This window comes from Myzus persicae, unplaced genomic scaffold, assembly GCF_001856785.1.
Source record: "Myzus persicae strain clone G006 unplaced genomic scaffold, MPER_G0061.0, whole genome shotgun sequence".
Lineage (NCBI taxonomy): Eukaryota > Metazoa > Arthropoda > Insecta > Hemiptera > Aphididae > Myzus > Myzus persicae.
In genome coordinates, this window is record NW_019102735.1 from 46,960 (window position 1) to 335,317 (window position 288,358).

Sequence of the window (288,358 nt, forward strand, 5' to 3'; positions counted from 1 at the left end):
ATAAAAAACATCAAGATCTATTATTAAAATTTAGCTACGATTTGAGTTTTATAAATAGGAATTTTTGAAAATGTCACCATTGAACTATTCTCACTATACTATTGTATTTATAAATGTATAATATTTTCTTCCGAAAACTGTACTAGAATTATTTCTATAGCCTTGCTACAATTTATTAGCCAGTAAATTGTATGTAGTTATCAAATGTATTAATGTATTATTCAACTACCTTTTAAAAATATTGATTAAATTATAGGTACTAGGTTATTTACTGTTTAATTACTTTTCTTTTAAATATTTCATACACAGTAATGTACTGTTTTTAGATAACTTTGCACAAGCATTAATTGTGTACAAGGCGTATAGTGTACCTATGACCTATCCATGTTCTATACATTATTATCTTGGACAATATAGCAATACTTATCGGGTTTGATAATTATAGTTTTGTGGATCATAGCACACATTGTTCATTATTGAACGATCTATGTTAACTTTATAATATACATACAAATAAACTGTAGGTGTTTATAGTTATGAAATATAAAATATCAAATATTTTCTTATTTATGTAGAAGCAGGAGACTTGATTTTGTGTCTATATTAAATTTTAATTAGGTAATAAATTAATTTAATGCACAAAGTATCATAATTTTAACTGTTACATTGTGAATTTTTGTCACTCGGATCTTATTTATACTTAAATTTAACAAGGAATTGGTTTTAGTGATTTTACTTTTCAGAAAACAACATTTCGTCACATTCAAATTAACAATTATATAAGGCTCTCCATAAGCTCTATCACTCACTTATTAAAACTATTACTTCAGTAATTGTAAAAAATACAAGTGTTCTTAAAATAATTCAAACATTAATATTTTTTTTTGAGTATACTAAAAAAGAGTAAAATTCATTAAAATAAATTGTTATATATATTTACATTACATAAACCTGTATTGTAAATTGTTTGGTAGGTATTAAATGAACCATACAATTAAACCAATAATATTAATTTGTAGTCGTATAAAACTATAAGTAAATATTTTTGGTATAGGTAATAAATAATAATAAATAAGTATTTATAATAATCAAATTTGTATTTAACGTATCTAAAAATACGACATGGCTGAACTACTATGGTCAATACCAAAATGTACTTATTTTATTTTAACCATAGTTGAATATAGTTTATATTGGCAAACTCATAATATCCTGTTTTTAACATTCTGATCTTCAAATTAATTAATTTCTGACTAAATTATTACAATTTTAACTTTAAGAAATTAATTTTTTAGTTCTATTTTATTCAATTATAATTTAATATAAAATAGCTTGATTTTTATTACATTTAATAAACGGTTTTAAAATAGATATGATATAATACATTTACTACTTACAGAGCTTACCTAGACTGTTTTATTAAACTAAGTACTTACTGGTATTAATTATAATAATTGGTGAAAGTATAATAATATGACGAATAATTTATAATTCAGCATTTTTTTTTTTTTTGTGATTTTAATTGTGATTAATAGTTTTATTTGGCTTGATAAAATAAAAATAATTATTAAATGCTTTAGAACAACAAAATGTGCACACTAATTTATAAGTGATAAAAAATATATCTTTTGATACATTTTTCAAAAACCATCACCAACAATTTTTGTACAATTCGTATAGAATTAGAAATTTAAAAATACAAATCTGCTTTATCTAGGATTTTTTAAAGGTGGAGTTACCATACAATACCACGGTGATATTACAAAGTACTATAGTTAATTAGGCACCTACTAAATATAATATGGAAACTCTAATTTTTCTCATATAATGAGAAATTTAGGCACACACTGGTCTTAAGATTATTTTTAATGTATTTTATTTTCTTACAAACGTTTTTTTTAAATCTAAAAGAAATTGAGATAATGGATTATAGATATGGATTATGAACCATTTAAAAGTTTTTGATAATTGTATCCTCCCTAAAATGAGTTTATGTACCTATCTCCTAATCAATAGCCATAATATACATTAATATTCATATACTTTTATTTCAAAAATAAAAAATATTAATCGTTTGTTTTTAGTAAAAGTATACATGAGTTATGAAGTTACCATAATATGGAGGCATTTCAGTGTTTTACGTACTATTTAAGTACAATTTTAAATGAAATCCAAATGATCCATTGTCTATTCCTCATTTTTAATTGCTCATTAAAATAAATATATAATTTAAACATGTAAAACAATAAGCAAAAGGAATAAATTGGTACAAAAAAGCTTGTTGGCATGGATAAGTTGAAAAGTTCAGAATAAGTTCTTTCTCATTTTAACTTTTAAGTCTCTTTGATCATGCATTATTCCTTTGGTCGTAAAAGTGCTTACTTAAATATACTAGCTTGCAATTCGGAATCTAAAATATTATAACTTTATCGTAGGCGTACGTGAACTATAATATACGATAGTAAGTAACCTAACTAATAAGTATTAAACTACGTGATGATACACAAATAACTTTATTAATTTTGAGATTATTAGTTAGGTAATAAAGGTACACGTGTAGGTAGGTACATGTATAAAATATTTCAAACTGTCAAGTATTGGATACAAATATTAACTTAACGACTACATGTCTACAAGATAAATCATAAACATATATAATATAATACATATACATGTGCACTAAAAACAAAAAGTAGTCCTTATCAGTTTCGTATACATAGTGGAAAAAAATTGATCATCAATTATCTCTAATTAATATTATTAAGTATGAAGTATACCTTATTCAATACAGTATTACAGTTAACAAAAAACTGATCATGGTCTAAAATGTGTAAACATTTGGGGACTCATTTAAAATTAACCTATTCCAACCTTACAGTAAAATTAGGCATTCATTTAGATTCTCTCACGTTGGCTCTTTTACCTAATACATATGAATATACACATGCCACATTCTTTGTCATGATATATATTATATGTGATAGAAAACGATTTTTAATTTCATATATTAACAGTTATGGCCACTATAATTTATAATAAATGCAAATGTTATAAATTAATATACTTATGTCTAGAAATGAAAAGTATTGTGTTAAAACCTACTTATATCACCATGTAATTAAAAATTGATTATTAAATTATTGTTTGCATAACAATATAAAATGTATATTAAATTAAATATTAAGATTAATATACCATTATACATTTATATTTTATTAATACCCATATATTCCATTAAAAACAAAAATTAAAATATCATAAAAAATGTCTAGTTTTGAAACTTCTATTACCTGTGTATATATATTTTTTTTTTCAAATATAATAAACTATAATACATTATTATACATTTATACCACTGTATAAATTATAATTTATAAATGACTAAATATTATTTTTTTGTCTGTCATTGAAAAATAAGAATGACTCTTTTCATGAAGCATAATAATTTAAAGTACGTATATGAAATGCTTTGGTACTTTATTATTATATATTTGTATATTTTTAATCAAAAAAAGTATAAAACCAATTTAAGTAACGAACTATAAAGCGCCCGAAAACGTACATATATGCAACACAATTATGCGTCAAAATCCACGTCCACTTGTATATATTTAAATATTTTACTAAGCGTCTGTACTCCATAAGTATCAAGTTCACAAAAAAAAAAAAAATGATTGAGTTTTGATTATCTGAGCTTAGTCTCTGATTTTTACATTCGTCTGTTAGTAACTAAGGTAGTCTAACATTTGTTTGTATTTATCTAGTTGGTTAGATCAACTAGTAGGTTTAGAGAAACGACATTTTAGCCGACTATTTATTTTAGTATTATAAAAATAGAAATACATAAAATTGTCTATTCTAATTTTAAGATTTGAACATTTAGTTTTTTAGTACAAGGTTAAACACACTTTCACACATTAAACGTACCTTTGTTATCTTAATTCCATAACGACTATAACACAACTTAAAACACCGGAGAAGTCCCTCTGCTATATAGTAGGTTTTGACTTTCATGCCATGAGTAGATAGTTTAGAGATCACCGCATACCTTAAATTTGAATTCAGCCTCAATTTCTAAGGATATTCTACATAATTATATAGAATTCATTTATATATTTAAATTATATATTTATGTTGTTCATAGAAAATAATAATATACATAATAATATGTATGATGGAAAAAACCCTGCATCGATTTATAATTCTTAAATTGAATTAAAATAAGGAAAATTGTTAGCAGAATAATCGTAATTTAACGTATAAACATTGAATTTAAAAATTTGAACTTCAATAATGATATTTTTAAACTGCCGAAAAAACAACATAATATGATGAACCTTGTATTTATTTTAAGCCTTACAGCTTTATTGTTAAAAAGTTTATAAATTCATAACTACAGAATAATTTGCAATAATTTTCGTAAATTTGACAAACTTTAAATGTATACACTAATTTAAAAAATATGGTACCTATGTATATTTTCAATATTTTTAAACTGACAAACTTTTTTTGTCTGTGAATAGATCAAAAAGGCTCAGAATATTTTGAAATGAATAGACATTTCTAATATATATATATATATATATAAGTATTTGGTGAACATTTTAAGTATCTACTGTTGTTCATTTTTAAATTACAACAAAGTAACAAAATTGATTAAAAAAGGGAGACCCATAATAATATACACGTTTTCACAAAAAATGTTGTCCCTCCTCCGTAAACCACAATCCTATTCACGCTACTGCAGGTACTTAGCTACTTGTCTTAACTATTAAGGAGATGTTATATTCACATTCCGCTGTGAAATACTCATTAAGTTCTTTGAATTAAATATAAAAAAAGTGTATGGAAATGATATTGATACCATTAAATGACTTGGATTCAATTCAGCTTAAATTTAAAATGAAAACAGATCTTTCAAATAAAATAAAATAATGAATTATTCCCTCTAACATTATAAAAAATAACAGAGTAAAATGATTTTTCAGGCATAGTAAAGTGGACATAGATTACACTGCGGATGTAACGTCCAATTTTCAATGATTTTTCAAAAAATTAAAATTAACTTCAAAATCAAATAAACAGGAAAATTTAAAAAATCTGCTCTAAGACTGAAAAGTTCAACTTCTCATGCTTATCATCTTATTGAGGCAATAGTTTTGTAGAAATCATATATGAGCCTGGATTTGGAAGAATTAGCCAGTGAAAACGGTTGATAGAGGTTACTAAATTTCTTCCTTGCACTCGATTCCGGTATTAAAACCATATTTCTACAACCAACGAGGTCTGAGTGATATTGGAAATATGAAAGCTTTGTTTAAGGTGAATTTTTTTTCCAATGTGACGGCCTCTTAATTCTTTATATAGAGTTGAATAGAAATTTAGATACCTACTAAAATAATAATAATAATAATAACCAGCTAGGTTTTTGATTAATCAGAAATGCAATTTTAATTGTATTATTTTTTAATTAAATCTTAATCTAAGTTACTTATACTTTTTTTTCTGATCTAAAAGCAACTTTATATTCTGTACTTATATTAAAAAAAAAATTAAACAATGTTGAGGTAGCCAAGTAACGGACAACTAAACATATAAATTATTAATTTTCCATTCAACTCCTAAACGTCTTGTATTAGGTACCTACCGTTAAAAATAATACAAATTCTTTTAAAACCACAATGTCAACTAAAATGAACATAAAAGTTGTTGGTTATATACTATCTACATCTTTTCAAAGAACTAAATATCTACTTCTTGTATGTTCATTTTTCATTTAGGTGTTTAAAATGTACCTAATCATTATATAAAATAGTTATTCAATTTTAGAATTTGGTGAAACATCGCCATGAATTGATTGATAAATATATTATTAAAGGCGTTATGGACATTGAATGGACGAGATGTTTATGGAAAATAAATCAAGTATAAATAAATAAAAGTTACAGTTGAATAGGTGGTTTTAGTACTTTTATAGATATTAAAACTTATCTTGTTTATAGATTCTCGGTGGTGCGAAACGTCAAGATACTGAAGCAATATTTATCAATGAAACGTATCTAGGCACTTGCGAAGAATTTCAAAATTATTTAAGCGTCAATTACAATATTACTATGAGTTTATGGTCTCTGAAATACAAACAACTCGCATCGATTGATATTCAAAATTACTATAACAACAAGGTAAATATTAGGTAGAAGTTTAAAACGAATTTAATATTAAACATTAACTATCAATATGAAAAGTAATAATACAAACGGTATAAGGTAAATTGTAAATATTACCACATTAAATTGACATTTAATTATTTACTAACATACTATTTTGCAGTACAGAGTGATTCGCCAAGTATGATCACCTAGCTGTGTATAACTATTTGTAAATAACTGTACTAAATTAAAAAAAAAAATTGGATGAGCATGTTTATTGAATCACTCTGCATAGTTATATATAGTGCATTGTATTAATAAAGTTATTAGTTGTATTTTGTATAGGTAGTAATTATTAATATTTGTATACCTAAGATTTAAATGCTGAACACAATTCTCAGAAGTTGACTCCTTACAAGTTACAACTCTTAGCTAATTTTACTCTTCAGTAGTTAGTAATCAGTATCATAAAAAAATGTTTTAAAAATTAATTTCCATGGACTTCACATATATTTCTGTCTAATTTCCGGCGATAAAATAACTAAGAAAAAGCGTTTATATAATTATTTAGGTGGCAGGACAGAAATACAAAAATAGATTGCACAAGCATTTAAAAATAATGAATAGAATTGATGATTGGTATATTGATTTAAAATTATCTGAAAATGTGTAAGTAATTAAGTTGTCTATAATATGGTGGGCCCACGCAATCAGATATATCTGACATCGGGTACACACCTAATTATGTTATAATTGTGACTCAGTTTTAACTTCTATAATAACAATAATTAATAATAAGTGAATGTAATGTAATCAATAGTAAATAATAATACTATGAAGTATAGAAATATTGTGCCATTGTCCGACATTGTGGCTTAGTATAGGTAGGTACCTACTTACAAGTTTGATGACTTATAATATTCAATGTCAGATTGTCAGGCTACTAAGTACCAAGTACAATTTCTTATTTTGACCACTAAATTCAAAAAATGTGTACAGTGTCATATTTTTACATATTTTATAGCCCTTCTTAAATATATCATACATCTATATAATGCTAATGTTTTAGTCGACATTCGTACGTATGGTTTTTGAAGTTAACAATTGGGAGCTTGGCCACGTTGTCTTCGAAGTTAGTTTATTATATTATTATTTCATTGAATTTTTCAATGAAATAATATTATCTTATATACTAATCTGAAAAAATTAATTTTTAGCTGTTTGATAAACAAGTTCCAAAAACTTGTAAGTATTTCAAACGGTTATGTATAAATAAAACTGAAGGATACTTGAACAGTTTTGTGCACCGGATTGATATAAATAACGGTTTTATTCAAGCCGGACGTAAGTAAACTATATTGTATATTATCAGATGCTCCGCGTAAGATGTTTTAATCTTATATATTTCATTCACAGGAATCTTAAATAAAATGGCGTATTTAAAAAAAGAAAACTTTTCAGTAAGTCACGATAGAAGAGGTGTGCTGTCTTTAGCTAGTAGACGAACATATTTCAACGGTCCAGAATTTATTATTAGTTTTCAACCAAATCCTTGGATGAACGATAAATATGTGGCGTTTGGGTAACTAAAATAAAAACATTCGGTAAGGTCGAAATCACTAGTAATAAATAACCAAAATTTAACGGTATACAGACATGCTGTCGACGGCGAGAAGACCTTAAAAACAATTGAGAAATTGTCCAAGGCACGCGAAATCTCCGACGGACAAATTCGTATAACTTCGTGTGATGTATTGCCGGGCTGTACCCGTTCTGTTGAAACGAAATTAGACAAATTTTTACACGCACTTATCGGCAAAATTGTTCTCAAAGCTATGTATATATCCGCATACGGTAAACCCAAACCACTCCACATGCCCGTTACAACTGATCTTGAGTACATAGAATCGATTATTCGGAAATTAACTAGCAACGTAATGGGTAGAGTCGAAGACTCGGCATCACCTCAGGAAACCGAACCGTTAATTATTGCGGATTATTCGAAATCGAAACGCTCGGGACAACAACGTACGGGTTCCTTGACTATTCCGAGCGCGCCATCTAGCTGTAAGGACGAAACGAAGAGGAAACATTCGCTGATAAAGTTGACGCCATATTCCGCCGGGTTTAATGCAACTTCGGGTCGAATGCTCGGAACTGAAAAAATGTCGGCGATCAAATCGAAACGCTCGGGCGCCTGCGGTGCAATATCGATCGACAAGAAAGCCAAGTACGGTATCGATTTATCAGCAGATCACAAGGATTATTGGAAGTATAAAAAAATATACGACGGCATTGCCAATTGAATAAATATCGAACGTAAATTACTCGTCCACGAGTCCATAAATCATATTAGTCAGTAAGTCTTGATTCATCACTCGCCTATTGAATTATATTATTACATCTGAATAAAATAATATTTTAAATCATAAATTAAACGCACGTGACAAATGAGTAATGACGTATAAATGTGTTAATAGGTATTTTTATAGACAGGTACAGAGAAATCCGAGAAATCGTGAAAAAACTAAACATAGTAAAATGTCCGTAAGTATAATATCATAAGTGTATTTTCAATTTTAATATTACCAATCTATTATTATTTACTTGCTTACGTCATTAGTCATTACTCTTACCTACTTAAATAAAAAGTTGCGAGTAGGCAGTAGAAATTGGTAAAATGTATTTTAAGAAGTCTATCCAGTATTATAGCAGGCGCAACAACCCACAACAATCAACTTGCAATACCATCTATTCTAGAATGACCATACGTCCTATTTTTTACAGGATTGTCTTTTATTTTAGCTTTATGTCTTGCTGTCCTGATGAATCTCTTAAGGTACGGTTTCCCTGCAGCGTCTAGACGCAGCGTCAAGCGTCACTACCGGTCTGGACGTAGGTAGCGTCTAGACGCCGCGTCCGACGCAGCCATGCTGTTCTCGCGTCTGACGTTGCAGGGAAACCGTACCTTTAAGGTACGGTTTCCCTGCAGCGTCTAGACGCAGCGTCAAGCGTCAATACCGGTCTGGACGTAGGTAGCGTCTAGACGCCGCGTCCGACGCAGCCATGCTGTTCTCGCGTCTGACGTTGCAGGGAAACCGTACCTTTACAAGACGCTTTTTGTCCTGTTTCTTTTTTTGTGTCGTTTCCAATTATTTCGTATTAATTCTTATCTGTGTGTTTTTAATACATTCAATATATTATGTTTTAGTATTATACGTATGTATGTAATTCTGTTTCATTAAGAATAAATAATAAGGTGAACGATTTTCACTATAATAAAAAACTTTTATTAATTAATTAAATGATACAAATTTTATTATAACATATTATATGTGTGATGCATACCTACCTAGAATTATAAAATCGATTTTTTATAACTTATTATTTTAAACCATTATTTAATTTAATACTACATAAGTCATAAATACAAATAAAATATTTTAAAGAAAAAAATATATATTAAACCAATGTGTGTTTTTGAGATACGATTATAACCTATTGAAATATAGGATGAGACTACTCAATGATGTCACCACTGTTAAGCTTTCTCTCCTCCAGACTAAAATACTAAGTAATAATATACATATTATTTAACTTTGTTTTTGAATTTGTTGACAAAAATATTTTGATGATGACACTGATAGCGATTGTATTCATGAAAAAATAACCACAGCAAAAATCGATATCGATGAAAATACATATATATTATACATAGATCCACTAAGAGCTATGCATAATTGTCATAGACTCATAGGTATATTACAACTACTAAAAAATCATCATAGTATTCATACAACGATATTGAAGTCGGCCGCTATTTATAAAGCAGGCAATGTGACATGTTTTATTCATATACTATCCACTCGTACAATATACATATATTATATACTTATATGATTTGCATATTCATCATTCTCAAGATGGTTATAGACTACATTTCTGAAATTAATTTCTATAAAAAGGGTAGCTAACACATGAATTTCGTCTTTAAAATGCAAAAATCGAATTTTTTTCCGTTGGTTACACAAAAAAAAGAGGGAAAATAGGAAACCGTTCTGCTGTACCTACAAGTTGTACCTCACCATTGATTAAGTCACAGTCGGTACATGTGTGATGTAGGTAAGTGTTAAATTTAAATTCAACGATAAATCATTGAGTACTAAATACAGTGAGGTCATTTCAGTTTTTAATAGGAGGGGACAAACGTTTTAACCACCTCATGTAAAATATGACTGAACCAAAAAAACAGGTCGCTTCGCTCGCATGCTAATTTCCACTTGCATTTTTATCATTACTCAATAACCATATTGCTCTTGCATAACTTTATACATGTCAGTGGCAAAAATAGGCTCATTTAATAGCAAGAGAGATGCGAAGAACCTAAATAATCATGGAACCTACCTCAGTGACGCCATTTTATATTTTTCTAGAAGGGTCGAACAAATTAAATTATAAATCGTGATTCAAAATCGAAAATGTTTAAATAGCTATTGAGATTTATTTGAAATTATGAATACATTTAAGAATGATAGATTTATTTTTATAATATTTATAGTATCAACGTCTATATATTTGAACCAAAAATCTATTATAGTATTAATATTAATTATTATCGTGATCATAATTTACTAGTGCCTAACCTCAAAATTCGAAAAATTATATTATAGTTTAGTTTTTTCTTCGACTACCAGACCAACAATTGGGTAGCTTTTCCAATTAGACAGGATATCCATTGTCAACCTTGCCTCCCTCTCAGATGATACTTAGTACGAAAAATGGTTCCGAGAGAAGGCAGTTAGCCTATATTACTAAGTACATTTTATAATATATATTTATGTTTTTATTTTTGCATTTATTATATTAGCTATTAATATCTATTTATTATAATAGTATATACTATTTATATATAACTAATTATAGTTATTGATTGAGTCTGCAATACCACTTTACCATATAACGGTATTAAATTTGAACAGGTTTGTGGTATAAAATAGCCAATAGGCTAAAATAAAAATTAATCGAAGTGTTTAAAAATGTTATTTTGTATGTTAAATATAATAATATGCTTACAATTTCTAAGGCTTCGTGAGTTACATTTTTGAATTTCAACAAAAAGAAAACAAACAATTTAAAATGTCAAATGATATGAGTAGCTCAAAAAGATTTGAAATCTTTTGAAAATTATACCATTCACCTGTAGAAAATTATATTATACACATTTGTTAAAATTTTTAAGTATTTATATTGTATGGTTTTTCGTTTTTAAACTACAATAAAATAAATAAATCGATATTGTAAAAAACTGGTTTGATATAAAAATCCCTGTTTTTCTTTAGTTATAATTATTTTTCCCGATTATTTTGAAAAGTAGGGAACTTATAGAAATATAGACCTACAGGGAATTTTCAGTGTTGATACTCCCAAAAACACCAACTAAATCAAATTTTTTTTCAGAAACCACCTCAAAGTCGAAGATCAAATCATTTTTTACATTATAATTTATATTATAGTCTATAAAATATAAATCGTGTATACATAAACATTAAACACATAAACGCAATAGGACGTAGTAAAATCAATACCTATTCATCGCTCCGTTCAGAATCGTAATCAGTTGAAAAAAATGTACAACGGCAAAGAAATATATACCTACCAATACTTTATAAATGTCATTCTGAAATTATTCTATTCGTTCATTATTGGGTCCTAATAATAACATTAGAGTACTGCTGCTACCGTGATTCGTGGAGCTTAAAATGGTGGAGTGGGAGGTTTTCGAGGGTCCAGAACCAGCCCATTTTATCCTACCTACTCACTGACTTAACCATTTTAAAAGCCCGTGTTTTTTAACATTTTGTCCATTTTTTCAGACCAAAGTCTAGTAATATCTCAACTAGTAACAAAAATATTTTAGATTTTTTTGGTTTTATACATTTTATCAAAAATCATTTATAAATTATATTAATTGTTTGCGTTGGCGATAATAATTATTAAATACCTAAGCCATTGACATACTAAAATAGACACAAAGTTTTAATAGAAAATAATAAATACCAATGAGTATCACTCTGTTGGTTATAGAACTTATAAGACAAATTATTTTACTTTAACCTTCGGAAATCGTAATAATGTCAACAAAAAAAAAGCGGTTCAGCCGAATAAGAACAAACCGGATGGCATTAACTAATCCATATGTTGACACTTGACAGTTGACAGATTTAAGGGTAGAAATACTCAAAATGTATAGAATGCATTTCAATAACAAACTATGATGGTAGACATCTGGGCATCTGGCATACCATTATACCAACGCATTTTTAAATTTTTAACATCGACCGACTATATACTTTACGGTTTGACTTACACAATATTATAGCTACTTACGTATGGTTAAGTAATATTTGAATCGGTTATTATAAGTAGGTATAATCACAATAAAGTAATATATGCAACAACCATGTAAATTATACTATATAAATTCTATAGCTGGTGCGTGAGTCAATAATATATTATTATTGGCTACATTTCAATTTACTAAATAATAGGTAAGTAATTTGTAATTTATTTTATACTTGTTATGACAAATTAATTAAAAACCGAGATTTTTTTGGAAATCGACCAAATATATTTCGGTAAACTTACTTTTAATGATCACTGCACATTACGAAAGTTTAAAAACTTATTCGAGTGTCGCTGTGGACGTATAATATCGAACACATTAATACGTTTTTATACTTTTCCAAATTCTGCAAACTACTGTCTACTGATAACTTACTACTGCCGAATGCCACAGAGCACACCCTACGGCAAAATACAAAGTATTATATTAGGTATGTTTATAAAATACGTCGAGGATAATTATTTACAATAATATAATAAAGTACCCCATAATATTAAAGTATACCTATTTATCCTATTTAATCAATGGTATGATGTAATATATTACCAAGCAAACATATTTCATTAAGACTTAAAACTGTAATAAATAATAACCAGTATCTCTTGAAGTTTTAAGAAAATTGTTTAAAGGACATAGGGACCTGGCACTTATAAATTAATATAATATAAACATTAAGTATTTCATCCACTAATTTCTTAAAATTTTAAAAATAAATTTCGTAATTGTATTATTATATAATTACTTAATTAATTTTATTTTCAATTATTTACCAGGCAACGACTAAAATTTACCAAAAATGCTATTATTTTATTTAGCATCCTAGGCTATCACTTTCTGTCCCTAGTATTTGAACGTGTATACATATTATAGAATTTTAGTAATCATTTATAATTAGATCATACCATAATACTATATAGTCATAGGTATTTACCTAGTTTGTTTTCTTGCGGACTGCTACAGTTAGAAATACACCAATAACACCATTTTTAAATGTAAAAAATCGATTTTAATTTTTGGGTAGACCATAGACACCTATATACTTTATAGTATTATACACAATTTTTATATTTTCTCTGTGAAAGTATATTTCCTAAAAGAATTTCAGTAAGAGGGAAGGGGGTCCAAACGGATATTGCCGTGTTAGTACCATGTACAATGGCTATAACATTTAAGTGTTATAACATTGGTCATGGTAGTGGTATTTTTTTTTTCATATCGATGTATTTACAAATAATTGAAGGCCCCTTTGAAAATCTTCACCTGCAGGGCTACAGGTCACTGTGACGCTGCACCATGCATCTATATAATATAATAACAATTACCTGCAGGTAATGCAAACACTTAAATGTACGCTGCAATCCTACGATCACTCACCACTGCCTATATTATATATACCTAGCCGATTGCAAATGTTTGAATTTTACTCGGCGTTTTGACGTCATCGAATATATTCTATGGGTACGGTATACGCGTATATGCGAAAACACAAACCAGTATACACGGTTTAGGTACAAGCAAAGTATTGACTGAGGCAGTAAGCTGATGTATACCTACCTACGTCCGAGAAAAACATTTTGAGGCGCCCTGGGCAACACGAGTTTTCCAACCCCGCCCACTTTCACGGTGCGATGGACACACGAAATAACAAAGTACCTACGTATAATACGCGTGTATTACAAAGACAAGACGTGTATGCCGTCGGAGTCGTTGGACGACCGACGACAACTACGGGATGCGGCACGTCGGTGTGTGTCTCTTTGTCCGGCGGACGCACGAAGACGACGGATGCCAATAATAATGTGCGCGGCGTGGAGCGATTTTATCGCCACGACCGTAACCACTGCCGCGGCCGATTAGGTACCGGCTATAGTATTTGTAGTAGCCGGTAGTCGTGTGAATGAATAATATTATAATTTAAAAAATTATTTTATCTAAATCATGTGCCTACCTGGCTACCTAGGCAGGCACCACATCTACGTATATACTAAAATATGCTTAGAATAAATGGAATGTGCTGGCTATATAATACGGTATTGTCCAAACGCACGGACGATCTGATTCCTATCGGACGATTATAGTTGATATTTAAATATTATTGATAAAATGATAAAAAAAAAAGTAAAAATAGTCTATATTAAAATATACCTATGGGCTATGAATTATAATCAATTATTTTAATACATATTACATAATGTTACTCCTTGCCTAAGACAAATACTGTCTAATAGCCGGTCGTAAAAACTGAGCCACACTCGGGAAGCTGCGAAAACAGTATGTCATTATACCAAGGCGGCGATTGGTTAATGATATTAAAGTAATTATTTCAGTTATACACTCACACAAGAACATTTCACACTAGGTAACTCATATGGCTAGGTAGTTCCTATTATTAGTTTATAGCATGTTTAATTATTATATATTATTGCACATTGGAAATTGGAATGATTTGTTATTATTTTAAAATGATTTATAAAATTCTATGAATCAATTTTATACCTGTCAATTTTTTTATTTTTCGTCCGACAAGCCCGATTTTTTTAGGAACAAATAGAAACTGTAATCTATAATTACATATTATTGTTTATCGCATAATACTCAATTGAACAATACCTATGTAGATGATATTTACGATAAATATAATTTATAGTATTTAAAAGAAAAAAGGTTGTGCAATATTGTTCACTAAGTACCTACATATTTAAATTTTAAATGTTAACTTTATTAAGAAAAAGTTAGGTCTATGATAATGCGTGTATTATTATATAATATATTATATACTATACATGGACCATAAGGACATAAGCAACGGACAGTAAGATCCTTTGAAATGCAAAATGTTTTCAAAAGTATACAACATATTTACAATTTACACGACTGTTTAAATTAGGTACTAAGGATAAGAATTTATTTTTTGCTTAAACATTGTCTATTGTCTAAAAATACATTTCACTTACCTCAATCATGAGATTCAACCCGTTTTTTTAAGTAGGTAGTGTATTCTGGCTTGAATTCATTTAATTCTTGATTTTCAAATTCAACGGTGTACAAAATAATTCTAATTCTGGAGAAATCTAATATTATAAGCTGGGTAACTTTCCGATTACTTTTCGGCACACGCAGATGGTCATATTAATGTCATACGCATGTACTCAAATTATATTAATATGCATATAGAATTTTCCAATCATACAATTAGGTAATACATAAAAGTTGCCTATGACACATTAAAATAAATTATACAGGCACCTATACCTATTACAATTTGATCATCTCAATTTTCATTTACTGATGCGTATGCTCTATAATATTCAGTACGCATTGATCAATGTATAGGTAAATAATGACGATAGGTATATACAACTAGTTACGTTCTACATTATTTAAAACAAAAATAAAATATTTTACAATTTCAATCCGTTAAATGTATGATTACTAATAAGTTACATAAAACAGTAACCAATATACATGTATACATTATCTTTCATAAACTGTAGGACAAGTCAAAATAAAATAGGTCTCTTCATCTTGAAGAAAATATATTGCATTTACCTAAGCTAGCTAGGTATCTTTTTTTTTTTATTCTTTATTAGAGTTCTCAATATTTTATAGTACACGTACATAATAATATTTATCGACGATTAGGAAATAAATTAAAAAGTTGTCCATAGATGTTGATGAAGATTTGTAAACTTGAAGGATTGTGTAAAACCGGTTGTCAGGTTTGGTACAGTGGCGAGTTATTCAGTATATTCGTCAAAGCCCAAAGGTGGACTACACGCCCTCGCACTACTATTTGGCAATAAAAGTACAGCGAAAGATGCAGCGGTTCATTTTTTGCTATTAGTATCTTAACCCTCAGGCACGCGCGCTTGGACACTTGGAGTTTGTACTATAAGCATTTACTACACTCGCGCGCTTTGTGCCTTGTACTTTCTATTACCTCCCACGCACAATGGATCGTTTATAATTTTACAAGCAACTTCCAATGTCCCACTTTTACTTTTCGCTGTTTAAATAATGATTTGTTTTTCACCTTCGTGTTATTACCTATAGATTACATTAGGTAAATAAGGACAAGGACAGAAGATAGATAATGAACAAAAATACTAAAAAATACATATACATTTATATATTTTTTCATCTCCTCTTCATCAATATTTAAAACTCTACTTAGGACAGAATATAAAAAAAAGTATTTACAAAATACAAATACAATATATACTTATATATATTTAAAAATACTATATATAAGTACACTAAATTGGATGATCACAATAAGTAAATAACAACATGATAAAGGTCGACTATAATATATATATTTTTAGTAAACATTCCTATTAAAATTAATCTATTAATGAGATTTAGTTTTGTCTGTAAGACCAGGGAAATTCTTTATTATTATTTTTTTTTTTTAACTCAAAGGAACACATTTAAATGCAAATTTAAACTAGGGCAAGAAGCAATTCTACTAAATAAGTCATAAAATCCTAATAATAGTTGATACTCAAGTTAATTAAACATCTGAAACAAAATTCAACATTATAATTTGTTAAGTTTTATATAATAGTGTGTACCGCTAATATGATCATATTATCACAAACAATAATGGATTAATACTATAAAAAGAAAAATTCAATAATACATATATAAAGTGGAATCTGGATTTATAAAAATTAAAATTCCTATTATATAACTACCTTTTTTTTTTAAATAAATATCTTAAAAGTATAAACTATAAGTTAGTTATCACATCAAGCGGTATTTACTATGATATTATTACATTCAGTGTTGAAAATGTTGGGAGTCCAAACTGAATAAAATATTACTAAATACACAGAATAATTAATATTAGTAATTATTCTGGGTCTTTTTTTAATTTATCAGAAATTTATAACATGAGTACCAATACACATGGATTTATGGAAAAATATTTAAACCGGGACGGATGATATCATTGTTTTAACAATAATAAATGGATTTCAAAAACTGAATTTTATAAAATTGTTACTAGGTAGACATTTTGAAAGTACCTATAAAAAAAAATGGCACAGACATGTTAGTAAAAAAATAAAGAAGCTAAACTATTTTTTTTTAAGGATTAAATAAACGTGTTAAGTATAGGCCAGTTTGTATGGTTTGTTCAATAATAAGTACGTCATGTAAAACCAATATTAAGAGTTTTTACCCCTTTATATTTTAAATACATAAATTGGCATACTGATACTATACTTGGCCCCTAAGAAATAAAGCAGTCTTTGAAAAAAAAAAAAATAATAGGTAATAAGAAACGAAAATGTTATATAATGGAATGTTGTTTAAGCTAAAGGAACACATTAAATTTAAACAGAAAAAAATTACATAAATATTCTATGTACAAAAATAAAAAAATAAAAAAGAATAGTCAACTTATTTAGGGTCTATTTATTAAGTACAACAGTTATCCCTGTGATGATGAATTTTGATCGGATACATCTGATCTTCTGAGTTACGTTCATCAGCTAGTGATCTAAACCTAACAAATCCATTTTCAGCGACTAACATGGACGGTGAAGGCTGTATGGCTGCTCTCTCTGCATACGCATACATACTTCTAGAGTCATCATCCATTCGTTTTAATGATCTCCTTTCAGTAGTGTGCGCAAATAACTGATGGTTAGCCAACGGCGGACCACCCATTGAGTATGTGTCATCATATATGTGTTTACCTGTACGTAATGTGTAATTATGTACAGCTTGATTGGCACTGCAGATGGCTGGATAAATGTCATCTGATGGTGGATCACTCCGGGAAACAGTACCACGACATGGGAATAATGTTAAGCCGGATTGATTTTGAGCTTCTTTTTCGCTAGTATACCTCAGTGGCTGTATGGATGCCCAAAATATCAAAAAACATGATGATATCTCAATCACACGTACAGAGAACTGATAACCCCACCATAACCATGGGTTTGGCTGATCTTTACCCAGCATTTCATAAACACCAACCATACCATATAATTGAACTGATGCCATAAGAAGACTCAGCATACTAGTGGCCAATGTCACTCGTACAGAATGAGCCAAAGTAGGGCGATGTTCATGGAAGCTAGCTCCAAATATAGTTCCTTGTTTCCTTAAGGAAGCATTAGTCATAGACCTATATAGACATACATAAGTCACCCCAAGTATTACACATAATAGAATGTAGATACATTTGGAAACTAATGAAAGTATATGAGCTTCTGAATAAAACAATACAATAATACAGAATGCCATATAGCAACAAATAAATATTGCTAATAATGACGATTTTTGTAAACTATAAAAAATTGTTTTTACATCGGTGGCTCGCAACAGAAACAAAAATAAAACTGAATATACGGTCAACAAGAGTGGGAATACAATGTTCAGAGCCAACCCAGACACTTGAATAGACAATGTTCCGTTTACATTATATGGATCATATAACAAATAAGCACTCCTTACACAGCCTATGATTATTAATAAACCATGTATAGTGACAAAGTAACCACATGTTAATAATTTCTTAAATGCTCTTATCCTTGCTATACTAACCATTGAACAAAATACTAATATCAGGAAAAGTATAGCAATTAAATAAACATGAACATCCCAAAAAACTCCAAGAATATACCTGGCTCTTGGTTCAGGATGATCTGGCATAGAAACAATTTCTGGATGTGATTCAGGTATATCAACATCGCTTTTAGACTCCGTTACTTGTTGCTCTTTAAATATTGATGGTTCATTTTCAGTTGTTTCTTCAGATGTAGTTTCATAAACTTGAGATGAAGATGTGGTTTCAATTGGTTGTACAGTTCGTTGTGTGGGCTTGGGAACTTCTTGTTTAACAGTTCGAGATGGTTTAAGATCCTGGTCAAAGTTTGGCTTATCATTACCTAATAATCCATCCATTTTTTTACCTGTATCATCAAACAATATTCTAAAGACATTTGGGCTTGATAAGTTTTGTACTTGCTGTACTACAATACTATAAGTATCATTAAGGCCTTTGAAACCATTAACTGCTGTGGTACTAGTTGGTTCTGAATAAGTAGATTCTGGCACTCTTAACTTATTCAAACTAGGTGTGTTAATTGTCTTCTTTTTAGTATCGGCTACTGGAACATCTACAGGCCTAATAGGTATAAATTCTTTTTCAAACTTTGTCTGCACAATTCCTGGCCGTCTAGTTTGCAATGGCTTTTCCGAATTACTACCCCTAAGTGTCGGTTTATCAGCAAATGGGTTGAACCGCTCTGGGGGTAGAGGTGGAGTAAAAGTGTTTCGATCTGGAGGATTGTATGCTGGTATAAGGCGATTAGTCGGACTTGTCACATGTTGCTGTTGTTGCGACGAATTTGTTCGTGAAGCCCGAGAGCCGGACCCTGGCTTGGACGCTAGTGTTTTATTGAACAGCTCATAGTCTACACCATCGGTCAGCACCCGTCTATCTAATACACCCATGTCATGGTCGAACATTTGCGCATTGCTGTCAGACACCAGGAGCCAAAGCATTGCCGCAAGCAATACCTGTGGCATGACTGGTCGCATTTGCGTGATATCAGATACAGACTCCTTTCATTATTATTATATTGTCGCTTTAGTTTTTATTTTTCAAAAAACACTAACTCGGCCGTGTACTTAAATGTAACATGTCAACTTACGATAATACCCTGGACATTACAAGACGGCCGGGTTCACAGGTGTCGGCGGCACACAGGATACCGATAGAATCCTTTGTCATGATACGCAGTCGACACGACCACGGTAGTTCTTAAGTGTGTCAACACATTTTCACATCAAAACTCGCGCACTCCACGTCGTACTATGTTCGAACGATCACGGCGAACGAATGTATAAAATGTTGACGAACGATACGGCACCTACCAAAATCGCACTTACGAATAGTGAATATACGCCCGGAAACAATAAACATTCCCTAATAAACCATTACGTCTGGTGCGCCAGCCATTTGCATTTTGTTATAATGAATTTCCCAAAGACTACTTAATAATCATATGGTTCATGGATGTTATAAACAAACGAATTACAATCGATTGAATTATTTTTGCCATTTACCGATTTAAAAATGTTTAAATTAATGAAAAAAAATCGTCTTATTTTTTGTACAGTATTTAAAAGTCTATAATTAATATTTAAAGACATTAATTGTTAATTAATATTAGAAAAATAAATTCTAGGTTACCACCATTAAGTATGATAAAGAATCTGGTAGATACAGGGTAAACGGTATATTGTGATCTTAGGTATTGATAATAGAATATATTTAGATATATTTTAGCCTGCAGCGCAGCAGCGGCCTACAAATTGCAATGCTACAAACACAGAGCAACTTTACAGGACACTAGCGCGGTCGGCGGCTGAAGCTGTAAACATGTTTATGATACTGATTGCTGATATCAATTTGAATTTTAAAAGAAAATAATTCGTTTGGAAAGTTCTTATATTAATATATTATGATTTTAAGATCTGCGTATGTATAAATGATTTTTTTAAAATATAATATCATAAATCTGTTTGTTTTTAATAATGATTAGTGGATTAGGCAAAAATAATAATAATGAGTAAAAGACCAAGAACGGAACCACCTACTAATGGTCAAGAAGACATTTGGGGTGACGATTTTACTTACGATGAAGTGAACTCAATTGTTAACATTGAGTCTTTGGCATCACAATCACATTTTCCCGGTGAGTTACTCAGTACCAAATAGTTTGATAGTCTTAATATGTAAACTAATAATAATTTTGTGTTTAAGTTAATTGTTGAAATTGCCATTTTCTTCAAAACTAATATTGATGTTATATGGCGAATGCATTTTGGTTGAATATCCAAAAAAATATTTGACTATTCATTAAATTTATACATCATAATGTATAATATCATATTTTAAATGTGTTCATTTTACAATTTAATACTTTTATTGTAAATAATATGTTAGAGTTTAACCTATGTCCCCCTTTATGTTCCAGTTAATTTAAATAACCCTGGTAATCAAAGGGACAGTCAAATTAGAGAAGGAGAAATCAAAAATTTAAAAAATAGGATTAAGCAGTTAGAAATTCAACTATACAACACGAAACAAGAAAAAGATGATAAATTTAAAACACTGAAAAATATTATCGACTGTAAAGATACAGAGCTTAAATTCCAAGTTAGCTATTTACTAACATATTGTACTTGGATACTTAATGTAGATTAAATTTCTGTATTATTTTTTATAGCAACAAGAAATGACTGCCCTCAAAAATAAGGTAAAAGAAATGAAGATTATCAACAAAATTATTCCTCAGAAAAATGTATCATTTAGCTGCATGAAAACTGGAAGTAACTCAACTTTATTGTAAGAAAAAAAAATTAACCATATCTAATTATTACTAATTCTAAAAATATTTAGACACAATGCTTCAGAACATAATACAAAAAAAAATGTATCAACTCAAACATTTCAAACCACAAACAATGAACATTATCTATTAATAAGGGATAATTATCCAGAAATAAATAAAAGTTATGAAAAGCTGAAAAAATGTTTGTATCCTGACTTATTTAGTATTCAAAATAATCAAAATGGTAAAAAATATATATTTTTATTTAGGTATGAAATAAGTTTCTTTAATACATATTTTTATTTTTTCATTTATTAGATGTTAAAAATTTGAGTACAATACAAGATTGTCATTTAATTTTAGCCAAATTGATGGTGTTAGAAACTTTTGATGAAATTCAATCTTACTCATTAATTGAATTGGTAAATGTAAAAAATTATAATTAAATTTAAAAAATATAAACTTGTTTTAATTTTTCTACATTTTTTCAGTTATTTGAAAACTGTAAACATATTTTAGAATCTACAATTGAAATACTTCAAGAGACAATAGATGATGAAGATTTTGTTAAAAGGGAAAAACAATTAATTTATAGTTACTTAAATTTAAATAAACAATGTTTAAAAAATAGGTTTTCTATGTAAGATAAAGTTATATTTATACTCCATTCAACTTGATTTTTTTATCAATTGTTTTTTTAGGTTTGATCTACAATTCTCTCACTTATTGGATTGCATATCAGTATTAACTACTATTTCTAATGTTGTTCCAAAAATTGTTATGAATCCTTCAAATCATGTATTTCAAACATTTGTACACTTTTTACAAATAATTGGTGCACAAGTAATATTTACTTATTTTGAGTAATTTTGTTTTTAACTATTTAATTATTTTATAAAATTATTGTTATAGAGTCGTTCCTTGGAGTATGTTTCAGTAATTATCGCACTGATAAAGTTTCTTACGAATTTATGTAGCTGTAATTGGGATATAACAAAACAAAAGTGAGTAGTTAAATTTTTGAAACATGATTTTATTTATTTTTCATGTTATGATCAATTTAGGCAATTAGACATTTATGATATAATTAAAGAAATAGTATTCTGCCGTCCATGCATTGACATTGTACAAGAACTAATCAATTTGTTAAGTAAAATTTCTATGTACACAGAAATAACAGACAATCTATGTCAATTATCTAGTAAGTTGAAGAAGTTTTTAAGCTTAATTATGTATAAAATTAATTTAGAACTATAGACAATTTTTCCAAAAATTCTTTTTATGTCTGAATTCCTTTTTTTCTTACATGTATTTCTTTAGACTGTTATGAAACTAACTAATGCTTTAACGCTACACAAATACAGGTATTAACTATCTTATCAGTCACGCCTATTTTTTAAAATGCAAACTTAAATTATTATTTAAAAGTAGTTCTGGAGATTAAAATGTTAAAAATTAATATTGTATGTAGATAATATTATGTCTGACCTAGTTTTATTAAAAATGGTAAATTATGTTTCATACAAATTGGATGTTGGCTTTAAAAAAATTAACAAGTATATATTACATAGGCTTCTTAAACAAAATCACAAAAAAATTTTTGAAATTTAAATATTGATAATTTTAATATGTGGCTTGGCGTGGCGCGTTGGTTGCTATCAGTCGCGGAATGCAACTGGGAGTAACAGCCACAGCTACTAGCTCCCGTATGGGTGACCACCCAGGTTCATAGTAGTTAAAAACTTTGCCACACATAATATGTGTATATTATACGTGTTTGCTACCTACTGTAACAATCGTAAAAACAACCTGCCGTACCAACCTTACCCCTACAACAGCTAATGGTCTTAGTCGCCGGGCTTAAGTTCAATAAAAAAAAAAAATTTTAATATATCCCACAATATTTTGATAATTAATTTTTGATTTTCAATTAATGGCCATTGGTTATTCAAGTAGGTAATCGACAGATTTTAATGCCCAGATCTTGTACAATATATTTTAAAAGCAATTTGTTCACTAATCATAGAAATGTCTATAAGTCAGAATATGGATACCCACATTTTTTTTGACATGATTCAATATCCCACAAAACAAAACGATATTTATATTCAAAAATATATTTTCGATGAAGCCTTGTAGTTAATGACCTTTAACTAAAATAAACCATGCGACTGATGATTTATTTAAAGAAAAAATTTTAATTCTAAATTTCTCATTGTTAAACAATTCCACATTTATTATTTATACTATATATATATTTTTTAGATCGTAATACATTTATTCTATCTGACAGAGTTAGTACATTTACAACAGGTAAAACTGTAAATTATTTTATAACTTGTTTTATAAGTAATTCTATCATTATTAATTTAGGAACATGTGTTCTACGTGTCCTTTGTCTTCAGCTAGAACTCCTCAAACACAGCAATCATCTTATTACAAACTATTTATATTTTGTAAATATCCTTTTAAATAGTACACATGTACCCAGATGGCTGCACAAAGTACCAAATAAAACATGTGATTGCACTGCATCTTTTATAGAATTCACTATACAATGTTTGTATATTGTCTTCAACATTTATGATAAAGGTGAATTTGGTTATAATTTGTTAAGGAAAATTTTTTTCAAAATAAATCATTTTATTGATTACAATATGTTTATTATTTAGAAAGAGAATCTTACGACATTGATCTTTTAAGACTCATGGAAGAAATTGTTGAAAATAGTTACTCCATACTTTATCGTCTAGGAAAATTAGATGAAGAATTTCGTAGTCACATAAGTAAATGTAAAGGCCGTTATGATGTTATTGTTCGGAAAATTCAAAAGCTTGAATTTGGCAAATCAAACAGTAAGAACCAGGCTTAATTTATTTGTCAAATTAATTATATTAATATTTGTATTCTTACAGAATTTTTAGTAAAAGAACTGAAAAAATTTGAATTTAAATCATTAACACATAGCCAATACAGTTCTTCAATACATTATGAAGTATTTCCGATTGATAAACCCAAGTTTACACAAAAATCACAGTATCAATTTGATGAACCTAACAAACAAATATCTGAAAATAATGTATGAAATAACTATCGATGCATAAATTTATATCATATCCTACTGTAAGCAGGTATGTATATTTATTAATTGTAATATCTTAACAAAATACAGTATAAAAACATTAATTAACTTTATTATTCAATAAGTTCCTCTTCATCGCTGAAGTATGAATTTTTACGGTATACTTTTTTATGCAATACCTCAACTTTGCTTGACTGGTCAATATTATTCTCTTGCTGAAACAAAAAAAAGATACCAAACTGCATAATAATTTGTATTAAGAGGACGCCACACCCGCATGTGTTGTCTCCGTCTTACAAAGGAACAACATAGCAAAAACTGTTTTGCGCTGGACAACTTTTATCTTTCTGTGTTAGTAGTAGTAGCTCCAAAATTTCTGAACATATCGAGTAGAAAATTATCTATGCAACAGCGTGCCTATATTTTAGATGACATAAATACAATAAAAGTTATTTGCTTCTTAACCTTTTGTTTTTTTGTTTTTTTCATTTACTTATAAAAATTGATTTGAAAGTGTAATTAAAAAAAAGGCACGCTGTTGCACAGATAAAGTTCTTCTTTACGTGTTGTGAAAATTTGATAATTCTACAACAAATATGGTGTGAGAAAAGTTTTCCCGCGCTAAACAGTTTTTGCTATGTTGTACATTTGTAAGACGGAGACAGCACATGCGGATGTGACGTCCTCTTAATAGTGATAAATTATTAATTAATATTGCTTACTTCTTCATGTATTACTGCACTTAATGTCTCCATATGAGATATATCACATTTTTCTTCATCACTATTTCTTTCTGTATAATTTTTGGTTCTGTCATAAAATGCTGTATCCTCTTCTGAGCTATGATAAGATTCTTGATTCTGTAACAAGAAATAAATCATTTGAAATGTTTACTAATTTATTATTTGCTGAATGAAAAATGTTTCTTACTTTGCTACATCCTTCATTCCCGTCTAAGTTTTTCTTTTTTTTCTTTTTAGGTGGTGGCTGTCGTTCACCCAAACAATTTTCTGGACATTTGTAACTAAGATGACCTTCTTTGCCACATTCGTAGCAAAAACTTTTGTCAGTATACTGACGTTTCCTGATAAATTCTGTACTACGGCCATTGTCTACTGCAATAGAACTTTTTAACGTTCTTCCAAACATCTAAGACACAAATTATACAAGTGGTTATTTAAGAGGTATAGATAGCTTAAAAATGTAAGTGATAATATTATATAATTACTTGTATGCCATTTGTAGATTTAACACAAACGTTAGCATCATTTTGATTAAGGAATAACACAAATGCCACTCCTTTGCTTTGCCGAGTTGTTTTATCTTTTACTATTGTAATTCTAATATAGGTAATACAATTTTATTAATCATACATTTTAGTGATTTATTTAAAATGGTGCAACATTTAGATTTAAAATTAATACATATTTATTAACTATTTATGTAATTTGTATGCTAATATTTTTATATTATTGTTTTTTAATTTATTCATGTTATAAATATAGTTATTCAATGTATGTTACATATTTATCTATCCCTGATAGTTTTAAGGTGATTACTTTAATACACCATATCAACAGTTCATATAATACAAAATAATAAACATTTTTATATTATAAATGTCAGGGACGTACCCAGGAGAGTAAAGGGGAGGGGGGTCCAAAATTGTTTAACATGTAAAAATATTATACAATCAGTGGTTTACACCTTATACATTTTAAATTCTGTCAATTCATGGGGGGGGTCCACACCCTACTACCCCTCCCCCTTGGGTACGCCACTGATAAATGTGTTATATACAAAAGTTAATGACTCAGTTTAATTTCATATAAATCATGAATGGAAGTTTCTGATCAATAATTATAGTTCTAAGAGCTTTTCTTATTTCAAAAAAACTATGACAGAATTTAATAACGCATCATGTGGTTTATTCCAAACAAAAACATTAAATCATTAAAAATTATTTAACTCTAAAAAAAGATATTTTGAATAAAATTGAAGACAAAAACGATTACAAGATGAGCATTGTTAAAAAAAGATATTTTTTTAAATTATTATATTATTTTTTATGTATTAACATAACCGTTGTTATTTTTTGATTTGTCATGTTTAATATATAGGATAATTTTTAAATATACTATAAGTTAGGTTTTTAAGACCATGTTTTAAAATACTTGAGATATTTTGCACCATTTAAGGTTGATACTGTAACATAACAAACTTATGTTCTTCAAAAACAAGTCCTCCCTGCAGTAAAAGAAGGAGGAGGGGTTTTCTTTTGAAAAATAGAATTTGTATCACCACAGAACACTTTAAAAATTAGATACACAAAAAAATTCTAAAAATTAGAATTTGAAATATTGTACTTCTGAAGGGAAAAATTGTGGTGGGAGCGAGAGGGTGAACATGATTAAAAAACATCCCGTTTAATAACTATTTGTTAAAATAAATAGGTAGTTGTTGATTTATTTTATTGTTATTTTAATAGTAACAAGTTTTAATAACACTTCATAAAATAATTAAGTTAAGGTAGTTTTCAATTAATTGGCGAAATTACTAACTTTTGGTTGAAGCTAATAACAATTTAAAAAAAAAAGTTTAGGTAAGGTTAGATAAAATAATATAAAAGTATTGAATAATCAATACAACCAAATCGTCTTAATTTAACAATTACAATTGTTAGTAGGTATAAAAAATGTAGGTTTGAAAATCATTTTAAGTAAATATCATTTTTAAATAATTGATTTTATTCTAAGTTCTGATTGGCATCTCAAAAAAAACATAAATCACAATTGAGCATTGAAGCAACTTAAAATTAAAAATTGCTTTATTATGTGGTTGTAAAAACAAGAAGTCAATATTTTGAAAATGTTTTAATTCGTGAATTTAAGTTGTCAATTTCGTTATTCACAATTCCCTCATAAATACCACTTAACAACGTCTCTACATTACGTATCAAAATATCTAAACATTTAATTATGTACTTATTAATTAAAAAAGTTATATGTCATGGGTGATAAAGGATAATCAAATATTATTGTATATTTTAACTTCTAAGACATAATTTCAGAACAAATACTTTTTGAAACGTATATACCTACTTAACTACTTTTCCATATTTTTCAAATACTTTATGTAAATCGTTGTTTGTCAAATTGAATGGTAGATTTGAAACATATACCGTACATTTGCTTGGAGCTAGTTTATTCATAATAAATGTGAATTTTAAAAAAAATGATCGTATCAAATGATTATCATGAAACTAGTATTGTTAGTATTAATACTGTTTAACTAAAATAAATACAAATTAAAAAATGCATTCAACTTCAACTGATAAACAAAAATCCTTAGAAAATCTTAGATCATAGTACTAACATTTTATACTTTAATAAACAAAACTACATAATAACTAGCGAGTACGTACTACTACGCAGTCATTATTAACTAAAATATACAACTAGTAAAAACATTTAAAACACTAAAAACTGACAACAATTTTCACATTTCGGTTCATTTGCCACTTATCAATTATTCTGATAAGGCAGGTTCCGTATACTGCATAATCTATTGCCTATGGATATCCTAAAAGGGGTTTGAGATTTAATTCAAGATGAATAAATAATAATTTTGTCAGTAATATTAAAACAAGTAACAAAAAATAAGAGTTATTATGATTGGATATAATTTCCGGTGTTCGGAAATAAAATCCCCAAAATAAAATTAAAAAACAAGCCTCTTCCTTTCTATCTTCTAATTCGAAAACCAAAAAAATAAAACCATAGGCCACCACCGCATTATTCAAATCAATAAGAAATAGAGTCATAGAGACCACCTCCAGTATCCACCTTCACCTTAAAGTTAGGAAATATCCGTTGAATCTAAAATTAAAAGATTATTATCTTAAAAGCAGGAATAAATTAACATGAAATAAAAGATATTTAAAATTAAATACTATAAAAAAGAAATACATAAATCCGGCAATATCGCTAAACTTAAATGGCATTTAATCAATGACATCATATTCAGAAACAGTAAAACAAATAATCTTAATGAATTACTAAATAGTATCAAAATTAATACTGAACCTAATGATAGAAAACCAACTTTTATCTTAGTCGATAATTTTAATGATGCTCGGAATATTGGTACGGTCCATACAATTTATAATAAAAGAAATAAAAAACACGAAAAACTTATATTATTCAAAATTTAATTGTCAGGGGTCCTAAAATATTTATAATGCTTATATTATAATTTTGATAAATCATCATGGTCAACAAGTTAGATTTAAATAATAGATAAAACAAAGCAATAATATTAGCAATCAAAATGAACAAAAAACACAAATAAGTAGGTATAGGTACCTACATACAAAGTAGCCAGCAGGTAAAATAAATATATAGGTACAATAAACATAATACAATATAATTGATGATTAATAATTATTATTTCGTAAACTTTGCTATATTATTTAAACATTGTCCTATTTAAATTTATTTATCTAAGAAGCTCTCACATGCATTGTCTATAGTTTGTCTTGCAAAGTATTTTTTTCACCGAACACGTCATTTGTTGCACTCGTAGCAACGATTTTGAAATCCATAATTACATATTTTGGTTTTAGATCTCGAAAAATTTGAATGCATTTAATGATAACTTGTTGTAAATAAAACAGTTGTAAACGATTTTTTGAACTTATTTGATAAAAACGCGTACACACAAGTAGATATTTAACTTTTACACTGTCCTCGTATCACGTAAAGTTGTTAAAACATATTAGATGAACACTTGAACGTACCATCCACAAGCCATGATTCAGATTTTGTTAGAATATTTATGGCAAAGTCAGAAGCAAATATCAAAATGCTTGAATCAGGTTGTTTACTGTCAAATATCATGAATGTTCGAGGTTCAGCCCCCATTGTAGTTTTCCATGCATAAGGTATATTGAAATCGGAATTTATTGGTTATCCAGGTAAATATCTATGGCGATAATTTCGAATATTTCCGACTGCTACAGCTGTATTTTCTGTACACATACAATCATAATAATTACATCGCAGTCACTCGTGGTTTCCCATCAATCGTCGGTAAAATAAAATTAAAATAAATCGTTGATATTTTATTCCTTTTTTATTCATAAGAGTTTGAGAAACCTTGACTATTGAGAATCGTACCAGTATTCCGCGTTTTTAAAGACCGTACCAGTTTTCCGTTTACCGATTTTAATGACTATTTTATTAATATGGCATTTGATCTAGTTACGCAATTAAAAAAACGATGCTAATGTAAATAGGTAATTCGTCTAATTTCTATCTATCATACAATACAATTTTGCCAAATAACTCCCACTTAAATAAATTTGAGCTCATAACAAATAATGATATACTAGATGCCACTTCTAAATTATAAAATGGCCCGGCGTAGACACCATATCCTCTAGGCTCTAATATTCTAAAAATATAACCTTTTTCGTTAACCAAATCAATTCACACTACATTTACTCTCAATAAGGACATACGTCCAACCGTTACATTAAACACATCCCAATTCCCTCATCGGAAACAGTCCAAATACCTCGGACTCATTCTCAACAAACGACTAACATGGACAAATCATATACGGATCAAAAGACTGATTCTTAACGCCCGTATGCGTATACTCAGTCATTTAATAACAAAAAATAATAATACCAGTATACAACTATAAATTTACAAAACCCTCCAAAACCTATTTGGACTTATGGTATACAGCTCAGCAAAATCCAAGTGTTCCAAAACTTAGCTTTTCGATGGCTCTCCAATACACCACCGTACACGGTACATACACGTCTCAAACCTAAAGTTACATGATGATTTTAACACGAAAACCATCAATGAAAAAGCTCAATTCATTTACTTGTGCTTCCACACTCGACTTCTATCTCACTAAAGTTGGTTCTAAGTTTCTTACCAAGTTGGTTTCGTTTTAAGTTTAAACGCTCATAAAAAATTATTATGGGTTTAGTCTCAACTTTTTTTCAAATATCAACAACTTACAAGGGAAATTGTATTACATTTTCAAGTTTTTTGACAAAGCGAAAATTTTTTATCGACTTGGGTTTAAAAAAAACAAATAATATTTGAATATTTCATATGTCTATAAATAGTTCAACACAAACTAAAATATTTTGAACAATTTTAGGTGTATAGAAAATGCTTACACAAATATTCAATGAAAATGTATGTCTTGTATCCAGAGTCATTTTTTTAGAGTTACACTCAAAACCAAAATCGATTTTTTCGAAAAATGGATTTTCCTAAAAATTCCCGTTCTTCCTGTTCCTTTGGAAAACTATTGGGAATTTTAAATTTTGACCTCTCGAATTCATCAACTGGATTCACTTTCCTACCAGAAAAGTTGTTGTTGAAGAAAATCGAAGCACTATTACTGCAAGAAACCGTGATGACAGACACCAAAAAAAAAAATATATATATAAAAACACACATCATAGTAAAATCAATACATTCATCGCTCCGCTTAGAATCTAAAATTTGATACGTACCAATTATAGGGAATAGGTTAGTAGTTTGTATTTACGCATCGGTTCGCATCGGAGTCTGAATCCGGTGCGGGTCGGTACGTATCGCTTGTACATTGCACGTCATGTACCTTTTTGAACGCTCAAAATTGATCCGATACGTATCGATACACAACAATTTCTTCCTTGAAAATGTTGATACTCTACGTGGTACGTTCTATGGTGGTACTGAAGGCCGATAAGCGATAACAAAGAAAATAACTAAAAAGTAAATCCAACTAAAAGCCATAATAATAACATTGATCATAATAATAATAAATATTATATTGTTATCAATGTTATCGTCATAATATTTTATATTATTTGGATTTATTGAGTAATACGTCTTTTGATTGCTAGGTAGTAAACGCAATAATTATTTACTATACGTGTCTGTGGTAATTAATAATACTATTATTCGTTGTTGCAAAATTTGAGATTTACTAAAATTACTAAATTCAAAACAAATATTGACAAGGAGTAACTACGTTATTGTAGTGTGAGAAAACAATAAACGTCAAAGTAAAATGGTTTACATATCCCAAAGTGAGTTAACTTTTCGTAATTTACTTTTTGTCACTTATGTTTTTAATTGAAGGTACTTACTGAAATTTCTATACATTTATTCCAATATTAAATCAAACACAAAAATAATATTATATAGTTTATGTTAATTGCTTATTAAGTTCATAATATTGTCTACACTTGATATAATATCCAGTAAAGTGAATTAATCTATAGTGTACAACATATTTTGGATACTAGACCTTAGAATTAAAAAAAAAAATTTGTATTTCTACTAAATATTTAAACGGATTTTGAATTATGGTATGAAGAAGTTTCTTATAAGTATTCACCTACCTTCAATAAAGATATGGGCTGACAGATGCCTTTCTGAATATAAGGGTTTATTTACATTACATTTCTATACAACCATTAGCTTTTTTTGTGGGCCGGTTACTATTTTATTTAATGAAGTACCTGTGACACAAGTAAATAAAAAAATTAACTTGCGAAGATAGAATTTCTAAGAAATGGGATAGGATAATAATAGTGCATAACCTTTGGGAAAGATATCCAAAAAAACAGATTTTGATATTACATGAGAATGCTGCAAAGTGTAGGGTTGGATAAGACAATAGTAAAAAGCCATGAGGATGATTTATATATAAATCAAAATACTGAATATAAAATAATGCAGTTATAATAATACTTGATAATTAAATTAAATTACACAATAAAAAAAAAATGCTGCCTCACAGGACGTACACTCATATTGCCATAAGTATTTCCGAGAAGATTGTATACTGAAGTAGCATCCAGGAAAACGATACTCATATCGAAAGGACTCGGAGAAGTAGAGGGTAGGCCTAATTAGGAAAGCTGCAAACAGCCCATATTCAGATGTCATTGGACCAGACAAGCCAAAGCTCCTCCACGCCAGTCAGTCTTGATTTTATTATTTGGACTTAGAAACTAAGTCAGGCTTGGATCTAATCAATTTTAACGGGGGATGCTCAATAAAAAATTGATACAATATATCAATATAATAATTTTTTTTTATTGGTGGTAAGTGGGGATCTTGTCCCCTCGAAACTACTTTTGCAGCAAGTATAGTAGTATACCCATTCCAAATGATTTATATTTTCAAAATATAAATCATTAAACTTGATGATAATAATACTCTTTTCCCTACATTTTAGGTGGAAATTTACATGAAACTGTTCCCATGAAGAAAAAAATTGTAGACACATTTTGGGGTGTTATAAACTTTGTTTCATTTTTGTAAGTATTTCAATTATTGATTACCTTAATGTATCAATTTATAATAGCTTAAAAATATACTCTTATAATCCGCTTGTGTTAAGAGTTTTAATTGCCATTGCCGGGCCTTACTCTTAACACATGCAGGAGTATACTTATAACCTAGCAGATGTCCTGTTTATTTGAGTATTTATAGAAAGCAAATAAAATTAAATCATAAATTACTTTTTCAGTGTTCAAAGTTTAGTGAGGCCTAATTTAACTAGATGGGGTAATCAATATACAGTTACTTACAGGCGCCCTGGTTCTTCTTCGAGCGGGTAAGAATGATTTATTAAAATTTTATTTTTATTAGAAGATTTCAAAATTAATTTTTATCTGTTTCAACATATTAATTTCTTTGTTAATATACAAGACAACTGTATCAATAATATGTTTTTTAGGACTGTGAGACCTCAACGACGTTTCGGCGGATTTGGCCCTAGTACATCTGCTCCAGCTCCTCCATCAACATGTAGTAGCTGTATGGGATAAATGTTTGTTAACCAATTATATAATTATTGATTCACCTAATCCCAATTACAATTAATAAACAAATAAAAATAATCTAGACTTAAATTAAAGTAAAATGTATTATTCAACGTTAAATATTATTTTATTATTTTAACTATAATTATCACCAAAAAATAATGATATTATTATGTAAAATTGTTTATTTAAAAAAAGTATCTTTAAATATAATTTTATGATTATTTGAAATACATAAAATATATCAAATAATAATGGACCAATAATTATGGTAGTTAGGAATAAAAAAAAATTGTAAACCATAACTGTATACTAATCTAGTAATCTCTATCTGTATTTGATCACTTATTTATTTGCTTAAATATACACATTATTAATTAATCACGAGAAATAATATTATTATTCTAAAAACTTTAGCCATAAGTATAGGTATTTCATAGGGGAGGCAAGGTAGTCAGCTGCAACTTGGTCAGGATTATACTATATTCCAGATATTATGAGTAGTATGTCTAAAAAGAAAGAGTGCCAACAAGAGTGGCAGATAAAAGAAAGGACGCACCAGTGCGGTGTGCCACCTTGTTAATTAATATAACTTCTTATTGGCTAGTTATTGGTAATCACAATAGTATATTAAAAAGTTCCATAGGCTATGTAATAAGTAATTAGAATGTGAGAAACTTTACTTTGGATAGTAGCCCCTTCAAAATTAAATACAACAAAAATAACCTATTTAAGTTAAAATGTATTATTCAAATTTACCAACATTTCATAATTATATACATATACAGAAACAAAATATTATTTTACAATAATTACTAATAATAAGATTTATATAAAGGTTAAAAACATGAAGACTGAAACATTATACCAAAATATTAATAAAAGATGCTTAAAAAAAACTAATTTTTACTTAAATTATGTAACCTAAATACCGTGTTGGCAATGGAGTGCAATGAGTGGAATTATAGTCTTTCATATAATAATCAGCCTAAAAATAAAAGTAAAAAATGCATAAATTCAAGAAAAGTCTTTGAAAATGATAACTTACCAAGTACAGTAGCATTTTTATTTTTTCTTGATCTTTCCAACCATCACCTAGATTTAATGGATAATTTTTACTGGATGATGGAAATAGTTGTGATTGAGTGTTTAAGTCAACATTGTATTGCAAATGCACTTGATCTAAAAAAAAAGTAAAAAATATTCAGGAATTTCATATTACTAACAAATTAGTAATAACTAAAGATAATCCAGCAACAAATAATTATTTTCTTGGTACATATTTTGATTAAAATGTTATATTCATATTGAAGTATTCACAACATTTAAAAATAATCTTTTTGTTTTTATAAAATATTGAATGTATTATTCATTCATTTTAAAATGAGTCATCTAAAAATACATAAAATGCTACCATGTAATTTTTATTACATACTTTGTTGTTCACCAGATGTGGATAGCCAAACCCAAAGAGCTGACCTAGATTCACTGGAAAAGAGTTTTGGAAATCTTCTTTCTAATAATAATTCTAATAAGTAATTTGCTCGATTTGTAGCTACATTTTGAGGACTTAAAATAATAAAATATAAATTAAGATAATACACATAAATTAACAGTTTTATATATTACTCAAGTGCAATGATTTCATCACTAGATCGTCGAATTAGTAGAACTGGGCCTGGATATTGAACTAAATTTTCAGCCACATTCAAGTTTGAAAATTCTTTTACAGTAAATTCTACTAGTTTCTCAGCAAAGCTAGGCATCCGTGGAATTGCTAACGGTGCCAGATCATCAAATGTAGCGTCCAGTATCTAAATATAAGCTAATAAATCAAGTCTTTTTTAAGCACATAAACTATTAACATTTACCACAGCATGTACATCAGGAAACTTTTTGGCTAAATAAGTGGAAGCAAAACCACCAATACTCCAACCATATAATATAATATTTTTAGGACTAAATTTTAAATGCTTAATAGCAAATTCTATTACAGTTTCAGCTGCATTTTGTTCTTGTTCTATATATGGTACACCCTGTTAACAAATAAAAAATGATAAACAATAGACAAATCATTTTTAAATATATATATATTTACTGTACTATATCCAAATCCAGGATGATTCCATCCCAAGACAGAATGATGAGTTTCAATAGCTGAACTCATAATTCCTGCTTCATAAAATCCAGCGTTTCCTTCAGTACAAATAATTAATTTTGGGTTCAAAGAATTAATATTTGATTGTCTATAACAAATTTATAAGATTAGCATATTCCCACCAATTAATATTTTAATCTAATAGAAACTAAGTTAATTAATATTACACAAATATTAATTATAATTAACCTTTTGTCTATGAACATCGAGTCTACAAAATTTCCATCAATAGTTTTTAATTTATATCGTACACCTCCAAATGAAGTGATTAAAGCTCTTCTTCCTTTCTGTAAATTCTGATCCACTGCAATAAAATTAATTCATATAGATTATTTTTTGATATCATTGTTGTACAATAATCTTACTTAAATAGAATAAAAGTGAAGTAGAACCAGGATAAATTAATGATATTCCAAAAGTATGCACTGCTATGAACCCAATAAGACGAGTAGGACTACTCAAAAGTTTTAGTGTCATCTTAAAATTATTACTTGTTAAATTTGATTTGTAACTTTCTCTAAAAATAAATAAATCATAGATCAACAATTACAAATATTTCATAAATACAGTGGAATAATTAAATACATACTCTTCAGCAGAATTCCATGAAAAGTCTACAGGCCATGCTGAAAAATCAAAGTCGTAGCTGTGCAGTTTTTTCTAATAAAAAAAAAAAAGGAATGGATAATAGTACTTTGAGTTGAAATAAAATAATACTTAACAAAATATATTTGTCATACCTTATTATCAGTTGAATAATCCAATTTAGCATTTATAAGATCTTTATGAAAAGCTTTATACTTTGGATTTATAGCTCTTCCATAACTTCTTAAAATAAATGTTGTCATCAAAGTTATTCCTAATATTGATCCGCGGAAAAATAGTTTGTTTACAAATTCTGGACTTAACAGCCATTTACCATACATGTATAATAATGCAGGTGAAAGGTAAGTGGCAACTTGTGAAACGATGTAAGTCTGAAAGAGAAATTAATAGTACAAATAGGGCTTGAATTTTAAAGCATAATTAATAATAAAAAAAAAGCAAAAATAAATTGGTTTATTTGGAATCGGAATGACATAAAACAAATTTATGTATAAAAATTAAATTTCTGTCTCATATATTATGAAAAAAGAAGCATTTGCTATAAGATCAGAGCCCTAGTTATAAATATGTTATAAATTATAATATTAGTTGAATTGAAAATGTCTATACTCAAATACCTTATAAATCTTAATTTGTTTATATAGACTATCATCAATTAGCCTATAAATATATACTGTAGTATAGCATTAACTCACTTTGAGAAAAAAAATGAATTTCAAAATTTCAGAAGATTTAATCTAGAACACCAAAATATCTCTCTTTTACCTACTATGCTAAAGAATAAAGATAAATTGTAAAATCTTTACAATTATTGATATTGAACCAACAATCTTTACCATACTCGTTTTTTGGAATAACTATGTTAAGAGACTGCTCATTGTGTTCACTGTTCAGTTATAACTTCTAAAGTCTATACCCAAACCGTTACCAAGTTAACTACATTCACTGTTATCCGTTTTGATAAATACATACACAAATGCAATTCATAAACAATTCTGTTTAATATTTATATGATATATGTATATGTCTTAAAATGTATTGTTTATAATAAACTATAGTATTATTACATTAATAATAAACACAGTTTGATTATTTATATATGATCCATTACAAGTCATATAAGTTATAAATTAAAAAAAAACACTAGGCAATGTAAAATAAATGTTAAACAAAAATAAAAAAAATATATGTTTTATACATACTGTCATTAATATTCTATCTGCTACTTTTTCTTGCCATAGTTGAACATAGTCCTGTAACAAAAGTTTAGAATTTAATACTAAAACATTTAAAATTATAAAACCCTTGCATAAAATGTAAGTAAAAAAAAAATACAAATAAGTTGACTAAATTTAAGTTTTAATTTTCTTTTGAAAGATAAAGTTTTTATAATACTTATAAGACATCAAAAATAAATTTAGAAACATCCGTGAGAACTCAATAAATCATTTTTACCACTTTTAAATATTAAAGTTATAGGGGTTGATCAAAGGTTTGTGTATCCATTTTTAATGCATATTTTTTCAGATGAGTATAATAGACATTTTGCAGACATTACAATACAATATTTGCAAATGACACTCGCATATACATGCAAAGAAATTTTTTAGAAGTAGTTTAATAGTCAGTTAATTATCCATATCTGGAGAATAACCACTTGTTTGATTACTGCAGAGTTAAATTATCACTAAACTATGAAACAAGCATTTTATCAACACCAGCTAATTCTTCTAATTCTGTTATAAACATGAAATATTTTTCAACATATACAATCAAAATTTTGAACACAAAAATCCATTTGACGTAAAATTCTTAAGAGAAATGTCTAATACCAATATTATTTCTAATGTTATAATGCAACATTGAAAAAACATTATATACCTCCTTTGAAAAAACTAAACTATCATAATATATTCATTTCACCCCTCACTTTAAGTTGACCTACTTCTGTGCATGTATACTGAGCATGTATATATGTTCAGATCTCCCTCTGTCAGATACCGATGGTCTGTGATTGATCAGCGGCGTTCGGCTATCAATTGTAGTAGGCAGCTGCTGCTGTGCATACAGTTTACATACAGTCATACTAGCCTTTGCGAACACTCCAAAAAATGTTTTCAGTGAAATAACACTTTCCACTGAACCTAACATCCAAATTTCTATTGACACATCCAAGAGTGAATATGGTGTATGATTTTTCACTATGCCATATTCAATTTTAAAAGTATTGAGTAATATATTGAATTTAAAAATCAGTATAATTATAACTAGAAACTGGTATTATAATATTATATTACTAACATAATATTATGTTATATGTATTTTCATATTCATACTGAGTGTATGTACAATTATATAAAGGTTAACCTTAAGGGCTAAAATTGTGGGAGTTTCAAATCAACCTAATTTCACAGACAAATTTTATTTTGTATATTGATGCATATTTGAGGGGATAAAGCATATTTTGTCAATAAAGCATATAATTTGTACATATTATACACGTTTAATAAAAAAATAACATCTAGTTCATATACTGCATCTTTTGTTTTTTTTTGTGCATATAGGAGCATATTATGCCATTTCGAATATGCTATTTGCATCAAATTTAGCACCGTATAGTGTATATAATTCCGGTCTTTACTTATTATAAGTTATAACTTATAACCAATACAATATGTAGTTTTATAGTCAATTTTTTGTTTTATGTATATATAATAATTGTTTTATATGCAAAAAAACTTGAAAATGTAATATAAGGTTTCTCTCAAGTTTCTCATACCCCAATTAAAAAGTAACATAAATATATAGTTTAAATTTAACTCATCAAAAGTGACCTACTCTATGCCGAGTACACTTCCATACGGCAGAGCAACCTCCCCAGGTTTTTAAATTTTATCAATCAGATTAATGTCTTCAACAACTCTCAAATATCCTCAGATATATTTTGAAATACAAAACAGCGAAGGATAAGAATTCATTACGCAATAGGCAAATAGCTACATAGTAACATAAACAATTTAGATGGTTTTTATCCAACATAATAATATGATTACCAATATAAATATTTTAATAATCATGACTCATATGTTCCTAATGAAATATTAAGAATAACTTTGTAACCTTTGTTATGTATAACAGAATATATAAAAAGAAAAATGTTATATTTATGCATATTGGTTTGTTTTTATCTTATTATTTATTTATACAAGGCAGTAAGGCACATTAACATTATCTAATCTATAATAGTTTTTCTAACTTCAAAGGTCATATCATTGATTAATTATACAATAATAAGTATAATAGTATTTATTAATCAATGGTCATATATTAGTAGAATTATTAGACGGACCAGAAAAAAAAACACTGCAGTAAAATTAATAATATGTGTGATGTACTGAAAATAGAGTAGGTATAATATGTTGCTTTGTATTGTAAAACTGTAAATGTAATAACTTTGTCCTTGGTCACTAATACTTCAGTACCATACCTAGTGTTATAGTGTTTATTTAAAGTTTAAATTTTTCATAGTGCATTAATTTTAATAACAAAATGGCGGTAAGTCTAAAACATAATTTTACTTATATTTAAAGTATTACGTCGTTATTATTATTATAATTGATTTAGATTAGGTAAAATTAGACTAGATATAATCACAAAATATTATAGAAATAGTTTAACTAGTAAAGTCAAAATAGTACTTTATTAATGTTTTTACTAGTTTACAAATCTTTACAAAAATGCATTGGATTAACTAACATTTAAAATTATAAGTCCACAATTAAATTTACCATACCATGGTATACCTTAAAAATAAAAATGAAAGAAAATACAGTAAATTATTATCTGATATGAGGTATGTTTCCTATAATTAAATTAATTTTACTTACAGATATAGTCACAACTCAATATTAATGCTTATTGGTCACCTGACTAAACAAATAAATATGTTTAATACTATTTGTTTATATGTAAATAATACATATAATTTATATTTATTTGAACGATAATATGTACTTATTTATATTAATAAATGAACTGTTCAAACTTCAAAGTATGTACCTACATAAAAACTTGGTTAGTTTATATTAATAAATGAACTGTTCAAACTTCAAAGTATGTACCTACATAAAAACTTGGTTAGTTTAAAAGTTTCGGTAGACAAATCAAAAATTGCATCTAATAAACGATACAGGATCACATACATCCTAATAGAGCTTAAATATATTAATATTAATATAAATTTAAGTTTCAATCACAAGATAATTACTAATTAATTAGTCTAAATGATATTTGCTGATTTGTAACAAGTTACCAGTATATAAATCAAATAAAGAAATGATTTAAATAGTAACTTTCTGGTTGTCAAAAAGATATTTAGATTTTATAGAGAAAATTATTTAATAAACTATACTTTGTCTAGCAAGAAACCTCTTCATTCCAGGCATCTTTACGCTACACCCTGCCATTGAGACCGGTTTCCCTATGGCAAGGTGCTCGTAGGGATGCACAGAAGAACCAATTTTTGTTGGGCAGCTACATGTTCTGTTATTGTACAGAGTATAGGTGTATAGAATAACTGCAATACTACATATGCAAAACAAATTGTAGATAAGTGTAAATATTTATTTTTATTAATTCTTTAAGAAGCTTAGTAATGATATATTACGCACATATTTAAAAGCTTAATAAGAATTTTTTTAAATATATCAAAATAGGTTAGGTTAGATTATGATAAAAAAAACATTATATTTAATATGTTATATTGTATTATATTTTTTTAATATTTATCAATATTTACTAAACAAAAGTATAAATCTAAAACACTTAATGACAAAGCTCCAAATTATTTTAATACAATTCACTGACGAACAAATTTAATTTGTATAGTAAAAATGAAACACATTCTTTATGGGTAAACCATTCAAGTTACATAGACATATTAAACATTTGATTTTGAAGAATAATAGCTAAGAATGTAGAATAATTAATATAAATAAGCCGCTTATTTATATAAGTGTTACAACAAATACAAGTTCAAGTTTATGCTTACATCGTTTCTCCGAATTCCAGTATATACTTTGTAAAGTTTGGGTGTAAATATATAATCGGTAAACATTTTATGTTATTACCGCCGTTATTACTTATTATATTGTGTTTACACTTGTCACTTTTAACTCTTGTTAAATAATAATATTTATTAATATAAGTTGTTAAAATTATAAACAGAAAAATAAATAGTGAAAGTTGATAAAAATATTAGATAAAACCTGTTAATCTAGAATCAAGATTTTGAAAACCTTGTAAGAATTTTATGTAAAAATCAGTTTTTTGCGAATTTAGTAAAGAAAGCGGCGAGTAGTAACGAAGAGGCAACTACAGCCATGGCTCAAAAGGTCATAAACCCTATAACTCTACAATATTATCACATATTATGGGAATAATGTGATAACCGCGGTAGTAGATAAAACCATGGTGATTATATTATCAGAAAATACGGAAAAGTGTAATCACTAATCACATATTTTACGTAATATTGTAATAATAATAATGTATAACTTACTATTGAGATTGAAAATTTTTTAAATTGTAGCATTTTAACCCGGCAGCTTTCGTCACACTGGCCCATTGCTATAACGCTATGTAATTAAAACATATTTTCTTAAAGTAGCAATCCTATTTACAATTTTTTTGTCAAAAATTAATTTAACCTTCTATAGTAGGTACTAATGCCTAATAGTAAAATAAATTACTTTAATCACAATAATATCATAAAATATACTTAGTAGCCAGTAGGTACTTAGGAGTTAGTAAAATTATAGGCTCACTCTCTGACTGACCGCCTTCTCTCAGAATCGTTTTTCTTATAAAATGATTTTATATCATTGAATTCAAATGGAACACATCCATTGAAGTGACTTCTCCAGACACTAGACAGTAGACATCTTAAGTACAGCTGCAGAGAATTATCCACTTGCCAGATTCTATCTATAATCTAACGTATATTGTACAATTACATGTCAATACAAAATATAGCACCAACACGACCAATCGAGTTAAAATTTGTATCTAATTATAACACAAAATAAGAAAATAATTTCATAAAATTATATATGATAATTAATAAATAATAAGCAATGGCGAAACGAGTTTTGTTCATTCAGTAAATTTTAAAACCTAATCACTCTTCAAATATCAACGAACTAAAATAGGTACTACTTAGTACTTATCTAATTGTCATATTATTTATTTATTTATTTTTATTATTATATATATACCCTCGGCAGTATGGGCCATTGGGCTTAAAATGAAATTGATTAATTAATACAAATTTACGGAAGTACTAATTCTAAGACTAAGACCATGACCATGACTAAGAGTTAAATAAATTTTGTTTTGGAGGTTCGCGGCTGTAATGAACTGGATGATGTTGGCTATGGATTGAGGGTTATTGCTTAATATTTCTGCAAGTGATTTGGGTAGGTTGAGGCTTGTTCGGAAGTTGTGGTATGTTCGGCATTCGGTGAGGATGTGGCAAATGGTGACTTGGACACCACAAGATGTGCATCATATTATTTATTATAACTTATGAGTAGGTACTATTATTTTTATGCAATACCTATTCTGTTATCGGTGTTTGATGTATTTTAAAATTTTATGTGTTTTTGATTTAAATTGTTATTTGTATTTCTCATTGATTCATTACATAATGAGAGATAAAACACGTAAAAAGACAATATTTCACAAGTACGCAAGGCTACGCACAACTTTAGATACAAATATTTTGAACAATGTGAATTGTGAAAGGTAAGTGACTTTATAATATGCCATAATGTTTTTCTATAAATGGAGAACTGACGATTTGTTAATTTTTGTATGGCCGTCAAGTCCAAAATTTCTTTAATAAGGTATAGTCATAATTATTATAACTAATTATAAACTTATGCTTTTCAATTATGTTGATTATAAAATTATGCTTAAAAAAAAAATACATAGGCGCTATTTTTTTATAAGCGTTTGAAATTCAAATTTTGATAACATATCGTCGAAAATATGAAAATTTGCAAATTATTTTGGAGCTAAAATATAAATTTTAATTTATTAAAAATATTTCATATTTTGTAATGTTTTAGATTCTGAGCTGAGCGATGAATGTACTGTTTTTACTTTCAACTATTTGTTTACAGTAAAAGTATAAAAACCCTTATATTTTCAACTTTCAGGGTAGTTTCTGGTCATAAATTGGATGAGGAGTAGGTACTTGTAGTTTGTACCTTACAGTTCAGAGTAGGAGGGGTCAAAACTCAAAAGTTTAGACATAAATATCTAGTACTTATCAGAATAATACAAAAAAAATTGTATATGTTTACGGGTGGAACCTTTCGGTACCCATTTCCTGACTCTCGCCGACCATGTCGAGTGTCGACTGTCTTTACCATATACCTAAACAGTAAACATAATATTATATTAAAGGCGGGTTTTCTCTATACGCGTGTGTCTTTGCACGAAAAATGTTCAGCTATGCCTTACAACGCGGTAACGTGTTAATAGTTTGGTAACTTAATCTAACTAACCAATCACAGCAAAGGATTTGTATGCACGTTTGTTTCGAGGTGGCTTCACACTGCACTGTGTCGTGTCGTGCACTTTTTCCATTTTTTCAAAACATGATACCAGTATACCACCCTATACCATAAATGGGTTCTTCATTCAATTGTTATACAAATAATAAAATAATATTTGAACTAATGTATTTATGTAACTCACTATTAAATCAGTAACCACAAGTTCAAAAGTTGGGCGAAATCAACTTCGTGGTGTATGTGGGACATCATGGTATTCGTAGTAGAATCCGTAAAATTGGTGGTAGAAACCAGATTTAACCACGCGGTTGAACCAATCTGAGTACGGCAACATTTCACGACACGACACGGTGCAATGGTAACCCACCTTAAATCCTTCGCTGTGTTTGGTTGGTTTGGATAGTTACCACAAGTTTAACTACGTTGACATAGCTGAACATGTTTCGTGTAATACGAAACACGAACACGACACACGTGTATAGAAGAAACACTGGAAACCCGCATTATAATTAACATATTTTGTTGATTGTCGTTACCAGTGTCCAGCATGAACTAAGATGTATTTTACTATACTAATATACCATGTACTATATTGTCTATATTATACTATAATAGTAAATCTTAGTTCATGGTGTCCAGTCTATTATAATAATCTTGTCTATCGGTAGCACAGATTTTTATGAATCGCTGAAAAAAGTCCCGAGTTTAAAAGTCCGGTATATATATTATATTTAGAATTATATATAGAATTGAGAAATAAAAATCCCCGATCCTTGGTAAAAAAAATTCCCAGACAACAATATTAATCACTAACACATGCAAATTATTGAACAAATAATTTTTTAGACGCTAATTAGTGTAATTACTAATTAGCATCATTATTCATTATTAATATTTTATTACAAATATATATACTTTAAACTAATAATATTGTGTTTTATAATACTGTGATATTATGTATAGTTATGAATATTTTTTTTTTTTATTAGTTTAGGTTATTTTCTATAACATTTTGATAATATTATAAACGACATAAGAATTACGAACTTAAAATGTTACCTCTCGGATTGTAGTATGGTGAGTTTGATAACTGATTTATTTTTATTTTGAGTACCTACATTCATTAACTATTGTCTGATAACTATTTGTATTATTATTTTATAAAATTTTAAATATTTCATCTATAAAAAGTAAAACTTGTAAAAACGTTACGCTTCCTAATAATATACATAATATAGTCAAAATTGTATAAAAAACTTAGGTAATATTTTAAATTTTCAATTCTTAGCTAAAAAAATTGAACATTTTCTACATTTTAAGTACCTATATATTTATAATTAAATATTAATAATGTTACCATGTCGGTAACTACAATAATTAGAGTTAAAAAAAAATATTTGTTCAATAATTTACATGTGTTTGTGAGTAGTATTGTAGTTTGGGGGTTTTTTTCCCAGGGTTGGGGTTTTTTATTCCGATTACCATTATGTAACAATATTTTTAAAATAATTAATTTTAAAAAAAATGCAATGATTTTAAGTATGTACCTTACCTACTTAGTATCATTATTCATTACCATCAAATTCATATTATATATTAAAATGATTTCTCAGTTTAATTAAGGATCAACTTCCTATCTAGTTAACATCTAAAAAAATCCTGTGTATACGTAGCTATAACAATATTTAAAATGATATATTTTGCCAATATTGGTCATACAAGGCTACAAAATTATCTTTAAATTTCGTCATTTAGTTACAATTTATATTAATACTAATTGGAAATTTGATTGAGCATCTCATCATATTTTTCCTTTTACCTAATTATAAGTACTGAACTTTTTGGTAATACCTATACCGACTTCTATATAATACTAAATAGATAGCGAATTCCCGCTATCAGTTGAATACTAGTTGTCGGTTGAGATTATTTGGTAAATATGAATTATGTTTTATCATATTTTATTATTTCTTAACCTGTTGTTTGAAAAAAATATATTATACATAAATTATTTTATATTTATTATTTTATTTAACAATTAAAAACTATGTTCTACCTAATACATTTTGTATATTGAATGAAATGTTTTTCCAACCGACAAAATGACGGCCAACCGCTACGCGAGTTTCCCTGTCGTAACTGGGGCAGAGGACTTGTAGCTCTAAAAAATCACCAAATATGCACTAAAATGTACAAAATATACATTTTGAAATTATTATGCATAATATTATAATGCATTAAAAAATAAGATTATTTGTATGAATATATTTTATTTAAATTTTGATGTATGCGACCGACGTCCCCGTGGCCCGTATTGATAATATGTTATCCAGTGAACAATATCTGTACATAAATATAATTAATAACCGGAAAATAAATCTAATCGGTAATCCTCGAGACGTGTCTCTAGGAAAAACATGCGTGAGGAAACAGTCAACAACCATTTTAATATGGTCAAATTTTAAAATTATTTATTTATTTATTATATATTTTGGTTGTATATTAAATATTTAAATTAAATAATAACGTCGACGGTCGACGGTAAAAATATTGATAAAATGATAAATTATTGAAAATATGCATCTTAAAGTATATAGGTAATCGAAGAAATATGCACTAAAACCAAAAAAAACTCGAAATATGCATTTATATGCAAAATAAAATTTAAAAACTACCTTAGATTCTGCATGAAACATATTTGTTTCTTACTCTGATATTTTTGTGATCGTGCAAAACAAATATGCAAATGCAACAAGTCTTCTGCCCTAGACCCCTAGACTTATAGCAACTATTACGATATAAATAATATAGGAGTTCCTTATCTAGTGTAGTTTATGCTTTAGCCATTTGGGTATTATCTGTATTTGGTGGTATGAGGTGTATGCGATTACTCCATGTTATTTTTTCATGGAATATTCGACAATGTTTTGTACTTTTGTTGTTGTGCTTACAAATGTCATATACTCATATAAGAATTCATCATTTCATCAGTCTCAGGCACGATTTAGGAAATATTTATATACTATTTAAGTTTATCTTTAACCGTAGTCTTAGACCTCACTGGCTGTGCCGGCGTGCCGCTAGGGATCTACAGTTAGTTGTTACTTGTTGCTAGTTGATGTTTGAACGTATGCTGTAGATATTTGGTTAGTACTTAGTAGTTTAGTTTTAGTACAGGATGCCGATTACTTATCTTGTGATTTGTAGCTTAGGGTATTTAGTAAATACTATTTGTTAGTAGGTACTCGTAAGTTTGTGACTTACCACTTAGTATTCGGCATTCGTTAGTAGTTAATAGTTTAGTACTCAGTGACTTAGTCCGTGGTTGTGCTTTATTTTCACTTATTGTTTAGCGTTTAATCTTAAACTTAACGTTTCCACATTTACTATTGACTATTTTATTGATTCAACATTTATTATATAAGATTTAAGTGACCCAAACATTTTATTATTTAAAAATAATACATTTTAATAATTAAATAAACGTAGATTTACAATTTGATATCGAGATCCGACAGGAATACTTACTACTTACCTTGATCTTAAAGGTAAATAATATTTTAAGATTTTATTTTCATTAGTTCCTTAGAAAAATGTTTAATACGTTTTCATTTTGATGGTTCTAGAGCCAAAAGTGCTTACGTATACCACCTATAATGATGTCACTATTGTATTTTTAAATGATTCATTTGCAGCCTTTTATGTGATTATTTTATTCCTGTAGATGGACATTTAACTTATAATGGTAATGTACTAACGAGGCGCCATATGTTTGATGTTGCGTTAGTGAAGAAGTGCATGAGTGATTTGAAGAGTGGAGAACGTTTGATGAAAGTGACTGGGATTGGAGTAAAACTCACTCAAACATTTTAGGTTTTGGAGAAAGAAATTGATAAATTGATAGAACAAGGAATGTAATGAAGATAGCCGATAGGTAATGATGTAGTGTGTAAAGTTAATAGATTCAAGTTATTTGGATAGGTAGTCAAAATAATGTTGGTTTTGAGGATGACGTAGAAATAGGATTATGTGATTATGTGATTATGTATGGATAAATGAAGAGAGAGAAGCGTCATGTACTTTGTGTGACATGAGGATGTAAAAATGATATTTTGATTAAAAAGTAGATTTTATAAAGCAGTTCTGAAATCAGGCATGTTGTATGGATTAGAATGTTGGGCAGTGGACATAGAAACGAAACAGTGAGTGAGTATAGCAGAAATTTGGATGACGTGCAGAATGACACATTATTGTTCATTATATTCTATGATGTATAGAATAAGAAATTAATTCAAAAGGGGAAGTGTACGAGTAGCATCAATTGTTGACAAAATGAGAAAGAACGTGTTGAGATGATTTGGACATGTCATGAGGAGAAGAGACTCGGCCACAGAAATAATCATAAAATGAATAAGTAGAAGGAGAGATCTGAAAAAGATGAATATTATATTGGGACCATATACATTGTGAGCTAATTTAACAGAGATGGGTAATTCGCCTATAGTACTTTTTATAAATGTTACATAATTCCATCAAAATAGCTGGTTTGAACTATGAGTAAAGGTGGAGGGACAAAGTAATATAGAGGTGTAGAAGAAGAGTGTCAGACTATATAGTTGGGAGCAAAAAAAAAGTGCGTAGTAGCAAATGTTAAATACTGTTGTTTAATCAGTCAAGTCTTTTCGAATATTGCCAGTGTTGAGTAGTAATGTAACAAAAGTAACTCATCACTAGGGCTCGGATTTCAATGCATTTGCATCTTTTTTTTGGGATATCTTACGCGATGCTTTCCAAGCTACAAATATGTTTCAAGTACTTCGCAATCTAACCACAATAATTTTTTTGCTATTTTTGCATTTTTAGCGGATTTCATCATTTTTAGGGCATTTTTTGACGGTTTTAATGCATTTTTTAATTTTTTAGGACTTTTTGAACTATTTGTCGTATTATGACTCAAAAAATTGACCTCATTGAAATATAAGTACTACATAGTAGTATAGTAATAAAAATTATTTTTATTGGCAGACAACTGTCGATCATTTAAATTCCAAAACATTAAAGAAATTCTTATTGTACAATGCAATGCAAATATAATTTAATTTTTAATTTTAATTTGTTTTTGTACATTGTAATATAATTTATAATTTTTATTATAATTTTATTTGTTCCTCATTTTCTAATAATAATTAAATTTGAATTTAATTAATAAATAATGCATTTTTTGAAACGTCATTTTTTGATATTTTTAGAGTTTTTAGGTCATAAATGCATTTTTTTGATATTTTTAGGGCATTTAAATCCGAGCCCTACTAATCACTTTGTTTAGAACGCGTTACATAATTTCATTAGGGTTATTTCCCAGTAACTAAGATGTAATGGAAATTATATTTGATAAGTAATTTCTTTAGTATTAAGTGTTTCAGTGTCAACTTATTTAGTACCTATTGCAAATTTCAAAATATGTCTATAATGATGATATTAGGTTACCAATCAATTTTTTATTTTAATAATTAACAGGCCGGAGCCCAAAACAATGGGCAATATATAATAAATATTTACAATAACTCTATGATAAGAAGTAATATAATTTTAAGTGAAGATAATAATGTCACAAATTTATGTTAGTAAAAATCTAGTAGAAACATTTGTTTAAGGATAATTAAAGATAGTGTCTTCATTAACAATACACATAAGATGATAAATGGGAGAGTTTAATAAGTATTTAGAAGGAAATGGAATAAAAACGCAGGACTATATATACTATCTAGTGGAACTGGTGGAACTTTAAAATTTTCTTTATTCAGTTTTTTCAGTTTTTAATGGTTTTGTCATGTATTGGGCCATAAATTAGGAAACAGTTAATTGTATTTATTATTGAATTAGATTCTTCTAAAAAAGTACACAGAACATTTCCTATAAATATCTAGCTTGGACTGTTATTAAGTTTTTAATTTTTATATGTTCCCATTAAATATTATTAAGTATAAACTCTGCCTAAACACTTGCAGTACAAACAATTTATCTTTCTTTATTATCTATTGTTATTTAGTTTTAAAACTATTAAGAATTTAGAGGTGTAAAAAAGCTGTCAAATTTTTAAATACTTATTACTATAGGTATTTACAATTCATATTAGAATATAACATTATTTTTCTGGTAGGTACTTAATATATACTGATACATGATAAATTTAATCGCTTTGCTCAGAATTTAAAATAGAGGTTCTCATTAAAAAAATTTCATAGTGCACACACAGAGTCTGAGTAAGCAAGTTAAAAAAATTATGAGTTGGAGTAATTTATGGCACAGTAGTCTAGTTAAATGTTCCACAAACCGAATTAAAAAATAAGTATAAGTTACTGAGTTATATTAGAGTCATTACCTAACCTATACTTTGGTTCCATCAACATACTGTTTACCTATATAAAGATATTAAATTGCAATAATTCAATTTTTAAATTGTTCCTTTTATACACCCGAAATTCGCTACAAAAATGAATAATCATTAAAGCAATATATCACATATTATGATCACAGATAATGTTGTTTTCATGTTATACACTTGTAAACGGATACAACATAATATTATATAGGTGCGGCGTTCCCTTAATCAGTAGATATAGCCTGAGGAAGTGGCCAAATTTAAACATTTAATTTGTGTTATTTACTAAGTATCATACGCCAAAAACCATATAAAATTGCTTGACTTTAAAAAAAGAATAACAATTATTATTTTAAATTTATATGATTAATACAACTGCATTTAATTATTTAATTTGTACATAAAACGTATAGGTTTGGTCTATGTGTAGTTTCATAATGTCGTGCCTTAGCTAACAGTACATTAACTTATAAACATTTTTGAAATGTATTGAAACTGTATTCATTTATATAAATACTAATATATAACAAGTTATATTTTATCGTATTTTATATTAATTAATTTTTATGATTCTAGGTTGAGAACAGAGACATGGATCCAAAAGCTCCGAATGATGAACCTGAAAAGAAAATCACTAAAAATTGTTTAACCGATACAATTGTGAATAAATACTTAGATCTGGTCACAAAAATGTCTCCCAAAACATTGTATGTGTTTAATACACATTTCTTCACTACCTTTTTTGAAAAAGGATATCTACGCACTCATTGGTTGACAAAAAATATTGATATATTCTCAAAGGAAAGACTGTTCATCCCTATTCATATGAAACCAAATAAGAAGTGGGCTTTAGTCTATGTTAATTTTATAGACAAATCGATTCGATTTTATGATGCCTTTGGAACCCATGGTTTAAACTACCAAAAATTAGTATTGAAATATTTGAGGTTGGAACATTTGATGAGAAAAGGAAAGTGTTTTTCTATAAAAGATTGGAGGTATTTTAATTTGGATCATTCAAATACTGATTATAAGGTTTGGGATACTGGATTATTTTTGTGTGTTGCTGTGCAGCACTTCGCACAAAATGGAAATACAGACTATACACTAAGTACATTGACTAATAAGCTGATGAATTTTTCTTCAGACGTCGATGGCTGTGAAAAAAAGATCTTGGAAAAAATCTTATTCCAAATAAAGAGAAACTCTATTCATTAAATTAAATGAAAGATATGTTTTGTAATTTTGTTATGTGTTATTTACGTTGAAACACTCTTAAGCATTATATAATTTTAATGTTAATAAATAAATAACTAATAAGTAATTATATTTTGGTAAATTAAATATTGGCATATTTAATAAAGTGATTCTTAATTGTTAATTGTTATTTCAAACCATATACAAGTACAAACATAATTTTATTATGATTATATAATAAATTGTAATTTATTATTGTATTTTTTATAATTGACATTATGTATTTTAAACTCTAATTATAACTTTATTTTAATTATTCAATTTACCTACTTAAGCTGTATTTTTTAAATGAAAACTCTGAAATTAAATATTTTGATTTTACTATAAGTAAATAAGTGATTAATTTTAAAATTAAGTATACACTTATCTTCCAATACATTATTATTATGTGTTCAAACAATTATTATGTTTTTTTTATTATTATGTCGCAAACAATTTTTGGAAAATATATCGTATATATTGTATTAGTATAAGTTATCAACTGCTATTGTAACAATATATAAAGAGTTTTGTATTAAATTTTCATGGTTTTTTACCCAACCAATACAATTTTATTGATATTTATAGAAAAAAAAATGAAAAATTGAAAAGGTCCGTCTACAGCTTAAGACAAGTAAAAATATTTTGAATATTTTATCAAGTATAGAATTGATAAAATAAACATATTGTGTAAATTTCAATTGTCTACAGTTATTCGTTGTTAAATTACAACAAAATAAGAAAATCGCTATTTGAGAAATCGAGTGAATATCCAATGTCACATTTCAACTTAAAACGCTCATATGGCGCTCTGCCCTCTGGCTCAGGATGATATTGTACCACTGCCGTGCCTCTCTCAGTTTACCGGTTACTTTAATTTTAAATCAATCTCTTTTAGAGGGAGTTTTCTGTGAGGAAAATAAGTCGAGTTACGCCAATTTTAAAGTCTGGTAATCCTGCTGATGTTGCTAACTATAGACCCATATCCGGAATACCTCTCCTAGGTAAATTGTTTGAGTTTATGGTACTCAAACGAATCGAGCGCTCTTTCTTAACCACTTCATCAATTGATCAACATGGGTTCTTTCCTGGTCGCTCGACGTCGACCAGTCATTTAGACTTTGTAACTTACCTTCATGCGGCGTTTGAATTGAGTAATCAAGTTGATGTGATATACACAGACTTTTCAAAAGCTTGCGACTCTGTTGACCACAATGCACTTCTTTATATCCTTGACAGGCTAGGTGTTGGAGAGCCTCTTTTATCATGGTTTAGTTCCTACCTTAGTGAACATCGAGAATTTGTCAGCCTCTTTGGCAAGTCATCTGAGCTCTTCCGAGCATCATCCGGAGTTCCATAAGGTAGCCATTTAGGCCCTCTATTATTTAATATTTTCATCAACACTATGTGCTCAGCTGTTTCCGCTTGTCGTCTTTTACTTTTTGCCGATGATCGATGATTCTAAAATCTTTCTCACAATTTCCTCAAATAATGATTGCCTCACTCTACAAGAAACCCTCGATAAATTCATTAATTGGTGTAATATGTTTAATTTCTCTCTTAATATATCAAAATGTAAAGTTATGACTTTTTATCGCTCTAAGTCATTTTTGTCTTTTGATTATAGGCTAGGAGGTACATCCATCCAATGTGTTAACCAGGTACATGATTTAGGCATTTTGTTTGTATCTTCCCTTAATTTTAGACGTCAGTGCAGTGCCGCAACTACAATTTTGAGGCCCAGGTGTGAGATAAATTTTAGAGGCCCTTTATCGTCAATGGTGTCTACATTTTGAGTCGTTGATGAATTGATGAGCTATGACTAGGGGTTATGCGGTTATACAATAGTACTCAAATATCATACACCACAAAAATGAATAATTATAATATTTTCTCTTAGAATTTCAACTATTCTACTTTACCTCAAGACACCCATGGAACAGCTTAGCTAAAAACAATGCATGTTTATAGCCTTACAGGAGAATAAATGTTGTTAAAAACAACAAACACATTTATCAAAAATAAATCAACAGAGGCATTTCATACCTACTTTATAACTTTTAAGTTATAACTATGTAACTTTATTACTTTATTTTACAAATTTGTTAATTTATAATATAATATTATGTTTTTATAAACATATAATGATTAAGAATAATATATTTTTATGGTAACTTATGTAACAATAATTTATCATTCTGTTATATTATATAATAATATGTGTGTAGTGTGTACATAGACCCATTTTTTAATTTGACAAATATCTAATGTTTTAATAATACATGAATATGATTATATGAGTAATACATTTATTTATTGATTTATTGAATAAAAAAACAACAAATACTTATAATTAATAATTAACAACATAAATAAAATATGTTTAAACAAAAACTTTATTTAAGGAAATTTTTTTTTTTGCTTCATTATTAGCGAAATCATTTATTATTTTATTTATATCTAATTAATTTGTACGGTTTCACTCAATGTTTAAAATACATGTATTTGTTAGGCGAATTTGTTGCATGGAGTTTCTTAAAGGAGCACACAACACAAATAAAAAAATTCTTTAAATTTTTTTTAAATGTTAAATTATTGTAGTTATGGTTATATGAAATGATTTTGTGAAGATACGATGTAAAAAAAAATATTACTTTAAGAGATATTAAGAGATGTAGAATAGCCGCGTGACGTCACTGGGCCGGAGTCATCGTAATTGCCTATCTTATACGTGTAAAAGTTCCTTGCTTCACACAACGATTTATCAACCTAAACATTTTCTTTTTAAAATTTAATTGACGTATAAATGTGTGGTTTTATGTGTTTAGGACGATGCAAGAATCAGAATTTCATTATGACGTTTAGTTTTTTAAGTATTAAAAATCTTAAAACAGACATTTTGGTTACACGGCGGACACGTTGTTCGAACGCCACGCGCCGCTCGCCATGAAGTGCGGTTTAACCAAAATGTCTCTTTTAAGATTTTTAATATTTAAAAAACTAAACGTCATAATGAAATTATGATTCTTGCATTGTCTTAAGCACATAAAACCACATATTTACAAGTAAATTAAATTGCAAAAATAAAATGTTTAGGTAGAAAAATAGTTGTGTGAAGCGAGGAACTTTTAAACGTATAAGATAGGCAATTACGACGACTCCGGCCCAGTGACGTCACACGTCTTTTTTCAATTGCTCATAACTTATTGAATAATGTGAGTAGAAACGTAAAACCTATACCATTATCTTTAGAATTGAACATTCTTCCAAATAAAAAAAACTTATTTTTTGTGTTGTGTGCTCCTTTAAGTAATTTTTTATTCATTTTTAATTTGGAAAATGAACGTTTGGCATTTGTTACGGTGACCGTTAATGTTAGGAAAATAATACATGAACTGAAAATATCCTTGTAAATAGAGGCCACATCATTGTCTAGTATTCACTGCAAAAGATTTCTTATGCTGTATATTGTTTTTAGAGAATCTTTAAATGCATCTTTAATACATAACATTTGTCTAATTATATCTGTACTGATAAAATATTCATAAAATAGTTGAAAGTCATAAGTTGCCTTTACAATATCATGTTCACTAAACTTTAAAATATTTTGAGGTAGAAGAAAATTAAATTTGTTAGTTACTTCGTATAAACCTGAGAACCTTTCTTTAAGTAGGGCTTAATTAAAAATAGGGCTTGATTGCTGTATCTATGAGTGGTAAAAATACTGTAATATGAAGATTTTCTTCATTTATATCAAGCCTCCTATCACCATCTACGTCACTAAAAAATCTTTTAGAGTAAATATTTAAAAATTAAAACAATTTAATTAAGAACATACTAATCTATACTACCGTCTACCAAAAACGTATCATATAGTACGAAAACAATTAACAAACGTTAACACTTAAGAGGACGCTATACCGCCCGTAATTTGATTATAAAAAGTGTTTTGCGCGGGACAACTTTTCTCGCTCCATATTTGTTGTAGAGCTACCAAATTTTCCCAACACATAAAGAAGAACTTTATCTGTGCCACAGCGTGCTCTAATTTTAATTAAATCATAGGCTTTTTATTATATTTTTATTTTAACGCGAGTTATAAGTTATAAGTATTTTAAGATGTATAAAAAATTTACAATTTTAAAATACTCATAACTCGCGTTAAAATAAAAATATAATAAAAAACCTATGAGGTTGCCTAGATAATAATCTTACCTTTAGATTTTATGAGAGGTCAATTCGCACTAATTTTTAAACTAACGGAGCTACACGTGTTCTGCTGAGCGTAAAATTTGCTATGTTACGCACTTGTAACACAGAATAAATTTATTCTGTGCTTGTAAGACAGAGACAACACATGCGACATGCAGGTATCACGTCCTCTTAACGATAAAACATAAAACAAAAATCAATTTTACTATACGAAATGTTAACAATAAACAAATAACTTCTGTAATTATAAATTATCTACTGAATACTGATAAATGTCGAATAAGCGAGTGACAGTTCTCATAATCGTATGAGTGTTTACTTATATTTTATACTACTGCGTTGTATAATCATATAATTTGTTGTGATTGGTGAGAGTTGTCCCGTATGGTGTTTCCAGTATGTATAAAAATAGACTTTTAATTCAGACCAAATTGATTACAATATATGTATATCACACATTTACAATTCACGCTGATAAAGTGAAAAGGAATAATAATTTTTTTTTGTTAATATTATAATTTATTTTTTATATACGAAAAAAAAAGTTCCTACAAATCTGAGGCCCCAAAACTTACATTTTGTAGGCCCATCAGGCGGTGCCTTGCATCGCCTGCGCCGCCGGTAGTTGCGGCACTTACATTGATTATATGACCAGACCACCAAAGCTTTGTGTTTTGGGATTTATAAGACGTCACTCATCCAATTTTAGTTCATCCAATTGCCTTCTGGCTCTCTCTTATGCATTAGTCCGTTCGGTTATTGAATATGGGTCTGTTGTTTGGTCAGTGGTCACCAGGCCCTGATTTACGCATGTGCAGGCGGTGCACTAGCACAGGGCCCCCAAATTTGAAGGGCCCCTTCGGCCTTCCTATTCTATACTTTGCTACCATAAATAAAAGATATTTTTAATAAGATTTAGTAAGTAGTAACTATAACCTATTTAAGGAGGCCGCCACAGCATGCGTAGTTTTCATACGGTTTACACTAATCACTAATAAGCCATCGATAGTTAAATCAGTCATATTTTTTACATTTTTCGTTAAAAAAGGTCCCCAAAGTTTATAGTACACTATTTCACTAAATCAGGGCCTGGTGGTCACCATATACCAGTGGCGTAATTTGGTCATGTTTGTGGGAGGGGGATGAAATGTTTTAACATTTTATCCCCCCTCTAAAAAATAAAATAAAAAGTATTTATTATAAGCACCTTTCAGTGCAATATATAATAGTTATGATGATTTCAAAAAAAAAAAGGAGTACATAGGAAAATGTAGTTGACCAGTTTTTAAAAAAAGGTCGTCATGGGGGGGGATACGACACCCAAATCCCCCCCCCATAATTACGCCACTGCCATATACCGCCGTTGATATTCGTCGGATGAACCGTGTTCAAAATAGTTTTATGCGTTTCGCCGGTCATTGCCTCAACATCGCCCATCCACCACATGATTATGGGCCAATTTTTCAGGTTATCCTGAGATTTGATTCCCTTTCAGTTAGGCGTGATGACTTTGGTATCACACTATCACTTTTATTCAGCGTCAGATCGAAGGTCGAGTTGATGCCCCAAGGCTTCTTGGAGTACTTAGTTTTCGTATTCCTAGTAAACTAGGCTTCAGTCTAATTTTTATATACCCACCAATAAATCTAACTTCTCCATGAATGCCCCACTTTTAAGAATGATGCATAATGCAAATAATAATATAAATTATTAAACCGTATTCAGTGTTTAGTACGGAGGCTCACATATAAAAATAAAAAAAAAGGAAAAAGACCACGTTTGTTTTGTTTTTTTTTTAAGTGTAATATAATAAGTATATGCAAAGCATCTTATAGGTTGCTATAATAATATTATGTCATTATCTGTTATCTACGTTTTTCTTGTTTGTATAATATTGTAAAAGCCGTCTGGCGTTGATTATAATAAATAAAATAAAATAAAAATAAAAATTTAATTAGACTTTTCGGAAAAAAATTTTTTTTGATCGAGATGGACAAACTTATAAGAAATCTTGAAATACATTTTAAAATCTTAGATATAAATAGAAAAATTCTTATTAATTTCTAACTAAATATAATTTGCTAGTTTCCGTGATTTTTACGAATTTTGTCAAGATTTAAAATTCAAACGTCTAAAAAAATGTATTGTGAACTTACGCTCAATTAATTTTTTAATTTCCACTAACAACACCTTACGAGGAGCCTTGTATTACATTTTCAAGTTTTTTGACAGAGTGAACATTTTTTTATTGACATTAGGTTAAAAAAAAAATAATCAAAAATATCATATGCCTATAAATAGTTTAATTTGAGTCAAAATATTTTGAAAATGTTATGGTGTATGGCAAACAAGAACACAAACATTCAGTGAAAATGTCATGTATCCGCGAGGTCATTTTTTTTAGAGTTGCACTAAAAACTAAAATCAATTTTTCGAAAAGTGGTTTTGCGTCAAAATGACCGTCTTTCCTTCATTTTTTGTTTGTTTTTCCTGCCACATTTGTAAACTATTCGAAATTTTAAATTTTGACCTCCCGAATGCACCAAATAGATTCACTTTCCTAACAGAAAAGTTGCTGTTGAAGAAAATCGAAGAACTTTTACTGCCCAAACCGTTATGACACACACAAAAATAAACAAAAATAAAAAAACACATCATTGTAAAAACAAAACATTCATTTCTCCGCCCTCCGCTCAAAATCAAAAAGGTACCTACTTGTGGCGGAGTTTACATGCGCCTTTTGCCTTTGGTAAATACCTAATATTTTCGTCCCTGTCAAAAAATTGAGTTCGTAGGCGTTTCATCTTTGGTAATATTTAGTTCCCGGCTTATTTTGATAGGACATTTATCCCTCACCACGTTTTTTTGCTTTATTATTTCTATTATGGTACGGCCAGCGAAAAGTGAGCCGCGATACCAAAGCTCCTGGTGGTCGAATTTAATCAGGACTTCCACAATTATATGCGATTACGCTTAAATACACCGCTTGGAACGTAACGGTCACGACTCACTTTTAGCTGGCCGTACTACATAACTTCTTGAATGATATTTAAATTAAATAATTAAGTTAAATTAAGTTTTAATTAAAAAATTAACCAGTCTAAGTCTATCCACACAACATTCACACTTCGTCTCTCTCCTTGCCCTGAAGTATCTATTTATGGCACTCAAATTACTACTTCTTCTACAGTCAAATATCTAGGACTCACACTTGATCGCAGACTTACCTGGGCCCCCACCTTAGATCTAAAAGACAAAATTTAAACCTACAGCTGCGCCTGTTAAAAACTTTTTGCAATAACAACAAATATACACACATTAAAATTAAACTCTTAATTTACAAATCTCTAATTAAGCCCATCTGGACATATGGCATACAACTCTAGGGTAATGCAAAAATATCAAACATCAACAAAATACAAACCTTCCAAAACTTAGCGCTAAGGAAACTACTTAATGCTCCTCCTTATGTCTCCAACCTTTTCATTCAGCAAGATCTCAGGATGAACTCCGTCAAAGATGAAGGAAAACTCTACTATAAGCGGTTTCACAGTAGGTTACTGAATCATCCTAACCCTCTTATAAAAAATCTAGCAGTCCCTTCGATCCCGGGTAACCCCTTCAGACGTCTCAAACGTAATTGGTGTCGTGACCTGCTAAATGCTTGATTCCTAGATCAAATTTCTCCTAATAAACTAAACAAAATAGGAAGTGTCATCAATGGGGGGTGGCTTCTTCCGTCATATTACTCATGTGTTTTTCTACTCTTATCTAATTTGCTTATTATTCTATGAATAGATTGCAAATATCTAGTAAAAAATAAAAAATAATAAAAAATAATTAAGTATAAAAAAAATAATATTAAGTTTGGAAATTAATATGATATATTGGTTCATTATTTAATTGATAAAAATAAATAAATAATAGATGTGTCAATAACAACTAATTCTAAAGAAAAAAATAGAAAATTCATACTGTAGACTGTAGTTGTAGTAACTAGTAAGTACAGAATTTTCAATTTAAATATAATGACGTCTGGTTTCGAATTTTGCCAAGTGGTATTAGTTATTACGGTTATTTTTGAAAAGTGAAAATTCTTAGAACTTCTAATAACCATTGGTAAGAACGAAATAAAATTCAAGGAAAAGCGGAAATTTTCAAATAAAACCGGTTATTGATAAAAATCGATTGTTTTTCCAATGTAACTCTAAAAACGAATAAGTACCTATATACCTATACCTTTATACTTGAAATGTTCATCAAAAGTTTTTATTGGTTTTTTACTGTACTTGGTGTCTTGTATAAATCAAAATATGTTGACTATTTTTTGGCTTTTTAGAAACATTATCTATTGATTATTTTAATAAAACTTTTTACCAGCCTATAATCTATATTATTATATGTTATAAACACGATGAAATTTTGAGTGTAGATAATGTTTTTGGCGAATTATAAATTAAACTTCTGTACGTCCGTATCTAAATAATTAACTATAGTAAAACAAATTACTTTGAAATTAGCAATTAGCAATATTAATTATTTTAACAAAACCTGAAGTCAGAATCGTTTTTAGCATTTGCAATGATTGATCATAGAATTTAAATTTAACACATGTGATATACGTAAACTATACGATGCACGGCACTACATCCTGTGTACAGCACAACAATAGCGGTTACCTACCTTCTTCCTTTTCTGAAGACGTTTGAAGTTCGATACATTTTTAACGAAATTGCAATATAATATCCGAACGAAAAATAATGATTTTATTTATTTTGCTGTCATCCTAAAAATATAAAACAGACTATCGCAGGGACATGACTGAACTTGAAACTTTTTGCCATTACCCATATCATTATTAATTTTTAACACAATGTCACAATAACATTTTAAAAATAAATAATTTTAATTTAAAGGCATTTTAATTAATTTTGTTTAAATTTCGAGCTGTTAAACGTTTGTAGATAATCGAGATGTTAACAACAATATTAGCCATACATTACAATATAAGTATCTATATTATAATTATAGGTATCTAGTACAGTAGTAGCCAGTGTAGGTATAGGTACTGCGCAATATGGCTATATTGGTATTGGATGCCTATTTAGGTATCTATACTAATTAGTAGTTAGTACTGACCAGTGACCATGTCCACAAACGACCCACGTATTATGATTTCATATAAAATCAACATATCGTTTAAAATCGCCAACTTTTACAGAAGGCTATATAAAACAAATGATCTCCGCGGATCGATTTTGCGCCGTCGTCCTCAACTCATACCAACAATGGTGACAAAAAGAAAAAAATTGGTAAATTAATTTTGTTACTGAATAAAATAAATGGTTAAAAGGGCTCAATAGTTTAATGTTGAAACGAAAATGGATATTATTTTGTAGAGGATAACGGTATTATATTTTTGGAGGAAAACGAATCCGTCCTTTTTGTCGGCGCAATTAATATTCGCTGGTAGAGAACATCGCGGGTGCACTGGGTGCAGCAGCTGCAACGTGCCTACGCGCGTATCATGTTATTATATTGCGCATCTGCAGACTACTTTCGTCGATGCCGGGGAGGTGAGGGGGGGGATGCGTAGTATGTTTTTCGTTTCAACCTACAAATCACGGGATCGGGGACGGTGTTGTTCAACAAAGACCACACTGAGCCGTCAGAGCCTACGCCAGTCTGAGTTCTGCCAAAAGTAGACAGCTGAAATAAAATTAAAAATCTTTTTCTTCCGTCGACGATGAACGCGGATGGCGGCTATAAATTATAATGTAATATTAGGATGTAGGCACAGAATAAGTTACTTAAATCATAACATATAATATATTTATACATAATTTATACCTACGCGTAGTGTATTATCATCATTATTATGGTTTTTGATTAGCCCATATATCATAGGTACCTATTATACTATAATATAATAAAATATAAATACCTATTATACACATCAATATATTATTATGTTTGTGGAATACCATTAATTAAATGATAAATCCCACATGCCCAGGTGGTTGTTTGGCGGTTCGTTCGACGCACCGCTCCAAAGTCCAGGCCACGATTAAACATATTTTTGGCCATAATGCCATATGCGTAGTACTCAACTCCATAGGTATCAAATGCGTATTGTGTAATAGTATTGTACTTTTATAGGCCATAGTACATTAGTTCAATAGTAGGTTGAAGCGTTGGACATAATGTCATCGAAGTGTGCGTATATATATATAAATAATAAATAGAATATATGATACTGTATACTATATTTTAAATGTCTTATGGGGATCCGGACTAATAATAATGACTCAACATTATCGGACAGTACTCGCCACTAGGTCTCGGCACTTCAGCAGTAGCACGATAAGGGACAAGGGCAATAATATGTTATTTTGTGTAGCCGTATTTAATTAGCACCAAAAGTGTCGTATAATATTGTTTTTTCGATGTATAGATGCTATCGATTTTGTGCGGTTTCCACTCCAATAATAAATTGCAGTAGTTATTTCGTAGGCAGGTATTGTTTAAAATAGAAACCGATAACCGGCAGCCTAGACTCTCGAGCACGTCACGTCATAGCAAATAATATTATATTATTAATTTACAACATGACGACTGTAAGTGGAGTGGAGTAGTGGAGTACTCAGATAGCGATTAGCGGCCGTGTCGCGTTGTTTGCACAAACAATATTGTACAATCGCAGATAATAATAATATCATTATAACACAAGACGTATACTATGAAAAGTAAACAACCGAGTATTATAAAAAGGATCTATCATTATCCATGCGGTTTCGCCGCGGAGCTTGAGCGTTTCTCCTCGCTGGAAGTTCGCGACAAAACACGGCCGTGTCGCCTTGGCATCTGTAAATCGAGCGTGCGCGCGCGCCCGATCTCGCCATACGCCTATGCTCGGCGTGCAGGCGGGGGGAGACGGACGCGGGACGACACGGTGATCAGGGACGGGCGCGCGCCGCGCGGTTTATTGGCAATCTACGACTGTCGTAGTACGACGATATAGAACACACACACACATATATAATTTTTTTTTTTCCCGAGTAGGCAGTAGTAACGCGGTAGACCGTATAGAACGGCTGGTACGACCACGCACGTCAGTCGCTACTCGCCACTAGCCGGTGTCGCATGCGCGTTTTGTTTGTGCGCTTAGATCATCTGCCGATCCGACGTTACTATTATTATTATTATTATTATTATTTATCACCGGCGTACGAATCGCATCATTATTATTTCATCCCCGCTGCGCGGCGTGTCGGTATCGCTCGAATTTTTATTTCGCGTCTTTTTCCCGTCGACCGCACGCGTTTTGCCTCCGTCGTATTTTTCTAGAGCTATTTTCGTTCGTTCGTTCGGTGGCTGTTCTGCGCCGGTCGCGTTCTGATCCCGTTTCGAAGTTAAGATAATTATTCTATTATTTCGGGCCGCGTCTCTAGATTCGAATTCACGTCGATCTCCATCAATCGGCGAATCCAGTGAAATAAAATACAGGTAATCATCGGGATTCGGGACTGAGGATTCTGCGATCGTTATTTGGATCTGACTGATCTGAGTGGAGGGCACTGATTTTTAGGCACTCGTGACTTGTCTCGTATGGCGGGATAAGTCCGTTGGTAGGAGGCACCTACCGATAACATATGTAACAATATATTGAAATGTTTAAAATATCATTATTATTGTTTTTAGTTGGTAAATTGAAATTCTGAGCTTTGTCCCTTTTTCTGAATAATATTGCTGTAAGTACAGCTGTTCTCGTTTTCCATGCTTATACTGCAGCTGATAATTTGACTTATAATATAATTATGTTGGATCTCCAAACATTACTCATTATGAAATTATAACTAAAAAATAAATATATTTTTCACAATTTTTTATCGTTATCATTTTTTAGAATTTTTTTTAAAATAACAACAAACATTTATAATTTCCTATTCTGAAAAATAATATTTCAATATGTACATAAAAATAGAATTTTGAAAGATTTGAACCATTTGTTAGTTAGTTATACTTATGAGTTATAATTAAAAATATTTAAAGTGTAGAAAAGATATGGAGTTATTGGATCAACATATTGCAGGGTATGCTTGTGGCATGGTACTCAATTTAACTTTAAATACTTGAAACTTAAAACCTAGGTTAAAACTCATTAACCACTCGTTTCGAAGTTCAATTATTTGTATGTATGAAAATAATTCAAAAAATATTTTGCTTTGGAATATGAAATTAAAAATGTTGTACCCATGTTGTACCCATGTTGGCGTATTTCTAGTTTACTGGGCACATTTTTTTTTTCATTCTTACGTACTTTTTTAAAGACGGTGGTGCAAAATAAAATTGGCGCAGATTATTAGTATCGAGATTATAACCGTCTGGCGATCATGGATTGGCGGCAGTACTATACTTGTCAAGCAATAGGTTATGTTACTCGTTGTGTTAGCTCAAGTTTACCTAACCCCGAAAGGGATCTCCTCCCTCAAAGGTTGACTATGTACAGATTAGAGGATGGAAGACTGTGCACCCAATTAGATGTCCTTGGTACCTTAATTTTGGAAATAACTCAAACAATAAATATAAAAAATGGAAAATCCAATAAATGTAGAAAAACATTTATATACTTTGATTTATGCTGATATAAAAATATAAATTTTTTTTATCAATAAATTAAAATGCAAATTTATTGCAGAGATCAATTTATTTGTGTTTTAGATTTCCTATATTATGTTTAATAGTACCTGTAATATTGAAATAATATTACAATTTGTAAATGGTAATACGTATACAGTTATAAATATAATTATGTAGTCTTTATAATATAATAATATAAATGGATTCATTTGATAATAAATTAATATGAGAAATTATAAAATTTTCATAATTTTCAACATTTTGAAATTTCACAAAAAAATGTTCACAAAAGTTTACATCACTAGGAAAAAAAAATATGATAAAATGTAAATAAAAAGGGTTCTTGGTGTACTTGAAAAGTTCCAGTTGATGCCATTTAATTATTTTAAAGATGGATGGGGTAGTCAGGGGATAACTTTTTGAAAAATATTACGATAATAATATTGTTTTATTTAAGTAAATATGGCTAAATAGGTATAGGAGGTACAATAAAAAAAAAATTATTAAATGCTTGGATAATCATGTTGTTTACTATCAACGGCTTATTTTTAATATTACTACAATGGGATAAAATTGTTTCAGGGTCTTTTAACAAATTTAGTTTTAACTTTTGGCTACTGTTAATAATAGTAAAATACACAATTAAATAAGACGTCATAAAATAAACATGCTATCTTTCAATTTAGTACCTAATAATGAAAATAACTGCTGTCAGTCAGTTGTACAGTTTATTAATATAAACTGTAAATAAATTGTTGAGGTATTTTGTTTGATACCAATTAGATAATAAACTAAATGACGCTGCTCTATATATTTTTACCATCATTTAAGATCTAAAATTCTTAACTATACTTAGAAAATATATTATGAGTAAAATCAAGACAGATTACCTGTCATACAGTTTTTGCAACTGATATGTCAGTGATATTTGGTAGCCTTTGCTCAGTATCTCCGATCTCATACCTTTATAGCTTTAGATCGAGCTGTAGATACTTTAGTAACTTGGTGCTATTCCAAAATTACTGCTATTAAGTGACCCAAAGACTATAATTTTTGGTTAATAATATTTTTTTTTTAGATTTTGTAAATAAATGAGGCTAAGTACAAACATTTTAAAATTTTGTTCATGTTTTTAATTTCCTTTAGGTAGATCTACTTACTGGTTATTTTAAGTAGGTAAGATGGTATTACGATATTAATGTTAACTTTGTTTATAAAGTTGAGTAGGTAACCTCCAGGTAATATACCTATTGATTTTTAAGTAAAAAGTTTTTATTTAAGCTATATTATAAATCTTTGTTACATATTATGTACATTCCATATTGGTATACTTTGAAGATGACCCTAGTTGAAAGTTCCAATTTTTCAAATGAAGTCTTAATACCTACCTTATATATTATTTACAAGTTATTATAAATGCTTGTTGAAAATATTAAATTATGTTCTTATGTTCTTGATTGTTTTATTCATTTTTTTATTTTTATTTTTTTGATAGTTCCACAATGGATTTGGAATTCGACTCTCCTACGGTGTTCATTGAAGATGTCACATTACCTTCATTGTTGACAAGTTTTAGTACATCAACTACAAGTTCAGTAGAGTTCACATCATCCGAATCAGAGTCAGAAACTACTCGAATACCCATTACCAAACCGAACACAAATAAGTATATTAATTACAAAGGTCCAATAAAGTCATATTCACTAGCTGATTTAACGACAATAAAATCTTTCAAACCACTTATACGAGAAGATTCAGCTATATATTCTACAGAAACATTAACCAGTGCCATGACTTCTAGAACAGAATCAGGTATTCATAACTCTAATAGTTGTCTGAACTCCTCAGGTAAAAATAAGAAAAAATATGCACATGTTGAAAGTAAAGTAAAACAATACATTAAAGATATTAAAGATAATGAAGCTAAAAGTAAAGCTATAAGATATAGTTTACAACCTTCATCAAGAAAACAGCAAGTAAATAAATATGTTGATGAAATGATTAAAACTGAAGGTGAAGAAATTATAAATTTAAAGAGCAATTTGAAAAAACTTGAAATTCAATTATTGGAGAAAAATAGACTAATAGAACAACTCCAATACAATTATAAAGTAATGGAAAATAAGTATAATTCTGCGACAAATATTATTTTAAAATTGGCCAAACCTAGTAGAGATGTGTTAAAATTTACTGAAAATGAATTAATAGAGCCATTATCCCCGGGTTATAGTATACCGCCCCCTAAAGAAGTTTGGGGCCGTGGCTATAAATTAAAACCGTCAAATACGTTATCAGCAATACAAAAAGAAAACTCAAATCTAGAAAAAGAAAATGGTCTCAAGGTTCGAAAAGTGAAATCAGGAGGTGACTTAATAAATTATTCCAATATTGGTGCCTACAAAACACTGAGAGACTCGAGATCTGCTATACAAAAGGTGAGTTATTAGATAATTAATCAAGTCATAAATAAGATAAAATTTAGATTCAAATATTATATAGGTACAAAAAGTGTGTTCAACTGAAATATTGATAACAGGTAATTCTAGGTATTTATATTAAAAGTTAAGAGACCAAAAGGCAAAAGTGCTATTAAAATTTAGTCAAAAAGGTAGGTACATTTGTGGTTGGATTTTAAATTTAAATTCATAATTTATCATTACATCTGAATAATGATTCTGAGCAGAGCCTTGATCACACTGTGTTTGCTTTAAATGCTTTGTCTATGAAAACTGGAGAAAATTAAAAAGTGACCACTTCTAAGTTCTAAGTTAAAAGTTAAAATCATATTCTATTTCTAATTGACTTGAAACTTTGATGTACTCTTGTTTTCCGAAAAGTGTTTCTACGAAAATTCGACATCATTACCATTGTAACCTAACCTAGTCTGTAAATTATATATTGTTACAATCTTAGAATATTTGTTTAACTTTTGTATTAGTAGGTACTGGGTAGTTCTCTAAATAATTCCTATATTTTTACTTTCGGATTTTAATCTTTGTATGAACAGTTTAATAAATTTTGTTTTGTATCAGGTTTTAATGGTTATAGGCTAATATTATTGTAAGTTTAATACACGTAAAAACATAAGCTTACCATATTATACTCTGGTTTATATGTTTAAACATACCCATCAAAATATTGCCACTTAAGAATGCTTTTATATAATATATTTTTTCTTCATGCATGAACATAAATTAATTTTTACCTATTTCTACATTTTTTATAAATAATCCACCCTTATATCAAGCTTAATAATACATTTTCAATTCTTTCATAATTTAAAATGTGCTATACCTTCTGTGCTCTTCAGTGCATGAACCTTCCCGCTTCTGAGGACAGCATGAATAAAACAGATAAGGCTGACAAATGCGTTTTAAAATATATTTATATAAAAACAAAAAAAAATTTCAAAATACTTTTTGGAATATGTTCCAATTAGTCATAGCAGGATATATTTAGAATCTATAATATTGAATTATCAATTAATATATTTAATTGAACTTACCTATGTACGTTTTTAATCTCATATAAATACTTGTAACATAATACATTTGGCTATGTGTTCTTTTGGCAGTGTCCCAGTGTTCTCCCTGTCTACTGACTTTTACATAGAATGTGTTTATTTTTATACATTGAAGACAGCTTTCGAAATGTCACGACTTCTAAAACAATATTCTGAAATATGTACAATAAAAACAACTTTAGTGTTAAATGTTACATCTGTAAAAACTTTACTTCGTAATTAAATATATATTTACCTAAATAACTTTTAAAGACTAAAATATACAATATAGAGGTGCCTAAGCTAATACATGTCTTAAATTTGGGTTTATACTTTATTGTTTATAATATTTGTAATTCTCTACCCTTGGCATCGTTGATTATCTACAGAATTTATTGCTCATTGTGTCAGTAAAAAAGTCATCAACCAATATGAAAATATATATGTGTATATGATATATATATATTAAATTATGTTACAGTAAATTGTGTGTACATAATAAATATCGTTTTTATATCGATTGCTTATATTATGCATCGCATTTAACAATAGACCCAGTACACACGCACACACGGCTGAGATTATTACGTAGGCTATCAATACTGCGGCGTACCTTATTTTACAATAGAAATAACACGTGCTAGTCATTGTACGTGTTTTTGAGGCCATCTGGTTGCGAGCTGTAAATAACCGGAAACGGATGAAGTCTACATATTACATCCCCTTGAGAGTTCGCGCATGAATACAATCTCATATAAATCTAGTTATTTTTGTCCAAAACTGTCTCATACATACGTCCTGTATACTATTATTTCAATTTTCAAGACAATCAACGAGCAAGATATTAATAACACGTTTGTACAATGTCGCCGAACACGCATAGGAAGTGGGGTAAATACCCCAGAACTTTTGAAAAGAGGTGGTCCCCCCCTCCCTTTAGCCGGATCGGGTGAGTGTTTAGATGTCACCTTTAAACACGGTTTACCCCAGTGGCTTAATATAGGTTGGACGCCACTGCGTGTGTAAAAGACTTCTGATACATATTATCTATAATATACATATTTTACTGTTAGTACACATATACTCCATATCAATGTTATTAATTATAAAAAAACAACTATCTAGGTATATATCTAAGTGCTCTAACTGATATTTATGAATTATTCAAGTTTTAATGAGGATTTTGTAAGTTTCAAAATCTGAACTTCGCAGGGCTTAATGTCTTACATTTTAAAGTTTAATAAGCACTCTGAAGTCCTTACAAATTAGTTTTTAAGCCTTAGTATATCTGATCGTATAGTATTTATTAGGTATCAAACTTAAGTATATTTTTGAATCTGAATATCTAAAACTGGTACCTAAAGCTCTAGTCGACCATAATATGACGTATCAAAGTTTTGTAAATTTCGGTTTGGGAATTAATAATATTTAATATTATTTCATTGAAAGGTTTATGTATTCATACATTGTAAATGATAACAATATTAATATATTGAATTATTAGTTAATGATTTATGCGTAAAAGCAGAATTATTGGTATTTGTTTTTCAGTCATATGCATTGTAGTTTCTGAGCAGTGAATTGATATTACCTATATTACTGTATGTGTGTAATCATGAGGATGGTTTCTGGTAGAACATTTGATCTAGTTGGTACTTTTGAAAGGTAAAATTCCCAGTAATTTTTATAAGCGTCGGGTTGTACAAAATAAAAAATAAGAAAAAACAGGAATTTTTACGCAAATCCAGTTTTTGATAATATTGATGAAGTATGTTTTTTTTTCTAGTAACTCAAAAACAAATAACTTGAAATTAATGCTTGACATTTTCACCAAATTTTGTTATGACCATCTCCCATGCAAGATTACATTTTTGACTCTTATTACGCTATTTAAAGACAATTACATTTTTCATTTTTTTTTTTTGTTCTTTTGTAATAAATGTCGATAAAAAAATATTCGTCTGGTCAAAAAGTTTAAAAATGTACCTAATACAAGGTTCCACACATAATAGCAGTTTGAAAATATTTAAGATACATATCCACAACTTATTTATTTGCAGAAGTACAATTTTTGACGAAATTCATCAAAATGACGAAAATTCGTAAATTATCGTGATGTTTAAAAATCATAACATTTTTAATTTTTATAGCTAAGGATTAGAAAGTATTTAAAACAAGGTTTCTCATAACTAGTCATAAGTACACTCTGCACGGAATAAGAACGTACCCGGGCGGCGGACCAAAACAGGTCCTGCTGACGACTATAAATATAGAATAAATAAATGTTATAACCTTACTACCTTAGATAGTTAGATTATATAGGTACTAGTATATGATCTAAGGCTATAACAGAATGCTTATAAAGTTATAAGTATGACAAGGGTGCTGGTGGGGAACTGGTCGCCGTCTGCGCGACCTGGTACGTTATTATTCCGCCCAGAGTATATTTCATATTGTAACCAAAAAATCAAAAAAATATGTCAACACAGTTTATTGTTATAGATATTTTAAGTTTAAATTTGAATAAAATTAGAAGTATACCAAATTAGATATTTAAACAAAGAATAACAGTTTCAATTATTTTGTTGTAATTTGAAAATATTTTAAGTGGGTACTTGAAACTGTTTAAGGTATACAAGCATAAAAGTACTATATTATTACACACAATGACATTCTAAAATGCTATGTTTTCGGAAAAAATTAATTCAACCTACTGTGTGTCAATATTACAAATGGTAAAATGTTAAGCTACTCTAATGGCAATAATATCATAAAAAATACTTAGTTATATTGGCTCACAGACAATCTTCACTCAGAATTGTTTTTTGTACATAATGTTAATACAATTGAATTTAAATTTAACACATACATTACAGTGACCGATGTTGAGGGAGGTGCAGTAAAAACCTACTATACAGAGAGTTCTATTTATTCTGATGCATCACTGATTAAAAACTTCAAAGGCTCAATCATACTAGGAAAAGCTTAATCTTTTTTCCATCCTTGATTTGGAGCCACACATTATCTTATTCTTTTAAACTTTTCTTGAACTTCTCACTCTGTTCACTTTGAAACAGCCCTGTGACCTGCAACATTTCTCATCTATTCAGATGTTCTACAATGTTATCAAAACATGCTTACTTTAAGTACTTACCTTATTCTACTCCTTAGCTCATTCAACAATCATAAATAATAATATATACAAATTAATATGGGTACTAGACACTAGTTAAAATAATTTTCTAATTGATGATTTTTTTTTTTTATGAAATTATTTAATACTAATTTTTTTTTCAAATATGTGTTTTAGGTGAAGTTGTGGCAAGAATCGTTAGCAAGCACTGATGTTTCTGAAATGGACACAGATCAAGATGTAGAATTTCCATTACCACATTCATATTCTGTATCATCTAATGATTTATCACTGAGTTCACTAGAAATTGCACCAGTGATAAGTAACAAATATCAGAATAAACATGAATGTCGCAGTGATTCATCTGGTTGTGGTATGTCTTCAACCAGAGTCTCTAAGGAAAATACATTAGTAAGCGGTATTAATATATTAGTTGATAACAATGAATTGTGCTCTCCCAGTGAAATGGTAAAACTACACTCCTCTACACCTATAAAAAATATTGGGCATAATTTAAATTCAACTAAAACCAAAAACACAACTGTATCAAACAAACAAAATGATGAATCACAAAAACGCCGTTCATCGAAAAAACATAGAAAATCGGTAACTAAGTTATAAATCATAACTATTCTAAGTAAATTATTGCTTATTGGTTTACCTAACTTTCGATTTTTTGTTTTGAATATATTAGTAGGTACTTTAATAAATCTAATATCAAAATATTAATACTTCTAACAAATTATTTTTAGAAATCTAAAATTGAAGAAAGCCAATGCCCAAATGAAGTAGACGAATTTATGTGCCAATTTAAACATTGCATTGGTGTCATAAATGGAGTAGTCACAAAAATGGAAGAAAGCTTTATGTCACAGAGATAATTTTTTTAAAATTTAAAATGTATTGTGCCTTTTTTACATACCTATGTTATTTAATAATGAATCGAGTTTCAAGGTTTATTAAAGAGAATCTTGTATATATATAGTATCTATTTTTATATTGAAGAGATTCTTGTCTTATTATACAACTGTTTTGTTATGATTTTTGTTCAAATGTTTGTTTTTTTTTATATATTGTCATTAAAATTAAATTAAATTAAAAAAATTAATATTTTATTATGTTGTTAGGTATAGGTATAACCAAAACTTATATTAGACTGTTAAGCTAGAATGTTCTGTTAATACAAATTTAATATAATATTACTTTAGTATACTGTATTCCATGAATTACGTTACAAAAATGAATTACTTTTATCTATTTATTGTAACACACATTGAACAGTTCAAAAACTATAAATAAGTATCTTAAATTCTAGACAAGCCCATGATAATTGATAAATATATATATATGTATACAAATAATTTTTTCCCAGAAAGTCCATACCATGTTATCATCCATTTTATCATGACTTATTAATTGTAGTTCTTATTGAACTTATATAATATATTAATAGAAATTATTATAATAATAATGTAACAATTAATTAACTCTTTATATGAAAGCTTCTGCCAATGAACTAATTAAAATTAAATTTATAAGTGCATCAAAACATATTTCTAAAAATGCAAGTAATTATTATATAAATTAAGGGTACAGAAACTTTGCAAATTTTGTAACTTTGTTATTAAAAATCTATAATTCAATTCATATATGTATGTATCTATATTATTTTTAAACTTATGGTTTATGTTTTTTTAACAAAATATTGTCATTGTTAATCTAATTATTCTTATGTTTACTATTTAATATTTTGTTTAAGTGTTAAACCCTTTGTTTATTTCTTTTTATGTTAAGATTTTGTTTATTTTCTCATAACACAATATTTTGCTTTTATGTTTGATTATGTAATCATATATGTTTTTGACTAATTGAGACAATTGTAACCTTAAGTGCCATATAAGTATCTGTCTGTAGGTGTGTTTAATTGTTAACGACAAGACTGATTCTATATAAATAAAATACTAATTTATTGTTTACAATTTGTTTTTATGATTCTTTATAACACGTTCAAAATAAGATATGGATTATAATATTATATGCTCTTTGAACACATATTATTAGAAAATTATGCCGGGTTTAAGAAATGGTTACGATGACTTAAAGTTTAGGCCTCATCTGTGGTTTAAAGTTCATGAATCATCATTGATTTTAATGCCGTGGCGTATTTAGCCCCCTCTCCCCAAGGTAGATACATCTAGGTACCGCAGTACTTTTATCATGATAATAAAGATAAATTATTTAGTTTTAATCAAATGAAGGGTTCAAAAGTTTGTTAATATTTTTTATAAGTAGTAAAACAATTAAACTATCATTCATTTTACTTTTTTTATTAGCTTCTATTTCACAACTTAATTTCTGTGTTGAAGGGAAGAGGCATGCACCACTTATAGAATGTTTTTTACCAATTATCCAACTATTATTTATATTTAGTCAGTTAAAAAATATTCAATATTTGTTATACTTCACATGATTTGTATGTTACAGTCTTGTGGATAAAGTTTTAAAAAATGTAAGAGATATAAGATGTTGAAGGTTACGACTTATGGTGACTTACTCTCGTAATTTAGTACATGGTGTAAACTTTCAATCTAAAATTAATAATAATTGACCCAGTTGGCTAGCCACACAAATTAAAAGTACTGAATGATTAAATTGTATGAAATCAATAAATGTTCTAACTCTAATCCATATTATTATATTAGTCTATATTATAATTATTTTTCTATGATTACAAGATTTCAGTTTAAATGTATAGTTAGTTTTAAAATGTTCAAAGAACAAAAAAAAAAAAACCATGCTAAGTAAATTATTATGCCACATAATTTGTGCTCATGAATGGGTTAATTCTTATATTTTTTAAATATTTATATAGTTATTAAATATAAGTCGTGCATATGTACATAATCGGGTCCTAGGTGATCCATTTAAGAGGACTCTACGCAAACATTTGTTGTTTCACTTGTTTCCGTCTTACAAGTGTGCAACATACCAAATTTAAGATCTATAACCAATTTACAATTTTAAAATACTTATAACTCACTTTGAAATTAAAATACAATAAAAAGCCCACGAATTGCCCTAGTTATTAATCTTACTTTTAAATTTGATTAGAGGTCAATACACTCTAATTTTTGAACTTACGGAGCTAAACGTGATCTGCTGATCATAAAATTTGGTATGTTGCTAACTTGCGTCTTGCGTTCACTTGTAAGACGGAGACAACAAAATATATCCACGTAGCGTCCACTTAACAAAAGAAACTTATTATTTTAAAAACTTAACTTTTTTAAAAATAATTTTAAATCTTCAAAAATAAAAAATATTTTTTACTATTTTTCATTGTATCATTTTTATATTGTTCATTCTTAATTCCTTATTCTAAAGCAAAATATTTTTTGTAGTACTTACTTGATAAATACAAATCAAACTTGACGAGACGAATTGATGAGTTATATGTATTTAAAGTTCTGATGAGTGAAGTGGCACGTATACACTAGTACTAAAAAAAATTGTACTCCAATTAAATTTTTTCATTATTTTAAGTCTTAAATTTGTGAATTGAATATTTAAATTGTATTTTTGGACTTGTTCGACTTTTTTCAAATCGGACTTTCTATCTCTGGGATTCAAAAGCCACCAAACAGTAGGTATGTAATATATTATTTGTTCTGTGCTATATACTACTCCGTTCATTTAATCTCTTATGTTTATAAAATTATAACTAACAGACTACTTGTCGAGAATTCGATTTTTATAGATCGAAATAAGTACTCCGATGAATATTCTGCTTCAGCATATTATGGGATAAAAAGAATTATGCTGTGACTTGTGATTCAAAAGGGTAAAAAACCATAAAAATGATTAAGATAAAAATATTTAAAAATGTTGTTTTGTTACGACTTAAAATTATGTATAAAATATTTTCAAAAACGGAAACATTCGTTTTTACTGAAATTATTATATTGCATCATATACATGATGATGCATAATAATAAACAACTATTTATTACTTAAACAATATGGACCTAGGTACTTAAGTAGGTATCATAATCATTAATCATATTATAGATAGGTAGGTTGAATACTTTAATCATTCATACAGGACACTTCTAAAATGAATATTTAATAGGTACCGTAATATTTTACGATTCCTCACGTACCTACCGTATAATATATGGCCATAGCACATAGTAATATCTACAATTGTAGTCAACAAATTATAAAATATACAATTCCGTCAGTACGTAATGCGGATGGAATTCGAATGTTTGATTATGTAAATATATTACATTTTAGATGACCGTAATTGTATGATATATACAAGGTGATGCATTTCCTAGCTACATTTCCTGCTTTTATGAAAGTAAGTGTCTAACTGTTCGTGACTTGATTTAGAGCAATGGAAATTCATTTTTGGAAACTTACTTTTTATTTTTGAAACATGCAATAGTGGTATTTTTTCTACATACCTACTGTATATTTTGTTAAAAATGTGTCACATTAGCCATTCGCATGCGTTAACTCACTAAAGTCAACAAATAACAAATAATGAAATATGCATCATTAGGTAACTATAGCTAGTATAGCTCATAGGTAACATTACGATTTAATTTATATATTTACCACTACAATATTATTTGTTTATAATAACTACGGGCATGAGTAAGTAATGATAATAAGTAATCATTTTTTTTTTCGTTTATTATAATGAGTTATTTTCAATCTGTGCCTACTAGCCACTAGGATGCACAATAAGTAAAAATTTTGGTTACAATGAAAAGAACGGTGTAGACTTGAAGGAGCTTCACATTAGAAACCTCTGAGCTTCAGTAAAGGTAATACCTAATGAATGATTTTATTTATAGCATATAGTAGCCAGTAGCCACAGTGATCAGTCAAAAAGTCCAATTTGAAATACAGTTTTGACTATTTTTTTTGTCTGTTGGACAAAGAGTCAGAGCACATTTTTTGAGACAGACAAAATGTTTGAAAATACGAATAATTCAATTTACAAAATTGTCAACACAAAAGTATAAGTCAAATTCAAAATCTGTATTTGTACCTTTTGAATTCGACACAATCGTAGATACTTAATTGTATAGGCGCATAACTGTATAAGAAATAGTAATTGAATTAAATATTATTTAAAGTCTTAATTTTGTTGATTGAATATTTAAATTGTATTTTTCGACTTGTTTTAAATCGGACTTTCTATCCCAGGGATTCAGAATCTACTCATCAGTATAATATATGTAATATGATATTATTTGAATTAAAAAATATGTAGGTCCCTATATTTAAAAAAAAATAATAGATCCCATGCCCGGCAGTTGGCAAACATGACAGATATTTATCAATACCCAGTTAGAGGTCGATGAGTTATTCCAACATCTAAAGTTATATTATATTACTAGTTACTACCTTGTCTCCTATTTACTTCTATAAATACGTATGCTTATATATGTGATATGTATGCTATATAATATATAGTAGTACGTATGTACATATGGTAGTACATATACTATATATAGTATGTACATATGGTAGTACATATACTATATATATATATATATAACACATGTTTATCTAGAGAATGTAACAAGAAGAATTCTACCTCACCAGTCACCATGCTATACCAGCAAGTATTAATGATCGAGAGTTGAATGTCACTCTGCATCGAGCTAAAAAAAATTCTGATTCTAAAGTATTTAGTGTCAAATATGCCGCCGGCATAAAATGTTCTGAATGCAAACTGTCTGATGTTAAATGGGAAATAGCCAATGCCCAATGGCAACGAGGAATTAGATGACCAGCGGCGTATTCAGGAATTTGTCATGATGGGGAGAGTCCTGATAATTTTCAGAACACGGCCCTGTGTGGGGCTTTAACCACACCCCCAATTCCTCTTTATAAAATAAATATACTATATTAAATGTATAAGTCTATGTAAAGTGTTTGAGTTTTAAATTATTTCATACAATATATATTTGTGTCCATAACCTTTGTAATAATAATAAACCCATGGTAAACTCACTAATTATTTAAGCAGTTCACTAGTAAACTAATTCATTGCCGACATAGGTACCTAGTCAGTTATTCATGATAACAACAATCCAAAATGTATAATTAAGTGTTATAAAAAAACACACGAGTTAGTTAAGGACTGTTTATACTATCAATCGTAATTAAATAACATAGGTATTTTTATTGTGAGATTGCAAAACAATATCTAATCGCCTAGGACTTAGCGCGATTTTATTATACTGATCGCATCCACATTGATCAATTTTTCATTTTCACATTGATCCTCGAGGAGTACGTCCCGACGAATAGACATCAATGCCAGTCCAATCTAAACACAACTATCGATATAAACTACAACTTGCATTACCGCGGCTTTTAATAATGCGACGATGTTGCTTTTTTGTACTAACCTTCCCCGATGTCAATAACATCTGGTATTCTCATAACGCATATTTCGACGATCCTTACATGGCGTTCCAATAATCCAATGCCTATCTCAAGTGTTATATATTTGGTATGTTTATTGGTGGGACATAGGCACATAGCAATTATTAACTACAATGGATTACCATTTACCCGTATGTTTAATTAATATTTTTAAAGTTTGGGTTCAATTTTTTAATGTTGTTTCAGCCTTCAGGCTCAAATTTATTACAAATAAATCTGATGTAACGGCATTAATTAAAGGCAATAAAAAAGTTGCTCGCTGTGGATTTAGCAGTCAGCTGATCCAAATATTAAACCAAACAGGTTAAGTACTAAAATATAGCGTTATTTTTAATTAATATAGGTATAATTTTGTAAAAATAGTATTAGGTCATCACTTACTTATTAATTATTGTTAGTATTAAATCATTTACAATAGCATTGATTATGAAACATTTGACATTTTCTCTGATGAAGAAGTTCGACAAGGATTAAAAGTTTATTTTGATCGGTCAGCATTCTCACATGTTTATGTAAAAGATCATTCTTTGGAGATTTGGATATAATCAAAGAATTGAAAGAAGGCCAAGAGTTTATTTTTACTCTTAAAGGAGAAGTAGAGAAAAATAATACATATAGTTCGGTATCACTTTTTTTCAATTGATTATTTGATTGATGTAGTTTAATTCATTGTCTGAAGAAAGTCGGATTGCTTACCTAGGTAGCTATAACGCCTAACTTGAATGTTAATCGATTTTCGCTTGAGGTGACGGACTTGCCAGACATTCCAACACAGATTTTGAATTAACATTTTTTTACATACGAAAAATCACCGGACATGCGACTGGGAAACGAATTATTCAATTGCCGATGTTCGTGGATGAAGTGAGATTTCTAAACACTGATACAGTGATACTGGAATTTCAAACATTCCCGCGTTCGAAACAAGGGTCCAAGCTTTATCAAAAATCCTTATCACTTTCTAAATGTTTGTTTTTTAACAGGAGTTTTCAACAGGAGTGACTTCTCTAAGACATTTCAACGACATTGTCGTCTGCATCGCCGAGTAAGAGTTTCACAACAGCGAGTTTCATTGGCAGCTAGTAGATAATATTTTAAATGTTTACTAAAAAATACCAATTTATTATTTCTAACAAGAGCTTATAGGTATATCCACGATTTAAGATAGTACTATCTTAAATCGTGGGTATATCTAAGGTGGATATATTATTTCCACCTTAGATATAAATATTATATTTATTAATTATTATTTTTAGATATCGTAAGACCTAATCAAATATTATTTCAAACTCACGGATTTTGTGGTACCACTGTGGCAAGGTTTATAGATAGTAATCTACCTCGGCGCCGTCACTCCGCTCCGCAAATCGAAAATATCCCTCGACTTGCTATGCAACACCACCTCAAGTTGGTCACTGTGTAACCGATGTTATACCAAAGAACAACCACTCTTATCATTTCGACATCGGCCAAAAGCTTATCACTACCGCTATCAAAATCGGGAAATCTGTCCCGGCCACAGTATGTTTATATATCAGATCTGTGGTCCCGGCCCCACACTGTGGTCATATTTGTTGACATTTGAAAAGAAAAATTTTGTATTATCTTCCTCTGATAAGAATGTTTTTGTAGATTACAGATATCAATGTATCATGCATTAATTGGTAATGTTTTTTAATATTTTATTATATTTTTATATGTATTATTATTTATTTTATACTTATAGTTAACGTTAAAAAATTATATTGTTAGTGTTCGGTTTCTCTTAAGAGCATTTGATTATTATTTATTTATTTATTTTTCTTTCAAATTTATATTTTGCATTGAAATTCAATTTACAATATAAATCTGTATTCTGTACATAACACAAAATTACATTTTCATTACTTACGATATTATATTTTTTAAAATGGTCGTAAACAATAGACAAAAAAATAATCTGTTGAATAATTTTAAAATAAATGAGGTAATGTACCTAATATTTGATAAAAAAAATAATAAATTAATGGTTTAGTCGTTAAAGATTGAATGGTTGATTAGCTTTGGACCGTTAAATCACGGTTATCTGTATACCAGTGGCTGTCAAATGATTTTTTAATAATGAGGGATGTGTGGCTTTTATTAACATGCACCATTTGATTATTAAAAATATAGTTAATTATTTATATTACTATAAATATTTAAAAAAGTAATAATAGATCTATCCCCCTCATCACCACCCATTTGATATCCACTGTTGTGTAACTATTATTTGAATTGATCTGTTAATTGATTGAAACTAAGTACTTATTTACAATAATTGTATTGTAATTTAGGTACCTATATTTTGATAAAATTTAAATATTTAAATAAGTTTTTAGTAATTTACAAATCTTTCAATTTAACAGAAAAAACTATCATTGCTGCTTAGAAAATATTAATAAGTAATAAATATGCATTCATTTATTTGTCTATTATCCTTAACTATTATTATTACTTATTGCCATGATATCGCTGAGCTGCAATATTTTGTAATTCATAAAAGCTAAAAAACAATATCTATTTGTTATTTACCTTTATAACTTATTTGTTGATAATAATATGTTTGTAATTAACTTTTTTAGGTTGAATCAGAAGAAGTAAATTTGGAGAATCTGAGTATAAATGAAGTATGTGACATTTTTATTATTAATTTGTAGTTTTTCATAATTTTCTTCTTAATATTGAATAAGTAATTGGTGAAATATATGAAAAAAATATTATTTGTACAATTTTAGGTACAAACAAATATTATAAAGCATTCTTGGCAGTATACTGTTCAATTGAATCCAATTACGTTCTATGAAAATAATTCAGATATACAAGTAACTATCAATTAAAATAAATAATTACTTCTTAATTTAATTTTAATAAATCTATTTATTATAGCCAAATAATGAACACCAAGTCTGGAAGGAAACTCATTACTTATCGGTATGTTGCATACTTATTTTTATTTTGAGAATGCTTGATTAATTTTATTTATCATTTTAAGTTGTATAAAAATGTATTATCTATATTAAACAAACTTACTTGGACAACATTTGATCAGCTAGTCGATGAATTTCAAAAATTGCCAATAGAAAATGTGGAATGTCTTGAAAATATTGCTAATATTGTTGCTCTTAAAGTAAATAAAATAGTACATTTTTGTGTAAACCATATATAAAAAATGTATTAAATCAAATTTCATTCCAGGCTTTTGACGAACCTTCATTTGGATCTTTATACGCCTCTTTATGCAGAGTTCTTGACATAACTATAAGTTGTCAAACTGGAAATCATCTAACTTACCAGAAGTCATTAAAAAAATGTGTAGTCACATTTTGTCAGAATTATTTTCAAAAGCAATGTTTAAATGACACTGAGACATTACTTATGTCTGTGGAACAAGAACAAAATCAAAGAAGACTTAAAATGCAAACAATTGGTTGTGTCAGGTACATTGCTTAAATTAAATACTTAAGCATACTGCAGACATTATACCCTCTTGTGTTACTTCCATCATATAAACTCATAATATAATAAATTTTAAGTTTAGAATAATCCATTTTAATCTGTAATTTTTAACATTAGAGAGATTTTTATTTTTATTTATTTTATTGGCTAATAATTATCAAATTATATAGGTAAGAATATATCCGGGCCCTACATAGGGTTGTTTTTGATACTTTCAAATATAAGAACAATTATGGGTCTTTTTACTTATAAACTTTTCCTATGTGAATTTATTGGTGAAAGATTTCCATACCATTTTCCTATGATTCCTGAGACATAATTATTAGAAAATAGAATGATAACATTTTTTTCATAAAATAATTAATTGTTATTAATATTTCTGTTTTTAGATTTATTGGTGAAATTTTTAAACAGTCATTAATATCTCCGTATGTTGTTCACTACTGTATAAAAACGTTGCAATCTAAAACTAAAGAAAGGTCTCTTGAGTATCTTTGCAATCTTCTAAAAGTAGCTGGCAAAGAGTTAAATGAAAAAGTATTTTGAATTTTTATTTGTCATTCAAGTATTTTAAATTATTAAATAAAATGTATTAGTAATAACCTTTTTCAATAATTACAGATAAGTTTGGCAGATATATTCGAACATTTAATATATTTGGTATCTGATGAAATGAGATCTAAAATATCACCTAGGATACGATTCATGGTTAAGGATGTAATTGATGTGGTTATGCCTTCAAGAGTACTTTAAATCAAACCACTAATCCTAATACACAATATTGGATTATAGTTTATGTACAACATATATTTTTAAAAAAAGTAAAAATTATAAAAGGTTGTATTTTAAATTGATTTCAAAACTATTAATATATTTAATGATTATAGTTCTATGAATCATATTTAGTTTTGGAGCTTACGACTTACAATGTTCACCTTTTTGAAGTTAACCACTGTGCTATATTTTGATGTTTGATTGTAGCAGTGTTCACAAAGATAACTCCAAAAGGCAATTTCAACTTTGACATATTTTATTAGTATAATAACTATTTAAAATAATCTGTGATATGTATTGATGCAAAACTATAATGAATAAAAATATTAAACCATTTTGTTGGTAATTATTGTTGCTAATATGTCTTTAAATTATTCAAAATTAATATTTTTGCATATTTAGTTACTTACATTTGCAAAAAAATTAGAAAAACTGGAATTTTTACACAAAGCTAGTTTTTGACAAAATAAAATTTATTTTTTTCTAATAATTCATGAGTGTTTGAAGCTCAAATTTGTTTGACATTGAATATTGTTTATCCATTTAACGATTTCTGGTGCAAAAATTTTCTTATTTTAATGTAATTCAATAACAAATAACTATAAATGGGCAGATACTTGGAATTTTTTGTTTTCGCTTTTTGAAATGCATTTGTCATAAAATTTCTGAGTTCTCCTCCCTTTTTTCATTTATTAAAATGGTTGGTTTTTATATACTATACAGTTTTGTGTACGTTTTATAGCTATCTACCTAACCTTGGAAATTTTAAATTAAATGTAATATCTCAAAAAGTTATGTACTTATGTTATATAAATTGTAAGTTTAACTAAAAAGTAAAAAATGAGATGGTTATAATTTGTTTGATTCATAATAATGAAAAATTTTCAAATATTAAAAAGAAATGTATATGTTTTAAATCATGTTTTTTGACAGAATTTTTGGTTTAACTTCCAGTGTGTGAAACTTTAAAAGTTGTCCTGCTGTGTATTATAGAGCATATAACACTATTTATAGGCATCGTCATTAGTAGGTTATTGATAACACTGACCCATTAAATGTGTTGGATTTAACAATAAATCATTTCCTATGAAAAAAATTGTTTACTATATTATAGTTTTAAATAGTTGTACCTCTGAATACTAATTATATTTAATCATATCCATTGTATAAAATCTAGTGTTATCCTAAACAAGCGATACACTATGTGAATACGTCTACTTTAATAGATTACTGCCCAATTATATAAAACAAATAGGCTATTCTTTGCTTTAATTGACTCATAGATCGTTTTTTGATACTTGACACATCATTTTACAATTGTTTTAACAGCTTATTTACTTTTAAACATTTTTTATGGACTTACCCTATGTTTTTAAGAATTTTCGTTGTGTTCAGATATCTTAGTGTTTGATTGCGTATACAATATCGGATACTTTTATCATACATTCATACATTCATAACTATACTCCGTTCGCCGAGAGAATGTGGTTACTCCGCGCATACGACTGGAGTCCATGGGTGTGGATTCGGGTGGTTGTTGGCGTTGCGGAGTCCGCCACGTTTTGAATTGTGCGCAATAAGTTATCATGTAATTATGGACGATATTGAACCTGTAGAAATGTACCTATTTTGCCTATACAACGCGCCGGACAACACATTATGGTTGACTGGTTGAGCGAAGTATGTAAAACTATTAATTTGTGTACCCTTCATTATCGTCAGTATTTACGACAATACGACGACTTTTACCGTACCTTGTACCTAGAACTATGCCCCAAATAAACAAGGTTTCAACGGTACATATAGTTTGGCATAAATGTTTCAAGTCCCTACGAATAATGATTTCAAACTATGATAAATTAATACTAACATTTTTTTGTTGAAATATTCAACTTTTTGAAATTTGAACCTTATATTTCCGTAAAAAAACTGTGCAAGTATTTTTAATATATTTTGAAGCATTAAGCATTTAAATTTACTCTAGTTACGTTTTATTTATGTGGCCGGATGGAAATAATATAGAAAATGTATGGCACGATATGATATACGATTTATTAATAGTCAATGTATAAATATAATAGTGTTAAATTAATAATACAATAATAATATAAATTAGTCTACCCGGCGGGGCCGAGAGGGAGGAGATTAATTTGTTCTGTCCGCCGTGGAATTCATCATGTGTATTTATACGAAAACGAAAACATTGAGCCTCGACTCTCGAGTGGGTCGTTGTTTGAGGACACGTCATGATTGGACGAATGCTTGAATTACGAGAGTATATATGATTTATAAAAATGATATATATGGGCTGCGTAGAATAACGATTTCGTTTGGTGGTATTTGGCGACGCACAGAAACAGTAAAAATTAATACAAAAATATGAAAAATTACATAACTATACGCTGCAGAGTTGTGATATACATAAAATTATGCATGACAACAGGCCGGTGTGTTATTATATATTATAACTGGATGACAATATTATATTAATACATAATATTATTATTCATTTTAGAGACTATAAACGCTAATGAGTTTAAAAATTACAAAAGTAGGCGTCGTTAAAAGCGATTTGATTATAAAATAATATTTTAAACTAAAAAATAAAAACAACGGTTTTTTGTTTTACGAAATTATATAATAAAATATTGTTGTTGTCTTAAGCGTTGCCCGCGGTTGTTGGACTGCGGTGCGTTTTGTTCGTCGATCATATTATTCGTTTCTTTGAATGATATTGTTGACGTCGTGTCTGAAAACAGTAAAACAAAAGGCAAAAAATCAGAATACGTCTGGTTGTCGTGTTTTTGTTCGTCGTGTCTTTACCACTCCGTGCGATTGGCCCCAAGTTGACATAAGCAGAAGCGGATTAAACAAAACAAATTATTGTTTTACATATTATTAGGTAAAAATAGTTGTTCAAATATATATCGCTAAATGATTGACCCGGACGTGGTACAGATAGCGTTGCAGTTGTTCCATAAAATGGAGGAAAATAAATTAAAAGAGGGTGCTTAACCGTAAATGTTTTGTATTAAAATAATGCTTTATTGTGTCTTGGGTAAGGGTGTTCTTTTGGATCGTATATATAGACACTTACAAACGTTTAGGTACACACAGAAAATTTGTGTTCAAGCAGAATCGATTTTGTGTCATACACAATAAGGATGAATTGAACAAATAATCAAATTTAAGAGTAAAAATATTTTCTAATGCATTTTATTGACAATTTAATGTATTTTTTATCTTTAAAGCGAGGCATGAACATTTTTAAGTTGTAATATTTTATACATTTATGATTCGCTTTAAAATTTAAAATTCAACAAAAACCCTACAGTGGCTACAATTCACTATTTAATATTGAAACTATTATCATAAGATGAATCATTCTGAACACATATTTGTATAAATATTATAAGGGTAAGGAGTGTCTGCGAGTCTTTGACAGGATCGTTTTAAAAACAAATAGCGAATTGACTATACCATCCATAATTAAAGCAGAAAAATCTGAGTTGTTCTCGCTCCTGCAGACGTCTTCGTAGAATAAAAATTATAACACTCATGCCGGGTTGCATGAAAAATGTGTTGATATTTGATAAAATGGTTTAATAATACAATGTAATGGGCCAATCCTGTGCGTCATATTTTAAGGATAACTAATGATTTGTTAAATATTTAGAGATTGTTCATGCGACCCGACATTTGTAGCAATAAAAAGAAAACCATTACTAAGTAAACCAACAATACGTAAAGGTGCGTGTTTAAGTAAAAATATGAAAATATTGACCGATACAAGATATTTATTGCTTTAAACAAATGTTATTACTAAGTGTATATTATTATAATATACGCCATAAACACAGACGATCGCGAGTGCCGTGAAAGTCGTGACAAAAATGAAACATTATTATCTAATTAACAATATAATATAATCTTCCCTTAACACAACATAATATTATTGCAACGCGTTGGAACATCAAAATAGCTTAGCAGCTATTGTTGATTTTGAGTGGTGCGATTTTAACGTTTACAAATTTGACCTACCTATATATAATATAACACAAAATTAACTACTAACAAGGCTGTGAATTTGATAATATATTAGTGTTTTTTTTTGTTTTGCGTTGTTACTTTATAGAAGAAATTAAAATGTCGGTTAAAATATTTTGTTTCACTAGAGTGAATATAAAAACTAATTTTTTGTATATTTTTCTTAATTTTAGTAAATTATTAATGTCGATGTGTATTTTGATTGGACAAAGAGTCGAATATAATTGTAATAATACCTACTGATAAGGGTTTTTATTTTAATCAAGGTAGATGCATAATATGTTAATGAATATAATAAATTCCGAAGAAAAATGTCAAGTGAATTAGGTAAATACCAAGTAATCTCCGCTATACTTATATTATATTTTTGTTTGGAAAACGCAGAAAATAGGTATATATTATGAATAATATAATTGAATAAAAAGAATAGGGCAGTTACTAACGTAACCTTAATAAGAATCAAATAAAACATTCTTGCATATTTTGAAGTTTTCGTGGATATTTTGGTTATGTTTAATGTGCAAGTGTATACATATTTAATAGTTACCTTTACTTAGTGCATTTGATTCACAGCCCTGATAATAACAATACCTTTAGTAAATTCGACGAGCAGCAATTTTTATCATTAAGACATCCGTAGCCGTGAGGTGTACCCATAACCCACTATAAACACTACCCTGTAAATTGAAATGGTTTGTCGTGAATTTATACGTTTTGGGGATGCTCAGTATATGACGTAACAGGTTTTGACCATAACGAAAACATTAGTTGGACCGTAATCAAAATACGAAATGGACCATAGTCAAATTTATTTTTGTTTAAAATTCTAGTATGCACGTTGTATTGGCACAATTAGGGGTAACGTGGATGCTAAAAATCTTAAAATTATATTAGACACCCGGTTCCAGGTAGGAAAAATAAAGTGTATTAACTGCAGATGGGAAACGATTTTTAAAATTATACTAAGCTATGTTTACTTTAACCATTAAAATAAATATTATTAACCAAATAAGGGTCATTTTTTTTTTTTATAGATAGGTTATTTTTATGAACCAGTATTTTTAAATGAAATATATTATAAAGGAATAAATAAATAAATAAATAAATATATAAATAAATAAATAAATCTAACTCAAATTTGAAATTATACATGATTGTTTTTCACCATGGTCTGTTGTCAAACACTTGAGGATTACTCACTCCAATAACAAAAATCGACCAACCAGCATATTTACTAATGATACAAACATGTTATAAACGTTAGACTGTAGAAGTAATAAAAACATTTTATTACATTTCCTTTAGTACCTGACTATAGATACTATTTTTAAATAATAATTTATCAAACATCGATAACAATATAATAGACACCAGTAGTAGGCACACCATATACCATCCCCTAATTACACCAATGCCATACGTTATTTCTAATTGTTAATACGATGTGCAAAAACCGAGAAACGCGTGTTTACAGCATTTAAAAAAAAATTATTTTATACAGACTTACAGAAGCGATGGTACTTCGTAAGTACATATACACATATACATAGGTGTAATAGATATACGAGTATAATGAGTGAATGTGAAAGCTATCGAACATATAGTGCCCCGTCGTTCACGTTACATGTTTTATATACGTTTGGGCAACATTATATAGAGCGAGGAATTTATTCCTTATTCAAAAGTGCATGTTTCTGTTAAATCATAGTATAAAATAAAGATATGTTTTAGGCGTGAAATTGACACTTTTGTTTAAAATACCTTAACATCTTAAATTACAAACGTTAATATTATATAGGTATCTATATACTATATTATAAAAAAATATAAATGTTAAAAGTAGTTAAATTAAACGTGCTTATTTTTTTTAATGCATTTTTACGATGTGCAACGAATAAAAATATTGGGTAATGGGTTATACATACCTAATATTACATTTTTCAGTCGGACGGTGTAAAACGAAACGATTTGAGAAACTATTATAATATTATTTGCAGCCATCGACACGTGATATTAGGTATATACGTATCAAACAAAATACATATTCTTATATAATCACCACGCGCTTATTATAAATAATAGTATATATATACAATATACATAATATATTCTATTATGGTACATAACATAAAATCACAACCAGTGTGGTATATAATATATAAATTTATATATATATATACATAGGATAATAACATATTGGTAAAATGGTAATATTTTCCCACGGGACGTTATAAATTAGTCAACAATAATATCAAAAACAACGTAGTTAACATAAGCCTTATGCTAAAGTTATTGTGTGTACAAAAGCATTTGTTATTGGTGTCGGAGACATCATTTCCGGTTTCGTTAAGGTCCGGCCACGCGGGGGCCGTGGGCCACCGGGGGTCCACCTGAAACACCACTTGGTCGTTGGTGGTTTGAGTGAATATCAACGAAGAAGGTATACGCCTTAAGTCGTTCTTTTTATAATAATAACTGCGTCGTAAATGAAAACGATCGATTAGTGTTATTAGGGTTGTTATTATTATTATTATTACCCATCACGAGTCGTGGAAAAGCAGCGTGTCGGAAAGACAAAGATAAAACACATTATTATTAGCTCGGGCGAACAAAAACATAACCAGGGCTGTGAATATTATTAATGCGTTTGTACGTTTTTAAAATGATCTTGTTGCTCTTTTGTAGAAGGAAGTAAGTTTTTAAATATAGTTCTTTAGTGCGATACATTCACAGCCCTGCTAATAGTATTTTATTTTATAATATTGATGCACAAAAAATAATATTGTCCATGGTATGACGTCACCTACCTGTTACACGAAGCAACATTTTTGCCGGACAACGACTTTTGGCCCAAATTCACGTATCCTGAGTCCTGGATACGCACGTCACCGATACAACCTTCATACCCTTTATAATGGTTGTCATTCGACGTCAATATGACTTCCGGTACTCCACCTGCGTAAAATAATTAATAATAGTTACAATAAAGTAAATCAACAACCTAATAGATTTGAATACATAATTATAATACATTGTCATTAGAAATGTATTTCATTTAATTAAAGTTATTAATTTAAAGAACTTTTTGAAATTTGCCTTAATGAGTGAGGGGTCACCACGATTTCCTAAACCCCATCCCTCTGACTAAGTTATATGTAATAAATACGACTTACCGATGTATATCAAATCGGTGGATTCCAAGAGTTGTTGGATATCCACATCCCGTTCTTTACCGTATTCAATGGTCGTCCTGTCTAGATCTAGAGACCATTCGGCCCCGTTTCCGCGGATCAATATTACGTGGGGTTCGTTGTTGTTGACGTGATGGTCCGTGGCTCGGATGGCTGGTGTTGATCTGCCTTTGAACCTGTGACTCAGTTCCACGTAGCCGTTGACGACTGCAAGACGAGACACGATTTATACAAATAGAAATAAGATTTAATTTAATTTAAAAAAAAAAACACTCAAATATTAAACAGATTTTTCAACGATTTATTATTATTATTATATACAATTAATGGTTATTTTCTCACTCGAGACAGCGATGTAATTGTCGACAACTCCGTCGTTGTTGGGTTCTTGGCCTTGCCAGTACAACAGACCGTTGGCTGAATCTGTCGTGAATGTCATCGACAAGGAATGTTCCCTCTTATTCCGGTCCAGTAGGCTGTTTTCCAACTGCAGGTAACTGTTACCGCTGAAATTGGCTGTGATGTCCAACACTACCTCTGCAAAAAATGTCCACGTTAAAAATACAAAAATGAAAATTTGTCAACCACGATCAATACGTACTTTCGTTACACGTTGGTCCAGAATGTCCAAGGGGGCAATCGCACCTGTACGAGCTCGAATCGATGTCGGTGCACATGCCGTCGTTGAGACACGGTTTCAGCGTAGAACACAACTTCGCTTCGACGTCACATTTCGGACCACTATATATACAAGCACATATAAACACGTCTCATTTCAGTACACACGACAGGAACAAATCATAATTATAGTTGAATTCGATCGCAATTGCTTTACCTGAATCCATTTTCACATTCGCAAACGTATTCGTAGAGTTTGGGCGCGGTGTGGCAGTTGGCGTTATTCTTGCAGTGGTTATACGAACAGGCGTCTCCCCGAGCAGCTACGCAGTCTTCTGTGTTCGCAGAATCCACGGTAGAACTTATCATGTCCAAGTCCATTCCGGACACTTTGAGCTGAAACGTAATTTTGTTTATTAATTTGTTTTTTGGTCAAAGCATAGGTATTAGGTATGTGAGTGTTGCGTCAAGTAAGAAGTTTTAGTTTTATTAAACTTTAAAGTTTTGATGAAGGTTCATTATTATTTATAAAAAAAAAACAATATGAAAGCGTTATACTTATATATGTTAAAATTGATTTGACTTAGAACTTATTAACTCACGAGTATTGAGTAACGTAACGCGTGTATATCGAGTGTAATACAAATGTATACTAATAGAAACGACAAAAAAAAAAAAAAATTCAAAGCTATTTGCAAAATGTTATGTAAATAAAAATATGTATGTATGGTCAAGTTCGGACACAACATAGTTATTTCAGCTACCCTTTCAGTAGTTTCACTGTCGTACCGTTTTGGGACTCACATAGCATCCAACACAATTGTCAGATCTTAGTGATCCATATATTATTATAAAAATCAAACATCCAGAGACTACAGGCATTACCATTTTTATGCATCCTTTGAAATTGTTCTCGACTTCCACGGATTTAGCGATTTTCACCTTGTACGAATCGTAACCACCCACAAACAGGTGGGTTTTTAGTTCCAAGGCGTGCATGTTACCGTTTTCGATGGATCTGATTGGCGTTTCTTTGTTGACGGACAATTTGCATTCCTGCGTTTCCGTGTTACGACTAACGGTTATCGTGGTCCACTCTCCAATTTCTAAGTTTTGTCTGCTTCGCAACATGGACGTCATACCTGAATGGAATTTAAGAGTTACAACACGTCGTTTCAATAACGGACATAATACAATATATAAGATCAATATATTATAAATAATTTAATAATGCTAAAGCAACTACCAGGGCTCGGTCACTCGGGAATAATATGATATAATAATACATTTTTTTAAAAATATTAATTTAAAAAGCACTGAAAAAGTTGATAATATGTACAATAAATACAAACATATATTCACAAAGGTATTATCCATTTTTTGATAAAAAAAAAAACCAAAATATATATATATGCTAAAATGTTTTAAATTTTAAATCACGAATCAAAATTGTACTGGACCATATTCGTCAAAATGATTTTCAGAAAAAATTAGCGAATTCATTAAGTTCCAGGTTATAATACATACCGGCAACGGTGTAGCGGAATTCCACTTGTCTGTTCTTCAACGTCACTGACATGAATTGGCCAATTCCTTGGTGGTTTTGAGCTGCGTACAGAATCACGCCGTCGGTCAAGGACGCTGGATTGATTTTCAAGGATATTGTTAGTCTGAAATACACGAAAACAGTACGATTAGAACATTTGCCGACTGTCATAGAGAACGAGATGTGTAAATCATTAAATCAATATATTTTAGGCGAGTGGTTTTTTTTTTAAAAATACTTCTGTTGTGATGTCGGTGCCGGGTACGCTAGATAAGATTTGCCCGTGAAATACGGTTCGATGATTTCAACTGAGCGTTCGCATCTCTTTCCGAGCGTGCCGATTTTACATTTGCATTCGATTTCTTCGTGGCCGGCCAAACATTCTCCAAGCCCACAGATGCCTATAATAACCACAAACAATTTCAATAGATTGACGAGTCTATTTTGTTAAGAGTGATTTCGAAAAACCTCCGACTTACCCGGCGTACACACTTCACTTATCTTGTCACAATACTCGCCGCTGTAACCGGGTTGACATATGCACGTGTACCCCTGGCTGGTTTGGGCTTCTTGGCAGATACCTTGGTTCAAACACTGATTGTTGGAACAAACGTCACACGTGCCCAAACCTTGTTTGTCCACCGAGTCCTTCATCAAGTTATACGTACGGGTTTCCGATTTAAAACCACTGACGCAACCTGTAGAGAACAGCGTTGATGTTATTATTGCTACTATAGCAAGTTAAATTCAAATTGTTTTCGAATTTTTTCTTAGTTTATAGTAATATGAGTATATAACGAAATATATGCACCTAATGCATAAATATAGTGTACATGCATAATTCATAATAATATGCATATATAAAAACAATTGTTTGATTCAACTTCAAAAAAACAACTTAAATATAATTGAATATCTTGGTAGTTTTTTTACCGTTGGTGAAATATTGAATAGGAGGTAGGTTCTTACCGATTTCATAACAATTATTGAATTGTTTTATTATCACTCAAAATGTTGATATAGGTCTTAAAAAAATATACAGGAGGTTTGTTTGGAATGTAAGGTTTTTTGTTTGGGAGTCAACGTAAGTATACACCACTGATTTGTAGCTGTTGTGTGCACTTACCGATGAATCCGGTTTGGAAACCAACGTCTTTGTGTATCGACCCAAAGTCGGGCACTCCGCCGATGTACAAGAGTTGAGACAAATCCATTCCTTGGAACGTTCCCGGACTGACACCACGGTACGGACCGCGTTCGTCGATGTACATAGCACCGTGTTTTTTAACCCTTTCGAGCTTAGCCACGTGCCATTCGTTTAATGTCACAGGTTCAGTCGCTTTTATGATCGCAGCTCCAGATCCGACGTCAAAACGGAACTCGGGAATACCGTCACGGAGCCCGAACGAGAAAAAGTCACCCGAGCCACCAGGTTTCTGACCATTGTACAATATCAATCCTTAAACAATAATATGATAGCGTCGAATTAAAAACCGATAAATAAAAGAAGGGTTATTATAACGCAATAATAACGTACCATCGTTCATTTCGGGTTTGAAGTGAACTTCGATGTTTAATTCCAAATAAGTGTTGAGGAGGGTCGGGAACGCTAAGTAGCTGTTGGTGCCGCGGAATGAGGGTACGATTCCAGTGACGACAAGTACTGTTGGAATATCCATTCTCACCATTTCGTTCGAAGCTGTGCACAAATACAGTCCAGCGCTCTTTTCAGTAACGTTGTACAGCGTTAAGTTTCTCTAAAAATATTGGTAATGATAAATGGTGGCTAAAAATGTATTTTATATATTATGTCTTACGCGATCGTAAATGGGTTCCATTTGAGGTCCAAATTTGGCCCAAGAATATTCGACTGGCAGCGATAGATCGGTATTACATTCAACTACAACAGATTTTCCGTATGGTGCGTACTTGGTACTAACTGATGGCGAAGCCGCATCGGACGGAGTTGCTATGTAAACGAAAAATACAATTAAAATACAATTCATATTAAGTAAACCTTATGTTTTGAAACACTTACGAAAATAGGTAAAGCAATTCCAAGAAGCGTTATGGTATAAATGCACGGTTAGAAATTTTTAAATTAATTTATCTAAGGAAATTATAACTTACGCGTAACGGTCAACTCGTAATCTTCAGTAACGATATTATTGTTTTTATCACGTTTAGTACATCTGTAAGTTCCAGTGTTTTCTGGTTTTACATCATTAAGCCTGTAGTAGTGAATCCAATGTTATTAAAGATTTTGAAAATTTAAATCATCACTTAGAGATTTGGCTAAACCTAGCAATAACGCACTTGATTACGGATCCTAGGTTTTCAACATTGTTTGCCATGTCGTCGTTTACTTTGGCCCACGTAATTTCACTGTACTCGCTAGAGCTTGCATCATCGGTCCAAATACATTCAAGCTCTAAAACGTCACCGATGTACACCGTTCCTTGGCTAGGCTTAATGTAAAGACCAGAGTTCCGACCTTTACAAAATATGTATACAAGGTTACATTTGATCGTTTAAAATATCAAAATACAAATAAGTATTATGAATATAAGACAATTGATAACATGTATAAATGTCTTTTACAGTTTTACCTGAGTTAGGTTGCAATAATATACGTATCTATATATATATATAATGATTAATAGATTATGTACAATATATAGTTAGGTTAGGTACAGTGCTTTCTTGATGAGTTTAATGTATCGAAACAAAAATAACTATTATAGCCGTAAGCGTTTGAGCATATGTACATTTATTTATTGGACAAGTGAATAGCACCAGTGTGGTGGATTTTTAATAATCAAGAAAGCAAAATGTGTGTACCTAGAAGTTAGTTATGAAAAAAAAAACACGGGGACAAACCAATTCTATTTTTCTTCTCCAAACATGAATCTTCTTCGTCCGAACCGTCAGAACAGTCCGGTGTGCCATCGCAATACTGTGTAAAATAAATGCATGGCCCGTCGTTACAGCGGAACTCGTCACTCAGACAAGATGCTGAAGTTTGTTAACATAGACAACCACCATCACCAAAAGCGAAAACCACAATAGAAGTTGACAAAATCGTGCAAGAAGTAATAAAATCATATAATATTAAAACTAAAATTTAGCTATAACATAAATTGGTGCATTATATATAAGAAAAGTAATTATGATAAAATATGTATCGCCTGCAGATACAACACAAATAATAATAACTGTGCAGGACGTTTACAAAGTTGATACAAGTACAGTACATCAGTATACCTACGTATAATACGAGTATACATAGACATTAGACAGTTATGGAAACATAAATGTTTTAACTGCATAAAATGCCTATATAGTTTTTGCATTTGTGGTTCTACTCATATGTACACAAAGCAAAGTGTTTAAGAATAAAAAATGTAAAAGCGAAGATAAATAAATTAAAAAGCGCAACAAAATATTTAAAATATGATTCTTTGATTTTAATAGTATACAAAATGATTCACCAAGCAACATTTTTGCCTTTAAAAAAAACATTTATTCGAATCCTGACATTTTGAGTTTTGAATTTTCATATTCTAGTGAATTGTTTTACTACTAAAAGAGTGTCTTGTGGTTAAACAAACTTTTGTTATTCAAATAAGACTCCCCCCCTTTATTATTGTAAATGATTTAGTAAATAATTGTCATGTATCTATTTTAAAATTCTAAAGCCTAGTTTCTTAATTATTAAAATTTTTATATTAAGACTAATAATTGTTTAAAACGGTTTCACAAAAATATAAAATAGATGTAAAATTTATTTTTATTTTTATTTTAAAATAGTAAATGCACTGAATATTAGATCTACTATTTATAATACTTGGACCATTTAAACAAATATATAAAATGTTCAAATCACTATTGTCCCCATATTTTCCAAACCCATTTCTATGGACCTTTTATCCTTAGTATACAATGTGTTAAATAACTGAAAAACTAGGTAAGGATTAGTTCAAATTTTGATTTAATACGTCAACATTTTCAGAAAAAATTACTGTAGAAAAGGGAGTTAACATTAGAAAAACGGAAGTATTTATCTCCACCCCTTTAAGTAGCATAGAAAATCTTAAGAATTTGAAAATTATATATGGTCTTTACGTATATTCAAAAATTCCAAAACTCAAATTTTGAATAACTTCAATTGAATAAATGGAGATAAGCATTCTTGGTGAATTACCCTGTATATAACCAACTGATAAACAAATACTTGTGCATAGTGAAAGTGTAAAACTATATACTTGAAACGTACAATCAATAATCATAGTATACCAGTGATGATTAATAGTGAATAATTATATACAGTCGACTCTCGATAACTCGACGTTTAAATTGGCGGGGGCAAACAATTCAACTTATTAGAAAATCTGAGATATTGAAAAATTGTCCAATTGATTTTGAGCTAACAAGATTATTTAAACATTAAGTGTTAATGTTATTCTTAATGGATTTTTATTTGTTCGAAGCAACGAGAATTTTGAGTTTTCAAGGTTTGAGTTACCGAGAGTTGATTGTAGGATGTTTTTCAGTAATTTACAGACAGACGAAGAAGTAAAGAAATAGTCACAAACGCACCACTAATTATTCTAAAAGTAAGTAATTACTAATTATTAAATAAATCTAGGTGAAGAAAATCGCATAAAATCCCAAAGTGGATAGTTCACATATTACGTTTAGATTTGGCCAATATACTTGGTATTAGCAATGCTTATAAGTTATAAAATATCAAATAGTGTATTGATTGTATTGCATGTACATTAAAATAAACTCTATATATTCAATGGTAGTAGTTAAAAAGTTAAGCTAAACTTTTATAATATCGAATGACGTTACATTTATATATATAATATATATACAATACTGTACCAGTGTAGGTATATTATATTGTAAAGTTAAAACGTGCCTAATCAATATTATAAAATAGAAAATAGAAATTTTCAAATTGTATAGTTAGAAGAAAATATTTTATGCAATATAATGCAATACTTGTTGTATTACCACCACCTAATTATAATTCTTCTTAAAAATAAAAATAATTAAAAATGTATTTACACATAATGTATGCGTTCTATATACGATGCCCGTAGCTTAAAAACTACTTTGACTTAAAAAAAAAGTATAAAAATAAAATGAAATAATAACGAAACCAATACTATACTTATTCAAATAATATTTATTTTTTATGACTTACGGAGAACACGGAGATCTATGTAGTCAGTAGTTGTGCCGTACGGACTATCGACTTTACATAAGTAACGATCAGTGTCATTCATACGTATGTTTCGTAAGCTTAGTACTTCCCCACGTAATTGACTATCATTTGGAAGTGGTGATCGAGTACGACTCCATTTCACGGTGTATTGCTGTTGAATGTTAAAAACATCGATAAGTATAAATATATATTTATTATTAGCTATAACTATTGACAATACTCACTTCGCTTGATCTGGGTAGTACACACCGGAGATTAGTGGTTCCGCCTTCAAATACTTCTTGATTGTGATCAATAGCTCTGATGATTGGAGCAGGACGATCTCGTGAGTTATCTAAACAGTATAGTTTAATAATTGTATTGCATATTTCAAAGTTAAACTGTTCATCAATATGTATCTTATAGATTTATGTACTCAATTCTTTTACAATTTTATTCACTAAAGTTTTACCGTTCACTATGACTTCAGCAACAGATTCAGCTTCTCCGATGTTGTTTACAGCCTTACATAAATACCTACCAGTGTCTTGTTCAGTGATGCCATTAAACTACACATAAACAAATAAGGGTATAAAATGGAATTAAAAAACATATATATATATGTATATATATAATATATACTCTTAAAAATCCTCCACTAGTCTGTACAGTTGGTGGTAATGACCGACTCGACAATTTCGACCAGGTAATTGTAATAGGTTGATCTCCTTCTGCGGTGCACATAATTTGAGCGTTGTCACCTCGTTTAACTACTTGTCGTGTTGGGTTCAAAACAATTCTCGGAGGTTCTAAAATATGCAAGTTTATTTGATAATCGTTCATAATATTATAATATTATAGTGTAGGTAGATAATTATGTGAAAAATTGTAAAAATATTATTATTTCTTTTTTTTACCTCCAACGGTACAAAGTTGATTTTTTTCTGTCAGCGTGTTAGTAATTACAAAATATATTATTGTTATATAAGCATAAATATTTGAGACGATAATATTTTATTTTAAACTTACCAACTACTTTTAATGTAATGGATCGACTAAATACGACAGTTCCATCGGATTCGATCCCTAAACAGTTGTACTGCCCTTGATCCGATTTCTGGACATTTCTTAGAATTAGCATATTATCGATGATATCATGTTCTTCTGATAATGAGAGTTGGTTACCTCTCGCCCACGTTAATTTAATGCGATCTCTAAATGCTGATGCATCTATAAACAGGTAGGATAGATTCTCGTGTTAATACCGTAACATAAGTATGAGGGGGTGAACATCATTTAAGTATTTGCACATACCTGCATTGCAAGTGAGGACTGCTCTTGATCCTACCAAATTTACTAATTCATCTTCGGGTTTCGTATTAGAAATGACACCTCCACTTTCGTCATTTCCAGCTATATCACCTCTGAACGGTCCAGATGTTCTATTTTCTTCTTCATTTGTATTTAATTTTCCTTCATTTTCTCCTCCGTATATTTCGTTTCCGTCTTCAGACACAATTAGTTGTATTCGTTCTTCCACAGGCCCGGCAGAATTTTGAGCTATACAAGAATAAGTCCCGGAATCTGATGGTTGAGCATTTCCTATTACATATTCAGCTGTGTCAGACGACCCTGAGTTACTGCGAGATTCTCTGAAATAATACAATTTTAGCTGAAACTGAATTCATTAAATCAGTTGATCAAATTAATCTTACGGGTATGAAGGATAACCCTGTGTAAGCTTAGTCCATGTGACGGTGGGCGATGGGCTTCCAGTAGCATGACAGTGAAGCTTAACTGGTTTTCCTGGTAGTACAGTTATGGTACCGGATGGCCTTAACTTAATAACGGGGTGAGATTGTACTTCGAGAACAGCTATAGCTGATGTCATGCCAGCATTGTTTCTGGCTTCACAAACATATTCTCCTGCACTAGATGCTTCCATACCAGTTATTCTAAGACATAATACATTGAGATAATATTAAGTATATTTGAAATAAAATATTATAGTTTTCATTTAATTTTGCTTTACTTGATTACTCCCGGCGGAATCTCTTCCATTTGACTTGGTAAACTTTCACCATTGCGTCTAGTCCACTTGATAATAGGTGTAGGAATTCCCCCAGTTACCCGGCATTGGAATAATACACTTCCTCCAAGAGTTACGACTTGTCTAGCGCTTGGGTATAATTCAACAGTCGGAGCTTCCCTTCCTAACAAATTATGTACAAGTATGATGATTGATACAAATTTATTTAATATATTAATATGTTCTAAATTTTAATAGATACGTACGTTCAATATCAATAATAGCAGATGCTTGTGCTGTTCCACCTTCATTTGTACCTTTGCAAACATATATACCACGATCTTTGACTTGAGCCGATGGTATACGTAGTAAGGATCCACTTATCTAAAAAATCAAGAAGTCATAATATGTAAAGTAGGAAAATATATAATAATATAATATAAATTTTGTTGGCCAAGAGAAATTAAACATGGCTATGTAAATTCTCAAATGCTAAAATAGAAAATACCCGCTGTTCCAGGATTGTTTTCCCCAGAAGTGAGAAATATTCTCAAGACATTCAAACTTGACTTTGACAGACAGTTGGGAGTGATAAAAAAAATAAATTACCGTTGTTAATTTTCTTATTTAATTCATCTACGAATTATAAAATTTGAATTAAATGTTACTACCTAGGTAATTTGAATTGTTCATACTACACACATAACGAAATACTATAAATTGGTTAAGTACATGGAACAAGAAATATATACCTACCTGTTTTGGTTAATTATAATAAATAAAACAGAAATTATTTTAAAACCTTATTGTGGTTAGATTAAATTTAATGTAATACGTAGGTTAGACAATAGGATCTTGACTTCAAATGTGTTGTTTATCGTCTTAATACTATATATGTCAAATCGATCATATCAGTGTTTCATTCAGTCAAGGGGTCCTTATTTTAGTTACTAAGAGTCATACAGTTGTAAAATGTTTCTTGTTCAATTTCAAAACTTGTTGGCTGTGTTGTTCATAATTCGAAACATGGTACCTAACTTTGAATGAGCGTTTGGCTGCAGCCGTTGAACTAATACATTAGCTAGTTTTTTCAAACTATCATAGGTACTCTACATTAGAATTATTAAAGTATGAGTATACACAACAATATTCGACATTTTTCTCTGCCAATTTTTAGCTACCTACTTTTATAAAGGAATTAATTAATATTCAACAAAACTTTGGCTATTCCAAGACAAGACATTTATGAACATACGATTGACACATTGAATTTTGTATTTTGATTGTAATTAGTGATTGAAACGATTCAAAAAGAAAATATATGCAAATAACTCGTATATGAAACATAGCGATTCTAATGTCATGGCGGACAAAGTGTAGAAGTACAATTGTATACATACCTGAACATTAGGCGTTAAATTTTCATTGACTTTAATCCATTGTACTTGAAGACTAGGATCGGTAGTCGACAGACACCTGAGTTCTGCGAGGGTTCCTTGTGGAACTATTTGTCTGTCTGGTTCAATACGTAAGCTTGGAGGATTTCTATATTGAACAAAAATCCAAAGTTATTTTTCCATTTTATGTAGTTGTTCGATTAATAATATTTACCTTCTTTGCACAATATTGACTGGTACTTCAACTTCTGACTCAATCGCTCCAGATCTATATGAAATTGCTGAACAGACGTATACACCAGAGTTAGAAGGTTTAAGACGGTGCAGAGTCAAAAGACCACTTGAACTTTGTTCGGATCCATATGGCAATGGTTGATTTCCTATTTTTGACCATTTCACACCATACTGAGTCTCATCTGAAATAGTACACTGAAGACGTACAATATCACCAGGTCCCGAATATTGGGGTGGATCTATTGTCAGCGACAATAAATCATTTGATCCATTTATTGCGTTTTGGGAAGCTATTTTAATAAAAGTACAAATATTAGTTTATGCAGTTAAAAATAATCACAATGTTTTAATTTTACGTTCAATATAAATCGTGACTCGCTGAGAATCAGTTTCGCCATTTTGATTTGTTGCTCTACAGAAATAAGTGCCTTGATCGGATTGTTTTACTGCTGGAATACGGAACACACCATCCTCAGATACATACTAAATTTAAATCAATGATTTAGTAATTATAACACTTATTTTAGAAGTAATTATAAATAACGCACAGATGGGTTGAACTGTTGATCTAATCCTCTATACCATTCTAGTGTTGGCGCTCCAGGAGACTGACAAGTGAATTCAGCTGGATCACCAACTACGAGTTTAAGGTATTTAGGTCTGATTTCAACAGTTGGTTTGATAATATTTGTTCCACCTAAACATCAATATTTTAATTAATACAATTATAATTTAAGTACTCAAATATTTTAACACTATGAAATACTAGTATCAATTTTACCAATAGTGTTAGTATCCTGACGAAATTCTATTTCGAAAGCATGTAATGAAATTAAATGTTTGTATATTTTACATGAAGGTAAATACATAAATGTTAATTATTACCTCCAACAGCAAGTGTTTTCTTTTCACTGATTGCTGAATAACCATCAGAAGCGGTGCACACATATACTCCAGAATCCGATGTGTCAAGATTTGTAAATAGCAAATATCCTGATCCATTATCGATTGCTCTATTTACAGGTAAACTGCCACCTTCTCTTGTCCATTTTAACACAACAGGCTTCACAAATATTTATAAACATTATTATGAATTGTATTATTTAAATTATTGTATAGGTATATTATATAGAAAAATGTATTCTACCCGACTACGTCTAGATCTGGCATCACATCTAAACCTTACAGTACTACCAATTTCCACGATCTCAATCGATGGATCTGAAACTGTGATGTAAATTTCTGGCTGACTTTGTACTGGTTTACTGGTTGTTGTCGTTTGATCTAAAGTTAAAAGATTAAGTTGTACAATTAAATTTTTTTTTTTTCATTAATAATTAAAGAGCTTCATTATACAAATTACTAAATAAATGTGGGCATTTTAACCTGCTATTCTCAGTATTTTTTTGTCACTGAAGGATGAATATCCATCAGATGCTGTACAAATATACACTCCACTATCTGAAGGTTCTACACTAGTTATATACAAGTAACCTGAACCATTGTCTTGTGCACGGTCAGATGGTAAGTAACCGTTTTCTTTTGACCACGTTATACTGATTCTCTAAAAAAACACATGCAAAATATGTTACAAGGTATTTATAAAATTAAAAATAAATAATTTTTTACTTGTGAACGGCGAGAATTGGCAGCACAGTGTAATGTGACTGTATTTCCTATTTCAACAATTTCGATTTTTGGCTCGGTTATTTGAATATAAATTTCTGGTTGTGGAAGTGGTGGTGGTGTTCTGGTTGTGGTTGTGGTTGTTAGTCTATTATTAACTGCAAATAAAAATATATCAGTTATTGTACCACTTAATTTAGAAAATAAGCCTAATAGATTGGAAGCATTATTAAGTAGTTATCTTTGGGTTTGTTATATTAATTTTTTTGTGTTATTAATTTAGATCTAAGAGTGTTGCCTGTAGGCAAATGTAACTTATTAATTGTTGGTGTTAATAATGATATGCCAAATTCAAATAACATTTAATGTAGACTTTTTAAACATAGTTGGTCTAATTATATTATTTAAATTATAATTTTCAGCATGGACAACTCCAATAGAAGTATATGTCCATAAAAATACCCTAAAGAATTAAAGTTGGAAAATACCAACGGTTCTTTTTAAATCCCAATTTGATGAACTAATAATTATTGTTTTTTGGCGAGCACTTGAATATATCAATGCGGAGATTTGTTCAAATGTTAATTGTTGTTTAAACTACGCATTATCATTGATTATTGTTGCTTAATACATACCAATAAGCGTGCATTAGGCACCTTCCAATATGTTTATATAAAGCTCATATTTGTTTTTCAAAGTTCAATTCAAAAATGTTTAAACTATTTAAAATTAATGAGCTACAATTAAGTATTAATCTAAAATAACATAGTGTTTCATACGTGAAAAATAATTTAGTTATCCGGTATTCTCGAAAACGTGATTATGTCATCAATGCATTTTGTTAAAAAAAATATACTGTAATTATAAAATATATGTATTACCTAAAGTATTGCATGAAGGGCCTGTGTATCCAGAGAGACAATTACAAGTGACTCTTAAGTCTGAGCCTAGTGAACAGCTTTCTTCGTTAGCATTACATGGGCATCTTGTGCATTGGTCATTGGTGTTCTTGTAATATCCAACACTACATATCTAATTTGAAAAATAATTTGATAAAGAATACTGAATGTTTGAAAGAGATTATTCTACATACTTCACATGATGTTCCTCTATGGCCAACTGGACATCTGCATATTTCAACACTGGTTGATCGTTGGCCCCCAGTCTCCGATTCAATAGCTGTATCTAAACTTACATCACTGAGGTATGTTCTATTAGTCTGAGAAGCATGTATCGCACGAATTAGGATGGCTTCAATAGACGAAAGTACTTTCATAAATTCGGCTCTTGATGCTGGTTGTGGTCCTGAGGAAATTAATCGACGCCAACCTTTTTCTACTAAATGAGTATTTAGCACCTAAAAAAAAAATAATAATAATAACTTACAAATATTCACTTATATAGACTTAAAGGTGAAAATATATGTACGGTTGATTCGCCTGGCAGAACTTTTTTATCATTTGATTTAAATAACCATATTCCATTTCCAACAAGTATAATGTCGGTGTCATCACGTATTGTAGACCCTGGAAATGTGGTGTAGCGTTGGGTCCAGTTAAGAAAACCTCCATAAGATGTAATCTAAATTTAATATAGAATCCATATAATTGTGCATAAATTTTTATTATTTAAAACATAATTTCCATAAACTTATAATGTGATACCTTATTTCCCGTAAAAGAAGATGGCAATGACCAAAATAGTTGTTCTCCGCGATTAGGTGTATAGTCATAACCAATTTCGTTTCTTGACACATCAGTTGTGAAGCCAGATTTAATGAACCTATTTCTAGTACTGGTAAAATACATTTTTTAATAAGTTTAATTTCAGAAAATTAACCAAATATAAATAAATTATAACAAATACCTATCAGTTAAAGTAAAGCCGTGACTTTGTCCAAATAACTGCATTGGAATTTGAGTAACAAATAAATTGGAAGGATAACAGTTTTGAGAAACTCCAGAACAGAAACACTCTAAACATCCTTCTACGTGATTTTCTGACAAGTCAAATGTACCCGGTCTACAGCGGTCACAACGAGGTCCTTCGACATTGGTCTATAAATGTTGATTATTTATATATATTTTTTTATTTTTTTATTATTAATTATATATTTTATTATACTTTGCAAACACATCTATTTTCTTGGCAAGGTAATAAAGTGCCCTGAGAATCACAATCGCAGACCGGAATCTCTTCATTGGCTTCACATGGTATGCCTTTCAGAGGGTTACCTGTATAACCAGGTAAACACTCATTACATGTATCTCCCGTTGTATGATTTTGACAGTTCTATAAGTTCAGAATTTATTAGTATACATCTTAGTGAATAATTAATTATATTTAACTTATCAGTCGATGACTTACAACACAAATTCCAGAGTCAGGATCACAATGGTTTGAATGACCGTTACATGTGCATGGTTCACATATTTCTAAATAGAGACCTTGGCCATTTCTCGTGTAGCCCACAGCACAATCTTCACATGACAGACCTTTGTAACCTTCTGGGCACAAACATTCTTCCACTTCAACAGCTCTATTTTTTCCGGTATTGAATGAATCAGTGATTTCAAGCGTTACTGACTGTATCCTGTGATGAAAAATGATAATAATCAATAATAATATCAAGCAGCATATTTTTTTTACCACTGTGCAGCCATTATAAATATACTTACGCCACTTCTTTAGTACCAGTTGTGTAAGTTGCTTTAATTAATATGGATTTCAAACCAGCCAAGGCCATTAATAAATGTTCACGATCTGCAACCTGCCCATCTGGCCGTTGCCAATTTTGTTCTAATAGCTTAACTGAAGTCGTTTTTAAAGTATTTGGTTCTACGTTTTCCCGACTATAATGCAATAATCGGATTTTGTTTTCCTGAAATTTTAGAACAAATAATGACAACAGAAATGCTTTTTTTTGGGAAAATTATTGAATATTTACACTTATGAGTTCAATATCTGGTGCACTGTTTTTGGAAGATTGACCACCTGGAACTGGAACATGTCTTAAGATGTAGCTCAGAGAACCACCATATGAAGTTATTTTATTTCCCAGAAACCGTGGAGGTAATTGCCAATAATATACCTAATAATAATATGGCATATAAAAAATATATTCTAGTAGGTACAGAATTTAACAGTGATAATTTATACTTCTTGACTGCCTGGTGGAAAATCTGTGTAAACAAGTTCTCTTGTGCTTGAATCCACTTCTACATTTGGTAACGGAACAAAGTTTTTACGCTGAATTAATTTTATGTCTTGGTTGGTCCTTGCAAATGTTGCGTGCACCTATACATTAAAAGTTTATATACATAGTAAAAAATCTCATCAGTCAAATAGGCAACATTTACTTCTTGTCTGTACAGCCTGGAACTGGTACATTGATTGGATACACCCATGCAGAAACAGCTGATGCAACCAAATTGATTGTCTGGTGCTATGTTGAACGTGTTAGCCTTACATTGGTTACATAAATCACCAGTTGTATAATCCTAATTAGGAATTAATGAAAAATAATACGTTTATACTTAATGTATGATTTTTGGTTTTTTTGTTAAAACCATAAAATAGGAAAAACATTTTATTATAACGATTATAAATTATACTTACCACAAGTGTCAGTAAATAAGACAGCATTAGCAAATAAAAATTAGCAGAATTATTTTTAACTATTCCAGAAACATAAAATGTATAAGACTTACCTTGCAGACACATTTTCCAGTACTCTCATCGGGGAATGGTGATATTGAACCACTTACATCACATACACCTGAAAAATTAATAAATTATAAAATGTGTACACAGCAGCATATCTAGCCTTGTCCCTTAATGGTAATCTTATTTTTTAGTTTGTTTACCTTGTTTACAATAATCTCCTGGTTGTAAAGGATTGCCTGAATATCCTGGGGCACATTGTTCACACCTTCGTCCAACATATCCATCAACACAATTACATGTCGGTAACCCATCAGTGTCTAGGTAGCAACCTTTTCCAAATCTGAAGGACGTAATTATTTAAAAAAAGGATTAAAAATTTTAATAAAAAAAAAAAAAAATGTTAATTACTGATTGCCGGACGATGTCAAGGGACAAGGACAATGTCTGCAAGGTATTCCTCTTGGCGGCGATCCATACATTCCTATCGGGCAGACTTCTGTGTCTTCTTTGTAACATTGTCCTAACCAGGAACCTTGTTGTCTTCGTACATATCCAGGAGCACAACTCTTTAAAAAACCATTAAATATTTAAACTATTTAAAATATTTAAGAGCATTGAAAAAAATATAGTTTATTAAATACATATTTTTCATAAATTTACTTGTATTTAGTACATTTGGCACTTACTTCACATGATAGACCAGTATAACCTGCTGGACATTGGCATTCCTCAACAAATGCTACATTTTCATTCACACTTTTCATTGTTTGTGCAGAATCCATTTTTATATGTTTTATGTTTGTTTCAGATTGTTGAGAAACATACTGACCCCTTTTGAGCAATCAATATAATATAATATTAATACAAATTGTACAGAAAAATGTATAATGGAATAGATACCTGATTAAAATATTTTCTACATTAGCTAAAACCATCATAACTTCTTCCCTAGTTGCTAGTCTATCAGAATAACTAAAACCAGTACTTTCTTTTTTCCAAACATCAGCAAATAACCTAGCTGATACAACTGTGTCTATGCCTACTGGTGTTTCCGCTCCAAAGTACATAAGTTTAACACCATTTCCCTAGTGAAAAAAAATTAAGTATCATTTATTATTCATTAAAAAGTATGAATTAAAAATGAAATTCCTTACAATCAAAATAATGTCTGGTGTGAATGTAATCGGATCTCCATTTCCCTCATATCTAACTATGTATGATATGTATCCCCCATAAGATTTAAGTTGATTGCCTAAATAGCTTTCAGGGAATTTGAAGTATGGATATGTGTCTTCAGATTGCCTTGAAGCATTATTCACTGTAAATACTTGTAAAGCTTCGTTTCCATTAACATTTATTTGATGAGCAGTAGAACTTGCTGGCTGTAGTTCAACTCTAAATGAAGAAGCTTCTATGTAAACATTAGCTATTCTAAGTTGATGCAATGATGGTGTATTCTAGAAGAAACAACATATTATATTATATTATATATATATCGGAATAAACATAAAGTGAGATGTTCAAACCTGAATCTTAAAGAGTTTGGAACTTCTACAATTACTCGAGATTCCGAAGCAAAAACAGTTTATACAATCATTTTGAGATAGAGCTATATCATTAAAGGTTCCTTTAGGGCATGCGGTTGGCTGAACTAAATTAGGTCGTTTTACTACTAATATTGTATCTGGTACAGCTATTTCAGACCCATGAATGTTGATACCTTCACAACTGTATGCACCTTGATCGGCTTCCTAAAATAAAAAAAATAGGTGCATATTAGTTAATAAACTAAGTGTAAAACAAAATTGTATGTAAAAATGATTGTTACAATATAAACATAAATACCTGAATATTAGGACAAGTGAGTGTACCAAATCCATTGACACTAGTCATTTCACATTTTGTTGGAACATGACCCCAGTTCAATCGCCATGATATTTCTGGAATTGGTACACCAACCGCTTTGCATGTTGTTATGAACACTTCACCAATTTCGAGTGTTATCAAAGGAGGTGGTGTAGTTTGAAATTGTACAGGAACTATATTAAATTTAAAAAAAAACATTAAAATAGAGTATAGTTATAACAGTTAATGTATACACATTATTCTACTTACGACAACCAATTTCATCACTTCCATCTGAACAATCACTTTGAGAATCACATTGGAATGATTTTGGAATGCACTCTTTATTTCTGCACTCGAATTCACTATACAAGCAGCGAGAATCTATAAGATGATAAAAAAATTTAGTTAAATAGTGTTTTACTTCTCATTACATATAAATAATTATAATTTATGATTTTACAATATCAACGTTCAATAAGTAGGTATAGATATATATACCTATATCAGTAGATTACAAACAAAAAAACCATATATATAAATATATTAATGTTCATTACACACCCGATAATTTTTGTTCACAGTTCTGTTCATCAAAATTATCTCCACAATCATCTTGACCATCACACACCCAAGTTTTAAGTATACATTTTTTATTACTACAGCGGAACTCGTTGGGTTGACATCCAAACATATCTAAACATTACAATAATTTTAAAAATGTCTACGTACTTATAGGTATTTGTATTTTTAATAAAGTGATTTAAATCTAAACATACTGCAACGGGTTTCATCTGATCCATCCGAACAATCTATTTGACCGTCACAAACTTTTGTCTTCAATATGCATTGTTTATTAGAACACGTAGCTTCATTTAAACCACAAGATTCTAATGGCCGAACCGTTACATCAATCCCTGAAATATGTCATAAATATTATATTAAATATTAAAATAAATAAAAATATGTATGGAAAGAAATTGTATTTGTATTTAATATATACATAGGTATATATTATATACGAAGAAACGTAAGATTGTCGAACATACATAACAAAATATGAAATTATTAAGTATATCAGTCTTATAGCTACTAATTAAAAATGTATTAATTAATAATATGCCATTCACTCATGATAGTATTAATAAATAATAATAACTCTTTACATTTTAAATAACGTAAATAACTTATAGGAATATTAAATGAATACAATAAATGCTCTTTATTTCATAAATATATACCTATAACCTATATCTATATATTTTCTTAATTTGGATAGGTTCCTATTATACGATTTTAAAATAATATAATCTACTTACATTTAGATCAATTACAAACGTCAGCAAAGTAAAAAATACATTTTATAGTAAGTATTACACATAATAAAACCAATTTATTTATTATGCACTTTGGCTCAATTATCTACATACCTGAGTACCGATTAATATTAAAATTTCTTGTTGCAGGTAAACCAAATTTCCATTTATTATTTATAATTGGTATTTTATGTTTGTGTTTCCGGGCAGCTTGTATTCGGTAAGTATTTTTTTTTTTTAAATTTAAATTTAAATGCATCACTCATAATGTTTAGATGTTTTACTTACATGGTTCTACTTTTAGGAAGACAGATACACGGGATCCAGGATCGGAAGCAGAGAAACCGGTTGCCTCGCACACGTACGTGCCACTGTGTTCAACCTTTATTATTTCAAATATATTAGCATTTTAAGTGATGAACAATAAGTAAATGTAAATTTACCTTTATATTTGGCATTTCTAATCGGCCTCCAATGTCTCTAGATCCGTGAGGTAAATATAGTCCATTGCCCCGAGACCATCTAACAGGTGCTCTCAGAGGGCCTTCATCTCTGCATTGAAATACTACTTCTCTGTCTACGCAACGAATATAAATATAAATGTCCATAAATGTAAAATATAACTATACTGAATAAAAAACCCAAACCAAAAATAACATGCGAACAACATGCAAAACTAAATAAAGAATTAAAAAAACGTTGAACACTAATAATAGTTAGGTATGTTATTAAAATACATAATACATCATACATATAGGCAACTATAATTTGATCAGACATCTATGTACAACTAAATATTTTAGTTTTACTATTTTGTTATTCAAAAAAGAAATTACTTTTACGCATTGTTAATGATTAAGACTATAGTGTAACATCACAAATTATGGGAGATTATCCCGCTTCTGAGATCTACGTCCCTCATTTTTAATAGCTCCGCGATTCTACCACATTCGTAAAAATGTAAAGTTTTGAGTTTATAAGTTTTGTATAACATTTGTATGGTAAAAATAAATATTTTTGTGATGCATGCTTTAAGTAAAAAAATTAACTAAATTGACGCATTGACCATCATTATTTAATCGTCAATTATATCTACTTATATTACAAATAGCAAATACCTTCATATGTATAATATTAAGTTGTATGTAAAGTACCAAGTAATCAAATGTTATTTTACTATTAAGCAATATGGTATATAAGTGAAATCATTAGCTTAGTAATTGACTAGTAAGCGTTATATCAAAGAAGGTATCGATAGTTCTTAAATTTTTTTTAGAAAGTTTCAACTTTTTAGACAAGAAGTTTATAGTCACACTTTCAATCGTTACCTGTAAGGCATTATCTAAATTCTGTATAGTTATGAATTATATTTAAATATTCCAAATATTTTTATCGTGCTTAGATGAAAAGTAATTATAATTTTCAAAACATTCAGATAGATAGTTCAATTATTTTTGTGTTGAGATTTTGTTAAAATCTCATACTATACTCATGATAATAATGACAGTAAAATTATTTTGTACACCCAAATAGTGAATTTACTTACAGAGTATTATGATAAGCAATAACTTTACGGAAAATACAGCAGGTATATACACAAAAATATTTTTTATTGTAATCTATATTTTTTGTTTTTATTCAATACATAAATCTCATCTAGTCATCAAGATTACCATTTAATTTCTCTGGTATTATGTCTGACGTTGATTGTATATTTGGTATTTTTTAGTATGTATATATTTCATATTATATTTATCGAATATTGTATAGTTTTTCTCAAAAGCTATTTATCTTAATATATTTAAATGTATATTAGTTTAGGTCATGTAATAGCATTGGTAGATGATTCAAATAATTGTCATGCAAACGTCCTAAAAACAATACATCATAATAAAAATACAAATATGTCGCAGTTTCATTATGCGTATTTTGTGATGTATATAATATATGTTTTACATGCAGTAAGGAAACTGTTAAATAATTTAAATATCATCTACATGTTTTGTGATTCACATTGTATGAGTCCCTGACATGCATGATATTCAGCATAGTGATGCAGACGAAAAATATTCATAAATCAAACACCCGAGAAATATCCAATAAAATGGTCTTACCTTTAGAGTCTAGTAAGAAGAAATCAAAAATAGAGTGCATATTGGGAAATAAACAAAAATACAAAATTGCATTAATATTAATGGTTAAATGATAACTATTTAGTTATATTATAGTACAAACAATAAGAACTAACTTAAATATCATTATTTAAGTAAACAACCCTAACAGTGGAAATAATAATTTTTTACCAAATTTGCAATAATTAGATGATATTTAATATCACTGTAATATAATTTATTATTCGTTCCTAAACATTTTGATTATACAAGGTGTTGTTTTCATACCATATAATTAACTAAATCTAACCTAAATAAATCAAGTTTCTAAAAAGATACGATTAAATGATTTGTATTTTTAGATTTTAGGATTTGTGCAAATCTAGCAATATTGTGCAATATAGCTGGTTAATACTAGTATGTAGATACTAAATGCAAAATATGTTAATTGCATTCCAGAAAAACATAAAATATTTGAAAATATGTCATCATAATGAACTATTTTAGTTGCAGGTGTCGATTATATGTGCGATTTCGTTCATTATGATTAGGTGTATTAAAATAAAACTGTATTATTGACTGATATGTTTCAGCAAAATGTAGTATGTACAAATTTATACAGTAGGTAAATTTAAAATATAAATTTATAACAAAGATAAAATATTTCACTTACTTTCTTTAATGGTTTGTTCATTGGGATATGTTTTTAAATTTAAACCATCTGGAGCCCCATCTAAAAAAAATGTTTTTTAAACATGAGTGATAATAATCAATAATAAAATAAAAATTTTAAAGATGAAAATTATCAACGTAGACTGGTGGGAAATACGATTTATAGAATATAATATAAAATATATAAATTGTAAAACAAAAATAAACTATATACAAATATTAACGAAGGTAATTTAAAAGTCTGTGTAAAATAATTAATAAATTATAAATTTGTGTTGGATTATAGTTATAAATAGTTGACAATTAATTTCAGAGATCAACAATTCAAGACTTTTATAAAAACGTGATGATTGGGACATGTGAGTTTTTAATTTTGTAAATGTTGTAAACTTTTGAGTATCACACTATTATTTAGTAGCCAGTTGATTCCCTTGTGTATTAAACTCACAGCAATTATCTTCGTCCGAAAAGTCTTGACACTCGTAGTTGTTGTTGCATTTCGCCGATTTCGGGACGCACTGCCGACCGTTGCGGCAAGCAAATTCGTTCCAGTTGCAGGTCACGAACACAGAAGGATTTTGATACTGCGGGTATAATACAGTGGTGGTATCAATAAAAGTGATGTTAGGGGTCGTAATTGCCGGAACTGTGGGTGCTGTGGACAAAACAATTATAAAACTAATATACACAAATTAAAAACGAATAATGACGTATGATATTCTAATTATTTTAAATAAGATGTTGATGGAGAATCGTTGTCATTATTATAATATAGTAATTGTATATAATAGTGTAATAATGAAGTTTGCATGTTTGTTTAGGTACTGACTACGTACGCTATTTATTAAATCTAAAACAATTCCCATTTCAACCGGATTGGTGGAATTCCATGCTATTTTAAAATGATATAATTTACTGGAAATAGGAACTTTAAATGAGATGTGCTTAGTATAATGTAGTATTAGTTGAATGATAAAACCTAATACCTATATAGGTACATAGTATTTATAGGTAATGAGCGAACGTGCAGCACATATTATTTATTGATGAAATGAAATTAATTTGTTAGGTTAATGATAATTTAAACAATTTTCAAGTTTAATTTTTACGTTAAACAATATAAGAAACTGGACTAACCTCCTAATATTAGTTTAATTTTGATTAATACTAGGTACACCTAAGTAAATGGAGTTTATATTATAGGCCAAATATGAATGACTCATAAAAACAAATATAAACAGAAAAATAAACTTAAGTAAGGTTATACAAATATTGGGTTTTGCTTAAAGTTTCAAAGTTTAATTCAAATTGTATTTGTTGTACGTGACTGTAAATATAAATAAGGTTCAAACTTATTTTTTTTGTACCCTTTTTAAAATAAAATAAAAAATATGTTCACGTGTACACTGAACATATATTCAGAACTTTAAAAAAAATATGTTGTATTTTGTAGAGTTTTGTTTAGTTAGGTCTATTAAATAAAAAAATCGAACAAATGCTGAAATTTAATTATCGTTGGTGTTCCTATAAGGCTACCCAAGCTTGGACTTCATCAATAATATGTGGGTGTACTAAAAAGTAAAAATATTTTTCTCTCTATTATTCAAAACATATTTGTCCTACTCATTGCTCTAAGCAAGTAAATATGGAATATTATAAAGTTAAATGGAAGAAAAAAACATGTTGTTGTCTTTAAACTACGCAATACTTATACACAGTCACAATATATAAGCCCGACGGCAAAGCCTAAAGCTCTTATCGAATTCGATCAATTTAGCAGGTCCACCCCAGCAAAACGTTGTGAGCCACGATGACGAAGACGACTGACGTGTTTCGTCAGCGGGTCGTACTTACCACAGTCCAATTCGTCACTTTGGTCCTTACAGTCGTTAATACGATCGCAGCGGTAATCGCTGTTCACGCAACCGCCGTCGTTGCATCGAAACTCGTTGGAAAAACACACTGTGGCGACTGCAGGAGGCGGTATGTCGGCTGTTGACGACGCCTGATTAGTGTTTGCAGACGATAACGATGGTCTGTCTACATGATAGTAGTACACAAAAAGCCACAGAACAAAAATACAACAATATATCACATAACTACCAGAATACAAGCAAAAACAATAATAACGAAAAAAGCGCAGACCTTTAATAATGTAAAATATATATTTATATATTATAATAGTCATATTATAATTATAAATTAAATATATATAGGTACTTATAAGTTACAACAATTATTATTATATTCTTTATATTATCGAAAATCAAATTTCGTTTATATTATTATCAATCATAATTCATAGTATAATAATTATATTATAATGTTATAATTATAGTATAATTTATATATATTAAAATTTGTATAGCTGGTGTGCGCGCTTAATGACTACGAAGGAAATTAAAAAATACTGAGGTATTATTATTATTGTTAATGTTATTACCATTTGTGCAATTCCGCTCGTCTTCTGCGTCCGGACAATCCGGACGGCCGTCGCAAGACCTCGATAAGGGTATGCAACTCATGTCAGCACATGTGAAATCTGATTCAGCGCAAGGTGCGAGCATGGGGTCTACACATCAAGCGTGCCACAAGAAAAGCATTAGAATATTAAGAACGTGAACATTGAAAATAACATGTTAATTAATTGATAGTGTATTAAATTGTATTAAATTAAATAACATGTTATTTATTAATATAACTATATTATATATTAAGTTATTATCAACTAGTATATATGTATGAGTGTTATAATAACATATACCTATTATAATTATCTACATATATATTTTCTAGATTACGTGATACACAGGCAGGAGAAAACCTAATAAACCTTTTCAAATGTTTTTATGAATTGTAGCCTGTAATTTGCAGGTACGGTGAAATGTCCAGATATTAATAATAAGAGTATAATACGTCAAAGTTATGGTTCACTGTCACATCTATAACGTATAAGTCGTAAAGAACAACATAAACCTATATCAATAACCTAATTTGCTACTATAGCTTATAAGGAATTATTGTGTTTGTGACTTTGCGTGATAACTATCCAAATGCATAATCCTGCAGCAGAGAATCTAAATGAGTATTTAATGATTGATTCGTTGAGGTTAGTTTATTCTTTTGATATTCATTATTTATGAATACCTAATAATCACTAATCACTAATCAGTAATCATTATTCTTTATTCAATAATCATACACGACGAAGACGACAAACATTAATTTTTAATTGATTTATAAAATATATTCTATTCTATGTAATATGTATAAAAGAATATTGTAGTACATTATTATTATATTCAAATTGATGATAAGACCTAAGTCCACATCATAAAAATTAGGTAAGAAATTCAAAAATAATGCAAGGTAAGATGCATGGTTAATAAGATGACTAGATTTTAACCTTAACACTGTCGCACCCATTACACTTATTCTGTATTCATCGTATTAATAATTATATTGTTTATGGTCATAAAAGACACTTAACACGTATACAGTGAACCAGTAACCACCTTAGATATCTAAAAAAACATTTATTTATATAAAACAAAATATGTAAGACTATCATCAAATCTTAATCGTAAAAAATATTTTTCACTTCTATTATATTCTGAACGAAGCGAACTACTTTCATTTCAATATTTGATATAATTACTTTCAAGTGTAGTATAATAATATTGATAATGTACCATTTCAGCACAACCATTTCTAAGAAGTTGTGTGTAGGCAATTACCTACATTACTGGTCTAACCAACTAGAGAATGTCCAAAAGAGTTTTCTATGTTAAAATTCTTCAAAAAATATTGACAACAGTCTTAAAAAGTAAGAACTTCTTATGTATTCAAGTACACTCTTAATTTTTGTAACATCCAAAATGTCTTCGGTTATACTTCAGTGAAATTGTAAAAGATTTTTAATTAGTTAAAAAAAAAAATAAAACAAAACCTTTAGACAGTTCTAACTCAAGTCCCGTAGGTTTACATGGATTTTAGCATGTTTAAAAAAAAAACAAAATATAAACACTTGTTTATTTGTATCCTTACCAACTTTCCCAATGAAATAGTTTACCCCAAAAAGTAAGCAATATTCAGTGTTTAACAAGTCCACATCAATATTAAGTTTCATTTAGTACTTGGAAAATAAAAACAGTGTACAATAGATATTTTAAGAGGCGAAGAATTTTCAAACTTAAACATACCTATTATTTTTATTTGATTTTAAATATTCTGATTTTTCTAGAATTTAAGTTTTTATTTTGTCATATAATGAGTGTTCCTAATGTAATATTGTATTCTAATAATATTTGTATGGAATTGCATGAAATCCCTAAACTTTAGCATTAACGAAAATTCTTAATATCCTTTTAAAACTTTTTAGCGTAAAATGTGACTAACACTTGTAATAGGTATTGTAGTGTATATTAGGTACAAAGCTTTGTCGAGTGTTGCTTATATTTTATTTGTGGTTTATTATTAACTACACCGAACTAAATAGATGTGCGTAGATGATATGAAGTTTGTGTGCATTTGGTGAAAAGCCATTTTATAAGTACAATTATTATATTACAAGTACATTTTCATGTAGTAGGTACATTGTAAAATATGTGTGCGACATGATATTTCTACACCAGTGTTATTTTTAGAAAGCGACAACAACCGTTAAAATGACAAAATTGAAGGTAACAGTTTATTTGTATACTCGGGAGATTCAATAAAATATAGTAATTTGACTTCCTATACAAGAATGAAGAAGATTATAAATTTCGTAAGTGTATAATATAGTACCTGTACCAAAATTGGGTAAATTGTCACCACCAGGTATCCCACAATTAACCTCATCTTCGCCGTTGCTGCATTCAGGTTTTCCGTTACATCTTTTGTCGATGGTCAAACATTTACCATTGTGACATTGGAATTCTTCAGGGCCACAATTAGCTGGAAAAAAACATTATAAAGCATGGGTAAATAAGTGTATGATAATGATAGTATGTATAAATTGGAAGATACAACTATGTAATATAACCATCTGACATCTTGGACCGCCTATTTTAGAAAAAATACAGTCATTTTAAGTTAAAGCAAAAAATATTTGTATTTGAATATGTATATGTTGTTTCAATTAAAATAAAAAAATAAAAAACCATTAATTTTTGTAGGAATATTAATGAATCTAAAAATGTTAAGAAGGTGTGTTATTTTACAAATAGGTACTTATTAGGTATACCGTATGCTGTATTAGGTAGGTACCTAATACATATTTATACAATTTATATGAATATAGTTCATAATTTATTGTATAATATTAGTTGTACCTTTTATATTTTTTATATTTCTTATACAGATATGATATGACCTAACCTCGAAAAAACATTTAAAGTTTATACAAACAGATAAATCATTAGTGGATCACTAATTTCGTATGGTGTACCTTGCAAGATATGCCCTGTGTGTCTTACATACCTAAACTTTAAATTCTTATGAATAAATTATGAAAATAAACTATCCCATTAATATTGGATATAAACCTATAGATTACTATTTTTTTTTAAAGCATTTCACTCACTTCAAAATATGAAATAAAAAAATTAAGTTGTCATTTAAAAATAAAATACTGACAGTAATTCCATCAGCGATCATAGGGGTGAAATGTAAGCTAATGGAAATAAACAAATATACATATTGTAATAAAACAATTCTAAAATAAATTGTCCATAAAAGTAAACATTTTTTCAAAAAAAAATGTGTGCTCTGCAGCTGTTAAAAATTAAAATAAATTACTATACATACAGTTAACTAATAACTATATATAGTTATATTAAATGTTATAGAATATATAACATTATAATTGATGATAAAATGTATTATTTACAGCAATTTTCTTCGTCAGATCCGTCGTCGCAATCAATACGTTGGTCGCATTCTTTTCTTCTGTCAATGCATTGAGCTGTGCTTCGGCATGAAAATGAATTTTCATCACAAACTTTTTCAGCTGTAAAACATTATTACAAATTTTCCATTAGAATCACTTTATTAACATCAGCGTAATATTTAACCCGGAGCATATACTGGACAATACACAATTACAAACGTTTTCCATAAAGCCTCAAGTGCAATTTTTATCAAATGTACTATGATATTTAAATTATAATACATATGATGAGTGACAATACTAAATATACATCCCATTTTTAAAAATTTAAAACACCACCAATAATTTATTTCGTACTTTTAGACAAGTGCCATTATATTATGTAAAACCTTTTACATAAAAAGGCTTAGATATACTTTTACATATAATATTATGCTTGCAGCGTACAAAGCTAACGTAGCAATTTTATTCTAATGTTTAGTGCAAAACTATACGTATAACTTATAAGTGATATAAGTAGCTCTAAATATTTATCGTGTGGACGTGTTGTTAATATGTCTGTAGGTATAATATATAATATATTATATCAATTAGATTTCTTCTCGTATATTATGATAACTATACAAAAAAATGTGTAAAAAGAATTTAGCGCTAGACATGTGACACATTTGTGTGTGGCGAATTCCAAGCTAAATTTTGACTCTGTTGTAGTTTTTAACATACGACAATTTTCTTCATCCGAACCGTCCTGACAATTTTTTATTCTGTTGCATCGTAAGGATTTGTCGATACAAAACGATGTAAGATGACATTTGAATTGGTCAGCAGTACATTCTGTGATGATAAAATAAATTGTCGATAAATCGGTTAAAGTAAAATCTCAGCTACCTATTTATATAGGTAGAGTTTTACAGTACCCAATGATAAATTAATAAAGAATGAAACACAAAAATGTTTTATAATTTTTAAAGACATTAAATTATCTAATACATAATACCTTACTAAATATTTAAAATTAATTAAACTATATTCTCATACACTAGATAGGTACGTACCAATTTCATTACATTAAGTAAGTAAGATAGTACAAAAAATATAAATTATGATTATGTAAAAATGTTTGTTTTTATCGATTCATATCCTTACACTATATTAATATATTTTCAAATTCCTGAAAAGCTTTCAATATGAGATACCCAAAAAAGTATGATCTATAACTTTCAAAGAGTTTCAAATATTTCAGATGTTTACAAATTCTTATTAACTAAAACATAAAATATATTAACTACACAAATTATTTATATCAAATACTAATAAGATACTTAATACTATAAGGTATACTTATAATTTCTACATACCTATAACCTACTGATATAGGAACATTATTTATTTGTTATTAACATATTTTACAATTTCACTAAAATGTTTTCAAAAAATTGAAACATATTATTATATTACAGTAAAATGTTCGCTATTTAAACGTTAGGACTAACCAAATATTATACGTTTTTCATGTTAGAGTTTGAATGTTTGATTACATTTTTCTTTAGTATTTGCACGAAAATATATGTACCTACATTCAATATACATTATGTATATATAATACAAATGCGATATATTATATACGTATATAATATATGTATGTATGCGCACGTGCATAAGTTTTGTATTCAATAAAATAAAATTTTTATGAGTATACCATACATTATTGATGGACACGGACTTTTATAAAACCCGAATAATAATTTAGTTTTATAGGTATAAAATTACTTAACTGAATCAACATGATTATTTTAACCGTAAACAAGTAACCCATTGTCTAAAAAAGTATAAGGTAATGTTTTTTGAACTTAAAATATTTTGTAATTATTTAATATAATTTCTATTTAAAATTGAATTGTCTAAAATTGATTTGTATAAGTCAGTATAAGATAAACAAAATAAATAAAATTACATGTTATTTCGAATATCGTTTACACATTTATAATGGTCAACATAAATTATTATACTTAAGAACCATTAGTTATAATTTTTAAATGTTGAGTGCACACCTTGGTGCCTTTTATTTTCAACGTATAAATCTGTAATTTGAAGACTAAATGTTTTAAGTTTATATTAATAACATAAAATAAGTAAATAAAATATGTTTTCAGATTTGCTGCAGATTAAGATTATGAATAAATGAAAAATAATACTGTCAGTATAGGTAGGTACTATTCAGTAGCCGATTTCCGATATATGTACCTACTATATAAGAAAATACAATACTGTAGCCTGTAAGTAGGTTTACACACTACAGACCTCTGAGTGTACCTTGTCCAGAATTATTGTACTATATTCGTTAATCAATAATACACCATAATATAGGTAGAATTATTACAGAGGACCGTACCTACTTCTTCAGTGCCTACACTTCATCACATTTCCAGTTATAATGACTACCATTTATCAATATCGTATAATTTTTTGTTATCACGATCATTATAGTATTATACTGACCTATAGACATATAAAACAATAATTATTAGACTAATGTACTAACCTAACCTCCAACTACTTAGTATGTCCAAGTAATAACTCAACGATGATCAATTATATATTTGAATAATTTTTGAATGCTGTATACAAACCAAATAGTGATTTATGGTTAAATACCGAACTGAAAAACTCAGACACTGTTAGCCGAAGTAAATTTTGTATTAGTGAAGATTGTCTTCATTATACATAAATAATATGTAAATTAATAATAATAATAAATAAATAATTTATCTAATAACGAGCCAATTCATTTTGAGTATTCCGTTGTAATTTGTAGTCGTGTCGTCGTGAAAAGTTCATAATACGTTTTGTTGTAAATAATAATGATTAGGTTAATTTTTAACATATTAACTCGTAATTATGCGCAGCTTTACACTTAAGTATTTTTCTGTGAATCATCTACCAATATAATTGGGATTTGTGTATGTGTGTGTGTGCGGGATAGTATTCTTTCCGAATAAACAATTTTTCACTGATAATATTTACTTTATGCTAAATGTACTGAAATGTTTCCGTCGATAAGGCATTTGAACGGATGTCAAAAAAAAAATTGCAATTCGGTAAGTTCGAAAAAAAACCAACGTTGTTCAATGAATATAACAATACTATTCATTGTTCAGACTTAATAACAATAATACAATTAATTGTATTATAACCTATATTATGACAACGCTGGTATTCAGTAGCAATATTTTATTGCTGCCAACCGTGTTTGAAATGTTTGAATTATGGCAGTGTTCGCGCGCTCACACGCCGGCGGATTGTAGATTTCTGTCGAACAGATGGCGCTCGTGTTCGGCGTCCGTCGGTGGGGGAGATATTTCGTGGCGCTCAGTTGCCGTCACTGTGATCGCGACTGATTCCGTCTTTCTTTTCGGCTGCCGTGTTGTTAGGTTATCTCGTGCGTGTTCACACCATTCTCGAGACTTGACTTGTCTCGTTTGTACTTTTTCATTTTAGTCGCGCGCGTATAGCACACCACAATGTCCAAAAGAGGTAAGTTTTTTCGTCTCATTCATAATATTAATAATTTATTTCTTTACGACCAAATCGATAAAAATGTGTGTGTACGTGTCGTATGGCCGGACGCGTTGACGCCCTGCCGTTCATCTGACGTTTTTCACTTCATACACGCGTTTGTCCGCCATTGCGGCCATCCGCGCATGAGGTTATGTATGCAAATATAATAAAATAATGTGCTTTTTCAGGACGTGGTGGTTCCGCCGGAGCCAAGTTCCGGATATCTCTCGGTTTGCCAGTCGGCGCCGTCATCAATTGTGCTGATAACACTGGTACGTATAACTTGGTGTTTAATGTTGTAACGGAGTACTTATTTTTGTCACGTGTAATTTCTAGGCGCAAAGAACTTGTTCGTCATTGCCGTCCAGGGCATTAAAGGTCGTTTGAATCGTTTGCCAGCCGCTGGATCGGGAGACATGATCGTGGCGACCGTGAAGAAAGGAAAGCCAGAACTCCGTAAAAAAGGTAAATATCATAAATATGTTTGTCATCTTTATAGTGTTCTAATATGTAACGTGTATATTAATTAATTTATACATTGTTTATTATAGTAATGCCTGCGGTAGTTATACGACAGCGGAAACCTTTTAGAAGGAAGGACGGGGTGTTTTTGTATTTTGAAGACAATGCTGGGGTAATAGTCAACAACAAAGGCGAAATGAAAGGTAATAGACACATTTATTGTTATATATATTGAAACACTTAGTTATTTCTTTTATTTTAATTTAGGGAGTGCTATTACTGGTCCTGTAGCTAAAGAATGTGCAGATTTATGGCCTAGGATCGCATCAAATGCCAGCAGTATTGCTTGAAATTTGTTATAAACTATGACTTTTGTGTTGACATCAATAAAAACCCAATATTTACTGCAACTCTGATGTGTTTTTATTTCTAGTATTAATATTCTTTAGTATAAGATTGGTAAAAGTTAAAGCATGGTAAACAAAATATAATATTTTGTTAGTTTAATGGTTATATTATTTAGAATTTAAGTACTTCTTTATTATCAACAAATGCAACATCATGTAGATGTGGAACAAACTAGTACAAAATGAAGTGTTAGCTTTATTTTACTCACATGTTAGAAAAGTTGGACGGCACAATTATTTTTATTCTGATACACCATTAAAAAAATGTTCAATGTGTTGTCAACTGTATTGTTCTGAGAAATTTCTCCATTAAATTATAGAGAGTCATCAAACATTTTTTTCTGAATAATAGTAATTCTGTACCATAAATTAAATTAAGTTGTCTTTAATCCTTAAACTAGAGTAGATGTAATATATATATGGAATTTAGATTTTTAACAAGATAAATAATCTGCTAAAAAATCAAATTGAGGGCAACATAAGTAAATTCAACAAATGTATTTTTCGACTTATGTTCCTTGAACAAAGCTTAAAATCCTTCAAAATGGCAAGAAAAACATTTGAGTTATCGGAACTTTGATATTTTAATGTTGATCCTTAGTGTTTCAATAAAATTTGTTTTGAGCTAACGTTAAAATGAAGGCATTTATTTTATTAATACATTTTAACAATTATTATGTTTGTAATTTAACCTAATGGAATAAGAGTGTTAAAACAATAAATTGTTCAATTGAGTCAAAATGATGTATGTACTAAGGCTACTCTTTTAAACTCATGTATACATTTTAGTTTTTAATAAATAAAAAAAAGTAAAATTTTCATTTATACTAAAAAAATTAAATTGCATTGCTTTGAATTAAAATATGATTTTTAATTTCTTAACCGCAGAAGAAAAATGTTTACTAAATTATTAATTGTTAGTGGCTGTATACTATTTTAATATACCTACTTGTAAGCGTGATATTGTAATAGTCAGTAATTAACCAGTATTTAAGTTCATTGGCATTCTTTATGAAATAATTCAAAAACTATGAAAGATGTTCATATTTTATTCTATTGAAATTAATGACTATAAATTACAATGCACTGCTCTTAAGTATTTAATACATATTTTATGAAGATACATTTAGTCTTTTACAAATGAATTGCAGAAAGTAATTTATGGACTTATATAATGTTAGTTAATTATAAATAATATGTTTCGAAGGTTGTAGAGACAATAATTTAAAAAACTTTATTTTATACTAAACTATATTTTTTTTTAGAAATTACACATGATATAAGCCTGTGTGGCTTATCATATAAAATCTATTTTAAAATAAATTTGATCAGGTATTATGTAGGTAGGTACATAGTACATTCATAAATAATTAAAACTTGTTTTCCAAAGTGGAATTTATGGATATAATTTATAACCTTTTATCTCTTTTTAAAGAAATTTGTAAACACATTTTTGAATATCCAGTTAAGACTACCAGTGAGTTGTTTATTAGTGAAGGCAGGTAGTAAATTGTGTTCAACCATATAAATATTATTTAAAATATTCTAGGAACGTGTGCATAAATTGCCTACACCGTAGCTCCTGACTTCTGCTGTCTGGTAGCCGGTACAAAATATTGTGGTGCTACATAGTTTACCGAATTAAATAAATGTATGAAAAAAATATTAATGCATGGCAAGGTCAGATTAATAACTCTTATCGAAAAAATTAAGTACCTATACATTATTCGATCGAAACTCGATAATAATAAATTGATTTAGATTTTATGAATTACGACGGGTAACATAATATTGAAGGTATGGTGTGGGGGGGGGGGGGGCACTCATCTCGCTACAAGATGGGTAACCAAATTTATTATTATGTACAATTGTTTTTTTTTTTTAAGAAAGTTCTTACTAAATAACTGTAGGAACTACTCGTTCATATTTGGATTTAATTACAATTTTCAAATAAATCATCTGCAATCGATATTAAAACAGAGCAATAATATTATCATTTGAAAAGAATGATGTACTCATATCACCTCAATATACACTTTTATCGAATGACTTAAAAACTTATAAGTCATCGTTATACAAGATAGGTATTTGAAAACATGGTCTCTAATATTAGATAATGTCGTACTTGAAAATTCCAAAAACAAATTGCCCTGTATAATACCTATGTATAATAATTATTATCAATACCTACCTATGTTAAATAGCCGGAATAATAATCTCATATTATTAGTTTCGTGCCGGGATCTAATAAACGTACTGTGGTAGACTAATCGGTATACCTAGGTACATAATAATACTTATAATCATTTAATCATTATACTTGCATAATATTGTTCAGATGGGACCGTCCTATTCCTCGTTTTTGCGGCAATCGAAATTCGTAGAAGCTCCACGGTAATGCACGCGCATCATGCCTACCACCTACGTGCAACGGTGTCGCAACTCATAATTATTACTGTAATAAATACTGTATGTCTGTATTATATATTATTTGTAAGTTAACAGCCTTTTCGAGACTATTAAACCGTTATATTATGTGGGTACGAGTACAGTGCTACGGCACCCATTATACAAGTTTTATAGTCGACGACACGGCCGGAGCTTCGTCATGTTCGCGAGAGAAACATCGCGAAAACGTAAATTATTATATTATTACGACACACCACCTGCAAAAATTAACGTGCCCCGACGAATGACAAAAGCCGTTTTCCTCGTACAAGCATGACGCATGTCAGCCGCGTTTCGTAAGTTAGGTACGTTACATACCAGGTATCTGGTATAATAGTAGATACCTATATATCGCGACTTATCGCGGTTTCGCGCACATCTGTCCTTTTACTCGTTTTTGTTAACTCACCAAGTCTATACTTACGAGTATGATTGGTACCTAATATTAAATACGCCGTCATACGCTTAGTGTCATAATATTATACGTATAGGTAGATACACGTTTGCCGGCGAAGGAATTTGAATTATTTGATTATTAACCTCAATTATTACCTATTCATTACATTTATATATTTAGATTAGAGATATAGTAGATAGGTATTACATGAAACAAAAAAACACTTATCAAGCTGGCGCACGCATTGTCAACCATGTATCTATAATATTCATTATATAGTCGTGTATGACATACTTCTTTCATATTTTAGATAATTTGTAGATTTATGTTAGAGTAAATACAATAATACTATATTAACAATACCTGTTATGTATTTTGTTGAGATGTAATCAACATCTGAGGGGCATAATATTTTTTATTAAATTTACATTCAATTATATAGACAAAACAATTATCATAACAATGTAGTGTTAATTTTTACATTAACGGAGAATATGTTAAAGTACTATAAGTACTAATTATACCGTGGACAAATGGATAAATTGACATGGGTAAAATGCCCATTATAAATACGTGTGTGTGAAGCCTATAAATCTTGATATCCGATGTGTTCCTAAACAATACGTATTTTAGAAAAAATCACACGGCTCTCCGTGAAAGGGGTGAGAGAAGAGCGACGTTTTAAACACAAGTATAATATAATATATAAGACACATATTATGGTGGTAATAATAATATGCTTTCGTTTCGACGTGGATTATGAGTATTTGAAGACAAAAATCAACAACGAAAATATTACGTAGGTGCCTATCCTTTTACAACCGATCACAGATACCTACATACTGTATAACCTTAAAAATGAAAAATATTTAATACTGTGATTGAATCTCAGACAGAACCCACACCCGAATATAGTATTTGCCGCGAACTCCAAAAGTAAATTATCGCAAACAATTTGCCTCGTAGCCATCAAAAGTCCAATACTCTATTACTCTAATGTATCACGCGCGATTATTATACAGACCGGTGTGCCACTACCTAATATTGTTATCCCGTATCGCCCTTGTTCTATATTATATAATATAAACGTCTTGTTCCCAGCAAGTATCTACCTACACCTATGTAATAAACACCAACAATGAACATAATATAATGTATAGGTAAACATGAGTATATGATTTGTCTGACTTTATAATATGTCTATATTGACATAAATATTATACGACGTACATAGCGTTTCGGAGTGCTTACAATATCATAATCCATGAATACAGAGTGTTTCACCGTAAGTTTATGCTCATCCTCGTGTCATCCTTTAACCGTCTAATTCTAATTTGTAGAGCTTTTAAGTAAACTTAAACGATATATATTTTAAAATCTTTAGCATTTGTATGCCACTTAGAAATTGTCTTGTTGTATTAAACGGTCATGTTTTTCAAGTGAGGCACACTTTATCTGTACATTATATCATTATTTTTTTTGTTGAAAAAATTGTAATAATCTAAATCAAAATTTAAACCAGTAGTTTTTTAGTTTTCATGTTTTATACACCGATGATAATATAACATGGCATGGGAAGAATACACCATGTAATATAGTTAAGTCTATAGTTATTATTAGGTTGAGTACGTATTAGTTATTAATTATTGTACTCAATCAATAAATAAATTAAAATAATTGTAAAATTCTAATAGGCAGATTAATATTAAGTAACTATTATTTTCTACATAATATAATATTATGTTCGGTGTCTCCATGACGCATCATTTTAGGCATGAGAAATGGTTCTCGTGAAAAAAATTAATGTACATATAAATAGTAGTTGTGTATAATAAAAAATGTTCACGCGAAACGTGTCGATTGTTCAACGAAAAGATAGAACGGACCGTTTATTAGGATATTATTTTTTTAGATTTCAGTTTTGACATTCGTATGCAAAAACCAACATGAAATTATAATGTCGTGTGGGAGCTGGAGGGGGAGAAACGCACACGCGATTATACGTTTGAATAATTATTTAATTGTCATTTCGGCGCCGGCAATGTATGTTTTTTTTCGTACACGATTGCGATCTTCATTTTATATGAATACACATTTGCTGCAGTATAAATTATAAAAGGGGATTGGCGCGCCACACGTCTTATTAGACTAATATATATATTTTTTTTTAAAGAAGAACACGCTGCACGTGCGACTGTGCAAGTATATTATTGTAGAAATCTACGTCTATTCACGATTATTATATACAGTTGTATACTCTGTCCATCTCATCGCTTCTCTCAAAAATTCTTTTTAAATTTCTATTATTTAACGTTGAACAAAGACGGCGAGACAATATTTTTGTATACTGCACTACTGCAGAATTATACGGAGCGGTGAAAATGTCGTAAATCATGCAATGAGATGCTTTTCGAAAAATACAAATAAATATAATATTATAGATGTACACATGAGTGATGCAATAAATTATACAATATATAGTATACGAGTGTATAGGTTATAGGTATCCTACTATCAGTTTTCGGTACACTGCAGTTGTATAGTAAAAACTTCGTGACCGAAATACTAATTGCTCTGCCGACACGGTCGAACGTGTAAAACAAACAGCCGACTAACGACAATTAATGATCTATTGGGCACGTAAAAGCGAACAGAAAAAAATCATTTTTCCCCTTCAAATTGTTTAAATATCTTTTCTTTTATTTTTCAAGGCGTGTGCGGCGTGTTAAAATATACGGACGAGATTTTTGGCGTGGGACTAATTAACTATACAGCGGAACAACAACGAAATTATAACTGCCGATATCTCTTGCGCTCAAGACTTGATAGCATACAATTTATAATACAATACATATTATATAATGTGCAACAGAAATAACCGACAAATATATAATCAACTATGGCTTTGTCACAACTGTTGTTTCAATCAATATTTAAAAGAAGACATTTCAAAAATGTTGATTAAAAAAAAATGTTTTTGACCCATAACTCATAAGTACAGGTATGTTAGTCATACCTACTGCATATTTACATAGTTAATTACATTTGTTAGATTCTGTTACGCATTGTATACATACAAATACATTCATACATACGTGATACACACATACTACAATATATGCAGATAGTGCACATCATAGACGAAGTAAATATAGATAAACATATACTGCTGCAACTTCCGTTGACGAGTAAATACGCAAATGTGTAGTGCCGCAATTACTATAGGTAGCTAAATGGACGACTGGAACAATGACCACTCGTAAAAAAAAAAATAATAAGAAATAATGACGATAAACATAATTTTTTACACAAATTTTCGCGGTTCATGTCCGATAGAATATCATTATTATTATTATTATTACCTATTATATTGTGTATTATTATTACCCATTATTATAATGTCTGTAAGTACTCATATAATATGAGTCATATTGTTGTATAGGATAAGAATTCCAACTAATATCGCAGTTTTCTACTGTGTGATGGCACGGACTGCACAGAAAATATTATTATTATTATACGTGCATTCGCGTATATAGTATAGCAGAATAATGATACAGAGATTCCTGCAAGCACGATATGTCCTGTGTGTTCAAAAAACAATAAAATCGTACTTATTTTGTTTCTTTCGATTTTTAAACGCCTTCGCGTCCATCGCCATATACCGAAGCAGTTGTTGTTTAACGTCTATTCGATATTTTAAAAATAAATGCGTTTTATTTGTTTCGCTCAGCCGCACCTAACACCGTGTACAATACACCAATCCCGTCTAAAATGTAAATGTTTATAGTTGGTCGTATACACGAGTGGTATATTATATTGCCAATGCGTCCATATATATACAAATATAATATGTTTATATAATATTACGGTAGGTATATCAACAGTCTAAGAAATATATTATTTTAGTTTTTTTTTACTATTTTAAAGACTTTATTACAAACGCGTGTGTGCGTGTATGCGTGTAAGTGTAAATTAAAATACAATTTAAGACGACGGGTAGGTAGCTATTTGAAAAACTCGTCTGCAGTATTTTGGGTTGACAACAAACGACGGCTGTGCCAAATAAAAATACCAACATGTTATAAATCGAAAATATAAACGGCGTGTAATATAATATCACTCTCGCATACAAACAAAATCAATAGGTAATTAAAAATATTCAGACGTTATAGCTGGTACCTATAATAGACTATAGTGGATTCGTGGTCTCGGTTCGATGACGATAATAATAATGATTATTATTATACAATACAAAATATAATAACATACTAACTCCTTATATACCTACCATGTACTTATAAACACAAAGCTGTTCATTGTATATTTTACTGCTGAAGCATGTCTTCTTCGCCACCGACCACGTACCTACCGAAACTATAGGTATAAGAATTTCGGAACGACATAATATTTTGTGCCGTTGTTGTAGTTTAAACATTATAAAGGACGATATTGGCGCAAGTAATATAATACTATGCCTAAAGAAGAACAATAATTGCGGTTTGAATACGAAATTAAAAAAAAACATCTCGATCTTATAACATAACAAATTATACCCAACATTATAATATTGCCTCACGATATAAACCGCACGTCATGCCACGCGAGTGATGTCCCATAATAAATTTAAATGATAACAGTACAATTCGAGACTTAAATTATATAGTTATTATTTTTTAGCCACCGATAGAGAACCGACACTACTAGGTAGTTGGTTAACGCTATTCGCAGCGAGATGCGTATGCGGTGTGTAATAAACTAATGAATAATATTGTTTTGGTATTTTATATAATTATAATATAATATGACATAACGGGTATAATATTTACTGTACATCGTTGGTGGAAATTTATAAAAATCAATTTGTCAACAAAACGCAACGAAGTTATAAGTCACCGCATTGAAAACGTCATAGCAATATAATATACGCTCGACAGATATTGAGAATAATTAAGACCGTATGTCCGTGTATTAAGACGAGCTCTCGGATAGCAGTATATTAGTATAGCCGCATAGGAATGTCCGAATGTCGATTTATTAGGTATGTATATAATATATTACATGTATAAAACATAGGGGCCTGCAGCAGACCTCGGAACAGCAGCCTACAGACAAGATTTTCGGCCCGGATTCAGCTGAACGCAATCAATTATTATTAATAATGTGTGTACGCGATATATACACACCTATCGAAAGTTTTCCAATTTTTGATAGCGCACAGACATTATTCAAGACGGATTATCGAAAACGGGATTGTAAAGCCGAGTAGTCGACCGCTGCAGAAACGAGTCACCGCCATAATAGTAGGCTTACACTTATTAAAATCGACGAAACGCCCAATAGTCATATAATATCGTGTACAAAATATGCATGTGATGCGACGGGAGGAAATCATAATTCGTCGGTGTTCACGAGACACTACAATATCGATATCCGATGGTCGGATAGTGTCAGATGCTATAATATGATGGCTATACTACGTATATAATACGTACCCATACACCATGAACATTACATTATTTTATATTATAATATGTAAATAGGTTCCTCGCACCTAAGTGCGTATGGGACCGGACACACGCCGTCTACGCGTCTACACGTCATACCAACGATGATATTGTAATATTATATTCATAGGTGTTGTATTGTATTAATAACGATCGTACGTGGTACGTAATTTAAAACATATACACCTATAATATGTGCGGCGCGGACGGACGGGCCACGCGTATTTTAATTCAATAACAATTAAATATTCATCTGGCCAGGCCGGCCTACCGAAATCGTTTGACCATCGCCGCCGCGGCACGAATGCGTATACGCAGCGAGCAATCGTCGCCTGCCGCACAGGACGTCGTCGGCCGGGCTCGCTTTTTAATATTACGGTCCACCCACTCGGCAAAGGCGCAGTGCTATAATATAAAAAATTATAACGATACGATGAGGCACAACGAAAACTAGTCGCGGGGGAATCGAGAAATGACGATCGAAACAGGAACCGACGATATTGAAACTCGAAAGCACTATAAACATAATATAGTATGCATATATATGTGCACTGCGCTGACGAACGGAGAGCGGGGATCTATCGATTTCGCGTATTATTATGATTCATGTGCGATCGCCACACAACGGTGTGCACTCCTATAGTCGTTACAAGCAATGGATGCATTATACATATTTCGTTCCCGAACGAACCGGTCCGCTCGATGACGACAATTTATATATATTATAGTTTTTCACATCCTCGCGCTGAAGACGTGCGCATAAATCACTGAGATCCGAGGCCACCGGGGTGTGAACTTATATAATATACGTATATAATTATGGGGTATGGCTAATTTCACGTACGTTAATCTCTACATCGATCTCTTCTATTTTCCCCCCTGTCACCACAACCAGAATATTCGCAAGAAAGTCTCATAGAGTAAATTGCTAGAAAACCACTTAAATCGTTAAATATACAAAAAAAAAAAACGTGTACAAATTATACAGTGCGCAAAACCGATTGCCATTTATTTGTTTTAATTTTAATACACGTATAATACCTACATAATTTGAATTACCTAATAATAAAGTAAAACGTCTCGCTATTTACGCGTCATACCTCAACCTACGGACCACGAATCAGACCAATCTACACCGAACACTTTACTAACATTTTGATTTTTGATAAACGTTTATTGGGCATAATATAACATATTATATTATGAGATTTACGTGCGCTCGGGCGATCGAAATCTATATGGACCAGGGGTCCACCTCTTTGGGCGCGCCACTGCGGGCAGGTCGCTACAATAATATATATTATTATTGTACAATACATTATGCCTATATTAGTATATACCTACCTAATTATCACAATAATATTTGTAATCTCCTCGTCAAATTACACGGGTGGTGGTGGTATATGCTGCGGGCGGGCACGAGCCGCGTACACAACTACAGACGTACGACTGTTACCTGTATAATCATAATATCGTATATTTTTATACATCGGCGTGCACACGACGACGACGTACCTATGTGTGTGTGTAATACAAAACATTATTGCGATGATGTAAGCCTTTCGTCGTAGGCAACGCCATTTTTCACGGTACTAAACGCTCACCGGCAGGCTATTATATACTCGGTCGTAAGTAAACTCGTAACGCACACACGTATTATTCACATTGCACNCGCCATTTTTCACGGTACTAAACGCTCACCGGCAGGCTATTATATACTCGGTCGTAAGTAAACTCGTAACGCACACACGTATTCACACACACACACACACACACACACACACATACACACACACACACACACACACACACACACACACACATAAATATATAGTCGTAGTCATATGGGCGTACGTGCATACTGTTTAGACGTTATTGCAGACGCGACGCTTATGATATTATATTATAGGCACGGGAGGTAGGCATACCAAATGCTGTATAATATGATGTGCAGCGGTCTACGCGCATTGAATGTCATTGTATTGCATACGGCTTTATAATAGGTATCGCGTATTATCATTATTATTATTATTATTATTATTATTGTAACGTCCCGTTGCCAAAAGAAACGTCATAAATCCCGGGCCGCCGCCAAGCAGCAATATTTGCACACCGCAATTTATATTTTATACGCGTTATTCTAAATACTGTTAATCGTATAAACCGGTGTCTGCGCAAACTGCACCGTAGCTCCGGCGCGTTGTAGGTATTATTTATTGTACACGTGGCGGAGATCCGCCTGTGTTACGATATACACATATCGATAAATGTCGCAAGGGGGTGGTGTTGTGGGCGCGCGTGCATTATTATACGTGATAATAATAACACGATATCGGATTTCTTTTGTGGCCGATGCACGTAAACGGACAATAAACCGTCGATAATGACGAGGGGAAACGGCACACAAAAGCCGTCGGATTTGGGCGACGACCGCTGCTGCGTCGGTGATCGTACGACTGACGCTCCGCGCGACCATGGAGGATCTTTGCGGCTGTTATTTGGATAGTAAAAATATGGAACTGTACGGCAAATAATAAATGCATATTACTGTTCCCCAAAAACTTTGGACGACGAATTATTGAAACCGGTCAGGTCAGGGTATACAGTTGCGGTGATTCTTCAATCGAGATTCGTTGTACTTCGAGAGTGCCTACCGGCTATATATCGTATGAGTTCGATCTCCGAGTGTAGAATGAAATATTGAGTGTTCTGTGATAAAATAATAACACTGTATACTGCAGAAAATCATATAAGGCAGACCATAGGTCAAATTTTAGGTTTTGATACTTGAAATTTGATTAAATGTACGTAGTTTTAAATTCTTAAGCATTTCAAAAACAACAAAAACAATTTCTATGGAGTTCGAAAACACAGATAAACGCCCTAGAAATTCTGTTATTCGAATAATATATATATTTTGACTTTCGAGTATAGCTGGTACTCGAAACGCATTATCGTACATCGATATTGGAAATTGTTACCGTCGTGGAAACACAATTGGCAATTCGTAATTGACGGTTGGAATCGAAAGTCCATCGAAATGGCTGTAATTGATCTTATGATTTCCTTTCATTATTAAATATAGCACGTGCGCCTTTGATTGTTTATTATTTCCGAACGTTCGGATCGCAGTAAAAACCAAAAACATCATAATACTATATGTAATATCAGAACCGTTTTCGCTATAATAAAGACCTTCGACGTCAATACACACCGTAATAGTATAATACGTATTATTATAACAACAAAATATACCTACACAATACGGAAGCCCCGGGCTGACAGGATTTCTTGCTCATACACTCTTTTGAACGACGGAATTGTTATTCAAAATCTCGTGAAATAAACGAATTCGTATTATTCCGATCCTCTCGCGCGCGTATTGCCGTAGTATTAGGTATATCGTATATTATGTCATACCTATAGTTACAACAGTCTAGCTAAACGGCATAATAATAATAATATCGAGGAATGCAAAAGAAATAGTATCATGCACACACACAAAAAAAAAAAAAACAACGGATTGATGTGTTTTTTTAAAATTATTTTAATTACGCGACTTCAATCGTTTTTTCCTCTAGTACCTACCTATTATACCTATACCCGTACGACCGGGATACGTTCTTAATTGTTTTAATTATAATATGTATATTGCACAGAACGTGAACATTTTTGCACAGTGACTATAGTACATGCACCAAGTGCTTGGATATATTATGGTTTTCCGCGTGTCTTGCCGGCCCTGATAAGACATTACATAATACGTTATTATCATACATTATAATTTACAGGCGGAATATTAAACGTATTGTGCTCGCTGATCGAAACGAATGCCGATCCTATGTACGCACAGGCGTGGAGCCTGATGCCGCCGCTAGCTACCGCGTTGCTTTAAAACGTGTTCGTATTATATTATTATTATTTTGTACTCGTATACGATGTAAGCGGCGTGGCCGACGAGATTCGTCTGTTCTTCCGGAAATTCGACAAAATCGCTCCCGCGCTTTAATCTCGATCATCTCGCAATACAATATACCTATAATCAGCGGCTATGTGCGTAAATCTCATTCGTTTTTATCCCCCCACCCCCCTCCCCGCCCTATAGGCCATAGCTCGTTTTGTGTAGACTGTACACAGTTGCAAATCGATGTACGAGAGAGAGAGACTTACGTACTTCGTTTGTTTTTTTTTCTCTTTTCATTTAAACGTCCGTCTTATAATGCTCAGAACATCCTTGGCACAACGGAAATTAGTGCGAAGCTATATTATATAGTATAATATTGTATACCAGTGCCATTGTACAGGGTGGACCAGGGTGGACCACCAACAGTTTTACTGTTCAACGCGAGAAAATCTGTATATCATATAGGTACTTGATGGCTGGTACGTTATAACGAATCACATTTGCAGATACATCTACACTCGACGCATGGTGGACCTCCTCGATGCCCACCAACGTCCCATACTGCAAACAACTTTTTGAGTTTCCAACAACAATATTTATTTATTTTATTTAATGGTAATTTGACAATTTCACTATACTACTACAGACACAATTATTTAAATAAATAAACCGAGCCCCAACTCCCACGAGGGTAGGAGTTTCACCCACCACCACCCTAAAACACACTATATTACCTCTCACATTTATACACATTTTATATACTATTATTATAGTATATAGTACCGTAGAGATTGATTTTTTTACCATACGTATTTATTGTAGCTGAAGTCTAAAAGTAATTAATATAATTATTGCACATACTATATTATTTCCTATAAAATAATGCTATTAACCTCGGGGAGGTTTTTTTTTAACTATATTCAAAATGAAAATAATAGGTACACCATATTATATTATCATGAAATAGTTGCAGCGGTTGTATTACTTTAGTCTTAAATGGTTTTGAAATCAATAAAATAATGAATACGTTATACGTATATTATAGGTATATACTGCAACATTATATTATTTTACATTCTCGTTTTACTAGTTATTATTTAATTATTTAATTCAATCAATTTAATATATGGGTATAGGTAAGACGTAAAGTGGTTTGAATTATGCTTAATAAACAGCACTGGGTAATTTTAATAGTTAAAATAAATTAATATCATACATTTTTAACAGTTTGAAAAAAAATTTAAAAATAAAATTTGCTTGCAATTTTCTTATATAGACAACAATACAATTATAATTTTGTCGACGATGCCAATAATGCTGTTCACGCTTTAAATCAACATAATATTAATAACCATTAATATGAAACAATATTACTGTTCAGTCACTCGCCGTTAGTTCTCCGAAAAACAGGTGGGTATGTATGTATGCTATATGGGAACGAAAAGGGTTTCAGCCTTACTTCTGAGAAAACGTCTGAAACGCGAACTTGCAATATCGCGTTTTAATCGTGACTCGAATTTCACAAGCAGCTCCGGCGCCGAAGGTTGGGTTAGGCTCGGGAGGCGTTGGTCGAGGGGGGGGGGTGTAACTGCAGCAATCTAGCCCCATCGAGAGGAGATATACATTATGATTATATCATACAGTGCGATGACGATTGTCACAAACACGCGGCTGCAGACTAATTATTATCATTCTATCATTCGCTGCATACCTAGACGGTGTTATAATAGTGCACCGACCTCGGTGGCGGCGGTCTCGAGCCTAAAAGATAATGGTATAATATTAAACTATTATGCATATATTAGGTATTTGCGTTACGTATACACATCCTACGAAATGTTCCAAATTGTCCGATATAATATTATTATATACAGTAAACGTCCGGCTGTTTGTGGTATTTACGTTTTTTTTTTTTTTTTATTACATACACCTATACACGCGTGTTAACCTAATACCAATTCACTTCCCGCGTACTCGCGGTACGCATATAAATTTATATTATAATGTGATGTATATGAGCCACCTCTGCACTATATAATATGACCATCGTTTCGTATATATAGCCGCAGGAATGCATATAATATAAATAAATCGCTACTATTGCTCCGAATCTAGGCGTACTCCCTTTCCCTCCCCCCCCCCAATATAAATGTCTAATATAGTAATTTGTCGATTATATCGATAAACGCTGCCGATAACGTCACAACACCTGCAGCAGCTGTATATATACGCATGATGTATAAATATATTATTATATCGTATACGCATTAGGTATATATGGCTTAAGTGTATATTATTATTATTATTATTAAAATAATGTACCTACATGGTAATAGTCGAGAGCTCGGGGGGGGGGGGGGCAGGCGAAAGGGTATTTATTTTTTTTTCACGTTTGTGATGAATCGCATTTCGCTTTAATTTATATGGTCACAATAATTTATAACACACATCGCGCCGGTCTGTCGGTCGTCCGGTCGGAGACGCTTATCTCGAACGAGTCTTATAATATTGGAGCGTGCAGCGTTCACATATTATATTATTATATGTACCTACACGCGCACAGCCCGAGCCAAGGATAATAATAATTTATGCGTCGGCCGAGACCGAGATCGCGGAGCCGTGTACCTACACACTGCACGTATGTGTACGATATTATGTAGATCGTGTCCTATCGAAAATGTTCGACCAGAATCGATTCCGAATTCCGAAGTCGGTTACGGGCAACGCGTTACAACAAATAGATTTCGACGGGCGGTGAGCGCGCGAGGTGTATTGCGACCGAAAAGCGGGCACACGCATACCTATTATACCTATAATGCGATACGCACTGCGATAGTGCTATACGTATGTACATATAATATATTTTTTTAATATTAAATATTATATGTATACGCCAGATCCCGCACAGCTCGAGGCGCTACCGGCGAGTGCCGCCGACTGAGTTTGTATATAATAAATATGACAACGACAAAAGTTTATTACGATGTCGATAACATCTCATAATATTATATTATTATTATTATTATTATTATTATTATTATTATTATTATTATTATTATTATGCGTAAGGTATACCCCCGATGCCCACGAAAATAAATATTCCATTGTGTGCGAAATAGATTATTGTAATAATATTATTTACGTACACGCGAACGGATTAAATATTTTTCGCGCGCGAGGCGCGTAATAATAGTCTTATAAAATATATTATATTATTATGATTTACGATCGCGACGGGAGTGTAGGTATATGTTACGCGTATATAATAATAATGTCTGTTCGTACGGAGGAGGTCCTGACGATTTTTTTTTGTTCTAAATCCGTACGCGGCTGCAGAAAGAAAATACAAAAAACGTCACTGGCGGCACTTTTGTGTCGCCGCGTATCATAATACGTATATATATATATAAATATATATTTTATCATATAATTATACACGATGATGAGTGTGTCTGTACACGGCCGCACTGTGCAGAAGACGCGTATAGAAAGGTGGATGATAGGGGTTCATAGCTATCGTTCCGTCAACGATTTAAAAATTTTTTTTTTAATCGAGTTGGGTTAGGTAATGTTTTTTTACGAATTAACCAAAAGCAAATGTTTTGCGTACAGTTGCGTAAGATTAATAAATCACGCCTTTAACCCTTTGCCAAAATATGTTATTATTTTTTTTTCGTCACCGCGTAAACAGACGACAATTTGCGAGCGTCCGTCTCGATGGCACGGGGCTCACTCGTCGCGTCTCGCATATACGCGTCCAATTAAATGTACATCGAAAATACTATTTTCTTCGCACGTCGCGACGGTGCCCGTCAGAGGAATCGCAGCCGCTATGCCATATGACGATGTAATATAGGTACGTGTATATTATTCCGATTGATCGCACATTATGACATTATTATGGGGTACACACGCCGCCGCGACATACTAATTTTCAATAATAACACACACGCGCGCGCGTCGATATTAGTAGAGACTAGAGAGATGCGTTATTATAATTTATAATAATATGTATAACACAGTGTAATAACTCTCGCTAGCCCGTACACGCACGCGTCATGCCGTCATCGCATTGTCTGCTCATTAGACATTGGCGTGTGTGGGCCGATTTCAATATCATATCTCAGACGGACCGACATTCCGTGTGTTATAATATACTATAATATATCGTCACCACGCTGCGGCACAACTTCTCGCGTGTCGTATATAAAATATATTATCCACACGGGTTACGAGTGAGCTGCTAAAAGATTTTACCGAAGTATTGGGCCCTGTCTCGCGCGCATGTATCTCATAAATATATACATAACATATTATACGGATTATTGAGGGCGGACAACTTTCGAGTTTTCGCAAGACGATACGTAGCTGGTGTATAGCATACTCGTACGCGCGGCGTGTGCTCTGTGACGATTCCGCGGTCGGATGTCTGCAGATCGGTCAAAAGTCGTACACGCCATTCGGTTCAAACGATATACCTATATTGTACAATATGTAGAATCTATATTTATTGTGTAGAGACTTCGTATAATTGCGACAGGCCTTAATTTCGGGACTTTATATCACGGAAACGCACTGGAATAATGAAAAAAATTTAACACTATTATTATGTACCTGTACACGAATAACACGAATGCCCATTTATGTCCATTTGGCCATCTGCACTTTTGGTAGGTGTTCCCTACACTGGCTATACTGCCTAATTTAGATTCTATTGCCTGTTACAATAAGTGCTGCTGTATTTAGTCAGCGAGCGAATTTTTGTCATGGATCATATTTCATGTAAGTATAAGTATATATTTTTTAATGGCGCCGTTTATTTTTAATTTCATATTCTGATAATTAAAATAGTTTTCCCTCGAAATGTTGATGATATAGTAACTAACAAAGAACATTAAATGTTGCCATTACATGCAACAGTCTATGCAGCGTGTATGCGAACATTAAACATTTTAAGTGGAGTAGATGCAGCGTGGCCGAGAACATTCGCCAATTTTCGCTCACATGTATATATTATAATAGCTTTAAAATTGTAAACGTTTATAAATAATAAACTATATTGGTTCGAGGGTATTTAATTTCTACATACATTAGTGGTTTTATCGAAACACTCGTTTATTGAAAATATGAAATTTCAGAGTAATATAAATTAACATTTCTATAATAATTTATAAAAACCGAAATCGCGTAATCAAAAAAATGCTACAGTAGTTGGTTTATTAACGTCGGTAGATAACCGGTGCTCATTTAAAATCGTATAAAAACTAAAAACACGAAAATTTACTGATAAAATAATATAATACATATTGTGTTAAAATCGAAAACCTGCATTTTGTCACGACCCCCAGTCGTGCAGCAGTCCGCATGAGAATAACATATATATATGTGCAGGTTCACCGTTCGGCAATAGATACAATACAGTAATAACAATAATTCCTGTCGGAAAAATCTGTTATCCCACCATTACTGCGGCGGTTACCCCATCACAACCGAGACTACCGCGTAGGATTCGACGAGGTATGTATATAAAACGTGCACAATATATACGTATACATAATATAATAGGATAGGTATACGATGTATATATTATAATATAATAAATCCGTCCACGCGGCAATTTTATTCAGCACTTTCGCTCATATTATTCGTAAACACATCGGCATTATATTATTATTATGAAGCCATAACTATACGCCTAATGTCGTGTTCAACGACGCAGCCGATCGATCTTATCGGTTTTCTATATACGCTCTTTAGACTTTTTTCACGATCACCGCGATAGCTGACTTCGCATACTCACAATGTGTACATTATTATAAGCACACACACACACACACACACACACACACACACACACACACACACACACACACATATATATATACATAGGTACCTACGCTATAAACCGCGGTCGCCATCGCCTTATACATAGCGTCGTCTTATGTGGGTACAGGGTGCATTCGGAGGATATGACATACTATTGTTCAAACATATGCGAATTTCAACAGCGCAAAATTGTCAAATCCTCCAGATTCCTACACCCTATATATGTATATGATTTGTATACATTATGTACCTACACACAAAATCGTATCTCGTCCGATCTTATAAGCACGCATCACATAGTATTATGAGTATACAATATATTATTACGTTCTGCGCACGCAACACGACAATAATAATAATAATAATAATAATAATAATAATATGTAAAAGCGTTTTTATGATTTCATTATGATGTATCGTGCAAAGGCGTACCTATATTTCGTATTATTATATGGGTCGTATACCTTGTTTTCAGTTTTCTCTCGTCCGCCCGTCACGTCATTAATATTTAAGAGTCGAAAACGATTGTGCGAATGATATTGTTTATTTCATATCAGCAGAACAATATTATTGGGCGTCTGTAAAATGTAGTGTTTACGGTGATAATCCGCAGACCATAATATATAATATGTACCTACTCTACGGAGTCGTGTGATAGTGGCGATAACGTTGGTGTGCCCTTATAATACTTTTACGAACAAGCGTATATTATATAATATGGCGGGCAACCGCCGACGCGCCCGTTTACGATGGTTCTACACGTACGTACCTATATAATATATTGCACAGTAAACGCGATTATTCATCAGTGTCAAGCGTTCGAAAGACTACCGTAAAAATTTTTCAAATAAGTACATATAATTATCGCGCCGGGCCCCGAAGGTGTTTTCGATTCTGAAAACGCGGATAATGGCGTTTTTTGTATTTATTACATTTTACTATATAATATTTACGACTCACACGCGTTTCCTCGTTGGCCTGTGACAAGGTCGACCAGCCCTTTACATATTATTACGCATACAAAATATATACATCACATTATTATTATAAACACAACGTATATTGACACCATTATAATTATGGGTTTGGACGTGTCACCGAACGGGGTACACCTCCTCTTCGTCCTCCTATATATTTACCTCCGTTGTACCAACTGCAGTTAGGCACCGGAAACAGGAAATCTATGAGACCGTTATTTTCTATAAGTCACCGCCGGGGTCCGGGATGTATAACGATATATTCTTTTAGGCAGTGTTTCCCCCGGGTACCCTGTATGACGGGGGGAGATGCTGGAATTACTTGAAAACCATGCGGATAAACGCGATGAAGAACATTGTGATAAATATATAAGTTTGAAAATAGTGTAATATAATATGTTTGTCACTTAAGTTTATATGTATGTACGGATATTTACATATTATCCTTGCTGTGACCCGTGAAAAGCCTAATTCGCATTTAATTTCCTATTATGCTGCAGTACATACATATATTTCTAAATTGTCTAAACTCTATACTTAAAATAAACAGTACATTATATTATTTATATAGCTTATAAACGTAAACCCACGAATTATGGTTGAATAAAAAAGCAATTTCTGCAATTGGTCATAAAATTCAATTTCTTATAATTGTAATCCTATACGATTAAAACTAATGATTACAATTCGTAATATTCAGAACACAATTAAAAAAACAAAAAGTCAACTGAAAATCATTTCATCTTGTTTGAATCCGTGTAAGATACATTATAGTCCTATGTTCCTATATCTTATAGTGTTCAATTTAGGAAAATATTTCAAGAAGTATTATAAACATTTTTGAGGATATAAAATTTAACGAAAATTAGCAGTATTTGTGTATTTAAAAATGTACGTTGGTTTATCCTATATGATGCGTGAGTGTTTAAACAAGTATATAGTTTTATTCCATTATTTAACCTTCGTGAATTGTATGGTATAAAAATGTATGTATTGTATATGACGTTAGTAACAAATAATTACAGTTTATATAGTCATTCTGAGTTTGAGAAGATACAATTGTAACATATTATCTCTCAAGTGGAGTACACACTTGAAAACTAAAAATAAATAACCGAATTTTACTTAATACTTTACTCGATTATTAAGGTGATGTTTCAACTATTTTTTTTTTAACGAGACATCATAACATGGCATTTAAAATGAAACATCTTAAGAATAAAAAAAACAAATATATATTGCAGTGAAATCTTGAGGATATTTTGTATTATGTAACACTGGATCTTAAATTAATTGGTAATAGATTATTACCAATATAGATTACTGTTTTATGCGCAATTAACATTGTTTTCTCATGACTAGAAAAATACATAGTTAAAATATAGGATTTGGAATTTATATGAGGGGTCTTATTATAATCACCAAGGAGATTGTTTTGAACACTCCCAAACACATTTAACATTTTGAACAACTATTACAATTTAATTATTTCATAAAACTAGATTAAAAGAAAAATCTGTTGAAAGTGCGCGTCCCTCGCTTTTGTTGATGTAGTACTCTTTTTGTGGTAAGCAAAGTGCGAAAGCGGGGAGAAAAAAAATAAAGGCGTTGTCGTAAAAATTTCATAAAAATCTACCCAAGTTTAATATAGACACTTCCTTCTGTCGGTGGGAGTTAACCGCCGTTTCCCGCCATTAATTCTATTATTGCGTCAACCGTTGGTTCGGCGATTTTTAATATGATAAACCTTTTAAAAAGAAAAAAACGATGATAAAAAAACGTCGTTCCGCGTATAGACAGCTTATGCATTTAAAATTTAACCGTTTTAGCAAAGATTTGACGCCCCCTCTCAGTTGATTACGATGTATACATATTATAATAATATAGAACACAGTGACATGGCGTGACGCGAAAAACGCATTAAGTATCCAATAGAATAATGGGCACGAAGATGTGCATCACGATTGCATTAGGATTAGAATCTGCATATTAGGATATTATGGAAGTTGCATTACTACCATACTCGGATACGTACTCCATGTTTTCAGATTAATAAGTGTACTTACTTACATGTATACCGCACAACAATGTCGCTTTCTTTAAAGATAACTATACAACTATTTAGTTACGTAATGTAATGTAACTGAACTTCAAGTATTTTAATACTTAAATAGTATATTCAAAGAAAGAATCGATTAAGATTTCACTTTAAAAAAATGAATTTGTCATAAAAAATTTAGAATTTTAAACATTTAAGTTGACAGCATTTACAGTAGGTACATATTATTGGCTGGTGAATTTCGCCGTTTCAAAGACTTTTCAAAACGGTATATTTTTATTATTTATAGTATACTATTGTACACTATATACATAATTATACTAGACGGTCGTCTGTTGCCAGTTTGCCACACATTTTATGTAAATTCAATAACATTTTTTTTCTACTTTAGGTACGAAGTAAACGTAAAAAAATTAAATTTATTATAATATTATGTTGGCTCAGTAGACGAGTATATTATGTTGAAACTGCACATTAATAATTTATTACTATAGGTAATACGCTATATGAAACCCGGTAATTTTTAATTTAATATTTTTAGTTTGTTTTGTAATTATATATATTAAGCAAAATAATAATATGTTTGCATAAGTAGGTACGTGAGAGTTATAGTTGTTCCATTAAAAGGAATTCGCATGCAATTTAATCACCGATAGAATTCATATCCTATAACTGCACAGTATTAAATATAGAATAAACGTACACAGCGACGACCGTAATTTTAATTAAAAGTATTTGGTACAGAACCAACGAACCGATGTTTAAAACATTAGGTATAGGTACCGTTTAAAAGACGCATCGATCGTTTTAAAACCAACGATACGACATTGCACAATTTAAAATAAACCAACGAAAACTAAAAAAAAAGTACCTATATATATTATATTATAATATGTTGGCCACATTATAGAAAAAAGCACGTAATAATAATAGTATAATGTTACACGGATGGCTGTCGAAAGCAGTGATAATCAACAGCTAGGAATATCTGTGAGCGGTTATAAACTGTAAAACACAAACAGATAAAGGGCGCCGATCACTGGTAGGTCGATTAACTATCTGGATAGACGAGGATAGTATAATAATATAGCGAAGAGTCAACGACGGATAATATATTACGAGCGAACATATACCATTAATGTATAGGTATAAAATATAGTGTCCATTATTTATGTGCGTGGTTGTTGGCCATAATGCACGTGAAACTAATAACTCTGTAACCGTCGATTTTTGGATACCTATACCTAGTAATATTATGTACATAATGGAGTGCGATGATGAATCATTGTTTTTTGATAAAATAAAATTGAAAATCAAAACCGCCCGATCCGAGTACACCTGTGTAGTTTAAAGGAAATAATATATTGAAAATTCATAATTTATCGCAGCTACCAGCAAGGTATACTACATTATTTAGCCGTAACTGTTTACGGGAGACCGATTGATTGAAAAAAAAAAAAGACAACCGGCCAATTAGTATTTGCAAAACTCCACCATAACCGTTTAAATTTTAAGTAAACGAAATAATAATAAAAATAATAATAATAATTGGACTCGACAAATTAGTAATAATTACTGTCTACGCTGATCATGCACGCAGTGCGAGACACAAAATTTGCGTTATCTATACAACTGCCGTTGATACACGCCACACGGGTACAATGTAATTCACTTTAGACGGCGTGCTAATTACACATTGTAAATTATGAGTAATACTCAACGAATTTACTGTTATTTACATATTATTATAATTTCGTAAAGCCACACACCTATATATATATGTATTAGATGCATACCACGGCGAAAACATTTATAACAATAATCACGTTTATTGGCATTATAATATTATCATCACGTATTATATAATAGAAATAATAGTGCAATAGTGTATATTACAGGTTTACGCCAAAAATGATTAGAATTTTAATGTAATGGATATAGATGTAGGTATACCTATACTCGCGGAAACGAGCCATTATAACTTATCCTATTTGAGACGATGTCACCTACCTCGGTTAAAAAGAAAAAAAAAACAAAACTTTTCAAACACTCGTTTACCGGAGCACGCGGTTGCGGTGGGAATCATATTTCACCCCAACATTTTTCCATACAATAAATTCAAACAATGACCTTTATCCCCCCCCCCCCCCCCCGGTGGAACTATAGCCATTCCGCATGAAATACGGGTGTTTACGTATAGAACGAGTGGCATAAACATCCTCGTAAAAGCGATTTTACACATAATGAACTGTATGCGCCAACGGATACGCCAAAGCAATCAAATGCGGATTTTCAGTGTCAGTGTACATAGGTACGTGTGTGCGAGTACCCTCGGGGCGCAGACGATTTTCCTGAAATTGTTACGTTAGGCATGTATGTATATACGAGTTACAAGTCCAAGTCTATTTTAATCGACATGCGACCGAAAAAAAGAGTTCACGTCGAATGATTTTTTTTTACAGTGGCAAATTAACGACAATGTTTAATTTTAATGATCACTTAAAACAAAAACACGGAACACTTTGACGACGCTACGAAATATTATAGTGAATATTAATTCCAAAATAATTTTAGGGCACAATTTTTTTTTTTTATCATTCGTGTGTCATCGAATAAAACTCCATGACGTCATGTAATTTCAGGAAAGCCAAATTTATTCATTGTAAAAAAAAAAAAAAAAACAGCCCGTTCGTAAACGCATCAATTAATGTAATGTGCATATAATATGATCTCTGCGGTATTTCAACTATAAAGAACACGTAAGTATAATTTTGTTCAAACAAAAGTATATAATTACGCATAACAACAAATTGAAGGCTACTTTACAGCAGTTTTAAGGTAGGTACTGTAGTCTGTAAAATATGTGTTACTCAATGAAATATTTAAAATCACTTACAAATACTTCACGCAGTGGAATATTAAACAACTAGCGTGTAAAACTTTTTTTTTTAAACCATGGTTTTTGGATGTTTGGTCTCCGGAAATTGTTTTATGAAATAATATTACTATCTATAATATATTTCTTGGCTATTTTTTTCGCATTGATATACATTATACATGTTAATACGACTATATAGAAGTCCATTGTTCAACGAATGTGATCTAAAAAAATGTTCGTTATTGAATGAAAATGCTGTCGATTCTTTTCTATTATAATTGGAGTTTATTAAACTATAAATTCTTTAGATTTAAAACAATTTTTAATTAAAATACTAGCTTGTTATAATTTGAATATTATGGTATGGGTACAGCAGATAATAATAAAACTGGTTATGAAGAAAATCCGATGGCTTGAAGCTATTATTTGGGAACTAAATGTATTGCGATATATAAGTTTATAAGTCATATAGTTTATATTGTATAAAATCTCCTGAGCACGATTAATAACATTGAATTATTTACTAAATAGTATTTTTAATTTATACTGTAATTTTGAATTCAAAACAAAATCACATTGCAATATGAACATATTTATTTTAAACTGTGCCTACAGTTGAATTGTGAATACTGAATACCTTCTAATACATTTATTTAATTTTCTGCTTAAATATTATTTAAAATAATATAATAATATAATTATTATAGCTAACGAAGTGTGAATGCTATTTATTGTATACCTTTTGTAAATAAATTACTTTCATTGAAATTACTGAACCCGTACATTTTAATCGACACATATTTTAATAATTTGCACATCATAAAATTGTGTTGTTTTTATTATTATAAAAAAATCTATGCATCTGAACACATGAGTATTGTTTTTTAAAACAAATTGTACAAGTATGTAGGAAATACGTAGGTATAGTTGTAAGCAACGTTAATTAAATTGCAAGCAGTGACTAATTTTAAATAAAATATATTAAACGTGTCAAGTGGAGGGTAATAAATTTACTAACTATTCTCCTTGTTTCTACATTTAAAAACAAGTATGTAAAATGTAAAGGACATTTTATTAATAATAAATAATGATTGAAGCAGATAAAATTATTTATAATTAAATTGTTGAACGTACCTATTATTAAAATATTAAAATCATATATGAAAATTAAATGAAAACTAACAAACATAAAAAATAAGAGTGTAACAATATTATTGTTTTCAAATTTGAGCAATTTTTGCAAATTTCCCGAAAAATAGAAATGTTGTCGAATCCATTGTACCATTTATTTACCAGATTTCGATCAATTCAATGCTTCTAAGAATACATTGGGTGGGCGTTCTCACTGACCCACAGCATTTTTTCCCACAAAAAAGACAACAATAAAAACAATATAAAACTTAAATAGTAGTTTTTAAATAATAATAATGTTGAATATATTAAAGAGATTATAATAACGTGAGTATAATATACCCAAGTAATTTCATTTTTTTAAACTAATAAAAGTATATACTAACCACTTGTCGTATTTAGGTTTTATGTATAACAATTTCTACAAATTTAATAATGTCAGTGTTAAAAAGTGAATGAGAAGTTTCGGTGTGTACCTATTATTATGGGTGGACAATGTACGTATATTATTAAATTGATTTATATTTACCGATAAATTACTATCTGTAATCATGCTATGTTTTGTCACTGGCTTTCGATCACTTTTGAGTGCAAATAGAATTTAAAAGCTTTTTGTTTTCTATAAATTAATTATTATCTTTCATAAGATATAAAACTTGACGAATTGAGAAAAATGTAGCAAAACTTTTGATGGTTTATAATTTATATTTATTATATTGATCTTTAAAATACAAGTTTATTAGATTTAATAAGAAATGACTATAGAATGACTGATGCGCTAAGAGTATTTTATGTCTAGGTTTTAGTAATAAATGTTATTTGATTATTTGTCAGTTTGCTAAAATAAGAATGTGGTTTTATAGATTATTGTCAGTGAATGTCCATTGTACATTAGAGGATGTCGGTGTCTAATATTTATCCTTTGAGAGCAAACACCGCGCCGAGGGAGACGAGAAGAATCGTCTTTATATTATAAAACATATAAATATATTATATATATTACAATTACATATTAAATTCCATCAAACTATAGTGTGCTTATAGTGTCTCCTATCAAGATTTTACATTAAAGAACAAAATCTTTATCACAATGATTATAATCGTTACACAATAAACTTAGGTACCTACTTACTAAATCATAAACGAATGAATAATATTTGTTATTATTATTAGGCACTTTTATGAGATTAATGTAAAAGAGGGAACGACGGAACGTCCTAAAACTTGGTGTTTTTTAATACAAAAAAAACTACCGAATGTCGCATAGGTACATATTGTGTTTCTATTAAACAAATAAAATACTAATACCAATGATAGTTGTAAAGAAAAACAACAGGAAATGATTAATTTTATTGCTACTCGTATCTGAAGTGTTTCATAATATTTCTCCCCCCGGTTTGAGTTAATAAATCAATAAGATAAATATATTTCAGAATAAATCATGAACAAGGTTGACATTGGATATCGACAGTCAAGATTTTCAGAAAAACTAATTAATTCATCGTGGTATTGTGAATGGTTAGGATATCAAAAAAGAATTCGTTATATTTATTAATACCTCATACATTTTTCATGAAACTACACACACGTGGGTCACTTAAATTTTTTACTCGAGTCTTTTTCTTGATATTAATATTTCATTCATCATTACCACATGAAAGACCAAACGGGTTTTCGTTTTTGTCAAACGTTCCTGTGATTTATACGATTATATGAGGTATGTAAGTTTTCTTTGATGAAAACGAGGACCGAGAATATTAGGTCCAAACTAAATACAAAGAGTACGTGGCATAAGAAAAGTATATTATTAGTAAATTACAATTTTGAATCATAAATATTATCAAATTTATATTGTAATTATTATGAACCCGTAGAAAAATGAAACGGCTTTTTCACTTATATATTTTATAAGTTTTATAATTATTATCACTAAACACTTACGAATCAATTGAATTATTTATGCATTAAGCTGATGTACCTGTATGCCTATATGACGTACTTGTTTAAAATAAGCTCTTGCAAATATTTTGCATTTGCCAACGCATAATTTGGTTTTTCAATAATGCTTCAAAATTTAACCGCAGGGTGAAATCCGACTGAGGGCACGGATTATTTTATTTAAATAAAAACATTGATAAAAGGTTTGGAACTTTTCAAAACAAAATCGTTATTTTCGTTTCGTAGAACATATTCAGAAGTCGTGTTCTAAAAAAACTAGTTTACAAGTTACATTACTGTAACTACGCATACGTGTATGGAAAATTGATATTATATCATTTTTTTTCTTTAGTTATTTACGTCTGTTATAATGATTATTGATTTGACGTGTTGTCGGTCGACGGTCGGCTATTATAGCAAATGATTATACGGTATACCCACATTTATTATTATTTTTTTTTAAACTAAACATTAGGTTTATACATAGGTCACACTACGACCACCAACACAATATTATACCTACCTAATCTGATACCTAATAGTATAATATATTTTAATATTTAATTGAGTTAATGGAACAGTAATTTGCTGCAACTCAACACGTTTAAAAAATGTGCCATCAAAAACTAAAGAATGTCAACATGAACTGGTATACAACAATGTTGTACACTTGTACATTTATTTATCATTATATATTTTCTCGTGTCCGTCGTACGTTTCATTCACAACATTACTCAGAAAAAAAACGTACACTCGCACAGATGTATTTATCGTATAACGTTACTCGCACAGGTTTGAAAGAGTGCTATACGCGATGTTTAAAAATAAACATTAATAGCCGTAACCATTGAAGTATAATTATTTGTGTGATATAAATTAATAATTTCACTTTTAAGTAAAGAGTTGTAGTAGGTATAATATAGTGCGTTTAATAGATTGCTAACCTGTCGCGTTTCGGTATCCCGTCGTTTTAAATGGCAAGCGTTCGAATTTAAAAAGAATTTTTAAAAAAGGACTTTAAGAAATCCATTTCATATTTTTCCCGGAGTTACAAGATCATCCCACGCGACAATATATCATATCCAAAACGAGGAATTGTCGTGACGAAATTTCGGAATATAAAAAACCAAAGTTTACCTGGGATTCGTTTTTTTTATTATTTTCAACATACCTAGCGCAAGCAGTTATTCCGTGGTGGAAAAGTATATAATGTAGGTACGTGTAAATCATTTTGTTTGTTTTATGGGTGTACTTGTACATAAACTATTATAATATGTATAATACCTCTTTTTTAAGCTGTTTTTTTTTTTTTTTGATAATATACTAGTTTGAATGAAATAACTGGGAGCGAAATTGGTAAAATTATGAAATATTAATGATTAACCTCGGTTTACGTATTTCCGTAAATATAAACATTAAACATACATAAATTATATTATGTAAAAGTATAATTTAGGTAGACCGTAGACATGTATATAATTTGTATAATATAATGTTATAGTGTTTTATGCATGATCTATCGAAAATCCACAGTCTCTCATCGTTAATAATACCAATGAGTTTCATATCATTTCACTACGTATTATGCAGATTAGTATATAGTGTAAGAATAGGCGTAAAATGATGGGTTCTACATGACAGACCTAACTTAACCAAGCACAGTTGGCGATGATGTCATTCAAATCGATTATTTATGAAAATAAATGCCAAAATATGTGTTCTCCAGACATGCACAAATAAATCACAACACTGTACAGTCAATCTGTCACGGTCAGCTGATAAACATCAATGTTATTATTATTATTACTATTATATTTTAATTTCCTTTTTCCAAATCTTCATTTTACATATTATTATTACGATTATGAGCCGTACAGCCCGTAAGCAATATAAGCACACGTACGCATTGGCGCCACCCAAGTCGATTTACTTTATTTCGTAATCATCATCGACATTCGGCATGTTTGTAGATAAAAAAAAAATATGTAGGTACCTATATAGGTACGTAAAAATAATATTGATAATATCGATCGTTGTACATCGTATACAATGCGTATTATAGGACAGCAGCGCGACATTATTATGTATCGTACAATTATTATTATAATCGTAAAATCGTTATTAATTAATTTAAAAATATAGTTATCAATTGCATTTCGAAGTCTGTTTCGTTTGATTAATAAAACTGATACGTATACGAATTGAAATGTTGAATTTGCACGGACAATTTACAGTAATCGACCGTTGCGTGTCGCTAGCAAAAATTCTCAAACGAACGATATAGCTATGGTATTATATGCGGCAGCGACGTAAGGAGTATAAGTCAAAATGGGTCACTAAAGACATTTTTTTCGTGCTGCCAATTTCTGTCTATATACGCGACCAGTCAATAACCCGCCCGTTAATTGCCATCATATTATCATGTGATGACTGATTATATGTATACATATGTGTCCGTCGTGTGCGTGTATATTACACGCGAAATCCCATTAGAATTTTAATAGGTATCCTAGCCAAAATACCGTGTAATACACAAAATAACAGTATAGACGGCCGCGGCGAGTACTTTCGAAAAGCTCCCCCCTCCAGTCGTCCCTCGTCTATTATTCAGATTATCGCCGTTCTGACCAAGAAAGTTTACCAACAAACTGGACCTTTTTTTTTTCCTCGTGTATGCGCTCCGTCATGAAATCGATCAACTGTCGGAGATAAAATATTACGCGCACGGTTTGAAACGAGGCACATCGATGGTACGCATATAATATATATATATATTACGAGAACCTACCTATACCTACGATACGTATAATACGCGTTTTGTAGATATTCGAAATAGTTAAGGCGACGTTGGTCACGACCGAGGAATGTACCTATATCTGCTTGTCTTCGCGACATTATGTAAATAAATACATGTAAACTATAGTCAGGACACTTGCATATGTATATACAATAGTATGCGTGTGTGTGTGCGTGTGTGACACTCAGCGACTTCATTACGTTACTTTCATTTCAATAAAACCGATAAGATAGCGGACATTTAAATAATATACCGGGTTAAATTGTTGGTTTATTTTGTTGTTTCGAATTATTATTCATCTATAAAATGCATGGAGCATCATTCAAGCGTTGGAAATAGCGTACCTATACCTAATTTATCTCAAGTATCCATATAGTTCCAATAGTACTTATGTATACCTATTACCTATAGAACATGACACATAATAATATTATAATATACCTAATTGGATAAAATAAAAAAAACACTAATTAGGTGCCTCCCATCAATTGATAGCCACTCCGTGTCTGTCATCGTAGTTATGTATGTCAACCAATTTGTATTTTAAACTATTAATTACAGAATATTTACAGATTATAAACATTTTATTTATATTTAAAAAAAAAAGAAGCTAGCCGTGTACACATTATAGCATCCACTGTAAAACTGAAGAGTGATGACGAAAAATGTGTGTGGTTAAGACCCTATGGGTCAGATGTGCTGAACATCTGTAACTATAGTTTATCCTATTATATTTTAACCATTTAATTATCATAACATTAAAATTCCAACGACATTTGTAATAGGTGAAACAAACGACTTTCCTTTTGATCCGTGTACACGAGAATACGATGCAGAATTCGGGTAAGACAATAAGATGGGCGTGAGCGTAGAATGAGGTTAAGGGCGCGGAGGGTAAACAAACGAGAAGACAAAAAGGGTTAAAACTGTTGAGATTTCCGTGGGTATTTGAAGTGGATATATGATGTGCACTTGTGAAAAGCACGTAAAATGGCTTTTAAAATATAACGACAAAGATGTAGAATATAATATATTAAAAGGTCTATTAATGTATGACAAGCACATTACAGCAGGGCTTGACAATTTGCAAATTTTGCAATAATTGATAATTATTATGAGTGTGAGATTAGAAAAGTATATTCGTCTTGATTATTCAATCATTTTTACATCAACATATTATTATGAAGGTAGGTAGTTAAAACAATTTAAGTTGTCATAAAAGCTGCAAGATGCGGCTGAAAATACAGTGACATAAAAGTTTCATATCGTGTTAAGATGTACGTATTCACAATCGTGTTATTCGTAAATCTTATGCGGTATTCGTAACTTTATGACACGCACTGAAAGGCCCCTTTACATATTTTATGAAAATAATTCTATACAGAACACAAGGTAAAAATATATACATATGAACACGTCAGCTTCGTCACTGCTCTTTTGTTCACATTGTAGTAGTTGGAAAAAGTGAATATAAATATGAACAGTTTATGCTATTTAGCCTGTGTACAAAATGTATAAATCATATACCATATACGTACAAACCTCTTGAAAAAGCTAATAATTTAACTGTATCTATTATTAATTATTATCATTAATTGGTAAGCTACAGCAGCAGTAGCACGTCTGTTTTATTTTTAATCATGGAACCAGAAACAGCTATTTCAATAAGCTATATTTCTTAACGACGTGAGTAACGTCTGCCCGGACGGACAAGGATATGTAACACCGACACCGTTTATTGCGAACCATTAACGAAGATATTGATAATTTATTTTATTTTTGAGTTTTCTCTCTTTGTGGTCACTGGTTGGGAATCCATAGAAGTGTTTTAGTTATTTAAATTATTGCGGATTTACAAGCCGCCAAATGATATTTTTAATCTTGGCTACAAAGCATGTGTAGGCTGAAGGCCAATTTTAACATTACTCATAAATACGAATCTATACGAAAGGAGAATACAATATTTATACGTTTATGTGATTTAATTTTTAGAGAAAAGTGTCAATTTTTCTAAACAGCAGCCATGTGTACAAATCGATATAAAAATAATAACAATAATGCATATATGTATGCGTTTTGACTATATATGATGGTGATTATGACGTGTCAATTAATCGAATTGTTTAAAGGCAAACTTACTGGTGCCTTAAGAAAATATTTCGATGGCGCGAGGAGGCGCCGGAGGTAGAGTCGAATTCGATTTGGACTCGAGAAAATAATGAAGGAAAAAAGACAATATTCCGTAGGTACCACATAGAAAGTTACATTTTATTGGCCATCCAATGGCGCTTCAGGGTACCTACGTCACACAAAAGTTATTAGATTTTCATGTATACACACGCACACATATACAGAGAGCGTCACACAAATAACGCAATTATAACTTGGGCCACCCATACTGCTTTGGTCGCTATAATAGGTATTATAAGTAAATTCAAAATAATCAAAATTAATTAATGTATTTAATCAGCCTTTGTGTCACATTGGTTCATCATAAATTTAATGCATTTAAATTACATGAACACTAAAAATTATAGTAATATATATTTATGTTATGTATGATAAATACATTTCGTTCAATATTATAAGTATATTGAACATATTTTACTGACCCATTTTTGAAAGCTATAATAGCGGTTAACAATATAATAAAGTTGGATATTAAATTAAATTTTTTAACAATATAAATTAGCTCTAACGTGTAATTATTATGGTGTTTAATATATAGTATAACTTAAGAAAAATGATTTTAACAAGTTTGGCTAGTCGTACACTATCGTTGATAAGTATAGAACTCCCAATAAATCTCTACAATAATCACCTACATAAATGTTGATCGTGATGCCAACAAAAAATAACTATCGCAAAACCGCGTACCTATTGTACGGACGTGTAATGTATACCTTTAAATGTTATACTAAAAGTACCTAAATAGTTGTACGTAACAATTTATTCTATTATTTGAATTGGGTACTTATTATAGGCTCGATAAGATCATTATTATTTTAAGCTGATTAATTGTTTACTTTTGATATTTTAATAAAATAAGATCTATAAGTAGGTCGATAACATAAAAAATTTAAATTAAATTAAAATAATTTGATACAGATCTTAAACTATAATATTGTGATATAACAAAATGCATAATATTATTATATTATATTGGATTACAGGTATAAAATATTTTCGAACTTATATTAATATAGTTTACATCATTTAAATAGGAATAGAAGAATACAAATATATCTTGAATGTTAAGTTGATTAAAAAATATAAATTTGACCATGAATGTTAGTTAATGACCGATATTCCTAGAAAACTAATTATTTAGAAAAAAACAAACATTATACTATTTTATGGTTTGCAATATGCGTTCACTGAATGTTTGAAACGATAACTGCATCAAACTATTTTTGCACAAAAATAAACGTGCTGGTACATAATAATAAAATATTATGAAATAGAAAATTATTAGAACCATTTATGCCGGTCTTACCTGGTGATCGTTGGGCCGACTCTACGTGCAGAACGAGGCACAAGGCTAAGGTAATAATCGATAGAAATCCAGTTTTGTGGAACATCGTTGATATTTTTTTTTTAAACATTAATTTCGTCGGAATTAAGTAAAAAAAAAAAAAAAATATATATAATAAACAAATCGCCCGATTCAAAAACTACATGCCTGACGGTTTATTTATTCAATAACAATTTGAATGTTAGACAACTACAATTATAATATTACTACTACAATAATATTCTAATATAATATGATAACACGGACGCACGTGCCAGACCACTATTTGTAGAGCGGGAGCGCGTGGACTCGTGTCGGCGGGTACGAGTGCGTATGATCGCGATGAAGTACGTACCTAACGTCCTAACGGCCGTTTTTTCCCTCGCGTAGCATACGTCTTGATGTCGGTTTCGATCGGCCGCGGTCGCCACCGCGAGCATTACGAGCGGTTACCAGTTCACTAATAACAATAATAATAATAATAATAATAATAATATTATTATTATTATTATTATTATTACTATTATTATAATTGTACGGTGTTATAATAAAGCCACAACCCTTTTTTTGGTATTCTAAACACCGAAAACCACCAATCACGCTATAGACATCAACAATCATAATGATATGTAGGTATAGGTAAACTAATCTAATTGGCGAAATTTGTTTTCAAACATTTATGATGGTTGTACCTACCTACCTAATAATAAAATACGGTAGGCGGTTCATATTGATATTATGATAAAATATTATACTAAGTATGAAAAAAAAAAAATAATGAAAAATTGGGAGTGTGCACATGAACAATTTTATGACATTCCATATTGCGAACGACCAGATCCGATTTATTAATATGAAGTCAAATCAGATAAAAATAAATATATATTTATATATAATATGTATTTAAATTAACTACACATATCGTGTGGAAGTATTGGCTGAAAAGAAACTTGGTAAAATGTATATTATAATACTGCAAATGGATTTTATTATTGATTCAAAATAAATTATGCAAAATTGTTTCTTTGCGATCGACTACACACAAAAATTATGTACCTTGTTTGCAAAATAATTCTTATTTTTTTTTGCATATTTAAAAAAAAAACACTGGATAATATCTTATTTTATTAGTCTTAGTATCATAACAATAAATTCTAAGTTCATTCACTCTTGTGCCTCTTTTATAAAATATGTGTATAAGAATTATAAATAGTAAATATACATAATACGTAATGTTTGATGACTAATGGCGTATAGCATTACGTTTCTTCTCAATTGTTGTTCGCTATTAATGAAGAAAAAATATAATAGGTATCTAGCTAATGTTGTGTTTAAAAATTAAAATAAAATATAATATAATATATTATATATATATTATGTATATAAGTTACAATAATACTATAAAAATATGAGCTCAATGTTTTAATGTATTAAATATAATATGTATATACTATATAATGCACGTGAAAATGTAGATAGTGAATATTATATCGTATAGTTGTATTTTGCTATTATTATGATTTATGTATCGGAACGATATTATGTGTGTATATTTTATGTATAACATTTGGAAATAAAATGGCTAAAATATGTAAGTACCTACATAACATTTGATCAGAATTTTCAATTTTAATACACTCATATTTATATGATTAAACTATATATTTATTAATAACTGTGCACAAGATAGAGTTTGAGATTGAGAAAAATCAGATATTTTATCGCACCAGTTAAATACCATAGCGATTGCCTAACTATGTTTAGCGACCAGTCACCACTCACCGCATTGTGACAATGCGATAGGTATGAAATATTGCAAATGTTGCGATTTATTTATTGTCTTAATCCGTTTGTGAATTAATCATATATAATAGAAAAATACATTATTTTAATATTATAATTCATACTGGAATAGGTATGATGTCATCGAGAGTTACCGCTGCGGTACTCGCCACTCGGTGTGAAAAAGTATTTGTGTAATAGGTAATATATATTAGATTTTACGTGGGTGCAGTTTCATACCGATGTTATGATACTCGTGACTTTGGCGGCAGTAGCAACAATATGATATTTTAACATTATTTTAATAGATGTACATACACGATGAATGCATTTCTGAAAGCAATCGACGTGCAGTGTATACTATGCCAACCACCGAAAAGGTACGTGGAAAGTCTATGGTAATGTCGCACCTTATACATTTTAATCGTGGAATCGCGATTGTTTTTGTTTTTTATTTTATATATTATTACTATTCTGAGAGCAATGAATTATTTAGTTTGCGTTTAAAATTAACATATATTGACAAAATTTCACAACTGCAGCAGTGAGTATGGACACAATTGATAGTAGGCACATTTCAAAGATTTTATCAGACATATTGTAATAATATAATAATGATGATATTTTTTTATTCAATTTAAAAATTATTTATAGGTTCAGCTCATTTAGATGCGCCAGGAGCGTCTCGAGGACTTCTCGAGGACTGAGGAGGCATCCACACACCCATCCCACTCCCCCACCACTTTAGTACTTTTTTATCTTGTAATACAAATTATCATGTATATTTTACATTGTGATCGCCTCCCTCTAATTATCTACTTAGTTAATGATGTGTACGATTCCATCAAGTATTTTTTTTAAAAGTTTTTTTCAAATAATGAATATTATAATTTATTTATTGAATGTGCCCAAATGGCAAATCGTTTAAAATTAAATGTTTAAAAATATAAACTAAATTAATATTTTATAACTACAAACGCATTGAATGTGCTGACTCATGATCTTTGGAGTAATTTATTATTTATGGGAGCGAATAAAAAAACTTTAATACCTATTTAAATTGTGTGGTTTTACTGAAATAACTGGAAGGTAAAATATTGTTTTTTCATGAGTTTAAAAAAAAAAGGCATCCATTTTTTTTAACGATAACCAATTACAAATTATTTATTCATTTAAAGTTGTACATTTATATGCAATTTATGTATGGAAATGATTTGATGGCACAATATAATAATAACAATAAAAATATAAATATATTCGTGAGTAGTTCCGTCCATCAAATCAAGAGATCCTTTCGACTTATTCACATCATCTACTAATAATTAATAATAATTATCATGTGTCCTAATGTATTTTTTTATCTAATTACATTGTTTATATTATTGACCAACACCAACCCATAGTAGTCTGTTGATTATTTTATTTAACTGTTTTGCTTAACGGTTTAAAAAAAAAATAGTTTTAACTATAGGTATTACAAAACAAATAACAATAAATATTGATAAAAACTCAATGGGACATACCTATATTATTTTTTAAATTATTCTAAGAAATAGCTGTTACTGTATGCAAAGATCTATTACTATCAAAAAAACGAACGTAGGTAACTAAAGAAATGTTTTTTATGAGGTTTCAGTGAATTCTGGGAAATTTTTACAACCCCCCCCCCCCTCCCCGTACTAATGAAATCGGTAAGTGGGAAAACGTCCATAAAAGAAATTAATTCGATATTCATACAACATCATACATCAACGAAAACTCATTAAAATACGATATTCCAATAAATTAAAATTGGAAACATTTCACATACCTATTAATGTTTTGAATTTCAACGCCAAAGACAAAATATTATATTTAGTAATTTACGACGGCGTGAAATACCGATCGTATTTCATATCTAAGATTAGGGTTAATCACGTACAAGACGTACGGCCGTCGTTAAATCACGTACTTGCTATGTGTCCCACTTGCAGGCCGCGTGTAACAAGGAGACTGCATTATAGAGCACATTATAAACGGTTTGTAAACATTTTATTTCGAAATAAATCACTGTACTACCGGTCGGACGTAGGTTTACGGCGCGGGGCGATGGTGCAGATGATGGGTCGGGGGAGAAAAGAAGTTTCATCTCATATAATACGCCCACGAGCGCCGCCGCCGCGGACTGACTTTTGCCTGGGAATTTGGCTTCACGTCAAGTCCAGGATGCACATTACACGTATAATATACATCGAAAGCGAAACATTGATTCGATACATAACTTCAACGTGTAATAGCTTCCGGCTACCTACCCCGGCTGAGAAACTTATTGCTCGCGTACCTATATTATAAGCTTATTTTAACATTTATAATCACTGAAATTATACTGCCGAAGGGTGCGAATATTCGTCCTATAATATGTGTGTACCTACCACCTTCGAGTGGGAACAAGAGGGATTAATTAATATTATTATGTTTAGGTACAAAGCGCTTACCATAAACCGTTGTATTTATTAACATTATAACATATTTTATTGCAAAACCTATCGCAATAATATTGTAATCCTCAGGAGTCGTAAAATCGGTATTATTCAATAATGCCGCCCGCTATACCTACCGGTCAGCCGAAAACCCCAAAAATGTAAGTACCTCGTTAAAGCGTTTATTTTTGTTTTGAAATTGGAACACATCCGCAAAAACGAATAATCGAATTTAAAGGTTACACTTTACGACTGAAACTGCAGCATCGCATAGATTCTTAGGCTTTTCTCAAAACTATTGGAAACCATATTCGGTCATGCGTTAAATTATTTTTTTTTCGTACAGCAATTAGTGTGGAATCATTATATCAAACTTTTAAGTTTAAGTGTTAAATTTTTTTGAATAAATAATAGCTATAGTAAGTTTTTCAACATTTCCATTTAGACTTGAAGAATGAAGATTTATATAGAAACCATAAATTCTATCACATTCGAAGATGCAAAGATCAAAATTAAACTACACTCAAACAACAAATGGTACTCTCACTGGCGAAAACTCAGCACCAAACTCAATAAAATAAAAAACAATATAAACCCATGGAAAACTCCTAAACTCAATAGAAAAGAAGAAACCATAATAAACCGCCTCCGAATTGGACACACACACCTAACACACAGCTACTTGATGAGCAAAGACGATCCTCCACTATGTGACTCATGCAATATAATTTTAACGGTCAATCACATCATTACAGAATGTCAAAAATATAACCAGTATCGAAATCAATACCACATATCCGAACAAATTTGCGAAGCACTAGGACCAAACCCACAGGACGTAAAAAACTTAATTGTATTTTAAAAAAAAACAGAATTATACAATTTAATTTAATGTAATCATGTAAATACTAAAATACTAACAATGTAACCAAAAAATTCTTGTACTAATGGCCTAGTTGTCGATGTATATTTCAGATCAATAAAAAAAAAAACACAATCATTTTTGTTCCATTTCATAGAATATGCCACGGACATGATGTAAGAAAATTAATTTATGAATTCAGTGAAATGATTTTGTTGAATTAAAAACCGATAGAACACATGTAGTGTTATATTATCGCTGTCTAGTCTAATTTATTGAGCTCATAAAAAAATGTGCTGGTTGACTTGTATATCTGTATAGTCTGAGCATAATTTGTTTTATTTTTATCGTTATACTGTATGTAAAAAATCTGGGGATAAAGTTTATTTTATTTTAAGTTGACGGTTGACTTTCCGTCATTTAATTTTATATTGGCAAAAAGCGTTTTAAAATAAATAAACAATAACAATAAGGCGAAGATGACAACTAAACACAAAGTGAATTTCCTTCATTAATGTCAAAAACATTATTTTATTTTGTACGTAAACACGACGTTATTGATTGTGAAATTCAAAATAAAATTTTTAAAAATGACAAACAACATTACATACTAACCATATGAAATCTAAAACCTCAAAATGATTTCGTTTTTCCATCAAATCACCCACTCACACTTCGTCAAACGTCCGAAAGACGATGTATATTATTATATAATAATTTTAAATATAGAACGATTCGGTCAAAAAATTGGCCAACACGTAGTGTTATCACTCAGCCTCTGCAAGTGCGCAACTGTAATATTTTTCCAACCTAAATATCATTCAACATACATATCAATTTGGATAGCATTTATATTATTTTAAAATGTCTTTAGATTGATGACGAAGCATTTTTCATTTGATGTTTTTGAATATTGTGGGCGTTTAAAAAAAAGTAATTAAATTTATTTTTAAATAATAGCAAGGAAACAACACGGCTATAGTATATTATGTGACCTAATGTGATTAGAATTATGTTTCGAAAATGTTTATATCATATATTAATTTAATATCATCGCATTAAGACTTCTAGTCAATACCTACGCATAGATGATAGGTATACCTTAAGTTACAAATCGATTTGGAAAAATTAAAATTAAATTAAATCTTTCGTACAGCTGCACATTTAACAACAGAAAGGTATAGGGAATATTTTAATAACTTGCATGAAGTATCTACCCTTATGAGCATAATATTTGAACGCTTATTTTAGTTGAATAAAATCTATTTAACTGTAGTGTAAAATTATATTTAGTAAGTTTAGAGCATTAAGTCAACAAAAAAAAATGTGTTTTTAGAATGAAACAAACAATCATCAGCAATAGGTCGGCTAAGAATCTAAAGCTTATATTTTTTTACGAGACAGTTAAATTTCAATGAATGTTTTATGTTATTTTTTATTTTTTAAACGCATTTTCAAGGATTTTTTCGAACATTAATAATAATATCTAAAGTGTAAAACATTCATACTGCTGAATGATGATGTCATGGCTTATTTTATTACAAGCAATCAGTGTATTTGTTATACATATTTTATTCTATTATTAGGGTTTTCTTAGTAGATATTGTACGTGTTAAAATAAATAATATATTTTATGATTTTTAATTTTAATGACTGATGATGAATACATTACGAACGTTTATAATTTTTAAATAATAGATTTTAAATTCATTGACATAAATCATTAAAATTTACGCTATGTATTATCTTGGCTTACAAAATATATCAATGAATGGCGTTACTTTAAACCATCATTTTAAATTTTGTAATGAGAACAATAATTGATCATAATATCTGTCATACTACATACGAGGTAATTCAGGCCAATTAAACAGAAATTTATATTTTCAATAAAAATAAACTCATCTGCCATCAAACTTTTGTCCGTTGTATGTAACATATTATTTTATGGGATGTTTAATTGTTATATATTAACATTTTACGAATGATTAAGAACTCTCGTTGATGAGTTTGCTTTTAATAAGTTGCAATCAATGTAAATTGTTAGCTAAAAATGAATGTATAGAATTGATAAATATAATAATATAAATTAGGTATGACCGCTTAAAAGTGTTTGAAATATTTCGTGTGATATAAAGTGGCACATTTTTATGACTACACTGATAAAAATGAAATTATCTCATGTTTTTTGTCCAAACTATTTATCATTTATAAATTTCTAATTTTATAAACTTTATTAGCCATTCAACAATTATAAGACAACAGTTATATTTTATTATAATGACATAAATTGAACAAGTATTGAGTCCATTAGTCGCAATAATATATTACATATATTTTTTTTATTGTACCATTTTAAGTCATTGTATAATTTATAAGGCAACAATTAAAATATATCAATAAAATGAACTATAATACTGAGGATTTTAATTCAAATCATGTTCAAATTGCATTTCATTACTAATGATATCGGTATTAGGTATATATATACTATATAGGTATCCACCTATTTTATACTTTATAGTATTGTGTTACACATTTTTCAAGCTATGTCTATATATCAGAAGTTCAAATATTTTGTTAATGGGGGTACCTAAATAATACATTTATCTATGTTTAAATCTCTTTATTGTTAAGTTAGTTTTGAATTTTTATTACTGATTCTACTTGATTTATCTGTGTTACAATTTACACTTGTACACGATGGATAACAATATTATGTTAATAGTATATAATATATAATATAACAAACATGTATAATTTTCCTATTTATATTATATATTCTTCAAAATAAAATAATTAAATTCATAAATTCGTTATTTGCTTGCCAAAATGTTTAGGTTTTTTTTTACAAAAATTGAAATATATCATGAAACGATTGCTTGTCAGTTGTCAAAAACGAAAAGAAATCTGGCCATTTAACCGAGACATAAAAATGTGCGATTTTTACATTAGCATTTATGTGTGTGTATGAGATATTTGCAATGCAAAATAAAAATACATTTTTAGTTTGAATATCGGTGCAAATAAATTATATTAGTTATACAACATTGTTCTTTCAATCGCGCATGAATTGTTAGTAACTCTCTGTTTATTTTGAATATGGAAAATAATTCTAAACAATTTATTCAAATAAGCGTCGTATTTACGTATATATATATGTATAACACATACTATATGTATATATTTAGTCCCGCCAATATATTAAAATTCGGCTGTGCACTGAAATCTAGGAGCAATGGACCTGCAAGGACAACCAACAATCGTTCATTGACAAATAATATACCTATAGTCTGAGAATCTTGCTCTCATAAGCCGTACAGAGAGTACGTATTTTTAGTCAAGGGAAAGTTCGTCCGAATTTACGTGTTTAAAATTAAAAATTATCTTACTTATTTATTTCGAGAGCTGTTCACCCAGCACTGTTTCTTTTAACCTTTTTTAGTCACAGTTTATTCATGATAATTTTTTTTACTTCCAATCATCCGTATGAAATAAGCGTACTTAAGTCTGTACTGCGTGTATATAGCTGTATGTACAATGTACATTGTACATACTAGATATATATTGCACATAATTATGATTTGGTTTAAGAATATGAAATATTTCGAAAAAGACGTTGAAATAATACAGACGATATTTTAAGTAATAATTTAATGTACTGAATAAGAATTCTGAAGTTTATGATATATTAAGCAGTTATAATCAATTTTCACTTTAATTAAACTGCTTTGTTACTTATGCTATTATAGTATTATGATCACGGATAAAATATATAGATTTATTGAAGAAATAAAGTATCATACTAAAATGTCATCTTATTTAATTGAATATTTAAATGTATAAATATTGATTTAAATTTTTAACAAGTATGTACACATCGAGCGTAGACCGGTAGAAACATTACTTTTGATTTATGAATAATGATGGACATTATTACTTGTAGTTTATGAATACTAGTTCAGTACTTGCAAGTATGACGGGGTATAATTTTTAGGTTGAATACATTTCGTATTTAACATTAATTTTAATTTTCCTTTACTTCTAGTTTTGCTTTATACTCAGTTATTAATATTTTCCAATTTTCGTGTTCATAGAAATATGTGGCTTTAACGTATCGATTTCGAAATAAAAGATTACCTCGTACAAAATATCGAATATAATTTCCATTAATAACAATTTTCTAATGTCGAGTTATATTTAATTAAAACTGTTTTTACGAAATTAACCACATGGCTCTTTATAGGTGCCTACCTACAATGCCGTTCCATTAATTGGCCATTCATTACTGATAAATGATTATTATTGATTATAGTATGGGTTAACACAGTGTATCGTGTACACATACAAATAACACCTACGATAATAAAACGTCGATTCATTCTATAAGCAAACGTGCTAATAATTTAATAACACGTCTTTTTGTGAACCATAACGCGCGTGCGTGTGTGTGAGACTCTCTTTGTATGTAGGTATATGTGTAAACTGTGAACGTCTATTAGATAAGAAAACATTGGTTGCGGGCGGAAAACGTTGGCGTTCATGACATCACGAAATTAAATAATAACTTTGGAGTTGCTATTAAAATGAACATGGCATAAACCTACTTCAATTTAATATATATATATATATTTAGTCGTATCTATAAGTGTGTGTGTGTGTGTAGTGTAAAACATGCACCTATATGTTACCATACGGGTATTATTATACGTATATTATACTTTCCGCCGGTGGCTACCTGTCTACAAGGAAAGAACCGGCTGACACCATCGGCCAAATAAAAAGTAAATAGTCTATTATTATAGTGCTGCAACGCCAGAAAGAAGATCTATGAAATAATAATGGTAATTACATACGGTGGATGCGATCAATCTCGCCAGTTGTTTTTAAATAACTCTGAAGAGAGCGATGGAGCTATTTTTATTATTTATTTTCGTTTTTTTTTTTTTAATTTACTTCATCTTATAAAGTGATTCATATGATGGGCAATAATGTGAATTTACACTAATTTAGATTGGGTTCATACAATTAATAGATGAGGTCGTTGAGATTCTGAGGAACGTCATTAAAAATTTTGAATTAGTTAAGTATCAATATAGAATATGGTGTTTTCTTATATGTTTGAAAATTAACATACAATAGTACTTACATGGATTAAAATTCGATATTAAAGAATCATACATAAATAATATTTTGTAAAACATTATACAAATTACTAAGTTTTGATTAAATGCCTGCATTCTTTTGATTTTAACTTATACTGTAACTCATTCGTACAAGTCTAATAAATATTTGTGTAACTGACCTGTAGTTTACAATTAAAATCTACCATTTGAATAACCTCATAAACATACAAGTGTCGATATTAAAAATCGATTTCAAGTAGTGTAAATACCGTTGAGGATTATACATAAACGCTAAATAACCAATCATATTCCTCAGTTAGTAAATGTAATTTGTAATTATTCTTTAGCTGCCTATACATATGACCATATAGTTTGGGGTCCTAATACTAAGTGATTAAATAGAATATACACTTAATCTAATGACAAATACTTGACAATATTTCGATTGGGTATTCAATTTCATACTAACATTGTTTGATCTATGCTATCGAATTGTCTAGATTATTCAACAACAACCTTGTACCATCATAAGACTTTATGGACTTATAAATATTTAAAATTTACTGGGTGCAGCAAACCCTGTTGTTGAACCGGTGTAGGATATTTAAATAATATAAATCATACACACACATACAAATATAGATACATAATAGAGGTACCTACTATATAATACTAATATTATGTATTATGTTTCTATCGGTGTTTTTGAGTTCCGCATTTTTAATAATATCGAATAATCAATTTTTTTCGAACATCTAAATATAAATACAAAATTGTTCTTTGACCAATTGGTTAACTGGTAATTTATCAATTGGTGTTTACATACAATATTAACTGGACTGAAATCACCAGAATAAAATATATTAGTCGACTGCTACAGGGATGTTATATAGCACATCGAATATTATAATTTTTTTATCCAAAACTCATCATGTTAAACTAATTACTGAAAAACGAATATTAGGCAGATGAAATAAAAAATTATCTTACTGTTAGTTGGTGGGCAATTCAGCTCGTCGGTTTGATCCAAGCATTCACTGATACCGTTGCATTTTTTTGAGTTTGGGATACATGTAATAACGTCACATTGGAATTCATCTACCCCGCAAACTGAAAAACAAATGAAAATTATTATTTTATAAAGTCTTATAAAATATGCAAAATATATTGACAAAATATATTTGCTGCTACTTGACATTTACAATGTTGTTCTTAGTAATCAAACATTTGTAGCAATTAAAATATGTTATTTAAATTTTTCAATGAACTAGTAAATCTAATAAATCAAATAATGTATACCTTAGAATCTATAAATTGTTACTTATTTCGAATACACTTTAAAACACAAAGAGGATTTTCTGTATAATAGTTATTCCATTTTGTTGGGGTATTAAGAGCAACTAGATCTCTAGTAAAATGGCATAGTAAATAAGTTTAGTTTTTTTTATGATAGTTAAAAATAATTATAACTTTTTAATTAAATAAAATCCAACATAATACAAAAAATATAAAATGAATTTTTTATATTATAAAAATCATCTGAATTTAAAATTTAAATTTGCTTATTGTATGTGGATAAAAATATAAGAAACGTTTTATATTGAACAAAATATAACATACGTAAGACCGTAAGACTGTAAGAGTTGATTTTCCTTGTTATAAAAGAGTTATTCAATTTTATAAATCAGCGATAAAAAATACTTGTCGATATGTAAAAATATATGTGTATTGGTTCTTATTCAATAAACTTATATACAACTCAATGCAAGAAATTATTTAAATTAAAATGTTAAAACCAATAAACATAATATTAGTTCACCAATATTAACACAATAAATTGAATATTTATATCTTATGATCATTTTTCTGCAATAGAATAGAATATACGTTAAAAAATATTTATGAACTTGTATACATTATATTATGTAAGTACCTATGTATTTTATTTCAAACCGGATTAATTCTCTATGCAATCCAACACAAAATCATAGAACAGCACTAACTCTTTTACAATATACGAATATGTTTCGAATAACGGTCGTAAAAATAATTTATTCTACAATGGGTATAATAGTTATCTTAAAAACACACTTCAGCGTTGGGTGAATTACTATGGGTACCTTTAGAGGTAGTTTACAAGATAGATTCTCTATAACGTAACGCACTCTCTTATAGGTTTATATAATTGATCCGTTGATTAACCATTGTGATTTAATACCCTGTAGTTGGTATTATATCAAACCCTGTAATCAAATTTACGGGGCCTCGTGGAAAGTGGTTTGACAACAGAAATCCTCAGATCACGTGAATCAATAGACCATGAACTGATTTATTGACAACACTTGATGTCTGACCTTTTTTGCATGCACTTTCGTATTTATTGATAGACACATTGTAACCAGTCCTCATTATCCGGTGCATAATGAATGATAAATAAAGTAATAAAATTTGTTTAGACCGAACAAGATAATAATATGCATGTATATGATACAATCTTAGATTACAAGACGCTTATTAAAATTATAGTTCATGTAATAATAATAATAATAATATAAACTCTCATTAGTTTTTAGTCCATGAAATCTAATTAATTAATTGGAAAGTGATATGTAAGTACCCCTACTGAAATAAATTTAAATTACAGAATTTTTATATTCTTATTATATATGCAAGCTTTTTTTTTCCTTTTTTTGTAACAGTTGATATACGACAAGGTATAAATTTGCAAAACCCTCTGCAGGGTTTGATCACATTTCTCGTTAAGAATAACAATATAAATATTTGCCTTTTTATTTAATAATTTTTTTTAATATAGTCATTTTAATTAATTAGTTATCATCTTTGGCAGTGTTATCTTGTGTTTAGGTAAAATAAATTAAATCACAATACCTCGTGGAAATATTATGACCGACTTACGTGAAATGTTGGCAATATGCCTAAATCCATTAATGGAAAAGCACTCTAGAAATTTCCGCCTTGAGAACATTGTAATCAAATTTTGAGTTCGATTTGTTGTTTAAAATTCACGGGTTGTGTTAACATATTAAATTATAAATTATAACATTTTAAATTTAAAGAAAAATCCATATTATTTGATAGGTTATCTGCGATTTAAGATCAATGTTGAGTAGCAAATTAAATTTAATTGAGTACCAGATTCAACGAAAATGCACGAGTGAGACTTAAATTGTTGATGACGGAATAGCGGCAGAGTGTGTTGATGTTTAACGTTGATGTCGAGTGTTGAACAATTGAGAGCATTTTGTGTATTTTAGTGTTGACGGCGCGTCACACGAAGTACGAATGTTTTCGGAAAATGTATAATCAAGGTAAACACGAGTTTTCTTTATTCAAAAGGCTACTATAAAGATATTTGTACATCAACTCTAAGACAATCGTATTATTTGATATTGCAATACATTATTTTATATATTGACCAACAATTGCATAATATTTACATAAATACATAATTTAATTATAGGTAGGTAGGTACACAATTATTTAATCAAAAAGTAAACAAGAACCTAATAAAAAAAAAAGTTTATGATAAATTTAATTATATATGAAATAACAAATTATTATGTCATGTCAATGTAACTTTTTTAATAGATTGAGAAAATAAAAAAAAACAGGGAACTCTATTCTGTTGTATACTAGACATTTGTCTTCCTATTTTATTAAAATTATTATACTTCTCACATCGTCTTTATTATCTAAGTCAGCGTTTCCCAAAGTGTGTTCCGCGGAACCTTAGGGTTCCGTGGGACAATGTCAAGGGTTCCGTTAGATGTATGAGATTATTGAGAAAATTATGTTTATTTAATGTTTGTTGTTTAAAAAATGTTTGATTGAAAATTTTTTTTAAAATTAAGTTTAATAATGAAAAGTCATTAACAGTATCATTAAAATATAATTTGGATTTGAGAGTTTAAGGAATTGATTTTCCTTTTTTAATTTACAAAAATTATAGTTGAGTTGGATTAGACATTAGGGTTTCGCGAAACACAAACAATTTTTTAAGGGTGCCGTGGTTGTAAAAGTTTGGGAACCGCTGATCTAAGTCATTGAAATCGATGTGTTGAATATTTGACTACGATGATAAATCATTACATACGAATACAAATGATTCTGAGCGAAGAAGATGGATACGAATGAGCATATTAGGTATTATATATTTTTAAGGATATTTCTAGTTTAAATTATATTATATTTATGAGGATTTTCTGAATTCAGTAGGTCAAACTAATTTTTGATTAAAACATAGAATGTATAACTAGCTATTATAAATGAATACTCAGTGCCTTATAACAATGTGAACAATATAAATGGGTTGGTAAAATATATAATTTAAAATGTATCCAAATATTTTGAAAATTGCATTATGTGTGGAAAATAGTAGTATAATAATATAGTAAAAAGTTTCAAGTCCCTACATATAATATTTTTTGAATAACAGCAAAAAAAAAAAAATAGATCCTGTTGAAAACTACAGGTGTTGTAAATTCCTGTTTCCTGTTGATTTTTGTTAATTTTTCCCAATTATCAAGAAAATAAGTTGTTTTTTTAACCCCTAGTCTCAACCAGGTAAAGTACCAACTAGATCAAATTATTGCCACCAGAAACCTCTTTCAATATTGAAGTATTTTGTCTGCTTCAAAAATGTCACATCATTGTACGATCAATAATTTATTCCTCACTACATTTAGAATCCAAAACACAGTTTTGAAAGAACCTAAAATTGTATACACTATTTAAAAAAATAAAATTATTTAATCTAAGTGTTTAGACATCATTATTTCGTGTTAGTATAAAGAAGTATGTAACCTTAATGAAGTTATTATTTTCTTGATTACTACATCGTTATATATGCCATCCTATTTACTTAAAATAAATTATATTTAAAACAATAATGCCATTTATGTGGCAGTGATTTTTGTTTTATTTACAATCCCGTTAAATTAAAACAAAACAAAATTAAAATTTTAACAAAATATAGCTTACAGTGTGTGCAATAACATATTTTTGTGCATAGTATACAAATTTCATATTTAAAAGGTGTAATATTACTTAGTGGTGCATTTATAGACTACAAGATAAGTTTGGACAAAGTATTAAAGTGGTCATGCATTGTTACTTAAACATCATCATATCGATATTTTTTTTCAAAACAATACGATACTTTACTTAGGTAGCCAAAAATAAAAGTTATACTTAAACTGTAACACCTTTTTTTTTATCTATATGAATGAAAATCTTGATGAAATATTGTTTTTCGTATACTTGATGCTTAGGTACCTATATGTTGTAGGTACCTATATAAGTACTAATATAATACATACCTGCCTAATATATTTTAACCATTATATTAAAAATGTTATTAGTCGATTTGTGTAAAAATAGTTTAACTAACCTACAGCATAACAATAATATGTATCATAATACATTTCCCAACAATTCATAATATTTTTAATGTAATGGCATACCTAGCTATGCGGTGGCATAATTAGGAATCTGTTCTAGGGTGGGATGATATAAGTTTTTATGTCTAGTTTATCTTTGAGGGATTCAATTTAAAGTCCCGATGAAATGACAACAAGGTTAGTCAAGCGCTCCTACTAAGTAAGTAAAAATCCATAAATATTAATAATAATTTGGCTGAGATACCGGTGCACTTTGAATTGTTTTCCGAATCCAACCATGCGATGCTCGCTGTATAACATACGCGTTTCATGAATTTTTGAATCAGAATAAGAAGTTTTAATTTTCACTTATTAACAAATAATTAAATTTTAAAGTTAATTTTTAATTTTTTAGATCATTTTAGGATTTTTAAAGCATTTTTTATGTTTCTGAATACAACATTTGAATTTGAAATTTTATTTTAAGATTTTTATATGCTTTTACTTAATTTTTATATAAATTGAACAAATTATAACTATGCACACGTAAATAAATAATATGTATATAATCTAAACATTCTAAACGTATATAAAAAAAATAATTACTTACGGAAATAATTTTTTTTCCAGATTTAAGAAGTCCAAAACAATCAGATCTGTTTGTATAACTTTTTTACCATCCTTTAAAATGTATATTACCAATTATACACACCAAATTTATATGAGAATTGGTAACGAAATTATTTAAAAAAAACAAATATGAAGTGTACTTTTTTAGTGCATTATTCAGAATTTTTAGAGCATAAAAGCATTTTGCTTATAGGCAATTTTTGGAGGGGATTTTAGACCATTCAAATTCCAGGCCTTATTATTGTATAATTTACAAAAATAATAATTATGAACAATATTAACAGTTTTAGGCTGTTTAAAATGATATCAGATGTAGTAAGTTATAAGTTTTTATAAGTTTTATCTTTTAACTGTGATAATAGTTAACCATCGTCTACTATATCCATTAATTTTTATTTTAAAATTTCAAAATATTTGATAGCCAAGTTCTCAGGAAAATTTAAAAGTTATTTTTTAAAAAAGGCTCTGGGGGATATATCCCCATATCTCACTTTAATTTCATCACTGTAGCTATGTTATTATTTTAGATAGGCTATGATTCATAAATTATATGTGATTTATTGAGATTTTGCTTTGATCAATTTATTAATAATTTATAATTATTACATAAATTAATTTTTCAAGTTGATAAGTTGTGATATTATAATAATATTAGCTTGAAAATTAACTATGAAGTAGGTAAGTTTTGTTCACGAAGTCGTTAGCCTCAAGACAGAACTCACCCCACGGCTCACACACTATATTATTTTCTAATTAAACTCGTTTCTATTCAACATCAAAACAATAATTTCCCTATAATAGTTTACTCCAGTACCTCCCAGTGGTTCTATAAGTAGTTTATATTTAAATAATACTTTGAATAATTAATTTAACTACCCGTGTATTAACAAAATATTACTCATTTTTGTTATGCACAAAACCCCGCCCAAAAGAGTTGACACGATCGTTATTTCTTTATAGGAACTTACCATTAAGTTCGACAAGTCTTTGACACATCTGTTCATCAGTTCCGTCTGGGCATTCGGCTGTGCCATTGCATCGAGATTCTGCTGGTAAACAAGCGTTGGTGACTACACAAAGCATTTCGCCTGACTGGCAAGTGGCGGTGAGACCAGCGTATGCTTTAGTTGTAAAAAAATATACATATAAATGTTTATAAAAACAGTGATTAACTACAGTAAAATCTACAGTACAAAAATAAAATATAATGGGTTGATTATAAGTACTTTAAAGGTGCCGTTTAAACTGATCAACAAAAACATGTATCACATTCTCAAGCGAAAAAAAAAATATAATGGTAATACATTTACATGCAGGATGATCACGAAGTAGAAATAACTAGTGTCAAATGTAGATCGAATAATATATTGAATTTGATTACACAGAAACATAAGCAATATTTAATCACAAATAAAAAAGAAATTTTACTAGGTTAACTATACTATATTCATTATAGTTTAAATAATAAGTATAGTGTTATTTGATTTCAACCACTTCTATTTTAGATTCATAATATTGGTATTGGTATTATTGCCAGTATACTAATGTTATGTAATTTGAAATGTATTTATTTTTTTGTGATTAGAATATAAACCAACCCTGAGTGATTTGGATTCAAAGAATATAATAATACCTATTGATCACAACTCGTCACCAAAGTTCTACCAAACTATATTATAATATTATCATATAGTATAAGTAAAAATACTCTCAATTTCCAAACTGCAGATCCCCTAAAAAGCCTGCAATGTTATTACACAAAAGAGCCCTTAGCCAATAAATAACGTCAGATCCGTCGACTGATGTCATCTGCGTCTAAATTTACCTTGTGTGATATCGAATCCTTTATCGATAACAGTGAGAGGGCTACTAGGATTAAATGCTCTAGAGTTGGATATGAAATAACGGAGCTGATTTTCTAATGTTTCCTTAGATTCGCGTCCTTCAGATTCAATGTCCACAGTTGCTCTTACGAAAAATTCGTCACTACTTGGCCTGAAATACAAAATTAACGATTCGGCATCATTAATTCAACGATCGGTATAATGCGCTAACGGCTGTCAAATATGCATTTCAATACAACCTAGGAAAACGTTGATTCTACGCGATTAATATTTTTCATTGCAATATTTAAAGAAATATTTATATTATTATTGAGTATAGATTTTTATGTATAAGAAAGTAATTTTTTATAACATGCCCAAAATCTTAAATAGGTATTTATATATATTAATATCACGTCGAGTATACAAATACTACTAATGTTATTTCTAGCGTTTTTTCCAAAAATTATGTACTGCAAAAAAATTTATAAAATTTATTATGCAATGAAAACCAAAAAATCTAGGAATAAAAAAAACCCAAAATATTTACAAAACATCTATTTAATATTTGAAATTCAGACACCCCAAAAAAAATTATTATCGAATCAGATTTATTTTATTTGCTTTATTTAATTGAATACAATAATTCAAAGATCAGTTCATATTTGTGGTGGTTATAACAGTTATTATTATATTATATCGTGTCATATTAATATATTATGCTATTTTTGTCTTTGAACTATTGCTAAATAGATAAGTACATGGTAGTTAAACTCTTACTGGATTGCTACTACTCTTGGTGAGTAAGTTCCGTATTGTTTTAATGCTTCGTTCAGTGATAAAGTGATATTGTTGGCAAGCCAGTCAAAAGCTTCGCTTTTCATATCAGCATAGTCCTTGGTATATGGCTCCATTATTGTTAAATGTATTCTGAAAATAGCTGTAAAACCAAACACGGTTTTTATTCATTTATAATAAGTGGAGATATATTTATTTAACTGACAGATTTATATCATTATTACCCAGATCACGTTTAAAAAAAATAAAATTGTGATTGTAATATTGCCAATTAATATTATGAAATAGTATACAAATTGTATGTATTATTTTTAAATAAACATTAAGTGTTAATGTACATATGTTAATATTTATATAGCATATAATATAATATAGGTAATTGTGTATTTATAAATTATAAATTAAAATGAACTGACTGGTTGTATTACATCAATATATTAATGAGTATAATGCATGTATTATTGATGCATTTTACTTCCTTTTTTTAAAAAAAGAGAATAGGTAAATTTTCTAATTACCATTTATGATTATGTATTATTATTTATTGATATTATTAGAATACTGCATTTTGATTTTAATTTAAGATGTACCTAATAATGTTTAATACACTACTTATAAAAATATTTTCCTGTTACTTACAAGAATAATTATTATACCTGGAGGAGATGAGATTTAATTCTTGAAATGAATCTACCCACCTACTGTGCAATAAAAGTATGTAACACGTACACTGTACAGTCATATACTCACATATTCTTTTAAACGTTATTATAAACAGAGTAGTTACATATTTTCTGAGGATTTTAAATCGATTTCAATTAAAAGACAAAGATATTTGTTGTTTCTCGTGATCACATATTTTTAAATTCGGTGAAATATTTTTGAAAATATAAGAAAAAATTATTTTGATTTACTATTAAATTATTCTGTACCTACCTAATTATTGTAATGGACATTGTCTTAAATTCATTTTATTTGTTTCATACAACTCTTAACAAGATTACAAAATATGATAAATGGAAATATTTTTTACCAACCCAGAGTCATATTTTTAAGTACCTAGTTATAAGAGTACAAAATGTTTTTCAAAGTCAAATAGTTAATAGGCAGTTTCGATAAATTGCTTAATAAAAGTATGAAACAGATATTATAATTTTCATAAAAGATGAGTTAGGTATTCATTAGTTTGGTAGTGAGTAATGACTAATAAAATGCTCTTACATTATATTCTTAAATTAAGTACAATTTACCAAAGTGATTATTAATTTGAAATTAATTTTTCTGTACCTATGTGTTAATATTTTTTTTTCTATCTTCGTAAGTATATAGCTGATATTATTTGAAAACTATATTTTACTACTTTGTTTTATGTAATCATATACATTATACTTGTATTATAAATAAAAAAATGTTGTCGATGAATGATGATAAGTATAACACAGATGTTTGCGTTCACACGTACACAGTCTATAATTAATGGAGTTTATTAAAGACTATTTTATGATGTGGGCACCATATGAATTATGACAGTTCTTATACTGTTGAAAAAATATTGAAGAACCCATTTTTTTAATATCGTCTCGTACAACGAACATGACGTGATCTAATCTAACCTATATGAAACACGCGTGTGTAAAAATAGAATATGACAATATTACTTGTGCCTTGGTCGACAGGCAACTGAGTCGGTGATAGCGGCGGTGCGCTCGTCAAGGACTCGGTGGTAGTGGACGGCTTAGCGGTCGTGGATGGTTGAGTAGCCGCAGTCTCTGTTGTCGTTGTCGTCGTCGTGATAGGAGCAGCGGTGGTAGTGGTGGTGGTACTAGTGGTAGTGGCCGAATCACGGTCGACCCAAGAGTCGGGTGGAAGAATTATTGTCGAATTAAAACCGCTCAACATATTATTATCGTCTTGCTGCCCAATTGGCCGCGGTTTGTTCGTTGTGTAACGATCATCTGAGTCTGGTCCGTCGCCTGAATGATTGCCATCACCAGACGTCAGATCGTTGTCTTCGTCGTCATCGATCGATGGTATATCTCCGCGATTTGGTCCACTGTCGGACACTGTCATCGGAACTGTCGAATCGGTATCTTCTTCTGTCATTCTGGTCACCCTACTGCAAACACAAGCAATTTATATTATTAGAGAATTCAATGAAACGATTTAGGAAATAATAAATACAATAATATGTCTAATATGTCTGTACAAATAATTTATATAGAGGCTGTGGGGAAAATTAGTTTTTTAGGAAACTATGTGTATAATATATAGCCTATAGAGTGCTTGAATTGGGAGGGGTTATTTTCAGATCCTCCTTTTAATTTTTCCCAATTCAAACACTGATTGCTTGTACGGCTTTACTCGAGTAGTAACATTATTGTAACATGTTTATAATTAAGTTGTAAATTACATCATTCATCATACATACAGGTTTATAAAACTCATCTCCGCTAAACAAAAATTAAAGTAAATATTAATTAGAGGAATAAATGTATTATATAATAAAAAAATACACTTAATATACTCGCTAACCGTTATTGACATAAATAAAATAAACGTTTTATGCAAGTTTTATTGGTACCATTTTATTTAAACATGTGTAAACGCGATGGATCTAAAAACTGCATAAGGCGGTATAATATACCCTAAAGTCTATAAACATGATATATAATATTATAGTTTACATGTATATATACAAATATATAACCGTAAGACATATAAATCACTTCTAATGATACTAAAAGGAACATCAATTTGTTTTTCGTATTATCCAATAATACCTATATTGGTAACTACATGTATAAAACACTTTGATGGATTAAAAAAGCACGTCAACTAGTGGCAGAGTTAAGAGCTTAGAGCTACTATTAACAAATCTATAACTATAAATGTCCTTGTCATACAAATTCCATAAAAAAATTTCTATATAATTCAACTTAAAAGAATTTGTGATAAATCATTATTTGAAAAGTTGCAAACACATTCAATACAATAAATGACATACCTATTTTAGATAATAAGATTTTCAATAAACGTAGGTACCAACATGCAATTATAGAATTATAAATTGCGCTAAATATTTTTAAATAAAAAATCAATACAAGTCTATAAAGTATAAATTATATAATAATGAGGATAACGAGTAATAACTATTTAATATAGTTTTTTAAACGTATTTAAAAATATTCATCCGTAGTTAATAAATAATAACTGCATGACAGTACCACATTTCCGCGTATTAAGAATAGAACAATCTACTAATAATGATTTCTGTAGTATGTCATGCCAATACGATAACAACGAGCATAAATACAAAATAGGTACTTATTATTTATTTCCCAATGTCGATGTCGTTAACCCATTTAATTTATATTCACAAGCATCATTGTATATAAAATATGTATCTTTATAAAATATTTCACTAGGAAAAATCGTATTGATTCTTGAAGCAGAGTAATTATACAGATATCTCATGTAATGGATAGCCCAATAGACTAAACTCGACCATCCATATATTTTACGATCAGACTTTTGACATTATTATATATAATATGAAATAATAAGATAGAAAGTATAGTTGTGCAGACTATAAAGTTTTACAAAAATAACCAAACAATTATCAAGATACGATAACGGATAATTCATTGAAATTGTGTACAGAGATAAAAACAGATAATTTAAAATTTGCATTTTCAAAATAGCATTATTGCAATAAGTTATACTTATAACATATATTATATAAGTTAACATTTTTACACTCGTGAATACGTGTGTTTTAATATGATTGACCATTGGTGTTTACAAAGAATGAAGATTATTCCTACTACATAATAATTATACAGTAACACACACGTAATAAATATTCATAAGATACTAAGAGAAACTGAAAATAAGCATAAACTTGGCTATAAGCAATATTGCTTAGAACAGTTATTAAATCCCCCCCCCTCGAAAAAAAATAAAATTGAAAAGATCGACACAAAAATTCATCTAGATAATTTATCTCAGCTAACAATTGTATTTGAATAGTAGGTATAAATTTATTTTGAATTATTTTTTTTTAGATCGGGTCAAAAAATTAATTATTTCATCTAGAATCTAGATAGCAAATAGTACTGTGTAGTTGGATTAGATGTATAAAAGCACCTAAATATATATAATAAAATGTACATAAAAGTAGCATACAAAGTTTACAAGCTTTTACAGGAGTCAACAATTATGCAAGTCGATCTGTCTTTGGTAAAACGAATAGATTCAAAACTTAAGTAAACTTAAACTTAAACTTTGTCATATTTTTACGAACATTATACAATATACAAATATGTATAATAATACAAAACAATGATCAGCATTTGCATCATCTCCGTGTGATACCTTATAGTTTATTTATGTTCGTGTTTACAATAAGGCTGAACTAGTAAAAATATTAATTTATAGACTTTTAGCGCATAACGTAAATATAATATAAATCAAATCATTAATATCATTACAAATAGCATACAAACTATATTATGTGATTTTATTTATAATTAATTATTATGTACATTTAAATTTTTTTCATATTACAAGTTAAACGGCGTGCGCTATAGGCAATTTAGCACCATGGATGTAGTGTATAATATTTCGTAGGTAATATTAATAATTTTATCTATACAATACTACACATTAAATAGTCCACAAAGCCTTATATAACGGCTAAATTAAAAAAAAAATATAATGACAATGATTTAAACTGTAGTATAATTAGATGAATAATAATTATTGAACTATTAGGACATTAAGTTGTAATTATTACAATACGGATATAATAATTATATTAGTACACTGTATACAACTGTATAATTATAGTTAGGTTTACTTATCAATGATAGTTTACCACAAAACTAACAGAATAACGAAGCCAGGTGACGAGTATATCCAAAACCTAAACTTTTTATCGGGCTGAATTTACATTATTGAACTGTAGTCACTAGACAGTAGAAGTAATAATGCAGTAAAGTAGTATTTATTACTATACTTTTTATAATTAATTAAATAAATATAACTAGTATTTTTTAATCATCTATAATATTTGACTAGTAAGAATGAACAATAAAACATGAAAAAACGATCATTGCTGATAGTAAATATATTGGTAACTTAAATTGATAGTAAACATAAATAGTTTAATACCTATATATTTTTAATATAAATCGTTAATGACTATTATTTTAAAAGGTAATAAAACAAAATTATAAATTATAATAACAATAAAAATGTATTGTTATTGGGAAATCGGTCATTCAGTCTATTATTAACAATATTATAATTAACTCATTATAATGCACCAAATAATCGTAGATAAATTATACATTATTATTTTAATATACTATGTTTATAATTTAAGAGTATATAATATTGTGTAATTATATTATAATTCGTAAAAATATTTGTTTGTATGCTATTTATAAGTTGTTACATTATGGTAAGTAGTTAATATAATGTATAATGGTAATTAATAGTAATAATACAATATTTTTATATTTTTCTTACCTTGATATGTTGTTATCAGTACTACTACTAGTGAACGGTACAGCTTCAGTAGAAGTTTTTTCAGTTTCTTCATCTCCTAAAAATGACCATATTGATCGCTTAATCCGTTTCACTGATCCATGTACAAAGCTTAACAATCTGGATACCGATTGATCAGGTGGGTTTAAACCGTCCAAGATGTTATTTGGTGTTCGATCATCCTCAAACACTAAATCATTATCCGTCTATAAAATCAAATGAACATATATATTAATTACGTTTATCCAAGAAAATGGAAATGCATAACATCTCTCAGCTGCTTGCAGTTTTTTTGGGGAAATTACAATAATCGTTTTTTAGGTCACCGGTAATTAAAGAAGATTTTCGACATGATATTTTATGTTGATTAGTACGTATATCAAAAACTAAACTTATTTTTACATTGTGAATATGTGATTGAAAGGAAATTAGTTATTATTAAAAATCATTATTAGGAAGCATTACAATAATCATAAAACCTGTGATTTAAATATGTTAATTAGTTATAAATTAATTTCTCAGCTTCATGGTTTATCAGTTATAATTACAGTGCTTGGTAAATAAATAAAACCGTATACACTAAATAAATATTATAAATACTAAATTGCTAGAATAATTAATATCAATACAAGAACAATTTTAAGTACCTAGTTTTTCTGTTTAAGTTAAAAAACAAGAGTTTTTTTCATTAGAATATAAGAAAAAATTGTATTTTTGTACGTTGTTTAAATATTCGTATTATTATAAAAATGTGTAATAGGTTCTAATCGTGTACAAATAATGATTTCAAAATCATACGAATAGAAAGAAATGCCGACTTTTAATGTACAAGAACACTCTGGTAAGAAGAAGGAGAACCTTTAAAAATCACTATTACCACTAGATTGCGCTAACTTGTACAAATACAGCACGAATAATCATTAAACCTTTGAAAACAAAGTACCAACATAGCTACATAGATAATTAAGTAGTTTATTTACAGTAAATTAATGACATAATATCATCAAATAATCATTTTTGATTTATAATAGTGTTTAGAGTATATAAAGTCACTACATGTACAGTTTATAATATTTATTATCAATTAATATAATTATTTATGATTTATATTACATAACCACAAAAATCTTCAATAAATCTGTATTTACTCACGAATCTACTTAGGTACTTGCATTTAGTGAGTAAAATCTTACAATATTTTATTATAAATATAATTTATTAAATTTTTATTTTTAATTATTGTAAAAAAAAAAATTTTTTATGTTATTATAATACTGCTTTCGTTTACAGAATTACTATAAGACATAAATTAGCTATTAGGTATCTAAATTTTATAATATAAACTAGTGCGAGAAAATTCAGAAGCTTAAGGCTTCCCCCAAATGTGTTGTCTCCGTTTTATTCTACTAAGTAAGCAGCATGGCAAATTCAAGTTCAGCAGAACACACTTTTTGTTGTTAGTTTAAATAATTCAATAAATTGGACTATTATCAAATGTAAAGGTAATACATATAATACATATAATTATCAGCTGTGTCCGCCCTCGTCGTTTTTTTATATTTAAATTTAATATAATAATTATAATCATGTAGAATATTAAAATGTTGAAATGCTCATAACTCATTTTAAAATTAAAATTCCTTAAAATTGCTGACAAAAGAAACAGATTTCATAATAGATCAATTTGATGTAATATTAAAATTTAAAACTAACAAAGCAAAATAGTTTCTACTGGACACAAATATGCTGTGTTCGTTTATAACTTTGTAAGACATGCGGGTATCGCGTATTCGAGTTCTCTTAATTGTTGCTTGAGGGTGATCTATTAAACACTTAAAAATATTTATTTTAAATAGTTTTAAGTCATTACAAAAAAATATTTTTTGGAAAAATTTTTATTTTTGCTATTCTTGTCTATTATTTTTATTTTAAATATAGTACTTCTTTGAATGACAAAATACATTTTTAATTCCATATTCTTAAAGCAGAAAAATATTATTTGGAGTATTTCGATCTATAAAAATTAAATTTCAGACAAGTAGCTAGTTTATTAGTTATAAGTTATAAGTTATAACTTTATATTATATAAGTATTTAAAGTTTTGACGAGCCCTTGACCACTCCACTCCGTTCATCAAAACTTAAAATACATACAACTAATAAACTACTCATCCAAATTTAGATTTTTATACATCGAAAAATATATTCTGTTTTATATTGAGGGATTAAAAATGCATATTGTCAGTAAAAAGCATAAACATTGTATTGATAAAAATATATTTTTTAACGATTAAAAATGATTTTAAAAAAAACGTCAATAACCGTTTATAATAAGTGTCATGTTAAATGGATCACGCGGTAACATTATCCATATAAATAATATTATTTTTATTTTAAACACTAAAACCTCTAAAATTCTTATCGAATAACTAATGATATTTTAAAAAATTGGACCACTAAACAAAGGTTTTAAGTGATATTTGGAAATTAAAATCTAACATTATTCTTCCAACTGCGGAAAATTACAACTATAAAAGTTTCACATTCTATAGTAAAAATTGTTTAAATCATAATGTATATAATTGTGTACAACAAAGTAATGCAAATAATTTAATAACAGTTTTAGCTTTATTGCTAATAAAGTTGTGTTAATATTTTTAAAAAGAAATCAATAACGTAATGATAATTGATAAATATATTTATAATTGATATATATATATCTTATGAAGTATACAATTTAAGTTTTGAATGAGGTATTTATATTTCATATGCATTCTAATGAACTATTAATTATTATTACTGACTATTCGGTACTTATTATAATTTAATAGTCGTGATTTTGCGATTAATCAAATGAACCTAGGTTAAACATTTTAAGTGTAATTGATATTCGATTTACTGATATCATATCATAGATATAAATTTTATGTAACAAAAAGTCCCCTATTGTAAATAATTTTAGGCATAATTCATGGATTTTTTTAATTGACGCTATTATAAAAACGTCTCAAATAAATACATAAATTCCTTTGATCTATAATATTATCTGTCTGTTCGACTGCACATACGTATGTATAGTAATTGCACTTCACACTTTTTCCTTAAATGTAAGTACTTAATTTATAGTGGGTATAATAAAATAAAATGTAGGTATATAAATTAACACCGGTTTCATTTGATACGTTTAATATTATATAATCATATAATTGGATGAGATATATTTGTAAAATCTTAAGTAATAAAGTATAATTAATAAGTAATAACAGAGCCAAGGTAATATTTATAGACGATCAGATAAATCAATTTACACAATCATTAGGTAGTATATTGGAATATTATTTCAAGTGGTAAAAGTATTAATAGCAATATATTTTTTCTCTAATTTCTAGACAAATTGTTTAAACAAAAAAAAAAAGAATTTCTGTATGGGTTAAAGACAGAACGGCCAATTATTTTGAATTCCTGACTTTCGATACAGTTAATATTTAATACGTAAAAAAAAAACTTTGATAAAAATAATATAAAAATTATATATACTACCTACATATCGTAATGGAACCGCGCGTTTTCCGAGCTAGTAATATTGAAAGCGTCATAAGTATTTGAGTGCTATTATGCATTATATTAATGGCAGATTACTACTAATTATAATTTGTATTATATTATGTATAGGTACGTCCATAATTGCATAAAAATAAATAAATGCTCGAACGAATTGAGTTATTTGTTTTTAAGCTTGAATTTATCAAACATAATAATGTGTTTGAAAAATTAACGATTAATATGTTATGTAGAATATATATGGCGAATTTTGACACATACTTAAAGAATTAAAGAATTACTATATGGGTCTTATGTAATATGGCTCTTGTTAATTTACAAACTCATTAATCATAATAGAATCTGTTATCATAATAATATATTATATTACTCTCTCTCTCAATATGTATACATTTATATTACTCACAGTCTAATAGTCCATATCCATTCATTACACATATTAAATAAGAATCGTTCTCATGCAAAATATTTGTGTCTTTAAAAAATTAAAATACTATACAATATGGGCATTAAAACATCAATTTTTAATGAACAAAATCAATGATGCGGCCACTTGGAATACATTTGATCACACGCTTAATAATTGATCTCAATGATAAAGTACAGTTTTTTATCAGATAAAAAAACCAATAATAATTAATCATTATGCTCAGCGTACATATTCAGATTTATGTACGGGGTATATCAATATGTTGTTCAGTCGTTACCATATATAGTTTATACATTTTAAATATTTTTCTTCAGTACACGCGAAGAATGAAAACAATTTTAAATAATCTTGTCTTATGAAATATGTAAGCCTAAAAAATTGAATCGAATTGAAATAGTGCAGCAGTTATAGGTGCATAGTACAAGTAAAAACACGCATTTAAGACACGTTTTCAATATCAGTGGGTATTGTGGCTGCAGCGATATCAGCAATGAGCTAATACTGGGTTTCTGAGATCCCTTATTATAATTTATTGGTAAAAGATGCATCATGTGCACACTCGACCATAATATTAGGTATATATAGCAGTTGTAATACAGATAAGTTGAGATAACCTATATAGCTGATATGCAGTAGTCCTATCTATAAAAGTTGCACTTATGTAATAAATATATTATTGGGACTTCAATGAACTTTGCGTTATTTTCCAAATATTGTTAGATATTAGTTATATGTATATCTCTGAATGGGAGTAGGAAATTTTATTTTCTATTATTTTTGTTGCATTTTTTGGTTTTAAGATAAGTTTTTTTTAACTCCTAGAACATTTTAGTTTTTAAGGAATTTAACACTAAAATTCGAATTATTAATTTTATTTTTAGATATTTAAGTGTTAATGATATTTTTTTTATTATCACTTATCAGAGAGTGGTATTTTTCTATAAAATTATGTAAAAAATTGTTTGTAAGTTGTTAAACATGTGAGTTTGTTTTTTTAATGTTAATGTCTATAAATTAAAACAATTATAAAAAACGAGTTAATGAGTCTGAATGTAATGAGTAAAATACCAATTATTACAATTGTTTGAATTTTGATTTAGATGCATCAACATTTGCCATTTTGCATAACACTCATGTGGAAACATGGTTAACAATTTTTATGGAAAACGAAAAAAATTCTGTGTCACTCGCCTCTTTTAATGGTATATAATCTTAATAATTCCAACAAAAAAAATCTATGTTTTAATAAATGTACTATTGAAGGATAATACAAATATAAAAACGATAATATTTATTGAATATAGCGCTGTATAATTTTTAGAATATGACATTAATTAATCAAATGTATCATCTTTAGAAGAAAAATCATTAATTTTATCGTTTTCGATTATAAGACCTTATACTACATCCAAAGTGATGAGGTCAAACCATTGACTGCCGGACTGCTCTAAAATCTTTATAAAAATTAGAAACAACAAGGGGACTGGTCCTATATATTTTGTGATGATCTAACTCTATAATAATGTGTACTTAGCACTTCCTCAATCAGACTATATCGGACAGATCTTTGTAAACGTGTTCATCATCATACGATAGCAGAAAAGTTTGTGTAAGTAGCCTATTATTATTCATTAGCTATATAAAAGTTATAAATAATCAGTTATTATGTATGTATGGCATATTACTGTATTGTTACCAGGTTGTTTTTTTTTTTTTTTTTGGTAAAATATATGTGCCGATAATCAATATTGTATAGTTATTAATTATTGTACAATAATAAACAATAACCTCTTGATCGGTGGCCGCTGCCGATTCGACGAACACCAACAATCTCGTAATAAATTTACTAAAGTATAACAACCCCACGTATTATATTGTATTCATTTAATTGAAATATTTCAGGCACAGTACAACAGATATTATATACATATTTTTATTAAATTATTACGCATAGGGGGTTTGTTTTATTAAGAGTGACAGGAGAACTAAGAAGTAGACCAAATACAATCACCTATGTGTATAATAATAATATATTTACTGGGTCTCGTTAAAATTAGTGTTTAAGTGTATTTCTCCTTAAACACCGCACGTTTAGTGCTTACGCCCTACAGCCATAAAAAAGCTAATTCCTTCACTGGACGCCCATAAAAACAAATGAATAAATAAATGTTAATTTTAGACATTTCAAATTTTGGCTTACGCAATGGCAACACCCAGTATAAAATATGTGCAATACAATGACATGACGCAAGCGTCTACCAGGCGCCATTTAATCATTCTATAAAGTTAGGAATAATTTTGACTAATTAACTGTAATGAAGAACACAGATATAGCCAGTTGTTTTATTCAGACATCTTACTGAGAATGAGAAAAAAAATTTCTGATAAATTAAAAAGGATTTTTTTTTTTTGTACAACACGCGGCAATAAAACTTACAATTAGTTATTAATTATTAATAAATAGTTGATATTCTTGTACACCTGATTAGGCATTTAATCGTTTCGGATATTCTGTGAAGTTGTGACGATATTAAAAATTGTAGAACTTCTCACATATTTTTAATATTTTAACTTTCCAGGATTTATTTTATTAAATTCACAATAGTTTTATACTATTATGTAATTGCTCAGTCAATTTTATTTCCGCTTTAAGGGATATTATTTGATGTGGATTAATCTAAAAATATAACATAAAACAGTGGTTCATTTAGAGATCGTATTTATTACCCACGTATAAGACCAGCATTTAATGTCACCACATTAGTGTGTGACCATCATTCATCAACGAAAAATTAGAATATTATGTTGAAAAAAGTAATATTTAAAAATAATTTCCTGAGATGATCACTCTCTCTACTATTTATTTATAAATTTACGATACTCAGATATAAGCAGCATACAAAGAGCACATCGTAAGTTCGAAACCTTCGGGTCATACGAAGCGGTGTCATAAAATGCAGCGCAGCCACACTATATATGCATGCCGAGCCATACCAAGCGTGTTGTAACCGGATAAGATAAGATGGTATACTTAGTGCAGTATACTTATAGTCTTTACATTTTTTTTTGTAGAAATGTTTAGTCCATAGTTTTTTACTAAAAAAATAGTACCTAATACTAACTAAGAAATGCACTATACTTAATGTGAATTGAAACTAAAATATAAGACTTATAAATATAATATATAGAAAATATTTCCATGTTGGTATACTTTTCTTGTTATTTTATAATTTTAATTACTTAAATTTTTTAGATCTTTTATGCATTTATTTAATATCTTTTTTATTATATTTGTTTACTTGAACAATACTGATGTCGTGTGTTCAATACATTTAAACAGAAATATTCTTATTCAAACTAGTGATATTTGTGAAAACAAGAATGTTAGCCAGCGGTTAGCTCATGTTCTTATTTTTCTTATTGATTAGTCTTTTTTTGTAGAGATTCCGGTATTACATAGTATTTACATAGGTACAATAATATACATTATCACTTAGAAAATGATTTTTTTATAAAATGTCTATTAATGTATTGAATTTTTTATAAATACAAATTGCATTATAGTTACTTTAGTTTTCTCATATTGTAACCAATTATTTTTCTTCGATATTATAATAGAAAAGCTTATTAGAATTACCTAAAAATATTCATTCACACAATTACAACATGTAATGACATGTACATATACATATTAATATACATTGTGCAATATGTTCAGATAAGTTGATTCTATTAGGTACCTAGTCAAAAAAGAAAACTTAATGTTTTGTAAGAGTAAATAGTATAAAAAAAATATCCTACCCATGACCGCGGGCTCTTCAAACAAATGCCTGTAGTTATATCGAGTCATAAAAAACGATTGAAACATTACGCATATTATTTTAATAGTTTAAGGTCAATGTCTTTTATATATTTAAAACAGCATGTTATAGGCACATAAAATAAATTGTAGAAGTATAGTAGACAGTTGATAAACGTTATGTGTCGAAATAAAAAGTATAAAAATTATAAAAGTTCCATACAAGGAGCGTATTACCTACTTACGTTATACATGAGGTCATTTTAAAATATATTTATAAGCATACAAAATATAATATGTATGAGTTGTGTGTGTTTATAATTTCATTTTTATCACATATTTGATAATATAAGAGTTATGGCCATACTTATTATCATGTTAGCACACTCACACGTATTAAACGTTCTTGGTAAAATAAATAGTTTGAGAACGCAATTTAATTTCTAGGTGGAGCAAGTATTTATTATTTATATAGATAGAAACAAATCCATCAATCTGTATTCGTACATAATCGATATATTATTCGAAGGCAAATTATTAAAATGCAAACCAGTTGAACAAAATGCATTTAAAAAAAAACTTAACTGTAATTCTTTACTAAATAGTAGATATTATAGACATTTATTGTTTTCAGTTCTCGTGCCTCTTGTGGTCTCTGTGAATTTAGAATGATCACTAAGTGTAAAAATGTCATAAAAAATTGAAAAACAACAAAATTGCAATTCATTAAAATTGTCTATTCTAACTGTGTTTATTATACCATAATATAAAATATATTATTGTCTATACGGGTACTTTACTGTTCTTAAACAGTTGTAATTTGTATATGCTAAGAAGAATTTCACACATAAGACTATTATTTGAGTATGTCAACTGTCAATACAATATTTTATGTATTTTAGAGGTACTCAATCATCATATTTATATTATATAATACAAAATTAATTAAACAAGAATAAAACACGTGGTTAATGAATGTTCAAATGTCTATAAATAAACGATACTGTAAAATCATTTGGTTTCCAGGAAGTCTGTAGTATGCTAGTGTGTGAACTAGAAGGCATTGGCGCCAATCAATTAGCATTCGTCATAATAATGAAGTGTTGTATTCGCACACAACAGTCCAACGGGTGAGTAGGTATGTAATAAAAAATATAGCACATTGAAAATATTCTTTAAAAAACGTATTTCGCGACATACAATTAATAGGATAGGAATGATAACAGCAAAAAGTCATAAACATCCATTGCGCTGTGCATACAAATAAATATATATTATATCCCATACGCACGTTTATAAAATATTATGCAAACACGATGCAGGTATGTACAGGAGGATTCACCAAGTATGCTCACTCTCCTTTTATCCATTAACAAAATGCATTCATTCAAATGCTGATTTTTGAAATTTAGTCAAAGACGATACTTTTTCAAATACTTCGATTCGTATAACACCGTTTAAGGAAACACAAACGGGCGATAAAAACTCCTATTTTATTCCAAAGGAGAACCATTTTGCTGTGAATTGTCGAGCAAATGGTTCACTGAAAATTATACGAATGATTGTATACTTAACTGGAAAATGAAACTAATCATTATGTAGCTATAAATAAATTGTAGTAATTCAAATAATTAATTAATCACTCATATCTTTATGCATTAAGTGTGATAATGTAATCCTTAATTATGGTTTTTTTTTAGAGGGATGGGGTTTAACCCGAAAAACCACCCTTGAATAGTGCCATGTGTTATAAACTTTAATTTGATGCAGTTTGTGTAAATTGATACAAATTACCGGTATGGTACGTAGTATACGTACACAACAATAACACATACCCACAGTAATAATACTTAATAGACGTCGTCGTCGTGGTTAATGTGCTATAAAAAAAATTAAAAATTATTAAATATTGAAATACACAGAAGTAAATTTTTTTATACACTTGTAGATATAGTAGTACAGTAGATTAGACGATACAACGTGTATGACTCATATTAAGTTCATGTATACACGTTGCAGTGTATGCGGGTGGGTGTGACATATATTATAAATGAATGACATGCGAAAACGATGGCGTTATTTTTCCTATGCGCTCTTCCTACTAGTCTGACTAGTTTTATATAATATAATACATCGTTGGCGATTATTGTGCAACGTTCGAGATTAATTGCTCGAGTATTCAACACTTTTTATTGCTTGTTTAATATTTTATAATATATATAGGTACCTTCGTCGTTTGACAAATTCTCTATTCGAAAAACAAAAGTAAAACATACGAGTTCGAACAACATCATCAGCGATCCGCCGCTCTTACGAAGACTGAAGTAGGTACAAGTATTACACATGTAACGTACGCGTTAAACCAATGCCAAACTGTAATCTTTATTGGACAATATAATAAGCTACCTAACCAGAATCTAAATGGGTACCTACTGGGCAGGAATTTATACATAATATCACCAATGTAAATTATTATACAGTTGTGTTAAACGAGTGTGATGTCACTAAAATACTATTGTGCATTATGTAAGTTTTTTAGTAGGTATCAGTGTACGTACTTCGCGTTTTCCGATCGTTGTGTTTTGGATATAATAATTTGAAAATTATTGTCTCGTACGAGAACTCCTAGAATGATAGTACAATAAGTCAGAAAATTAAAAATTGACTGCGATCATTTTTTTACCTACTCAAATAGAGGCCGGCCACATCAATCGACAAAAACGTATTCATATTATCTGACATTCGCAACTATACACTATATTATATAGCTGCACCGACAAAATATTTTTGCTGTGTTGTAAAAAAGAAAAAAAATCGAAAAAGAGCTGCGTATCTCGATAAGTTATTATCTAAGAGTGTTTTGTTTGCGCTCTGGCTAATAAAATAAAATTTATAAAAATATAAAACCCCATACCTTCCTACCAGCTATATCTATGTGACTCGTAATATTGGTAAAATTATTCAAATATAATATTACAGAAGCAAGGCTACATTCTTTTCTCAGTATCCCTAATCCCAATAAGTTTCATACATATACAAATACACAATACAGTTCTAACCTATACAAGTGATTGTATCATACAATACATACATAGCTTATTAAACATGTATAGGGTGTTTCATAAACATAGACAGAATTGAAATAAGTGGTATTATTTTTTCATGGCAGAAATGATTTTATTTTTGTTATTACCCGTTAACGTTTCGATTTGAGATTTTGATTTTTAATGGTTCACGATACTCGGTATATTGTTTTAATCAAGATGTGTCTTAAAGTCGAGCAGCTCAGTACTCAAAACGTATTATAAACATCGGAAAAGTGCAGCCTCAGACTTCGAGCAATATAATGGGCAGCGATGAGGTGTTTCACACTGAAATTGGAGTATACATACAACTCATACAAGACATGTACATATTATACATATTAATACATATATTCTTGTAAAAAACTTCTTTTAAAAAGTTTACTTTAAATAATTTCCGTTCATGTGTATAAAAATACCTTATATATATATATTAATTCAAAAGTATATAAATAACATCTTCCCCTTCAGAGCGCCTGTATAAAAACTGCAACGCGTACATGCATAAAATAATATAGGACAGGTGTTTAATAAAATATAACGTCATTCGGTCGTGGTACTTAATAAGAGCTGTTAAATAACGAATGTCGAGGACTTGTATATAATATAATATTATTATATAATTAATAACATCCGAATAATCGAAGATCGAAATACATCGTTACGATGACAATACCATCGAAAACATCGAGATGACATCATGCATGCGTTGGTTATGGATGCATAACTTGTCTCGTCGGTTGCAATAATAATTCGACTGATCAAAAGTCAATATTATACAGCTGGATCGCTAAGAGCAACACATTTATATACCGCGGTATACTATATAATATATGTTCCTGAGCTCTTCCCACACCTAATAATAATGCGGACTCGCGCACTGCACTCATAATAATAATATTCAACTACAGACTACGCGACGTATCGGATTACTCGTCAACACTCGTACATTAGCTATTGTTATTAGATAAAACGAAAAACTTATCAAAATCTAATGAATCATACATTTTGCATCGAGGAACACGAAAAAACAAAAAATATGTGCAAGAGAGTATAAATATTTTGAATTATTTTGAATTATGATATAAAACATATAGAAACAAACTCTACAATCTACATTATAACCAAAAAGACAAAAGCAAATCTTTCGATTTATATTTTTAATTTTTTTTCTGTTCTGCGATATGAAAATAAGCAAAATATTAGCAAAACGATTCATTTGAGTCCGTTTGTGTGCAACTTCGTGCATATTTTTTCAATCGTAGATTCATTCGATATTAATCTAACTGATACCTGAGCTTGAGTTTATTTTCTAGAAAATGGAGGGAGGGAGGAGCAATAGCGTACGCTCAGTCTTACCCCATAGGCACCCATACGCTTATGAATAATTACTTATACAGTTATACATCGCAATATGTATACATATATTGTATTATTATTTATAATACAGTCGCGTATTATACCGCTCGTGTTTGCCGCGTGTGGTTACGGCGCGACAAAGCAGTATAAACATCGTATTCTGGACGAGATCCAGTACGGCCGCCATTATGTACTATCATTGTATTCGATATGCGCGCCCCTCTATATAGGGACGACGGACGCTTCAAAGTCTGACATCGCGATCATCGACTTTTACTGAAAATCGAGCTCAAGTCATACGCTGCGCCATCGCTGTCGCCGCCGTCGTCTGCGCCAGATGTGTTTAATAATAATAAAATATATTTATTATTATTACAGTGGCGACGCGAGTTATAATAAACCACCGAAACTGTGTCAAACGCTCCGGGGACCGCGGATTATGTAGACGGCGGGGCGCGGCATCGCGTAGTTTGAGGCGGCGGCGGTGGATAAGAGAACATCATACGCGTATACCACCTACCTATATGGTAAATACCAGAATATTCGGGGGAGGGAGCGGGGCGGAAAGACTAAAACACCGTGTTTATCTAATATCCATGTTGTATTTGTTGTAGATAATAACAATGTATATTTAGGTAGGTACCTGCAGTAATAATTATTCTAAAATCGTCTTTTTTTGTAACCTTGAGCATTTAAATATGTAATTAATTAATATACCTAAACATAAATATTAACATACCTAATATAACTAATCTAACGATACATTCTCATGTATATAATATAATCTTATCTTAAATTACGTTATCGTGGTATCGCTATGTTATTATTATTATTTTAAATGAATTAAGTCTCACCGGCTCGTACCGCAGTGTATAATATTGTGTACTGACAATATCGATATTATATATGTGTCGCTAGATCGCGAGACTCGCTAGTCGCTATATGTGGATACTTTATAGTATGTATTATATCATGGTATGAATAACAATAAACGAATAAAATATTTGATCGTGAAAAATTACGATATTTTCCGCAGTGTGCATTATAATATATAATATGAACTATGAAGTACGGTTTTTCGAAAAAGAAAGAAGAAAAGACACAGAACAATGGTTGTAGATAATATATTAAATTGTATTTAAGTACACTGCGGGTTTGCCGTTTATGGATTATTGTCCGTACAATATAATGATAATATATTAATATGTAACGCGAGTACAATACTTGTAGGTTGTATTTAATTGCTTCGTTAAATTCATTTGTTTTATTTTAATACATTTTATTATATATTAGGTAACACTTAAACATATGAGTAAAGTAAATTTTATGCTCAGTGTAAACGGATGTAATATACATTCATAATCAGTATCAGTTGACATAAAAACAAGTAATTATACCAAACAAACATTATTTATTGTTAATATTATATTACTTTTGTATAACAGTTTAAACCAACTATAGGTACTTTTAATAGCCTGCAATGATGACTGATGAGTGTATTTAAAAATTTTAAAATGAGACGGGAGGTGTTGTTATAGTTATTACGGTACAATAGTTTCAAAATGTAATACTAGTAATAGTATAATATAATAAATGGCTTCATGGCGAATCGGATAATTTCAACTGCAATTTAAGGACAAGACAAGCTTCTTTATTCAAATATTACTTATGTCCCAACTATACCTCATAATATGTCGAAAGAAGTTTCAGTCAATTTAAGTCAATGTTCTAATCAATCCAATCGCCCACTATTGATTTTCTACAGTTAAAAAAAATATATTGAATTTAGGTATAGTACTTACACGTATTTCCACTGTTGAGTGTGAAATATAGATTTAACGATAAGCATGAATAATAGATAAACGATTTAAAATTGTTAATTTATAATTTGTACATAGGTATATGATAAACACTGATTTATATCAATTGACAAATATTTTTTTCGCACCTATATTTTTGTCATGTGTATCTGTAAAACATTAAAGCGCATATTTTTGCATTTTTTTTTTTAAATAATGCATAATTCATTACTTTTATTACCATTCCATACCTATACAAATCTTCGACCCGGTTATTACTCACACGACTATTTAAGTTTGAAAATGTTTAACGTAATACCAAAAAAGGGGTGATGGATAACATGCATATTTTGAACCTTGGTTTTAAATACTAGTCTAAATGAAAATATTTACGTACAATATAATTCATTACGGACTTCTGTATTGTTATGGTTGACTCCGACGTAAACATGTTCAACGTATAAACGACAACGTTTGGCAGGCCGTCTTATCCTCACACATGTTTTACTAATAAGAGAAGATATATACAATAATCTCACTTGAGTTGTCTAAAATTTTCCATCGTCCAAACAGACTAGTATTAAAAAAGAATCCTACTAGTTATATACGACCATCAATTATTTCCCAAAACTCTAGATTAAAAACATATAATACACGAACATAGTGAGATGTTCACGTTTATCGAAAACGATTATTTTGGCAATGATATTATTGGCTGGTTATTTGTATACACACGCACTCACACATGTGCGAGGAACTTTGTATTAACAACGATTTTGGCATAAGCTAAAATATAAATGTTAACATCGAAAAACCGACAGACTAGTCATAATTATTTATATTCCAATATTTAGACCAATTTTCTGCAGCATGTTTTATATTTCATTGACATTTTGCCTAAATTATAATTTTTTACATATACAATAAATATGAGTTAAAATAAATGAATATTTTATTTTATTCATCACCAATCGATTTATTTACTAAATTTAAAATGTATAGGTACCCACCTAAGTACCTATTCGTATTATACTGTGGCACCATGCTGAGGTTAAAATATTAATACAAACCGGTATTATACACCATTAAACATTGAAGTACCGAATTAAGAATTCTATATGAGATATAAACATTAACGAATTGACATTATCTAAGAAAAAAATTATAGCAACGTACATAGTGCCACTTCACCCTAAACAGTGATGCCATTGACAAATATGTAGATTTAGATAGGTAACTAAATCATATAGATACAAATGTTGATAATTCACTTTTAAGGTCAATGAACACAGGAATAAAGAATGTGGCATTAGTCTAATATTATTTAACTGTCAACCATATGTGTTGATAGCCGATAGGTTCCTATTTACTGCAAGTATCAATAATAGTTATAAATTATGATACTTAATAAAATTATATTGTAATTATTATATATACCAGATACCTATACCTACTTAAATAAGAATTACCAAAAATATAACTAACCATACCAAACATATGTACATTGTACTTTGTTATTGAATAGCGTTGTAACACTTGAAAACGATAAGTTATAACTTATAAGGGTGAACTGAGTGATATATTTAACGTAAGGCACCCATTATTTCGAGAATGAAAATAATTTTTTAGTAAACTTTAAGTCGTTAAAAAACCAAATTTTTCAAAAAAAATTTTTTTTTTCAAAATATTCCAAATAATACATATACTGCTTCAAAATATGAAATAAAAAATGTAAATTGTCATACAAAAGGGTTAAAACATTAATTAATAATATTTCTTTCGTCAATATTGTTTTGTAATGACTTAAAGTAATGTAAAACAATGTTATTAAAAACGTTAGTATTTTATAATATAATAAGTGTCTTAAGTTAAATAGTACACTCCGTATCGTAAAACAAATACCTACCTCGGAAAATTGAAAAAAGCAAAAGAAAATGCAATTCGCTTGAGAAACAGCCACATTTGGAGTAAAAATAATTAGATTGTTATGAGACATGTGGTACAAATATTTCAATGAAATAAATTATTTTATGGAATGGGAAAAATTCAAAGAAGTATAGGAACGGAATCAATAACACCAGGACCAAGACACAAAAAAATCTCAAATTTCATATAAAAACAAACCAAAAGAAAAAATGTAAATAAAATAAAAAAATGGCCATAATCCAATATAACATAAATAGTCATCATCAGTTATTTTTTAATAACGTTCTTTTAATAATGAGCTGTGTTTTGTTAAATAAATTATATGTATTCTGTGTAATTTAAAATTATTGCAAAACAATATTTTTAAATTAAAACAATTTTAATTGTTGTAATTTTTAAAATTCTTTACTTTTTTCAGCGAAAAAATATTATTAAATTTTTACTCCGATGTAGAATAATAATTTAATTTTTAACAAATAGTTTTAAGCTATTTAAAGTATATATCAGCAAAGTGGAGTTGTTATGGTGCAGCTAAAAAAGGGAAATATTGGTCTTGCACAGCTTCGCTAATTTAAACTTTAAATACTTATAAATTAGAACTATTTAAGTTTATACCCGTTTAACTTTCAATTTGTATACATACAAATTCCCATATACTCTGTAGCTTTCTAATATTAAATTAATTACCTAGGCATTTTGTGTTTCAAAAAAGCAACATTTTTATCATCAAAAAAAAAAAATATGTTAACTATTAAAATTTCAGAAATATTATTGAATAAAAACTATGCAAAAAAATATTTTTCAATATTAAAATCATATTTCCGTGATAACTAGTGTTTACTGTTAAAAGGATCGCTCTATGTATCAATAATTATATTGTATACTTATATAGGGGTAATAACGATTAATATAATACAATAGAATTATTACTCAATGACGTACTCACATATACAATTATATCAAACTTTATCAGTCTAATATTATATTAATTACCGATAGAATATTATGTAAGATAACGATTTATCGTTGTTTCAATACCATCATAATCATAAACGAACATATTACAACGATCTAAGTGTAATTCAATGCATAATAGTACCATGATGTAGGTACGGTTAAGTCACGACGATTAAAATGTTCTCATCCGTTTGCTGTGTGCCAGTGTATATGCAGTTTATACGCTCGCTGCTCGCGCACGCGATAAATCTCTGCATAGTACAAAAGTTGACATTTATTATACGATAGGTACATGACGTTATAAAGTATGTACATACATTGTATATATATATATATAGATAGATAACTGTACACGTGATTGAGATCTCATAATGAACGCCACGATTATAAGCATATAATATGATGATTGAGACACGAATACCAGAGAGATAGCTAGACATAATATCTATGTGTATACGCAAAGCCGTTTACTGTAGTATTAAATCTGTTTATTAGAAGTCGAACGAAAGCAAATGTCTTTTTGTGTCCGACAGTATTATATTTTCATATTATATACTTACGTCGTCGCTTTGGTTTTTTTTTTTTTATTGTTGTTTCGTCCGTATCATATTCGGAGTGATAACAATATAATAAGGTATATATCCACGTGTGTGTATGGTAGACGGGTGGGGGGGGGGCAAAAGTCGAGGGGAGAGAGTATGATATTTCAAGCAGAGCGAGTGAGTGAGAGGAGCGGACGAGCGTGAAACGAAAGACACGGTGAAAATGGGGCCATTGTCGCTCCGAAGCACGTGCGCCTAATAAGCGTTTAACAAGTCGTCCGAGCGCATAAGTCCTTAAGTCAAAATAAATGTGTAACATGATGGCGGCGGTGGCGGCGGTGCAACGACTCTGGTACCCGGGGCACGTCTTGCTCTCAAATTCATACATGTTTAATGCTTTGGCCTTTTTTCACACCCCTTCCCCGGGCCCGGGGAAAAAAACAAAAAATTGCCCTCGGGCTATTTACGACCATTTACACGTAAATCATACGGATGTTTTATACCTGCAATATTATATGTTTCCTCCTCAACCTCTCCTCCGCAACGCAAACATAATACCTTCATTTTCTATTTATTTTTTTATCTTTTGGTTTTTTTATTTTTTTCACAATCATACATATTATTATTATGTATATTTGTGGCCCTTATCATATATATATATGTTATTACACTTCACACAACTTATATATCATTTCCGTCCGAAAATTACTTTTTTTAAATCGATAATATTATAGATACTATTTTGTGTGTATTTTATTCGTCTTCGTTTTAGATTCTACAATAAATGTGTTGCTTTGGTTGTATAGTAATGTGCGGTTTGTTGTTTTTTTAGTGGAGGGGGAAGCTTTTAATTTTTTTTCAATATTGACGGATGGGAATTCTAGAAGAAAACTTGTTCTCAAATTATGTGGTATTTTGGAGTTTGGGGGGGTCAAAAGTACAAACATCGTAATACTTCTCTAAATAATAGGGGGAAACTAATGAATAGGTAACAGTAAGGGGGAAACGAGAATATTTATAACCACTTTTCAACAAAATAGATTATTTTTTTGTGGTTCAAAAAGTTATAACCGTAGACTAAAAATATAGGTACGTCACATGATATAATTTTAAAAATATTATGGATGTTTTGAGCTACATTTAGGCATTTAGGACCCTAATTTTTTCAATTCCTATTGTGAATAACTTATTCAAGAACTTTGAAAATGTAATGCATGGTTCCTCATGAGCTTAGTCTCAATTTTCTTTATAAATTCATTACATTTTAATTGCATCTCTAAGCCTTGAATATGTAATTAAAAGTCTTTTTAAGAGATATAAAACCCACCACACCATTTAAGGTACGTCGATACTTAAAATTGTCTTATAAGTTATAAGATACCTAAGTAATAAAAATAATATATTATGACATAATATTGTAATAATTAATAATACATATCTATAATGTAGGCGATATTTTCTGCAAAAATGTGTTTAACATATTGTAATAAGAATAGAAAAATAAATTAATAATAGTGATAAAATAAATAATAAAATATCCTTAATAAAAGATGTTGACACACCATTTCTGGTCAGAATCGTTTTCGTATAAGATGCGATTTATCATTGATTTCAAATATTTAACAGCTATTCAGTATATTATAGTGTTTTACTCAATGCCGAGGTACAATCATAGTGTATTGTACAACATACCAAGTTCTCCGGTTTTTATTTTTACTTTTAATCAAAGATTCATTGTAAGATTATTAATTATTTTTATACTCCTAGGTAAGTCTTATAATATTATGTTTTAATTATTTGAAATTAATACGTTTGCCATATCACGTATTGATCTCTACTTAGAATAATATATGGTAGTTAAGCTAAAATGAATAACACAATATTATTTTTCTTACTGTCTAATGGTTATAATTATTTTTGATTTATGGATTATCGATGAATATAAATTTCAAGACCTAAATTATATTTTGTATTTATTTTAAATATTAAGATTTGTATGTTTTATTTTTCTAAAAAGTATTTTAATTTATAATAATCAGTTAATTCATATTTTTGTTTCGCAGTTCTAATTAACGCAGTATAAATATTTTTCTTATTATATTTTTTAAACTTTAAATCATATCATATAAAATAAATCCATTTAAATTATATTCAATTATATTGGGCTAAGAATATTTAAGTACTTATTAAGCTAAATATATTATTATAATTTTTATTAAATCAATATAATATACCTATGTCCTATGTATTATAATGAGAATATTTTATAAGTTTAATTTTCCTGATTGTGAAATTTCAAGTATGGTTTTATGTCAAACAAGTCAGTATTTAGTATTTATAACCAAATTATACATTTCCTATTGCAATATTACAAATAAAGTTTTGTGTGAAATAAATCAGTGAGTATTTATAAATAAATTATAATATATTATTATATTTCCTATTTTAAAATTGCGAATGTAGTTTTGTTTTAAAAAATTCAGTATTTAGTATTTATGAAATTATTTAAATTATGTAATTTGAATTTGATCAACAAGTCAAGTACGATCATTACGTTAAACTTACTCGTAATATATGTTTCATATAACTTTTTAAAGGTTTGAGTAATTATTTGTTTTAACATATAAATGCCGTAAAAGTAATATAATTACACAGCTGCTTGTATCATGGCACGTTGGGACGTTTTAACAATTAAAACCCGACAGTATTAATTGATCGACCATTATCAACAAACGAGATTGGACGTTATTAAAAAATAAAGCCCCCATCACATCGAGTAGGCTACATATTATTTGAGAATTTTTAAACATAAATGATTAAAAGTCACCATAATTATTATGTTACTGTAATATTATGTTCTATAACAATAACTACAGCGTTATTAAGACTTCGAGCGAATATTGAACGTTGCCTGTGATTCTTCTCCGCTGAAACGATATAAGCGCGAGTCTTTAATAATATTTTGATTTTCTGCAGAGTAAAATATCGCATGTCCGACACGCACGCACGTGATGATTGTGTATATATTACTTACTTGTGATATATTACTAAGAAATTACTTTACACACACCATATACGCATATTATGTATGTATTCCACGGGGACGTATAATATTATACAGAAAAGCATAATAATAACAACGATGACGTCTGTTGAAGTCGTTTTAAACATCGGGATCAACCTCGGCGGTCGCGCGCGCTGCACCCCAAACGTTTTCGGGCGTCGTCGTCGTCGTTATAACGTGGGTTACACGTCGCTAAGTTTATGGCAATATTTTCTCGGCGGCGGCGTCTAGTCGGAAAAACGGTCACGCGCCTACCCCCGCGCCCTACCCCCGCCGACCGTCGTTATTGGATCTTCTCGCGGAAAACTCGGACAAATTTACCCTCTTACACGATGACAGCGATGGTAGGTTTTTTTTTAAATTTATTTTCTCCTCTCTTTCTACACTCACCCGACCCAGAGTGCAGAGAGGCGGACACACCATCCCGCGCGCGTACTACACACCGGCTGCCGCTGCACGCAGTGTTTGCGGCGGTGTGATTTACAAGTTTGCCGACCCGGCGGCATTTTAACGCCGCTACAAAGTCCGTTTAATAAGCCAATAAACGAGTTGTTGTTCTGACACGCGGAGATGACGCGATCAATGGAATACGTGAAAGTGTTACCGAAGAAAATATATAATATCATATACAATATAAGTGAACGTTCCGTCGCCGCCGCCGTATACCGGGTGCAGGCGGGCCGGATGCCCGCTGTATAATGTTTGTATATATATAGATATATGTGTGTACCATTATATTGACGCGCGGACGATGGGTGAATTGATGAGAAATTTATGTTTTCGGAATTTCGTGAGAAGACTTGCTGCTGGGATTTGACGCGCCAAACCGTGTATATATATATATTTATCATATTATATTATATTGTTGATGACAGCACGCGTACCTAATATATATATATATATATGTTGCAAGTACACGCACATAAACAAGAAAGAATGCCGGAATTCTTGTAGGTACACAGGAAACGTTTGGCGAACAAACGCACTTTGATTGTTTACAAAGGTTATGTATAATAAAAGTAAGTGCGTAGTAAAAAAAAAAATAAATGAATATATGCTTATAATATGTAACAAAATATAAAAAATAATGTATAAAATAATCAAAAATACCTATGGTGTTCACTGGTGGACATGATTTATACTATTTAAAGGCTTGTAGATGTAGGTTGTTGCCTAGAATAAAACGTGGATAATCAAGATTTTGTTTTACTCGCGGTAGTAATTAATGTTAAGACTGCACTTTTTTCATAACTTCGAAATTAATAGTAGACATAATATAGTATTGTCGAAATAATTCAATATGGGTATTATACCAAAAGCGATAAAAAATAAATGAACTATACTGTGTACGTTATATGTTTAACAGATAATAATATGTGTACGTAGTCCTTTCACCTGATATTGTAATTGAACGACAGAATTTACCCGACAACATCACATTGATCAGTGCTGAAAAAGGTCACATAGTATAGGTGACTCAGATAAATGGTATATGATAAAATTTAGAAATGAATAATCAACAAAATAAATAAATAAACGAGAGATCCTCAACAGTCAAGAAAACCAGAAATCATAAAATATGTACAATATCTTTCCAAGAACTAACCAAATTACAAATCCGTGTAAGATTAGTAGAATAGTATTAGTTCGAATAATATTCCCAACAATTATTAAATATTGATTTAAACTAAAAATTTTAATATCTGTGTGTTTTAAAATAGTGTAACTGTATATTATAAACAATATGAGTAAGTTGGGGCATTTAATGGTTATACAAATAATTACAAGAAAAACTTATTTAAATCTTATATATTCATGTCCATTTTTTTTATTTTTATTCTTCTTTTAATACGATGATTATACTTGTAAAAACTACAATAAGTATGGATGAGATCAGATTAACTAAATAAAATGGGAATAAATCAACATTAGTAGATAAAATCAAATATTTTTGAATAGAAACATATCAAATTAGAACATGATTATTATCAGTTTGTAAAAAATATTCAGAGATAACACATAAGAAACTTAGACGAGGATATTTTTTTAATGTTTAGAAAAATAATAATAAGCTTGTAAGTGTATATTTTATTATTTTATTGTTATTATTTTGAAGATCACATCTACCATCACCAAATACAAATATTTAACTGAAAAATCGAGTTTCATGGTTACACTTTTACAAACATAGTAAACAGGACCAATAATTAATACAGAATACAGTAGGTAATAAATCTATGAACATTTCAATATAATTAGACAGATTGTTTAATGTTTTTTCTGCTATTCGAGTTCCCTACATTGCAATTTCGAATACACAGTTTACATAAATAATGTTTAATGTATTTGAATATTTTAAAGTTAAATAACTTCTTAATATTTCAACACATTACCAGTTTAAAAACTATATTATAGTTTTTTTTAACTAACGTTTAACTACATCATACAAATCACATAACAATTTTCAAATTTTTCAAATTTGTTAACTTTTAAAATATAGTAAGTACATCCAGGGCTTACTTAAATATATATTATATTTTTTTTGAAAGAAAAATAATGTCATTGTAAGACCCATAGTTGTCACGTTATTCAGTACACCTATATTACTAGAATACTCATTGTAAAAATATAACAAATTATAAAAAGTATATTTAACTCCGAAAAAAAAATGTTATTTCATATTTCAGTATAATCCTTGCCCCTTGGTATGAAGTTCAACGAACGAGTCTTTAAAATACAATAGTTCAGTGATGCCTCATTATACAAAGCACGTTCTCTAATGATTGTACCAAAAATATTTGTGGTGGTTTCAAAATACGTGTTTTATTGTTTGATCGTCAATTTTTTATATTCTATAACAAACAATTGAAGTGCATAAATCTATTTTGATTTATTTATTTTAATTTAGATGTATTATAGATGTATTATATGAATCAAATAAGTCATCGTATTACGAATTCTCATACCCTAAAAAAGTATTGTTTAGAAACTACGCGATTTTATATATAAAGGCACATAATATACATAGGTTTAAATGTAGAATGAACACATAAAATATTCATTGTGGTTTTAATTGACAAGCTATTCTTTTTTGACATGTTAATTTCTTTAAAGTGTATGTCATACATTTGAATATATGTTCAAGTGTATGTGCTATGTACATTATACCCACTGGTGCTGATTGAAACCCTCCTCGATAATAGGTAAAAAAAAATAATAATAAATAATAACTCAAAAGCTAACAGCACAAGTGACATTGACCGCAATCACAAAATGGACTGAGTATGGTAGGTATTATGATAAATTAAAAATGTTATCACAAACATTGTAACTTTGTTGACAGTACAACGCTGCAACTTACTCTAAGTCCTGCGTAAGGTTTTGTGCAAATAAAAACAAAACAAGTGCAAATGCGTCTCATTAAAATAAAAAGTGGCATCATTAACCCATTGCATTCAAATGGCTGAATTTTAGTTCCCCGAGAGGTTCAACAGACATAATTATGACCGTAATCGAAGTACTTATATCTTAGTAGAAGCTGTTCTGTATCTACGTAATAATAATAATAATGATGATGATAATACGATACGGTAAAAGTTTTAAGAGTTATTTGGGTTGTTGGATTATATAATATGTACTCCAACTCCAAATATAAGGCTATCTGACAAGTAAGGAAAACAAATAATTATTATACATGTAACTCTACCTACCTCATTTCTACAAGTTAAAAAAGTTATTCTAATTAATTGGTATACATTTTAAATAATGCTCATACCATCATCATTCGTTGAAAGTATTTTAAGTTTTTGATCATTAAAAATAAAAATATTTATACAGGTATAATGCACGTTTACCTGCAAATTACAGGTGCAGCTGAATATGCGTTTAGCATGTAATTAAAAACCAAGGCAACTATTTATTTTCACTATTTATGATGTCAAATGTATATGTCATGAAAAATGATTGAGCTGTGGACATCCTTCGTATGTTTACAGTTTACAAGGTCATCGTTTTATAGGTGGGATATCGATACGATGAGTATATTATCAACGAATTTAATAATTATTATATTGAACTCCATTATTATTGAATATCTTTAAACATATAAAAACATAAAAACCGAGGAAATCGCTCTGTTGCGTAGCAGGTTTTGTCATTTCGATTATACCTTTTCGTTGTACCTAAGTCTCTGTAATGTCCATATGTTTCATATAATCATATTTACAACATTTAATCATAAATCGTTAGAAGTAAACGAAAACTGATTCTGATCGGAGGCGGCGAGCCAGCGCCCATTATAATTTCTAAGGTTATTTTATATTACTATTGTCACAGTGATATCTAATTTCTACCAAATCGTTTTTCTATTTGTTTTATAATAAAATAAAAAATAATACAGCTTAATTCATTTTTAAGGTTAGGTTATTAAAATATGAAAATTATTTTGAATTTTCATGTAGATACCAGATACCTGATACCTACTTAATATATTTTTTCAGCACTTTTATCTGATGTAACACCCATAAAGAATTGTGCCAAATGTTAAATTCATACGCTTATAAAAACCAAATTTTGAAGTATTAAATGTTTTAAATTTAAATTAAAATTTTCTCAAGTTTGCATTAAAATTCATTATGTCGTACATTTTTTAAGAACAAAATAATTTGAAAATGTTGGTGATTGTGACGAGTTTTGTTAAAATTTGAATTTCAAACGCTTATAAAAAAAACTATCCATGTGAAATTTGGATATTTTTAAATTTCTAATAAAATGGTACGAGGGACCTTGTATTATATTTTCAAGCTTTTAAAAAAATTAAAAATTTCAAAGTGTTTATATAAATGGTTTAAATAAGAATAAATATTTTGATTGACAACTTTTTTATTGTGATATAAAATTATAATATAGGTAACAGTGGAATGTTTCAAATTATTACAATATATATTTTTTGAGTTACAACAAAATATCGAAAAACGTTCGAAGAGAAATTATTATTTTCCGTATGAATACCCAATTTGAACTAAAAACGCATTAAAAAATATATATATTTAATTACTATAATAATTTTGATATTTTTGAACTCAATTCTATTTGATATAAAATATTGAAGCTACAATACTTTAAAATTTTAATCGTGTCTAGAAAATGTTGATATTTACTGAAATAATCATGTATTTAGGTTATTCTTTTCTTAATTGCAAAAAAAAACATGTATTCCTTAAATATTCCCGTTTTCCTGTTTTTTATTTATTTCAAACACTATTAGTAAGGAAATTACTAGGAATATCCTTCTAGTACCAACTACTCAATTTATTTAATCAGAAACTTTTCGTAATAGAAGATTACATAAGCAAAATTTTCTATTTCAAAAAATTTATTTTCAACTGTTTTTCTTCAATATAAATATAATATAATATGTATAATTTTTATCGTATCGAATTTCCCCCTTTTACTTGCACAGTTCTACACTTAGAAATTGGTCAAGTGACGCTGGACTGTTGGAGGGAACTCTTGAAATTACTAAGAAAATAAAACCATTTCCTCTCTAAAGTACGAATTATAGTAATTTATGATAAAGTATAAGTAAACTATTATATGAAACTTTTGGAGCACCAGAGGTGGTCAAATAATAAAAAAGACAAAAAATCTCATTATAAAATCAAAACATCTTCCATATTGTTCAGTATCTAAAATTTGCATATTTATAATTATTGACCCGTCATATTATTTCATATTTTAATAGTAGTTAATCAAAACTATTTTAAATTCAAATTATGGCATTATACACAGAACCATCAACTTCTTAATGCTTAATGCTTATCATTGAATTCAGTTTTGGGCATAGAGACTATTGTCAACAATACCTATATTGTTAACTAAATGGTCCTTTGTTATTAACATAACTTATTAACACCGAACTTGTAAATTTATGTGACTAAGAGTATACAAAGAAAATACTGTGACTATATTAAAATTCAACGACATGCAATATCTTACTAAAAAAATCAAAAAACCTACCCAGCGTTTTTTAATTATTATAAATTATATTACAATAATGTAAATTGTTAGTGCAGTCTTTTTGAATTCCGAAAAATGTTTAAGAAAGATTTTAGTTGTAACTTGGGGGTACATTAACGTAAATATGTTTTTAGAAAAAAAAATATTTTGAACATTTTAAACTCATTTTATGGTTTCTATTTATAAGATAATTTATACATATAAATATAGTATTTTATATATTTTAATTATTAGTTAAAAAATTTCATAACTACATAAGACGAGTTTAATTTTCATCATCTGAATCACTGTTTTAAACAGTTTTTCAAATACACTATAAAATAATAAAAATACTCAATTAGGACTTCACACTATATAGGTACTCAGATTATTACTTATTGCTAATAATTGTTTTAGGATCGATTTACAAGTTTGACCACAGAACTTCATACAATGTACAGGTAAAGAATAATATAACAGTATATAAAAATAAGATGATAAACATTTCAGTTTTCAATTAATAAAAATAAAAAAAATTTAACATCAAATCGATTTTTTTCTGTTGCACCCTGAACATAAGTGGTGTACTTGGTACATCTAATATTAGATCAATAATTATAATTATTACGCGTGTAACACATAATATTATAATACTATTTACAATTAAACGATTCGTTTAAACTTACTATGATACTATAATTAATTTTAAAATTATGTAGTTATAATGTATATTATTATTTATTAACGCGTTTTATATGGCAATTTTTTTTCTTCTCAGAAACTTCTGCCGCACAAAACTATATGTATACTGTCAATTGGCATTAAGCCACACAGACATGTTATTAAAAGTGTCATCAACGGCCTGTATACGTATATGTACGGTTACAGTACTTTCAGCTTAAAAGCCGAAGAATGCACCCAGAGTGGTTAATAAAGCAGTAAGCCGCTTATATATATATTCCAATACATATACACGCGAGTACCTGCACTAAAAATATATCCACTTCAATACCCAGTATCGGTAACGACCTTTTTATGTATACGTATTCTTATGTATACCATAATCAAATATATATTGTTTATTTCTAAATGCCTGCAGTATCGTAAAAATAATAATTTATAGTCAACCTACTATAATATGCATGATAACACCTTAACGCGTCCAACCAGAAATCATATTATGTAGGACGGTGTCGAAAATATTTGGAGATAAACTGTCGATAATATAATATTATTATCTAATAATGAGACGCGTACAGTGTTCAAATTTTTGAAAATTTACACTCGGAATTTTGAAGAAGAATAAACAATGAGCCAAAATTATAATAAATTATTTTTTTAAACTCTTTGTATCGTTTTGTTTTATATTTAATATTGTTTTTATTGTTTTATTTTTTTTTTATTACAGCATCTATTGTGTACAATACAATATTAGTATTATAAATAAATAAAACAAAAGGCATATGTATTATAATTAGTCACGTCATTATAATATTATAAGTACGTATTTTTATACATTTCATTAAATCATAAATTTGATGATAAATATGAAACTAGATTGAGGTGATGGTACCACACTCTGCATAAAATAATCGATTACAAAAATCTTAATCAAACATTTTAAAGACAGTATTAATTTTATTAGTAAAATATAAATTACATAATGATATTATACATATACACTATAATAATATTAAGGTTCTACATAAAATCAAAAAAAAAAAAATATTTCAATTTTGACGTTTCTATAAATGTATCGAGACCTGTAATTATTACGTCATTCCTTTTACAGAGGATAACCGGAACGGAAACTTGTATAATATTCTTTGAGGTGTTATTATTATATAGTTAACTTCGGAATTTTTGGCATACGTTTGCATATTATAATAATATTCTATTGTAGATAGTGAACTAACTGCAGAGAGCTGAGTTGGCATGACAGTTTTTCTGATTAAGGTCATTCACCACGATGAAAAAGAAAAAAATGTATACCGTTTCGAATAATTAAAAATAAAATTCAATAGGTAGGTACAATTGAACATAAAAAAATAATTAAAGAAATATGTTCCAGAGTCGAACATCGACTACGAACACGTGTGGATCCATATCATCGTCAATACAGAAGGCGTATTATGATAATATTAATATGTAGAAGAAAATAATTTACATATTATGTATTACTACGCATCATGGTCATTGTTTCAACACCTGCAATAGTAATAGCAGGCCGCATTTTTTAAATTCGGGTTTATTCCGTTACAATTGCCTCTTGTCTATTATAAATGTGGGGAGAGGAATCGACACTATATTATTATAATATGATTGTTGTACGGTGGACAAACACTTTTTTTTCAATGTTTAACCGTAAGAACTGAAATAATATTTCATAAGATTGCGAAACGTTTACTGCTGCTTACTATAACACTATAATATTTGTCGTGTTTGAAAACGATAAAATTGCCGAGTTTATACGCATCATTGTAGCTATTGTAGTCTAAACAATATAAACAAGAAGGTGCTCGGGATGAAAATATAAAAAAGAAAAAACCCAATTCATATACCTATTTTGCTATGTAATTGCATCATATACACCTATATAATATAAATACATACCATACACCTATAGTGCATAAAAAACAGTGATTTGACGCCGTCGTTAGTTAACTGATAAATATTTGCAAAATCATAAAAAACGAAAAATCTCGAAAAGTGCGAGTCGAACTCGCGCCCAGAGGGTTCAGTACCATTATCTATAAGACCGGCAACAAAATAATTTCTGTTCAATGGGAGCCCCTTAAATATTTATTTTATTTTATTATTAGTATTTGTTGTTGTATTGGCAATAGAAATATGTCATCTGTAGAAATTTGAACCGTTTAAGTATCACGGTTCATGAGATATAGCTTGGTGACAGACGGACGGACAGCGAAGTCTTAGTAATAGGGTCCCGTTTTACACTTTGGGTACGGAACCCTAAAAAACGAAACTGTTAAGTATACGTCCACCGCACTGCAAAATACCTCCTACTCATCCAAATGCCAAATCGTCTACGGATATAAAAATTTAAGTAGACGTTTTCTAGTTGATACGGCTATAGGTACACTCTCATTCAAACTTTAAGTGTTCATTAAAAATAAAACCATTAGGCATATCTAGTTTAATATTTGATATATGTATGTATTATAACTTTTTAGCAAAAAGCATATTCTGCTTCAAACTGAGAAAATAAAAACATTACTATACAAGTTACAATTTAAGAATAAATAGCTGATATTGATGAGTTAATCGACCCTGACACAAGGGTGAACAAGTAAGGGCAATATAAACAATGTTCATAAAACCACACTCGTAAAACTAACGTTTCCTATAAAAGTTAAAAGTTTTTGTCTTTTTTAATATAACGATAGCTTTTGAAGTGTTGAAATAATCTTCATAGTATGTACTATGTACGAGTACTCGTATATTACATAGAAATACTTTCAGACTTACTGAAAAAAAATTCGAGAAATATTTTGATGATATAGTACAGTAGCTATAGTGAGAGTACTGATATTAGTATGTACTATTATTAATGTTGGCTAACTCTATAACTCAGAATACTGATAAGTATGTAGACTCTGGCGGCCTATAATACACGATGTCACCCTCCATATTTTACTATTAAGCCTGTGGTCACTTGGTCACTGTATACTGTATAGGTTACTTGTATAATATTTAATATTTGTTTATATTATATAATATAGGTGTAGGTATGTAGTGATAATTTCATTGTGCGGCTGTGCGTGCTCGCGGCTCGAACAATAGAAACTGTTTTTATTATTATTGTTATCGTATTGTTATTAAATTTGAAAAACGTGATCGACAAAAATGCGCGGGTGGTAGAGAAAAATAAAATCACAACAATTTCATGTAGAAGACATAATATTAAAGTTGCGGATCTGAACCACGGTTATGTTCGTATTCTATAGTACGGTTGGCGGCGACGGCGGTTTATTATGAAACTCACGGGTCGGTGCAGTCTTTGGTGAGTGTGCGTGTGTCTGTGCGTATGTGCGCGGGGGCGGACGACCTGTTGCTTTGAATGGTTTAATAATAATGGTGTATTTTATTATTATTGTTGTTGTTGTTCGGCGGCGGCGGCGGAGGTGCACGAGAAAACGAGTCGTCTGGACGAGCGCGCGAACCGGCGGCGACGGCCGCTGCTGTTCATCCAAGCCCCCTTCCGTCTTTACACACCCCACACACACTTGCGCACGCCAGACCAGACTGAACCAAACCCGCAGTAACCTCTGATGATCATGTATGTGGTATAATAATTATTACACACCGAGTGTGTTTAGTGTTTACTGTGTACAACGATATTATAATGCGCTTACGCCTATAGGCGATATGTACCTACGAAATAATAGGTATATACAGAACGGTCGTCGCTATCTCCAAACGGGTATCGACATCGTAAATTGCCGTTTAGATTTTCTCTATAATATAAATATGTATTCTAAGGTTGAGTAATAGTGCAAGATCATAAACATAGATTTACACTTGGGTCGTGATCGCAATTTATTCGTTTTCAAAGTCAACTTTTAGGTTTCGGAATAATTATAAAATGGATTTTATATTAATTAACTATTTACTTCACACATAATTGTATATTATAATACTTTTGACTCAAGTCTCAAAATCGTGCACTCTTTAACGTCATAGGTTTGTATCAAATTTTGATTAGGCATTAATGTAATAATGTAATGTATAGTATCGTATAGGCCAGGTCTAAATAACTACCTAATTATATTTTAATAACAGATTAAGCGTTAAAAATGTTGATATCATGTTTGGTCTTTTGAGCGTTAATAGACCTGTTTTCGAGGAGATAATCACCATTCACCATGTATAAACCGTTTTTCGCACGTGGTAGCGTTAAAGATAATATAGATACAATATCTTATAGTCCATTTCGAAAGTTTTAGTAAATTGCAAATTAATTTTTCCACTAACTACACCCTAATACACATCATTAAATTATGCTGATAAAATAACTGCAGTCATATTTCATCAATATATACACTATCGTTTGAAAATAAATTACACTCTACAACAGATTAAATAATTTCAACGTGTAAAAATCGTCAAGCGATAAAATAATCTGAAACAAAACGACGGAGTTCGCGTAAAGACAATTCAATTATAAAACTTCCAGCCATATACATATTACCATCGGCAGCACAATGACCCCCACCCACGATCCACCACGTGTTAATCTGCTGTTGCGTCACTCTTAAAACAGAGATCTTCTTGATATCTTTTACCAGTTGCACTTACTGGTTTTTATTTATGTAGAACACTATAGTAACTTTTAGTTAGTTAAAATATACAGTTACACATTTTTGAATTTATAGGATAAATATTTTAATGATTCATGGTACACAGCCCGATTTTTGTATAATCCCACTATGACGAATTTATTTGAAATTATATGACTTATAACTTATTACTTATAGAGGAGTATATTTTATAATTTAAAAAATTATAGTGAATTACAAAAAGTAATTTATATGCCACGATTTTTATAGTAAGTAGTGAAATTAATCAACATAAATTAGTCAAGAATGCAATAGTTCTAATCGTTAAGAACTATGTTATAAGATATTATAATAAATAGAAAAATTCTACAACTTTATAAAATACATTTTAACAACCATGTAGATTTGTTTATCTGTTTCCAAAAATAAACAATTTTTAATGTAACCTAGAGGACATTTTTTTTTTTTTGAAATTCGAGTTAAAGATCGAGTACTCACATAATATTAATAAAAATAAAAAATAATAATACTATGCATCCGCATTCAATATAATATGTATAGTTACCTCAAATATTTACAGTCACTATTAAAATGGGTTTTTAGATTTTTAAAGTAGTAACTTAAATTTTACAGTTAGTGCCTAAACATAACTACAGCTCATGTTTTCAGACAACCAAGTTGAGTGCATTCCATTATTATCTTTAGTATACAACATAAATACTATACACATTACTGTTTTCCCATGAATACTCATTGCGATATGAAAACCAAACAGTTATCGTCTAAGCATTGTAAATCCATAATCGAAACATCGAATATATTATAATATATTAATATATACTACTAATTTGATTTCTTAGAAATCACACCCAGAGTAATAATACGTTCTGCATATTGTGCTATACACAAAGTTTCAAAGATTATAAATAAATATAATATACTAAACTGTGTTTTCAAAAAAACTCATTAATTTTTTTATATAAATATTAAAAAAAATTGATCTAACCTTACCTAGATACCTAACATTATATCTGTACATTATAATTTTTTCATCACATCATCATGCGTAACAATATTTAGTAGATACCTATTTATAATTTGTGATACTGTGGTAGAGAATATGTAGGCCTGATTAGAACTATGCATTAAAATATTAGGCTATTTTTAATATTTATAAATAACACGAAACATATAACGAAACAACCATGGTATATAATTTTTTAGATTTACTATATCAAATGTTGAACTGTTCAAAGATAAAAAACAACCTACCCTACTTTATAAGTTTAATACTTTTGTTAATTGTATTGAATAAAAACATACGTATATATAGTTACTAGTTAGAATAAGAATTAGACACCCTTGCAAGAAAAAATCCTCAGCTGCAGTTCTAACAACAGCCAACGTGATAAGCCAGCAAGCGTGACTAGGTAGGTTTCAATGGAATTTTTTATTTCATATTTAAATTTAACATGTTAGCATTAGCATTGAAAATGAAAAGAGTAAAATAAAGAAATAATGATAAAGAGAGAAGTGTATATATACATAGGTATGTAGAAAGAGGTAAAAAATCTCGTCAGAGAAATATCACCGAACCACCTACTCGGAATGTGTTTTTTTTTATGAATCGTAATTTATCACCTGGCCAATGAATAATGAGCCTCAACTATATAATAATACGTGTTTTTTTTAATACAACACGTGGTGTTATTATTTGTGCCATGAAGTCGGGTAGGTCATATTCGTCAATGAGTTATTTATGAAAGTAAATATATCATGTTAAAACTGTATCTACCTATCTATAATATATAGGTTTGCAAAAATTACATTTTAAGCTAGTTTCTTTAAAACCTACGAGTATATCGAATATAAAATATCATCGTTAACTTCTATCAAGAAATTATGAGCTTCAGATGAATTATTAAAGTGTTGAATGTTTGATATATTATGTGCCTAGTTATAAAAATACAATATAATATAACACATCACTGCCGTAGTCGTTACTTGTTTGTTGGTCGTTACTATCATATCAAATTTTCAAATTTTATTTCGTCCTTCACATTACATTAGTAATCTATTTTTCTTTTGTTATGAAAAATTAGAAAAATTAATAATTAATAAGATAATCCACGGCACTGTGGTAAATCTATACGTCGTTTTAAAAAGACTACATTTAAATAAAAAAAGTTCAAGTGCTTCTGAGGTTACTTGACATATTTATAAGGAAAGTTTACTCACACTACCTACACAATATAGAAAAATTGGTTAAAATGTTTTAAGGAAACTAATTAGGTAACCATATTTAAAAGCAGTTTATGTTTTTATTATCATCCTAGTTTCTACTAACGATGAGTATATCATCATAGGCTCATAAAATAAAGAATTATATAACCGTCAAACCTCAAAATATTTATGATATATTTATAAAAATAAAAAAATGTTTTTATTTATAAACTAAATTTAAAAATATTATATTAAGAAGTATAAAAATCCACTTCAAATTACTGATATATAGTTCTTATTTTAAAATCGTGTATATATATTATAATTTCAAGATTGCCATCACTCATAAACGTTTACTAAATGTTCTATAAGTACTTATTTATTAATATTTGAAAATTAACAGATAGATTACCTAATGAATTTAGTTAACATGGACGATCGTAAATATTGTGTATTTCTATTTATTATTTATTATTATGTTCAGTTTGTATTAGGTTTAAAGCAAAGTAATAATGTTGAATTTCTATTACACAACTAAATCATAATATTTCACTATACATTTACAAAGTAATATTCTTTCGAACGTATTGAATTAGAAGTATAAAAATTGTGTTGAACCACATAGAATCCGCCATAAAAGAGAGGGATTTTTAACACTCGTAACTTAATGGAAATTTATTTTTATTTTTTTAAAGTTCGATTTAAGTTAAATTAAATATATTCGTCAACAGTCCAACAGCCCAACAAGTTGTATTATCCAAGTGTTAAAAATTGTAATAGCGTACATAATGTGTATGCCGAGTTAATTACGTCATTCAACCGATAAGTTCGTTGGTTCATACACACAGTCCTATAGACCAGATGTCAACAAAAACTTTCTAATTTCGTCTTAAACTTTAGATTCATTTTCTCTCAAAATAAAGTACAATAAACTTTATATCTTAAGTGTACAAAAAAGAAAAACACAGGAATTGACTGCGAGCCAGTGGGCCGAGCATTTGGAACAATTGCATTTTAATACCACCTACCTGCCGAGTGATTTTCACAAATTTTTTTTTCGAGACCTAGGTAAATCAACGTTTTAAAAATGGGGGCGCCTTAAAAATTTTCTCAAATCATAAGTCTTAACCAGCCATTTGAGGTTAGTCATTTTTACAATAATAGGTACCATAGTGTGATTGTGTATAATTTTTGATTTTCTGAACCTTGTCATTCTTAATTAAAACAGTAGTAGCTCCCTACATCTGCCGCTTCTAATCATCGAATTCGGGGGCTCTATGAACTTTTTGGTGGAGTCTCAGCTCCTAAGGCCATGGGGCGGAAATAGTCCACATTGATGGTTGGGGGAGGTGAGCGAAAAAATAAAAAGCTGACATATCGGATGACCTATATAGTTTGACATAGAACATATTTATTTTTTATTGAATTATACCTTCCAAAAATCACTGATTCTATAGACCTGCCCAGTTATATCTATTATTTGATTATTGTCTAGAGTGTTACCTTGTCGTGGCGTTCAACAGGAACGAGAACCAACAAAGCCCTGCAGATCCTAGGTCAATTGTGTGTCCAACGGGCAACGACTAACTTCAAATTACTACTTATAACTTCAAAATTTATGATTTGTGTAATTTTTTTTTTTTTTGTCATCATTATTTTAAAAAATTGATTGATAATTAATAACATTATTACTTAGGTTTCAAAAAAAAATTGTCTGATAGCTAAAACTCAATAAACTATGCATCCTTATTCTTAAATTTAATTGCAATAATATTAATCGTTGCAACATTTGAAATAAAAATATTCTAATAATGAGGAAAGTTGGTTGTCTGACAGTTTTCGATTTGAATATTTAAAAAAAAATGATATTGTTTTTCTTGCTTTAAGTTCTCTATAAAACTATCAAGAACTTCGAAAAATATTATAGTTTAGGAATTATAACAATATTAAGTTCAGTGTTTGAAAACGTTTAATTTAATTTACGAAAATAAATTTGTTTTTTTGGGTAAAAATATTATATATAATTTTCTTATTACACCTAAATATCACATTTTAAAATCCAAAGAAATTTTAAAAAGTATTGTTAATTTTGTATTTTCGAATCCTCGAAGTACAAACTAGATATAATTTGCTATCAAAAACCACCCGAAATATTGAAAAAATTGTCATTAAAAAATTGTCTTCAGCACACAAAAACACACACAGAATACACATATCATTGCAAAACCAATTTATTCGTAATATAACCTAAGAATATAAAATTGTAACTTTCCCCGCACTTTAAAAACCATTTAAACATTGAATTATAATTAAGCATGTTAATAAACATTAAATAAAATGTATATAGTATAATATTATGTGACATGAACTAGTATATATTATAAAAAATATTTTAGATTAAAATAAAATATTATCATGGTTCAGTTGTCGAAATCAATTGATTTTCAACAAAACCTCACCTAAGCTAAACACAATGGAGAGGGGTGAAAAGTGAACATTTTCATTCACATAATTCTCACCGGGGAATAATGATTTACCTGTCAATGTCATTGACTGGAAAAAATACATACTATATCGTCAATACGAATAAAATATGTCGAACTCAAATATTAAAATATGACGACTGACGAGGCGCGCATAAAAGTTTATTGAAATCTTACTTTTGGCATAAAGTTATGACATGGGTACATATTCTGAGATTTGTCTATACGTTTTAACTGAATACCATTAAGTATCAATATGTTGTAGTCGATAAAAAATGGTTTCCTGAAACTTGTTAACGTAGGTGAAATATGTTATTAAAAAATAGCGATTAAAGGATTTTTTTATAAAATTAATTACAATTACATTCAGTTTATTTCATTAAATATAAATCGATACAAATAGGATACTACAACTATCAGATTCCTTTTAAATATTGAGTGAAGTACAGAAGTTTCCGTCGCTTCCAGATGAAAGATTACCCAAAGTGCTAGACTTGTATTTATAACTCGTAATGAACCAAAACTCAAGATTATGGTTGCATTTCAAATAGAAAATACAATTTGAAAATGTAGCCTGTCCAAAGATATAATATGACATTTATTTGTCACAATTTTTAAAATTACTGAGAAAAACAGCAAATTTAAGTTTTACAAGATATATTTAATATTTTTCTATAAACATTTTATTCAGACTGGATGAGTGTTGCAAAAGTTTAAAAAAATCAACCTGTTTCGATCAAAAATAAATTTCTAGTTGTTAATATTTAAAACTGACAAATGGTTGACACTCATTCAATAATTTCCATATATGCGTAAAGAACAATACGATTAAAATGTATGTTGAAATAACAACGAGACGCATACCGACACGATTTACTCATTTTATGGTTGACCACATTTACGACTAAAATAATTATACTAAATTATATCTTTAGACATATTTTGAATACAAAAAATTTTCAAAAATAGGTAAATCTCAAATTTTAGTTTTTTTTAAAAATATTTCCCTTTATTAATACACAAGCTGACTGTTTAATATTTTAAAAAAAAACAACAACTATCTAGACCAATTCTTACTCAACCAAATATTATTTTTTGAAAAAAAATGCATCTTAAATTTTTTCAACTGATACATTTTTAGAATTACACTTGCAAGTCCAATTATAGATTCGAATTTAGATTTGAAAATTACAAATTACTCCAAAATAAATTACAAAATTTGATATTTAGCTCACAGATAGTTAAAATGGTTAAAACATTTTGACGTCTATGTAATACTTAATTAATCGGTAAACATTGCAACCGTCAAGGATTAATATTTTATGATTTAAACATTTTGAACAGATTAATCAAAATCGATTTTGTTATAAAGTGGGTTACTAATAACTTCTGCATTTCTTTTCATATTTTCTTCGGACTGTGATAACTGAAATAACTGTGAAAATTGAAAAATATCTCTTTAAAATATCATCCTATATACATTTTCAATACATAAAAGTACAATAGTAATAATTGACAAGTTACAAAAAAAATTAAGGAAAATACACAAGCTAATATAGATAATTTAGCACAATCTCATAATTTTGAAATATGTTTATTTATAACATCAGACAATTATTATTGTAAATAATACTCTATATTTTGTATTTAAAAAAAAAAAAAAACAATTAACTTCCAATTCAAACCACGAAACACAAGGTACATTTAATTTCACTTCAAGAATTATTAAGAATATCATAATATCAAGCCCGAATATGCTTCACACATGACGAAGACCAAGATTTAGTATTATCGATGAATCATAACTTTCAAAAAATAAAACCAAATTGAATTATCTAAGATCCAACGATGAATTAATCATTTGTTTGATAAAGACAAAATTATGACATTTGATTAAATAATGTTTGAATTCTTGTTTTAGGAAATTGCATTAAACATTAGAAACTAGCAAGATTAAATAAATGTATAACAATATAATTATAATTTATTTTAATAACATATTTTTTAATTTAAGATATTATAGAATAACTTCATAAGAATGTCGACGCAGTTATTGTTTGTCACAAATTGTGTTATTAATATAGGCATTTTTGTTTAAGTTTGGAAATACTGTTAGTTCCACTTCAAATCATCTTTCAAATATACTTAGGTGCCTAATGGTTCACTCTGGCTCACTTAGTTTTCAAAAGAATGTTCTTATGTACCTACTATATAATGATTATTTCCTGATCAGTAAAAAAATATGGACATTTTTCAAACTTGGAGGATTTTAATTGCTTATAAATAAATAAATATATTATTCTTATAACCGTAATAAATAAAACTCAATTTATTTGAATACATATAGGCCTTATATATTAAATTACATACCTAGAGGGATGTGTAATTCAAACGTTTTCATACTAAATAATATATTTGTTTACTGATTAGAGTCACAAACACGATTGGTGGTTATCAAAGTAAGTACTTTTACGTACATACCAGTTTTATGAAAACCATATGTTTAACATAGTCATGACTCATTAAACTGTTGAACTGTGGCTATGCCAGAGTAAATAATGTGGATTTGTGGCTTATGAATAAAATAATATTTATTTTAACTAAATAATTCAAATCTTAATATCCTAATTTATCTAGATGCAGTATTATTCGTAAATTAAATAAAATAACTACTAAAAAACGAAATACCTATTTATAAACCATAATTTATGTGGTAATGAGATATATATATCGCACTATGACAATAATATTACATTTCTACATAGTTTTTCCTATAGGTCATGTATGGATATTCTTTACTTAGATAGTATTTTGTCAAAAAATAGAGTACAGCAACAATTATAGAACATTTTACAAACTTAAGAGAAAAATTGTTTTCTTTTTTTAACGTTTCCTAAAAAAATAAAATTAGTTGATTATTGTTTAACGGTTTGTGCTATTATAGTTATTACGTATTTTAAAATGCTATATAGTTTATTAAAATACAAATATTTTATTTATTTCGACGCTTTAATATGAAAATCAATATTAATGTTTAACTTTAAATTATTATAATTTGAAGACAAGAATATTTTTAACTATTTTTAGTTTATTATTTCAACTTTATTAATTAATAATAATAGTATAATGTAACAAGTGGTACAACATTTATACATTTATATATAATAAATACCACGTCTTATCCTATTCACAATTATTTGTATTATGTATTTATTATATGTATAGAATGTAAAGAACAAATCAACAAGTTTACATGTTGCTAACAAAGTTACATTTGAATAATAAATTCTCCGACGAGTTTAAACGTTTTTAACCCGAGACGTCAGAATGTTTGATTTGAAAATGTCGTTTTCTCACGAATGTTGTTACTTGTTAGGTAAAACTACTTAACATTTAATGTAACAATTTTTTTTGTTTTGAATACCAGTGCGAGACACATTCTCTATACGTGTTTAAACTTTCAACACGATTTTAATAATTACTTGATTTCCAAAGAAATTGTGTGAATTCAGAACCGATTCATACATTATTATTAAACTAAAATACTAAAGAGCAATAATTTATAACTGTGAGTACTGAGTAGGTATCGGTTATATTTAATATTTATTAAAGTGTGTTTGTGACAGTGTAGCCATACAACTTTATAGCAGGTAATTTAGTAATTGCCTATATTAAGTTAATTTCGATTTTAAAAAAATACATTTTAGTTATTTTTTCCAATTTCAAAAAATTATTTCAATTTTTTCTAATATACGCTTGAATACTTTTTAAAAACATATTTATGTATGCATCATACAATTTATTTTTCTGTTTTCAGTATTTTTATATGCCACCTGAATTTATAAATAAATTTAATATCACATAAAATTTAAAATGACACTATAGATATGTCTTATTACGACTTAAATAAAATATGTATTTATATAAATGTATATAAAACGAACCGCCTCACACTGACAAACATATAGTACAAACAATTTTCATAAAGTTCATTTTTTTCTTTAAAACATTTAGAATTTAGGAAAAACTAATACGATTCAATAGATCATTATTATGTAAAAGTGATCGTGTTTATTTAATATTTATTTTTGGCAGTCTTGTAGAAGGGTATATAGGTAGGCTTTTATTTTTCGCATCACAGAATTTGTCTCAACATATAACCATCGGCCATCGGTATATTGCATAAAAAAACTTCATGATTTTTTTCCGTTAACTCCCCAGACGAATTTGAAAACGATTTACGGGGTCAAGCCGTGAAAACGTATCATGGGGTTTAATTGAGTGGACAGACTTCGATCGAAAATCCAGTATATGCATCACTTAAAATGTATTCGTGCTACATATACTGATTTTTACTTTGAAATCACAATCGAAAGGAAGAAGATTTTTTTTTTGTCAAAATCACTAAGGTTTAATAAAAAAAGTTGATTCATTGCTAAGATTAAAATTATATTTTAGAAACAGTATCATTAAATCCAATATAGCCGTCTACAGATCTCTGTAACAATTGGGCGGAGAACTCTATAGTGTACAGCACCATGCGATGGATCGGCCACGCTTCATGCAAACCGGAAGGAATACCATCATCTTATGTGAATGAATAGTCTTTCAAAGTGAATAAAAAATAAAAAACCTCGCCTATACTAATATACTATATATACATATTACATAGAATATATGTATATATGATTTCCGAAAACAGTTTTAAATATTATACGCAGACAACAAACAAACAATTATAAGAGGGGATAAGTAACACCGCATTATTAATATTATAACCTACACAGTATTAGTGATATGTATACACCTTAATCTTCATTTTATTTTCAATTTACTCATAAGTTATTACTTTATTAGACATTTAGATACCATTTCACAAGTAAGAGTTAAAACTCGAAATTCAATTATTATAAGTTACAGCTAAAATTGTACTTTACAAGATTTCAATTTTATTCTAGGCATATTTATATTTTAAGTCTGACAATAATAAATCACCACCATGGTTTTGATTACTCGGTAATTATATATCAGCCTACCTATAATCTATCCAAGGACTGCAATCCTATTTCAGCAGCTAACTGTAGCTATAGAACGTGTATAATAATGAATATTTTATTAGTGACCAATAACTTAATTTTAGTCGTGTGTAACGTTGTTTTTCTAAACCATAATAATATTAATGTTACAGTTCAAATATATACCATTAAAATATTGATGAATCATTAACTAATCATACATTAAAAATGCCTGTTTAAATGTAAATAAAATAAAAAATAATGCATTTCAAAAGGACTGTGCGCCTATTACTTATCTTCCAGATTCATACACGCTGCTACGGTATAGATACTATGGTAGCGATACGATCACGGTAACGATAAAATTGTTGCACACGGTTTTATATGAGGCGATTCACATCATTGTTTTCGGATCGGTACCTACATGTAACTTGTCTCGTATAAAACCATGAGCATATTTTTTTCTATCGTTTATAGTGGTTTAGACTTTAAATATAAATCGTCATATATGAATTTATCAAAAGTTTTATTAAGTCACAAGTAACATTATTTTAACACAGATGACAATAGGTATGTGTAGGATAGGGAGTAATCAAAAAATGTAAACTACAATATCGATAAATCCATAAAATAAGGAAAATATAATAGGATGTTTAACCGTCATTCTGTTTTAATAATACCTCAATAATCTGGTAGCTGCAGCATATTATTCAATATGTACATGTAGGTAAGGGGAAAAAATGTGAATAAACTGAAATGAATTCCGATCTGTTGCAAACGAACCATTATAATCCTGACACTCGAAACATGATGTGCCGCTACACATCAAATACTGCAGTGGTATAGATTCGTATTACATTTGGGGTGAGATGAGGATGTGAATAAGTACGTGAAAATAAAGAGCTCTAACAAAATAACCTAATCAGTCTTCTTAAAAAGAAATAAATAAGGGGCATTGTTCACTTTAAATCTGCACTATTGAATCCATCATACCGATAGGTTATTCGTGAGAATGGAAGATAAGCCCCAAGATTGTCGAAAAAAAGACAGAAAATACTTAAATGTATTTGAATAGCCAGAAATTAATAATTCAACATCAACAACCTGTAGGTCGTCCAGTACGAATGAAAGATTGTTTTGTATAAAATACATCTTAATGAATTCGAAATATTAAGTTAATATTCGCTTACCGCTAAAAATACTAGAGAATTTTAATTTTGGATTACTCAGAACAAAAAAAAATATTTAAATTAATTAGAAAATATTACAAAAATAATATTGATTAGGATTTGTGTAAAAAATGAAATTTATTGTGTTAAATTTGAGATTAATATTAATTGAAATAGGTAGGTATGTTAACCACAAAAATACGTGGATTTTGGCTCTGTTACAAAATCGCTTGAACTTACAATCACACATAAAAGAAATAAGACTGTCTATACGAATATACGATTAGCTTTATTTATACACCTGGTTTTGAAATGCACTATTACTTGACTCTATATACACCTTTATACGAGTTCAGTTGAAGTACTCAATTACCTATCACTATCAGATTTAACTCTTGTTTACAATACGAATATTAATAACTATTGCAGATTACTGATGTTTTTATTAAATTCCGAAAATTGTATGCATCTGGATATATATGACATTATTTTATTTATGATGACAATGTACGTATATGTATTTAATTATTATGAATTTATAGATTATAACATTACATAATATAACATAATATTATGATAGGTATCAGTGCCAAGTATTAATAAACTAAATTGTTGAGACTCATTATAATTATTGTAAAAAAAAAATAGTACTTTTCTTGCGAAATAATTAAGAAAACCATTAACAACCATGAAGGGCTAAGTTTTTTTTGCGTAACACGCATGATTAAATTTTTAGATTCTAGGACTAGTGAAAAATTCGAAGTGGTTTTACAATGGTTTTTGTTTTATTATAATTTAAGAATGTGAACACTATAGGCATTGTTTAAAGAATATGAGGAGACTATAATTTAGGAGTGCTACAAAAATATCATGTAAACGTAGTGCGTACGATAGTAAAATTGAATAGATTGTAAATTGTAGGTTTGTTGTTTATTCATGATATTTATTTTATTTAGACTTTCAAAATTTCGTAATTTAATTTAATTTTGTAATTTCCATATAAGCATAAGAAAAACCCAAAAATTTGCAAAATAAAAGTACATTATTTCTATTATACTTGAAATAATCATTTATTTTATTACCAATTGCTGATTAACCAACCATTAAATATATGAAATATATTTTGATCAGTTTTGTCCATAACTCATAAGTATATTATTATATTTTTAATTATGTAGTCATTTGAGTTACCTACTTAGAGATTCTAATAGGTACATAACTAACTAGATAAATCGGACCTAATTTTCTTACTTTTTCTATTTAAATATATAGTTTCTAATTTCCTACATAATTTCGATTTACTTATTTGAACTTAGACTTAAACTACATTTCAATAAGCACTTAAATTGGTATTTATTTTAAAAATCTTGACTGGTCTATCTTTAATTATTTAACTTCTTTATGACCCCTATATTTTTAATTATCTACTGCATTATTTATTATAGAACTAAAAAAGATTTATTATACAAATTATGTATAACGATCGATTTTTAAAAATCAAAAATTAATTCTATTTTAAAATTGATAAACATTAAACCAAACAATATGTCATTTAAATTACAATGTCACAACTTAAAGGGTACATTGATAAATATTATAATAAATTATTGCATCGGAATATTTATGCATTTTATATAAGTAGGCATATGATCTTATCTTTTAAACAATAGGTGATTTTACAAATTATTTCTATAAATCAATGCTTTATTTACAATACAAACAATTTATTTTGTTTGTACCTAAATATTAGATGACATAAATATTGTTTTAAAAATATAATTCAAACATTTTATTCAATCGGTAATATTATTGTTTTTTTTTAACCAATCTGTCTACGAAATATTAGATTAAATTAAGAAAATATTCATAATGTTATTATAAAATGTATTATTATTTTTTCATTATAAAAATAATATACTGTTCATGTCATAAATAGTTATAAGCACGTCAGAAAGTAATATTTATACGACGTTACCCAGACAATAGTTTTAAATGCATGCTTGTTTGGGCGAGTGGATGAAATGTATGCATTGTTAGGAAGGATAAATAAGAATATTCAGCTGCATACCGGTTTTGATTTAGGCTACACTAGGTCCATTTGTCAATCCTTATAAGGATAAGAAATTGTACGGTAAACGATTTTTTGACGGCATACGTAAAACCATTTTTATGTTAAAAGTTAAATTACTTTCATGAGAAAAAAGTTATTAAATTTGAATATAATATAAATAGTGTTCAGCCCTAATATTTGTACTGCTAAATGCAACTGAATATTTATCGTAACAGCAGCTTTTATTAACTAAAATAAATAAAGAACTTAATTCCTCATTAACTTTATCAGTACCTAAATAAGTCCACGGTCTTTAATCTTTATAATTAATATACAATGAAATATATTAATATATATTAATATTTATTAAAATAAAATAGATTCATATTTACATTACCTAATAGTATAATACATACCTATTCAATACTGGTACGATTTAATAATATTTTATGTTGAACCACATAATATTTTTAATCTTATCTCTTCGGTCAACTTAAGTTATATAATTTTACTATTTTTTTGCATTTTAAATCAACAGTAATATAATATGTGATTGTATTATCACAGTGAAATTCTGAGAACTCATTTTGCCTAAGACCATAAGACATTTTACTGTTATTCAAGTAGGTAACAAAAATGTAAGTTTGGATTTCTTTATCATAATATGTTTCAGCCGCGGTTTGTTTGAACTTTGCGTGAAACTGCAGCGATGAAAAATAAAACAGACATCCGAGAAGAGTGAAAAGCGTTATTAATGCTCGTGTAATTGAACAATTAAGTCGGGATTTTAGCGAAATGTAATACCTCCCAGTAGAGACGTAGGTATATTATATTATTATGCCATAATATAATGATGGGTTTGGGTTTTTTTCCTTCCCCTCCCCCGCGAGTAGACCATTATCGTATGACTCAAAATACCATCTACGGGCGTGAATTAACGAACGTGCATAGCAACATATAATAAATAATTATTGGTTGATATCGACTGGTGTGTGTACCTATGCTTGAACGTAATTCCGCCTTATGATTACTCTATTAAAATGATTCAGATATTATCTATATAAACGATATCGTGCAAGAATAACGAATAATCTCGAATATAGGTACTAATCCCGTACGAATCCATACACCGAAAAAACCATATGTATCGAAAAATGAAAGAAAGTTGTAGGCATAGACAGCAGGAGCTGGAATTGTAATCATGAAATTTATGTGTTCGATGTAAACTCGATCAAGTCATCCGTGATTTATGGCTTGGCAAGTGATTCCAACTAATAATACGTTTTTAGAATATATATGTTTTGTTTGCAAGTCTTTAAATATTTAAACGAACCCTTTTCCGCTGATGCGCATTTTTTTTTTAAACAGAATTACGATATTTGCTTTTAAAAACTCTAAATTCATGTATACATATCGTATAATTATGAGTTAAATACTACACTCCATATTTTATTGATTTTGTGATAAATTTAGACTCTTTACTTGAAAAAAATTGTGTTAACTGAATTAGTCGGGTTTAATTTAGTTTCAGCATTTATCATTTGTTAAATGGGTTAAACATTTTATTACAGGGTAAGCTGTTTCGTTTTTTAAATACATTTCCTTGAGAATATCAGCATTAGTTAGGGGATATAAATTATTACACATCAGATTTGTGTGTCCAAAAATAGCACAATAGCCATAGTATGTGAAACACATTTTCATGGACTATGTTCAGATTATATTCTCAGAGTACTCAAAATACATTTTTTTTCATTAAAATTAAAAACATAACATAACACTTAACATTATGAATACTACATACGATCTCTTAAAGTTGTTAAATATTTTGATAAAAATTTCATTGTCGATTATAATAAAAAGTTGGGTTCTACAATATTATTTTTACTATTATGTAGCAATATCATCGTATTAGAATTAAAATAATAGTAGCTCTAAAACTATAAATAGGTAATCACATTTTATTAAAAATTAATTATGTGTAATAAATAATGATACTGCAATTAATCGTTTCAATAACTTGTAGCTCTTAACTTCTAAAATATAGTATGAAAGTTGAGTTATGTGAGAAAATAACAAATTTCTTGATCGCCTAAAAAAATAATTATTACTTCATTCGACGGTTATTGTTATTCACTAAGCAATCGCATTGTATAATTTATACTGTAAAATGTTAAACGACATTGCTTGCCTCGTCTGTATTTTTGGGTGCGTATATAGGTACTATTATTAACAATTACCAAATTTTACTTTATCTCATTAACTTACTCATTTTTTTCGAGAACTGGGAGTTATTTTCTAAGTAGGTACCTACACTCTACAGTCTACACAATACCTATCTTACCGTTGTTGGGATTCAAAAATAATATTATAAGAAATTACCAAAAATAATATCATTCACATAAACTATATTGCTATAGTTGAAGAATTATACAAATATATTTTAGCTTATACTATTATATAGGTAACTATAAAATGTTTGTAAATCAAAATACTTACAAATAACGAATAAAAATATATCTTTATATTTGTATTTTAGTAAAGGAAATATTTATATATGCATTTTAAACAAATTAGCTTTATTTTATCTTATTTTATCACCATTTACCATAAAATATTTTCTGAATTTAAATTGCGTGGCCATAAATGAATTTTATTATAACAATACAATAACTCATGCTTAGTAATATTATATTACTGCAGAACATACGGGCAGCATGAACCTCGAGTACCTACTCAGTACAATATACCTATACATTATTCCACTTTAACAATAATTTATTGCTCTAAAACTATTATAAAATATGTATCAATCACTTAATAAATTGTCAATATGAAACCTTAATCATCGTTTGAAATAATATCATATCATTTTAGTGAACTATCGATCTATGTAAGCCCTATATGACGATTCTAAGAACCAGTAGTTCAAAGGTGTGTAAAACATTCCGATAAAACATTTATTCCTACGTGCACCTATATCTACACTTGTCTATCATAAAAAAAACTTAAATTTTGCATTCTTTTTTTCAACGAGTATCTATTAAAAAAAATATTCAACGTATTTTACAACTTTGCTATATGAACGTTTTATGCCCAACCTATATATGCATGATATTGAGATGCACTCTATACTTTTTATTAGTATGCAGAAAAATTTAAAACATACTCAGGTACAAAAGAATATATCATTTGATGTAAATATCAACATAAAAGCTTGCATAAAGTTCAAATATTGTAAAATAAACTAATCTTTCTCGATTTAATTTAAGTGAAAATGTTTATATTTAACTTAATTCAAATTTAATGGACTACTCGTATTATACTAAAACCGTTTGAAAATAGAATAAATATTACTTATTATACTCTATTTTATTTTACCACTAAATAAACTTGTAATTTAAGTAAGTATTATTTCAATTTTAAGACTTACGTTTATAAAATTCTTATATTTTTTGTTATTTGGTAGACCCAATACAATACGTAAGAAATTTCGTAGAATTACGTATTCTACATAAATAAAATATCCAAATAATAAACACTCAAAAGCATAACTAGGAGTACAAAACTATCAATGTGTTTCACTAACCATAGACACTAGACTACAGAGTAGATATTATTATAGTATTCAAATATTATATAATTAAATATAATATATACAAGCTAACATGGAACATCCTATGATATGACGTAAACAAAAAAACATCAATGGTTCGTGAAAACATTAAAACGAATAAAGAATTTCTAAATCCATATTTTCCAGAATTTGGATAGTAATATAATGTGTTATGCTTATGACTTATAACAATGAAGTTTTGAAAACTAGTAGGTGGTCTTTTGGGATTTTAATTCAACTCGTATTTCGTAATACCGGTATGATTCAAGTTTTTGGGCTAGAGGCGTTGACTTGATACCGCGGTAAATAAACGCCTTCTGTGCCCAAACAGGGGGGTTATGAATAACACACTGCAGTAACCTTCGATAACAAAATATAATAGTATAGATACTGATTTTAAATTGCATCTCTTACACTCGCAATATTTCATACGATATAATATAAATAATTTACACAACTAGTACCTACATTATTATATCAATGAATTATATAAGACAATTTAGTTACAACAACAGAAGAAGACGCTGCTCTTTAACACGATAAAAATTCAAAAAGTAGTTAGGTACTAACAAATAAACTAAGTTTAGTTTTTAAACGATTATTTTGAAACAAAATTATTCTACTTTGAAATGCATTACTTTGAATGTGGAATAATAATTGAGAAGTTTCACTTATATTCAGAAGAGTAGCATAGTATGATTAATATTATATATTATATTAATTGTTGATATAAATAACTATATAATTGAAATAAAAATTTGAAAATGAGAAATAACCAAATTATTATAAATGCTAACTTTTTTCCAATAATTACTGAATAACAAAACAGGTAAAAATTAGTTTTGTTTAAAATATGCCATTTATTTAAAAATTAAAATACACAAGTTCTACCATTATAAACGCCAATTCTTTGAATGACACTTCAAGAAATAATTAATAAGAACAAAAAATTAAAAATCAAAAATATATACTTTACAAAAATATGCAAACTAGATAACAATAATTTCAATTGAGATATTACAGGTGGAGCAGTTTTTTGTGATTTCAGGGAAAACTTAAAAATAATAGTGTTATATATGTATGCACTTAATAATACACTATAACATAAAACTGTCATTTATTATTGTATATATTCAACATTAAAACAATGCTATATTGGTTAAAGATTAAGATATTTTAAATGCATCACATTTAAATTAAACTAACAAAACGTTAATTCGAATTGTAATCCTAGTAATAGTAAGACTCTAAAACATCTTATCTACAATTTAATGCGCTAACATAGGTATCACTGACAACTTATTATTTGAATACTTCAGTTTTTGTATATGCATCAACATTATTAAGAGTCATGACCGTTTCATCCACTAGATAGTTACCTAATTATAATTTTAGAAAATCAAAAATATTACTAAAAATTAAGTTTGTTTGACAATCAGTCATGACTGAATAAGTAAACATGTATGTAATAATCGTTTTAAACATCGAACAATTAATATAATATGATTTTTTTATATATTGTTTAACGATATATTCTACAAATATATAAATCAAGTCACAATTGTTATCATGGTCGACATAAAGTAGTAGGTATATACTTTTTTTTTATATATAATATTTACTATTATCTGTACATAATAAGACTACCTACTTTTTATTATGTATTTCAATATGAAAAATCAAAATTAAAAATTAGTCGATCGTTTTATAAGAGGTTAAACCTACTCATTTATTCTATAAGATAGTATCTTGATGTAAATCTTATTTTAATTTTATTATTAGTAATGATAAAAAATAATATAATTTTAAGGCGATTTATATAGTTATAAATGCAATATTTTTAAATTACACTCAATACTTGTAATTTATGTATAATACATTTGAGGTAATACTAGTTACGCAACACACCATTTGCATACCAATATTGAATAGAGAAATCCACTATTGTCTCCCCGGAGGGCCCGATATCAATCGATTTCTAATATGGTTCTAACCCTATTATATGGTAACGATTCTTCACTAATATACTTATAAGGATCTGATGATTCAAAGTATGAAAATATTTGAGTAAATATCTTCATTGTATAACGAGTTATATATATTAGTCAAATACTAAATACTCGCTTCAAAAATTAAAAAGGTATGTTTATAAAAACTACCTAGTTCAAACTATGAATTTTTCAATAAATTATTACTTTTAAATCAAATTTGTTAAGTTTATAAAAAATATATATATCAGTTTGTGGGTATTATATATTATTTTGTTAGAAGAATTATTATATTATAATATGATTCTGTATAGATCGTTATTCTTAAAAACCTGTTTACGTTAACATACAATAACGTTAACAAAATATCCTCTAGTTTAACTAACCTAAGGCCATTTAAAATAGTAATTTGTTACATTATTAGTTGTTGTTAAAATATAACAGGTTCTATTTTACAGAAAATTGGAAATTATTAAAATGTATTATCCTAAACAAATTAAATAAATTTGGTTTTTTATATTTATTTTCGGTTGAACATATAAATAAATATGCATTCAAAATTAACAAAAAAAATCCGTAAGTATTAGACAATACCCAAATTCTTCGGAATACTTCAGTTATTATCAAGTACATATACATGTATACAATATACCTATACAGTAAGATGATGTTATTAAGGACTAAATTAATAAATAGTAACTCTTTAAGAGTTATTAGTAAAAAATTTTCTAAAAAAACTTAAAATTTAACTATGATTTAACTAATTAATAAAAATATAATAGCATCGACTAAAATACAATATACATAAGAACAAAATATATTTTGAATGTATTTGATTTTCCATCTTTAGTTATTTTGTGATATACAGTTTAGAATAAATGTTAAGTCATTTGTTGAAATATTACAAAATTGGACTCTGCAGTATGTGCCATGTGGGTAAGAAAATATCGGCTGATGTAGTTAAAGTGAATACAAATGCGAGTTAACGTGTTAGAAATCTCGTAAACGTTAGAAAATTGTTATTACTTTTTTTGTTCTGCTTGGAAAACGGTTAAATTAATACCGTGTCAAAATGACAAGTCTAAACAGAAAAATTGAGTTCGAAATGTTAACTAAAATATTGATTCCACAATAGTAGTACACAATTTGAAAATTACTTACAGTATTAGCTGTACTATTGGCTATTATTTTTTTATAAGGTAATGATTGCACCTACATAAACAAAATTATAGTCGTGTTTTATTAATTTAAATACAATAAAAAATCTAACTAATATTATACATTTAAAAAAATAACAAATTTTTAAAAATTTAAATATTATAATAATATAAATAATTATTCAACTAACAAATATATTTTTATTTTTATTTTTATTATTTATTTATCTATATAATTGTATTTTTTAAATCTTTTTCCAATAAATTAAATAATTACAGGTAAAATTCGCAATCGATTTAACATTATAAGTTATTTTTGTGCACAACGTTATTGAGTTTATTGAAATGTATTATGTCATAAACAAAAAATGTCGATAAAACTAAAAATGAAGATAACATGCTTAATGTATTAAAAAAAAGTGTCATAGATTCTACATCAAATGTAATAAACACATTTTCGGGTTGTTTTTTGGGTATGGTACAAGATTTATTTTAGTAAAAAAATAATACAATTAGTATATTGTTAAATGCTATTCTTCTGAATAACGTTAAATAGATTATAATAGATATTAATTGTAATAATTGTAAGAACCTCACCAATTAATTGTATATATAAATTATTACAAGTTTGTCGTTAAAGTTGTTTTCTTTTAACAATTTATTCATAATCTTATTACAATATCTATCTAATGTTATAACTATATTTAATTAATTAATTTTATAAAGGTAATGTGAAAAAATGCGAAAAAAAATGGTGTGCAGTCGTGCTATATCTTAAAATTATTCTTGCCAATCTTTATTTGTTCCTATATAGTTCGTACTAAAGTCCCAAACATATCGACCACAGCGTAGTCACCAAACCAATAAATTCAGAAAAAAAATTGTAGACAAGAACGCTCATCAGTCGGCATAATATATCCAACATAGGCAATTAACTTTCGACATAAAATAAAATACATTTAAATAAGGACGTATTGCACAATCCTATACCTATAATGATATTTAATTTCGTGCAAATGGTATTTTGTCTTAACTTAACCAAGTTAAAATGTATTCCTATTGATATGAATCATCAAAATACAAAAATATAGCAATATTATCATTTATTGCTATACATTAAGTTCACTTCGGTGTATAATGTGTTTCGAGTGTACCTTGTCATTGAGTAGGTCATTATAAAAGATATGTAAAAAATTAGAATTCAATGATAAATCATTTCTTACAAATAACGGTTCTGCGCAAAGACACTGTGCCACTGTAGTATCAGCCTATTTTTCTAAGGTTATTTTATAATTTATTTATATTACTCTTAATAATTTATTTTTCGTAATAATTGCAGGTTCAACTAATTTTTGACAAAAAGCTTTGTATACATTAAACTATTAATTATTAATTATTATATCATATATGATTGTAATTATAATGTGGGTGTTACATGTATAGCTCATAAGTAACACGTCATTGACGATGAGTGAATAGATTCATGGTACAAATATAAAGTTTTATTTTCCAACGTTTAAAAAAAAAATTAATTAATTCAAAATTTCAAATGCCTATAAATATCATACAATTACTCTAAATATTTAAAAAAATGCATATTATTATATGCATACTTATTGTATAGAAAATGATAATTTAAGTTATTTAAGTATGTTTCAAATTTCAACGATTAAAATGTTTTTTAAATTATATCAAAATAATATAAAAGTCAATTTTGTCAAATCTAGTATTACTTAAATATTCTCGTTTTTCCAACATTTTTTTTTTTTGTTCTTCTTGGTAATTTAGAAGTTATGGGAATTTACTTATAACCCCAAAAGTGTCAATTTACTTCCAGAAACTGCTTTCCGAGTTGAATTAAGCATTTTTACTGCTACAAATGTGCAGATAACATGGAAAAAAATCGCTCCTCGCTGAATCTATATTATATTTACATCATACTATATTCAAGTATATATTATGTAAGTAATAAGTATACATATTTTAAAACAAACTGTAACAGTGATAATGCTGTAGCATAATATTAATTAGCCTAATACAGTAATACCAATTATAATCATTTAAATAATCTCGTTAAGTTTTTCTCGTGTTAACTAAGCTTAATAGCTGCAAAGGATGACAATTTGTATTCAAATAAGCATAATATTAGATACCTTTAATAAATACAGTATTGAAAGTGTATAATTTACAATATGAATTATACATATACCTACAATACACACAGGTAAGAATTTATACTTATATACTTAGAAATTATGTTATAGTATTCAGAATAATTGTGTGTCCTAGCCTAATTATGTATAAATTCAAGTGTAAAGAATTCTTCTTACCTGTAGTACGGATGTCGTAGATGAGCACACTGCAATAATGAACACCAACAGCCCGACGGATAACCATATCCGGTTTCTGTGTAGTAAATACACCATAGTACACTTGTTATTGACTTAAAATGCTAAAACTTCTGTTTATGTCACACGGACACTCTCAAAATCTGCTTAAGTGACGAACACTGAGGGTTATAAACGCAAAGCCTTCAGATTCAAATTTCCATTGTTAAACACGATCCTGGGCGGCGATTAACTACAAACAAAAGAGATAATTGCTTAATTAGTTTATGTGTATAGGTATAATATGTATTTATCATCTCAGAACATCGTTTAAAAACTACAAACTAATTTAATAATTACTAAAATATTACAAATATTAAAATTAAAGCTGCAATTTTAAATTTGTGAGAAAATATTAAACAGTAGTCTAAATATTTACGCAAGTCTTTAACTAAAATAATAAAGACCATAAAATAAACAAAACATTTTTCATTTTTTCATGTACATTTACGGATGCTGTTTAACGGATAATTTTTTATTATTTTACTTCGTAAATAAATCGATCTTCTTAAGCACTATGAAATAAAAAATTATCCATTATAATGCGTTTGTATCAATTATTTGAATATCACATGAACATTAAAAAATAATCAAAAATAAACAAATTAAAAAAAAAATGAATTGTGATTGTATATTATAGTTAATCAATTCACGTAATATTATACTAATATCAGACAAAATATTATATCCAACAATAAAATAAAATAAATAGGTAGACCGTAGACACTTAAATGTTTACACTATATGTTTCCAGTGTTTCCGCCTATCGTTTATTTTTATACAAATTTAAACTCATTCATAGTCTACCTCACTAATACTTGCACATTCATCCACTACAGTATTAACTACTTATAACAATAAAAATATTTTCAAAACACGGCTAGGTATTAAAAACTATAAAATATCTAGCTATATTATAATTTATAAGTGATAGCAATAATAGAACCTATTCAATGTATTTCTAGGTAATACATGCTTATATTTTTTCATGGCTGTAATTAAGTCTCATTAGTCTAGTTAAGTTAATTTGAATTATTTTATTACAATTAAAATTTTTAGAAATTTAATGAATTAAATATGAATAATATTAGGTGCATACAATATTATACAATGCACATAACTTTATTTTATATACCTACATTTGTACGTTATCAATAACAAGAACAACTTCACATTTAAAGCATATATAGGTCGGAACTAAGGTTATCAATCATAATCATATGTAAATAATCAATATAGGTCCCTATATAGTTTTATTTGGAAATAACAATAATTTTTGTATTAGCTTCAAAATCAAAAAATATAAACAAAAATTAAATAAATTGTACAAGATTTAAAAAAAAATATTGAATAGTTAACTAGGCATTGATAACTTTGTTTTTTACAGCTACTATATATATAGTACATACTCTTTACCATGTAGTTTATATAGTTAATCAATTTTTAAAATATTCAATATGTACCTACCTACATATAATTATATTTAGTTGATAGTAAAATAGGTAATATAAACCAAGAAAAATTACCTTTTAAAAGAAATAATTAACGAACAATTTCAATAAAGCTATTAACCCAATTTTTGGCGAACGTATACGATTTATTTATTTTATTGATCGTAATATGTGCTGTGACAGCTTCTCCATTATAGTACCAAACGTTACATATGTTATTTACATTTATGTAGTTTATGTTATTAACATAAGAAACAAAACAACAACATTACATACAAAATTATATAATATCAATACATTTATAATGTTTATACATACATACATATTTATATGTACCTATAATATATGCATTGAATATGAGAATTGGAAAATAGCGAAATATTTTCTTCTTTAATTCGGGTGAACAATAGTTTTTTAAAATAATATAAAATATGATCTACCCAAAAATATATTTATAATAATTTAATTCTTAAAAAGAAAAAAAAATATTATCAGAAACAAAACATGCTTAAGTGTAATTCAGTGATAACTTTAAATATTAATTATTAATAATCACAAAACAATATTTTTTTTTTAAATAATAAGAAATAAAAAAAATGGTTTTCTTAAAAAAGATTTTTGCAGTAAGAATTACCTACTCAAACCAATAATATATTTTTAAATCATTTGTCTAAAAAACTTAATTCCAATATACATATTATGCCACTTCCTAAATTTAATAAAATCAAAGGGTAATATAGGATTGGTATTTATTCTATAAACCTGATCAGTGTACACATGACACTATATGGGTACTGGAGTCTAATAGCTACGATACTAAATGTACAGTGTCATTATGTGTTTGTAAAACTGATTGTGAACTCAATTCCTCCTATACTTGTGTCTTATATAATATACTAAAACACTCCACAATTAAAAAATAGGTACTAACAAAGTGCACCTACATGTTTATCATATTAAAAATTGAAGTGTATCGTGTTTAAGCCAATAAGTTAAAAAACTAATAACTTTAATCTTAAATACTTGTCATTTGGACATTATTCGTTGTATTTTTACACGTGAAGACCATCATAACAAGAGTTGTTTATAATAAAAGTGAATGAAATTATAGATATTGAAACCATTTCACTTGATTGACCATCTGAAATAAAAAAAAGCTTTCGTGGGAGAAGTTGAAATTAAAAATAATAGACTTTTCAAAAGTTTGGTACGACACATTTAAAATAATTACACCAACTTTAACTTTTTCCTGCGTGTGTTTGTCTAATTCTTGTAGATATACATTGGTTCAAATGTAATATTCCTCCAAACGTAAAGAAAAAACTACCGAATTAACATGTGTATCAACATTGAAGAAATGTCTGTAGCAAGTAGGTTTTGACCGATTTCCTGAAGCACTATGAATCTTCTTCTAGATACGATGATCGCGGCTATTGTTTTAAAATTGTACATCACAATTCACAACCACATATAACCATGGTTAGGACACACCATTCTACTTCGAAGTCAGTGAATTCAGACGGATGCCTTTATAAAAGGAAAATTTAGTTAGTTTTTGTCGGAAGAACGTCGACACGAAAATAGTCAGTAAAATGTTTACGGAATCGGTATGATAAATTAACATTTTTATGCTGAACCGGATTGTTTTGTTTGATTCTTTACTACCTAAAAAAATTATCTTACATAATAATAATTCATAAGTTTCCTGCCAAGACCGTAAACAGCACATTCTATTCGCCCGACGAGTAGACAAAGTGTAAATTTCGCATATTTTATCCATTGTATTTGTGTACGTGTAGTCAAATTTTACCTTAATGACAGAAACATTTGTTCCGGGAAATGTCGATACGCTGAAGTTACCCAAAGACTGCATGGTAATTCAGAGACCATAAACCATTATTATTCATCATCGTGTCGATGAAAATGGAACGTCAACGTTTTAGAAAATAGACCGCACATGTGACTTACATGCCCGATATGCCGGCTTCTAAAAAACTACCAATGTGTGATAGCCGATACGTACTAATTTGTCCTAATTTAATTTTAACACTTTACAAGGCTTCGCAAATAGCTATATTTCTCTTTCTACTTACTTAACCAGAGTAGTTAAGCAAGGACTACCATTTAGATATATTCTTATAAAGATAAAATAAAATTGCTGATAGTTTTTTGGAAAGCTATTTTTTTTTAAATCATAAAACTACCTAAATTATATCATTGGTTTTTTAACGACTAAAACACTACTTTAATTTATATTCTAAAACAGGAGTTTTATATTATAAAAAATGGAATATTTAACTTTCAGCTATTTTTATTTATAATAATTTAGAGTTTTCATTAACAGTCATTTACTGTTGCAAAACCCCACAAATATTTCAGAGTGTCTATCAATCCAAACTCTCTTATCTAAACTTTTAAAGTTTTTAAGTTATGGAATTAAATCTAAAACCATTATTAGACATCTTCATTAATATATTTCCAAAATTAAATTGGAAAAATACAAAATAAAAAAAAATCACAATTATAGATAGTATATTAAGTTTTTGGAAAAACTTAAGTACTCGTAAATTCAAAAATCAGATAACGTACATAAAAGACATTTTTCAAAAATTTAAAAATTCACCAGGATAATGTGTGGTTTTCGTTAAAAAATAACATAATGTAAGTACAAATAATATATTGTGTATAGTTGTATAAAATACTTATACCCAAGAATATCCAGAAATCTTAGAGACTAAGACTACAATAAAACTGGATACATATATAGATTCCAATATTCCATACGACATACACTATTCAAATATTGTTACCTTTTTTAGTTATAGTTAACCTTATTAGATTAATACTAAAAAATACATTCATCATTCGTTTTTAGCTTTCGAGTTATCATTACTGTGCTACTTAAACTAATCAAATATTGAGTCATGCTCTATAATACTACGTCAATGTTATAAGTTGTAACTATTATAGTATAATTATTTGTGTTATACTTTGTAGCATGTTTCGTATTTATAGCATACTCTACCAGAAGCCGAATCTAATACTCTATATATTATATTTTAAATTAAAATTCGGCATTATATTTAGCTTGATTATTTAAAATGTATAAAGTTAAACACTACAATAATTTAATCAAAAAAATCATTTACTATACATATATTTTGAACGGGTTAAGTTTTTTTAACATAGAAATGTTTATAAATATGTAATTATTAATAATGTTTATAATACAAATTATAATTATTCTCTGAGATCAAGCAATCAAAGAACACCATAATATGCCGAATTAATAAGCCCATTACATAAGAACACGTCATGCTCAATTCTGATAATTTATTTGTTAGTATAAAATATTTAATTTTAATATGAAGCGGCCAAGGATTAACAAGAGTTTAAATGGTTTTATGGAAAATATAGAAATATCATTTACTATAATATTGATCAATTATTTATATTTAAAATTGTGTCATGTATATTAAACCATGTTTTAGATCCTTTGCAGGTGCATCGACTATTTTAGAATATTCTTAAAAGTTTAATAAAATATGCCTTCTTACAAATAGGTCATTTTAAAGTTAATAAAAATATAATATGTAAATTCAATGAAAATAATTTTTTTTAGATTTTGGTGTTAATTGAAATTTAATATTATTAACCTACTATTGGGTGCAAAATATTCATTAAAATAATTTTTACTTCAAAAGAAAAAATATATATATACTTTGATCTTATCAATAGTCCGGTAACCGTGAGAAGTGGATAGGTGTGGTAGAAGGTTGGACAATGGACATGTTGGACAGTCGGTTGACAAATTGGTATTATAGTTTTAACGTTTTACGAACATTTATTGTGGCTTCTTCTATTTTAAAAAATACTAATTTATAATTTTCTTCTACTCTTATTATTTGTTTATACTTTATACAACGCTTAAGTGATTATATTATGAACTTGAACTAAAATATCTTAAGCTACAAACATTTTTTTTTTCATAAGCGGGAGGTCTATAATGATGGTTACTTTTACGAGTGTATATTAGTTAAGTTGTGTAATTTAAGGTATTGGAAAAAATCAATTGATTGCAATCGAAAAACCATTTTGAAATTTTGGAGGAGTTCACTGATAAGCCGTTTTCAAAAATTAAAAAGTTTCAAACTTTTTTCAGCATTTTTATTAGGACTATTTTAATGTGGAGTTCTTTTAACAAATCAAACAACAAATAAATTAAACAAATAATACTTTTAATTCATGAAAATAGTGCTGAAATATACTGTGAATCGTCATCGCTGATTGCATACGAATCCGAGAAATACTTATTTTCTAGTCTATAACCATAAATATTTAAAAAGGCTTTCCAACTCTGGTAAGTTCTTTATATAATACTATTAAATATGAATCAATTATAATTATTTATCATCAAAATATTTTGAATGCATACATACTTACATTCATTTTTTCGTTTATTATAAAATCTAAGTTTTTACATAGTAAATATCCTGATCAAGCTAATCATTTAGGTCAAAAATTAATAATTACGAAGTTTTAAGACTTCAAATTTATTTTTATGATCATATATTTTTAATATGACAATTACATATTTATGTATATGTATATATAACAAGAAGAATTAAAAGAAATAAAGGCTTCAAAGGACCAACAATGTTTTAGTTGCTTATTAGTTATTACTATTTCGACTAAATTATATTTTCCAATAACAGTTAATAGTGTACCTATATTAATTGGCTAGAAAAAAATTATTTTTTAAATGTATTGTTTGCATTCCATGTACACATTATACGGTGAAACTAGTCATAATTATAATGAAATGCAAGTGATATTGTGTGAAGTAAATATTGGCAATTATATTTACATTTTATCTTGCTTATATTTAAATGAGAATGAGAAATTAGTCAAAAAAATAAATTAACTATAGTACTCTGTCTAATGGTATTTAAATAAATCAGCCATAAACGAGCATTAAATAATATTATATATTATAATATCTTATATGTTGAATATTATGTTTTATATACAATGCGATTATACTAAAAAATTTGTAATTATGCAACAACTATAACTCACGATTTGATGATGAAAATTCAAAAATAGATTCGTAACTGCTTGCCAATTTCCTAGTTTTAATACCATGCAGAGAATTAATATTAAATGTTAATATAAACTTTAATTCGTATTTTGTAAAAAATAACCGTATAATATGTAAACCTAGTTACTTAGTGTAAAAAAATGCAAATCAAACGATCGAATAACTACATGATTCTGTATAATATTACCTAAAATTGCATTAAATTAAAAGCTAAGTAACAAAATTAATAAACCATTCGACTTCTTTTAAACATTTAAACTAACTGAATGCCGAAAACTGTATTTATAATTGATTTAAATTTCTAATTATTAACATATTATACAAATACAAATAAATAAATATATATTATAAATATTATGCCCAATAACATTTGCAACACTTCTGTTTCTTAATTTTATTACATCATAAAATGTTAGACCCCCTTGTTACATTTCTGAGTACCTACACTAACCAAAATTTTAAAGATTAAAGGTAAATTATTAATTTAATATTTAAATAGTGTTATTTTAGAGTTATTTTATTAGTTTGTGGAAAAAAGTTATAGGTATTTAGTACTTATCATTTCAAGATAATTCATGAGGTGGGATGTTTAGTATTTAACCTTATGTATAGAATTTTTATTATTTTTATTTTATTTTCTTACCTAGATATTTTAAATGTAAAGGTGAAATAAAATTGTAAATAAATAACGAATTTCGACTTAATCAACAAAAATTGTAATATTCAGTAAAAATATTTTCAATAAATCTTCTTTGATGATCGTTTTCTCAGATAATACTTTCAACTAAAATTTGAATAATCGAGTAGATATTATACGTTTTCGCTTAATTATCGGCTTGTTAATCTACTATAAACTTATATTTTATTTGCATTGCCCATGCATTTGTATTATTGGTTTAAAATCAAAAAGCAGTGAATACAGCCATTATAAGGTATATATTGGTGTAATCTTTTTTAACTTTATATAATATTATATTCTAGATTCACAAAAATGTAGTTTTTAATAACTATGCAGTTAGTAAAACAGTCAACAGGTATAAGAATATAAGATGGTATTCTATTTTATTAATATATGAAATAATGTACTTGATTCTGTTAATAGGTAAAAATGTAATGTTTTATATTATTATGATATATGAGACTAAAACTAGGTAGATACTTGTCAAAAAAAAATAAAAACTCAAAACAATGTTATGTTATAATGGTATTACGTCTTTAAATAATATATATCTTGAAGGACGAAAATATTTTTGGTCTTCCAAGTTATACCTGCTTATAATATAATATTAAGTGGATGAAGAAAATCGTAATGTTTTGGTAACTCGTTTTATACTCACATTGTAGCATATATATTCGTTTACGACATATTTACATATACATATACATTGGCGATTTCGAAATCATCAAATGTACTCATACATAATATTATATATGTATATATATCCAAACAATTATATAATTTTACATCGCCGTATTAATTATAGATAAATTATTATTTTAAAAAATAAAAATAAAACACACACTCACACACACAAGCACACACAGACACGTGCACCACACATATACACTCTCGCAGACACACGCGTGGAACGGCTTAACAGTGGAAGTTCGGTCCGTCTGTTACGGTCCGTGTTCGTGGGGCTAACTGCCGGCGGCTCAGCATGTGACTCTCTACACGAGCGATGTAGCGACGGTTACTACCGGCGGCGCCCGCACGCGCACGAACGCACACGTCGCTACGTACGTGAGATTTTTCTAAGCGTTTCCCCCACCCACCAGTCAGTGACGAGTGGGTATAAAATCCTTTTGTTTGAAAAAAAAATCACTGTCTCGATGTATATATTTTTTTTTTGGCAACCCGTACCCTCCGGGTGATGGAAACGGGTCACTCGCAGCGATGATGATGAGTGTTTTCCGTTTATTTTTCTTACGTATAACCTATTATATGATTGTGTCTATATTCTACTTAAGTAATTTTTTTTCTTTTTCCCGAAATGCGCGCAACGGGCGAGCGAGGCTGCACTTGGAGAAAATTCTCTCGTATCACCCGGGTGGGTCCGAAATCGATGGGGGGGAGGTTTACCGCCGTGCCCCGTTGGATGTCAAATCCATGCACATAATTTGGTACCTACGTAACTGCCTACGTACCCACATACATCACTTAATACCTATGTCAGTGCTATAACTTAAAAGTTATAATAATCACCACGGTCTTTATTGGGCAATGGGCATATTATAATAACAAGTACCTTATGTTATAGGCTGCAGTCTTTACGTCTCCTTAGTACCCTATATACTTGTAACCACAACTTCCCATTAACATTTCTTGTGTTACTATATTATACACTTTATCTAAAAAGCTATACCTAGTATTTAAGTCATTCTGCCGAGTATCACCTGTCATAATGCGCATCCGTTCTCGACCAATAATTGAAAACACTTAATAGTTAATAAATAATAAGATGAGTGCTGTTGCAATCGTATTGAGTATATTTTATATTTTTATGGTCGTATGAGATCCTATGGTCATCCATTGAATATAATAATGGTATGCAATCATGTTACAAAGAGGTGCTACAGGAATATAAGCATGACCGAACGGATAAAATACCAACCTACATTTTGGAACAATATAGCCAATAGGTAACAATAACATTGATTCATTATTATATAATAAACATAATCATTTATAATTATCAACATTAAACGGAAACACTATAATGATCAAGAAATAACTTAGGTACTGGAAAACTATTTTATTTTTAGCTCAAAATATGTTCAATATTATTGGAAATAATTTAGATACAGTAGAATAATTATAGGAACATTCATATTTCATACAATATTACAAACATATAGGTATACATTTTATACAAAATGTTTAGTTAGATGATGATATTATAGGGTATAATATAGGGCTTGTAGCCAATAGAAGTTTAAAAACGTTACGAAATTTTGAAAAAAAAAATTGAAACTTTTTAAGTACAGTGTCTAAGGTTAATTGAATTACACTGTATACACGTATATTACTTCTCAAAAATAATCAAAACTTTAAGCTTGAGATTGATTTGATTATTTTATAATATTATTTTATACTGCTACTTACAAAATAAATTTGTTTCCAAAAATATTTTTTTTTAAGACATCAAATCAACAAAAAACAAAGGTATTCTGCAAAACGTTATATTTTTCAATAGAATTAGTGTTTAAAAGATGAACACTGTTTATCTACACCTATAAATATACAGGTATTATATTGTAGGATCTATACCCACTGCTATATCATAAAGTTCGTAAGTTATTAACATAATATACACAAGTTGGGGTAAGTAATTAGTGTCAATTTCGGCTAACAATACGTAAATAGGTGACCAGCGTGTGTGACTTTGCTGATCTTGTCAGTCAATAGTTGGCGTAACACGGTTATTACAATCCATTATATATAGTGGTGACCGGTGAATTGGGTGGATAAACTGATTACATAAATATACAAGTAATATGCGGATGGAGCTAAAGGGCTTAGAAATATGCCCACTCAAATAAATGGCTGTTTCAATACCATTGGCCCGGGGTAAAGACTTAAATAAGCGAGTCGGGTGGGTGTGTAATGCTTATAGTCTTGAAAATGATTATTTTGTGCTTCAATCGCACTTGATTGATTCGATTGCTGTTCAAGGCTGTCGGAGCTATTTATTAAAATTCAGGAAATTTCTATTTACGTGAGGCGACGCTACGACGGATTGTTAAGCGACAAGCTAAACGGAAAAGTAAAATCAAACCATTAAAACGATCAAAATTTACTAGAGTAAAAATTATCTTATTTTTTTTTGGAAGTGGAAAATGTTATTTCGATTACATATTTTATAAACGAGTTTACATCACTTGGTTAATTGGCCGGTCAACTGTCACTTGTCAGGTAGGTAGTAGACCGATTTCGCAAGACAGTCTCGAAAGCCGCGAAGCCGTTAATCACTTAGGTTCCGAACACTCGTCGCTGCTGCTCGGTTAATATGGTATTCTAGATCTTCGTTCTTCTGTTTCTTCAGTGGAAAGATATTCGAGGACGATGCAGGTGATAGAAGATATTCTTGGAGGTGAAATGGACTCGTATTCGCAGAATTTCACGTAAAATAACTAGTAGGTACTCGTTGGTCAGGCGTTTGAGTCACCGCGGCTGTCTCTTGAAAATCGCATCGCTTGCCCCACGTCGTTTAGCATGTTGCTCTACAAATATGACAATTCCATTCCGCTAATTTTTGAAAGACTTATAGTTGGGTTTACCTCGTGTTATGTCCGATTTTTCGAAGTAGAATATAGTGTTAGTGATTCCCTACTTTCCATAGAACTGTGATTATTTTGGTGGTCGGTCCTAGAAATGACCGTTCCAATGTGGCAGCGCAAATGTAATAATATTCATAACAACTTATGTAAACTAAGGTTACCACACATAAAGACAATGTAAAAAACTACAAAGAAAATAAACGGGGTACACAATAATAAAATCAATGAAAAAACAAGGAAAAGACGATAATCCGGTTATAATCTTATTTGTAGTATAAAGGTTTTTTTTAATTTATAGCTTTTACAGTTTTATACAGATTCCAAAAATAAACTGAACTAGTAATATTGCAATAGTTATTTTCGGTAAATGAAGCCTGATCAGTTGTTACATCCAATGCAACCCCCCCCCCCATCACAACTAAAAAAACATTTTAATAGTCTATATTCATTAAATTGATTAATGAGCAATAATAGTTTAACATGCACATACACATATATAATTTATTTATTTTATTTTATTTTATTTCATATACATAATATGAATACTGGGCCCCACTAAGATGACTCGTGTGGGGGGGCCCAGGAATTCAGAAAAATAATTACATATAAATTACAATTATAAAGTTAAAAAGAAATTTACAAAAAGAAATAAGCGTATGAAGAATTAAGGTGTATACAATTTGAGTTAGGTAGCTCATAATAGTCAATATCTATATTATTTATTAATATAATAATATGTAAACAAAACACATTTAACTTATTACATTTATTTTTTAATTAACGTGAAATTAACGAATTTCGTGATTTATGTTGGGAGATTACAATATTAGAAGTAATATTAGATTACATTAGTGTAGAATATTTTTTTTTTAATGTAACGACTTAAATGCGTAATTTTATAATAAATAATTATTAATTACGCTACATAATATAAAGTAAACAAAAAACTAAAAAAAGTCAAAAATTGTAAATATCTATAAATAGCACACAAAAGCTTAAAAAATATGATTTGCCTGATAATTAGTTAAATAAATGTTCGGTAAAAATTTTCAAGTCTCAACAGTTGAATATTTATTTTTGTTGCAGCAAAAAAAAAATCGATTTCGTTAAAAAATTAGTTTTGTGTAGAAATTCCAGGTTTTTCAAATTGTTTTTAGTTAGATACATTTGTATTTCTGAATATATTTAAATTTAATTTACAATTTTTCTTTTGACCCTCAGATTTCCAACTATATACTCAATACGTTACAAGTAACCACCCTCGAAATGGAAGTTTAAATATATTTTCTACTAAAACTGTCAAGACACATTTTTTTAAAACTTTGAGACAAATAAAAATTTGACACAGCCCGAAAAAAAAATGAAAAAATTGAAAGTGGATGTGACCCTCTGAACATTGTTAATGTCCCCTGGGGGTGAAGAAGCATTCACCCCCCCCCCCCCCTTAACAACTTTTAATACAACTAGTAACTACTCTCGTTGTCAACAAAATAATAATTATCAAAATTTTAACTTTTAGGTTCACCCCCCTCTCCCTTAAAAACTGTCCTGGGATGCCCCTGAATCCTGATTATGTATTGATGTATTTTGTGATACTTACTACTTAGGTCTTAGAGAATAACTAGTGGATGATTTTTTATCCAGTTCTTTATATTTTCATCTATAATGTCCTTTGTAAATTGTAGGTTTAGTAGATGGGATGCCCCCCACTGGTGTCGACCATAATTTAACACTCGGTGTTAAAATCACAGTATTTTGATTGGCTGTTGTTGTCTTTTTAATATACCAGAGGTGTTACCGTTAACTATTAATACTGTTAGTACTATGTATATTATAGGGTCTCATTTTGGCTGAGACTGTATCTACCGGTTTTGAATATAACGTCGGGTGTCCCGATAAAGCGATTGTATATAATATAATTGTCCCGAAATTAAACTTCAATAATATTTATCTCAACGTCAACATTGTGTACATTTTAACCATGCTTATAAAATATCTAATGCCTAGAAAAAACAATATTGTTTTGACAAATGATAAAAAAATCAAATAGATTAGTTTATTTCTAGAAATGACTGACGAATTCCATTTAAAATAATTTTCCCTGTTAGGTACGATGACCAATATATTGAGGAATACATTCATTGTTTTATTTTTTCACCAAGACGAATTTTTTTATAACTTATCGGTAATTGATAATTTGTTCGGTCACTCAATCTTTTTAAAACTTTGTGTTAGTTTTTACAGTAAAATGTATAAACGTATGTTGTAGAGTATTAAGTGGTGGCCAATAGCCTTTGTGTATTTGTGTATTTTGTTATAAAAAAATATGATTTTATAATATAGGCAATAAATATTAAATACCCAAGTATTTTTTTATGTAGGCGGTAGACACAAAAAAATGAAAATGACAAATTATGGTATGTCTTTCTTAAGATACTGCGACAAATTGTGATAAATCGTAATTATATAAATTATACTATCCTATACATATTTTATTTTTTACCATTATGCAGCATCTCCAATTTTTGAGTAAGCGTCTCGGACTTGTGGCATTGACATTTAACTAGTGTTTACTGCACTTAGCACTTATGTATAGTATGGCGACATGGTTTAAGCTCAAGCATGACATCAATTTTTAACGAAACGCATCGAATTAAAGTAATAACGTATAGATTTCTTGATAATTTTAATGGATCGAAACAGTTAAAATTTGGAATAAGAATAGATCAGTCAATGAGAAAAAAATCACTAATAACTCGTATTAATTTATAATAATGTATATTAATATAAGTACGTTCTAAAGTATGCCGACTCATTTATGTATCGTAAAATAATAATTGGTAACGCTAGCTCTGGCAGTATTTCAAATTTTAATACCGGTAGGTATCCGGTATTTGTTTACTACGGGTATCTACAGTTTACCAGTTATGAGGTATTTTCGGTAATAACCAAAAACCAGGTAAATACCGAAAATACCGCATCCCAGTTATTCCTGAAAATATTGAGCCCCGGTAATATGGTACCATTGGTACCCCGAAAATTACCAAAGAGGAAATTCTATAGCGGAAAACGTTGCAAACTTTTTCAAACATTGCAAACTCCAGAATCCAGCGTTTAGCCTATTTACTTCTAGTAACCAGAATCGTGGTCGAATTTGCTTATAATTTTGCCACTATCACTATTCACTATTCATATTTATAACGACTTATCACGACTTTATATGTCTAAAGAACAAACTTAAGGCGGGTTTCCATTATACACGTGAGCGCATACGTGCATATAAATCCTTTGCTGTGATTGGTTGTTCAGGTTAGGTTACCACTCGATTATCCACGTTACCGTGTTTTTGGGCATAGCTAAACATTTTTCGTGCACTCGGCACACGACGCGTATAGTGGAAACCCGCCTTTACACCACGGTTACACAACATACCGCACCAAACCAAGACGTTTTCCACTACAGAATTTCCTCAAAAATAACATACCGTATACCGGTATTTTTCAAACCGTATCTCAGTAATTACCGGCATACCAAAAATACCGCCAGCCCTGAGTAGCGCGCTTCGTGGTAGCCGCACAATGTACACAACATATGAGACACGAAGCGGCCACAAGAATATCCAGATGGTACACTGGTATCCATATAAGTACCAGGTACCTAATGGCGATTAAATAACATATTATAATAAATAATAATCAGTACCTACCTATATAGGTAATAGGTAGGTATTTGTATTATAATTTATTATTATTTACGGCAGATGAATGAATATTTTAATTTATAGGTGGGCACATTTATATTTGCCAGTAGAATTTGCAATAAAAAAAAAAAATCAGAAGTCAGAAATAAATGTAATGAACAGTCGGAACACGAATTCGCGGTACACTCGAATTACTACGTTAAATAAAAATAACCGAGGGGTACCTGACGGTACTTGGGGCTTGTGGTACCTAATACAAGAGAGATGTTGAGGGATATGACAAACCATGTGTTATGCATAAATTATTTTATAATCCGTATGAAAACATCATTAATGCCATTTTTCCACCAGAGCTATAAACTATAATGGCTAACTGTTTACGTACTGTTTTATTCAATAAGATTTCGGTATTATCGTGGTATTAGATACCTATTTGTTATGATTATTAATTAATAAATTACTCCTCTATCCCAATAAAATACATAAATATATGAGTGTCTCAATTGTTTTTATTCGATCATATTTTGTTTTTTTTTTTTTTATTAACCTTACATCTTTACAAGTAGGTACCTATATTTTAATTCTTATTTAATAATATATATTTTGCATGGTGACACCAGCCCTCAAAAATCTTATTTTTGCCGATAAGGCATGATCACATCAATAATGGCTTTACAGTATGTTTTTCACAGCATGGAAATAACACTGTCTCCTGCTGTGGAAAGTGACGTCAGCCGAGCAACACTAAAATCGGGAAATTATTTGCATTAGGAGCTGAGTGAGCACATCTGGTTATTCTTATTCCTGTCATGACGGCGGCTGTAGATAACGATTACTTATATTAGTTTACTAAAGATAGTTCTATCTTAAGTCGTGACCATATTGCCTAGGTACTGTATGAACTGAATAATTGATTAATGAAATAATTGACATACTTGTCCGCGGTACCTACAATCTACATGTTTGATTTCAAACATATCAAGCAGTCTACATTTAAATCAATCCTAATTTAAACAAAAAAAGAAAAGATACAAGCAAAGTACACTTAGTCGGGTTTACACTACGTCGCTAGTAATATTATTACTACCTACTACTCGTATAATTCGCTATTAATTCATTCCACCTTTAATAAATATAGGTATACCGTCTACCTGGGTTCCACTAGACCGCAGTGCAGATCTGAAATGGAATCTGAAAGAGAGCCTGTCCAAGAATCCAATTTTTTTAGTGCCCCCAAGGTAAATAATAATTGGGCTTTTAATCTCTGTTCAAGAAAAAAATTCTGGTGTTCTGAAATGAAAATGTTGTTTTGAAGAAACGCCAAATTGGATACGGGTCGTGACTGCCCAATCAACATTCTGGTGGTGATGGCCTTTAAGTTGCTCGAAAGACAAAAAAAAAATAAAATATAAATTTATATAGTTAAAAATTATTGTTCCTCTGAATATAAAACCATGAATTAAGAAATATATTAAGTATATCTTAATTCATGTATAAAACTAAAAAAACATTTTTTTTTTGTAAAAAACACTTTTATAAATTGATAACCATTACATATAATACTGTAACTTGTAAGGGAGGTGTATTATTTTGGATAAAATGAAAAATTCAAATTATAAAAAATTGAGGTATGCAATCCCATTGGTTATACTTACAACAATAATGTCAACACAAAAACAATTAATTTATAAAGTTAGTTCTTTTTAATCTTTGTTGATAAGGAATAAAGGAGTTAAACATATTTAGAGTTTAAACCCTTTGGATCTATTTAGTTCTTTTTCATTTATTTTAGAATAGTCTCTTAAAGCATTCTATAATCTAGATTGTTAACAAAAATATGCAATACTTTATACAGATAAATTTTTGAATTTTCCAAAAAAAATTTAAACAAATAAAAGCAACTAGCAGGATGTTTCCTTTTAATTTTTCAGTAAAGAAAATGCACCAGCAATCAACCTAAATCTTATAGCTTACAATGTTATTCATAATTATAAATAAATAAGAACACTAAAAAACAGAGATTTATTCAATTTTATAAATATTTTAATAAACAATAAAATTGTATATATACAAAATATATATATAAGTGTATGTTCTATGTATATAAGCTAAAACATTCATATTAAATATACATGCTTAATGTTAAGTATAATAAGTTTCAAGTATTCGCAATTAACTTATTTGATTACATCGATTTTAAATCTACAACATTCACCAATTAGTTGAATTCAAAATACTTATAATATTATAAGATCTAATGAAACTAATTTACAATATTATTGGGATCTATAATGCAATAAATACAATCACCAACAATAGTTTATGATTTAAATAACAATAACATAATGATAAATACTGTTCCATTGAAATATCATGGTATATGATTAAATGATTCATACCATTAAACACTATACAAGTTAAAAGGCTTGATTAAATTAACACACTAAAGGATGGATTAATTATAAATAACATACAAACAAAAAATAAAATAAAAAAATGTATTGAGATCAAATATATCTATCTTGGTATAATTATTGAATTGTAAAAAAATATATATATGTTATACTATAGTATAAATATTCTTAAGTTCAAGATTAAGCATAAAACCTATCTACATACATAATAAATATATCTAATTATTTCTTCCCATTTATTTAGTGGCAATGGGTTGAAAGTTGAAACATATACAGTATTACAGTCTAATATGTTAAAATATTGCTTATATAAATTTTATAAATGCTTAGAAATACAACTTATATAAGTATATATTATAGTAATAAACTAGTAAAAATTAAAATAATATTGTGATAAAAAAGGAGAAAGCTGTTAGTAATAGCTAAATATGTAAAAAATATAATTTAATTACAATTATATATTTCTGATTATTCACAATTTTTTGAAAAGTTAAGTTTTAATTATTTAATTTTATAAAAGCAAGCTAAGTGAACTGCTATATATTTATATTAGTTTGTAAATATTGCATACAACCTTAGTTTAAGTTATTTATTTAGTTTTCAAAGCTCTTTAAATAATCTAAATACGTTGTGTATTACATTTAGTGATTTATACTTGCTAAAATGGAATTACTCCTTTAATTGTACACTTATTAAATAACTAACTTTAAAGCACCATCTTTAGAATAATTTAAACCTAACTCCTAACTATAAATAATAATAATAAAACAAAACAAAATAATATGTATAAAAAAGTCTATTTTTAACAAATAAGAATATTAATTACTCATAAACTTTAAAAAAAAAATGTACAAAAACAACAAAACAATATAAAAAAAAAACCATTACATTCTTGACTTTACTAAAATTTTTAAAATTATTTTCAAACAAACATAATGAAGATGATATAACAAATTAACTTTCACTATACTGCATCCAAAATATAATACATTTTGATCAATATTTTTAAATACATTAAAATAGATACAATAAGTGCTGATTATTGGACCCACTTTGAGACCAAAACATGAGTCCATTAACCAAATGAGTCAATAATGTGCAAGGTCTAGGATAAATTTGTATGTATAATGTATGTAATAAGTATAGATATATAATAATAAGATTTAAAATTAAAATAGAGAAATGTGCTTATAAATATTCATTGTTATTTATTTATTGAGTATTTCATCATATTCATTAAACTGTATACAATCGTACATGTAATTAACAATCATAGACAAATCAATAAAAATAATTTATTCAATGATGTAGTTTAATTTAATTAACCTATTAACCGTTATATAGTGAGTAAAATACTCCCATTTGTCTTTGTTTTAGTATACTCTGCAGAACCAAGAGAGTGCAAGTCAGTGACAAACAAAATATGTTGTAATCTACAAGACCTTCATGGTTTGTAGCCCCTCTAAATGGGAGAAATTTGACCTCATGCAGTTGTGCACTTACGATTAGCACACGGAATAGTTAGTACACGAGCCAGCCTAATTTGAGTTCAATAGGCAGATGAGTCAAGTAATCGCAAGTCCAATAAGCAACTACTATATTTTAGTTTGTACAAAAATCATTTAATGCAGATTGGCTTAAAAAAAAATAGGTAAAATTATAACATACAATTGTAGGCGTCGGGTTTTAAAAAAAACAAAACAAAATTGACCAAATATTAACCAAATATTTTAAGACGTAGCTGCTTGGATGTTCAAATACATTTTCATTATATTTTAAATATTTGATTAATATTAGAACTCTTTCCTTAACACACTATAGATGAATCAATCAAATACATGATAATGGTACAAAGTCAATCAGCAAAAATACATGATTAACATAAAAATTGTAAGATTAATAATACTTGTATGTTTCTGAATAATTTAGTTACTTTAAACTAATATTGTTCTCGTTAAATTTAATATAAGAAACTAAACATAAAATAAATTTACTCAATTAAGAGAAATTTGAGTTAGTTAGTATAAACTAGTAATACATTTTGAAAGGTTTAAATACAAATATATTGTAAGTATGTGTGTACATACATGGCAGATTTTCAACTAAAAGAAAACAATATTTCTTTAGTTAAAATACTCCCATAAATAGCTTAAGATCATCTTTTTCGACGACAATGCCTTTTATGTTCACTACTCCAGTGAATTAGTTGACATTTAGGACTACAATATGCTGTATTCCAACAACAATGGTAAATAGCTTCACTTTCACAATTCACACACTAAAAATAAAAGTTTTACAATTATAAATTAGTAATCCTAATATCGAGGGTATTATTGCATACTTGGTTTATCAGGATATTAAAAAAAAGAAATTTCATTATTTATTAAAAGCAGTGGTCTATCCAAAAGAAATATTTGAATGTGGAAAACCGACATTGAGTTTTATGTGATTGCCATATCCAATATTTTTTTATTTTCTTATTTGACAGTTACAAAATCTATGTAGCGATGTTATATTTTCATCAATTAAAAAATGTACGTACAAAAATATGGAATGAAAATTGAAATTTATTGAATAAATTATAATGATAGTCTTCATGATGTTATATCAAAATGTAATAAGTCTTAAAATGTTAAATACACAGACTGTCAACTTTTTGTAATGTATAATAATATGTACTAAATAAACTTTTAAAAAAACCATGGATAATAAATGGAAAAAATATTTTCATTTTTACTTTATCTATAGGCAATTAATTAATAATTATAAAATAAGTTATATGAATTAAAAAATATCTCTCTCGACTTTAAAATAAAAATAAAATTACCCATTGCTTTTTCTTCACTTCGGACAGTGCAATATTATGGTTTTCTTGCAATAAGGCAATCTCTTCTTTATGTTGTTCGATGAGTTGTTCAATAGCTTTACGTTTTTCACTTTCCATTTCAGCTCGAATCTAAAACAAAATATTTTGTTCTAAAACATAACATAATATAAAATATATTTAATTACAAAACTAACCTTGTTTATATAGCTTTTAGGCGGTTTTTTGCTAATTGGTTTTGTTTGCACTTTAACTGATCGAACTAAATCTTGACATGAAGAACTAACTGTTTCATCTTCAACAACATCAGGGTCTTTTAATCTTTCAGTTGTAGACGTTATATTTTCATCTACTTCATTTTCTTTAACTGGAGATTTTGTTTTCAACGGTGATGTACTTTTTGATGTTTTAATTCCTTCAGATGCATTAGTATTTTCTTTTGCACTTTTGACTTTTGTTTTTAAATGTTTAACTGGAGTATTATCATCATTTACAGGTTCAATAACTTTTCTAGGTCTACCTCTAGGTCTTTTTTCAACTATGTTCTCGGGGCTGTTTTTTTTCACTAATACAGATTTTTTTACAACTTTTTTTGGCGGACTTATTTTTTTTTCTAGTGATAAAGGTCTTCCTCGTTTTCTTTTAACAGGGGTTACTTCATCCTTTGATTCTGATTCCTCAGTATCTGTATCAACTTTTGGCTCAGTTTTTATCGATATTTTCCGTTCTTTAACCTTTCTTCTATCGTTACGTTTTAGAATGGGTGAAACTTCCACTTTAGGTGGTTCTTCTTCATCTTCTGAAGATGAACTAGAGGAAGAGGATGATGATTGTGTAGCAAGCCCAAATATAACTTTGTCTAGTTGAAGTTGATGGCGACGCAATTCTTCACATGCTTTGTTCCATTGAGAAGTTCGACCTTGAGACTAACAAAATAAGTGTTGATTTAATACAGTAAAAGTGTCCAGCCTTACATTAATCTTTAAACATAAATACATTTTATTTGTTTATATATTAGTATAAACAATATAGGTAACACATTTTAAAATTATATTAAATTATTAAAATATTTAGATATTAACCTGCAAAGTATGAATATTCACTGATATTGGTCGTATTTGAGTTTTGTCAATAATTCCAAGTTGGTGTTCACTGCCAAAAAATCTTACTTCATACATATCACCTTCAATTTTCAAAACCTAAAATATTGTTTTAGAATAAAATTATTATAAAAAATGAAGTCTTAATTTAATTGTAAATACTTTAGCTGGCCAATATGGAAAATCTTCTTGTTTTGCATACACTAATTCATGCGGGGGCTTACATGGTTTACAGAACCAAAATTTTGAATTTTTTTGTATTGAATATTTGTAACAATAGCGGCATCTCATTATCTCGTCTAAATCTCGATTACAATCTCTCAACATTAAACGTCCATAATCAGCTAAACTGCTATGAACTATAATATAAATATACATTTGATCATATAAAAAAAACTATTACAAATAGTCAAAGTTTCAATTAATTGTTGTATGTTTATATGCGTTTAATTTGTTTAGGTTTATGAAAGAAAGAATAGTTATGTTGTTATAATTTACCGCCGTGAAAAATAATAATATTGTGAACAAAGGTTAATATATCTGCTCGGAACTCTTCGACATTTTTATACTCATCATCATCAGCTTTATCTTCAATCATTTGAAGGTCAATAATTCTATAGTTCAAAGACAACTCATTACAAATATATATTTTAACCAAACAATACCAAATCAACTTACTTGAAAATAAGAAGATCTATCCTCCAAGGATCTTTGTCATTTAATGCACATTTCATGTTAAAATGCAAATCACTACCTTTTAGTTGACTCTGAAATTGAAGTCTGTCTGAAACATATGTCGATGGAGCAGTAGTAGCAATTTTGCGTTCTGACCATGGTAAAGGTATCTAATTAATAGAAAAATACAAATACATTCATTACTTATATCAAATGACAAATATAATCAGTATAAAATGTATTGAGGATAATTAATTTTTCTTTTAATCTACCAGTAGTATGATAAAGAAGCCTGTTAAGCTGGCTCTTTTTAATCTTTTTACAAGCTTCTTTAGTAGAAGCACAATTCTAAAAGAAAATGGTTATTTAATAACATTAAAAATTATAATTAGTTATAAGACTAATAGTAATATTTACTTTGCATATATTACAAATGAACTTATGCTTAACATCATTTTCGGGCAAGTCCTTTTTTTCAATACATGAAAGATGGAAAACTCGATAACAAGATGTACAACTTATCACATCGCCAGCACTGTGACATTGAAAACAGTACCAATCGTGACTATCTTTTTCAGCCTGTAAAAAAAATTACAAATTAGTAAATTATGTTAATATATTTAAGTATTCACTAACTTTTTCTTCTGGAAGTTTATATCCCTAGGTTTCAACTCCTGCTTTTGAACCTTTGTTACCAACTCTTTTGGTTAAAATCAAAAGACCATCGCGCACACAATAATTTAATTGTCTTCCTACTTCCTCTGTTGAACACAAAATAATTAGTTTTGAAAAATGTATTTTTTAATAAAACTTAAATATTTTACCTGGTGACATATTGTGGACTTTGGTCATATATTTTGTGATGCGATCGATATCTGGTACCTGCCTTTGAAAACGTATCACTTTCACCGCATCCCACAGCTGTTGAACAGCCAATGGGCATGATATACGGCGGCGGCTCATTGCCATAAATAATCTATCACCCATGTCAATTAGTACACCAGTTATTGACAAAGAAAAAAATGTGTATACTTTTTATTCATTTTAAAATGATGCAAGTTAAGCAACACTTGTCAAATTGGTAATTATTATTCTAATAATACAATGATTGCTCCTAAATACATGTCCAATAAACCCAATCTGAAAGTAAAACAAAATTAATTAATATTTATATATATTAATTATATCTATACTTTCCAATAAACTAAATACATGCGTCAAGTGTATAGGTATTAACCTAATAATAATTTGTCTTCATACTTAACTAAAACTTATACTTTTATTTATCTAAAATTTCTATTTGATAGTTAGCTAATAATCAAATATTTTTAAATTTAGGATTAAAATCCAAAATTTTAGATAAAAAAATATATTTAAATATGATCTTATTTAAAAGGAAAGCTTCTCTAAAAGGTGAGAAAATATGGAAAAATAATCAATTAACATGAAAGTCTTTCTTTAGAAGACTTGTTTTGGTAACTATTTAAACAAATGACTAAAGTTTCTATAAGTTATTGCAACCATGCCAAGTCAACTAGTCCAAATTCTTACATGAGTTTAAATACTATATGTATTTAGAATAAATTTAATTGGCTCGACAAAATTATGAGCATCGAGACTTCAATAATACATTATCGAGTTGATCAATAGGTTCATTATACATTAAAAGTGTTTTGTTGATTAGGTACCAATAGGTATAAGAATCGTATTTCAGTAAGTAAACAAATTACGACACAACTATAGGAACATAAAGCAACAGTCAACTCTTAATTTATGATGAGCTTGGAGACAGATAATTGTCATCTTACGAGCTCACAGATAAAAGTCTGAGCATATATTAAAGTCGTATAATCGACATGATTAGTGACACTCACAAATTGGTTCTTTGATCGAGTAATATCTCATCGATGGGCCAGTGGGTTTTAAAATTGATAGAACAACCAGGAATGAAAATCTTACGTTTTTAATTTGGTCGGTTCGACTGGACTTGAAGCTCGTTGTCCGGTGGTGATCGGCTGCTCACACGGAAACGGCGGCAAACGCGTTGCGGTGATGGCGACGTTGGCAGCCGGACGTCACCGGCGGGAAAACCTCGAATTCGAGCGACATCGCTGGACACGTTCAAATCAAAAACCGTACGAACGTGAAAAATATTATAGCGCAAAAACGAAAACAGTGATTAATATTGTTGTTTACAAACACAAAACGAAAATGAAAGGGATGTGGAAGGGGGCACGGCGAGTTTGGTTTTTGACGTTTTTGGGTGGGATTCCGCTCTTCTCTTCCATCGAACAATCTGTCCGCCCGTCCAACCAATTTATTGTCGACGCACGAGCGCATCAGTGTTACCAATCATTTTCAGTCAACTTTTGGCGGAATGGATTTTCATAAAATGTTCATGGTCGTCTGGGTCTTGGTATTAGATATGTTAAATGTTAAGTGTTATTTTTAAACAAAACAAAATATTCAATACACAATATTTAAGCAGACTGAGTTGGTAGGTACCTCCAAACTCCATAGTGCATTTGGTTAAGTGACAATGTGAACACTCAAACCACAAACTAAATGAAAATATATATTAATATACAGTATATACATATACTATATTTTCATATAATCTGTGGTCAAATCGTAGATAATATAGAATTTTGAATAGATTAGGTTAAGCCCCGAATGCATATTGTGTGTCTGGATTTTTCAAACGAGAAATCATAGAATAAGCAATTTATTATTTTAAAACAAAAAATCCAAAATAATGAAAAATAATAGAGCAGGTAGTATTCCCTCTAGAAGGGATCTATATCATGTACCGTGAAATTTAAATTTTTAGCATTTGAAACAATGAAACTTGCTCAACACATAACATTTTTACTGAAATGTACTTATTTTTAAATAAATAGTTATAATTTAGTACAAAATGTTTCATAAATTAAATTCAGACATTCAGTATTTGATGATATAGGTATAAATTATGCTTTGATGTGAAGCAAACTAAATGTCGTATTGACATACGAATAATGATTAAAATACGTTTTACAAGGTAGGGACCTAGGTAAGTACATTTTTTTAAATTTGTATTAAATAGTTTTTTACATAGAATTATAGATTCTGGTTATTTCACAATGACGTGTATTTTGTTTTTGTGTCTAAACCTACCTTTAGTAAAAAAAAATGCTTCGATCTTTGAACAAGGTTTTGTATTAAAAAATGTAACAATATCTCTTTTGTATGATCTATGCTACAAACTACTACATGTAGACTACATTTAGTAATATGTGATATTTACTCTATATGTATCAGTAGCTGGGACATTTGAGAAGTACAAAATTGAAAATCCAGTATGTATTTTTTTTTAAATAATTGATTTTGCTCTTTTGGTGACTCAAAAACGAATCACTATAGATAATAGATATAAATAATGTTAAGTGTATGTTGAGTAGATAAATTATTATTCAAAATATAAATACATGTATAAAGTATTATCTGTACTTTTTCGTGTTCTAATAACTTTCATTCACTCCATAGGCTATACAACAGATTTTCCAAAAAACTGAATGTGGTTACATAATAAAAAAAACATTACTATTCATTACAGATAATATTTAATCAAATATAACTGATTATTTCAACACATACCAATAAATTGTTGGATGATTTAACAATACAACTAACACAATCAATATTAAACTTAAAAATATAATGTATTAGTTATTTACTTATTATGGAATCAATAGATCTAATTTGAAAGTTTTTATTTAAAAGATCCAGTTTAAGTAAATTGAATTATTCAAAAAAAAGGAAAGTTATCATATACATTAATGCAATTATTTACAATATACTTATTCAATATAATTACTTTTTGTTTATTAAAACTAAATTATGCACAAGTGTTCCGACAACAGTTACACCTATAAAACGTATAGAGCTTATGCATCATTTAATTATTGTTACAGTAGCTTAAGTTTCTGGTACAGATTTTTTTAATTTTTTCTTCTTGATTTCTAATGTTATTTGTCTTCTGAATTTAGCCATGTGCTTTTGTGAAAAATTTAACGGAGCATCTCTTGATAAATATTCGGCAAACATGCAAACAAATACTCCACAATCCCAATAATTTTTTTGTTGAGGGCAGTTCTTCACATTCATTAATAACCAACCACTTGGATGAAAATCTTCTCCTTTTTTGTCAGCATGCTCCATCATCAAATATTTCAATATTAATTTTAAGCACTAAAAGTTACGTCCACCCATGCTATCATAATATTTAATGGATTTTTGTATAAAGCAAACATAAACTAAACACCAGTGATCTTCGATATGAATAGGGATAAACAATTTTTTTTTTGAGAATAAATCAATTTTTTTTGTCCACCGACAAACATGAGAATACCCATTGTCAGAAAGAGCTAGGTAAAAAAATGTATTAAATGCGTACACTGTGATGGGTGAACGTTTTGTGATAAGATCCATGTATTGATTGATAACTTCATCATTTAAAAAAAGATGAATGTTGTTGGGCTCCAATTCATAGTCTTCCATGGATTCCATATCTCCGTTTTCAACCTAAAATCAAATAAATATTTCATATAAAATAAAACTTGTTTCAAACATCTTTGAGCTAAAAAAATAATTAATATACAGTGAAACCTCCCTTAATGGACACCTCTAAATAGCGGACGTTTTTTCGGGGACGGGGACATTTTCACAATTTATGTATAGGAAAACCTCTTAATACAGGACACTCTAAATAAGGGACACTTTTATAACACTGATATTTAATAATTTTTATCTTAAATTAAGAATTATTTTGGAATACTTGAATAAAAACCTCTATTATTAAGTTATCTTATGTGTACATTATTAAACTGTATATGAAAATCTTATCTTTTCCGTTCAGTCACTTTATCGCGTCAACAAAATATTGTAACTAATGCATTGTCCTATGTGCGTTTAGTTGTGTTTATGATGCCAATATACGAGAACATTTTGGCATTGCTAGCAGTAAAAGGTATACGTAAATATGTATCTTCTATTGAGATACAGAATAGTTCATTGTACTCAAACACAATCCAACTAAAAAATGCCTTAACACACAAAATAATTACGCCTGCAATTAGTAAACAAACTAAAGTAACAGATTTTTTTCAGAAATGTTAGTTTTTATTTTTATTGTGTATTTAATTAATGTAAAAATAATATAAAATAAAATTATTGAATTTATTTATTTGTTTATTGAAAAAAATGTTTTCCTCTAAATAGCGAACAAAATTTCGGCGACCGAGAGTGTCCGCTATTCAGAGGTTTCACTGTATAAACATTTTTAAAACAGAAGTTTCAATACAGCCCGAGTTTTTGCCAGTTAATGTACAAAAACAATGTATGTAAAGTAAACTAAAATGCAACATTGTGAAACTACAAAAAGTTTATTGACAAAACTATAATTTTTAAATAAAAATGAGGCTAAGTCTAAGTCTACTGCTTAATGCAAAGCCACAATACTTTGAGACAGAGACATAATGTAGATGCATTTTCAATTATTCACCAACATTTTTATTAGTTATTTACAAAATAATATTATATTTATCTAAATAATACTATAATATTATTAATATATATTATATAGTATATTATATTATTAATATATAGTATATTATATTTATCTAAGTATGACAAAAAAAAAAAAATGTAATCCTTATTAGAATATCATTAAAAATACTCATCATGCTTCTGCAGTCAATATAATATTCATAAGCAATAATATGAATTTGATTTTTTTAATTCAAAAAATACTATACTTGAATAATATTACATATTTTTATATACATTTTTTATGTTCAGTGAGTCCACGTAAACAAAGAATATTGTATAACTCAATACTTTTTACATATTTTTGAATTTGGTTTATGGAATATGTTTCGCAAACCAATTTGAATATATGTAGAAAGTACCGAGCATGATTAAATCTTAATCATGGTACTGAGCGACAGTATTCCATGTTTCTGTGGATACACAAGATATAAAAATATCCAATGTTATTATGGTATACAGTAAAGTTAATTTACTTTTAATTTAATTTTAGTTCTTTATCTAGTCTATAAATAAACACAAGGTTTAAATAGTATTTTTTTTTGTTACACCGTAAGACAATACTTAAATAAAATGCGCAACAGTTGTCCCAAAAATCAAACATACAAATATTGTATATATTCATAGGTGTAGAATGGAGGGAAAGGGGTATAGCACATCCAGAATTCTGTTAAGCCCTTGCAGAATTCACAAGGAGTTCCGGCAGCTTCGTCGATACCACAAGTAAATAAAAACTTTTTGTGCTCTTCTCATATAAATTTATAACGCAACATTTTTGTATTTATTGTAGTTACTTTAAATGTGTAAAATATTTGAAAATAATTATAAATAATACAGAGCATTTTGCACTAATTACTTGCCCCTAAAAAACTAAAAACCATTGGCATATAAATATGAAAAACCAGATTGAATAATAATTTTTAAGGTTCAAGTTTTTAAAAACATAATGATTTTTTTTTAGTTTACAGTAGATACACCACTATGTAAATTTTAACTTTACTTTATAAGTTTATAAGCAACAGATGATTAAATTTATATGCATAACTAATTATAATTACCATTATATGTCAACTGTCCATACAGTATTAGCAGGACAAAATTAATCACACAAGCGGCCGCAAATGGTAAACTCTAAAATCAATGAATAAAATATTATCATAATTATAGGTTAGTACATGTAAGCATTTGAGAAACCTCAATATGAAATAGTTCAAATATATTCTAACTTAATAATATAATTTAAATGTACCTTTTACATCATTAAACAATACTGTAGGTATTCTTTGGACCTCCCAATATGAAATTCATAATTCTCAATTTGCAACATTTATTTAAATATATCTTTCACAATATAAAATAAGTTTCAAACACTAATTAATTTAATAAAACAATTACAATTGGCTTAAGCACAATGTAGATTATCAACAAATATTTGTTTTCTTTAGCATCAATATTAAAAATCCTTTACAAAAACTGCACTTCACGCACACGCTATGCAGACATTACAAACTATTATACAACCTGTATGCAAACATTAACAACAACTAACAAGCTTCACTCCGCACTAGCCAATAGTTCAAACATCCAGTTGATAGCTACACCACACTAGTTACTACCACAGTACCATGTGTATTGTAGTATTGTACCATAGACTGCGGCGACGCACACGGGAAGACATGCATTATTGCACTCCAAACTATTTCTGAAAAACATTGTTATTGTACTATATTGCTATCATCTTAAATCAAAACCATGTTGAATCTTGTGTGTTCTTATCATAGTACCTAATAATTTAATACCGTGTTATAAATTATGTTAACGAATTATTAGGACGACCACAGACCATGGTTCTAGTTGTAGAAGGATACCACTTAAAATGTTCAAAACCAATAATTGAGGTTTTTATATTTATTTTTACACGTTTTTCTCTTATTAAAATTTGTATTTACATTATTGATTAATTTAAATCATATAAATTATTCAAGTAGTTTTTGTAAATAATAATATGTTCACTTATCATTACCTCGTACAGTGTACAAGTTACAAATCTTGATATTGTTTTTTGTATGTCGTACATTTATTGTACATTGTATGCGTTATTGGCTACAACCTACTTACCTACTACCTACACGTCATATTATATGGATTTTATTTTGTATAACCGCGTAATTATTTCTAGGTACCATGTATCGACAAAGAATTAAAACCATTGAAAAACCAACCTTAAACTCATGATATCTACAATCTACTGACTACAAGTGACAACCAATCACATTCAAACCTCCATAACTAAAGCCATGTAACCTATAAGATAGGGTTTTTTTTATTTCCTCGGTTTATACGAATTATTTTGGTTAACACGAAACTCGAACAAATTTTAGGTACCATATTTTGTTGATTAACACGAACAGAAAAATGTCAATATGTACATATGTATCTATTTTCGTTTTATTACTCGTATAGTCGTTTGTCATTTAATCTTTATAACACAGTTTTATCAATATCTTATCTTATCCCTACTATTTATGTACATATTCTCTATTGTAGGTACACGTGTATACATGTGTAGTACATTTGTATGTGTGCAATCTAGTTCGGCTATAATTGCTCTCGTTTAAACTAATAATTGCTCTATCCATCAGTTGGTCAGTTGACTTTGTTGATGATTTGTTTTGTATACATAGCTGGAGTATTGACCAAAATGATTTTGAAAAGGAAGCAAATGTCTATAGATCTAAAAACTAAACGACTCATTTTAAAAAAAGTCGAAAAATTATTTGAGTGTAAAATAACCTATCGGTTTACACACATTTTTTTAACACGAACCGGTTATTTTGTGGTCCCGTCGTGTTCGTGTTAACGAGGGAGTACTGTATGTAAAACATAAATAAAAATTATAATAACTTTTGGATTGTGAGGGACGTTAGAACCCCCGTGTGTATGTAGATTGTAGAACACTATTTAATATTTGCATAGGTCTACAAGTACATATAAATATATAATAGTATATTACTTACAAGCGTGCACATGGAGTGTGTTATGTGTACCACTCCTGTCACTGCAAGTCAGTGGAGGCAGATAACCACTAGGTGAACATTTAAAATAAATAAATTACCCGTTCTAAATTAGAATTGTGTCTTATGACTTACGACGTGTAGTTCTATATTGAAATAAAAATATGTGTCTAATTCAAGTGCCTAGGTAAGTACTAATTATTATTTTTCTACGACCACTGTCGAGAAGAAACGAATATGTTTGTGTTATTAGATCTCGCGTATTTTATGCATTGCGCCCTCGGAAACAAAATATGCGTCCACGACACTTGAGTAGCGCATTGTTCGTGACATTAAATATTTATTTTAATATCCTCGATATTATGTCTGCATTAAAATCAGCTCTGGGACTAATGTTATTATATAGTCTCTGAAACACTGCAACGTATACACTTTTCATACTGCTTAATGTGATATTTCATTCGCAGATTGGGAACATTTTCACCGACGAATACCATTATTGAAACAACACGCACAGTTAGTAAAATGTTCAACAATATTTAATATACTTATAACCTATGCGTTTAAGAGGACGCCACACCCGCATGTGTTGTCTCCGTCTTACAAAGGAACAAGCAAAAACTGTTTTGCGCGGGACAACTTTTATCGTTCTGTGTTTGTAGTGGTATTGTCCGAGTTGCGGTCGCCATAGTCGAATAATTGCGGTCTTAAAAATATTGAAGGTAAAATTAACGTCTTAATTGCGGTCAGTATCCGGTTAACGATTAATGGTTACAATACGTTTTTGGATTGACTTTTCTCCCTCCAGATGAAGTGGGAAAAGTGTTTTTAGATTTAATCGCCGAACAACATATAGATTCAAGAGTTACTGAATTTAGTGACTATTTAGTATTTAGTCGATAATTATATTGGGAATGATGCTACTTTTTCAACCACACTCTGGGCAGCTTTGAACAATGATGTTTGGAGAACGAATAGTGGAAGTGAAGCGTTCAATTCTAAATTCAAAACTGAGAACCGATCGTCACATCCCAACATATTTGAATTTTTGAAATGTGTCAAAAATATTCATTGATACATATTCAAAAATCAATTCACTAGATTTGGAAACTAATAAAAAAGCGAGAGCATAAATCAGAAATTTACTAAAAATAAAATACAACAGTATTTGAAAAAACAAATTGACTAGCTGACATTTGTGAAATGTGTATCATACAAATATGAACCGGTTTAATATCACAAATGTAAATATATAAATATTTTAAAACATAATAATTATTAATCATATTTTTTTACCGTAACTAGGATTTTTACCTATTTTGATATTTTACCTGTTTTGATCCCGACCGCAACTCGGATTTTTTTTTTTTACCTATTATAATCTCAACCGCAACTCGGTATCAACCTCTGTAGTAGTGGCTCCAAAATTTCTGAACATATCGAGTAGAAAATTGTCTATGCAACAGCGTGCCTATATTTTAGATAACATAAATACAATAAAAGTTATTTGCTTCTAAACATTTTGTTTTTTTGATTTTTTCATTTGCTTATAAAAAATTATTGGAAAGTGTAATTAAAAAAAAAGCACTCTGTTGCACAGATGAAGTCCTTCTTTACGTGTTGTGAAAATTTGATAATTCTACAACAAATATGGTGCGAAAAAAGTTGTCCCGCGTTAAATAGTTTTTGCTATGTTGTACATTTGTAAGACGGAGATAGCACATGCGGGTGTGGTGTCCTCTTAAGGTATTAGTGTATTACAGATATTGTATTCCTTTAAATAATTTTAACTGGTACTAGAAATCATAAACCAATAAAACCATTATGCACCTACTGCAATTGAAGAGTATAGGCACTAGGCAGTTGTACATTTTAAATGAAACAGAAAATGGTATGATTTGTTACTGAACATTTATATATTTTTAATTTTGTATTAAAATGTAAAATGTACTTTACTTATTATATACTGTTTTTTTTTAATTCACCTAATTATTAAATGAACATTCCAAACAATTCGGAAATTAAAAATTAAAAAATAATTTATTAAAAATATGCATCTGTCAATAATGCTTTGATAATACAATAAAATAATATAAATAGAATAAATAAAAATTTAAAACAGTAAGATTACTTTATTTATTTATTTATGAAGGCTTAAAACGCTTTGGATAATTATTTAGCACTTTAACATCGGATAATATTTTCTTTTGTACTTATTGAAATTTGATGGACATTGATAATATGCATGGATGATACATGAAGGACGACGGTTTCTTATTTTTACAATCGTATTATATATCCTACTTGTCTTTTCAGCTTGGTTTACCTGTTTCAAGTATCTGAAAAATAAAAAGACGAAAAAATTATAACAAAAATGTTAAATAAATAGACATTTTTGAATTGTGACCATTTTATATTATATATACTTGGAATTTTTAATTGGTAACCTCAGCGACTTCAAACACTGGTTCTATGCTATGATATGAAGCTTTTCACCCACTTCGAGTAAAAGGACTTTACAGGCACGAAAGACGTAACCAGACATTTTTTTATAAGGGGGCGAAGTGGGCCAACATTTTTTGTCTTCTTTCTGTTTTTTGTACCCGATACCACAACTCTCCTTATCAGACAATATCTATAAAAAATAATACTATATTTCACAATGCATTGTCTGTAATCTATATTGATTATATTTGTATTATACATTAATATATAGGTATACAATTATATACGTCTTAAACAACTATATAAGGATTAGGGACAAGTTGTCTATTTTTATGGTTCGCAGCAAATCTTTCAGTAAATTCATCTAAATCCAATAATTTTACCCGTATTTGGTATTCCTAATTTTCAATCTATTAATAGACGTATTATTGTCCTTTATCAAATTGTCGAATGACGAATATTTATAAAATAGAATCTCGGAATTTAATTTTTGTTATACGATCGTTAACTATATGGAGTACCAAATAATATACACATAGGATTTAGTCGTTTTGGGACAATTATACAACATAATATTTAAAAATAAAAATCAAGGTTGCCAGTTCGAGGCCACTGACGACGTGCCTGGGCCTTTAGATACGATAATATATTATTATAATTTTTGTAGATTTTGCAGTTTTTACGGAAAATTATTTTATCCTGCATAGTGCATACATCATATCACCAATTCATCATAATAGATGTCATAAATTCGAAATTGTTGAATCCTGTACTCAGTGTACCTACAACCCGCTTGTAATTCTGTATCACTTGCATTTATTTGTATTTTTTATTGCACTTAGTCATTTTATTCGTTACCTATTCGAATAGACAGCAGTCTTTGACTCCTTCCAAATTACAATACAACATAGACTTATAATTAATTAAGTTCTTATCATTTTAAAACACAATTACCCTACTTGTGGTAACTCCTATAACTTCTTAGGTTTTAGTTTTGAGTCATTTTGAATCTTACAGCGAGTCTTGTTTAACTACCAATTTAAATTAAATTTAAGTATGGTTTATTATTATATTATAATTAAAAATATATTATTGTAAAATATGTAATATCTACCTATCAACTTGGTTATATAGACTACGCTTAAGGCTTGACAACGTAGTAAATACTGATAAAGGCTATATAAATTTATTAGGTGTAAATTCGTGCAAATATGATATGTTAACTGGCGTATTGAATAGGCAAAATAGGTACATTACTGCAACTGCAGTGTTGAATATTATCAAAAATACCTAATTATTACAATTTAATTGATCGTAATAAACTAATAACTAATAAATATGTATGCTCAGTTTGCGAGAGAAAGTGGTTAAAATGGCAATCCATAACGTGCGTCGTACCTGCCGAGAGCACCCAAATCCACTCCTCGGATCCAGTCGTATGAACGAAGTAGCTACATTCTCTCGGCAAATTGAGTAGTTATGAATGAATGAATGTATCCGATTTATATAGGTATAAAGTACAGGAATATCTGAACAGAACGAAAAATCCATAAGGAGACGAGGCGTGAGTCTATGAAAAATGTTTAAATTATAACAAAAAAAGGTACAAAATATCATATCATGAATTCCAAAATACTATTAGTGTTAATCAAAGCAAAGAATAGATTGTTTATGGTTTACAATTAGGAGTACAGTAGATGTAGATATTCACTTGTTTAGAATAATTATTACTTAATATTTACAGTGTAGACGTAGAGGATTAATTTTCAGAATACAGTAGTAATGAACTACCTATTCGAAATTTATAGTCAAATTCCACATATTTGATCTGTTATCGATAGTCTGTTCTAAGATGACACCTATACAGCAGGGTGACATTCCCAGTCTTACACACAGCCACTTAGGAAAACAGGAAATTAAACCAAACAATTATACATTTTTTTAAATGATGATGAAACAAATTGTAACCATCCCGGTGTATTTACCTAAATCATACTTGCAATTTATAGATAGTTATTTTTTGTAAGTTAAAAATTTTCACTGTCACTGAAATACCTAGAAGTTTTAATATTATTATTCGTTCCACTCACAATCTAAATGGTTAACAGTTTTACAAACATCTCCAACTATTTAGATCGCATACATACCCATTTTGAAAACAAAATGTGCTAAGGTAGAGGTAGTAAGTACTAAACCTCATTTGTTCCCAAATAAATATCCTCTGAAGTCTTTAAGGCAACTTTGTCTGATTGACCCTGGATTTAACATTAAAATATGTATGCATGACCACTCAAAACAACTTCAGAACTTTTAATGAATGATGATACATAAGACATAACTGTATAATTAAAAATTTTAGTTTTATTCTTAAAATTGTATTTATCATATATTTATATATGAATATATTATTATATATATTACATTTAATTCCTAGAATCAAACCTTAACAAGAAAAGTAATTGGAACTAAAGCCAAACAGCCAACATAAATGAGTGCTGAAAAAATTGCTATAAAATAAAAATTATTTACTTCAATTAGATTATTGACTAAAGTACAGAAAAAGTTTTACTAGAAGTTCCCGTGCATATATTAACATCTGAAGACATATTTGGCTCTGGTTATAAAAAAATTAAAAACAAAAAAAATCATACCACAAAAAAATTACAAATACTAATTGAACGCAATCACTTATTTTCGTTTAGAAAAAAACAATTTGAAAAATAAAATCAAAATTATATAATATAATATATGCATAGGTAAAATAAAAAATGACAACTTTTATACAATATTTTCAATTTAATATTGCTGTGTTGTGCCGTAAAAATACATTAGTGTACTTAATAGTATATTTATATTAAAATAATAATATCTTATTCACAATAGTAATTTACATCCTATATATGCAGATTATATATATTAAAATAAATATAAATATATGTAGTAAAACAATACATTATATGTATATATATATATCGTTTTTAACGCTATAAAAAGAAATGTATAGAAGTGTAAACGTAGTGAGAACAGTAGTTTTAAAAAATTAATTATTCTATTTATGATAGTAGACGGCATTTAACAATTTTCTTTTAATAAATCATGCCACTTAATTGATCATATTAATACCTATAAAATATATATTTCATATATACCTAATTAGGAATCTTCATAATATGTAATGTCTACAGAACAATTTGAACTGACCTGAAAAACATACGACCAATTTGATTGCTTCTCTACAAATGACTTAAAAGTACTATTATTATGTATTAAGTATATTGTAATATATAAATAGATATTTTTAATTTTTTTATTGAACGCATGCAAAATATTTAGAATTTTTTTCATCCGCACAACTTAATTACATTTCTTTTCACAAAAACATAAAAATATAAATTTGAATTTCCTTTGAAATAAATAATCATATATATTTATATGTTTAAAGTCAACATTATATTAAACAAAATTATCTATTTTATTTGAAATAAATTTTTTTTGTTACATACAAAGATATAAGTAAATATTATTGTGAATTACAAATTATTTATATTAATCGGACAGATTAAATCCAATACAAAATAACTTTGATAGGAAGTTTGCCAATAATGACAATACACATAATGGTAACATAATCATCAGTATGCATTTTTTATTTTTTTATGTGAAAAGTGTTTGCGAACTATTTTTATTACATGGGATGAGAAATTCATTCAATTGTCCAGAATTAAATCAAAGCCTATCATCAGGATAGGCTAGTTATAAAAAAAATGTGTAGTTACTAAATTAAAATAAACTTGTACCAAAATCATGATAATAACTATCAGAATAAATTTAAGTATTAAATATCTTGCTTAACACTAAACATTTTAAACACTAAAGTATTTTAGCATTTTGATTCGTATTTTACGGGCTTGAAGACTCTTTTTTTTCCTCTGTTACTGCAGGCTTATCAGATTCAACGGTTGATTCCTTTTTCTGTAAGTAAGTTTAACGATTTATTAAATATTTATCAATTAGTTAAATATGTCAATCATATATAAAGTAATTTACCTCTTCAACTTTCTTCTCTTCTTCAGCAGATGAATTTCCATTCTCAATTTTATCTTCAGTTTTTGAATCCACTTCTTCTTCTGTGGAACTTCCACCCTTGTCAGCTTTCGAGTCAACATCATTATCAGCAATACCGTTTTCTTCAGCTGATACAACTTCTTCACTTTCTTCTTTTGAGACTGCCTTTGGCCTTCCACGTTTGCCTTAAGGAAAATTATGTTTTGAAAATTATATGCTATCTGTTAATTAAATAAAAATTGATGGCTAACGCCATGTTTTTAATCAACAATTACCTTTAACAGCTGGTACTTTTTTCTCTTTTTTAGCTGGAGGTTCACTTTTCAACTTTGAAGCTGCAGTTGAACCTCGTGTAGAGGATCTGGTCGTTCTCCTTCCATCAACATCATCAGTATTGATCAATCCCTAAATAAAATGAATTCAAATGTAATAATGAATTATACTCTTAAATTATGCAACTGATAAAAAAGTTTAATTTAATAAATTTAGCTAAGATAATGCATTCTTTAAACCTTGGTTATCAGTTCAGCTTCCGCATAAGTTGCACTAGTTGCATTTGAACGACTTCCTGTATTTCTTTTTCGACCACGCTTCTCACCTTCCTAAATTGAAAAAAAATAACATGTTTAAATTAACAATTATATTCTATCCTAATAATAGATGCTAATTTGGTGTTCTTATCGAAACTTTTGAGTGGGGAAGTTGACGCTCCAGATATGTTAGGGAGGGTTAATTTTAATGTTCCCGGCGCTAATCTGCGCAAATTTTCTCCTTTCCGGGTCCCGTTCTGTGCGACAAATTACTTATATAATGAACCCATTTTGCGTATGATGGCACTAGCTAATGATGGATCCTATAACATCTAATCATCTTATTGTGTGTAATTATTTTGTACTACATTATTATTGTTAATATTATGTATGTTATAGTGTATTATATTATTGTTAATTATTAATTTTATATAAATGTCAAGGGCCTATCCCGTTTACTATTATAAATAAATAAATAAATAGACTTTAATTATGAAGTACTGTTAGCAAATTATGCTTTCACAATTGTCTCGATGTGGTAGGAGGAATGTACCTAGTATAATTATTACAAAATTAAGTATCAGGTACTGTGTTCTATTAAAATATAACCATCACAATTTCAGTATAATTTCAGTAATGCATAAAATGTGTTCAATACCAATTGTCACAACCCAATTTAATACTACACACATTTTACTTATGATTAAGTGAACATAGTTGATGTTAAATTTTTAAAATTGCATGAGTAGATACAAACTATTAACTTACTGAACATGACTTATAAATCATGTTAAATATAGAGACACAGTAAACCATTCACTAAAAACGTATTACATTTCCGTCGTTAAAATAAAATGATAATTTTTTTCCGTAACACTTAAATATTTAAAAAAAGTATCTACTGGTATATTGATTAAGTTTTAAGATTTTAAGTTACCATTTCTTTTATATTTGAATATAAACCTATAAAAAAACAAACAATCTATAGTGGTTTGATTGAATAATATCTTCAAGTTATGTTAATTAACACTCGACCATAATATTGTGTTGAGATTCAACAGGCATTAGGCACTCGAAAGGTTATCGAAATAATGTTGGAGCACACAATTCCGGAGGGGTAGTTCAAAACTCGGAGAGCGTGCCTTATAGTCATAACACTCATAACACACCCTAGTCGAGACAGACATATTCAAAACGAAACCAAAAATGCCCGACCGACGTAGATAATGCTAACGTAGTAACGTGCGACACCACGTTTTTGGCGGGACCCGTGTAAAAAAATGGGCGCGAACGAGCCGTACTGCCGGCGGAAGCACAGTGGTACACCGCATACAATAATAATCGGGTAACGTATTGTTACTTCTTGCTCCTCTTGCCAGTCGCCCAACACCATGGGCGGCCGGTCGGAACCGACGCGCGCGTTTTTTATTACCCAGAGAAAAAGACGGCGGCGGCGGCGGCAGAGTCGAGGTGAACGGATCTAACGGCGGCGACCTGACATGCGCGTGCGTAAGCGCTCGCGCGCAAACAAGATCGCGCCGCCGTCGTCTGTGGCGCGATCGCGGAGGACGGTAAATGATATTCGCAGACAACGATTGTCGGGCACGCCATCAGACGATCGTGTTGCCGGCGGCCTGACTAGAATCACGCGAGCCACAGGACAGGTTTTCGCACCCCGCCGACGATAATGGCGGCGAAATCACGAACGGCTGTCGGCGGTGATGGTGAAGGGGGTGGGAGGGGTGAGGCAAACGGTTTTTATCGGACGGTGGCGGCGGCGGCGGCGTAAGGCTAGACCCGCAGGGGTGCGCAAGCGGGGGGGCAGGGGGTTGTTGGCATTTTCGCGCGTCCCATCGGGACGCGCGAAAAAGTCGGGTAATAATGGCGCGCGCGCGCGAGCGGTTTGGCGGCAAAAAATTACTGGCGGAAGGAACACGCGCCCGCGCGTTCGCTCACCGTTCCATACGCGATTGACGTTACCTGAACGGGTACGTTGTTCTCGGCGGCCACTTCGGACATCGCGGCGGTAATGGTGACTGTGTGACGGCGACGGTGGTTGTGTTACGATGTGGTGATCGTCGTCCAAGTTCTGGCGGCGCTCTTCGTCAGACGCACCTCGAACACAATTATTTACGGTTGATCGTCTATGACCGGGAAGCGGTCCGGTGATGAACTCGTTGATGTTTGAAAAACAATAACTGTAACGTGCGACTGAGTACGGATGGCGTACGTGTCTATGCTAAACGCGGACGTACAATTGCGACTTTGCGAGTGGCCAGTGAGACAGGCTGCGGCGGCAGTTGTTTGTTTATACGAGACGACACGAGTGTGTTGGGTTTTGTAACGAATAATAATGCGGTGGCGGTGGCGGCGGCGAGCGACGCCGACGACGACCGACGGGCCGCGAGCGCGGACGACCGGGACGCTGAGATTTGTACCGTAAGATGGCGCTTCGGCCCCCCTCGGTCCTACCGCCATAAACAATAATAATAATAATAATGATAATAACAATATTATTATTACTCTAGGGGCCAGGGGCCCGCGTTTATACATTTAGTTTTTATACACACGGGATATACACGATGTACGAATATACGATACACCTATTATCATGGTTTGGGACTTGCGTGTTTGAGTATCGGATGTGGTAAAGCATAACTGTAAAGTGTACAATTAATATGGTGTCGAATTACAGACAATGCACATTTAAAAACTTTAAAATTAATTTTTTTAAACCTACCTATTTTTATGGATGCATTAAATTCGATATTATGGGAATTTTATAATATAAGCAGTTATTTTAATGATTCATAGTGCTTCAAGTTCCAAAAATTGAATTATTTACGATAATTGACGACTGAATGACTTGATTTTTATGAATGTAGGTATTCAATATAACCCTTGAAAAACTCCTAAAATATTAGATTAACAATGAACATGTTCAATTGCAACCATTATTGCAGTACCTTCCGTTAGTTTTTTAGAGATATTAAGTCCCAAAATATGATTTTACGTTGTAAATGTCAATATCGAAATCGTACTTTTAAGATTCTAAGCACAATAACAAAGATTTGAAGTTCACCTAACTATTTAAATTCATAATTGTGAGTTCCTTTTTAAATTAAATATAATTTTAGTTTATCTGTTAAAATTTTTTTTCAGTTTTTACTATAGTACCTATAGTTTGCTAGATGGTGGGAATGGTGTGATCTAAAGGCTGAAGTTTCGTATATAGATTACCTACACGCTTACCAACTAATTGTAGGTAGATAGAGAACATATTTTTTGGATATAGCTTAAAACTACCATTGCTTATTTTTTAATTACCACTAGTAATTTACTAGACTTATGAAAACACTATTATTATTTATTGGTATAAATGTATGATATATCTATACACTATGGAATGTATATATAGAATACCATCATTACACTCACTTATGGTTCTGATTTAATGCTCTAAAAAACAATTTCCTAATAAATTACTAGTTTATAATTATTAATTTGTGGACTAAAAATACGACTATTCATATATATGTTCTAAAAAAAATGAAAAATTGTATTATTTCACATAGGTATCTACGCAATACTAAACGTGTGTACATATTATGTTGTACTTGTACAGTATAAATGTATAGTATACAGCTCAAAACACAATCATAACTTGATATTTATAGCAGACCGCAGTTAATCAAGTCATATGAATCGTGTGATTTTCGAAATTACTCTCGTCGTCTTATAAGTAACAAGTTGACTATTGTTTGATAACGAAAAGATTCAACTATAACTTGTACAATTCTTTGCAGTTCATAATTAACCGTTCCCTGGACTATTCTTATCCATCATTAACCGTAATGTACAGGTTGGGGAGATAATTTGATCTAAATTTACACATTTATAAATAGTATATAGAAAATTCCTTAAAAATACGAAAAAATGCCCTAAAAATAAAAAATTAGTTAAATGCAAAATAAAAGTTGTATTTTTAATTTCTTCGATTACAGGAAACGAATATTGTGCTTAGAAAACCTTGTTTTTGAGCTTAGGGAAAAAAATAATTTGCATTAAAATCCGAACTTTAGTCATCGTGTACCTATGTATAAGCGCATAGGTGTAGTCATACGTTAAAAAGATTAATTAAATTGTATGCTGTATAGAAAATGCTAATATAAACATTCAGTGAACATTATAATTCATGGCGTATCTATTATCATTTTATTTAGAGATTATACGATGGTACTTATTACATCTTTTAAAGTTTTGTATTGTATTTTATGTACACGCAATGGCTTTCAAATTAATTTTTTTCGGAAAAAATTATTGACCCACTGAAATACTAATGCCTAATAGTGAAATAAATTACTTAAATCACAATTATATTATAAAATATACTTAGCCCCTAAACCTTATATCATTGGCTGACAGATCGTCTTTTCTTAGAATCATTTTTTGACTTTTCGTATACATATGATGGATATTATAGAGAGGTGGGAAAGGGGACTAATTGGACAACCAGGGAGTAGGGAAATTCCCGATGAGCCCCATACTTATGAGTTATAAGGCTGTAGCCGCTCAGCTGTACTCCGCCATAAAGTTATAGTAGTTTGGGACCGTTTATTTCTATAGATATCATATTATAATAAATTAGTATAACAGACACTCAATAATTAAGTAATAAATAACTGTTATTGTTGTTGTGAATGTTGTGCAATAATTGTTATCAAGTGCAAGACAACAAATATCTTAATATTAAACAACACTCTAATATAATACAATGATTATTTTACATTTAGGGCTAGTATTTAAATTTGTTTAAGAAAAAGTAAGTATTAGGAGTAACGCATTTTTTAAATTGTTAAATATTTTAATAGTAGTTCAAGTAAAGAGGAAATATATTTTAATTGTTGAGAAATATGATAAATACAGTTAAATTTGGCCTAACGTAATATTATGCCTAGTGCCTAAGTGCCTTCATTATTGTTTTATGTCTATAGTAATCCTCCACCTACAGTCGTGGGTGGGTCGCTATAAATATTAGTTTTCCCGAGCCGGTCTGAAATCCCGATCCGTCCACGGGTAGGAAGGTCTTTCTTGAATTATTATTATTATTATAGTCCACAAAAAATTGTTTATGTTCCTCAGTTTCAAAAAACTTTTTTCAGCTCTGACGCAGTAGTTATTGACCTTGTAAATTATAAACATAATTCTTAAAACAATGAAAATATTGGAAAATTCATTACTTATTTGGTACATGTCGTTTTCAAAATATCGAGACATCCTAAAGAAGTTTTTTTCGTTAAGTGTTAAACAAAATATTTTTAGAAACAAATCAATACTATCTTATATATCCTGACTATTCTTATCTGTTGGTAACATTTACACAAACCATTTAACCATACTATGTTTCTGCTACAATTCTTTATCATCAACTGATTCAATCTTACGTATATTATAACAAAATACAAAATGATCTGTTTGCACCTAACCATGGTTACATAATTGTTTAAATGTAAAAATAACTCTGTCAATAATAAGAACAAAATATTCAAAATATAATTTTTTCTGCATCCTTAGTCTCGGTTTCATTCTTTTTATATAGTATTGTTTAATACATTTTTCTTTATATTCTATTGATGTATCACTATCTTTACACCATTCTTTTGCTATCCAGTTTGAAGATTCAAACCCCTTATTACTAACATCTTCAACTTGTAACGTTATCCTCATAAATTCAACTTTAATCTTCAATTCTATATTTTCACTTTATAAATTTTTACTCACTTTATTTATAGAAGATAGAATCTCATATCAATAATAACGCCAAGAGAACGTCGAGCATAATAAAATAATAAGCAATCGGGCTAGAAATAAACTGTAAAACCATTGGAGACCGAAATAACAGAAATTCAGATAATCGATAGACGATAAATTCCTATAACACGCGATTTAAGATTGTATTATTGTAACTATCTTAAATCATGCTATATTATGTACATATATACAAACTACATTGTGTATTACATTATATTTCCTACAATTTAAAGATTTAAAAAAAGTGTTATGCCCACGTATGAGTGTATGACATAATTTAACAATAATATTTTTTTTAGCATAAGGTCTGAATGTTATGCTCAGCTGGAGTCATCATAATCTTCATAATAATAGTATCAAATATGAAATAGAACCATGCAACAATATATTTTTTTAGACATGTGTATACACATTGAATGTGTACATGTGCATTTCGAAAATATATTTTTTTCATAATTACAGCCGGGGTTCATAAGTCTTAGGCGCTTCCAGACCTTCATGATTGGGGACGGTGGATAATGGATATAGTATATATTTTTATGACACATCATTTCTGGCATCTAGTCCACGAGTTATTAAAATATAACATATCGTATGTCACTAATATAACCTAATAACAGTAATCTAGGCTCGAAATTAGTACAAACAAAATTACAATATACAAATAAAACTTGTCATCAGATATCCACAAGTGACGGGTCTATAAAGTTTACCTCAAAAATAGTATGTATAACACATTATTACCGACGATATAACACAACATAATAATTATTAAAATTTAAATACATTACAAATTACAAATGATGTCACATATATACGAGAAATTATGTAACAGAATCCAATAAGGTATCATAATTGATAGTAAATTCATTACCTGTTGGAGTATGCATGAGTCGTCGCAGGTCTCTTGAGTCGAGGTATCGAAATATTGGACGGAACATTGATCCTTTTTTCCTCCTTCACTCGAAATCGTAGGCGATATGGTTATGTAAATCACAAAATGAAAATAGGCCTATCAGAGCATATTTTAACACATAAAGAAGGTGGCATGAGTACTATCTAGTGACCCTAGGTACCTGAGGTAAGTATTTGGCCTAGTCCTTGTGGCTTATATAGTGCTACCATAGAACAATAGTGCTACGTAGGATATTAGCCAACAATTTTTACAATATGCTCCGAGGCCTATAGTAGTATAGAACATAATATATATTTTTCCTATTTCTATAAATACCTATAATCTATGTTTACGGAAGAATTTAAACATTCTTATCTAATTAAATTAGTACAATTAGGGAGTGGCGGGAGTGCTAAGCTCTAACATCACCTAGTTGAATATTGTATCTAACTCCGCAGCTGGCTATTTCCAAAAGTTTTAAGAATTAAGAAAATTCTTTTCTCTTACATATCTATATGTCCTAAATTATTAATTATTTCCATTTTGTTGATCATAATTTAAAAAGTACCAAAAATATCGAAACTATACAAATCTGAAATCTTTAACACTAAAATAACGGTTTTATTAAATGTTGAGGACTTTAAGAGTCTATAATATAGTATATTATAATATCTAATAATGCACTGATTAATAAACAATAAAAATTATATTATATTAATAGAGGAAGTAATAAATATTACCATGATGTTCATTGTTCATATTTGCTGTTTAAGAATTTAATTATATAATTATATTTTATAAGTTATATCGAACTAATATGCAGCTGCATGTCTAGCTACTTATATTGTTTATAAATTCTCATAAAACCTAGGTAATTATTTACTTTTAAAAACAATTTGGTCTCTGATCAAATGTATAACTGTAATATTATATTTGAAAAAAAAAATGAGCCTATTTATACATCGAATTTCTACAACATAAACAAATTCTATTTAACGATCTATTCATTGTTGTAATACATTTCATGTGTGTGGATAGTAGCGCCAAATGTCATTGATACTAATGTACCTAATTGACCTATTGACTTTTTATCACCTATATATGACTATTTTATGTTTAAATTATGCATGTATTCAAATTCTGATTTTTGGGATTTTCAAATACACTTTTGTAGTTTATATTTTAGAAAAAGCATTTTTAAGAATTATTATTCTTAGTATAAACATTTTAACAACTCGGAAACACTACCTTAAGCATGACATAAAATATCAGGAATTTGATGATATGGTTTTTAAGTATGCCTAAAAATTCTAAAAATCAGAATTTGAATAAATGTATTATTAAAGGGAATAATACATGGGTGATTGAGTCAAATGCCAATGATATAAACTAATGATATGTACTAAATATTACTAATAATTAATATAATAGACCTATATATTGGCTATCACCTATATGTATATAGCTATAGCTTATAAAATGATGGCCCAACATCCGGCCCTCAAAATTTCTTTGTTGGCCACTCATACACATAATAAGATGAAGTAAATATATTTAATAATAATTTTTAAGTGTTAAGAGTGTCGTAAAAAAAAAACAATAACACGGCGGAGATGGGAGATAGTAGCGCCGATCATATCGACAGACAACTATATAATAATAACAATAATATTCTTCCTCGGAATATTTTTCTTTCTTTTGGCGGCCCCCAGTATTTATATTATTATGTAAATTGGTTATCAACGCATCAATACATAAAGTTGGACCTTGGACCGCTCTGGCCTATAGGATATTAGTCAGTAGGATACTTATTAGTTATTACATACATTTTATTATCTTGTCTATAGTTTATTCATTTAATAAATATGTTATAATTTTTATATTATATAAAATATATATTCACACCAATTGTGTATAATAATTATTATAGTTACCTAGAGTCGACGTCCATTCTTTCTTGTTGTCGGATTCTGCCGCAGCAGCAGCCGCGTTCAATATGGACGGCAATTTGAAGCAAGCGATCGTCAAACGCATAAGTAACCATCCAGAAATCACCAGACCCGTGTACATAATCCCAGTGTACAGCATGGCAGTAAAATCTATTTTAATTTTTTGGTTTTTCATGATATGTTGATGATTTGAGAATGAACGTCAAACTGATTTTGGCTGAAAATGTGTAGGTACCTAATTAATTTGAGTAGTCAGAACTTATAAGTTAATACTTAAAAATTATAACACAATAGTATCACATATTCACGTTAAGGCATTAAGGCACGACGGTGCTGTGAATTCGAAACTCGCATAACGATCGTCAACGTTCGAATGGCATACATCCGAATATAGTTACAACTTTACAAGATACGTATACGCAATATCATAAAATCGATATTTGCACCACGATCATACTAAATTATTCAACAGAGTATGTTGATAACGGGTATAAACTTAGATACAATAAGACGTATATAAGTGTAAAAAGGATGAATCTTTTAACCATGTATACTGAGAATTAGGATAATATTATAGTATTATACTAACACTCATTCTATCATCTATCGAAATGTAATGATTTTTCTGGATTTATATCTCCATAATTTGAAGTCAATCAAAATTTGTAAGACTATGTTTCAGAAGAAATTATATCCTTACTATTTTGTATCATTATGAACTTTTAAGTTTTCTTTTTTTTTTGAATGCCAGCAATCAGCATACATAATTTTTAAATTTTAAATGTTTGTGTTAAATAATCACATAAACAGAAAACAAAAGGCAAATGTGATGACAAATTGACAAAGATAAAAAATAAAGAACGAAATACGAAGCGAAGAATCCTTCCATTAGAGGAACTTTAAAGCATATAAATACCTACTTTTGAAAAAGTATATTCCTTAACAGAAAATTGCCTTAAGAAATTACCGTGCACAAAAATTTAAAAATTGATTTTTGCAGAACGAGTATTTTAATTTCAACTTGTTGCAGAAAAATGTTGGTCCTCTTATCGAAGCTTTGATGTTTAAATACTTGTTTGTGAGCACTGGAAAATGGCTCATGGTTGGACCATTTTGGGTCATTTTCTTTTATTCAAATGTTTGTGATTGGCCTAATAAGGTTTTAACGGATAAAAGCATTGGAAAAGTTGCCCAAAAGAGGTCCTTCAAACAAGGATTTTGAGATTTTAAAATTTTTTTGTTTACAAATGGTTGCCATAGGTTACATCTTATAATAGTAATAGTAGAAATTATTATAAAATAAGGTGTTTGCAGAGCAATACATATAATATGTATTTATCTATTTTAATTCATATACGATGTATTATTAATATATATCGTAAGCACTCTAGTTTACTAACTTCTGATATTATAGATATCCTTAGCAGGGCAGTATATATACCTAGCCTATATTTATTATAAAAGGATTTAATCATTTAATATATTAACTTACCCTTATTTAACAATAGACTTGTCAAATATTTGATGAACGAAGGGGAAAAATAAGGTTTAATATTGATTTAGAATATATTTATTATTTGAAAACACAAAATATTATAATATATAGCTCATCACGTATGACTGCGGGTGTTGGTATGCGCAAGGATTGTGCCGTTGTTCAGAAAGGGCCGAAGGTCGGTGGGTGTCATCCGAGCCGATGGAACAGTTTATACCTTAAGGTAAAGTCATAATGACATAACAATAGAAAACCACAGATATCTATATTATAATGTAAATAAATATGTTATTCTGTACTATTCGTTTGTTTTGGAAAATGTACCCATATAATATATCACACTTGTTGTTTGCATACTAAAGCTTCGCTGTTATACCTTAATTAACCTTATTTGAAAACAAACAAATATTAATAATTCAAAATACAATACCTATTTTAATGTTTACCCAAAGACAAAATGTATAGTAATAAATTGGTAAATAACCTATTTAAATATTTTGTTATGCACCTGTGACCAGTGTAGTGTCAACATTTTGAACTTCTTCCAAAATGTGTTGGTTACCTAGGTATATAGGTGAAAATTGATTGAGTTAATTTTTTTTTAAGTTTTGAAATCTTTACTCACTGTTTTATAGGGATATTGCGTTTGCGGTCACACTGCGACAGTTGATATGGTGATAAATACAAATTATTCGAAAATATTACAATGTTATCAAATCCTATAGCGCCCGTCCACGTAGGGCAAATGGGCAATCACTATTTAGTCAACAGGCATGGAAATGGAACAATAGGTAATAGGTTTGGTTTTTTCTTGAATTAATTTTGTCACTCACAACTTTACAAAATACCTTTGCGATTGCGTTCCTAGGACGTCTGGTCGTCATTCAGGACAGTTCATTTTGTACGTTATCGAGTAACAAATGATTTAGCCAGGGTGGAAATCCTGGACATCAACTATCTCCTTCTCCTAGTACCAGCCAATCTCTATAATCATTTTGCCCTTCTAGTTGGTCGTCAAAGTACTAGAATGATAATAGACAAGTGTTAGCCAGTGTGAATGTTATCAATGATACAGATAATATGAATTGTGAATAATTTATGCATTTACAAATTGGTGATGTAATGAATTTGAATTCAATTTTTTTATCATACCTAGTTCTCGACATTCACAGATTATTATTATTTATCATTTAGACTGTTCTGCTTCAATCACAACCTGTAGTATCGGTGCAACAATCTGGGATTTGGTCGTTTGTACATTTATTTGACATAAATGGTATGCATCTGAATTTAATATTATTTTTCAAAAATTCAGTAAATCTATGTGTTTTTGTTAGTGTATTGTTGCTAGGTCCATCAATGAAGGAACGATTGTTACAATGGTTCGTTCTCGTATTGGTGATTGCCTCTGTTGTTGGCGGAGAGAAGAGCAATTCTAAAGATGATGAGGAAGATAGTTATGATCTAAGGACCAGCGATGTAGATGAACACGATGATGCTACCACCCGTATGCTGCAGCTCATCAATAATGCTGCCATGAAAATTGTTGATGCTCCTGATTTATCGAAGGTAAAAATGCTAATTAATCCCATTATAATGCAGTCGTTGATCTAAATGTATTTATAATTTTAGGAAAAACCATCTGATCAGTCTCAAGAACAATTAAAAACAGAAGATTTAGATGCCTCTGATAATTTACAGTTAGTTAAATTTCCAACAGTTGGTTTGTTTAACTACTGGGCAGATATGTCAAATGATGACATTAGCATACAACATATGAAAAGTGATGATGATATTGATGATGGCATAGATGTTACGGAATGGAAGGAACCAGTTAGAAGTCTTCCGAGTTCATCTAGAGAAGAAGAAGGTAGGTTATTTAATATTTATTTAATTCCTTTAATCTGTCAACTTAGTTATCAACATACACTAATATGTTTAGCTGAACAATTATATCAGGCTGGTTTGAAAAAATTAAAATCAACCCTTGGAGATCATTTAGATGCCTATGAATACTTCTACAGAGCTCAAACTTTAGACCATGAAGAAGCCAAAGCAAAATTTGCTTTCGCTCTTTTATTTGGCTTGAAGTACACTCAAGATATCCCTAGAGCGTATGAAATATTCAATGAATTATCAAAAAAAGGAAATCCAGATGCTCATTTGGTAATTATCACTTTTAACTTTTAACTGTAATGTACCTATTAATACTTTTATTATTAATTTTAGGGTATGGGTTTCTTGTACGCTGTTGGATTACACCTTCCTGTAAGTCAGCCAAAAGCACTTGTACATTACGTTATGGCTGCAGTTGGTGGTAATGTATTGGCCCAATTAGCATTGGGATACCGATATTTTGCTGGAGCCACTGTGGCATATAGCTGTGAAAAGTCATTGGAATACTATAGAGCAGTTGCAAACAATGGTAATTGAGAACTGACCAAACCCCTTTTTCCTTTTTTATTATACTCTAAATAATTGCTTTTCATTATAACTTTTAGTTGCAAACGAGTTATCTTTATCTGGTGGACCGCTTGTTCAACGTATAAAATTAATGGAGGAGCTAGACAATCCAAATTATAATAGTGGAATTGTAGATTCTGATTTGTTAGACTATTATAAAATGTTGGCTAATAAAGGAGATGCCCAAGCACAAGTATTATATTATGACTAAACAATTATTAGAATTTATAGCTACCTAATTATGTGCGTTAACACATTAATATTGTGATTTTAACAGGTTGGATTAGGTCAGTTATATTTACAAGGTGGCAGAGGTGTACCAATTGATATACAAACTGCTTATTATTATTTTCAAAGAGCGGCCGAGAATGGTAATGCTCTTGCATATGGTTTTCTTGGAAAGGTAAAGATATTGTGTTCAATATTTTAGTCTATAATACATATATAACATTAGATTATATGTACATAGATATTTTTGGAAGAGCGTGATGATGTTAAACCAGATTATGAAAAAGCTCTTGAATATTTTTATAAAGCAGCAAAATTGAAAAATCCAGTTGGTCAGAGTGGTCTTGGTTATATGTATTTACATGGTCTCAATGTAGCTCAGGATTATTCAGAAGCCTTAAATTGGTTCACCCTGGCTGCTGAACAAGGTTGGGTTGAAGGACATTTATATGTGGGAATCATCTACTACAGTAAGTTTTCTACACAAAGTAATTGTTAAAAAACTATTTATATGTTTATTTAATTACAGAGGGATTGGGTGTAAAACGTGATTATAAACTGGCCGTTAAAAATTTCGGTTTGGCATCTAAGTCTGGTAATCTGTTGGCTTACTTCAATATGGCACAAATGCATGCATCTGGTATTGGTGTGCTGCGTTCCTGCACGACTGCTTTAGAGGTATACTTACTATTATTTTGTAATTTAATGATAGAAGATCATTAAAAATTTATTTTTTATTTTTGAAGTTGTTCAAGAACGTCGCAGAACGTGGTAAATGGGGTGGATATTTAATGCACGCTTACAATTCCTATAAGGAAAATCAATTTGAAGAGTCGTTTGTTTTATATTCTTTCTTGGCTGAAATGGGATATGAGGTGGCACAAAGCAATACTGGATTCATATTAGATAGAGGTAAACTTAATTTATTAAAATACATCATATTCTCATTAGTCATTATGTATAAATATATAATGTACACTTAATATATTATATTAATAATAAAAAGAGAATTGTATTTGATCATTTTGACATTTAGGAGATGTTAACATTTGGGAAACTGAAAAAGAACGCTATGTCCGTGCAATGATGTATTGGAGTAGATCAGCTGCTCAAGGGTATGCAGCGGCACAGTTGAAACTGGGAGATTATCATTATTATGGTCTTGGAACCAAAATAGACTTTGAGTTAGCTGCTAATCATTATCGTCAAGCGTCTGAGCAACACCACAATGCCCAGGCAATGTTCAATTTGGGTTACATGCACGAAATGGGCTTAGGAATGGAACAAGTAAAACAGTGTTGTTTGTTGTGAAATGTTAGCATTTTATTCATAATTTCTTAATTTTCTTGCAGGACATCCATTTGGCAAAACGATGTTACGATATGGCTGCAGAAACTAGTCTAGACGCAAAAGTGCCCGTATTTTTAGCCTTAACTAAACTTAATCTATTTCACATGGTAAACGATTATTACACTGTAAGAATTTAACATAACTAATATTATGTTAATACAATTATATTGTTGTTACTAATTAATGTGTTTTATGTTGCAGGAATTTCTAAATTTTATTAATGTTCTTTCAAATGATGTTGCTGAGCCAATGGGTTTCAATTGGGATTTATATTTGATAGCCGTATTGTTTACATTACTTTCCTACATAATTTATTTGCGAAGACCCAATAGGCAACCACAAAATGTGTAAAAACACATTAATATATATATTATATATTACACAAAATAATAATTATTAAAAAACCTTGGAAGACTGTACAGTACTTGTTAAAATAAATTAATATATATTGATTATATTTTTGTTCTCTGTATATGCTTACAACACTGATGCAATCATGTGTTAAATTATTATTTTGATAAACTAATGATTTAAAATTCAAGTCCGTAAATTAAATGTTTAAGTTCAGAAGAAATGAAATGTATTAATTACTCTGAATTCTATATTATTTTGGCTATGTTGGTTGTATAGTGGTTATTATTATTTATTAATTATATTTTATTTGTTAAAAAATCGTTATTATTTTCATTGTAGTGAATTATAAAATATTTGTATGCTGTAAGACAGTTAAATTAAATTATTATTATTTTTTTTTTTTTGAGGTGACTGAATTATTATTATTTGTGTGTGTTATTTATTCTTTAAAATTTTACATTCCTGTTCTGTGAATATTAAATGATACTATAATTATAAATTAAATTATTATCATACATTTAAAATACTGATCAGTAGTAACACCTTACATTTGTATTAACTATTAGTGTACAATTTGTGTTTTTAACTAGAATGAAAAATTATTGTATCAAGTTTAGAAGTGCAACTTAAACAACTTTATGTTATGGTTATAAATTGCATATAATATAACAAAAGAAAATGAATAGATATGTACCCATAAATTTCAACAATATAATTTATATTGAAACAGAACCTATGCATTTCTTTTATATAATAAACACAAACACTACAACAATTCCTACCTAACATTTTAAATTCTACAATGTAAATAAAATAATAATATTAGCTTATATCCACAACATTAATAAATAGTTAATATTGAATATACAGTATTCAATAGGTCACGGGTTTTAAGTGTTAAAATATTATTTTGCATATTCCTTAGTCAAGAGCCTTTGTTGGTCGATGACTATGCTACCTTGTACTGAATTTGAATGTATTGTATTATGTATTGAATTAATTTGTATCTAGTGTTTGTAAATATGCTTGAAATTTTGTATATGAGTCATGATATTTTGTTGTATATTAAACAAATATTACATTTAAAAAAACTGTTTGTCCATGTCAAATTATGAGTGATTTTGTTATATATTTTATAAGTATAGTAGCTATGCAGAAAAAAAAAAATACTAAATAATTACTGGTAATCCAAAAAAAAGTAGTAAAAAATATGGACAAATGTCAGTAAATAACAAAGTGAATAAAATAATCCTGTTATGAATGTTTTGCAAAAAATTGTATAATTATGTACATTTTATAGATGCTTATTAATAATATAATATAATATGGATTAAATGAAGGAAAAAAAATATATTCACTTTTTGAATTATAAATTGTACAAATTGAATATTATAAATATATAGATAAATTATCATTTAGTAGAGTATCATTATACTGGAAGGTAAATAATGAATATGAAGATTGATGTAACTATCTACAAAAAATACATTTAGTTTGTTTGATAAACTATATTCCTAAGTAGGTAAATAACATTTTAATAATATTCATAACAATCTAATTGATTGACCTTTCGTTCGCAGTTTGATTTGCAATTTTTTTTAATACCTCAGAAATGTCTTCGTGTTTTTCTTTCTTGTCCGACTGGAATTTCTTTGCAATAATCATTCTTCTTTGGCTTGATGCAGAGTGCATCTGTTCTGCCTCTGCTGAAATGTATTTGAGTGGTTCTTTATTTTTTGTTGTAATAACTTCTACACTTATTTGTGTTGATGATGAACAATTCATTTTAATTACTTCTAAAGCATCTGCAGCCACGGTTTTTTTTTTTTAGATTAACTTTTTCTGTAACAACAGATTTTTGTTCAGATTTAGGGATATGATGAGGATTAGGCGAATGTGATCTTTTTAAGATAGTACGTAAAATTATTGTTTTTTTTTTTGTACTAATTTTCCCATTATCTTCTTCGTCTGGAAATTAAAAAGTAAATATTAAAAAATATATGTAAGGATGTGTACCTTTCTAATATTCATTATCAATTAAAAATATTAAAAATCGTTATAAATTATGCGAAAATGGTAACATAATACGTGATTTCGCTCAATATAATCACTCGAAAATAATAAGAAAAGACGATTTCACGCAAAGTGTAGTGCTGTAGTATAATGTATTAACTATTAATAAGGTATAAAAATAGATTTAAAGCTATAGATTTTCCCAGTGGTGGCAAACTCATGCGATCGCTTCACTTCTTAAATTTAGATGACTAGGAAGTTGCTGATTGTAAGTTGTAGGTGGGTATTTGAGTGGTTGGATAAAATGTTGAGAGTTTGGTGCCACTGGATTTACCACACGGTTATATCTAGGTTGTGGTTGAAACTGAGAGAGAAAAAAACATTGTTCTGACGTCCCCTTTAAGGGGGGTTCACACCACGGCTATAGATAATGGATGATCGTTAGGTCCTGCCACTTGCCTTATTATTCCAAAAAATTTCTGGTAATTGTAAAATAAAATAAAATAATTTTTACTAATTTCAAATAGGTAATTACTTTGTAAAATACTTACTTCAACACAATCCTGCTTAATTTTAGATGTTAGTACATAATCAAATCCACACATGTGTAAGTAGTTAATTATGTCAATTGAAGATTGTATAGTTATTCTAAGCCCTTCTGCTGTGTTTTTAGTTAAAAACTTTTCTTCTGATATGAAATTTTTAGTAACATTTGGTTCCCAATTGTCTAACCAAACCAATGCATTTTTCAATACCTAAACAAATACAAATTAATAGTCATACACTCATACCTATTGTGACATATAAAAAATATTTTCAAGATACTGCCTTCAAGTATGTTGTAAATAATAATCATCTAAACAAATAATCAGGGCCGTATTTAGGAATTTTTCGCCCCCGGGCACAATATTTATGGCGCCCCTTTCCAACAAATTTTTTTTAATACCATAGAAGTGGTGGCTAAATTTTTTTTTTTTCGGGGGGGGGGCAAAAAAATTAATTCTTTTTTATGTTTCCCTTTCTCATTGACAATTTAATTTGCAGTTAGTTTTTAGCAATTTGAACTAGGTTAGGTAACCTA

The 288,358-nt window shown here is 29.1% G+C and overlaps 16 protein-coding genes and 2 long non-coding RNA genes across 41 annotated transcripts in view; 9 read left to right on the forward strand and 9 right to left on the reverse strand.

The window, feature by feature from the left end:
* LOC111033050 overlaps positions 1 to 8,989 on the forward strand; it is a 10,438-nt gene extending 1,449 nt beyond the window's left edge. The window contains exons 2-8 of one of the 4 annotated variants that reach the window (XR_002604362.1): positions 5,830 to 5,925; positions 6,003 to 6,182; positions 7,219 to 7,281; positions 7,367 to 7,493; positions 7,566 to 7,731; positions 7,804 to 8,508; positions 8,630 to 8,988. Coding sequence is in view for 1 of the 4 variants with exons in the window: in XM_022313624.1 (XP_022169316.1) it covers positions 5,884 to 5,925; positions 6,003 to 6,182; positions 7,219 to 7,281; positions 7,367 to 7,493; positions 7,566 to 7,731; positions 7,804 to 8,455 (1,230 nt within the window). In the remaining 3 variants the exon portion in view is untranslated. Of the gene's footprint in view, positions 1 to 5,759; positions 5,926 to 6,002; positions 6,183 to 7,218; positions 7,282 to 7,366; positions 7,494 to 7,565; positions 7,732 to 7,803 lie in introns of those variants that run through there. The other 3 variants (XR_002604363.1, XR_002604364.1, XM_022313624.1) reach the window with 3 other exon arrangements.
* A 22-nt stretch (positions 8,990 to 9,011) lies between these two features.
* Positions 9,012 to 9,388, reverse strand: LOC111033052. Its single transcript, XR_002604365.1, has 2 exons — positions 9,254 to 9,388; positions 9,012 to 9,117 (listed from the first exon to the last, which is right to left on the reverse strand). It is a non-coding gene; the product is annotated as an uncharacterized LOC111033052 (long non-coding RNA).
* Positions 9,389 to 16,947: 7,559 nt separating this feature from the next.
* Positions 16,948 to 20,543, reverse strand: LOC111033048. Its single transcript, XM_022313622.1, has one exon. The coding sequence runs from the start codon at positions 20,107 to 20,109 to the stop codon at positions 17,977 to 17,979; it is 2,133 nt and encodes a 710-aa protein (XP_022169314.1). The 5' UTR covers positions 20,110 to 20,543; the 3' UTR covers positions 16,948 to 17,976.
* Positions 20,544 to 21,047: 504 nt separating this feature from the next.
* LOC111033054 lies at positions 21,048 to 25,068 on the forward strand. 3 transcript variants are annotated; one of them, XM_022313628.1, is made up of 13 exons: positions 21,048 to 21,269; positions 21,552 to 21,733; positions 21,804 to 21,922; positions 21,977 to 22,152; positions 22,227 to 22,330; positions 22,400 to 22,548; positions 22,610 to 22,751; positions 22,821 to 22,912; positions 22,973 to 23,109; positions 24,174 to 24,221; positions 24,282 to 24,500; positions 24,581 to 24,763; positions 24,824 to 25,068. In XM_022313628.1, the coding sequence occupies exons 1-13, from the start codon at positions 21,140 to 21,142 to the stop codon at positions 24,991 to 24,993; spliced, it is 1,851 nt and encodes a 616-aa protein (XP_022169320.1). In that variant the 5' UTR covers positions 21,048 to 21,139; the 3' UTR covers positions 24,994 to 25,068. The 3 variants fall into 3 exon arrangements, with proteins under 3 accessions (XP_022169320.1, XP_022169318.1, XP_022169321.1); XM_022313626.1 differs by having other exon boundaries at positions 24,174 to 24,500; XM_022313629.1 differs by lacking the exon at positions 24,174 to 24,221.
* On the reverse strand, positions 25,010 to 28,480 carry LOC111033055 (zinc finger CCHC-type and RNA-binding motif-containing protein 1-like). Its single transcript, XM_022313630.1, has 5 exons — positions 28,092 to 28,480; positions 26,219 to 26,330; positions 25,921 to 26,139; positions 25,713 to 25,850; positions 25,010 to 25,205 (listed from the first exon to the last, which is right to left on the reverse strand). The coding sequence occupies exons 1-5, from the start codon at positions 28,199 to 28,201 to the stop codon at positions 25,104 to 25,106; spliced, it is 681 nt and encodes a 226-aa protein (XP_022169322.1). The 5' UTR covers positions 28,202 to 28,480; the 3' UTR covers positions 25,010 to 25,103.
* Positions 28,481 to 31,841: 3,361 nt separating this feature from the next.
* Positions 31,842 to 34,228, forward strand: LOC111033061 (selenoprotein K-like). The gene is made up of 4 exons (XM_022313643.1): positions 31,842 to 32,095; positions 33,253 to 33,334; positions 33,547 to 33,633; positions 33,757 to 34,228. The coding sequence occupies exons 1-4, from the start codon at positions 32,077 to 32,079 to the stop codon at positions 33,845 to 33,847; spliced, it is 279 nt and encodes a 92-aa protein (XP_022169335.1). The 5' UTR covers positions 31,842 to 32,076; the 3' UTR covers positions 33,848 to 34,228.
* Positions 34,150 to 42,011, reverse strand: LOC111033057 (protein ABHD16A). Of its 2 annotated transcripts, none has more exons than XM_022313634.1 (12): positions 41,656 to 42,011; positions 37,808 to 37,858; positions 36,740 to 36,976; positions 36,589 to 36,659; positions 36,365 to 36,516; positions 36,189 to 36,303; positions 35,940 to 36,087; positions 35,713 to 35,877; positions 35,471 to 35,655; positions 35,277 to 35,410; positions 34,890 to 35,023; positions 34,150 to 34,829 (listed from the first exon to the last, which is right to left on the reverse strand). In XM_022313634.1, the coding sequence occupies exons 1-12, from the start codon at positions 41,719 to 41,721 to the stop codon at positions 34,752 to 34,754; spliced, it is 1,536 nt and encodes a 511-aa protein (XP_022169326.1). In that variant the 5' UTR covers positions 41,722 to 42,011; the 3' UTR covers positions 34,150 to 34,751. The 2 variants fall into 2 exon arrangements, with proteins under 2 accessions (XP_022169326.1, XP_022169327.1); XM_022313635.1 differs by lacking the exon at positions 41,656 to 42,011 and adding an exon at positions 41,017 to 41,164.
* On the forward strand, positions 39,913 to 51,927 carry LOC111033060 (sentrin-specific protease 1-like). 5 transcript variants are annotated; one of them, XM_022313638.1, is made up of 2 exons: positions 39,913 to 40,160; positions 51,144 to 51,927. In XM_022313638.1, exons 1-2 carry the CDS (start codon positions 40,155 to 40,157, stop codon positions 51,783 to 51,785), a joined length of 648 nt encoding a protein of 215 aa, XP_022169330.1. In that variant the 5' UTR covers positions 39,913 to 40,154; the 3' UTR covers positions 51,786 to 51,927. The 5 variants fall into 5 exon arrangements, with proteins under 5 accessions (XP_022169330.1, XP_022169329.1, XP_022169332.1 ...); XM_022313637.1 differs by lacking the exon at positions 39,913 to 40,160 and adding an exon at positions 47,084 to 47,182; XM_022313640.1 differs by lacking the exon at positions 39,913 to 40,160 and adding an exon at positions 47,101 to 47,278.
* An 11,487-nt stretch (positions 51,928 to 63,414) lies between these two features.
* Positions 63,415 to 72,981, forward strand: LOC111033058. Its single transcript, XM_022313636.1, has 4 exons — positions 63,415 to 63,521; positions 66,151 to 67,090; positions 71,468 to 71,896; positions 72,043 to 72,981. Exons 2-4 carry the CDS (start codon positions 66,158 to 66,160, stop codon positions 72,169 to 72,171), a joined length of 1,491 nt encoding a protein of 496 aa, XP_022169328.1. The 5' UTR covers positions 63,415 to 63,521; positions 66,151 to 66,157; the 3' UTR covers positions 72,172 to 72,981.
* A 6,689-nt stretch (positions 72,982 to 79,670) lies between these two features.
* On the forward strand, positions 79,671 to 82,371 carry LOC111033043 (eukaryotic translation initiation factor 4 gamma 3-like). Of its 2 annotated transcripts, none has more exons than XM_022313605.1 (9): positions 79,671 to 79,727; positions 80,365 to 80,409; positions 80,518 to 80,604; positions 80,669 to 80,713; positions 80,775 to 80,909; positions 80,978 to 81,219; positions 81,628 to 81,775; positions 81,860 to 82,075; positions 82,145 to 82,371. In XM_022313605.1, exons 1-8 carry the CDS (start codon positions 79,671 to 79,673, stop codon positions 81,989 to 81,991), a joined length of 891 nt encoding a protein of 296 aa, XP_022169297.1. In that variant the 3' UTR covers positions 81,992 to 82,075; positions 82,145 to 82,371. The 2 variants fall into 2 exon arrangements, with proteins under 2 accessions (XP_022169297.1, XP_022169296.1); XM_022313604.1 differs by having other exon boundaries at positions 81,860 to 82,059; positions 82,126 to 82,371.
* A 1,669-nt stretch (positions 82,372 to 84,040) lies between these two features.
* LOC111033044 (basement membrane-specific heparan sulfate proteoglycan core protein) lies at positions 84,041 to 241,743 on the reverse strand. Of its 11 annotated transcripts, none has more exons than XM_022313607.1 (73): positions 241,613 to 241,743; positions 233,477 to 233,726; positions 179,612 to 179,835; positions 175,738 to 176,195; positions 174,062 to 174,221; positions 173,284 to 173,453; positions 172,427 to 172,579; positions 166,420 to 166,539; positions 118,121 to 118,231; positions 117,398 to 117,517; positions 116,314 to 116,463; positions 113,969 to 114,097; positions 113,380 to 113,565; positions 111,974 to 112,180; positions 111,527 to 111,586; positions 110,857 to 110,865; positions 109,186 to 109,319; positions 109,031 to 109,124; positions 108,206 to 108,343; positions 107,991 to 108,122; positions 107,697 to 107,810; positions 107,427 to 107,620; positions 107,108 to 107,332; positions 106,736 to 107,038; positions 106,482 to 106,666; positions 106,268 to 106,412; positions 105,990 to 106,147; positions 105,782 to 105,921; positions 105,626 to 105,693; positions 105,275 to 105,415; positions 105,075 to 105,212; positions 104,863 to 105,006; positions 104,594 to 104,796; positions 104,283 to 104,508; positions 104,040 to 104,207; positions 103,782 to 103,972; positions 103,580 to 103,709; positions 103,344 to 103,496; positions 103,009 to 103,272; positions 102,797 to 102,947; positions 101,919 to 102,073; positions 101,676 to 101,853; positions 101,437 to 101,573; positions 101,175 to 101,352; positions 100,838 to 100,986; positions 100,646 to 100,772; positions 100,270 to 100,579; positions 100,059 to 100,203; positions 98,925 to 99,042; positions 98,662 to 98,842; positions 98,345 to 98,584; positions 97,944 to 98,281; positions 97,659 to 97,859; positions 97,272 to 97,438; positions 97,102 to 97,198; positions 96,875 to 96,984; positions 96,630 to 96,801; positions 94,295 to 94,429; positions 93,731 to 93,908; positions 93,545 to 93,645; positions 93,232 to 93,383; positions 92,952 to 93,171; positions 92,541 to 92,873; positions 91,894 to 92,112; positions 91,653 to 91,815; positions 91,396 to 91,538; positions 90,754 to 91,010; positions 90,086 to 90,264; positions 89,852 to 89,991; positions 89,593 to 89,787; positions 89,233 to 89,457; positions 88,867 to 89,014; positions 84,041 to 84,761 (listed from the first exon to the last, which is right to left on the reverse strand). In XM_022313607.1, the coding sequence occupies exons 2-73, from the start codon at positions 233,570 to 233,572 to the stop codon at positions 84,725 to 84,727; spliced, it is 12,120 nt and encodes a 4,039-aa protein (XP_022169299.1). In that variant the 5' UTR covers positions 233,573 to 233,726; positions 241,613 to 241,743; the 3' UTR covers positions 84,041 to 84,724. The 11 variants fall into 11 exon arrangements, with proteins under 11 accessions (XP_022169299.1, XP_022169301.1, XP_022169298.1 ...); XM_022313609.1 differs by lacking the exon at positions 241,613 to 241,743 and adding an exon at positions 241,423 to 241,560 and having other exon boundaries at positions 116,320 to 116,463; XM_022313606.1 differs by lacking the exon at positions 241,613 to 241,743 and adding an exon at positions 241,423 to 241,560.
* On the forward strand, positions 120,795 to 121,827 carry LOC111033045 (60S ribosomal protein L23). Its single transcript, XM_022313618.1, has 5 exons — positions 120,795 to 120,931; positions 121,144 to 121,227; positions 121,292 to 121,420; positions 121,507 to 121,620; positions 121,685 to 121,827. The coding sequence occupies exons 1-5, from the start codon at positions 120,919 to 120,921 to the stop codon at positions 121,765 to 121,767; spliced, it is 423 nt and encodes a 140-aa protein (XP_022169310.1). The 5' UTR covers positions 120,795 to 120,918; the 3' UTR covers positions 121,768 to 121,827.
* A 6,976-nt stretch (positions 241,744 to 248,719) lies between the features above and the next one.
* LOC111033062 lies at positions 248,720 to 249,519 on the forward strand. The gene is made up of 2 exons (XR_002604366.1): positions 248,720 to 249,137; positions 249,205 to 249,519. It is a non-coding gene; the product is annotated as an uncharacterized LOC111033062 (long non-coding RNA).
* Positions 249,520 to 252,174: 2,655 nt separating this feature from the next.
* On the reverse strand, positions 252,175 to 257,338 carry LOC111033046 (zinc finger MYND domain-containing protein 11-like). Its single transcript, XM_022313620.1, is given in 13 exon segments — positions 252,175 to 252,758; positions 253,308 to 253,436; positions 253,502 to 254,230; positions 254,387 to 254,503; positions 254,567 to 254,763; positions 254,903 to 255,018; positions 255,083 to 255,249; positions 255,335 to 255,427; positions 255,497 to 255,658; positions 255,716 to 255,840; positions 255,904 to 256,055; positions 256,112 to 256,219; positions 257,039 to 257,338. Coding segments are annotated over 12 exon segments (2,121 nt in total). The 5' UTR covers positions 256,123 to 256,219; positions 257,039 to 257,338; the 3' UTR covers positions 252,175 to 252,635.
* A 1,324-nt stretch (positions 257,339 to 258,662) lies between these two features.
* On the reverse strand, positions 258,663 to 262,399 carry LOC111033047 (sentrin-specific protease 1-like). Its single transcript, XM_022313621.1, is given in 2 exon segments — positions 258,663 to 259,642; positions 262,290 to 262,399. Coding segments are annotated over 2 exon segments (660 nt in total). The 5' UTR covers positions 262,344 to 262,399; the 3' UTR covers positions 258,663 to 259,036.
* A 6,288-nt stretch (positions 262,400 to 268,687) lies between these two features.
* On the reverse strand, positions 268,688 to 273,061 carry LOC111033053 (nucleolin 2-like). The gene is made up of 5 exons (XM_022313625.1): positions 272,700 to 273,061; positions 270,702 to 270,791; positions 270,465 to 270,594; positions 270,172 to 270,374; positions 268,688 to 270,096 (listed from the first exon to the last, which is right to left on the reverse strand). The coding sequence occupies exons 1-5, from the start codon at positions 272,736 to 272,738 to the stop codon at positions 270,025 to 270,027; spliced, it is 534 nt and encodes a 177-aa protein (XP_022169317.1). The 5' UTR covers positions 272,739 to 273,061; the 3' UTR covers positions 268,688 to 270,024.
* Positions 273,062 to 281,592: 8,531 nt separating this feature from the next.
* Positions 281,593 to 285,499, forward strand: LOC111033056 (protein sel-1 homolog 1). 3 transcript variants are annotated; one of them, XM_022313632.1, is made up of 15 exons: positions 281,593 to 281,660; positions 281,738 to 281,988; positions 282,064 to 282,145; positions 282,207 to 282,438; positions 282,502 to 282,739; positions 282,812 to 283,035; positions 283,099 to 283,294; positions 283,371 to 283,525; positions 283,610 to 283,735; positions 283,802 to 284,030; positions 284,090 to 284,238; positions 284,307 to 284,472; positions 284,597 to 284,847; positions 284,913 to 285,035; positions 285,112 to 285,261. In XM_022313632.1, the coding sequence occupies exons 4-15, from the start codon at positions 282,229 to 282,231 to the stop codon at positions 285,259 to 285,261; spliced, it is 2,217 nt and encodes a 738-aa protein (XP_022169324.1). In that variant the 5' UTR covers positions 281,593 to 281,660; positions 281,738 to 281,988; positions 282,064 to 282,145; positions 282,207 to 282,228. The 3 variants fall into 3 exon arrangements, with proteins under 3 accessions (XP_022169324.1, XP_022169325.1, XP_022169323.1); XM_022313633.1 differs by lacking the exon at positions 281,593 to 281,660 and having other exon boundaries at positions 281,662 to 281,988; positions 284,913 to 285,017; positions 285,112 to 285,499; XM_022313631.1 differs by lacking the exon at positions 281,593 to 281,660 and having other exon boundaries at positions 281,663 to 281,988; positions 285,112 to 285,499.
* A 1,582-nt stretch (positions 285,500 to 287,081) lies between these two features.
* The window catches only part of LOC111033063 (zinc finger MYM-type protein 1-like), a 3,595-nt gene continuing 2,318 nt past the window's right edge, over positions 287,082 to 288,358 (reverse strand). The window contains exons 2-3 of the mRNA XM_022313644.1: positions 287,829 to 288,032; positions 287,082 to 287,756 (exon numbers count right to left, since the gene is read on the reverse strand). Of these exons, the coding sequence (XP_022169336.1) occupies positions 287,688 to 287,756; positions 287,829 to 288,032 (273 nt within the window). The 3' untranslated portion in view covers positions 287,082 to 287,687. The remainder of the gene's footprint in view (positions 287,757 to 287,828; positions 288,033 to 288,358) is intronic.

What these genes read in the sequence shown, in the direction of transcription:
- LOC111033043 (XM_022313605.1), top strand. Translation starts at nt 79,671, where the DNA reads ATGGTCGTAAACAATAGACAAAAAAATAATCTGTTGAATAATTTTAAA. An exon ending in AGAATCTGAGTATAAATGAA is followed by an intron (nt 80,410 to 80,517) that starts GTATGTGACATT and finishes GTACAATTTTAG; the next exon opens with GTACAAACAAATATTATAAA. An exon ending in GCAAAGAGTTAAATGAAAAA is followed by an intron (nt 81,776 to 81,859) that starts GTATTTTGAATT and finishes CAATAATTACAG; the next exon opens with ATAAGTTTGGCAGATATATT.
- LOC111033045 (XM_022313618.1), top strand. An exon ending in GCCAGAACTCCGTAAAAAAG is followed by an intron (nt 121,421 to 121,506) that starts GTAAATATCATA and finishes TGTTTATTATAG; the next exon opens with TAATGCCTGCGGTAGTTATA. An exon ending in CAACAAAGGCGAAATGAAAG is followed by an intron (nt 121,621 to 121,684) that starts GTAATAGACACA and finishes ATTTTAATTTAG; the next exon opens with GGAGTGCTATTACTGGTCCT.
- LOC111033060 (XM_022313637.1), top strand. Translation starts at nt 47,093, where the DNA reads ATGGAATATTCGACAATGTTTTGTACTTTTGTTGTTGTGCTTACAAAT. An exon ending in CATCATTTCATCAGTCTCAG is followed by an intron (nt 47,183 to 51,143) that starts GCACGATTTAGG and finishes TTATGATTCTAG; the next exon opens with GTTGAGAACAGAGACATGGA.
- LOC111033057 (XM_022313634.1), bottom strand. Translation starts at nt 41,721, where the DNA reads ATGTTTACCGATTATATATTTACACCCAAACTTTACAAAGTATATACT. An exon ending in CTGGAATTCGGAGAAACGAT is followed by an intron (nt 37,859 to 41,655) that starts GTAAGCATAAAC and finishes CTTTTGTTACAG; the next exon opens with GACTATGTTCAACTATGGCA. An exon ending in TAAAAATGCTACTGTACTTG is followed by an intron (nt 34,830 to 34,889) that starts GTAAGTTATCAT and finishes TTTTATTTTTAG; the next exon opens with GCTGATTATTATATGAAAGA.
- LOC111033056 (XM_022313632.1), top strand. Translation starts at nt 282,229, where the DNA reads ATGAAGGAACGATTGTTACAATGGTTCGTTCTCGTATTGGTGATTGCC. An exon ending in TAGAGCAGTTGCAAACAATG is followed by an intron (nt 283,295 to 283,370) that starts GTAATTGAGAAC and finishes TATAACTTTTAG; the next exon opens with TTGCAAACGAGTTATCTTTA. An exon ending in TGGTAAACGATTATTACACT is followed by an intron (nt 285,036 to 285,111) that starts GTAAGAATTTAA and finishes TTTATGTTGCAG; the next exon opens with GAATTTCTAAATTTTATTAA.
- LOC111033061 (XM_022313643.1), top strand. An exon ending in ATAAACTTTGTTTCATTTTT is followed by an intron (nt 33,335 to 33,546) that starts GTAAGTATTTCA and finishes TTACTTTTTCAG; the next exon opens with TGTTCAAAGTTTAGTGAGGC. An exon ending in CCTGGTTCTTCTTCGAGCGG is followed by an intron (nt 33,634 to 33,756) that starts GTAAGAATGATT and finishes TATGTTTTTTAG; the next exon opens with GACTGTGAGACCTCAACGAC.
- LOC111033058 (XM_022313636.1), top strand. Translation starts at nt 66,158, where the DNA reads ATGGATTTGGAATTCGACTCTCCTACGGTGTTCATTGAAGATGTCACA. An exon ending in CGAGATCTGCTATACAAAAG is followed by an intron (nt 67,091 to 71,467) that starts GTGAGTTATTAG and finishes TATGTGTTTTAG; the next exon opens with GTGAAGTTGTGGCAAGAATC. An exon ending in CGAAAAAACATAGAAAATCG is followed by an intron (nt 71,897 to 72,042) that starts GTAACTAAGTTA and finishes AATTATTTTTAG; the next exon opens with AAATCTAAAATTGAAGAAAG.
- LOC111033055 (XM_022313630.1), bottom strand. Translation starts at nt 28,201, where the DNA reads ATGAATAAACTAGCTCCAAGCAAATGTACGGTATATGTTTCAAATCTA. An exon ending in AAATATGGAAAAGTAGTTAA is followed by an intron (nt 26,331 to 28,091) that starts GTAGGTATATAC and finishes TACCTATATTAG; the next exon opens with AATTACAATAGTAAAAGATA. An exon ending in GGAATGAAGGATGTAGCAAA is followed by an intron (nt 25,851 to 25,920) that starts GTAAGAAACATT and finishes TTCTTGTTACAG; the next exon opens with AATCAAGAATCTTATCATAG.
- LOC111033048 (XM_022313622.1), bottom strand. Translation starts at nt 20,109, where the DNA reads ATGCGACCAGTCATGCCACAGGTATTGCTTGCGGCAATGCTTTGGCTC.
- LOC111033054 (XM_022313626.1), top strand. Translation starts at nt 21,140, where the DNA reads ATGAGTAAAAGACCAAGAACGGAACCACCTACTAATGGTCAAGAAGAC. An exon ending in ATACAGAGCTTAAATTCCAA is followed by an intron (nt 21,734 to 21,803) that starts GTTAGCTATTTA and finishes TATTTTTTATAG; the next exon opens with CAACAAGAAATGACTGCCCT. An exon ending in TTAAAAAATAGGTTTTCTAT is followed by an intron (nt 22,549 to 22,609) that starts GTAAGATAAAGT and finishes TTGTTTTTTTAG; the next exon opens with GTTTGATCTACAATTCTCTC.
- LOC111033053 (XM_022313625.1), bottom strand. Translation starts at nt 272,738, where the DNA reads ATGTCCGAAGTGGCCGCCGAGAACAACGTACCCGTTCAG. An exon ending in AAGCTGAACTGATAACCAAG is followed by an intron (nt 270,595 to 270,701) that starts GTTTAAAGAATG and finishes CATTTTATTTAG; the next exon opens with GGATTGATCAATACTGATGA. An exon ending in AAGAGAAGAAAGTTGAAGAG is followed by an intron (nt 270,097 to 270,171) that starts GTAAATTACTTT and finishes ACTTACTTACAG; the next exon opens with AAAAAGGAATCAACCGTTGA.
- LOC111033044 (XM_022313607.1), bottom strand. Translation starts at nt 233,572, where the DNA reads ATGGTGTATTTACTACACAGAAACCGGATATGGTTATCCGTCGGGCTG. An exon ending in CCAAACTCTTTAAGATTCAG is followed by an intron (nt 107,039 to 107,107) that starts GTTTGAACATCT and finishes TGTTTCTTCTAG; the next exon opens with AATACACCATCATTGCATCA. An exon ending in AATGTTGCTTCGTGTAACAG is followed by an intron (nt 84,762 to 88,866) that starts GTAGGTGACGTC and finishes TACTGTTTTCAG; the next exon opens with ACACGACGTCAACAATATCA.